The 281,051-nt window shown below is 50.7% G+C and overlaps 7 protein-coding genes, 1 long non-coding RNA gene and 1 pseudogene across 27 annotated transcripts; 5 read left to right on the forward strand and 4 right to left on the reverse strand.

The window, feature by feature from the left end:
- Nucleotides 1-4,329: 4,329 nt before the first annotated feature.
- CACNA1G (calcium voltage-gated channel subunit alpha1 G) lies at nucleotides 4,330-67,155 on the forward strand. Of its 14 annotated transcripts, XM_004282562.3 has the most exons (38): nucleotides 4,330-5,288; nucleotides 12,444-12,555; nucleotides 12,718-12,851; nucleotides 13,246-13,343; nucleotides 15,407-15,566; nucleotides 16,051-16,351; nucleotides 16,504-16,596; nucleotides 18,786-19,569; nucleotides 21,449-21,825; nucleotides 34,148-34,299; nucleotides 35,092-35,277; nucleotides 35,375-35,489; nucleotides 35,570-35,725; nucleotides 38,521-38,589; nucleotides 40,053-40,137; nucleotides 40,221-40,414; nucleotides 41,201-41,632; nucleotides 42,524-42,624; nucleotides 42,845-42,968; nucleotides 44,815-44,883; nucleotides 45,019-45,203; nucleotides 46,021-46,147; nucleotides 47,588-47,713; nucleotides 48,284-48,373; nucleotides 49,170-49,362; nucleotides 51,174-51,227; nucleotides 56,283-56,434; nucleotides 57,194-57,303; nucleotides 57,994-58,127; nucleotides 58,387-58,457; nucleotides 58,591-58,669; nucleotides 58,764-58,885; nucleotides 59,222-59,575; nucleotides 60,308-60,451; nucleotides 62,380-62,514; nucleotides 64,239-64,416; nucleotides 64,738-64,907; nucleotides 66,099-67,155. In XM_004282562.3, exons 1-38 carry the CDS (start codon nucleotides 5,047-5,049, stop codon nucleotides 66,837-66,839), a joined length of 7,149 nt encoding a protein of 2,382 aa, XP_004282610.1. In that variant the 5' UTR covers nucleotides 4,330-5,046; the 3' UTR covers nucleotides 66,840-67,155. The 14 variants fall into 14 exon arrangements, with proteins under 14 accessions (XP_004282610.1, XP_004282611.1, XP_049558611.1 ...); XM_004282563.3 differs by lacking the exon at nucleotides 51,174-51,227 and having other exon boundaries at nucleotides 49,170-49,383; XM_049702654.1 differs by lacking the exon at nucleotides 62,380-62,514.
- A 7,169-nt stretch (nucleotides 67,156-74,324) lies between these two features.
- Nucleotides 74,325-117,664, forward strand: ABCC3 (ATP binding cassette subfamily C member 3). Of its 6 annotated transcripts, none has more exons than XM_004282863.4 (31): nucleotides 74,325-74,450; nucleotides 86,806-86,982; nucleotides 87,335-87,460; nucleotides 87,668-87,805; nucleotides 88,629-88,754; nucleotides 88,985-89,046; nucleotides 89,744-89,875; nucleotides 91,091-91,282; nucleotides 94,366-94,543; nucleotides 94,642-94,803; nucleotides 95,654-95,746; nucleotides 96,856-97,059; nucleotides 97,164-97,310; nucleotides 97,727-97,814; nucleotides 98,184-98,250; nucleotides 98,712-98,838; nucleotides 98,920-99,096; nucleotides 102,860-103,027; nucleotides 103,345-103,537; nucleotides 104,487-104,601; nucleotides 104,790-104,937; nucleotides 105,027-105,234; nucleotides 105,528-105,838; nucleotides 106,909-107,108; nucleotides 107,264-107,390; nucleotides 108,434-108,535; nucleotides 110,858-111,004; nucleotides 111,154-111,312; nucleotides 111,881-112,047; nucleotides 114,468-114,662; nucleotides 117,057-117,664. In XM_004282863.4, the coding sequence occupies exons 1-31, from the start codon at nucleotides 74,421-74,423 to the stop codon at nucleotides 117,163-117,165; spliced, it is 4,575 nt and encodes a 1,524-aa protein (XP_004282911.2). In that variant the 5' UTR covers nucleotides 74,325-74,420; the 3' UTR covers nucleotides 117,166-117,664. The 6 variants fall into 6 exon arrangements, with proteins under 6 accessions (XP_004282911.2, XP_033266883.2, XP_049558614.1 ...); XM_033410992.2 differs by lacking the exon at nucleotides 74,325-74,450 and adding an exon at nucleotides 76,278-76,436; XM_049702657.1 differs by lacking the exon at nucleotides 74,325-74,450 and adding an exon at nucleotides 83,555-83,578.
- A 2,129-nt stretch (nucleotides 117,665-119,793) lies between these two features.
- ANKRD40 (ankyrin repeat domain 40) lies at nucleotides 119,794-132,475 on the reverse strand. Of its 2 annotated transcripts, none has more exons than XM_004282561.4 (5): nucleotides 132,041-132,475; nucleotides 127,013-127,161; nucleotides 125,941-126,426; nucleotides 122,835-123,016; nucleotides 119,794-122,229 (listed from the first exon to the last, which is right to left on the reverse strand). In XM_004282561.4, the coding sequence occupies exons 1-5, from the start codon at nucleotides 132,172-132,174 to the stop codon at nucleotides 122,083-122,085; spliced, it is 1,098 nt and encodes a 365-aa protein (XP_004282609.1). In that variant the 5' UTR covers nucleotides 132,175-132,475; the 3' UTR covers nucleotides 119,794-122,082. The 2 variants fall into 2 exon arrangements, with proteins under 2 accessions (XP_004282609.1, XP_033266642.1); XM_033410751.2 differs by having other exon boundaries at nucleotides 122,844-123,016; nucleotides 132,041-132,437.
- Nucleotides 132,476-136,823: 4,348 nt separating this feature from the next.
- Nucleotides 136,824-141,916, reverse strand: LOC101271559 (60S ribosomal protein L15-like; annotated as a pseudogene).
- Nucleotides 141,917-141,936: 20 nt separating this feature from the next.
- Nucleotides 141,937-165,204, forward strand: LUC7L3 (LUC7 like 3 pre-mRNA splicing factor). Its single transcript, XM_033411073.2, is given in 12 exon segments — nucleotides 141,937-142,175; nucleotides 153,111-153,177; nucleotides 156,064-156,103; nucleotides 156,585-156,729; nucleotides 157,084-157,158; nucleotides 158,449-158,553; nucleotides 159,514-159,675; nucleotides 160,072-160,355; nucleotides 161,087-161,247; nucleotides 164,640-164,780; nucleotides 164,886-165,031; nucleotides 165,033-165,204. Coding segments are annotated over 12 exon segments (1,476 nt in total). The 5' UTR covers nucleotides 141,937-142,076; the 3' UTR covers nucleotides 165,084-165,204.
- Nucleotides 165,205-171,802: 6,598 nt separating this feature from the next.
- Nucleotides 171,803-176,878, reverse strand: ANKRD40CL (ANKRD40 C-terminal like). The gene is made up of 3 exons (XM_033411075.2): nucleotides 176,543-176,878; nucleotides 172,995-173,138; nucleotides 171,803-171,946 (listed from the first exon to the last, which is right to left on the reverse strand). The coding sequence occupies exons 1-3, from the start codon at nucleotides 176,597-176,599 to the stop codon at nucleotides 171,803-171,805; spliced, it is 345 nt and encodes a 114-aa protein (XP_033266966.1). The 5' UTR covers nucleotides 176,600-176,878.
- A 39,852-nt stretch (nucleotides 176,879-216,730) lies between these two features.
- Nucleotides 216,731-221,714, forward strand: WFIKKN2 (WAP, follistatin/kazal, immunoglobulin, kunitz and netrin domain containing 2). Its single transcript, XM_004282558.3, has 2 exons — nucleotides 216,731-217,382; nucleotides 219,958-221,714. The coding sequence occupies exons 1-2, from the start codon at nucleotides 217,179-217,181 to the stop codon at nucleotides 221,476-221,478; spliced, it is 1,725 nt and encodes a 574-aa protein (XP_004282606.1). The 5' UTR covers nucleotides 216,731-217,178; the 3' UTR covers nucleotides 221,479-221,714.
- Nucleotides 221,715-221,871: 157 nt separating this feature from the next.
- On the forward strand, nucleotides 221,872-228,248 carry LOC125962141 (uncharacterized). Its single transcript, XR_007473616.1, has 3 exons — nucleotides 221,872-222,978; nucleotides 226,419-226,500; nucleotides 226,824-228,248. It is a non-coding gene; the product is annotated as an uncharacterized LOC125962141 (long non-coding RNA).
- An 11,032-nt stretch (nucleotides 228,249-239,280) lies between these two features.
- Nucleotides 239,281-243,379, reverse strand: TOB1 (transducer of ERBB2, 1). The gene is made up of 2 exons (XM_004282556.4): nucleotides 243,072-243,379; nucleotides 239,281-241,218 (listed from the first exon to the last, which is right to left on the reverse strand). Exon 2 carries the CDS (start codon nucleotides 241,073-241,075, stop codon nucleotides 240,041-240,043), a length of 1,035 nt encoding a protein of 344 aa, XP_004282604.1. The 5' UTR covers nucleotides 241,076-241,218; nucleotides 243,072-243,379; the 3' UTR covers nucleotides 239,281-240,040.
- Nucleotides 243,380-281,051: the final 37,672 nt, after the last annotated feature.

Genomic DNA, 281,051 nt, shown 5'->3' on the forward strand with positions numbered 1-281,051 from the left:
TGTTCTGGTCCATTATGGGAGCTGCTCTTATCAGGACCTAGGACATTTCTTTTGGGGTATCCGTCCAGCTCCCAGCCTTCCTGCAGGAGGTCATATGGTCCATCCGCCTGCCTTCACTTAAGTCCCGGGAAAGAGTTTTCTTTCATTTGCAGCATCTGTTGGGGTGGAAGTCCTTCTCCAAACCTGAGTCCTTCCTGCTTTAGGGAAAGCTTCTGCCTTCCTGTGATCTCCTCCTGTTCCCTCAATGTTGGGAGATACTCACAAGCCCCATCCTTGGCACCCAACATCTTCATAGGCCCTGGAACCCCCATCTAGTTTTCACCAGGGGGAGGGGACTGGGAAGCATGCTTTGGGAAGGGCAAGTGTAGGATAATGGGGCTGACCCCCAACCCTGGGCCCTTTGGGGGTCTGATGAGCCTAGGCACCCTTGTAGCCCCAGAGCCAAGCAGTAGAGAGAGCCAGAAGAGGCCGCTAGAGATGAGATCTGCACAGGGCCACTGCTTGTGGGGACATCAACAGTGGGGAGGAGCCGGGCTGGAAGGAGCTGGGAGACTGGACTGAATCACTCCAAGGTCTGCTCAGGACCACAGCCACCCCCTGCATACTGTCAATCATAGCCACATACGGTCAACGGGACCCGGGTCTGGGCAGCTGGGCCCTTGGTGCAAGCCACCGGCCCATCTGGGGAGGATTAGGGCTCCAGCCAGCAAGGTCAGCTGTCCCCTTGCTGGCTGGACCCTGTTCAGCCTGGCCAGGAAGTCTGGGGGCTGGGCAAGCAGAGCCTGATCTGGTGGGCAGTAAGGAGGGAGGGTGCAGCATGGTGAAGCACAGGTGGCCTTTTTGGCAGCCCCAGCCCTGGCTTCGGAAGGGTCTAGGCAGTTTGCAAAGCCCTCTTGTCCATTGACCCTCATGAATGAGGTGGCAAGGCAGGTACATTTGGCCTCATATGGATAGATAGATGTTCAAGGCTCAGAGAGGGTAAGAGCCTGGCCTGAAACCGTTCAACATATCTCATTCATTCTGGGGTCTTCAGCGTGCAGTAAAGACCACTAAGCCTTCCTCTTCCCCCAGGAGGTCCAGCTGTGAAGGAGGGTGCGTTTGGTGTTTTCTGCCCCTCCATCCCATCTTCCTTCTGCTCTGTGTCTCCTCTTTTCCTTCCCCTGGTATCAGGCATGCACCTGACAATGGGATTTAGTAAATGGGTTCAGAGGAAGGAGTTAGGGCCTTAAAGGGTTAGTTCTCTCGGGAGTGCTTGCATTTTCTAAAGAGGGCAGGGCTGAGCGTAAGTCTTGCTCAGATGTGGGGTTTTAAGTCTTCAGCCAGTCCTCTCCTTTGCTGGTCCCTCTTGTTCTGCTGGTAGGACTGTCCTGGAGGAACTGTGGGCCAGGGCCATTGGAGACAGGGCCTCATAGTTTGGGCAGTCACTTAAGTAATTTCATCACCTCCTGGAGCCTCAGTTTCCTTATCTAAAAAATACCACCCAACTCCCAGCTCCCACCCAGCCACCAACTCCCAAGGCTGTGAGTTGACTAAGTAGGACAGCGTATCATTGCTGAGCAGAGAGCATCACCTATGGGAAGATTCTCTTAGTTCCTGAGGGAGCCGTCCTGGCTGTGAGGGAGGTGTGAATGGGAGTGGGCTGGAGGGGCTGGTGGAGCAGGACCTATATGGGTGTTCTCCCCTAAAATCAGAGGAGATCTTAGACAACTCTTAGACCAGCTGCGACCCGAAGAAAGGAAATTCTTATCCCTCCCATTCCCCCTGTCTGCCTGAGGTTAGTTATTCATATAACAGAGATTTATTAAGCGCCTACTGTGTGCCAAACTGGTGAGCAAAATGGACATAGCCTCTGCCCTCAGGGAACATAGAGCCTAGAGGGGAAGAGAACAATTTCCTACAAATACAGACATAAGCCCGGGCTGGGCCAAGTGCTCTGAGGTTATGGACTCTGGTCTGATCTAGTACTGTGTCCTCGGCACCTTGGCACTTAGTAGGCACTGTGATACTTGCTCAAAGAAGGCCGTCCTGAGGAGGTGATGTCAGAGCTGAGACTTGGAGGGTGGGAGTTAAAGACGGTTTCATGGCTCCCTTTGCCTTCTTCGTGGGTCCTGTCTCCCTCCTTACCTCCTCCACTCAGGCCAACGGTGAGCATCTCTGACAGGGATATCAGAATCTCCCGGTGTCCCGCACAGGGGTCAGGGTGCCTTAGGTGGCCCTGAGCACTGGGATGATTTGCTCAGATGGTGCATGTATCTGCCCCCCTTTTTGCGTATGTTCTAGAACTGAGTTCAGCCCAGAGATGGGGGTTGGGGGTTAGGGGGTGGTCTGGATGGTGGAGGAAGGTGTGGGGCCTGCTGACCATCAGGAAACCTGACCCTTGGGCTGGGCAAGCCTCTCTGGCCTCATTTTCCCCTCTGTTAAGAGGGAATGATTGGAGTCATTACCTACGGTGCCAGCCGTGGGGCCTCTTGATCCTGTCTGGGAAGGGCAGGCCACTAGGCAGACTGCGGACCAGCGAGAGGGAAGGTGTCAGACACGAGGGCAAACCATAAATAGGCCCCTCTCCCAGAAGACCACTGAAAGTTCAAGACTGGCGCGGGCACACGCGGAATGAGGGCAGAGACTCCCGCCAGGAGAGAAAGGCACTTAAGGGAACTGCTCATTAGCATGAAATGCAAATGAGCCCGGCCTCATTTGCACAACTCGGCGCAGGATTTGGCGAAAAGGGCAACCTAGGAGGCAGAAACCGCTCTGCCCTCCCTACTGCACTCCCCGCAACCCGCCCGGGAGGGGGCTGAGACACGCACCCCGCTCGGCGGGAGCCGTGGGTGGCGCAGCCCTAGGGGAGCAAAAAACGCCGGGGAGTCGGGGGTGGGGGTGGGGGGATGGCGGGTGTAGGAGGTCATCCGGTCCATCCCTCTGCCTCTCCTCAGTGGCGTAAGTGGCCCCGAAGTCTCAGGAGAGGGAACTGACTTCCTTGGTTCCGCTGTGTCTACCTCCCGCAGAGGTGGAGATGCCCTCCCCGCCGCACTTCACCCCAGCGCCCAGAACCCCGCTCCCGGGTACCCACAGCCTTTAGGGGTAGAGCTGGCGGCAAGAGGGAGCTGGGGCGCAGAGATCCCGGGGACTCAGGAAGGAGAGGCGGGAGGAGGGCCGGGGTCCACGTGCGTGCGCGCGCGTGGGTAGCAGCAGACCATCGAGGACCAGCTCCTGGTAGGGTGGAGATGTGCAAGGAGAGTAGCCCCGCCAATCTCCTGTCCTGCGGACAGCCTCCCCATGAGCTATTTTGGAACTCGGGAATGAGAAACTGAGGCACGGAGTGGGGGCTTGGTGGAACTTTGCAGGTTAAGAGTCGGCAAAGCCCAGATCTATGCTTCTACCTCCTCCCACACACTCGAGACCCTGGCAGGTCCCCTCGCAGGAACATCCCTCTGCTCCGCAGCTGCTCTTGGAGATCCGGGCTCTGGGTCCGGCGTGACCTGCGTGGGGCCACGTGTTCAAGCACGAAGCCCTCTCCTGAAGCTCAGGAGTGTCAACATGAGATCAGGGTCAGAGGGTTAGTGTTAGGAGATTAGGGTCAAAGCCGCAGAAATGGACCTGGGAGGAGCAACAACAAGCTCAAGAGGTTGGTGGAGGCCACGCCCAGACCTTGATGCCTCAGCCTTCCCTGGGCTCCGCCCGTTTTCCTAAGACCAGCCTCCTCCAGCCTGAAGCCCTACCCCCGGGACTTCCCGCTCCGCTCGCCCCTTCCTCAGTCCCGCTCCCAGGCTCAACTCCAGGGTGGGATATTAATCGGGTAGAGACCCAGGATTTCGCTCTAGGACCCTGGTCACACCCCTCACACCGGGCTGTCTGCCTTCCTTCTGCACCGGGCCCGCCCAGAGCTGAACCCCGCCCTCCGGCTGCGGTCCAATTCTGGGGTCTTGGACAAAGGATGCCCGGGGGCCGGCGGCGCTATCCCAGGACCCCGCGCCAAATACTCTGATTCCCTGGGGCTCCCTCCAGAGGAGTCCCAGAGCCCCCACTGGCCAATAAGAAAGTGGGTTCGGTCTGGGTAGCCGTCTAATTGGATCCAGTCTTCGGGAGCGGACACCAGGGCCAAGGGGAGGGGAGAGGGGCGGTCCCGGGCTTTGGGGTGGGAACCGGATTCCAGCTGTGGCTCTCTCCCCGGTGCCCCCGCCCGCACTGCCACGGCAGCCGGCCAATGGGAGTGCGGCTCGGGGCCGGCGGCGCGCGGCGATTGGCTGCGAGCCTGGCTGGGGAGAGGCGGGGCCGAGGCTTGAAGTTGGAGTGAGGGATCCAGCTGTGGTGTGCGCCGGGCTTCTCGCCGCCGCTTTCGCTTGCTCGCTCCGCGTCTCGGCCGGAGGAGGCGGCAGTGGTGCCGGCGACAGCTACGGCAGCGGCAGCCACCGCGGCGGCTGCGGCGGCGGCATCTCCGCCTCCACCCCTGCCCGGGACGGCCCCCCACCACCTCCCCGCCCCTCCTGGACCGTGAGCCCGCCGCCGGGTGGAGAAGGGAGCCGCCCACCACCCCCTCCAAACCCACCCCCAAAGAGATTCCTCTTCCCCTCCCCCGCCGCCGCTGGCGCGGAGCCGGACGATGCTGACCCCTTAGATCCTGCTCCAGCTGCGCCGCGGGAAGAGGGGGCGCCCCTCCCCGGCCCCCCTCACCCTCCACCCCCCTTTCGCTCTCCCCCTTTTGGGGCCGCTTCGCCGAAGGTAGTGCCGAATCTGGCGACCGGAGCCTGGGCGCGAAGCGAAGAAGCCGGAACAAAGTGAGGGGGAGCCGGCCCGGGGGGGCCCAGAAGCCCTGGGGAAGCGGGACTCGCGCCGGGCGGGGCTTCCCTGCGACCCGGCGCCCCGCGGGCAGCATGCCCCTGCGGGCAGGGGGAGCTGGGCTGAACTGGCCCCCCCGGGGGCTCAGCCTGCGCCCTAGAGCTCCCCAGATGCGCCCCCGCCGGGGCCCCCCGGTTGCGTGAGGACACCTTCTCTGAGGGGCGCCCCTTGCCCCTCTCGAAACCACCCGGGGCCCCAGCTGGCCAGAGGATGGACGAGGAGGAGGATGGAGCGGGCGCCGAGGAGTCAGGACAGCCCCGGGGCTTCATGCAGCTCAACGACCTGTCGGGGGCCGTGGGCCGGCCAGGGCCGGGGTCGGCGGAAAAGGACCCGGGCAGCGTGGACTCCGAGGCGGAGGGGCTGCCGTACCCTGCACTGGCCCCGGTGGTTTTCTTCTACTTGAGCCAGGACAGCCGCCCGCGGAGCTGGTGTCTCCGCACGGTCTGTAACCCATATCCTCCGGGGCACGACTGCCGGGCTGGGGGGCCGCAGGGGGGCGGGCCGCGCCGCCTGAGGGGACCAAAAGCCAGGTGAGTCGGAGAAGTGAGCCCGGAAGGTGGGCAGATGAGAGGGGGGCTGCAAAGGATGGTGGGGGGCTTCGGAGTAGGAGCGGAGACAGGAGCAGGTTTGGCTGATACCCCAGGCGAGCCCCACCTCGGTACCCACACCTCAGTCCTCCTTGGGGTGTTGGGATCCAGGCCAGGAAAAGAGAGGAGACGCGCCCCACTGGTGTGCAGCTGGATGCTCTCCAGATGTGGGCAGGGGAGGGTCGTCATCCTCCAGATGTGGGGAGCTTCGGGAGCCTGGGAGCTCTATTCCGCCCGCCGCCGGTTAGCGAGCTGGGTTTGGTTTCCGAGTTTGGGGGGTGGGGTGGGGAGGAAGCTGCGGGGACGGGGGAGGGGGGGGACCGCAATCTCCTGGGTTTCCCTCCTGCCCCAGCTCCAAAGTTTGCGGTGGATTCTAGGGTCTGATTCCCCCACCCCACCCCACCGGCACCCACCCCGACCTGGTCCTTGAGGCTGACGTTTTTACTGCCCCTGAGGGAGATGTTGGGGGGCGGGGACCAGGTCCTAACCCCCCCACCCCCACCCCGCGGCTTGGAGGCACAATGAGGAGATTCCGGCGGCGGCTGATGTCAGGGGTGCAGAATGAGAAAAAGATGTGATGGAGGAAAGCCGTCTGCCCCCAGAGCCGGGGTAGAGACCCTTTCAGTAGGTTCCCAATGCTTAGAGTGCCTCCGTTTCCCCCAGTTCTTTATTCAATGCGGGGTGCTTAAGGTTGGGTTGGGGAGTTTTGTACCACATTTTTTCTTGTGGAGGGAAAGGTTGGCAGGAGCTTTGGCAAGCGGGGGATGGGATTAAGCCGGTCCAAGCTACCCATCCCCTTTCTATGGCAGTGCTCCCGCCTGATTACAGAGCAGGTATGGGAGACCGCAGCCTTCCAAGAAAGTATTGGGGGGACAGTGAGACTCTGAGCCGGTTCACTGGGGAAGACTCGGGTCCAGCACCCCATGTGTACTCCTTGGATAGGTTTGTGGAATGCAAGCCCCACATCCCAGGGAGATAGATTTAGCACTGCCCTCTATCCTCTGCTCCGTCATGAATTGCATGGGAGACCCCAGCCCCCTCATCCCCACGGCCTCTCCCCCTTAGCCCCTAGCACAAAGCACTGCTTGACTAATGCCTAGCTCCAGGCTGCGTTAGGTCCCGCCACTGCCAGAAGGAAGGGGGCTACGCTGCCATCCCTGGTCTTGACAGCTTCTCCTGGCACTTTCCTCCCAGCTCAGAGCCTCTTTTGGACTCAGGGTGGGAGATGTCGGGTCTCCCTTGTAACCCCTAAGAGCCCAACTGGGACTCTGCTTTGGGGAAGGTGGGGGGAGCTTGGCACCGCCCTCACTCTCTGCAGCTCTGCTGCCTCTAGTGCGCAAAGCAGGGATGTGAGCTTGGGTCCCCCCCAACCCCCATCCTCTACACCCTGTGGGTCTTTAGGAAGCTCCCCTCGTCGCACGCTGTCTCCACCCCCCGCCCTTCCTTTCTCTCTGAGCTGCAGAGATAGAGGGCTGCCTCCAAGATGTGTGGACCGGCTGAGCTGGAACATCTTGCCCACCCCCATCCCCCCACACCCCACACCCCCCCACCCCCTCGGTAACCCCAGGCCACTTTCTCAGGGGTAGAGATGGGGAACAAATGTCTCTGAAAAGAACAGGCTCAGGGCATCCCTCCTCTGCAGCTAATCACCCACCCTCTCCATGAATGTTAAAAAGCACCAGACCTGTCCCCTCCTTCTCAGGAGCCCCCCAGGGGTGTGTGTGTGTGGTGGTGGGGGACTGTGTGTAGAGAAATCTCCTCTCTCTTTTCCCTCCAAAACAACACAGACCTCTTGGCTAGCATCTCCCCACCTGCTCTATCTTCAGGTGCTAGTGGATGGTTTGGGGTCAGATTCCTTCCTTGAGGTGTTCTGGCGGGGGGGCAATTGGAGAGGGCTGGAATGACAGAAGAGAGGTGGAGGCCCAGTGCTCATCTTGGGAGTGGGGGAGCAGGCTTACCTCTAGGGTGGTGGGAGTCTGGGGTAAGGGGCCTTAGCATCACTGGGTCTGGACAGCCCGCTGAGCCTGGATTGGCTGAGGATGGGTGGAGAACAATTTCTTGGCAACGGGGCTGCCTCAGATGCGCCCTCACCACTCTCATCACACCCATGTATCAAGGGGAACCTATGTTTTTCACTGCCGGAGGGCTTCTGGACTGACTCTTGGACCTCAGTCTTTCCCTCTCTCTTTTTGGTATCTGCGAGGCTCCCCCTGGCTGCACCTCTGGGCCTGAGGGACGTGAGGACACCTCCCCTCAACTAACTGAAGCTAGTTAGGCTCTTCTTGGCGTGCTTCTCGGCCCCTTCCTCTCTTAGCCTCTTTAAGAAACCAGGTTTCCTAGAGAGGAGATCTAGACCCAGGTGGGAAGTGGTGTGTGAGTGAGTGTGTGTGTGTGTGTGTGTGTGTGTGTTGGGGAGGGAGGGATGGCAGCAAAAGGAAGGAGGGGCTCGGAAGTGGTACTGGGGAGACTGGGGGTTCATGGTCAGAGTCAGAAAGGCCCCTCCTCCCAGGCTATAGGGGAGGGAGTGTGTTGGACTTTGCAGTATGTGTTTCTTCAAGTGTGAGGGAGTGCGTTTCCCCTCCCGGGAAGGAGATCCTGAGCGTTCCCTCCCGGGCTGTTGTGTCACATCTGGAAGTTTGTGTAGGAGTTTCTCCAAGCTCCGAGCCCAGCACAGCTTTTTCTCATTTGGAAATCACAGGCTGGCATTTGGGATGCCGAGAGGGGGAGTGGGAAGGGGGCCAGAGGGGGAGAAGGGAGCCTGCCAGGAGTGGGGGGAGGAGAAGGGGGAGGCCTGAACAGCAGGAGCCCTAATGGCTTCCAGAAGTGAGTGTGAGTGTGTGATCGCTGTGTGTTTCTGAGAGTGTGTGCGTCTGGAGGGGAGGGGGCACCCGGACTCTGGAGCGTTCCTCGCCACTGTCCCAGTGTCCCAAGTTCCCCTGTCTCTCTTACCTAGGGAGAGATCTCCATTTTGGTCCTCAGAGGAAATGGAAGGGGGGTGTTCTTCCTGTCTCCTCACCAATTCCCTCCTCTCATTTTCAAACCCAAGGCTCTCCAGAGGGAGTTCTGGGGAGAAGGGCCGCGGCTGGAGAGCTGAACTGGGCTGAGGGAGCCAGAACACCTCCTGGCCCTCTTTCTGTCCAGGCCCACCTTCCTTCTCGGCCACATACACACTCTGCTCCACCGAACTGTCAGGGGACTCCCCGTCCTGGAGAGTGCCAGTTGGAGCCATTCCTGGGATTACCCCCACCGCACAGCCCCCCTTCACCCCTTGCCTCTGCTCCCGCCCCAGCTCTCACCCTGCCCTGCCTGCCTCAGCCAGGATGGCGACAGACACAACTGCTCACACACGCAGACACACACACACACACACACACACACACACACACACACACACACACACACACACACACACACACACACACACACACACACACAGAGTCACAGACGTTTGAATCAGCTTTCTGGCCTATTTCCCCTCCCAAAGATTCCAGCTCTCCAGTGTCTCTGTGTCTCTCGTCTCTGTCTCTGGGTGGGGCTGGCTGCCTTTCTTCGGGCTGCAGTTTTCAGTTCAGCTGGAAGCCTCCCTCCCCACACACCCACACTCTGGAGCGGTCTGCAGCGGGCAGACCACCGGGAAACAGGATTGTGGGAGTTGGGGGGGGGGGGCGGGTGCTCAGCTGGGGGAATCCCCTTTTCAGCCTCCCTAGCAGGAGCCCCCTCCTGAGCCCCTAGATCTCACCCCACTCTGGGGAATGCTGAATCCCATAAACACCAGCCTCTCCGGGGGTGAATGAGGCAAGCACCCCACCTTCCCAACGAGTAGTAGGAGGCCAGGACTCCTGGGTCCAGGCCCTTTACCTCTTCAGCGCTCTTAGGTCTCGGATTAGCAGGCTCCTAGCAGAGAATGGGACAGCTGGGGGGCCTGCTTCCCTTCTCAGTCGCGCTCTGCCCTGAGCCCCCGTGCCCCTGGAGGCGGTCCAGCCCTCCTCCCTCCTCATTCTACCTTCCTCTCCCTTATAGCTGCCCAACTAGGCAAGGGCTCTAGATACAGCCCCACGGAGAGGACTAAGTACTCAGATAACATGCTCTAGTTCTCTCTCCTGGAGGGAGAGGAGGAGGAGGGATGGAAGTGGGGTTCCTCACCCTGCCATTTCCTTTTTTCTCTGCTTTTGATGGTGGGTTGTGGGGAGACGAAAGATCCTCCCTTCTCCTACCCACCTCCCCCTTTGGGATCCACTCCAGCCCGGACAGTCACCATAGCAACAGTAGACATGTGACTGCACAGGTCTCTCATAGTCACTATGGCAACCAATGTCCCCCATTCCCTTGGTTGCCATGGGGATTTGTCACATGGTTCCCCCCCAACCTGATAACCTGTGAGTCTCCCCGCTTACCCTTCCCTGTGTGAGGACAAGACAGCAGCCTGGGTAAGGGGAGTCCATATGTGAGGGGGGGGGGTCCCTTTAATTACCATGGCAACAAATCCACACCACCTGGTGACACATCTTCCTGTTGTTATGGCAACAGAGGAACATGGCACAGTGACATACGGCCATATTCCCAAGGAAATGAGCCCTGCCCTGAGAAGGGTGAAAGACCCCCCCCCATTAATTATTCCTTAATTCAGATTGTCCCAAATTTTCCTGTGCCTTGGTGTTTTCCCTGTCCATTTATGTTTACCTATAGGGGAAGGGGAGAGGTGAGAGTGGCAGGATGTACCCGGGAGTAAGGTGGATCGCCAAGAGGGCTCTTGAGAAGGGGCTTCTGTGGTCAAGAGCTGGAGGTGGGGTTGTTTGGAGGCAGACTCTGGCTCTAAGAAGCCTCAGTGTGAGCATGTGTAAGGTGGGGACAGACAGAGGGACAGCCCCTTTATGGTGTCACTTCTCCCCCCACCCCCACTCATCATCAGTTCATCACTGTTGAAGCAAACAAGGTAGGAAAACATGAATGGGGAGATGCATCTGCCTTCTAGGCAGGGAGGCTGATTGACTGATTGACTCTTCATTCATTCACTCTTCCCGTGTATTGATCATCTGCTACACGCCAGGCACCACTCGAGGCTCTGTAGGGGCTTGGGGGTAACAGAGTGCCCGTGCCTCAGCGAGGGAGATGAGACAAGGGCACAGATGACACTGCCATTAGAGGGGCCCACACAGTGTCCCGGGAGCCCCTCTTCCCAGGAGAACTACCCACCTGCCCCTGTGTAGAGACATCTGCTCATATGGGTCCCTTCCAGAACCCTCTTCCCTATAGAGGAGAGGAGGGGCCTAGGTTGGGGAAAGCAGGCCAGTTCTTGAAGGTAATCGTGTCCTTCTCTTTTCAGACGATGGTCCCAAAGGAGCTCCCTCCCTGTCCCCTTTTTTCCAGGCTGACCCCTGGCTGACCCTTATTCTGGGGATAGGTCCACTGGGCTCCGGCTCCACGGAGGAAAACAGCTCCATGGAAACAGAGCTCTTTTAATTTCCCCCTTCCATCAACTTACCCCAAAAGCCTAGAATTTTTTTTTTTTTAACTCTTATTCCTGTGAGGATGTAAGATTAGGGAAATTGTAGTGCCTTGGGAATGTAGGGTACCTGCTGGTGGGAAGGGATGTGAGTCTGCGGGAAAAGGGCCTGGGTGACAGGAGGGGGTAGAAGGGCCTTGAGGTGATTGGGTGTGGGCTCCCGGAGAGGGGGTGTGGTCTGAGGTTCAGGACAGAGATGGGGTATGGATGGGATCAGCTTCAAGGTAAGTCCTTGGGTCCCTGGCCAAAGCCTTCTCACTCTAGAAGTGGAGTTATGACAGGAAGATTCCATCTGCTCTGGGCGATCTCTGTCTCACTGAGTCTGGCTTGGTGGGTCGTGCTGTGGGCTGCCATGACACCCTCCCTACCTCCATCCTCAAGGCCTTCTCCTTCCCCTGGCCCCCCACTCTCTGCTTGTTTCTAACCTCTTTACTCTTCCCCAACCCTCTCATGTTTTCCTTGAGAAAACAGGATGCTTGGTCACTTATCTGTGAGTCTGGTGCCCAGAACTTTCTAAGGTCCAGAGGCCATTTTCTACATTCTCCTGTAGATGGGCTGGAAGTGAGCCCCTTAATGAAATCCACTCTGTGGAAAGACTCAGGGTTTAGAAAGACCCCTCTCTCCCCCTTGTTGCAAAACAGAGTCTTTGTTGGTCGAGTGTGGGGCTTCGCTGGAAGCCATAAGAAGGTGTGATGGTGGCATGGTCTGTATACAGGGTACCGTCTGCTCTTCACAGGCTGGGGGCTTATGTCCAGCACAGGGCCTGGTGTGTAGTGGGTCCTCATTATTTAACTGTGTGAATGTGTCTGGAGGCCGTGTGAGGGCTTTGAGAGGCGAGGGGCTGGCTGGGGAAGAGGCAGCCTGAGGCTCCAGTTCTGTGGTGCTTGTCTGTCTGGGGCCAGTGCGGTCGTGACAACCCCTTCCCTGCAGCCTGAGCAGCTATGGAAGCTGCTATCCCCGATCAGAAGCTTGGAAAACTCAGTCTCCTCTGGGTCTCTCCCGTGACCTTCAGCACACGACTTCTGGGCCTCAGTTTCCTTGGGTTCTGGGGAAGAAGGTGATCTAGCCCGGATGTTTCTCGGGGCTGTTGTGAGCATCCGATGTGACATGCTGTGAAAGTGCTTGGTAAACTGTAAGGCAAGCATAATCCGACTTTAGGTTTGTGTCACACATTCACATACATTATCTCATTTGCTTCTCACATTTTTCCCTGTGAGGTAGGGAGAATAAGATTCAGATTCAGCAGCAAACTCTCGGTGCCTGGCATTTCCACAGGCACGATCGATTTCATCCCCCAAATGCCTTGTGCAAATAGTCAGGGTATTTGTGGCTTTTCCTACTTTACAGAAGAGGAAGCTGGGAACAGAGGTGAGATGACCCGAGCTGGGACTAGCCGGCTACACCTGGCTACATCTCAGATGGGGTGGGCAGGTCAAGCAGTGGGAGGTGCTGGGGCAGGGCGTGGGCGCCCGGGCTCAACTCCACCCTGGCCAGATGTTTCCTTGACCACCTGGTACCTGGTTTGAGCGCATCAGCATGTTGGTCATCCTTCTCAACTGTGTGACCCTGGGCATGTTCCGGCCGTGTGAAGACATCGCCTGTGACTCCCAGCGCTGCCGGATTCTGCAGGTGAGCATGTGTGTGGGGGCAGGAGGGGGCAGCTTCTGATTTTTATAACCTTGACACCTTCTCTGCGAGAGGCCCTGAGCCCAGAGGAGGGGGTGGGGGTGGGGTAGGGGGCTGTTCCCCCACCCTTTTCTCAGTTTCAGCAGCCTCTTGTCCCCACATCAGGCCTTTGACGACTTCATCTTTGCCTTCTTCGCTGTGGAGATGGTGGTGAAGATGGTGGCCCTGGGCATCTTTGGGAAAAAGTGTTACCTGGGAGACACTTGGAACCGGCTTGACTTTTTCATCGTCATTGCAGGGTGAGGGCCTGGGCTTGGGGCAGGAGAGCAACGGATCAGATTGGTCCCTTCCCCAGGACCAGTTCTAGGCCTGGCCCCCTCCCCCAGCCCATCTACAGTGCGACTTTCTCCCTGGCTGTCCACCAAGGGTCTGGGGCTGTCCTGTAGTGCTTGAGCCAGTACTCTCTGAATTCCAAGGCCCCTGCATCCACACCCTCCTCTGTTCATTCTCTGATAAGGAGTCTGTCTTTGGCATAGGGGTGGCCTTGCCCCCAGGGAGAGAGCTGGCTTTTCAGGGTCCCTTGGTGGAAGGGGAGGATTCCTGCCCCACCACAGCAGGATTCCTCATTGACCTCTTTTGACCCCCACGGCGGCCTCAGACTCAAAGGGCCTCCCTTTGGGCCCCTCCCTGCAGGATGCTGGAGTATTCGCTGGACCTGCAGAACGTCAGCTTCTCAGCTGTCAGGACAGTCCGTGTGCTGCGACCGCTCAGGGCCATTAACCGGGTGCCCAGTGAGTGACCCCTCAGCCCTCGGCCCCTGGGCGGAGAACCCCAAGAGGAGATATGGGAATCTCAGACCCCACCCCTACCTCCTGGCCACTCACAGGCCTCATGCAGGCCTGGAACACTGAGGCAGGCCCCCTGAGACAAGGGCTCAGTGGGGAGCTGGGTCGCTGGAGCCTAAGGGAACCCCCACCCGGGCTGCGGCCCTTCCCCCTCATTTCAGCCTGATTTTAGGTCAGAGTCTCAGGAATGTCTCAGATGACCCCTTCCCTTCAGCTAGATCACCCTCCCTCCTGTGGAATGGGGGCGGTGGGAGCAGGGTGGAGAGGCTGGCAGGCCAGGAGGAGTGGGTGCAAAGTGGGAGGGCCTTTTCTAGCCAGAACCGCCTCTCACGCGGTCTGGTTCTCATTGGTGAGACAGCACCGGCCACACAGAGCATGACTTCTCTCAAGACAAGGCCGCTGCACACCTCATCCTCCCGCTGTGTCCCCTTCCTCTTCCCACACCCTTCCAAGCCTCTGCAGCAACTGACTGCTGGGACAATTATCTAAATTAAACCGCATTAGTTTCTGAGCCAGCCAGGCTTTGGCAGCTCCAGCTCCCCTTGCATCCCGCCCCCCACCCTTTCTCAGGCCCCCTTTGCAACTCCCCAACCTACACAAGCTGCAGATGGTCTCTGCTGCCGTCCCAGGAGTGGGGTGGGTGGGGGCACGTTTCTGGGGCTCAGTGTCTGATGCAGCAGTAGCCCCCTTTGCTGCGTGTGCATGTGTGCCTGTGTGTGTGCCTGTGTGTGTGCCTGTGGGGTGTGTGTGTGTGTGTCTGGGTGGGCAGAGCTGCTCAATGTGTCCTCCAGGCGTTGGTGTCTGTTGGTGTTAACAGGAACCCCAGATGAGGGGCATGTCTTCCCTCCTCTCGCGCCCCAGGTGATCGCTGGCAGATTTATAGACCTCTAACTACTCGGTGTAATTCCCTTAATGCAAACCCTGAGGAATTGATCTCAGCTGGAGCACAGAGGAGCTGAAGGGGGCTGGGAGAGGGGAGAGGGGAGAGGGACTGAGTGGCAGGGGCGGGGCAGGGCCACTTCGGTCACCAGGAGCAGTAGTTAGCAGCTGCTTAGAAGCTTTTTCCCTGGAGGGGTCAGGGGGCCACGAGTGTCACTTTGGGGGTCGAAACTAGCCACCAGAGGTCTGTGTGCTTGACAAGGGTTTGGTGGCCTGGGGGCTAGTTTAGATGTTCTAGATCTGGAGTGGGGAGGGAGGGCAGTATCCCTAACAGCATCTTAGGGGCATGTTTGTGGTGGCTTTCCCCGTGGAAGGGGCTGTTAACTGACGGCCACCTGTGTGTCCTCAGGTCCTGATGTGAGGGTCTGGACCAAGCACATACTAGACTCAGGGAGGGGCTCAGCACCATGGTGAAGTGCAGGGCATCTTGGCCCCTGCGGAGGGCTTGGCTCTCAAAGGGAAATTCCTGCCTGCTAACGCCCTTGCTGGAGTTCTCTGCCTTGGTTTCCCCAATGACTTTGGCGTCTATAACTTAGAAAGTTCAGGTGATTAGGATGTAGGGTGGGAGTGTGTGTGTGTGTGTGTGTGTGTGTGTGTGTGTGTGTGTGTGTGTGTGTGTGTATTGGGGAGTGGGATGCGGAAGCAGAGAGCCTGTCTAAGTCCTGGCACCTACACTTAGCAGCTCTGTGGTACTGGACAAGTCATGTTAGTTCTCTGAGCCTCAACGCTCATCTGCAAATTGGGGTGATATCAGCTCTGTGATGAAGCTGGGAGAGTTAAGTGGGATGCGGTGCCGGAGAATGCTTTGGAAACTGCGGCCACTCTGCTCATCCTTGGTGGTACTGTGCTCTGACTGGTGTGGGCAGGCCAAGAGGGATAGTGGGTAGGGGTTAGGGGCTGCGAGGGCTGCCTGCAGAGTTAGCAGTGTCTGTTGGTCTCCCTCCAGCTTGAGCCGGGCTGTCTCAGCCTCAGAGGCCCCGGTGGGCCCCCTCTGGGAGTGCTGCCAGGTCCCTGGCAGCCAGCCTAGCCCGGCTAGCCTGGCACCCCCAGCGTGGCTTCTGCCCCCACAGGCATGCGCATCCTCGTCACGCTGCTGCTGGACACGCTGCCCATGCTGGGCAACGTCCTGCTGCTGTGCTTCTTCGTCTTCTTCATCTTTGGCATCGTTGGCGTCCAGCTGTGGGCAGGGCTGCTTCGTAACCGATGCTTCCTGCCCGAGAATTTCAGCCTGTGAGTGGCACATGGGCCAGGAGGTGACCTGGGAGTGGCTGTGGGGCTGGGACCTCCCTCAGTTCCTGTTGCTGGTGACATATCTGTTCTCTTATTAGTGACATATCTGGTTATCAATCTTGGCTACACACTGGAGTCACCTGGGGAGTTTAAACAACGGCAAGGCCTTCATTCTCCCCACTGCCCATTTCGATTTCGTGGGTGTGGGGTTCAGCCTGGGCGTGGGGATTTTTAAAAGCTCCTCAGTGAGCCTAAAGTGCAGCTACGTTGGGAACCTCTGCTCTAGGATGGAGACTTCCCACGTCCCGACTCTGGAGTTTCACCCTCAATCTGCATGCTCCTGGCGCACCCCATCTGCACCCATGCATCCCTGCCCCTTCCCAGTGCTCGCCCTGTGTGCCTCAGTTCATCCACCCAGCTCTCCCTGCCTGGGCCCTGTCCCCCGAGAACCCTGCTCTCAGCCTCATCCCTGTTTCCTCCGCAGCCCCCTGAGCGTGGACCTGGAGCGCTACTACCAGACCGAGAACGAGGATGAGAACCCCTTCATCTGCTCCCAGCCTCGCGAGAACGGCATGCGCTCCTGCAGGAGTGTGCCCACGCTGCGCGGGGACGGGGGTGGCGGCCCGCCCTGTGTCCTGGACTACGAGGCCTACAACAGCTCCAGCAACACTACCTGTGTCAACTGGAACCAGTACTACACCAACTGCTCTGCAGGGGAGCACAACCCCTTCAAGGGCGCCATCAACTTCGACAACATCGGCTATGCCTGGATTGCCATCTTCCAGGTGGGGCCGCCTGGGCGCTGGGAGAGTCCCCAGAACACAGTCCCGGCTTGGAGTGCTTGTCCTCGGGGTTGGGATGGGGTCAGGGCCTCCAGAGGAGACCGCAGGAGGCTTTAGGGGGCCCAGAAACAGCCTGCCCTCTGCCACCTCCGCAGGTCATCACGCTGGAGGGCTGGGTCGACATCATGTACTTTGTGATGGATGCCCACTCCTTCTACAACTTCATCTACTTCATCCTCCTTATCATCGTGAGTGATTCCTCAGGCCCCTGTGGGGATGGGGCATCCTGGGGAAATGGGTGGGGGGAGTCCAGAGAGGGGACTTGCTCGGTCTGAAGTTCTAGCTCTCAGGAAAAGTCCCATAGAGACAAAGGCAGAAGGCACCTGTCATGAGGAGTCAGGAGGTAATCCAAGGTCAAGGGCTATCACTTACCACCACTTAAAATCTTGGGCAAGTCATTCCCTATGAGGCCCCCCAGCCCCACCCTGGGCTTCTGTTTCCTCATCATTAAAATGGGTGGTCCTCAACCCAGGGTGATGCCGCCTCTCCCAGGGGGCATTTGGAAATGGCAAAGGGTGGTCCTGTTTTTTACGAGAACTAGGGGAGCCCTACCGGCATTTTGCTGGGGGGGTAGGGTGTAGATAACAGGCACCCTGAAATGACAGTCCTGCAAACGAAGAATTGTTCCACCCCGATTCCCATCATTTGGTGTTGAGAAACACTGTGGGATCTCTTGTTCCAGCTCAGAAGTTCCAAGACTTTATGAGGATAGAAGACAGAGGCAAAAAGTAGCAATATTTAATCACTACCATTCATGATTAATAATTTAATTGCTACCACTTAGAACTAATATTTATTGAGCATTTACTATGTGCCAGTCCCTGCTCTGAGCACTTTTTCATGTGCTGGTGCATTTAATCCTCACCAAGAGCCTGTTGTTGTCTCCGTTTTACAGATGAGGAAGCTGACATTTCCTCATCTGTCTGACCCCGTCAGGTGCTTTGCATGTGCTGTGGGTTAGTCTTGCTGGGTTGAGCGTCGCTGCTGAAGTGCGCTGTCACGTCTGCTGCCTGCTTAATCCTCAGAGCCCCCTGTGGGGTGGCAGGTGCAGGGACTGTGGCCGCATCTCCTAAATAAGAACTCTGAGCTTCAGAGGGCTTGGTCACTGGAGCTGAGAATTCAACCCCAGGCTACCGACTCCAAATCCAGCCCTTTTTCCATGTCACCAAGAGGCCAATGACAGAGGCAGACAGAGGGACAGATATTGAGAGAAAGAGACTAAGATCTACTCAGGGCTTAGGCAGGCCCCAGAGAGTCAGAATAAAGACCTCTCAGTGAGTGGGAGGTGTCCCTGAGAAAGAACGACGCCCCACCCCCAACCATCCCTGGTATGGAAGCGTAGGGGCCTGTTCCCTTCCCCCCACCGTCACCTGGGTGGCAAGGCCAGCACCTCTGGGAAGTGGTTTCATGACCTTTTCACGGGATCTTTTCACCACTCAGCTCTCCCTGGGCTTGGGGAGTGGGAAGGAAGCAGACAGAGAGGTAAGGGGCCTTGTTTCCACCCTCCCACACACCCCATGAAAAATCTTTCCAAACAGCTCTCTGGAATCACACTAGTGAAGCTAATTATCATAATTACTAGGACACAAGCTAGGGAAAAAAATCTGCTTTGTCACCATAAATATTCATTACCTTCATTCTGGTTTGTTAGCCAAGCAATTGCCACCCCAGAAGCCCGGGGGAAACTGAGGCATGGAGGTGGAGATGGGGGAGTGTGGCCAAGTCAGAGTGGCAAGCTGGCTAGTCTGCAGGGTTCAGGGTTCAGCCCATTACCCAGCTGGGGGAGGGGAAAGGCCAAGGCCAGTGGTCACGAGGATACCGAGGTCCCATGGTTAAGGGTCGCACTCAAGCTTACGCAGCTAGACTTGGGACTAGAAGCAGGAGTTTTGTGAACGATGTTTTTGCCAAGATCTCAAAAGCTCAACCCGATGTGAAAACCCCACGTCCCCAAGATAGCATTCATTTCCACAGCCTTACCTAACTCCTAATGGGAATTGGGGAGGGGGTGCTCAGAATCTCGGAGGATGGGCATGTTGAGGGGCAGGGAGTTTGGGAGATATCCTTGCCAGATAACCTCATGATCAATGGCAATGCCTTGGAATTCCATAGAGGTTGGTTCAAGTCTAAGCTTTGCTGTGCATGGGCTGAGTGATCGTGGGCAAATTCCTCCACCTCTCTGAGCCCCAGTTTCCTCACTTGTCAGATGGAGACAGTAAAGGTGTCCCCTCTTGAGATTGTTATGAGAATAAAACAGGATGACGCTTGGACAATCATTGAGCCCAGCGCCTGGCCCATAGGGAGCAGTCTGTACTCGGTGGCTGGCACTGTGACTCCCTGTCCTTCAGGCTGTCTCCTGTTGCTGTCCCCACCCCAATAGGTGGGCTCCTTCTTCATGATCAACCTGTGCCTGGTGGTGATTGCCACGCAGTTCTCAGAGACCAAGCAACGGGAAAGCCAGCTGATGCGGGAGCAGCGCGTGCGGTTCCTGTCCAACGCTAGCACCCTGGCCAGCTTCTCCGAGCCGGGCAGCTGCTATGAGGAGCTGCTCAAGTACCTCGTGTACATCCTCCGGAAAGCAGCCCGAAGGCTGGCCCAGGTCTCCCGGGCGGTGGGCGTGCGGGCCGGGCTGCTGAGCAGCCCAGCTCCCCGCGGGAGCCAGGAGCACCAGCCCAGCGGCAGCTGCCCTCGCTCCCACCGCCGTCCGTCTGTCCACCACCTGGTGCACCATCACCACCACCATCACCACCACTACCACCTGGGCAACGGGACGCTACGGGTCCCCCGGGCCAGCCCACAGATCCAGGACAAGGATGCTAATGGATCTCGCCGGCTCATGCTGCCACCACCCTCAACACTCGCCCTCTCCGGGGGCCCTCCGGGGGGTGCAGAGTCTGTGCACAGCTTCTACCATGCTGACTGCCACTTGGAGCCAGTCCGCTGCCAGGCACCCCCTCCCAGGTCGCCGTCTGAAGCATCGGGCAGGACTGTGGGCAGTGGGAAGGTGTACCCCACCATGCACAACAGCCCTCCACCAGAGATGCTGAAAGAGAAGGCGCTAATGGAGGTGGCCCCCACCTCTGGACCCCCCACCCTCACCAGCCTCAACATCCCACCCAGGCCCTACAGCTCTATGCACAAGCTGCTGGAGACGCAGAGTACAGGTGAGAACTCTGGGTGGAGGCATGTTGGTGGCCCTCACCCGGGGACCGGGTGATATCCCATCCCAGCCAGGACCGGGGCGTCTGGAGTCAGAAGGACAGGGCTTGGATTCCCATTCTGCCACTCTGGCGTTGGGACCTTCAGCTAGTCACATCGCTTCTTTGAGCCCTAATTTTCTCATCTGTTAAAACGGGAATCATAATTCCTACACTGTAGTAATAACAACAGCTGTCGTGTAATGAGCACGTGCTACGTGCTCTGCTCTGTGCTGTTTGCAGTTGTGATGGATTGCTGTGTGCCTGTCACATGCTCCTCAGGCAAAACCCCACTGGAGCCTCTCAGCAGCTTAAGGGATAAACTTCCTTATCATCCCCATTTTACTGATGAGACAAAGGAGGCTCGGAGAGGTTGTGTGACTTGCCCGAGGCCGTGCCACTGGTGAGGGGTGGAGTTGGGGCCCTCTGACTCTGAGGCTCTATAGTCCTCGTTGCAGGTTCAGAGGGGAAATGGTGTGTGACTGTGGTGAGCACCGCGTCCGCTCTTGTGAACATGAGTGTCACTCCGTCCCCATAGGGAGACCTGGGGCTTGGTGCAGCAGGTCCTCAGGGGCTGCTAGGCTGATGGGTGGAACACCCAGTGTCGAGGGGAAGGGAGCTGCTTGCCCCTGGGGGCATCCCCCAGTCAGGCAGGGTGGCACACCCTCCTCCACAGACAGACTCGCTGTAGCCGAAGCCCAGGCCCTGTGTTTCAGGAAGGATGTGGCACGTGGGAGAAGTGGGATATTTGTGGGCTGTTCTGTGGGAATGTGGGCTGGGACAGGAAGGTGCCGCCACAGAACGCAGTGGGAAGGGTTCTCGTGCCAGCTCCTCTACTACCCTGCCAAGGGGTGCCAGCCAGCCGCACACACGCATGGTTCTATTTCCTTCTGTGTAAAAGGCAGGGCTGGGACCATCACAGCTGTCAGTGGTGTTTACTGATGTCCTCCTGCATGCAGGCGGAAGGGCTGGGCCCCGAGCCAGGCGTCTTCAAATCCATGCTTTCTCTGGGTAGTCGCTGAGGTTTCTTTCGGCTCTCACAGTCTACGGTCAAAGCTGTATTTAAATCGACATTGGCGTCTTGGGATAGGTCACTGTGCACATGCGCAGTCTGGGGTGTGTGTGTGTGTGTGTGTGTGTGTGTGTGTGTTTGCGCATGAAGGTGTCTGGTGTGTGTATGTGCCCGTCTGCATGCACATGTCTGGTGTTCATATGTGCATGTGTCCACACGTGTCTGATGTGTATAGGTGCGTGTCCGTGCACACGGGGTGGTGCTCTTGTCTGGTGTGTGTGCACGCCCATGTGTGCACATGCCTGGCACGCGTGCACCGTGTGGTATGTATGGGTCTGTGCACACTTGTGTTTGGCTGTGTGTGTGTGACTCATAAATTGTATGCATGTGTACACAGTACATGCATGTATGCGAGTGTGTGTCTAGTGCACATGTGCGTGTGTCTGGTGTGAGAACATACATGAATACACATGTATGGGTGTGTGTCTTAAGGAACCCTTGGAAAATGCTACTTAAAGCAGTGTTAATGCAGGGCTGGCTTCCCTGGGAAGGAAAGATGGTCTAGGCTCCTCCCTGAAGGCTCCTAGGTCAACGGCACGAACCCTAGGACAACCAGCAGTGACTGTCAGTGGGATGCTATTGGCATTTGGGGGCATTCTCTTACTCAGGATTGCCCACATTGCAAGTCATTCAGCACCCCTGCCCACCAAGTGCCTAGCACCCCCATCATTGAAAGAATCCCAAACTCCCCCACTCATTTTATATACACTCTGAGGGAAGGGTGACCCCAAGTTGGAAACCCTGGAGTCTCTAACCTCTACTCTCCTGTCCCAGGCGCCTGCCAAAGCTCTTGCAAGATCTCCAGCCCTTGCTTGAAGGCAGACAGTGGAGCCTGTGGCCCAGACAGCTGTCCCTACTGTGTCCGGACTGGGGCAGGGGAGGTGGAGCTCGCCGGCCACGAGATGCCTGATTCAGACAGCGAGGCAGTTTATGAGTTCACACAGGACGCCCAGCACGGTGACCGCCAGAATCCCCACAGCTGGCGTCGACGGAGCCTGGGGCTGGACGTGGAGCCCAACTCTGTGCTGGCCTTCTGGAGGCTGGTCTGTGACACCTTTCGGAAGATTGTGGACAGCAAGTACTTTGGTCGGGGAATCATGATTGCTATCCTGGTCAACACACTCAGCATGGGCATCGAATACCACGAGCAGGTAGGGACACGGGTAAGGGCACGGTCCCTGGGCTGGGGACCCTCTGCCTTCCTCCCCTCCCACCCCGTGTTCGGTCTCCTCTCCATGCTGCTAGCTTGCATGACAGGGAGGAGGACAGGAGGGAGATGCACCCATGCGGGGGTCTCTTTGGAGCGTGAAAGCCAGTGAATGTCATACAGTCTCTGAGTGTGGAGGTTGCCCAGGGCAGGGGCAGGGTCTGAGCTGGGTGTGTTTCATCTGGGAAGGCTTCTGAGAGGAGGTGGGTTTTAAAGAATTTAAATGAGCGATGAGCATCAGATGGGGGCAAGGCCTTTTTGGAGGGACAAGTCACATACAGGGGGTGGGCTGGGCCCCCGGGCATTCACCGGACTCAGTAATTAGGGGTGTGATTGACTGGAGGCAGCAGGGGGCTGTGCAGGTGGAGGTGAGGAGTGGAGGGCTGGAGCCTGCCCCTGGGCGGGGTAGGGAGGGAGGCCATCTGCTCTTGGCCTCTGTTCTGGGAGCCGTGCTGTGAACGGGGAGGGCGGCTCTAGGTGGAAGAGAGCTCCCAGCATGGTGAGGGGACTTGAAACCATTGCGCTTGAGGAATCGTTCTAAGAACCTGGATGTTTAGTCAGGAGAAGAGGAGGCTCAGCAGGGACAGGCGAGCTGTCTTCAAATATTTGAAGGGCTGTCATGTGGAAGAGGAAGCAGGCTTGTTTTGCGGAGCTGACGGCTGCAGGCAATGGGATCTGCGCTGAGGGGGAGGAGGCTGTCTTCTCTCGCAGAGCTGTGCAAGAACAGAAGGGGTGGCCTGGGGAACCCCACTGGCCCCACTCCCACACTGGAGGTGGGAGCAGGTACCATGGGGCCTCACAACCGGCCTTGGCTTCATCCCCCACAGGAATCCTTTCAGAAGGCAGCCCTTCCCCCCATTTTGGCCTTCCAGGTCATCCCCTTGTCAGATTCTTGGGAAACGAGGGAGGCCAGCAGGCAGGTGCTGCGGTTCACAGGCCCTTCTGTGCTCTTCTCCCCTGGGTGTTCTCACTGTCCTGGGGCTCAGGGAGGGTCGGGGCTGCCAGACCTTCCCTGGTGCCGACCGAAGCCAGGTACTGCCCCAACCTAATGGGTACAGGCACGTGGAGCCAGAGGAAGTGGGCTCGTACGCACGCGCACGCACGCACGCACGCACGCACGGGTGTGACAGGGGTGGGGCAACCATGGGGCAGGTCCTGGGCTCCGCTGGGCGTGGTCACGGGGCAGTGCCGGGAGTGGGTCTGGGTCGAGGCTGGGTATCCTAGGTCCAAGCCCGGCTGGAGCAAACGTGCGATGTTCACTTTTCAGGGGGTTCTGAATTCCCTTACCGTCCACCCCACTCAGCTCCTACCCCAATTGCCCTGTCCAGCCGGGTGCACCCCAGCCCCTCCCACATCGCCATCAACCATGTTGATGCCCCTTCCTTTTGCCTCAGTGACCCCCACCCAGCCGGCTATACCCTGTTCCTTTCCTATGGAGGTGAGGTGGAGGCGGGGCAGGACACCGGCTGCAGGGTCAGCAGGTGGGGAGTACGGCACTTTGGTGGGCGTGTTGTGTCTGGGCGCATGGCGCGTGGGTGTGTGCGTCTCACGCCTGCTCAGCCAGCCTCCTGGGGAGAGGTGCTCTGCTCTGTCAGGCTGGTTGTGGCGGCATTTTCTACTGCCGCAATCCAGGTGGCGGCAGCTCCTAAGCTCCCATTACGCCAGCTCCCGAGCCCGAATCCCAGCCTCCTCTCCCTTACCCCAGTTCTGGCAGTGGTCAGATGCCCCTCCCCCCGGGGCACCTCCTCGGCTGCCGGTGGAGGCTTTGAGTGTGCTGGAAAGAAGCTGAGTCACAGAGACCGAGGGCAGATGAAGCTGCAGCAAGAGGGCTTTCAGTTAGACATCAGGAAGGACACCCCCTTGGGGAAGAAGCAATAGCAACCAGTCACGGTGCCTGCAACATCTCCTTATCCAAGCTCCTGAGGAAAGCGGGGGACAGCCTCCCAAGTCCTCAGCAGCAGGGAGTCCCCACTCAGTGGTGGCACAATGTCTGCTCCAGGGAGGAGTTTGTCCCAATACCTGGTTGCCGAGGGCCCCATAGGGGTGAGTGAGAGTCACCAGCAGGCCAGGCAGAGGACTGACTGCGGCCCCGGCAGGCTCAGGGGCTGGGAGCGGTAGAAAATCCCAGAAGCAGCCGTGGCCCTGTGCTTGCAGGCGCTGCGGCATGAATGTCCCGCCATCTGGGTCCCTGAGCCTGAGCAGGCTGAGGGGAGCAGGGAAGGATGCAAGGAGACATGGAGGCCGAAAGACAGAGACACAGCGGAGGATATGGATACACAGAGGGAGACAGAAAGAGAAAGGGAGGGAGAGACAGAGATAGGGAGATGGGGGCACAGAGAGCAAGATGGAGACCCAGGGGGAGAGAGATAAAAAGACAGGAAGGCAGAGACACAGAGACAAGAAGGTCAGAGATATAGAGAGGGAGATGGGACTCACGGGGAGGAGACAGAGACAGGTGGAGGCACAGAGATGTAGGGGTGACACAGACAGATGTAGGGGTGACACAGACAGATACAGAGAGGGAGCCAAAGACAGACCAAGACCCTGATGTAAACAAGGATAGACGGAGCAGGCTCCAATGGAGCCTCAGATGAAGGAGAGGAGGAGCCAGTTGAGCAAGAGAGCTGAGAGACACAGCAAGGAAGAGCGTCGGTAGACGCTCAGAGGCGAGGACCAGAGGCTCATGGCTTCCTGCAGCGCTCTTCATGAGGCAGTTGTATCCATCGACCTTGGTGTTGGACTGTTAGACTGTTGGACACTGGAGAGGGTGTTGCTGGTGCTTCCCTGGGGGAGGAGCCCAGCCCGTTGCTGGTGCCCTTTCCAGACCTGTCCTCTCCCACTGTCACCTATCTTACCCATCATTCGGTTTTCCTGTCTAGAACAGGAAAACCTGCTGCTCTCTACCAACCTCTTGACCAAGGTAGCATCCATTTTGTCATACCCCACGCTGCCCGAGGTGGGCCCCATGCTGTCCACACTCTCCTGCTTTTCCCACCCCTTAACCCACCAGCTGGCGAAGTGGCAGGGCTAGTTTGTGCAGAGAGACTGGTGAGGAGGACAAAGACACAGGACTCTGAGGAGGGAGCAAGAATATAACTTCAGATAGGAAGTGTGATCTGATGGAGGGCGGGCTTGTGTGTGCCCCACCCACTAGGGGGCGGTGCCTGGAACAGGGAGCTTGTGAACTATACATCCATCCATCCATTCCACACACATTTTCTGTGCATCAGAGTTGGGCCTAAGCAGTGGCATGCTGATAAATGTTTAATAACCAACCCTTTAAAAAGAAAAAATTGTCCTGATTTGTGGTGTTTACAGTATTTGCCAATTTCCATGTTGTAAATGCTTCCACTATCGCTGATTTCAAGCTACCAATGTGATGTCACTGCATGTGGAGTTGGGAAGAGAGGTGCACAGCCAGACGCTCCAGTACAACACTGGGCCGGGGCACTCTGTCCTTCCTCTCCAAGACCTCACCGACAAGTAAACGTCACACTAACTTGATGTAATACGTGCTTGGAAAGGATGCACAGAGGAGTAACCCATGACCCAGACTGGGGAAAGGATTCAAGGAGGGCTTCAGTAGGACATGACCTAAGAGCTGAGTTTGAATGGAGATTGGGAAGTAGCTAGTGAAGGGTAGAGGGTAAGGCACAGCATGGGGGAGGGCCAGAGGCACCAGACACAAAAAATGAAGAGATTTATAAGGAGTTCAGAATGAATAGGGCACCGGGTGGGGGCTGGGATGGGCAAGTAACAAGAGATGAGTTTGGAAAAAAACTCAGAGCTAGGTCCTGAGAGGCATAGGAAGGAGTTTGGATTTATTTTATCCTGAAGGTGACAGGTTCCCCAAAAAGGTTTTAAGCAGGTCGATGATATGTGTTTCTGTTCTATGAAAAGGCCTCCGGAAGCCACGTGGGGAGTAGAAGGGAGAGGGAGACAGGAGGCAGGGAGGCCCACCCGAGGGCTACTGCAGTGGTCTGGCCAGTTCATACATCTCTGTCCCTGGAGACAGAGAGAAGAGTGCTGGGGAGAGCTGGCAGGTAGCTGAATCTGGAGACCTCAACACCAGTTGGATATCTGTGGGGACGAGGCGGCGAGGATGACACCCGGGTTTCTGCTTCAGGGGCAAGCACTGGGGCTTGTGCAGAGTTGGGCTGGAGGGCATTGCATACCAGGTGCCCGTGGGACACCCAGCGTGCTGTTGGAGCACAGAAGAGAGGTTGTCTCCTGGAACCTGTCCCTGCCTGAGTATGCGTGGGGGCGAGGCCCCTCCAGAATGGGGTCTTAAGGACACAGGAGCTTCCTAATCACCCCCTTCCTGGTTTGGGGCTGCTGAGGGCAGGGGCCAACCTCATATTCTAGAAGAGGGACAACAGCATGTGGGGAGGTGGGGAGGGCACACAGCCCAGTGGTCTCCTGGCCTGCAGAGGAGAGAGAGGGAGGGTCCCGAATACACAGCCTTTCAGGCCAGGGGAGGACAGGGCAGGTGATGATTCTGCTTGTTTCCCCATCCTGACACTCTAGATACACGTCCAGGGAGCGTTTCTATTTATAAGTGAGTGAAGTCAGCTGTTCAGGGCAAGGGAAGCTGGCGGTGGGGTGGGGTGGGGGAGAGTCCAGATGCGGTAGGTCTTAACTTTGAGGGGATTCATGGGCTCCTTCTGGATTCTGCCGAAAGCTGGGACCCTTTTCCCAGAAGATAGACACAGGCATGGATATACCCCAGTGTGGCCTTCGAGGACAGGGGTTTACGGACACCTGTCCTATTCCTTGGGCCTCCCAGGAGTCCTTGGCCTCCAGGCAGAGGAGCTGGGGCTGAGGGCCAAGCAAGACCTGGGGGGATGATCTTCCACAGTTGCCCTGGTCCCAGACTTTCAAAGGTCCTCCAGAGGTGGAAGGGAGAAGGGTGCTGTTTTGGAGATGGCCAGCAAAAGGGGTGCTCACATTCCTCCAGGTGTCATCTGGCTCTAAGACTCCCCCAATTCAGCAAACGTGGGGAGCACCTCCTGTGCACAGCACGTTAGAATAGAATAATAGAATGGGGGTGGGGGCGGTGCCAGGAGCACCCAAGAAACTTAGGTTCCAGCAGAAAAGTCATTCTGCTTCACCGATGATTATGCCAAATGCCATAAGGGAGACTTCCGGGGACAGAGGACAGATGCTTACACCCAGATGGGGGATTTCGGAGGGCTTCCTGAAGGAGGTGGCTTTTGAGGGTGGTCTTGAAAGATAAGTGGGATTGGCAGCTAAGGCCAGGAGCAGAGGGTTCCAGTGGAGGGGCTGGGGGGGCATTCTGGCAGCCTGGCCCGGGAATGCACAGGGAGGCACAGGATGCTCTGAAGGACCGTCGTGTTGCCTCCCCCACCCCACCCCGAGTTGTCTGAGCAGCAGTGAAGTGAGTCCAGCAGTGCTGTGGAAGCTGGAGCTTCCAGTTAGGTGTGGGCTGGTTTGGGGGAGGGACCCGGAGACTATTTCTATCGCTCAGATCAGAGGCAATGAGGGCCCCCAGTATGGCGGAGGGGGAATAGGACGAGCGGGTGGGGGCACAGCCATTCCATCGCCAAGGTCTGTGGGCCCGGGCACCTGCTGCTAGAGGGATGAAGGGCAGGCATAAATCCTAGGTAACTCCTAGGTTCCAAAACTGAATCCTGGAGAGGGATGGAGCTGGGAGGTCGGGAAAGGAGCAGGTTTGGGAGAGGAGGTGAGAGGGTTTGTTTTGGACTTGCTGCCCTTGAGCTGGCCCTGGGCCATCCTGGGAAGGCTGTCAGACAGGTTGGCTCTCTGGGTGAGGAACCAAGGCTTGGAAGGAGATTGTTTTGCATTGTCCACACCCCAGTGACATCTGGTGAGGTGGGAGATGGAGGATGGGGCGATGGGGGGGGGTGGGAGACCAGGGGGGATGTGGGTTCTGCTGAACTCAGGAATGTTGGCCTGAGGGGAGAAAGGCAGCGGGAGAGGGAGAAGAGCCCTAAGAGGGCAGGAGGTGGCCCACACAGGGTCAGGGAGGCAGAGGGAGGTAGTTATCAGGCAGGGGGGGCTTGCAGCAGGCTCAGGTCCTGCCCAGGCATCCGGAAGAGGAGGGCTGGGAAGAGGGTTCTTGGAGAGAGCTGGAGTGGTGGGGCCTGGGGTTCAGGCGTAAATAGGCCCGGATCCATGCGAAGGCTTCTGCTTTTAGGCAGGGGAAGTGATATTGGAGAAGTGAGGGAAACAGGGACAACTGATGGAATGAAATGGATTCCAGGGGAGCATGGTGGGCGGGTGTGGGATGGAGGAGGGGCTGGCTGCCTTCCAGGAGGGAAGAGAGGTGAGTAGGTTGCAGGACACACAGCTGCCTGGGGGCAGGAAGTGGAGCTCCAGGAAGCAGGAGGCCAGGTTGGGAGTGGGGATGGGGGCCGAGGAGAAGGAAAGTGTCTGAGGCAGCTCTTGGGGGTGAAAGATGGAGATCTAACAATAGAGGAAGATGAATCCCGGCACAGAGCAGCCCTTGGTCCCCCAGCAGGGTATTCTCCTGTCCAGTCAGCACAGGTTCCTGACTAGCAGAGCTCAGCAATTCGACAGCTGCAGCAGAGAGGCAGAGGGGGTGGGGACTTACCTGGGCTGGAGCTGGCAAGACAGGAGGAGCCCTCTGAGGTCTGTGGCCTGAGGGCAGCCTTTAAATGGTCCACCACAGCTGGGCCAAGAGACTGTGCAGGCGGGTGAGGGGCAGGGACCACAGATCCAAAATTTTAAGTCACAGGAGCTCTGGGTCGACTCTGCAAGCTGAGCGAGCACTGTGGGGGCCTCGCACTTACCTGGCTTGTGTGTTCCCTTGGGGTGGCTCTGGGGAGCTGACAGGAGACCACGGGGAGGGGCTAAAGTGCCGCTGGTTACGAGGCACTGGGGCACAGTGACACCTAGCAATGGGCCCAGCGGGCATGAGGGGCTAGAAGAACGTGCTGAGAGGCGACGTTGCAAGCTAGAGTGCTTCCAGGGGGACGGCGAAAAGCAACGCCTGTATGATGAGGCCTGTGAGGTCTCCTAGAAACCTCCTGCCGCCCAGGCGTGCCCTGATTTCCCACACCTCCTTGGAGAAGGAGGAGAAGGCGGGAGGCCCCACTGACCCAGTGACACTCACCCCATCACTGCGGCCCACCTGCACCACCTCTTCTGGGTGTGGAATCAGCAGGCAGGACTGTCAAAGGCAGAGGTGAGGTGAGCTGAGGAGTCAGAATTGGGGAGCAGAGATTTCAGGGTCCGTGGAAGAGGTGGCAGCTGAGGAGATGGGGGGCGAAGGTGGAGCTTGGCAGGGTTGGGGTGACTCGTACAGGCCTCCCCTCAGGTCTGGTCTGGCTTGTCCCCGCCTTGCACCTTCCCTGCAAAAGGCACATCCCTGTCTGCCAGAGCTGGCTCTCAGGCCTCGCGCCTGGACCGCTGCAGTATCCCCTAATTGGTCTCCATCTCTGTCTCTCCAAGCCATCCGCATGCTGCCACTACTGCAGCAGATTAATCTTCTTAATATACTGCTTTGCACATCTCCCCCCTCCCCCCAGAAGCCTCGATGGCAGCATCATGGGCAGAGGCGAGTCCAGCCTGAGTCAAGTCGTGGAGCGGAGTCAAGGCCATTCTGGCTGGGCCCCACCTACCTGGCAGCCTTGCTCCCCAGTGGTCCCTCCCACCCTCTGACCAGGGCAGACACTTGATCCTTGGTCCTGGAGTATGCCCTGCACATTCCTTCCTCTGCTCCTCTGCTCACGCCGCTCTGGCCGGGGATGCCTTCCACGGGAGTTCTCCTCCCACTGCCTCCTCCCCACTGGCCCACTGACCTCAGCCAGTTTGAGCTCCTGGGGCCCTTCTTGTGTCTGCCGCACGTGGTGCTTAGCTTCGGCCTTGCAGGCTCTCTGTCCTGCCACATGTGAGGACTGCTGCCACTGCCGGTGCCCACGGGGCCGCCTGAGCAGGACTCTGGCCTGGGTGTTTTCACAGCCTTTAACTCCTATATCTGGCAAGGCAGCCTCGTCACAAGGAGGTGTTACCCAGTTTAATAGAAGAGGCCACTGGGAACCAGCGAGGTTAAAGGACTTGCCTGAGGTCACCCAGGTGCAAAGTCTCCGAGCTGGCAGGCCTCCTGCATTCAGGTTCGACCCCACCTCTTAGCAGTGCTGTGCACACCATGAGCGCTTTAAGGGTTAGTGGATGGAGGTGCTCTGGGTTTCAGGGGGGTCCTGGGGCTGGGAAGTATTGAGCAGCTTACCAGGGGCCCAGTTACTCCAAGCTGACAGGCTAACGGGAGGGGAAGCGTTAGGAGATGGGAGATGGGAGAGTTACAGTTAGCGTCAGCACAGAGAAGAGCCTGGGGCCTCTGGGTGGGAGAAGCTCAGGCTGCCTGGCCTCCACTCGCAGAAGCCCCCACTGGGCCTTGACCTTCGTGAACAGGAGGGAGGATGCAGTCTAGACCAGAGAAGGGACTACCTGGCAGCCTGATGGGCTTGTGTGAGTCTGTGTGGGCTGTCTGGGTGTGTGGCGGGGGCAGCAGCGTGGACAGGTGTGGAGGGACGTGCAGAGGCACCTTTCTAAGTGAGCGGTGTGACCTCCATCAGGTCACCACACCTCAGAGCCTCAGTTTCCCTGCCGTCAAGGAAGCCCACATCCCTCCCTTGTTTGGTGTGAGCAAGGAGGAAATGAACTCCTGGGAGGAAGGTAGTAGCAGTGTAGGGCCCGTGGAGGGCACTAGGAGAAGTTGGCTCCCACCCCGTCCCTTTGCAGCTGCAGTGGCTGTGATCATGGCTCTGGTCCCTGGGGCAACCGTGTTGCTAAGATTGAGTCTCTGTGTCCTCGTCCTGCATTTGCAGAACATTCCCAGCTTCCAATTTAGTAACTTGGACAGGCCTGGCTGTCTGGGGGAGGAGGACTTTTTCCCATGGATCATGGGGGATACCGGAGCCTTGGAAGGGAGTAGGCATTGCCCCTAAGTGTGTGCAGTGAGGAGAGAGAGGGAAGGCGGGGGTGGGGGAAGGGGGGGAGAGTGCCAGGCCCTCCTTTCGACCTGCTTCTTGGGTCCCACTGCCTCCTGGAGGCTGGCTGGGCGCGCTGCAGCTCCAGGCTTTGCCGCCACCCCTTTACGAGGGCAGTGACGCCCAGGCCTTGGGGGAGCCCACACCATCCTTCTGATGAGGCTCTTGGTCGGTGTGCTGGCGGGTGAGTGTGTGTACCTGTGAGCCCTCAGGTACAGACTGTCGTAAGCCCTGTAGACAATGCCAGGAAACGGTGAGAACACCCCTCCTCCACACGCCTGGTAGTAGTTGTACTTTAAGCATTCCCTAATTAAGTGAATACATGATAGCAAAAGCTATAGTGCTTTCACTACTTTAGTAATTTTTGTTTCCAACAGCTTCTTTTTGATGTGTAATTTATATGTCGTAAAATTCACCCATTATACATGCACCTCAGTTATGCTTTCAAACTCATTCTTTATTCATACATCTACGTTCATGTGAAATATAATTTTATGTATGTAAGAAGACACATTATATATTCAGTCCACCCCCGTGTCTGGGTTCACAGGCCCCTCACTGCACTCTTGGATCCCGACAGCCTAGTATTATTGGACTCAGAGGAAGGGGGGATTGGGTCCCGCTCCCTGGCTCTCCCTCTGCCCTATGACTTTGTGCTGGTCATGCACCATCTTATGACCGCTTGTGCTCATCTGCAAAATGAGGGTGGCGGGGGGGGGCTGTTGTGTGGATGGCACAAGGTGAGACACACGTTGAGCCTGGGAACCCACAGAGCATCGCACCAGTGTGGCCCGTGCTTACCAATCCAATCCAATCTTTATCCAGTCCAAGGATGGACAACTGGGCAGCCTGCAGAGTGACAGGGAGGCAGGTTCACTGACCATGGCTTTCTGAAACAGACTGCACTTGGGAGCAGAAAGTGGGAGATCCACTTAGCCAGGAGGAGGGTCTGAGCCCTGGGCTTTTTTTTTTTTTTTTTTTTTTTTGGCTGCATCAGGTCTTAGTTGCAGCATGCAGAGTCTTCTTTGTGGCGCACGGGCTTCTCTCTAGCTGTGGTGTGCGGGTTTTCTCTCTCTAGTTGTGGCACGCGGGCTCCAGAGTGTGGGGGCTCTGTAGTTTGCGGCACGCAAACTCTCGTTGAGGCGCATGAGCTCAGTAGTTGTGGCGGGTGGGCTTAGTTGCCCCGCGGCATGTGGGATCTTAGTTCCCCGACCAGGAATCAAACCCGCGTCCCCCACATTGGAAGGCGGATTCTTTACCACTGGACCCCCAGGGAAGTCCCTGAGCTCTGGGATTTAATTGTCCCGACCATGACCCCTTCCCCACCACCTGCACTGTGCTCCCGCTGGAGGGACCGAAGGTCCTGTCTCCCTGTGAACCCTATTTGCTAGGTCAGGTGGCATGCCCCCACTCACAGTCTGAGAGCAAAATCTCACTCAAGATCTGCTGGAGCAACGGGCTCCATGCCACACTGGCCCCCACGACAGCCACTCGCTCTCTGGACAGCTGGCTCTCGGCCCCGCCTGCTGACCCCGGCCCTGCTCCCCAGACCTGTCTTTGGAGAGAATCCATCCGTGGGCTGAGAGCTTCTCTCCTTCTAAGTAGCTGTTGAGACCCCAAATGCCCCTCACCTGCTAGTCAATCAGAAGACCCTGCCTTCCAGCTCTACCCCCTCCCACCCAGGCTGGCCACACATATTGGGGCCATTAGGATACATTTGGCGGTGCCCAGGGCCTGGCTCCATGTTTGGGTGACCTACCTGGGCAGCCGGCCAGGTGAGGCAGCTGAGTAAACGGGGGGAGGTGTCTGATGGACTAAGGGCTTCACTTAGTTATTTAATTCAAACTTCTTGAGTAGCTACTACGGATCTTGGGCTTTTGGGTGGTCAAGACACCTCATCAGGTGGGCAGTGGGCTCCACGGAGCCACTCATATCTCACTCTGCAGCTGCAGCCTGCAGCCTGGCCAGGCCCCTCCCTTTCTACCCAGACATGGCTCATTCCCTGGCTCGACCCTGTGATGCCTTCCCCTTCCCTCTGCCTGGAGAGACCCCACTCACCCTCAGAGTTCATTTCAAGTGCTGCCTCCCGATGAAGGCTTTCCCAGTGTGTTCCTCCCTCACCTTCTCTCCCCTGGACTCCTGGATTCACTGGATAATTTCTTTTGGCACCAAAGCATCTAAGGTCTCTTGTGGTTATTCAGCTGTTTTGTGTGTGTACAACTTGTTTCCAGCTAGACTCTGAGCTCCTAGGAGGCAGGGAGCACAGCTGGCATGTTTTTGCGTACCTGGTGGATTTTACAGTACCTGGTGGATTATACAGTAGGTACTTAATATTAAAAGGGAGGAGGTACTTAATATTCTGCACTGGAATAGCAGATGAAGTAGAGTTTGTCATTAGTTCCGATGACCTCTCTAGGTTGTATCTTTAGTCCCAATCCCAGACCCTGGGTAGGAGCATAAAAGTAATTACCAGAGAGGTTAAGGATCTTGCTGGAGGTCAGTCACGCAGTGAGTTGACAGGACAGGCGGAGAATTAACCTGGGTGTCCTAGACTCGGGTAGCAGCTCCAGGTGCCACCTCATCTGTGACAACCCTTCCTGGGGTCTCCCTTCTGCTCATCAGTGTGTTTGTGTGTACATGCACGCAGGTATTGCGTGTGTATACTTGTTTGTGTGTTTATGTATATGTGTGTGTGCATGTGTGCATGTGTGTGCGTTTGTGTGTACCTGTATGCAGTGTGTGCGTGTCTGGAAGAAAGCAACGTCTCAACAGTTGTCCAAGAGAGCGTGCTGCCAAGTCCACGTGTGGTTTGCGTGTGGCTGTGTGACCGCGTATGTGTGTGAGGTCTTGGCAATCGCCCTCTGGTACCGGCCAGCATCAGTGCACTGCTGGCCTGGGCCTGCTGAGCTGACACGGTAGCACAGGACAGGATGGGTCTCGGAGCACCCAGTGGGAGGTGGGCAGAACCCACAGCACAGGCCTCCCCTGAGCCTGTGGCCCCAGGGTCTGAGACCCAGAGCTGGAAATGGCCAGGGGCTGGGGGCTTTGTGCAGTGGCCACCCCTGAGTGCATTTTCTCATGTACCCTTTGGGGGAGGGTCCTCCCCATTAGCCTGAGCATTCAGCACCACCACTCCCCTCTCCCAACACCCCCACTCCCACCCACTGGCTTGCTGTCCCCTCTCCCCCTCTCCATGTGGCCAGGTGTTTGGGAGGACTGGGATGAAGGGCTCAGGGACAAGCCCTGCTGCTTTATGCCCACCCTGTCCTCCAGCCTGAGGAGCTCACCAACGCCCTGGAAATCAGCAACATCGTCTTCACCAGCCTCTTTGCCCTGGAGATGCTACTGAAGCTGCTCGTGTATGGTCCCTTTGGCTACATCAAGAACCCCTACAACATCTTCGACGGTGTCATTGTTGTCATCAGGTACGATGGCCCCTCTGCTGCCTCTTGCCTGAGGAACGTCCTCGGGGTAGCCTGGGGCGAGGAGCCACACAGCCTCTGGGGTGGAGGGATCTGGAATCAGGCCCCGCTGACCCACAGGCTCTACACTCCCCCAGCTGAGGATTCTCCATGCCCCCAACGTTGCGCTCCACCCTCTCCCTAGGCCTCACCTTGCTCACGCGGAACGTGGCCTCCTATCCGCTTTGGCTGGGCCCCTCTAAAGTCTTTGCTCTCGTTTCCACTCCTTGTCTTCGACCCCATGCAGACCTGGGGTGGTCAAGGACTGGGGAGCTGGCTTTGGAGAGGAGTTGGAGGAGGTGTAAGGCCCAGCCAGCTGTCCCCGCTTACAAAGCGCTTGGAGACTGTCGCAGATGCTGGCAACTTCCTTTAGGGTTTCCGAGACCTTGGGAAAGCGCTCCACTGCCCCCCACACCCCCCAGGCCCTGGGCCAGAAGAACTGCTTTATTGGAATTGGCTTTAGATTTCATTAGAAGAGAACAAAGCAAACATTCCATAACTTGAGGCTGCGGCATTGGCCGACTGAGGGAGAGGACTGGCCTAGAGGGGAGGTGGGGAGGGCTGGAGCTGTCGCCCAGATCTTCGAGCTCCTGCCTGGAGGCCCGAGGGCCCCTTGTGGCCCGCTTTCTCAGTGCTGGTCAGTCCAGCCCCTCAGGTGCTGCTGGGCCCCCCTAAAGGACGGGGCAGGAGGAGGGTGAGTATGCAGCGGGCTCAGGCTCAGGCTCAGGCCTCCCGCCCCTCCCCCACCCCTTGCAGCGTGTGGGAGATCGTGGGCCAGCAGGGGGGCGGCCTGTCGGTGCTGCGGACCTTCCGCCTGATGCGGGTGCTGAAGCTGGTGCGCTTCCTGCCGGCGCTGCAGCGGCAGCTTGTGGTGCTCATGAAGACCATGGACAACGTGGCCACCTTCTGCATGCTGCTCATGCTTTTCATCTTCATCTTCAGGTGAGGCAGGTGCGGCATCCGCGCCAGCGGGGTGAGGGCCTGAGGGGCGGGGTTCGCCGGGGCCCTGATCCCCATCCCGTGGCTCCTGTGTCTTTAGCATCCTGGGTATGCATCTTTTCGGCTGCAAATTTGCCTCTGAGAGGGATGGGGACACGCTGCCGGACCGGAAGAATTTTGACTCCCTGCTCTGGGCCATCGTCACTGTCTTTCAGGTGCCAGGGTAACAGGGCAGGGTGGGCAGGGTGGTGGGGTGCCCCCGGTGAAGGCCCTGACTCCCATCCTCGGCCGGCAGATCCTGACCCAGGAGGACTGGAACAAGGTGCTCTACAACGGAATGGCCTCCACGTCGTCCTGGGCTGCCCTTTACTTCATTGCCCTCATGACCTTTGGCAACTACGTGCTCTTCAACCTGCTCGTTGCCATTCTGGTGGAGGGCTTCCAGGCGGAGGTAACCCCCTGCCCTCAGCCGTCCACTTCCAGGAAGAATCGGTGGCCCCACCGGAGCTGTGGTGTCCTGGGAGGTTCTGCAGGATGTGCCCCTCAGACCAGGCTGGGGAACTAGGAGTGGGAGTTCTGGGTTTCAGGCAGCCCCTCGGCACTCGAGAGACCCGGTGGTCGTTGCGGCAGAGCGTCCCGAGTGGGCTTCCCCCGCAAAGCCGGCTAGGGGCTTCCCTAGAGAGCTGGACGGGGTGAGTGTCGGCACACGGTGCAGCTGGATCCCTGAGCACAGGTGCGCTCGGGGGCATCTGGAGGGAACCCATCTTAGCCGAGGGGTGGGGGAAGCTTGCAAGCAAGTCATCTGAGCTTTGGCCAAGCTGGTGAAGATGCCACCAGCGCCCGGGCAGGGCTGAGCTGCCCAGGGTGAGAAATGAGCCCAATTAGCTGCCGGCATGACAGAGATGAGCATCCTATTTCCAGCCCAGTCTCCATCACCTTCGTCACAGGCAGCATCATCAATTAATATTGATTTACATTGATCTCGCCCTTGCCCTGCCAGGACACAGCCTCTGCCTGAAGGGCTGCACCCCGCTCTGCTCCCTTAGCTCAGCCCCTCTTCCCACCCAAGCCCCAGGCCCAGCCCAGCATCCCAGCGCCTAGCACAGGGCAGGTCGACTCAACCTAGAAATGCTCCAGGTCGGGTGTGGAGAAGCTCTCGGTCCAGTTCTCTCCGGGTGACCCGGATGGAAACTCCCGCTGCGGCCTGGTCTATAAATACCCAGCACACGGTGGAAAAACAAAAATCTATTTTCTGACTCTTTCCCAGCCTTGCGAGGGAAGGCTGTTCCCCCGTGGGCTGGGCTGGGCTGGTGGGTGCGGGTGTAACTCTCCCACACTGGCCTCCTCCCGTTGTAATTCCGTAGTTACCCATTATCGCATTTCCTCTCCACTGGGTGGCAGGTCGGGCAGCAGGTCGGGAAGGCAGGCCCTGCCTCGGGTGAGGGCTGGGCCTCTTGATGGGGGGAGGGACATTGGTGCTCTCCCTGGGATGGGACATTTATTTGGGGTTTCCCTGGGGCCTGAAGGGTTAAGGGTGCCAACGTGCTTCCACAAGAACCAAGGTCTGTATGGAGACCCACCACTTGGCCATTGCTCTTGGCCTGTGGGAAGAGGAGCTGAGTGGGGACAGGGGTCCTTCAGCCTCTTCCAAACCACAGTTCCCGACAGCTAACATTCTCGCAGAAAAACTCCTGTGGAACTCTGTGGAAATGGAAAACACCCCAAGCCTATCTCCCACCCTCAAGTGGCCGTTCAGCCAGCTCGGCAGTCTTGGAAACGCCCAGGACGGGCAGCAGCCCCCCATCACTGGTCCTTCCAGCAGACACCTTGTTAAACTGAGAGCCGCTGAGCCGGCCTGGTTGCTAGGCAGTGGCAAAGGCTGCGTGTGGGAATGGAGAGCAGCCTGGCCTTTGGGCCTGGCCTGGTCACTCTGGCCCTGCTGGGGGCTTGTGGCTGCCCCAGCATGAGGGATTGGCCAGGGCCTGGGGCCATACCCTCCTCGACAAGTGCCTGGGAGAGAGTCCCACTCGGGGCATGACGGAGAAAGGATTTCAGGATGAACCCCTCTTCAAGGGGGTGGGCAGCAGCGTGGCCCTGAAGTGCCGTGTGGGGAGCTGGACCAGCTTCTCACTGTCCTGTAAAGCCCTGAGTCGGGGGAGAGGTTGGTCACTCAGTGCCAGTGGCCTGGACACCTCCAGAGGCGCCTGTCCTCAGCTGTACGGCGTTTCAGGGGCACATGTGTGGCTGTGGGGGAGCCCCGCCATCTGGCAGAAGAGGCTGGCTTTTGCTGTGTGATGACCTGCTTTTTTACAAATGAGGCAACCTACCCCAGGGGAAGCAGTGGCCACCCCCATTTTGTTGGGCGTCACCGGCAGGAGGCCTCAAGGGTGGCCCCCTGCTGGCCTTGCCACCCTGCCAAGAGGTGGGAGGGGGTCGCCTAGAGGACCAGGCCAGCTGGGCTGTTTATGCTCTGACTTGCAGGGGGCGGTGCCCTGAATCCCTCTATATTTATCATCTGCACACTTAATTAAATGAACAGGCAGCAGGCCCTGTGTGAGGCCATTGATTGATATCAAACAACACTGTAGCCATCATCCTAGTGTCACTTGTCACACCCCGTCTTGGTAGGAGCATCTGGTTTGGAGTTAGGAGTGAAGAGGCCTGTGCTTGCTCCGGCCTTTTGTCTCCTCCCCCACCTCTGACTTCCACCCACCCCTCCTTCCCACCCTCCCGGCCGGCTGCTTCAGAGCCAGTGAAAGGTGAGCTGGAGACCCAGGTACGAGGCCCAGATGCATCTCTCAGTCTCTGTGTGACTTGGGGCAGTTTTCTTAACTTCTCCAAACCTCAGGCGCTTTCTCTAAGATGGTGCTCGCTGCACCTCCTTCCCACCTGGAGAGGAGGTGAGCTAGTGTTAATACAGCAGCTGTGTGATGCCTGCCACGCCCCCCAGTGAACGATAGCTGGTATTATTAGGATTAATGGAGGGCTCCGTCTCCTTCCCTGCCCTTGTTCCCATCTCTGTGGCCTCTGCCCTCACCCTTCAGGTTCGTTCTGGCTCCAGGGCCTGTGGTTGAATTCTGGAAGGCCATACTGTTCCCTCTCTTCTCCTCCCCCACCCCATGTCTCATTTCCCCCACTGTTGGGTTTGCACCCCTCCTTTTCTTCCTCCTCTTTCAACATTGCTGCTGTTTGAAAGCCCGGCGCCTGTAACCAGCGCCCGTCCCCTGCCTCCCCCTCTCCCTGTAGGAAATCAGCAAACGGGAAGATGCGAGTGGACAGTTAAGCTGTATTCAGCTGCCTGTCGACTCCCAGGGGGTAGGTATGCGATCATGAGTCGGCATGCCCCCCGTGCCCCGTGCCCCCATTCTGCCTCCGTGTCTGTGCTTGTGTTCACGCTCAGCTGCTGTGCAACCTGTGGTGGCCATGGTGGTCCTTGGTGTCGTGAGGTTTGCTTTGATTTTAAGTCCCTTCCCCCTTGAGGACGTTTGAGGGGAGGGCCTCCTTGCCTCTGCCCTGTTCACCCGCAAAGGGCGCCAATCCGTCCCACCAGACCAGTGGATGGGCCGGAGAAGGAAGGGACTTAGAATCCTCTGTGTGCACGTGTGTGGTACACCGCATGTGTGTACCTCCACTGCGGCCCCCGAGGAGTCTGGGTCGTCGGGCCTCAGCGAAGTCGGGATCTGTGGCCGCAGACCGTGTGCTCCCCCATCTCTCTCCTCTCCTCCTTGCCTTGAGCCTCTGGTGGAGACCCCACAAGCTGTCTCAGCTCAGAACAAGGCTTTGGAGGACGTGGGGGTGGGTGTGCCTCTTGCCAGAATGTACCAGAATTTAAAATCTACTTCTGTGTCTCTGGCCCCTTGACCACCCAGAAGGTCCAGCAGGTACTCGGGGACGTGCTCCTCCCCTGGCCCCCACACTGAGCCTGTGCCCTGCCGTGTCCTGCACTGGCACCAGAATTCGGGCAAAGCCAGGGTTGCCATGGGACCCCATGGCGCTGCACATCCCAAGCAGCCCCCTGGAGATCCCACTTGATAATTAAAGGCCTCGTTAGGGACGTAAACTGAGTTAATGAAAATGATCCCCTGAGATGCCAATTACGCAATATTTATGTCCTTATCAAAAGTAGCAATCAAGTATTTCTTAATAACTTCTTAAGGAGAAGTGTGTAATTACTGGGGAGCCTACTGACCTGCTAAGGAGGAAGAAAAAACTGTCCCAGAGCCAGGGAGAGAGGTAAAAACGGGGCCAGGGGAGAAGGTGGGGGCTTGGGGAAGATGGAGGGAAGAAGCAGAGGGACTGAAGTCGCGTCCTTGGGCTGAGCTGCTCTGTCTGGGGTCCTTCAGTTTTCCTCTGGGGCCTTGGGTCTGAGGCTCAGGGGAGAGCAGCCATGGAGGCAAGGCAGAGGGCACAAGTGGCCTTTGGAAATGAGGCTCTAGTGACTACTTCACCCAGGTCCCCAGCTCCCTCTGGCCTGTGCCACCCGCCTGCCAGGCTATCCCCTCTCCCCTCAGCCATTCTTGAAGCCAGTCCCAGCCATGATGGTGGTGCTGTGGGTTCTGGGGATAGCCGTGGGCTTCTCTGAGGTATCACAGGCCCTTGAGAGCCCTGGGCCCCGAGCCTGGGTGGTCTGGCCTGAGCCAGTGCATGCCTCGTGCCGTAGTTGCTGGTTCCTTGTGGCCTATATGTGGTGTGTGCTTGTGAAGACAGGGAGACCTCGGTCCACCCTACCAACCCCTGCCCGGCCAGGTTCCTAATGGCCCGCTGCTCTCCCACCCTAGGGAGACGCCACCAAGTCCGAGTCAGAGCCCGATTTCTTCTCGCCCAGCCTGGATGGCGATGGGGACAGGAAGAAGCGCTTGGCCTGTGAGTATCTCTCTGCGGGGGCAGCCCCTGGCTCTAGGCCAGCCTTGAGTGGACTCAGGGTCTCTCCGTCTCTCCCCCTGCAGTGGTGTCTCTGGGAGAGCACCCGGAGCTGCGGAGGAGCCTGTTGCCCCCACTCATCATCCACACGGCCGCCACACCCATGTCACTGCCCAAGAGCTCCAGCACTGGCCTGGCTGAGGTTCTGGGTCCTGCGTCCCGCTGCGCCAGCAGCAGTGGGTCGGCCGAACCGGGGGCACCCCACGAGACGAAGTCACCGGTAGGGGGTGCCTGTGGGGGCCCGACAGTGGGAGATGTACAGACATCAGAAGGGAAGAGAGGTGGAATGGGCAGGCCTAGGGAGACAGCCCCCGAGCCACGGCGTAGACAAGGCCCAGGGGGCGTCAGCAGGGCTGGTGATGCAGGCAGGCACAGGAGCCTTGGCCCTGGGGGCAAAAGAGCAGAGTTCTGATTCTATTTCTTCTGCTCCCCGAGTGTCCTTGGAGGAGACTCATTTCCCTCTGTGAACGGGAGGGAATGCCTCATCTTAATAATAGCAAACCCCATCCAGTTACTGACTCTGTGCCAGACGCTGTTCTAGACATTGTGTATAAGTGTTCTTAATGCACTAGGTCCTCACAGCAACCATCTGGTAGGTACCAATATCATCCCCATTTTTCAGACGGGGACCTGAGTCTCAGATCGCCAAAGTGATCTGTGGGAAGCTCCACAGTGAGCAGGCGACAGAGCCAGCACTTTAATCCAGGAGGTTGGTGTCAGGGCCCACGCTCTCACTGTGATTTGATACTGCCGCTCACCTAAATGAGGAACAGGTGCTAGGGTCATATCGCTTTTACAGATGAGGAACTGAGGCACGCAGAGGGTTAGTGACTTGCCCAAGGTCGCACAGATGGTGTGAGTCCAGGCATCCAGGTCCAGGGCTCCTGCTCATACCTCTGTCCCTGATGTGAGGCCAGAGAGGCTCACGGGAGCCGGGATGCATGTGAAGGGGCGTGGGGCCGTGAGGCACTGGCTGAGACCGCTCTCTCCTCCGTGCGGCCCCCAGCCGAGCGCCCGCAGCTCCCCGCACAGTCCCTGGAGCGCAGCGAGCCGCTGGACTAGCAGGCGCTCCAGCCGGAACAGCCTGGGCCGCGCCCCCAGCCTGAAGCGGAGGAGCCCGAGTGGGGAGCGGAGGTCCCTGTTGTCGGGCGACGGCCAGGAGAGCCAGGATGAGCAGGAGAGCTCGGAAGAGGAGCGCGCCAGCCCAGCGGGCAGCGACCGCCGCCGCAGGGGCTCCCTGGAGCGGGAAGCTAAGAGCTCCTTTGACCTGCCGGACACACTGCAGGTGCCCGGGCTGCACCGCACAGCCAGTGGCCGCAGCTCAGCCTCTGAGCACCAGGATTGCAACGGCAAGTCAGCTCCAGGACGCCTGACCCGGGCCCTGCGGCCCGACGATCCCCCACTGGATGGGGACGATGGCGATGACGAGGGCAACTTGGTGAGGCCCCTGTGGGCACAGTGACCTCTCACCCCTGACCTTGAGTGAGGGGAGCTGTGCCTGACCTGGTGCAGGACTGGATGACCCCCTCCCAGTTGTATGGCATTCAGGGAGTTACCAGCACGCCCAAAGGATCTCGAGGAATATCATCCCTGAAGCCAGGCTTCAAAGAGCCCCTTTCTCCCTCTGCCCGTCCCACCAAGCCCCAGAGCCTTGTCACGCCTGGGTCTGCAGCTCTGCATCCTTGGTGGATAAGAATGGCTTCGGGCAGATGCGTATGAATCTTTCATGGCCCTCCCACTGTGACTCAGAAAGACCCATCACTCATCTCTCCAAACTGATACCCTCCTCTGTCCCCCTCTCTCACCTCTACCTCATCACAAGCCTTGATCTCACACCCACTTTTACCCATTCACCCTTTTCCCAACCCCCCCACCACCACCGTTAACCCTGGGGTTGGGCCTCAGGGAACTGGGACCCCAGGGTTAGCATGTGAGAAAGGTCCAGTGTCTCCTCATGCCAGGTGTGTCTTCGAACAGGCAGCTGTGATGGGGACAGTGTCTGATAATTGATGTGGCTTCCAAGCCCGCCGGGGAGGGAAGGAGGGAACGCAGGCAGGGGGCTGGGCTGGAGGCAGAGACGGGAAGAGAGGAGAGCCTGGGGGAAGCGAGGGGTTGGGGAGATGAAGGAAGTGAGGCATGCTCAGGGGCTGAGGGGGGCTTTGGGGAGATGCTGCGGTGGTTTTAAGAATACAGGAAGAGAAGCCAGGCATAGGGCTGGGCCAGAGTGGAGAGGGTAGACCAGGCGTGAGGGCCACGGGGCCGCTGAGGAACCAGGGATCAGGAACTTGGAGGCCTGGCCCTGCTCACATCCCGGGCCATCCTTCTACAGAGCAAAGGGGAAAGGATGAGAGCGTGGGTCCGGGCCCGGCTCCCTGCCTGCTGCCTGGAGCGAGACTCCTGGTCTGCCTACATCTTCCCTCCTCAGTCAAGGTCAGCAAGAGGGTCCCTGACCTGCACCCCAACCTCTCCTTCTCGTGGGAAATTCTCCTGCAGCTCCATCCCAGGGATGCTAGAAGTGTCCCCTGACGTGGGGGAGGATGAGAGCGGGGCCTGGGGATGGGAGGGCCCAGGATGGGTAGGGGCAGTGCCCCTTACTGCTGTCCCCCCTCCTGCTCCCCCCGACTCAGCCTTTGCCTCTGTCCCGGAGCAGGTTCCGCCTCCTGTGTCACCGAATCATCACCCACAAGATGTTCGACCATGTGGTCCTCGTCATCATCTTCCTCAACTGCATCACCATCGCCATGGAGCGCCCCAAGATCGACCCCCACAGCGCTGTGAGTCACTGGGGCTGACACAGCGGCTTCTGAGCGCCTGCGTGGTGCCCAGCCCTCCCGGATTAGCGGGTTAGCACGCACGCAGCGAGCCAGGCGGCAGGGCGGCCCGGAGAGACACGGAGGCAGGGAGCCAGGAATCTCTCTGACTCTGACCCGTGCAACTGATGCCCCAGGATGCCTCCTGTGTCCCCCGCCGGCCTCCGTTTCCCTTCTGTGACACAGCAGCCAGCTGGGGGAGTGGGCCTTTCTCCTCGCCTGCCTGGGGAAAAGTGAGCTTTGTGGCACCCAGCTGTTTGCAGATGGCCTGCTCTCATGCGCCGGGGGCTTGTGAGGCCTGTATGTGAGTCAGTGAGTGTCATGGTGAGGCCAACAGTGAGACTGGCCCTGGCCGGGCTGAGTGGCAGAGGGTCTCCAGGACCTGGTGACTGATGGGGAGGCATCCTGCCCAGCCTGCCCCATTGGCGGTGCCACGTCGGGGAGGGAAGCTGCCCTTTGCTCCTCAGGGTAGTGCCAGGTCACAGGCAAGTAGGGTTTCAGGGGCATTTGCAGGACCGCTGGTCACTTCTGCTTGGCTGTGAACCTGCCAGTCCTCCTCGGAAGGAGAGGAGAGGCCATGGGCCGGCGCATCTGGACATACTCCCCCGGGCCTGACCTCTTCAGGATGGGCCCAGCCGGTCCTGGGAGCTGTCTCTCCCCAGCCTGGCATCGCAGCCTGTCGCCCCACAGCGATCCAGGTCCTAGAAGGGTGGGGGGCTCTGCTGCCCCTCCTGGCATCTTTCACCACTAGCTTGGAGGTGGTCTCCACCCCTCCTTGCTGCCTCGCATACCATTGTTCAGTTTTCGACATTTCTGGGGCTTCTGTTTTCCATTAGGGTGGGCTCCAGCCAGGCCAGTGTGGGGGGCGGGTGGTGGTGGTGGTGAAGGGAGCCTGGGGAGTGGAGGGCCAGCCTGGGAATAGGTGAGAGAGCACAGCACCGGGGACCCCCACCCCTGGAGCAAGGGTGGCTGGTCACACTGGCCCCCTCGTCTGCCTCCTGCCCAGGGCCCTGCCTCAGAGCTCACTGTGGCCACGTCTCTCCCCCACCTTCCCACTCAGCCCCTCCATCTCTAGCTCTGTCACGTGTGTGCTTCTCCCTCTCCCCTTTCGCTGCTTCTCACTCCCGCTGACACTCACACTTTGCCTGCCGCCGCCTCTCCAGCTCTCTACACCCCTCTCTTGGCCACCCAACGATGGAATCAGCCCACAGATATCAAGGGATTGGGTCGCCTTCTTTCCTGCCCTGCTTCACCCTATGCCTGGCATAAATATGGTGCCTGGGGACGCACAGCCTGTACTCAGGCCCCCAGCTTGCCCTGCGGCTCCATTTCTGGGGCACAGCAGGAAAGCCAGTGCGTGGAGCAGAGGAGAGTAGGATGGGGCGTCAAGAGATCAAGCTAAATCCTGCTCCAGTTTTAAGAAAGGAATTGATGAATAGGGCCTGCGATACGGGGCTCAGATGACAGCGCTGCGGTGGGAAGCACTTTCCCCTCAAGGCCGCTCCGGGAGGTAGTTGGGGGGGCAGTTCTGTTCAGGGGCAAGAGTGGGACTGTGGCCAGAGCTGCAAGTGAGTCGGGGCTTGACGCCTTCTCCGTGTGTGTGTGTGTGTGTGTGTGTGTGTGTGTGTGTGTGTGTGTGTGTTGAGTGGCGGGGGGGGAGAGCAGGAAGGAGATTGTCTGCTTTGCTGGGGAGAGTGGGGGGGTTCGTTCTGAGTCAGACATTGGAGGCAGCTCCTGGCTTCCGTGTGCAGAGCAGACATGGCCCGAGGAGGGGGTCCCAGTGGTGACACCTGCCCGCTCTCTCTTACAGGAACGCATCTTCCTGACCCTCTCCAATTACATCTTCACCGCAGTCTTTCTGGCTGAGATGACAGTGAAGGTGATGTGGGGTCGGCGTTGGTTTGGAGCCATCTGGCGCTCGGTGGGGGTGGAGAGCCTGGGTCACAAATGGAAGGCAGGGCTGGGGACTGACTGCAGGGAGGTGGCGGTGCCGGTGACGCCCGGGCGTCCTCAGGTGGTGGCGCTGGGCTGGTGCTTCGGGGAGCAGGCCTACCTGCGCAGCAGCTGGAACGTTCTGGATGGCCTGCTGGTGCTCATCTCCATCATCGACATCCTGGTGTCCATGGTCTCCGACAGCGGCACCAAGATCCTCGGCATGCTGAGGGTGCTTCGGCTGCTGCGAACCCTGCGCCCGCTCAGGTGCCCTGGGCAGGCACACCCCGACGGCCAGCGCCCCACCTGCCCCTGCCTCCTGCCTGCGACCCCACAGGGAGCCCTGTCCCCCACTCCAGACATCGCTTCTCACTGGGTTTAACTGCGGCCCCAGCAGTCTCCCTCCACGGGCACCCCCCTCAGTGACCCCCGCCACGTAACACACTCCTGCAGGGCACAGTACAAGTGGCCGTAGGCAGGACCCTCACATCCTTCAGCTGCAGCTCTCCCTCGGGTGGTACCCTCAGGGGTGACACTTGGCCTTCCCCGTGAAGTGACAGACTTTGTTTCCTGCTTTCCCCCTCTTTCCCCCCCAATCCCAGGGACTACCCGCCAGGTCCAGGTAACACTTGTAGCAGGGGATCTCACCAATAAGGCAGTCACCCCGACCCCCGCCCAGAGTCGGGAATTTCCGTGGGTGGGAACGTGAACGGGGTGGATACTGACTGACCAGTGAGGGTTTTCCTGGCTGTGATGACCCACCTCCCCACCCCTTCCGTCCCTGCCTGCCCTCTACGTGCTCCGCACAAGTTTATCTCCCCATCCCCACAACACACTGCATCCCTGGGTTGAATCAGCACCCCAGACCCATCAGGTAATCCTTTGACATCCTAGCAGTGGAGGTGGAGGTCTGGGGGTGGGTGGGGGGTGTCTGCACTGTAAGCCCAGAGTGTCAACCTCTTCCCTCCACTAGAGCCCAGGATGGGGACAAGTGAGCCAAGACGGGAGGGAGTGGCAAGCAGGGCAGGGGGCAAGGGAGCGTCTGAGCCGGGAACCCCTCTTACCCCCCTCCCTCCCTCCCCAGGGTAATCAGTCGGGCACAGGGGCTGAAGCTGGTGGTGGAAACACTGATGTCCTCGCTGAAGCCCATTGGCAACATTGTGGTCATCTGTTGCGCCTTCTTCATCATTTTTGGCATCCTGGGGGTGCAGGTTCGTGGGGCTCTGGGGCCAGCTGTCAGCAGAAACCTGAGGAGTAGCCTTCCTCTTGGCCCCGGGGTGCTGCGGCTCCAGGTGCCGCTGCCACCTTTATCCCAGAAAAGAATAAATAGGGATGCTTCCCTCGAAGCCCGAGGCCTCAGGCCCCTTTGCCTCCTGGGCATTCTGGAGAAAACTGGGAACCTGGAAGAGGCCACAAAGGGGACAGGGCCTCGGGCTCTGGCCAGTGCCCATGCAGGCTGCCGCTCTGCCCTCTCACGCGCCACTCCAAGCGCAGACGCTGGCCTTGGCCCACAGTCTGCTCAGGGATCCCCTCCCTTCCTTCCCTGCTGGAGCGGGTGGGCTGCAGGCCAGGCCCGGGGATCCAGGGCCCAGGCAGCTGGGCCAGGTTAGCAGGGAGCTGGCAGGCAGGCGGGTGCAGACCCCAGACGAGGCAGGAAGTGGGGGCTGCTGGGGAAACTTGGCCTCTGTCCCGGGGAGGGAACTTGGCTTTGGAGGAAAAAGAAAGGGAGCTGCCTGCAGGATTCAGCCGGCGCCTCCGGGAGCCAGGGGAGCCCCTCCGTCCTGCTCTTCCGGAGCACCCGCCTCGCCCCAGGCTCCAGATGTTTCAGCTGCAGCGTAGATGGCTGCTGTCGGGCCAGAGGGAGCTCCTGGGTGGCCACCCCCATCCCTATCCCTTCCTTTGGCTCCTTGGGGTATCCACTCTGCCCTGGGGACGGGGTATTCTTGTGTTTCCTCGAATCCTCCGGCTCTAGAGACCAGTCTGGTGTACGTTTGCCAGGGCTGCGTGGTGCCCCTTCCCCTTCCCTTACTTTTGGCCTACTTAGGCCCCCTGGTCCTCCTGTCCCTCAAATCCCTTCCCCACAGTCATAGCCTTGTCTGTTCTGGAGTGAGGGTGAGCTTTCCAGTCGGAAAGACCTGAGCTCGGGCCCCGTTTCCACCACCTACTGGTTGTATGGCCTTAATGAGTGAATTTACTTCTCTGAGCCTCGGTTTTCCTCATCTGTTAAGTGGGGTCCATTAATCCAGATCCCTCGGCCCTCCCCTAGAGTGCCTGCCTCGCTGGGTTGGGGGTGGTCCTGAGAATTTGTACTTTGGAGCACATTCCCAGATGGTGCTCATGAGGCTGGTCCAGGGGCCCCACTTGGAGAATCACGGGCCTCCCCCTTTGTAGAAAGTGAATGACCGTTCCCCTCCTTCCACGCTTTCCCAGTGCCCTTCCCAAGGACCTTTCCTTCCTCTCCAGGGCCTCTGCTCCAAGGAGCCCCGAGAAAGGGGTGCCTGCAGGGGAGGCTCCTGTCAGGGTTTCTCTGACCTGACCGAGCTCCTGGCCCTCACCCAGGGCGTGCCCAGAGCTCTTAAGCCCCAGGGCTGGTCTGGGCTTGCTGTGCTCACAGCTCACTTCTCTCTGTCTCCGGGTATGTGTGTGTTCAGCTCTTCAAAGGGAAGTTCTTCGTGTGCCAGGGCGAGGACACCAGGAACATCACTAACAAGTCAGACTGTGCTGAGGCCAGTTACCGGTGGGTCCGGCACAAGTACAACTTTGACAACCTCGGCCAGGTGAGCCCCAGGCTGCAAGGTGGAGGTGGGAGTGGTGGCAGGAGTCTGGGGAGGACACAAGTCCATGCTTAGTGATGCACGCAGGGCAACTGGCCCACCTCTGTCTCATCAGCTAGTGAATGGGTCCTAATGGGATCTCCTTGGAGGGGAGCAGTGAGGATACAGTGCGATGAGGTGTGTATTTGTTTAGCATGGTACAAGGTGCAGGCATATTGTCAAGATGATTCTATTTCTCACTCCACATTCACAGAAACAGAAATGTAGAAAATGAAACAGCTCGCTCTGCGTTGCTGGTTTATTTCCCCGCCCCACCCTGGTTTTGGTTTCCAGATTTCCAGGACCCTGGGGTCCCTTGCTCTACCTGGCTGAGGTCATCTCCCATGGCTCTTCCGGCTTCTTAGCAGCCAAAGAGACTTGGGAAAGAGAGCTCTCCCGGGGCCTGGAGCGTGACTCCGAAGGCCTAGGGTCCCCCGAGCTACTGCCAGGAGGTGCTTTGGGTGGAAGTGGTGGGTGGCTTGGTCATGCATCCTAGGTTTCAAGTGGTCCTTTCCTCCCCCCCCCCCCCCGCAGGCCCTAATGTCCCTGTTCGTGCTGGCCTCTAAGGACGGCTGGGTGGATATCATGTACGATGGGCTGGACGCTGTCGGTGTGGACCAGCAGGTAGGGCTGAGGTGGGCAGGATCCATCTTTGCGCTCAGGTCACTCACCGTGGGCCAACTCCAGGTGTGATGGGCATAGGCTTGGACAGAAAGACAGCAAGGCAGGTTGGCAAAACGCCATCCAAGAGGCATCACCTCTTATAGCAGAGGCTGTTAACTGGTGGCCTGCGGGCAAATCCGGTCATGCTTTATTGGCTTGCAACATATTTAAAACTTTTTGAATTAGTGGTAAGCAGTTAGAAATTGACAAATCTGGGCTTCCCTGGTGGCACAGTGGTTGAGAGTCCGCCTGCCGATGCAGGGGACGCGGGTTCATGCCCCGGTCCGGGAGGATCCCACATGCCGCGGAGCGGCTGGGCCCGTGAGCCATGGCCGCTGAGCCTACGCGTCGGAGCCTGTGCTCCGCAGCAAGAGAGGCCACAGCAGTGAGAGGCCCGCGTAATGCAAAAAAAAAAAAAAAATTGACAAATTTTACATGAAAATCTGGATTTGGGCCTGCTCAGGAGAAGTCCAAAGATCTGGAAACACTGGGCTTGAATTCCTGAAGGGCAGGAGTCAGCCGAATCAAAGAAGCAGCTGCCCCTTTTGGATAGAACATCCACTCTCTATATTTAGCCACAGTCCCCACCTTTCCCTACTGCCTAACACCAAACCCACATCATTCCTTTACATCACCTGCTGGGTCTGTATAACTGAGTGCGCAGGCCCTGTCTTAAGGAACGCAGGCTGTAGGGCAGCACCTGTGACAGTTACCCTTGCGCTAATGTCTCCACTTTGTCCTTCCTGCTCCCCACCAGCCCATCATGAACCACAACCCCTGGATGCTGCTGTACTTCATCTCGTTCCTGCTCATCGTGGCCTTCTTTGTCCTGAACATGTTCGTGGGCGTGGTGGTGGAGAACTTCCACAAGTGTCGGCAGCACCAGGAGGAGGAGGAGGCCCGGCGGCGGGAGGAGAAGCGTCTACGGAGATTGGAGAAAAAGAGAAGGAGTAAGGAGAAGCAGATGGCTGGTCGGTAGTCTTTCCACATCTCTCTGAGTCGTACTTGACCTTGGCCTTGCGACTGTAGGGGGCTAGGGGCTAGGGGCTGGGGCTGGGGCAGGGAGAAGATGCTCCCACCCCCTCCCCTCCCCCTTCCCCTCGAGAGCATGTCAGCCTCTAGAGCCTGCATGAAGCAGACCAGTTCAGCCCTGTGAGGGCAGGGGAGCTACCCCGCTGCGGGGCTCCCGGTCTCAGCATTGTGCTCCCCAGATGATGCCAGGTGGGAGCTGATGCACAGTCCCTCCCAGCTCGACTCTGAGAGGAGCCTCATGGGATGAAAATCCTGCCGCCTTGCCCCGTGCCAGTGCCCATTGACCCCGGGCTTGGCCCAAGTGCCAGCCTTGCCTGCCCCAGCGCTGGCGAGCAAGCATCTTCATCCTGTGGCGACCCAGTGTCTGTAGCTGCTGGGCAAGGCCTCAGCAGAACCTACAGATGGACCGTGGCGTGAGCAAACCCCAGACCCCTCCTTCCTCCCTATCTCCAGAAAAACTCCCTGGCTTCCCGACTGTCCTTTTTTTTTGCCAAGCGGTACAAAAATACTCCCTCAGCTCAGGGAAGGTCTGAGGTCACAGGAACTCTAAGGTCATGACGCTCTGGACTTAGACCCTTCAGCCCCTCACCTTGGATCTCCAATATCTCTTGCCATTGGCCGGGTGAGGCCCCCACCCCCTCCCTCCTCACACTCTCATGCCAGTGGGTGGGCCGAGGCTAAGCGAAAGACACCCAGATTCCAGGGAGGACGCGAGGGGTGACAGGCGTGCGGGTCCTGTTGTCTCCCCGTGTGTCTGCAGATGTGTCTGCACTTGGCTACCCTCCCCGTCTGCAGGACTCCTGCCTCTCTGTCTGGTACTCGACAATCTGTGGGACTCTCTCTCAGTCACTGCCCACGTCTCTCTAAGTGTCTTTATGTGTGGGTTTCTCAAGGCCTTTGTGTGTCTGCCTCTGTTTGGTCTCTGGGTTTCCCCTCCTCTCTCTACCCTTTCACAACCGTCTTTCTTATGCCGATAAGATCCGTGAGGTGCTCTGAGTTTTCCCTTTGGTTTGTTGAAATGTGAGTACTACCAAGAGGGTCGAGGGCTGCGGCGCCCCCCTCAGCCCCTGGCTCTATCTCCTGCCACCTGTGAAGGCACCTGGAGCGAGGGGAGGGCTGTAGGGGGGTGTGGGGGAGGTTGGGTGGGACAGAACCCACGCTCCCTGTGAGAGGCGGGGCTGCTCCAGTGGGCGGGGCGGGGACACTGGCCTCTGGGCAGCAGATCTGGGCTAGGGGCCCCATCGTGGCTCCCTGTGGACCGCTGAGGCTGAGCAGGCGCACTGCCCCCGGCAGCCATGCTCCCACGCCGCCCCTCCTTGCAGTCTGCCCTCTCGGCAGGACATCTGCAGACGGAACTCTTTTGGCAGGAGGCACCCGTGGCCCTGCCTGACCAGCTGGCTCCCCTTCCGGGGTCTGCAGCCTTCTCAGGTGCTGCTGAGGCCGCAGCACGGGTAGGAGTGGACATCTGTTCTGAGGACAGGCTTCCTCCCCTCCCCATGCCTCCGACTCCCTGCCCCTGTGACCCTGATGAGCTGGCCGAACTGCTCAGCTTCCTCGAGCGCCCTGTGCCCGAGTCTGGGGCTGGCGCTCAGCTCGAGCCACCCTTGCTCAGCACGCCCTATTCACAGGAAGAGTGAGGGTCAGAGCCCAGGGGGAGCAAGCTGCTGAGGGGGCCCTGCCCAGCCCACCTGGTCCGGCCAGTGACCGATGTCGTGTTTCGTTCTTTTAGATCTAATGCTGGACGATGTAATTGCTTCCGGCAGCTCAGCCAGCGCGGCGCCAGGTACTGCGTCTGGGGTTGTGGGTTCCAGGGTGTGGCCTGGGCAGTCAGGCCCGCCTCATGCGTGCCGGCATCCTCTTTGCTCCCTCTCCATGGCTCACTGATTCTGTCCTCTCAGGGTGAGGGCTAAGGGTCCCTGGGGTGCCGGGCTCCATGGCATCCCGTAGGCCTGTGCTAGCTGGACAGGAGGTGAGGGCCTTAGCACACCCCTCCATCCAGCTTCTCTTGGTGGACGCTCCTTGTCTGGCCAGGCTTCCGAGGCCGGAGCTCCCAGCCCCCTGCCACCTCCTCCCAGGTCACACTGTTCGATTATCAGAGCGGCAATCTCTCCTGCCTCCTTTTGTCCGAAGGGGATACTTTGATCCGAGCGAACAGGATAAGAGGAGCAGAGAGGGAGCGGATTTGTTTTAAAAATGTAACGATGAATAATTGAACAGACTCATTAATGGTCAAGTAATTGCAGTGGCCACGTCATCGCTACGAACAGCAGGAATTAGGAATCAAAGGCCCGAGTTAGCCACATGCTTCTCCCCCAAAAGCCAAAGATTTGGGCGTGAGTTGGGTCATTCTCTTTGAGAGCCGTGTCCCTGGGAAGGCCTTCCTGGTTCTGCCTGCCCTCCCCTGGTCCTTTGGCCCCCGCTCTCCCAACACAGCCCCCAGACAGAGGTTCAGAGGTTTTGAGAATCTGTGACAGAGTTGTGATGCCTCGTTACACCCTCTGATGTCTCCACCCAGCGGTTCCCAACCTGTTCATCCCCGTGGGCCCCCCTTGTCATCTCCTCCAACAGACCCCGCATTTTAAAAGACTGTCATTGAAGTTGAGAGCACTTCAATTATGACTTTGTTTCACCGTTTTTATTAATCAACGGCACATCTAATTGCTAATCAGAGCTTCTGAGCTGCAGAAACTTTCACACTGAACGATAGCAAAGAAAGACCATTTTGCCATTAAATTAGCTCGTGGGGTCTTAGCACAGGCATCTGATTTCTTATAAGCCTTTAGAAATATTGAGAAGAACCTAAGGACCCCCACGTGGCTGCCTCCTCAGGCGGCTGAGGGATTGGGACTCCAGGCTGGGAACCATGGGCTGTACCTTTCTCCACTTTTCTGCATTCTCCCAGGAGCCTGACTCCAGCAGACGCTGCCCTGTGGTGCTGGGCTGCCTGATCAAAGGGGACCCCCTGAGCTGCCATTTGAGAGGTCACCCCTGAGGCCCTGGGTGGGTCCATATCTCCTGTCCCCGCGGTGCTGAGCTATGATGTTTGGCATTGAGAGACCATCTGTGGGCTCAGGAGGCCCCAGCTGCTTTGTGTCTGGATTGCCTGGGCCCCACATCTCAGAGTCAGGCTGTACTGTGAGTCCCTGATGTGTTAGGGAATGAGAGGAGGGTGAGGGGACGTGGCCTTCAGCTTTTCCCTTACGGGTTCACCTGGTCTGTAGGCTGACGTGTCTGCACATACACACTCATGCCAGGATACCACAGGGCTGGCCCACAGAGGCTTCTCCCCCAAGAATCAACACGTGCAGATTCCCGTGGCCCCCGAGACCGTTCTCCTGACACACCCACTTAATGCTAAACACTCTCCTTACTCTCACACTGCACCCCCGCTTCCGGGGGTATTCTGCCATGCTCCTGTTGGCACAGGCAGGTATGTACACTGGTTACAACAGTGTCTTACCCTTCCAGCTGGTAAGGAAGACTCAGAGACCCCAAACAAGGGCTCACATCACCCCATATTCCTCTTTCCCAAACCTTGTGTTCTGTGTGGTCCACACTAGAGCTTTTCAGATTTCACCGTGCCTGAGAATCACCCAGAGGACATATTAAAACACAGATTCCCCACTGAGCCCCACCTTAGAGATTCTCACAGAGTGGTCCAGGGTAGGACCCGAGCATCTGCATCTCCAATCAGCTCGCAGGGGGTGGCGATGATAGTGCCTCCGTCTACCCAACGGTGTGATGGGGATGACATCACACCCTCCAGTCCGGGGCTGCTGGAATCAAACACGTGCACCATACCCCCCTGCCAGCACCACTCCCACCCTGTGCTGCCCCCAGCAGAGGCGGAGCAGACATATCCCAGGGAAAGGCAGAAGGGAAGAGTCTTTGATTATCAGAAAAATGGTCCTGACCAGACACCTGGGTCCAGCCCAGCTTCCAGGTGGAAGGAGAGACCGGGGCTGCCGCGCAAGCAAGGCAGCCTCAAGCGATCACTCAGCCTCCAGCACCAGCTCTGCTCCCCTCGGCCTCCTGGGGCACCTACCTCCACTCACCCTCTCTCCTTCCGTCAGGACCCGCTGATCGGGCCTGGCTATAGCAGCTGAAGGTGGCCTCTGTCATGGGGGCCTGTGTCCCTGGGAGTGACCCCTCCCTTCCTCCTAGCCCCACCACACTCCTTTGCAAACCCTCCGCCCTGGCTGTGCCTCACGCTCCCGGGGACCCCTACTAACTCACTGTGCCTGTGGTTCTCACTCACAGCCTTGCACCCCCTACCGCACCTCTCCTCTGCTCCCGCCCCTGACTGGGGGCTGGGCAGTCCTAGGGGTGCCCTTCTCCCCGCTGTCTGACTCTGGTATTTTCTCCACCTAAGGCGGCTCGTACTGGTAGGAGGCAGGGAGACGGGGCCAGGGCTGCCGACGTGCCAGTGACCACTGGCCAAGGCCCCTCCTGGGCTACAGCTGGAGCTGTCAGAGCAGCACACCCACCCGAGGCTCCTCCCGGGGGTTCTCAGTTTCTTCTCTGAGCCCAGGTGCTTGCCTGTAGAACCGAGGTCCGGGAGCAAAAGGGGCGTGGCATCGTTCAGAGCCCAGCAACAAGAGCCTTTGGGCAAACTCTTCGAGGGCACCCTCCGGGCCGAAGCCCCAAGGCTTTGTGTCTAAACCCTCCTGGCAGCTGGTGAGGGACTGGGGCTGGGAGTTCAGGTTCCGGCTCGTTGCTGCCTCCCAATGTGTAGATAGCTCACTTTTTGACGGGCCTCCTTCTCTCCCGCTGTAAAACAAAGGGTTTGACGGAGGAGACGCTTATCAGGTCGGCCCTGGTACTCTTTGGACCTGTGCTCTAATGGGGGGATTTCTGGCAGCCTGGGCACCTGCTGGTCTGGGGTCCAGGCCGAGGGTAGAAGGGCTCTGGACAGACCTCAAGGGCCTGGGACCGGTCGCTGTGAACAGATGCCCTGCTTCAGTCGTCCTGCCCCCACCTTCCCTCTGGGCCTCCACCCGTTCCTCAGACTCCTAGAGCAAGGCCAGGAGGTGGTGACAGCAGCTCCATCTGGCCTGGGGCTGCCAACACAGTCAGACTGGGGTGACAGGGGAGGGGGGGACTCTCCCAACCTCTCCTCTGCATTGTCTCAGCTAATAACGGGGCTAGTAATGAGCCACTCTTTCTAACCTAATTGTGTTCAAACATTTCAGTTAATTCTCCATTCCTAGTTTAGCATAATGGGATTGGGTGCTTCCGGCACTTATGGAGGTCAATGCAGAGAGAGTTCCAGCTGCTAAGGCACGGCTGGGCGCCTAGCGCCCTCTGGTTCTGTGGGTACCGAAGGAAGGAAGGAAGAGGCTGGCTCGCCCAGTCACCCTCCACGATAGCATCGCTGTGTGGATGACCTGTGGCCTCCTGCTGTCCCCTGACCCCAGCCGCTCCACCCCCATGCCCCTGGGGGCTGGGAGGGCTGCCTGAGCAAACAAAGCCACAGTTGACTGGCCCATCTCTGGAAACCAAAATATGGCCCAACGCGCCGTACGGTGCACCAGAACACTTGGGGCTCTCTGCCTCTCGGTTATCCACACCTCAAGGCCGATGCTGGTGCGTGGCATCTGGTGAGGCTGGACGGGCAGCTCTTGGGTACTCTTCTGCCTTTGGCCTTTGGTGGGGGCCCACCCAGGCCGCTCCCCGCCTCAGTTTACCTCTCTGTTAACAGTCCTGCATGGGAAAGGACAGTTATAACCAAGCTGGCCTGAGCCCAAAGCTTCCTGCCGCCCCTGGCACAGTCCTCAGAGGCTGCAGCCCCGGCTCGCTGGCTTCCGCCCTAGACCTCCTGAGGGGGAAGGGCTGTCTGGGACCTGAGGCTGCCCCAAGCCTCCCCACGGGGCGCCTCTTCTTTCTTTGTGGCTGCCTGGGGACCCAATCTGTCAGCTGCCTCTGATGACATGTATCCCCAACTTGGCGTGGCCTTTCCTCACACGTGGAGGAAGGGCCCCCTGTAATCTCCCGCCCCCAGATTCATTCTGCCTGCTTTAGTAGGTCAACCTTCTGGCACCATGATTTTTATAACTAAGTGGTTCACTAATTACGAGAGAAATACGATGCCTCTGACAGATCTCAGACAGTGCTTCCAGCCCAGCCTGCAGGGGAAGCAGCCCTGGCCCCCAGGAGCAGGCTGGGCACAGCCTCATTAGAAACTGGGTGAGCCCTTCAGGTGCGCCAGGGCAGAGCCCTGTGGCCGCCCCTCCTCCCTCCCCCACGTGAGGGTTCAGGAGGCCCAGACCCTGCCCCCGCCCCCGGAGGCCCTCTCAGTGGGTTGGGGCAACCAGCCAACAGGATGTCCAATTTCCAATCTCCGGTTTTATCTCCAAATCCCAGCTCTGTGTAACCTCCTCTGCTCCCCTCGAGAGGCTGAGCTTGGTGGGGGAGCAAGAGCCTTCCCCCCTGCATTGACGGAGCTTCCCCTGAGTCCAATAAGACCGGTCGTTTTTCATCTACTGATCTGGCCTTGCTGTAGAACATCGAGTTGAGGGTGTTACGAGGGGCTGCTGGATTTGGGAGGCTGCCTCGGGAAGGGGGCTCACCTGGTGTCTAATGTGGGTGGGGAGCTCTGCATGTCCTGACCCCTTCTTTGCCCAACTGCAGCCAGTAGAGCAAATGCTTGGAGGGGTGACCCTGAGAGAGCTGGCCCTGCCCCCAAAGGGCAGTGCGTGGAGGACGAGGATGCTGATGACGCTGGAATGTTTCTGGCATTGGAGGCTGGTGGCTGTGAGGGACTGTGGGTGGAGGGGACGCAGGGGGCAGGGCCCGATGGCTGCTCTGTTCCCCCCTCCCTGCCCCGCTGCCCCACCAGAGGCCCAGTGCAAACCCTACTACTCGGACTACTCCCGCTTCCGGCTCCTCGTCCACCACCTGTGTACCAGCCACTACCTGGATCTCTTCATCACGGGTGTCATTGGGCTGAACGTGGTCACTATGGCCATGGAGCACTACCAGCAGCCCCAGGTAGGAGCAAGTGACTGGCCATCTGGACCCCACTTCCAGCCATGGGCCTGCCAGGTGAATGTAACCCAGCCTGAGCCAGAGCGCCTCCGGCGAGTGCTGGGTGCCCTAGAGGGGGTCCTCTTGTACCCCTTGCAGTGACCCTCTGAAGATCGGTCTCATCTTGGTTTTACAGATGAGGACACTGAGGCTCAGAGAGGTTAGTTGACTTGATCAAGGTCACACAGCTAGGAAGTAGAGGACCTGGTTTCTTCACCCAGCAGATATTTATTGAGTATCTTAAACGCACTGGACCTTTGAGGGTAAAGAAGGCGGACCAGTGCCTGCCCTTCTGGAGTTGAAATTCTCGTGAACATCCAGCTCCAAACCTCCCCTGTGATCTTGCCACCTCTCAAATAAGCCTCCGTCAGCTGACTTCCACGTCTCAGTTTTCCCATCTGTAAAATAGGGACATTGAATTGATAATGCAAAAGGCCCCTTCCAGTTCTAGCATTCTGTGCCTTCCAGCACATTCTCATGTGATCTCCTCACTGACCCTCAAGGAGAGAGATCCTTCAACACGAAGTTTGGATCGTGCATGTGAATGAGAGCCCTACTCTACCCTAGAGTGGTGACCAATGGTCAGCCATCATGGTGGGAAGAGATGAAAGGCCCCCTTAGACTCACCTTGTCTCCCAGATCTGGGAAGAATGATGGAGGGGTCAGGGCAGGCATCGTCCCTGGCCCTTAAGAGACCCTGCATCTTGCCTCCATCCCTGCCAGATCCTGGACGAGGCTCTGAAGATCTGCAACTACATCTTCACTGTCATCTTCGTCTTGGAGTCAGTTTTCAAACTGGTGGCCTTTGGCTTTCGACGGTTCTTCCAGGACAGGTAAAAGAGAGGGGAGGGGAGTAGGGGAGTGGGCGAAAGGGTGTGTTCTCCTGGGGAGATGCCCCGGAGGGTCTAGTGCCTGAAGACCTTTCTTGACTCCGGAGGTTCAGACTGCACTCCAGGGCCTACCCAGGGCTGATGGTGGGCTGGGGGCGGGGGTATATCCAGGGCCTGAGGGATGGGAGGGAAGGGAGGAAGCTTGGCAAGGCAGAGCCTGCAGACACTGACAGCTGGAAACCAGTGTGGCTTAGACTGGAGCCAGACTGCCTGGACAGGTCTGAATCCTGGCTCCATTACTTAGAAGCGGGTAAGTTTGGGTAAGTTACTTAATCGCTCTCCGTTTCCTCATCCATAGAATGGGATATAATAGCTGTATCGACATCACAGAGTTGTGAAGATTGTGAGTTCCTATTTGTAAAGTCTTTCAAATAGTGCTTGGCACAGAGCAGATACCATATTAATGCTAGATAAAAAACGAAAAGCAGAGGCCCTCGAGCTAAAGTCCTAGCCCTACCTGTGCCACCGACCGGCTATGTGACTAGATAAACCACCGCTTCTCTGCAGGATGGAAAGGCTGGACAGGCTGACCTCCACTCTCCTTTCTGTGGCTGAGAACGTGCCACTCGTGTTGCCACGCCTGCCCCCTCCTCTGCAGTGCCCCTCTCAGGGAGCTGTGTCCTGGGCTTTCAGGTGGAACCAGCTGGACCTGGCCATTGTGCTGCTGTCCATCATGGGCATCACGCTGGAGGAGATCGAGGTCAACGCCTCACTGCCCATCAACCCCACCATCATCCGCATCATGAGGGTGTTGCGTATCGCCCGAGGTCAGTGCCCGGCTGCCTGCCCACCATGGCCACCCTCCCAGGGTGACCTGCCCAGGGGGAGATGGCAGGGCTCAGCTCTGCCTGGCTAGGGACGGGGTGGGTGTGGGTTCCGTGAGCCTTTCTTCCAGCCTCTGCCAGAAGGGAAAGCTGGGAGCTGGGCCGAGGGTGGGGGTGAAGCCATGGCAGCCCGGCCCTGGCTCCACCAGCTGTGTGACTGGGACCCAGAGGGGCCAGCTCACGACATTGTCCTGTCCTGCAGTGCTAAAGCTGCTGAAGATGGCTGTGGGCATGCGGGCGCTGCTGGACACAGTGATGCAGGCCCTGCCCCAGGTAGCTGGGAGGCGGGGGCGGGTGGGAAGGGTCCTCTCGGGAAGGAGAGGGTGCTCTCCAAAGGGGCGGGGGCTCAGGGAAGCTGGCTGGGAGATCCGGTGGCACCTTTTCCATTTCTTTTCCTCTTTTCCAGGTGGGGAACCTGGGACTTCTCTTCATGTTGTTGTTTTTCATCTTTGCAGCTCTGGGCGTGGAGCTCTTTGGAGACTTGGGTGAGTTGGGGTAGGGAGGGCAGAGGAGCCAGGGCTGGAGACCCAGGAGCTCCCGGACTAACTCGGGCCTCTGTCCCCTTCCCTTCTCCTCCAGAGTGTGACGAGACACACCCCTGCGAGGGCCTGGGCCGCCATGCCACCTTCCGGAACTTTGGCATGGCCTTCCTGACCCTCTTCCGAGTCTCCACAGGTGACAACTGGAATGGCATTATGAAGGTGAGAGCCCACCACAGCGAGGTCCCTCCCAGGGCTGGCCCGGGCCCCAAGGAGACAGCCCCACCTCTTGGCTCAAGATGAACTGGATGTGAATAAAAGCATGTAACCTCCTGTCCCCCAGGCCGGAACACTCTGGAACTCCCTCTCCCCAGGACATGCTCTGACTCACACTTCCCAGGACGGTGTCTAGTACTCTTCTGCCCACAGGACACCGTCACTCCCTCCTCCTGCCCTTCCTTCTCCCCCTGCAAAGCTCCGTGACACCAGAGACCTGATTTCCCAGGATGGCTCTGTCTGCTGTCCTCACAGCCTCACCTTTCTAACCCGCCTCCCCAGGACACCCTCCGGGACTGTGACCAGGAGTCCACCTGCTACAACACGGTCATCTCGCCCATCTACTTCGTGTCCTTCGTGCTGACAGCCCAGTTTGTGCTGGTCAACGTGGTGATTGCTGTGCTGATGAAGCACCTGGAGGAGAGCAACAAGGAGGCCAAGGAGGAGGCTGAACTGGAGGCTGAGCTGGAGCTGGAGATGAAGCCGCTCAGCCCACAGGCCCCCTCGCCGCCGGGCAGCCCCTTCCTCTGGCCTGGGGCCGAGGGCCCCGACAGCCCTGGCAGCCCCAAGCCTGGGGCCCCACAGGCTGCAGCCCATGCTGAAGCAGTCTCCCACTTCTCCCTGGAGCACCCCATGGTGAGCAAACACCCCCTTCGCCTCAAGGGGGTGTGGGACGGAGACCGGTGGCATGGGTGCTCAGCGGCTCGGTGGTTGGGTGGTGTACAGGGAGCGGGCGGCAAGCAGACCCTGGGGCTCGTCCTGAGTCGTCTGACCCCCTGCCTGCATGTGGAGGGGTGAGCAGGCCCCTGCCCAGACCCAGAGGTGGCTGCCTGCGCTCACAGCGTGGGGCCACCCCGGCAAGCCGCTGGCACACGTGCTGGCTCATCCGTCCCGGTGCCTCCCGTTCGGCCCGGACTCCCCTTCCTGGCTCTTAGGTTCAAGGCTGTTTTCTGTTTCCTTCCTGTTTCTTTCTTACCCTCTCGCCCTGATTTTGCCAAACCTCTTTCCTTCCCCCCCTTTCAACCTGCCTGATTCCATCTCTCAATCTTTTCCCCTGGTCTCTTCTCTTTCCTCCTCCTTCTCCCCCTGTGGGCTCTTCTCATGTTCCATCTCCCATCTCTTCTTCCTCCTCCCACACCTCTCTCTTCCCCACCTTCCACATCCCCTCCTCCTTCTCTGTCTCTTTGTTGTTATTGTTGTGTGTGTGCGTGTGCGTGCGTGTGTGTGTGTACGTGTGTGTGCACGCGTGTGACCTCTTTCTCTCTCTCTGACTCTTCTCAATCCCCTGCCATGACATTTCCCGTTACTGCTCCTCTGACCCCCACGCCCCTGACTCTCCGGCTCCCCTTATGGGCTGGTCCTCCCCAGGACAGACAGCTGTTTGACACCATATCCCTGCTGATCCAGGGCTCCCTGGAGGGGGAGCTGAAGCTGATGGACGAGCTGGCAGGCCCAGGAGGCCCGCCCTCTGCCTTCCCTCCCACCCGCAGCCTGGGCGGCTCCAACCCACAGGTTACTGTGTCCCTGTGCTGTGCCCCTTCTCCTGACTGTGCTGGGCTGTACCATGCTGTGCCATGCTTCTTGGGACGGGGTCGGGGAGGGTGTTTCCTGCCCATTGGGTGTCTGGGGAAAGAACAGCCTCAGGGCCTCAGTTGAGCTTTGGGCCTGGCAGGAGGCAGCCAGGGTTTCTTCAGGCTGAGATCAACCTCTGGAACACATGGTTGGAAGGTAGGAATGCTGAGATTGCACTTCTGAGGGAGAAGGATACTTGGAGGAGGGGTCTGGAGAGGGCAGTTGTAAGAAAGAACCTGGAAGAAAAGAGATGGATGGAGCAGAAGACACGTTGGCAGTGGGACCTTAGGGGGTAGGGGGAGTGAGGTACCAGATCCAGGGGAGAGGTGCTTCGGGGGAGAGTGCAGGTGGCCAGGGGACCCATTGAGGGACATGTCTTAGAACACAGTCTCCTTCTTCTCCGTATCCAGTGCCCTCCCCCTCCCCAGTCCTCTGTTTGGTGGCTTTTTAAGCTAAGGAAACAGCTGGGCATGATGGGTGCTATCCGTAGCCAGTGGCTTCTGACCTGGTCCTGAGAGTGGGTGGAAGGCTCCAGCTGGGAGTGGGTTCTGGGGACCTCGTGTGAAATAGGACTTGGCTTCCTCCCCAAGCCCCGCCCCTTCCCGCAGCACCACATACTTTTCTCCCCCATCCCATTTCACTGCGATCTGCTTTCTGGGGTCCTCTTCCTTCTCCTCTTGGGACCTGTCTGGCCACCTCTGACCCCCTCCACTTGGAGGTGCACCCCACCAACCCTCCCACTAGGTCAAGGACTGCAGGAGAGCCCCCGGTAGACCCAGAGCGGAAGCAAGGAGACAGGTATCAGCTGGAGGTAGAGAGCCTAGTGTTCCGCGGGCCATGATGGATGACGGCGCGGGCAAGCAGGTTCCCAGCGCCTGGGACACCCGTAGCCTGATCAGAGAAAGGGATGGTGATCCTCGACTAGGAAGGGACCTTGCCTCTAGGGCTCCTGACCTCTTGTTGGGATTCAGCCTCAGATAGACTACAGGGACCTGAACCTGGCAACGACCTAGAACGATCAGTGGGAGAGCAAGTCCCTTCCCAAGGCCTCCCATCCTGAAGGAAGCTCATGGGGAAGGGTGCTGGGAGAGAGGAGGGTGTTGAGAAGGTGACCAGGCAGTCAGCTCATCTGGGAGGCATGGCCCCGCTCTCCCCCAGGGCCCTGTAGGCACTGAAGCCCGGCTGCAGATCCCAGGTGAGCCAGACAGACGCTGTGGTGGCCCAACCCAGTGTGCCCAGTTCAGACCAGCGGGAGGAGAGCATCTCCCAGAACCTAAGCTGGAGAGGGCAGGTAGAGGAGGGCCCAGGAGGGGAGACGCCAGAACCTGGGGGGAGGCCGAGTTCTGCCAGGCTTTTGGAAGCAGAGAGAATAGTCAGAAAGCAGTCATCAGATTGGCAGGTTTGTCCCCAGCACCGCCTGCACCCGCCCCCCCCATGCTGCTCTGTCTGTGCTGGGAGCAGAGAGGCGCTTTGCGGACCTTTCTTCATTTTTTTCCTGGATCTTCCCTCTCCCTGCTCCCTCCCTGGGTGGTGGTAGTGTGGGAGGGGCTGTCAAGGTTCCTGGGGCATCTTTAGAACGTGTTTCTGTGTCTCCTGCTTTGTCAGTGTTTGCCCTGGCTCTTCGCTGCCTGCGCAGCCTCTCTGATCAGAGCAGGGGTTTGGGGGGAGGAGGGGAGGCGCTCTCAGTTTACTTGGGAAAGGGGTGGGGAGAGAGAAAGGAGGCCTTTTCTCCTTGCGCTTTGTGACGGGGAGGAGGGGCTCTGTGTGCGCACGCGCGCGTGTGTGTGCGTGTGCGTGTGTGTGCGTGCACACACGAGAATGTGCACTGTCTCTGTTTCTTATGCCTGATCATCTCTCTCCCTGTCTAGATCCCTCTAGCTGAGACGGAGGCTCTGTCTCTGACGTCAGAGATTGTGTCTGAACTGTCCTGCTCTGTAGCTCTGACGGATGACTCTTTGCCTGATGACACTCACACACTCTTACTTAGTGCCCTGGAGAGCAATGTACATACACACAGCCCCCCACTGCTCCCCCTGCCTCCCCAGGGGCCGGGCTGGCTGCAGGGCTCCAGCTCCCTCCCCTCCTCTCACTCTGACACCAGGCCCCACCCAGAGGCAACACTTAGTGCTCTAGGCTTTGCTAGGTCTTTCAGGTTCCCCACGGTGGACAAAGCAATTAGATAAGATTAAATTGGGGCCTTGCCCGGAAGGGCCCAGGGGCAGCAGTTGTGAAAGGGTTAATCCAGACGCCCAGGAGTGGCAGAGCTCAGATCAGAGGTGTTATCAGGCAGCTGACCAAACGGCCCGTCTGGAGGCAGAGTTGGTCTCTGTATGTGGAGCCCCGTGCAAGCCAGCCCTCCCCCTCCCTGCACCCCTCCTTCCCACCTCCGCTTCCCCCCTTGCCCCAACATGAGCCATTCACCACCACGTAGTGGGTGAGAGCCACATCTCTGCTGCCACCACCATGCCCTTCTCCACCTGGGGGGCCGCTCCTATCTCCCCTGTCACTGTCCCTGTATGTCCCCACGTCCTGGGGCGATTCTTTGTGTTCTGACAGCTTCTCCACCCTTGCCCGGCTCCCCCGTCCCCATCTGACTGTGGGCAGCCCCCTCCTTCCTGTCTTCCCCCTCCTCTTGGGACTTAAGGAGGGACGGGGGCCCCTCCTCACAGCGGGGCTCTGTTGGGGCAGGGCCTTGACCTTAGGGGTTCCTGGGGGTCTTGGAGTGGTTGGCAGAAGTGGAGCCTGGGGCTGAGAGAGGAAGTAAAGGATCCAGACTGCTTTCTGACACAGCCATTCTCAGGCCTTCTGGGGCTACTTAACTGGCTGGGCCCACATCGGGACACGAACCTACAGCCTCTCTGAGAGCCAGGAACGGACAAGGTGATGCAGAAATCTCTTGGGAACAAGCCTTGTCTCCCTCCAGCTGGGGTCAAAGGCTGATTATCGCCTTTCTTTGAAATAGATTAAAAAAAAATCCACTCCCATCCCCAGTCTGTCCACGAAGGGAGGACCTGAGCCCATGGTACCCAGGCCTTGCTCCTCACACACCACCTGCCAGAGTCACTGTGTAATTAAAGGGAGGTGGGGAGGGGGCTGAACCAGCTGTGACACACTCTTAGTGTTCAGCCGTCACTCAGCTCACGTGAGCCCCGCCCTTGTCCAGTGCTGGGTGTTGGGGCTGCCTTAGGACTTGGATGGTGAAACAGCCTCCGTTCTGCAGGCAGTCCCGGGGCTGCCTTGTCTCCTGCTCATTAGGAAGGCCCTCCCCTACTCCCCAAGCCCCAGCACAGCGATCGGGATGGGGGGCTGTTGTTAGCTTTTAACTCTCCACTGTGCAGCGTCAGAGACTCTCAATGGGGCCTTGAGAATGAGCTCTTGGGCTGGGGGCTGGGGGCTGGGGGCTGCTCTCCCTCCTTTGGACACCTCACCCCTCTGCCATCCCCTGTGGAAAGCTCCAAGATGATGCAGTATGAATAGTTTTCTGGGGGCAGGGCATCCTCCTACCCCCTTCCTCCCTGTGTATGGGGGGCTCTCCATGTGTCTGTCCCTTCTCCCCGACCACACTCATCCCATCACCATCTTGTCCAGGGAGGGGATGGGGGCCAGGGCCTTGGCCGGGGGGGTGGGGTGGGGGTGGGCTTCTGGTTACTGTTGCCAAGCTCTGCCTCAGTTACCCAATCTGGATGCCCCCTCTTCCTCCCATCTCCCTCCCCTGTTCCCTTTGCAGATGGAGTCCCACACTGAGGAGGTGCCCGTCATGCTGAGACCAGATCTGCTGACTGTGAGGAAGTCTGGGGTCAGCCGAACGCACTCTCTGCCCAATGACAGCTACATGTGCCGGGATGGGAGCACTGCCGAGGGGTCCCTGGGACACAGGGGCTGGGGGCTCCCCAAAGCTCAGTCAGGTACCAAGTCTGGGGGCAGGCCAGCTCGGCTCACAGCAGGAGATCCGTCCTTGCCTAAGCCCAGTCCTGTCCTCGGGAAGTAGGGGTACTGAGGCAGACAAAGAGGTCTCTCCTACCCCTGAGGAGCCCCCAGCCTGAAGGGGTCAGCCAGCCCCCGCCTGAGGGAGCCCCCGCCTGAGGGGAGTGGCTTTCAATCCAGGGTGGGGGTTGGGTGGTGAGGGTAGAGGCCCCGGTGGGGAGAGTGGACGGGAGGGACTCAGGTGGGAGCCAGCACACTGACTCTCCAGTTCTTCTCTCTCCCCCTCCCCCCTCCCCTCACAGGCTCTGTCTTGTCCGTTCACTCCCAGCCAGCAGACACCAGCTACATCCTGCAGCTTCCCAAAGATGCACCCCACCTGCTCCAGCCCCACGGTGCTCCCACGTGGGGCACCATCCCCAAATTGCCCCCACCAGCCCGCTCCCCTCTGGCTCAGAGGCCACTCAGGCGCCAGGTGAGCAGGTGTGGCGGGTGGACACGGACCGGGGCTGGTCTCTCTGCTGGGAATCCTAGGCTGTTGGTGGTGACCAGGGTTGCCACTTTCACTCTCCCAGCAAACATTTATTGTGTGCCAGTGATGTGCCAGGCTGAGTTCTAGGTGCCAGGGGCACAGTTCTAGGCAAAGCAGAAGTGGTCTGTGTCCTCTTGGAGTTTGCACCCCCTCCTTTGTTTTGCCGAGGAGGCCCGGAGACCAGAGGGGGCCATGGTTGTCCAGGGACACACGTCAGGTTGGAGGTAGAACCTGGTCTCTGGACTCCCTTTCCGTGGCGCAGAGCTGCCTCCCTATTCTCTGTACTTCTAGACCTAGCTAAGGGGCACAAGGCACGTTTTAGATGTCTCCACTTTTGGCCAAGCCCGGCGCCTACCTTCCAGAGCCCACACTCCAGGGGCACAGAGCAGAAGCTCGTGTAGCCAGGTGAGGCTTGTCTGCCCCCACTGTGACAAGGCCACTACCCATGCCATGTGTGCCTCATGTGTGAGGATAGCTACGTGAGGATCTGCTCAATCCAGCACATCTGGGGAGCAGGCACCGTCCTCATCCCTTCTGCAAATATTCGCTGAGCAGCCTCCATGGCCGGGCACCGGGACATGGACAAATGAGACAGCCCCTGCCCTCTGGAGCGCATGGTATAACAGCAGGGACATACACTCCATCAGGTCATTGCTGCAGCAGGTCACAGAGTGCTCGCGTGTGTGGTGCAGCAGGGAGCAGAGGAGGAAGGGGTCAGTTTTACTTTGGGGTGAAGAGAGGCGGGTATTACATCACAGGGTACCTGAGCCCGTGTAGTCAAGGGATGCTCGCCATTTGGGAAGGGTATTTAAGGCCCAAGAAATAGCCTGTGCAGAGGCTGGGAGGTGCTGCGAGCAACAGCTGGGGAGCAGAGCTGGCCCAGTGCTTTCTTGGATCTGTACAGAGCGATTCCTGCAGGCTGGGGGGTGGGGGGTGGGGGCACAGTGGACAACAGAGGTCAGACTGCGTATGACCCGCATCTCCCAACAAGAGCAGATACTGGTACCCCTGCCTAGGGTGGTCCTGCCTGAAACTCCATGGAGCGGGGGAGGAGGGGCTCTCTGACCTGCCAAGTGGGACAGTTCACAGGGGAGAGGAAGCCCCTGGGCTGAGCCCTCGCCCCACCCCATACAGGCAGCAATAAGGACGGATTCCCTGGACGTTCAGGGCCTGGACAGCAGGGAAGACCTGCTGTCAGAGGTGAGCGGGCCCTCCCCGCCGCTGGCCGGGGCCTCCTCCTTCTGGGGCCGCTCCAGCGCCCAGGCGCAGCAGCATTCCCACGGCCAGAGCAAGATCTCGAAGCACATGCCCCCGTCAGCCCCCTGCCCGGGCCCAGAACCCACGTGGAGCAAGGGCCCATCAGAGATCAGAAGCAGCTTAGAGCTGGACACGGAGCTGAGCTGGATTTCAGGAGACCTCCTGCCTGTGGGCAGCCAGGAGGAAGCCCCGTCCCCACGGGACCTGAAGAAGTGCTACAGCGTGGAGGCCCGCAGCTGCCCGCGCCGGCCTGCGTCCTGGCTGGATGAACAGAGGAGGCACTCCATCGCCGTCAGCTGCCTGGACAGTGGCTCCCAACCCCGCCTGGGCCCTGGCCCCTCTAGCCTCAGAGGTCAGCCTCTTGGGGGACCTGGGAGCCGGCCCAAGAAGAAACTCAGCCCGCCCAGTATCTCCATAGAACCCCCAGAGAGCCAGAGCCAGGGCCCTCGGCCCCCACCCAGCCCTGGTGTCTGCCTCCGCCGGAGGGCTCCATCCAGCGACTCCAAGGAACCCTCGGCCTCCGGCCCTCCCGACAGCATGGCTGCCTCGCCCCCCCCAAAGAAAGACGTGCTGAGTCTCTCTGGTTTATCCTCTGACCCAGCAGACCTGGACCCCTGAGTCCTGCCCTACTCTCCCACTCACCTTTCTCCACTGGGTGCCAAATCGTAGCTCCTCCTCCTGGGCTATACTCCTGAAAAGTTCCATATGGACACCCTCCTCGCCTCAGTGGCCCTGGGCACCGGCAAGCGGAATTTCCAGAGTTGAAAGCAGCAGCCGTGGCCACCCTGCTCCAGGCTGAGAGAGACAGGCCCAGTGGAGCTGAGGTTCCCGACACCAGGAGCTGTTGGGAGAAAGCAATACGTTTGTGCAGAATCTCTATGTATATTCTATTTTATTAAATTAATTGAATCTAGTATTTGCGGGATGTACAACATTTTGTGACTGAAGAGACTTGTTTCCTCCTGCTTTTATGTGTCTCAGAATATTTTTGAGGCGAAGGCGTCTGTCTCTTGGCTATTTTAACCTAAAATAACTAATCTAGTTATATTCCCTCTTCTTGCAAAGCACAAGCTGGGACCGGGAGTGCATTACAGCCCTGGTGGGGGCCCATCTTCAGTGGAGAGCGAGAACCATTTTGGAAACTGTAATGTAACTTATTTTTTCCTTTAACCTCGTCATCATTTTCTCTAGGAGAAAAAAAGAAAAAAATAAGATTTTACAAATGAAATGGAACCTTTTTATATATACATACATACATATCTATATCTATATCTATAATAAAGTAATTTTCCAAAATAAAAAGTTAATCACGGTCCAAAGTAAAAGCAAAAGGGACAGAATGAGGCATTTCCAGATGGCACTGGAGAGAGATTCCTGGAGATGGGGAGTGGGTGGTGGGGAGGGAAGGGTCAGAGCTGCCTCTGTGTGTGTGTGTGTGTGTGTGTGTGTGTGTGTGTGTGTGTGCCAGAGAGAGAGAGAGATGCTACACGCCTCTCCCCAGAGGGCTGCAATCTTGCAGCCTGGCCTGCCAGGGTGGAGAGAAGCCCCTCTGCCGCCTGGCCTCCCAGGGGTAAGGGAGGAGAGAAGCCCCTCTGCTGGTGGCAGGCCGGATGAGCAGAGTGTACTCCTGCTTCTGTCAAAGGTTTATCTCTTCCCCTTAGCCAGGCAGCTCTGCGAATGTGAGTGATTCCAGATTAACTCTTATTTCTGCTGACAGCTATCAGCCCCACGGCGAAAGCTGGAAATGGGCATAATGAAGCTGTTTTGGTTAATGGGGCCGACTGAGGCTGGGGGAGGCGCGTCAGCTGCGGCAATGGGGTTTTGTGAGGTGCAGGGAAGGAGGCAAATGCTTCTGGGTTTCCCTTCCTCAGGCTTCAGCCCGGGTGACGTGAGGAGGGCGGGGGGCACTGACCGGTACTGGCACTGCGGGCACTGCCCCATCAAGGCTGCCAAAGGGATTCAGCTATATAAACAGCGAGCTGCTCCCTGCTGAGATGGAGGGGGCCAGGGCCAGGACCTCCCAGTGGAGTTGATAGGGTGGGGCAGCCAGGCTACTGGAGTGGGGAGCTGGCCCCCTGGGGGGTGATGAATGAGCACCATCAAGGAGTTTACACGGTCTGCTCCTGCCTGCCCAGTGGGAGCTCCCAGAGGAGGGAGGGGGCGAAGGCAGCCCGGCAGGCAGAGGGGAGGAAGGGGAGAGGAGGAGGGGCCAGCAGCACAGCCCAGAACCTCCTTTCTGGGGCTACCATGGGCAATATTCTTTTTTTTTTTTTTTTTTTTTTTGGGCAATATTCTTTTGTCTGAAACCCTGGTGCCAAGGGCACCAACCACAGACTCATCCAGTCTGTCCCTGCCAGCTACCCCCAAACATCCACCTCAACCCCACCCCCTTGAACACCCTTACCCCCTTACACCCAGCACCTTCAAACCCCAGGACGCTTGAAACCTCAAAGGCAGCTTGGGTTTGGAAGCCCTCCCCCACAGCCCCCATCTGAACCTGGGATCCTGGGGAAGTTGGGGGAGGCTACTGGATGGTTGGACCCGGAAATTTTGTCCCGCCCAGTATTTTCTAAGCTGGTGAAAGTTTTTCTCATTGCTCTTTTGGACGGAAATGACACTGCTCCTTGAAGCAAACACCTGGATTTATCCTCTGAGGGTGTGAAATAGCGTGAAAGCTTTACCTCTGGCCTCCTCGGGTGGGGAGGGGAGGGTGCAGTAGGAACTGCCTTCCTTAAAAAAAAAACAAAAGAAAAGCAAATCTACACAAAATTCCTAGAGTTTTGTCACCTGGGTCTGCAGATTAAGCTTTTATATTTTGGTAGCGTTCTGTAGCTGTCTATTCCTTAATGAGGGTAGGAAATTTGGAGAGGATGCTCTGGGGTCTTTTTTTTCATCTAATGGTTAGAGGACTCTGGGTCAAGGTGAAGCCGGAGAACTGGGCTGCTACCCGCTCCCCTCCACCCCAGACTTCCCAACCACCCTCTGCCCTGAGGACTCCTCAGAGGAGTGGATATGTGGATATCTGAGGGGAGAGAATTACAGCCTCTCCACCAAAAATGTAAAATCTTTATCAGTGATGGAAGCTGTTGTGTCTCATTAAAAGGGTTTTGAAGTGGAAATAATAATCTCATTAACAGTAGTAATAATAACGAGGATGCTGACCTCACGATGCTTGTCTGGATGGTTATTTGATTCTGCTCTGGGATGCATCAGCGGTGGGGAGTGAAGGCATCTGAAGGAGGCTGGGGTGGAGGCAGCAGGTCTTGGATTAGGGCCTCCAGGACAGGGCTGGAACTGGCCGGCAGCTTCAGGGATGTGGGGGCTTTTGGAGGTAAGAACATCTACGCTGCACTTCTGCTCTCAGCCTCCTCCTTGTGGGTTCAGAGGGAACTGTGTTAACAGCTGCAGGCCCCCACCTCGGGCTTGCCTGTTTCTGCTTCCTCCACCTCAAGACTCCAGGAAAAGGTCTATCTGGGGGCGGGGGGACTAGGAAGCGGAGCGAGCAGAGCGGGTGCTAAAAACAAATCTGAGGCTCATCTGCAGTATCTCCCTTATTTCTCACAATACCCTAGCAAGGGAAGTACCATGGCTATCATCTTCCCATGATGCAATGGGTTCAGAAAGGTTAAGTGACTTTGCCCAAGATCACACAGCCAGGAAATGGTGGAGCTGAGCTTTGAATCTTGACCTGGCCAACCGCCAGACAGCTGGCTTCACACTACCCCAGCCTCTTTTCCATTGTGGAAGGAATGGGACATGGTGTTAGGAGTCCTGATCACAAAACGACTTGCCAAGGAGGACTTTTCCAAAGCAGTCACATTTGTGTTCATGGAAATGTGCTCCTGAGCTCCCAGTTTGGTGTCCTCAGAGGCTTAGAGGAGCCCCTATTGTGTGGAGAGAGGCTTGACCACAAGAGAAGGTGTCCCTCAGCTCCAGGTGCTTGACCAAGAGATGGCCAAGTCTGACTCTGCAATTACCAAGTTTCCCAGGCACCATCTTTCCCTGGCAAAATGCTGCCCTTGAACCTCAAAGCACCTGCTCTCCTTCTCCTCCTCCACCCCCTCCCTTATTTCTTTCTGTCCTCTCCCCTGCCCCACCCAGACCTCTCTCACTTTTCAAACATTTTCGCCTCCATCGTCACCCCTAATCCCCACCCATCACAGCCCAGTGCCCCATGACCTCCTCTCACCTTTCCTGTGGGGGGTGGGGGGTGGAGGTGGGTGGAGAGCTGGCAACAGCAGTGCAGTGAGGGCATCAAACACCAGGTGGCAGCAACAAGGCACCTTCACCTGGTGCCACCCTGGTGCCCCTTCTGTAGAGGGACCTAGCCAGGGAGAGGACACCAACACTGATGGACACTTCTGCAGACAGGTGCTGTGTGCAGCCCCCGTAGAAGGAAACAGGCTTGCAGAGCCCAGCGAAGGACTCATCTGTGTGTGGGGAATCCCAGCCATTGGAGCGCTGAGCCCATGGTGCCCAGTGATCCCAGCCCACAGCCAGTGGACCCAGGACTAATCCAGGACAGTGGTTGCCAGGAGAGGAATTACCTCTCAAAAGCGAATTTAGTTGTGGGCTGGCACCCTGCTCTGAGGACACAGCAAGACAGGCCAAGGAGGTGATTGCTCCAGCAAGCAGCGATGAGGGAATTCTGCTAAGAACTTCAGAATTCTGTGTCTTAGCACTGGTCCAGGTGTGGGAGATGCTGACCGTGGCCCACGGAGCTAATTAACTGGTCCAGGTGTGGGAGATGCTGGCCGTGGCCCACTGTGCTAATTAATTCTTCTTGCTTTGAAAACTCCTGAAGCAGGCACAGCAGCCAGTGCTCACACACCTGCCAAATCAGATCAAAGCGCAGATTGGGGGCAGGGGGCAGCCTTGCAGAGGCCACAGGTGGGGCCGATGTAGGCCCCACCAGGCTGGGGTCTGGAGGAAAGAGGCCCCGCCCCACGGCATAAGAGGAGAGAGCTGGCGTTTGAGAGCTGGAGGCCGCTTTGGGGCTGCTCCCGACCTTCAAGGCGCCGTGGGGTAAAAGGAGCCAGGAGGTGAGTGGAGGGGAGAGCTAGCAGCCTTCACTGTTCCACACCCTTCTCCCGTCCTGTCAGTTCCCACCTGACTCTCCCCATTTGCAGCATTTCCTGTCCCTGGGTCTCCCTGACCCCCACTTGCTCCGCTTTCTTCTCTCTGCTGTCATTCCTGCTCGAAACTGTAGCTTGCAATTATCTTATCTTTCCATCTTTCTGCCAGGAAACTCACGATGCTGAGTTTCCCGGGGATGCTCACTGGCAGGGGAGACGCAGCACAGTCTGTGTGCACCCTGCGTGGAGCTGCAGTCATTCGAGGAGAGAGGATGGGGCTGGGGTCATTAAAGCTGGGGGATGTCAGTTGCCGGCCAACCCACAGGTCTTTATGGCTCCTCTCAGGACCCTCAAGCTGGAAACGTCTTTGTTCTGAAAACTCAAAAGCAGAGTGGACAGTGCCCACTGCTGGGACTGTACCTAATGCTACAGTGGCCTTGCTACTTATGACCTCTTCTAAGGACACAGGATGCTTGTTTAGTCAGTCAACAAACATTTTCTAAAGACCAACTTTGCCAGGCACTGTCCTGGGTGCTGAGGATACAGTGATAAACAAGATTGTCCTTAAGATGGTCCCTATCCTTAAGATGTTTGCAGTCTTTTGGGGGAGATAAGCAAGACAATCAGTGACAGAGTACAGGAAGGGAGGGAGGGCTGTGCAGAGGAAGGGCCCCTAGCCCAGGACTGGGGTGGGGGAGGTTCAAGGAAGGCTTGGGGGAGGGGGGTTTGAGTAAAATCTTCAAGAATGAGTAGAGTTTGTCAGGTGCAGAAAGGGAGGTGAGGCACAGGGAGGAGAGTAGGCCAAGCAGTCTTGAGAGGGGCGGGGCATGAGTGCAACAGCTAAGGATACAGGAAATGCATCCTGCCCCGAGGATGCATGGAAATAGCCCAGCCTTCAGAGACACGGAGCTCATCCTGCCTCTGCCAGGATAAGACAACTCAGGGCCTCCCTTTTCTTGCTCTGTTGAGAACAACCAAAACCGTAATGTCCTAGGAATAGCGTAGTTGTTATTCAACGGCTGTGTGAAAGGGGCCACATTCCGCGAGGGGCCGGGAAGGACAAACTCCCATTGAGTGCCTCCAGAGAGACGAGACGGGAGGAGGCGAGGATTGCCAGGTCCCCCACCACGATCTCGGAGGTTCCCACCCAGTGTCGCAGGCTTGGGAGTGGCTCTCCAGTAGCAAGATGAGAAGGCTGGGGCCAAAGAGGGTGGTGCTGCAGCCACAATGCTGAAGACAGGACCCAAGCGTCCTAGCCCCAGACTCGAGGAAGGGTTAGTGGAGGATTCCCAGCTGCTCCCCATAGAAGCCTAGATCAGCAGGGCAGGAAGAGACCTTAGATGGCATCTTGTCCAAGTTGCTCAAGAAAGTGAGTCCCAGGGACATCAAGGGGCTCGTCACACAGTATACTAAGGTTCTGCCCAAAGTGTGGGGGGGCGTTGGAGGTGACTCAGTCAATCCTTGCCCTCAGGAACTTCACAGACTGGCAGAGAAGACAGATTCTTCGCAACTAAATATAACCCAAGACACACTGCTACAAGAGTGTGAAAGCTCTATAGAGTCTGGCTCAGAGACGGAGGGGGCTGGGAGACTGGGTGAGTGGAGGGCAGGGGTGCAGACAAAGGGCTGAGAGGATTGCCCAGTGGTGGGGGAGAAGCCCCCAGTCCACTGCCTGGGGAAGGGAGAGCCTTGTCTACACTGCTCCCACCCCCACCTCATGCCGGGCTCAGATCTCTGCTCTGATAGCCCATGGCTGAAGAGCCTTCCTTCCGGTGACTTCCTGCCTGCCCAGAGGGACAGGAGATGGCTTCTGCTTCTGTGCTATCTTCCTGGCACCCACCCACACCGGCTTCTGAGCAGCCAAGCAGGAAAACGCATTGTTTTAAGAACGAGGGCGGGGAAGGGATCACCTGGGCAGACCCTGCAGACAAGAACAAGGTCGGGAGGCAAGGGCAGAGGAGAGCTGGGCCAGGGGAAGAGGTGCCGGAGGAACGGGGGATTCCTTCTCAACCTCAAGAGGGGTGGTGAACTGGCTTCTGGGATCCCGTTAGGGAAGAGAGGATGACTGGGGGAGTGGAAAATGGAGGGAGGGAGGGAGCGGTCCCAGCATGGCCAAGCTGTGGCAAGCAGGAGAAGGAGGCCATTGACCCCAAAGCCGTGTCACTGATGCGGCATGTGGAGAACCAGTCTCAGGAGGAATGTGCTAATGTGGGGCCTTACCTGCCCATCCCCCACCCCTACCAGGCTGAAGTGGAGGAAACCAGCGCAAGGTGGATGCCTACTGAATGTGCCAGGAGATACGCCTGATGCTTTACGTACCTTTCCCATTCAATCCTCAGAGCAACCCTGTGACATAGGTACTATGATTATGCCTGTTTTACAGATATGGAAGTGGAGGCAGAGAGTGGTGCTGGAGCAGCAGGTACAAAATCAGGGAGGGACAGAACCACAGGCAGGCAGCAGTTTAAGAGGATCATGGGAAGCCACCATCTGGATGATGCTGGGACCCCCTCCCATCCCCCCCTCCTTAGGTGTACACACACACACACACACACACACACACACGCACTTTCTGTGCTGGTGTCTGCCAGTTCCCGGACAACTTGTGGGGCAGAGGTAGCCTCTGGATTGTCTGGGCACACAGCTCTTCCCATTTCACAGATGGGGAGACTGACATTCAGAGATGAACGTGACAAGGATTTATTCACGGAGGGAGTCTTGCTAAGTCCCTTTTCATGTCCCTAGACTCCTGGGGGCCACCCTCCCCCCCCCACTCCCCGCAGAGTCGTGCGCGTTGGGAAGGGGGGTGTGTCCCTTGGAAACAGACCCTGCTCCAGCCCTATCAGCCTCATCTTTCCGGGGCATCTCTCCGGCGCGGCCCAGTGGCCACCCGAAGGGCTTGTCACTGTGTCAATGGCCCGCCGACACTGTCCCAAAATCCCTCCGGGAGCCGCAGTTTCTTAGAGGCGCTGTCTCAATACGACCCAAAGGGCCTGGGGGAAGGGCTTGGAGGGGCGGGCCGGGGCGGAGGGCGGGGCTGGAGGCGGCTCTGGGCGGGCTCTAGGTCTGTCCCCCGGGCTGGTAGAGACCGTGCTCGCTGTCCTCGCGGCCGACCTCCGGCCCCATGGATGCTCTGTGCGGCTCCAAGTTCTGGGTAAGGAGGTGTCCCGGGACTGAAGGCGCGCACCGGCGAGCCCTTAGACAGACCCGGGGAGGGGGCGATGTGATGCCAGGAGGGGGCCTGGTGGCGCCGCCCAGAGCCAGGTCCCTAGTGGCCTTCAGGACCTGCCCTGTCCTCCCCAGCCACGTGGGAGAGCCTGGGAAAGCCAAGTACTAGGCTCCTGGAGGGCTCGGTGGGTGGCACCCTGAATTCAGAAGGTGCCCGCACTTGCCGCCTCACCGCAGTTCCTCTCTGGGGCTGACCGCAGGGTGCAGAAGTGGCATTTCCCCATTACTAGATCCTGATGATACTTCAGCGCCTGCCCCATAGACTAGGACTTGGATGCCCACTCCCACAGCCGGTCAACCAGGTGCTTTGGGAGCCTGTCCACTGGGCTTCCCCCTTCTTAAACGGTTCCTGCCTGCTTGGGAAAGGTTCCTTCTTTCCTCTGGGCAAGGGCCACCAGAGAGGAGGTGATCCTCACTGCACCAGCCTCAGGAAGGAGAGGCAGACCTCATTCTGCAGGCAGGCCCTTACAGGTATAGGATAGCAGGATTTCCTGGTCCCACCCTCTCCGTTTACAGATGGGGAAGGCGAGGCCTAGAGACTTGCTCAAAGTCAGCCAGTTAGAGGAGTGCAGAGCTGGGATAGAAAAGCAGGCCTTTTCACGCACACGCCAAGTCCCTCCTAAGACATCAGGCTACTTTTCAGGCTGCTGAGTCCAGACCCCCAGCATAGTTGAGTGCAGTCCATGCAGACAGCGCAAGAGCTTCCTACAGACTTCAGAATCTACTCACAGCAGCTCCCGTGACCATCACTGCAGCTCTGGGAGGCAAGTGGTGGTGCGTCTCCATTTCACAGATGAGCTCAGATTCAAGGGGCTTGTCGGTGATCATCCGGGGGCTGCCCAGCATGGGCTGGTCTCAAATCCAGGGCCTCAGAATCCCAATCTCTACATCTTTTTGCCATTTCAAGTATTCGTACATATGTGCTTGGTGTTGTGTGTGCCCAGTGTGTGTTACCCATGGGTGGGTGCTTGTGTGGGTGTGTGTGCATGTGTGTGTGCCCATGTGTGTACATAAGTGTGTGTATACAGTCAGGAACCCCACTCTTGGGCTGTGTTTGGGCTGTACTGAGGGGGGTTACATGAACTTTTGAAATGTGGGGCAATGGAATACCTGTAAAAAATATCTTTGGGGATCTCTTTTTTTTTTTTTTTGCTGTACGCGGGCCTCTCACTGTTGTGGCCTCTCCCGTTGCGGAGCACAGACTCCAGACGCGCAGGCCCAGCGGCCATGGCTCACTGGCCCAGCCGCTCCGCGGCATGTGGGATCTTCCCGGACCGGGGCACGAACCCGTGTCCCCTGCACCGGCAGGCGGACTCTCAACCACTGCGCCACCAGGGAAGCCCAGGGATCTCTGTTATTCTCTGGGTCACTAAATGGTTAATCAGAGATGGTGCAACTTCTCTGAGGCTGCCCTTCTTGCCACAGGAGTCCTGTCTGTCATCCAGCCTGGCCTGGTCACATGCTGCCAGCGTCCAGAGTTTGTCCCTTTGGCTCAAGAGTAGACTTCCTCTCGCTGCCACTTGAGCCTGGCTGATGTGGCTACAGCGTGGTCGTGGTGTCCGAGGTGGTCAGACGCAGGACTTGTAAATTAAGGAGGCAGATGTGCCCAAGCCTCAAGTGCAAGGGCCCCCTGTTCCTGGGTGGACAGTTAACCCTGAGAGCTTAGGACTGTCCAGGGACAGGCTTCGAGGGACCGGGAGTTGGGGAACTCAGGACTCCCTCCCTGTTCTCAGCTTAGAGGTCCTTTGGTTCTACCCTTCCATGATACTGTGGAATCAAGTGTCAGAGCTTGGGGGCTTGGAGCAGCTGGCCCTGCCCCTCATTACAGAGCTGAGGAAACTGAAGGAATGGACTTGTCAGGGTCACATGACAATCAGCTACGGAGTGCTGGACTGGGAAACAGGACCCTGAGGTATGGCTCCAACTTTGCCAGTGCCTGACTGTGAACATCTGGGCTTCCGGACTCCCGGAGCCTGGACTTCCTGTTGCTCAAGAGCTGTGTGTACCTCCTCGGAGAACCTCAGGGTCCATGGGAGGCTCAGCTATGTTAGGTCCAAGGGATGACTGTCTACCGTGGATACCTCAAATGACAAGGGGACTAACCACTCCTCTTCCCGACCTCAACGTCTAAGCACCTTCCATCTTCCACATTATCTTCTTGGCTCCTGAAAGCTGTTCCAGGCTGTACCCAGTGTGGCTGGTGACTGGAAGTGGAGTGGGAAGAAACCAGGAAGGTTCCCAGCTCATCCTCTGAGGGTTTGCAGAGCTGAAACAAGGGAGGCAGGGTCTGAAGCCCAGAGGCTGGAGCTATAACTTTAGCTCTAACTCAGTTACCCCAAAGGCCTGGAGTTCAGGGCTACTCATTGGTGCTGTGCTAGTTTGCATCTCATTTTCATTGTATATTATTCAGGTATACTTGGCCCTGAACCTTTTATCTTAGGGGCCTGTGGGTGACCCGCCTTGTTGGAAGTAGTTCAGGGAAGCCAGGAGATACCTGAGCCAAGGGTGAAAAGGTAGGGGAGGGGACATGATTCAGGCCCCTCTGGGCCACTCGTTTACTCTATCAAGCCTTTTTTTTTTTTAATTTATTTATTTTTGGCTGCGTTGCTGTGCGTGGGCTTTCTCTAGTTGCGGCGAGCGGGGGCTACTCTTCGTTGCTGTGCGCAGGCTTCTCATTGCGGTGTCTTCTCTTGTTGTGGAACACAGGCTCTAGGCACGCGGGCTTCAGTAGTCGTGGCTCATGGGCTCTAGAGTGCAGGCTCAGTAGTTGTGATGCATGGGCTCAGTAGTTGTGGCGCGCAGGCTCAGTAGTTGTGGCGCACGGGCTTAGTTGCTCCGCGGCATGTGGGATCTTCCTGGACCAGGGCTTGAACCCGTGTACCCTCCATTGGCAGGTGGATTCTTAACCACTGCGCCACGAGGGAAGTCCCTACCAAGGCTTTTTTGCTAGCTCATCTTCACAGCCTCAGTTTTTCCATCTGTGAAATGGGGAAATAACCCATCTCTTAACTACCTCACAAGACTGTTGTGGAGATCAAATAAGATAGGGAATGTGAAATGATTTGAGAACTTAAAACTCTCTGTTGGTGACAGGTCATGATATTCCTGGGAAGAGGAATAAAGAGAAAGAGATATGAGGTTAGAAGGAGGTGTTAGGTTTGGGAAGACCTACAAAAAAGGGGCTGGCATGGCTGTTGGGCCATGGGCTCCCATTTCAGCTGTTTGCTGGGGAATTTGTGGCTAAATCCATCCACCTCAGCCCCAGCTAAATGTGAGGGCAGGAGCCCCAGGGGACCCACGGACATGCGCACACACATGCACTCACACACACTGTGTACTGAGAGTGACTTATCCTTTCTTTGACTCTCTCTCTTACCTCTACCCACTTTGGGGTGGAATACCAACATCTCTGATTATGCTTGGGAGTTTCATGGGAAATAAATTGCAAGAGAATGAACTGTGATCAAACAGCCCAGCCATCATGGAGCCAGAGATGCCTCTAGAACAAAGAAGTTGGAAGTGTCCCTTTGCTGCACCTCATTGCCCCCTGCCTGGAGGATTACTCCGTTCTGAGCAGTGGAGTTGGGCAGCACCAGTGGTGAAGAGAGTTCACAGAGGAAGGGCTTGGGGCTGTTTGCCCTCAGGAGGTCTTGACCTGTTTGCAGAATTAGTTTTCATCTGACGGGCTCCAGGAAGTTCCTGGGAGGCTGACTCGGCTCAGAAATCCAAAGGTCCTAACCAAAAAACTGGCAGAGGCAGGGCCCCTGAGGTTAGGCCGGTGGGTAGGAGGCAGACACCCCTCAGCCTCCTGGACACCAAACCCCACCCCCACCAGGAACCCAGTCCTCCCTGCCAGGCCAGGACCACTAGAATCCCTTTTCTCCATCCCATCTGGGGCAACAAAGCTGGTGCTAGACCACTTTGAGCCTCTGAGCTTCTGGCTTCTGGAAGAAAGATTTTGTCCCTTGTGGCCTTAGGCTGACCTCTCCCAAGCCCTACTGCTCCCCGACTGCCCTGGACCTGGTCTGGAGGGCTGGAGACTTAGGAAAGGAAGTGAGTCAAGGAAGTGGCATTTGGGAGGGCACTTTGCCAAGCCCGCCTGCTGGTCCCCCGACCAGGAAATGGTCTTGGAGCGTGGGGCCAGCCAGGGAGGGAGATCCCAATGGGGCCTGCCAGCTGACTCGCCCAGGAGGCAGGATCAGAGCACCTGAGTTGTGTCCACCCCTCCCTGGTGTGGCTGTCCCAGGGGCAACAGGTGCAGCAGGATCCTGAGAGAGGGGGTGAGACTTGGATGTGCCACTGCTGTGTGATGGGGCCCCTCCCCTGCCCCACCTGGAGCTGTTCCTGTTTCCAGTGCTGGGGCCAGGTGGTGGTGCTGGGCTGGGGGTGGGTGCTAACAGGGGCCTAACCCTGGCTTGGATTTCTCCTTCTAACTGGATACTCAGGTTTCTAGTCCAGTGGCTCCCACAACGCCAGCTAGTCTGTTACCCCGTGATGGCAACCCTTCCCCTGAGCTCTATGAAAAGAACTGCAGCAAAGAGGTGATTTGAGGGCAGGCTGTATGGCCGAAAGATTTTTAATATTTCAGGTGATCTGGACACATGTGTTCTCTCTCCAAGGTGGGCTGTCATGTTGGAGCCCTAACGGGGACTGGGACTCTGGAGCTACACGGCCTGGGTTCAAGTCCTGGCGTCAGCCCAGGTGAACTGGGGCCGGTCACTTTCCAGCCACGAGTCTCAGCTGGTGTGAACATTAAATAATAATCTTGGAACACAGTGGTGTTCAAATAAGCAAAGCTGTTAATGGCTGGCAAGGCCCCTTTCAGAAGCAGACGCGCAGGCCAGGCTGTGAGCCAGGCTTTTGCCCCCACCCCCACCCCCAGGCCCTTCCAAAAGCCGCAGCACATGTGAACAGGCCCTTGCCCTTTCTGCACCTCCATTTCTGCTGAGATAAATGAACTTGTCAGTTGATCCCTTCTCCCCGCCCCCCAGGATTAAGGAAGTCATTACTCTTCTCGTGACAGAGGCTATCAACAAGCCTGGGGCCCCAGGGGCTGGGAAGTCCCTGAAGGCGCCGTGGCCCAGCTGGGGCAGAGAGCTCTGGGGTCCTTACAGCCACCTGCCCCCTGCTGGGGTCTGCAGGGATTTCAGTCTTGGTGCCTATGAAGGGGCCCCTGCTGTGTGGTCCATTCTGGGTGCCAGACCTTATCAGCCCCATCCAGCTGTTTAATCACGTTATTAAGGTAGCTGTTGTTGCCATGGAAACTGTGTGGGTGGCAGTGGGGGAGGGGCTGTGGGCCCTCCGAGCGTGCCGCTGCCTGTTCTTCGGAATGGGAATTGGGGGCCAGTGGCTTGAGAAGGGGTCACCCATCGGGTTCTGTGGGATTGCAGGGAGTATCATGGGGTCCAGGAAGTGACCTCCACCAACTGTGTCATTTACAATTAGCTTTGTTTGGGTCAGAGAGCCCCTCACATGCCTTGGTGTCAAAGAGAGAGCATCCCGAGTTCCTGGGCATACAGCTGCAGAAGTGGGCTTTGGAGGGTGACTTTCATTTATTTGTTCACTCATTCTTTCTTTCTTTTGTTCAACAAATGCATGGGAGTGCTGTGTCTGTGCTAGGAACTGTTCTAGGCAATGGGGAGTACGCTGGTCAGCAGAACAAACCCGTCCTCACGGAACACATATTCCAGTGAGAGAGGACAGAAAAACAATAAACATAAGAAATAATTCAATTATATACTATCCTAGAAAGTGATAAGGGCTATGGGGAAAATAGGACAGGCCAGCAGGGATGGGGATGCAGGAGCACGATGGGGTTACAGTTCCAGTTTTCATTAAGAAGGTCAGGGTGGACCTCCACGAGAAGGTGAGGTCCGAGCACAAGCTTGCAGGTGACCAGGGCACGAGGCACAGCACTGCTGGCTTGAGGCAGGCACAGGCCTGACATTTGGGAACCACACTGAGGCCAGGAGGCAGGTGGGATGAGAGAGGGGAGCAGGGAAGCTGAGGTCAGAGAGACAGGGGAGCAGATAAGAGGGTCTCGAGGCCCCCTTGGAGACTTTGGCTTTTACTGTGAGTGAAATGAGGAGCCCTTGGCAGGTTTTAACTGGAGAGGTGACATGGTGCATCCCTGAGACGTCTGGCTTAGGTTTCATGAAGGCTTGTCTCCAGCTGCTGTGCTGGAGGAGGCCGCTAGGCAAGCTGCAGGCGTGGAAGCAGGGAGGCCGGAGAAGGCGCGACGCCACAGTCCATGTGAGAGTGTGGGGTGGAGAGAAGCCGTCGTATCCCGGATGTATCGGGGAGATCCAAATGAAGATGCCTTTTTATAGATTGAAAAGAGTGGAATGTAGCCCTTTCATACCGTTCAGCCTAATAATTTGAAGGTAGAGTGGACGGGATTTGCTAAGAGGTTGGGTGTGGGCTGTGAGAGAAGGGGAAAGAATCAAGGGCGGCTCAGGGGGGCCTCCCGGTGGCGCAGCGGTTGGGAGCCCGCCTGCCGACGCGGGGGACGCGGGTTCGAGCCCCGGCCCGGGAGGATCCCACGTGCCGCGGAGCGTCTGGGCCCGGGAGTCACGCCCGCAGAGCCTGCGCGTCCGGAGCCTGTGCTCCGCAGCGGGAGAGGCCACGGCAGTGAGAGGCCCGCGTACCGCAAAAAAAAAAAAGGATGACTCAGAGGATTCTGGGAGAAGGAAAGCATTGCCCTGCATCAAGGTGGGCAGGTTGGAGAAGGGGGGACGGGCAAGATTTCCGTTCTGAACACGTTGTGCGTGACGTGTCCCGTCGTTGTCCTAGCGAGCAGTCTGAGGTAAATAGTCTAAGGACACAGGCAAGGACAGGTACCCGCTGTCTCCTGGAGAGGGCTCTGCCCAGCTGGGACATGCGTATCTGAAGGAAAGGAGCCCAGGCCGGATCTCCCTGTGGGTCAAAGCCGTCATCTGGTCCTCCCAAGACCTCTTGACTGTTGCCACAGTGGAACTTGTTTATGAAACCAAAACAAGGTCCCGGCAGCCTCTGCTCAGTCACCTGCTTCCTCCAGTGTTGTCCTATTGGAGTCAAGGTGCTTTGCTGTTCATTCTCCCCCCTTGCGGGGAGCTGGCTGGGATGCTGTCATTACTCCCATTAGTGTGGAGACTGAGGTTCAGGGAGATGAAGTCTCCAAAGAGGCAGCCCATGCTGGGTCCTCTGCATCAGGGTTTGGTTCTCCTCGGGACCACTCCCTGCCTGCCTCAGAGAGCCCTGACCCTGACCCAGTGAAAGTGGTGATTCCTGGTTGTGCCTTCGAACTCAGGCGCCTGTCTACCTATACACTCTCTCCCTTGTCTGTCAACGCACAGACCTTGACTCACAAGGTCAATCTGGGCTGTTCCTCATACCTGGCCCTGTGCTGGGAGCTGGAAGATGCAGGGCAGGAGAGGAGAGGAATAAGAGTAGGGCCCAGTGTCTATCCTGAAGGGTTCACGTTGCTGTAGACAGAAGATGTATTCACAGGTGCAGGTCCAAGCAGCACAGGGTGGGAGAGACCCCAGCTCGGTGCCACGAGGCCTGGGTGTCCGTCCCAGCTCCCAGCTGCCAGGTGTCCTTGGACCTGTTGCCAGAGCGGGGGGAGCCTGCCTTTTCTTTTGCCTAACATTGTTCGTCGTCTTCTCTTTTGGAATAATGACCACGTAAGTGCTATAATAAAATGCTACTGAAACATAAGGGGTGTTGCTCACTCTCAGCTGATAGTCACTTATCAGGCTGTTGAGAACATACAAAATAAAGCAAGGAAAAGCCCACTGGCGGCCGGGGTGCCCCAGAAATGCTTTCTGTAGGAGGTGAAGCTCAGCTTGGGCCCAGAGAGGTTGGCAGTTCACTCCAGACCCGAAGACCAGATGGTCAGAGTTGGGGGTGGCCTTGGGCCAGCTATCTGGATGGCAACTAAGTGGATGGGATTAACGGGCTTGCCAAGCATTAAAGCAGGGTGCAGCTGCCCCTTGACAGTGGAATGGATAAGTGCATGGGTCCGTTCATACAACGGACCAGGAGCAGAAATGGGGAGGGAGAATCCACACTCACACTCAGCGCCAGGGATGACACCCCCAAACGCAGTGCGGAGAGAAGAAGCCACACATGAAAGACCCAGGAAATGTGTGATTTCCTTTATAGGAAGGTCCCACGCGGGCAAAATCACATGTTGTTGGAACTCAGAGCAGTGTTCTGGGATGAGGAGGGTTTGGAGGGGGCACAACAGGGGCTTCTGGGGGTTGGCAACGTCCTGTTCCTTGATTCTAGTTCTAGTTACACAGGCGTGTTCAGTGTGTGAAAATTCACTGAGGTGTATACTTAAGCTGTGTGTACTTTTCTGTAAGTATACTATACTTGGCTAAGAAATGTGGGGTTTTTTTTTTTGCGGTACGCGGGCCTCTCACTGTTGTGGCCTCTCCCGTTGCAGAGCACAGGCTCCGGACGCGCAGGCTCAGCGGCCATGGCTCACGGGCCCAGCCGCTCCGCGGCACGTGGGATCTTCCCGGACCGGGGCACGAACCCGTGTCCCCTACATTGGCAGGCGGACTCTCAACCACTGCGCCACCAGGGAAGCCCAGAAATGTTTTAAAGAGGAAAACAATATGGGCCAGGGCACCTGTCTCCTCTCTCCTGGTACAGCGTGATCAGGCCTACAGGATAACCCCTCTCTGTGACCCTGTGCCCAGCCCAGGGCCATGTGCCCAGTGCCTCTCTGTGACCCTGTGCCCAGTACTTAGCAAGAGTCTTCTGGTCCTAGGCTCGCATCGCTTGAGCAACTACTGAGTACACGGCTCTAGAATTCAAGATGTACACAGTACAACCTCTGCCCTCCGGGGTTTGAGTGAAACGCCCCAAAGAAGCATGTGCCTGGACCTCATGCTCCCCAGGGGCAGGGACGGGTCTGTTCCGAGTGTGCCTCCCCCCCACCCCCGCTGCCTGGCTCATAACAGGCCTTTATCAGAGCGTCATCAAGTGGAAGACGTACTCCAGAAGGCGGCTCCGTCGTTAGGTGCTGACTTCAGAGCAGGAAGCGTGCTCAAGATGGGAGAGGTGGGTCCTAAGCCGGGCCCACCGCCCTTCCCTGTAGGGATCTTGACAAGTGGAAGAAATAGGGACAAGGCTGAGCGAAGGTGTAGGAGTGAGACTCTCAGAGCAGATTTAGAGTGAAGTGAGTTTGGCAGTGGGGGACGGGAGCAGTGGGAAGGCAAGGAGGGGCAGCTTGAGCCCCTGCAGGTCTGGGGCCATGAGGCAAGGGGCACAACGCTGCCTTTCAGGAATCTTGCAGCCATGGGCAGGTGCTTTGGAGGCAGAGGGCTGGCCCAGATGGGATTAAAGAGTGAGGGTAGGCTGAGGAAAGGGAAGCAGGGTGTGCAGACCACTCCATGAAATATTTTCTTAAGGTGGGATAACTCAGGCACATAGATAGTTTGATAGTTCACATAGATAGATAGATAGGTAGGTAGATAGTTCAAGGCCAGTTGTGGGACTTGAATGCCATGCTTAGACTTTGTCTTCTAGTCAGTAGGAAGCCACTGAAGGTTTAGAGGCAGGGTGTAAGATTATCCTTTTGTTTATTCATTCATTCAACAAATGTTTAATTTAAGTTATTTAAGCAAATTTTCGCTGAGCACCTACTATGTGCCGGGCACTGCTCTGGGTACTTAGGATACATCAATAATGAAATAAGATTCTTTCCTTCAAGAAACACACATGCCAGCAGAAAGAGATGAGAGAAAACATAATAAATTTCTAAATTATGTAGCATGTTAGAAGGTGGTAGGTATAGGGAAAAGAAAAAGCAGAGAAAGGTTAAGGGAGTGGACTGGGAATGCTGGGGGTAGGGTGCAAGTGAAATATTAAACAGGGTGGTCAGCCTAGGCCTCAATCAGAAAGAAAGACTTATGGATGTCTAAGGGAGGAACGTTCCAGACAGAGCAGCCAGTGCAAAGACCCTGAGGCAGGAACACGCCTGTTATGTTCAGGAATAGCAATGAGGCCACTGGCTGGAGTGATGTAGGAGAGGCGGGGAGAGAGGTCACAGGTTGGTGGGAAGGGACGCTGTGAGGGGCCTTGTAGGCTCTTGTACGATGTGTAAAGTGGAGATGTCCAGTCGGCAGTCGGATTTAGAGTTGGGGATATGTAGAGTGATGGGGTAGAGAGATAAACTTGGGAGTCATTGGCATGTAGGTGAGACTGGAAGAGATTGCCCTGGGGGTGAGTGCAAATGGAAAAGGAAATGGAGAAGAGGAAAGGACTGAGCTCCGGGGCACTCTGATGCCAAGCAGGGGAACCAGTAAGGAGACTTAGAAGGAAAGACCAGGGAGGAAGGGGAAGACCAGGAGAGTGTGGGCAGCGATCTGGGCCCATAGGGCATGGAAGGGAAGAGACCAGAACCCCGTGGAAATTGCTCGGGAAGAGGTGGGGGCCTGGGCTAGGCTGAGGGCTGAGGGGCCAGGTGGGAGGGGCCTCGTGGGAGATGTTATCATCTCAGTGTTACCCTGGAAGAAACTAAGGCCCAGAGAGGTGAAAGTCAAGCGTCTTGCCTAAGGTCACACAGGTATTGAAAGGCGTAGAGCCAGTCGTAGTGAACAACATTTATATAGTCAAAAAAGTGTGAACTGTGAATATTTATTTAACAAAAGCCTGTTATGTTTCTACATGGAAAGTTGAGGAAGTTCAAGTGGAGAGAATGTAAGAGAGGTACAGCTTTAACTTCCAGAACAAAAGAAAAGAGTGATTATCAAATAGTGGTAGATCATGTAATGATATTAAAAGCAAAAAACATAGAAGTAGCTACCAGAACAAGTTAGCATATTTGAACATACTTACCCCTGGAAAGTGGAACTAGGGGTGGGGAGTGATGAGGCAGGGTACCATTTTCTTTTCATGTACCTTTAGAATGATGTGCATGTTATAACTTTGACAAAAATAAAAATGACAATTATTTAAACTGGCAGTTAGAAGGTAGAGGGTTCTATCTTCTGGTGTTGAGTTGTCTCTAGGTGGATGGGATTGTGGGTGAGGTTTGGGTTTTTTTTTTTGGCTGCCTTGGGTCTTCGTAGCTGCGCGCAGGCTTTCCCTAGTTGCAGCGAGCAGGGGCTACTCTTTGTTGCGGTGCATGGGCTTCTCATTGTGGTGGCTTCTCTAGTTGCGGAGCACGGGCTCTAGGCACACGGGCTTCAGTAGTTGCGGCACGTGGGCTCAGTAGTCGCAGCACGTGGGCTCTAGAACGCTGTCTCAGTAGTTGTGGCGCATGGGCTTTGTTGCTCCGCAGCATATGGGATCTTCCTGGACCAGGGATCGAACCTGTGTCCCCTGCATTGGCAGGTGGATTCTTAACCACTGCGCCACCAGGAAAGTCCCTTTTTTTTTTTTAGTTGTTTATATTTTATGAGTTTCTGTAAAGACAGTCTAATACTTTGCAAGAAGGGAAAAAAAGATTAATTCATCAGTGGCCTTGAGGGAAAGTCTTTGTAAAATATGTGTTTGAATGTGTTCCCCCATCTCTTTCCAGAAAAGTTCTTAGGTGCAAAGACAAAAAGCGGACTTGTCTGCACTCAGTGGTTCCCCAAGACACAAGACTGTCAGTGCTAGAACCAGGGCAGTTCTATGCAAACTGGGGCGGTTGGTCACCCCAGCTTTGTTTACAAAGCTCTCTCCACATCCCCTTGCTCCTTTGAGTTCACACCCACTGAGGAGGTAGGTGGGGCAGGGATGGCTGCCCCCAGTTTAAAGGAGAGGCAACGAAAGCTCAGAGAGGCTCCCTATCCCTTCCCTGGGAGAGCCTTAGAGAGAAAGTGGGCTCTTCAACCCTGTGCATATATTGCTTTGATAAAATTAGTTTAAAATAAAAGAGCGGAAATCTAGAACGACAGAGAGCAGACCAGTGTTTGCCTGGGAGGGATGGGCCGCAGAGGGGCACGAAGGAACTCGTGGAATGGTGGATTATTCTCTGTCTTTATGGCGGGAGCGGTTCTGCAGGTGTGTATGACTGTCACTCACTGGACTGTGCACTTCAAATGGGTGCAGTTTATTGTGCTTAAATTAAACATCAGTTAGAGAGACAGAGAGAAAATATGAGGAAATGGAGCGCCCTTAGCCTCCTGGAAGAGCTCACACTCGGGACAATGCCTGCTGGTTTGCACACTTAGACTCTCATATTCACACACCTTCTGACCCCCAGAGCGCATGGGGCAGCTCTCTGGCCCAGCCCCCTCCCTGGAGCGTGAGCCCCGGGCTGCACAAGGCTGCCCCTGAATTCTTCTCTTTGTCCCCAGGACTCCAATCTGTCCGTGCACACAGACAGCCTGGACTTCACTCCCTGCTTCCAGAACTCCGTGCTGGCCTGGGTCCCCTGCATCTACCTGTGGGCTGCCCTGCCCTGCTACCTGTTCTACCTGCGGCACCGCCACCAAGGCTACATCGTTCTCTCTCGCCTCTCTAGGCTCAAGACGGTCAGCGGCTCAGGGCTCTCCTGCGGGTGGGACCAGGACCTAGGAGAGCCTCCTTTTAATGGGTCCCTTTCCCCACCCTCAGGGACTGGTCTGGGTTCCCCAGCCTCACCCTCCCTGTGCTCAGGGCCGTGGCAGCCTGCCAGTTGGGCTGAGATAATCTCTGCTTGGGGAAGTTCAGTCAAGTTCTCCAGCAATGCTCTCCCCGCCCTGGAGAAGCTTCTGGCCAGTGCCCAGCCCAGCCCTTGGGGGCAAACCTGGGCAAGTCTGTTGGTCTCAGGAGCAAAGGCTCCTCCCCAGTGGGGACCATCCCTTTCTTTGGGGATGGAGGCCCCAACATGTGCCCTGTTCATAGGCCTTGGGCGTCCTGCTGTGGTGTGTCTCCTGGATTGACCTCTTCTACTCCTTCCATGGCCTGGTCCACGGTTGGGCCCCTGCCCCCATCTTCTTTGTCACCCCCTTGGTGGTGGGGGTCACCATGGTCAGTGTGGGACCAGGGAATCTGGGTTGGGGAGGATCTCCGGTGGGTTGTGGGATTGTGATGGGGGAACCATGGGCTCTGAGGAGAAGGCTGGACACCTTAGGAGTGGGTAACCCCAGAAACGTATGGCCATGTGGCATGGGGAGGAATGGAGGCAGGTCCGGATGTGCGTGCTCCGGCCCAGCCTCCCCTGCCCTCCCTGCACAGCTGCTGGCCACCCTGCTGATCCAGTATGAGCGGCTGCAGGGGGTTCGGTCTTCGGGGGTCCTCGTCATCTTCTGGTTCCTGTGTGTGGTCTGTGGCATCATCCCCTTCCGTTCCAAGATCCTTTCAGCTTTGGCACAGGTAAGCGGAAGAGAGGAACCTGCCAGGTCCCCTGCTGTCTAGGGATTGTCCCCAGAGCTCAAGGTCACTGCTGGGTCCCAGGCTCCTCTCTTCTGCCCCTCCCCAGCTCCCTCCTCTGCTGTTCAGTCCTTTTTGTGTCATTCCCTACTTGTACCTCTGCTGAGAAGCAGACTGGTGAGCCGGGTGAGGACCGTTGTAACCCAGGGGAATGCAGCGAGATGCAGCCATTGTTGGCTGTTCGTGGGAACGTAGCAGCCACCACCAAGTACGATGTCCGTTCAGTGAGAGCAGGTGCGCAGACACGAACGGTTCTGGCTTTCCTGGAATCCCGTTGTCTTGTTCTCCCTTTTCTCCCACCTCCCTCAGTTCCTGGCCTTCCTCTGGATCTTCAGTGGTGCGCGGGCGTGGTAGGAACACTGGGGATCAATCTAGTGTCTCCGTTTCTCCATCTCAAGAGGAGGCAGTCAAGTATATTCATAGGCGCACAGGCTGGGAACAACCCACTTACTCCTTGTGATCTTGGGCAAATTCCTGAGTCATCTAGAGTCTCATTTCCTCAATTGCAGACTGAGAATCATAAGATTTCCTACCTGTTAGGGAGGGTTAGACAAGGTGATGTAGATGAGCAGGGCAAGTCTCCACAGGACAGTGGACCCCCTATGACCTTTCCCGTCTCTCAGAAGCCTCTGGGCAGGGGGACCCAGGTACCCACTTTTGCTGACTTCTACCCCAGAGGGGTCTGGTGCCCCAAAGGACTCCTTGGGGCAAGGGCTACAGGCCCAGGGCTTCCCAAGCTCTGATGCTGCTCTCCTTTCTCCCCCAGGGCAAGATCTCAGACCCCTTCCGCTTCACCACCTTCTATATCTACTTTGCCCTGGTGCTCTCTGCCCTCATCCTCTCGTGCTCCAGGGAGAAGCCACCGTTTTTCTCCCCCAAGAATATCGACCCCGTGAGTCTTAATGGAGGTGGGTGGTGGTGGGGGTGCCACAGCCCACCCCTCAGCCCAGCCCTCACCAGCATCCCCCATCCCTTCCAGTTCATTCCATCTTCATGTCACCTCCACAGTGTGCACACTGGGACTTGGAGCAGGAAGGAACAGGCCACCCTCCTCCCTCTGCTCTGCCTAGAGAGGGTGGTGTGCCCTCCTGATGCCCCCTGCCCCACTCTTGCACCTTCTAGAACCCCTGCCCCGAGGCCGGAGCTGGCTTCCTCTCCCGCCTGTCTTTCTGGTGGTTTACAAAGTGAGTTGGCTCTTCCCCAAGCCTGGGGCCCCAGGGGAGGGGGAATGGGGACGGAGAGTTGGGGGATGAGAAAGAGGAAGGGGAGCAGGCCAGGAGTCCAGGGGCCTGAGGAGCTGTGAACCCCAGTGGGCGTGGGGCAGGCGAGGGTGGGAAACCTGTCTGTTTGGGCTGGGGGCTGAGTACAGAGGCCGGTCCTGGTCCAGTTCTGATCCCAGGGCACAGGCCTGACCTGTGTCTCCAGGCCGTGGGGACGGGCCTAGGGTCCTAGAAGGAGACCGTTAGTTCCCAGCTCTTTGGTCAGGGAGAAGCTTGCAGCTGTCATTCCTTGGGCGCCCCTCAGAGCAGCTAGAGCAGGAGAACTGTGTCTGTGACCTGGGTGACAGCCTGTCAACCATATTGTACTGAGGAGGCTCCTCGGGCTGGGGCTCCATCCAGCAGGCCTTGTCATCCCCCAGCGCTGCGGCCAGCATGGATTTTGTCATCAGTGCCCAGGAGTCAGTGGGGCATCTGGGAAGGAGTGAGAAAGGGCTGGGAGTAGGAACTTGGGGTGGGAGGCAGTGACCCCCATCCTGCTCACCGTGCGAATAAAGGAACACTTTCCTTGGCCACAGCTCCCTAGGGACACCCTCCTCTCTGGAGACCCTTGTCCCCAGGCTGCTAAGCTCTGACCCAGGCTGGTGCTGCCTGTCCACTCCAGGTTGGCCATCCTCGGCTACCGGCGGCCCTTGGAGGAGTGGGACCTCTGGTGCCTGAACAAGGAGGACCGCTCCCACGTGGTGGTGCAGAGGCTGCTGGAGGAGAGGAAGAAGCAGCAAGAGCGGGCGGCGCGGTGAGGCGCCCCTCCTCCCCCGTCCCCGCGCCCCCTACCCCCACCCCTTCATACAGCCCAGGTCTCCTGCAGGCGAGGCTGGTAGACCCAGGAGATCAGATGGCTGGGCGTGGGGAGAAGAGCAGGTGCAGGTGGTCCTGGGGTGGGCAGCTCAGGCCGGGGTCAGCTCTCCCAGCGCTACTGATGCTGGAGGATGGCTGGCACTTTCGTAGCACTTACGCCGTCCCAGGCATTGTCCTCATCGTGCAGACTAACGCGGTTAATCTCCGACAGCTACTGTGCAGGTTCTGTTGCCTTTGTGTTCCGGATGAGGTCACTGAGGCACAGAGGTTTGATGATGCACCCAAGGTCCCCTAGTTGGTGGTGGCAAAGCCAGAATCCACACCCGGCCATCTGGCCCCACAGCGCTCACCACTGCCCTGCCCTGCCAGGGACTTCCCTCAGGAGGGGAAGGGGCTGGGGGAGGAAAGTTGAGGCCAGCGCCCCCTCTCAATCCTGCTTCCTGCGTGGAGGCAGTGGCTGGAAGAGATGACCCTGTGGCTAAGGGCCTGCCCACTGGCAGCCTGTCTCTGGCCGACTACCCAGCCTAGGAAGCTGAGGCTCTGAGCCCTTCTTCTTCACCCACGTCCTCCCCCGCCCCGCCCCCCAGGACCGAAACCCCTTCCACCCGCAACCTGGGGCCCAGAAATCCCATGCTGGTTCCACCTGAGCCTCTGATGGCCGACTGGCTGTGAAGGAACCGGGGACATGGACTTGCTCAGCAGTGTCTTGGGCTCATGGCTTGGAGCCTCTGGAAGACCTAATGGCCCCCAGGCTGCCTGCTGCACCCCCTCTCTGTCCCTCCATGCCACCTCCACTCCCTCCCTGCTCAGCTTGCCAGTGACTAGGCCACTGGCCAGCCCTGCCCATGTCTCCCTTCTTGTCAGCATCCTCCTGGAGCCAGCCCTGGGCAGGGCATGGAGAGGGCCACAGGTTGGGAATTGCTGGGTGTATAGTCCTTGAGGAACAGTTAGGGCACCCCTTCATATATCCTCTAGCACCTGAAGACACTTGGGGATTCTCAGCTGGAAAGTCTCATTGTCCTTCCCCCTCCCAGTTCTGAGAGCCAACGAAGGAGCTCCCCCTCCCACCTGGTCCTCGCCAGCCCCGGTGGCCCTTGGCTTCACGGAGCCCATGTGCCCATTCCTACCCACTGCTCCTTCCTCCCCGGACCAGACACCAGGCTGCGGAGGCTTCTGGGAAGAGACTGTCCAGCGAGGGAGAGGTGCTGCTGGGGGGCCGGCCCCAGGCCCGGGAGCCCCCCTTCCTGCGGGCCCTGATGGCCACCTTTGGCTCCAGCTTCCTCCTCAGCATGTGCTTCAAGCTGGTCCAGGACCTGCTGTCCTTCATCAACCCACAGCTGCTGAGGTCTCTCTCCACGCTCCCTCCCACGCAGCCCTTCCCGGGGCAAGGGGCTGGCTGGCCGGCCGGCCTTGGGGACAATGGGTAGAGAGAAGAGCCCCAGACCAGGAACCGAAGGGGCTCTCCCCACTTTCTGTGCGACCTTTGGCGAGTGGCAGAGCCTCTGCACCTCATTTCCCCATTTACATCCAACTTATCTGGACTAAGTACAACTGCCAGGTACCTGATGTATACATTAACATACATTCTCTCTTTAAATCCTCCTGACAATCCTACAGAGAGGTGCCCTTTTCCCGTTTTACAAACAAGGAAGCAGAAAAACGAAAAACAATCCAGAAAATGAGGAAATAGGAACTCAGAGAGGTGAAGTGACTTGGCCAAGGGTACACAGCTGGGAAAGATGGATTTGAGTCCAGGGCTCTGAACTCCATCTGCGGTGCTCTTTCCAGATGATAGGCTCCGCCATCTATCACGTGAGTGGCTTGGGCTAGAAAGAGCTCTCAAATGAGGGGATGGGAAGGAGCTAGCAGCTGAGCCCTCAATCCTTTGGCCCTCCAGTCATACATTTGTGCATTCATTCATTCAGTGAACATATTTTGAGCCCTCAGGTCCCAGAATGGTGCCAGACACTAGGTATACAAAGATAACTAAGATATGGTCTTAAAGTCTTGTGGGAGAAACCAATGTGTAAGTCTATTAGAGCACAGTGTGGGCGGAGGTGTACTTAGGTGTCTGAAAAAAAACCCAGAGGAGCAAGGGAGCCAGCCTGGGAAGGGGCAGGGTATACTTGCCAGCCAGAGAGCTTATCAAGTTTGGAAAGACAGGCAATTTGCTGACTAGGTGAGGAAGGAGGGGAAGGTGCAAAGTCACAAAGGCCTGAAACAGCATAACTCAGGAACTCCAGGAACTTCTGAATGCTGTGGCGGCGGTTGGGGGGGGAAGTGACCAAAGTGAGGGGCAGGACAACAAAGGGAGGGAGGGAGAGCTAAAGAAAACCTTGAAAGATTTGAAGCCAGGGAGGGGTGTCTGGTTTTCATTCTGGAAGGATCTCCTGCCAGTAGTGTGGGGGAGGCAGGGCAGGGTGGCCACATGGAAGTGGGCCAACCAGGTCCAAGGAAAGTCCAGGTCAGGAATGAGAAAGGATTCAGGAGCTACTCTCTGGAAATGAGTGTTGGTGCCAGGGAGAGGGAGGGGGAAAAGGTGACCTGGGTTCTGGCCTGCGTAGCTGGAGGATGATGGACCTTTTGCTGAGATGGTGAACTCAGCAGGAAGAGAGACCTGGGCCCTGGGCAAGGAGGTGAGGGGCATTTTGGCCATTTGGGACCTGAGTTGCTGGAGATTCCCAGCTAGCTGGAGATCACATTTGCAGAGGCATCGGGTGGAAGCCCAGGGTCCCATATCTGTGGCTAACCTCTCCCAGAGAGCCCGTGCAGAGGCCCCAGACGGAGCCCTAGGGCATTCTGGCAGGTATGGGTGAGCAGAAGACTAGTGTGGGGGGACGAAGTGGGGAAAAGAACCCAGATTGTGGAGCAGGGCACAGAGAACCCTTATGGGGGAAGGCGTGGTCTCCAGTGAAGCAAGTTGACCAGTAAAATAGAGCCTGAGGAAGGCAACGTGGAGTTTGTGGGTGACTTTGCCAGGAACAGAGGCTGCGACACAAGGGAAGGGCCTGAGAATAGGGTTTCTGCAGTGGAGACGGGGCCAGTGGAGGTCTAGAAACTTCCTATAAAGGTTCTTAGTTTTCCAGGGTAACAGAGTACCACAAACTGGGTGGCTGAAAACAGAAGTGTATTCTTTCACAGTTCTGGAAGCCAGAGGTCTGAAATCAAAGTGTCAGTGGGTAGGTTCCTTCTAGAGGCTCTGAGTGAGACTCTGTTCCACGCCTCCCAGGTGCTGGTGGGGCTGGCAGTCCTTGGCATTCCTAGGCTTAGAGACTCATCGCTCCGATCTCTGCCTCCATCTTTGCATGGCATCCTCCTGTGTGTGTGTGTGTGTGTCTGCATCCGTGTCTCTGTGTGCAAACCTCCCTCTCTTTTCTCTTATAAAGACACCAGTCACTGGATTATGGGCCACCCTACTCCAATAGGACCTTATCTTAACTTGATTACGTCTGCAAAGACCCTGTTTCCAAATAAGGTCACATGCACAGGTACCAGGGGTTATGACTTGAAATGTCTTTGGGGGAGTTACACCCAACCCACAGCAGAAGAAGCCTGGCCATGACTATGGAGGTTGCTCCATGGGGCCAAGGGGAGGTTTGTCCTAACATGGAAGAGACTTGGTCATGTCAGTCGGCCAAGGCACAGAGCTGCCAGTGGAGAGGAGGATACTGAAGACCAGGAGAAAAAGGGGGCCAACGACGAAACACGTTCCTGAGGAGGCAGGTGGGATCCAGGGCTTGGGGGGCAGGACCCGGCGTGGAAAGTTGAAAGGACGCCTCCTGTCCTGAGGCAGGACGAAAGGAAGAGGGCAAGTGTTTGCAGGGAAGTTTGTAGTTGGCAGGGAGTTCTCAGTGGGAAGATTTAAGTGGGCAGCTGCTGAGAGAGGTGGGGGGTGAGGACAGGTGAGAGGACAAGAGGTGAAAAGGACTGCGGGAGAGGAAGTAGATTAGGGCCCCGGAGAAGGTCACTGGGCAGCGTGGGAGGTCGCTGATATTGAGATGGGTGGATGTGAGGGGCGAGGGTCTGTGTGGTCACGCAGTGGACTTCAGAGCCCTCGGCAGCCCAGAAGAAGGTGCAGGAAAGTGTAATCAATGGACATGTTGCACTGCTTCCTGCCACATGGTCCAAGGAGGCAAGAAAGGCAGGCCGGTGAGGCAGGTGGCCAGAGGGTGATAAAGGGGTGGGTGGTGGGGGGCCATGGTAGGCAGGAAAGGAGGTGGAGGCAGAAAGGAGTAAGGGTGGAGGGCTTGAGGCAGCTCTGCGCCAAGTCCCCCTGGTCTGGGTGGGGGTGTGGAGGGCCAGCAGCCTCCCCCTGAGAGGTTTCAGAGGCAGGGGCAGAGTGGAGGCTGAGGGGAAAGGGGAGCAGCAGTAGAGGGAGTAGACTGGGGGAGCCCTGCCCACCCTCATGCCTCTCTCCTCACCTTCCAGCGTCCTGATCAGATTTATTTCAAACCCCACGGCCCCCACCTGGTGGGGCTTTCTGGTGGCCGGGCTGATGTTCGTGTGCTCCGTGACGCAGACTCTGATCTTACACCAGTATTACCACTGCATCTTTGTGATGGGGTTGAGGTTTCGCACGGGCATCATAGGTGTCATCTATAGGAAGGTCAGCTGGAGCAGGGCGTGGGGGGCTGGGGAGGCCAGCCCTGGGGAGCTTTGGAGAGACTCGCGGGCCCAGTCCCTCACCCTGCTGTCCACCTGCAGGCTCTGGTCATCACCAATTCAGTCAAACGTGAGTCCACTGCGGGAGAAATTGTTAACCTCATGTCAGTGGACGCCCAGCGCTTCATGGATGTTGTCCCCTTCATCAACCTGCTGTGGTCAGCACCTCTGCAGATGATCCTGGCAGTGTACTTCCTCTGGCAGGTGACTCTTCTTTTTGTTTTTTTAATAAGTTTATTATTTATTTTTTGGCTGTGTTGGGTCTTTGTTGCTGTGCACGGGCTTTTCTCTAGTTGCGGCAAGCGGGTGCTACTCTTCCTTGCGGTGCACGGGCTTCTCATTGCGGTGGCTTCTCTTGTTGCAGAGCACGGGCTTCAGTAGTTGTGGCTCACGGACTCAGTAGTTGTGGCTTTCAGGCTCTAGGGTGCAGGCTCAGTAGTTGTGGCTCATGAGCTTAGCTGCTCTGCGGCGTGTGGGAATCTTCCTGGACCAGGGCTCGAACCCGTGTCCCCTGCACTGGCAGGCGGATTCTTAACCACTGCGCCACCAGGGAAGTCCTGGCAGGTGACTCTTGAACCCTGATCTCTGCCCCCTTCCTCTGACCTTCTCCTTCCTTCAGATGGGACAAGAGAGGGTTATTCTGGGTCAGCAGAGGGGTGGGGGACGGGACTGTGAGGATGCTGGTGTCTTTCTGGCCTGTGTGATAATCCTTCTCACAGAACCCAGGGGAGGGAAGAGGGACTTGGAGGCAAGGTGGGTGTGACTCTGACTGTCATTGCCTGCCTGTATTTGCCTTCCTGTGTGTCTGGACACCCTTCTATGTCTGCCTGTTTGTCCCTATCTCTTGTCGTTATCTGACGGCTGGCTGTTTTTGCAAATGTTTTCGTCATTTTGGCTTTATCTGTGTGTCTGCTTTTTGCTGTCCATCTGTTTGGCTGACCACCATCTTTTGCTTCTTGCCCTTCCCTGCATTTCAGGTCAATAGGCCTTTGCCTGTTGGGTTCTCTCTATATACTCTGTCTGTCTGTCTAGTCTATCTATTGTGCCTCCTCAGAACCTGGGTCCCTCTGTCCTGGCTGGAGTCGCTCTCATGGTCTTGCTGATTCCGCTCAATGGAGCCGTGGCTGTGAAAATGCGTGCGTTCCAGGTGGGTGCTAGCAACTGCGCTGCTCCTGCCTGGAGCCTTGGCCAGGTACCTGGCGGAGAGCAGTCACTAACCTGGGCTTTACCAACTACCTTGCTCACCGAGTACAGACGGCTCCAAGCCACTTTCACAAACCTTAGCTTATTCTAGCCCCCAACCCTGAGAGGGTTTTAGAAACATTCTCATTTTGCAGCTGAGGAACCAAGGCTCATTATTTATTTGCAAACATTTCCTGATGTCTTCCCTAGCTTCCCACTGTACATAGGATAAATGGCAAATTCCCTACCGCCACCCACCAGGCCCCTGCTCACCTTTCAATCCCTCACCCCCTGGGATATGGCCAAGTTTCATCCGGTATGGCCTTTCTTTTCTCCAAATCAACAAGCTCTGAATACCTCTGGGCTACCATACGTACTGTTCCCTGGAATGTGCTTCACCCTTCCTTCCTTGCCCAGTTCCCTCCCTTCCTTCACCTCCCAGCATAAACTCTGATTTCCCAGTCCCTACCCCATTATTCTCTCCCAGAATCCTGTAACTCCCATCGGAGTATGCGTAATAATTTAGTAAGCATTTATTCAGGTGGTTGTTTGCTTCCTGTCTACCTCGCCCATCAGACTGTCAGCTTCACGATGGCCAGGGCCTTGAGTTGTTCTTCATTATCTGCCCTACATCTAACACATGGCCTGGCACATAATAGGCACTCAATAAGTTGGGGTGAATGAATAGATTGATTTGGCGTGCTGCACCCTGGGTTATAGGGACTGGAGAACAAAGAGGAATAAGGGATCTATTCCCTTAGGCTCACATCGAGTTGAGGCAACATACATGCACAGGGTCCCCTGTGAGAACGTGCCTTAGAAACCCAGAGAAGGGGCAGCGGGTGCTGCCTGTGAGGGTCAGTGATGGGGCACTGAGACTGGAGCTGGATTTTGATCCAGCAGAGAAGAGGGTAGGTCGGGCCGGGCATTCCAGGCTGGGGTGCAGCACAGGCAGGCGGGGAGGAACGGTGAGCAGTCCGGCTGCCGTGTGTGTGAGTGCAGGGAAGGTGTGAGCCCCTGTGGGTGGAGGTCTGGGGAGGGGCTCGGGGTGTGCACTTTCCACACTCTCCGTAGGTAGAGCAAATGAAACTCAAGGACTCACGCATCAGGCTGATGAGCGAGATCCTGGGCGGCATCAAGGTGCTGAAGCTGTATGCCTGGGAGCCCAGCTTCCTGAAGCAGGTGGAGGACATCCGGCAGGAGGAGCTCCGGCTGATGCGCCAGGCTGCCTACCTCCATGCCACGTCCACTTTCATCTGGATCTGCACCCCCTTCCTGGTGAGGCGCCCCTGCCTGGGCTGGCGTCCCGCCTCCTGCCTGGCCGGCCTGGGCCCCTGGACCCTGCAGACGCCACCCTGACACCCATCCCCACCCCTGCCCAGGTGACCCTGACCACCCTCGGGATGTACGTGTCCGTGGACAAGAACAACGTGCTGGATGCTGAGAAGGCCTTTGTGTCCGTGTCCCTGTTCAACATCTTAAAAATTCCCCTCAACATGCTGCCCCAGTTAATCAGCAACTTGGCCCAGGTAATGCTGGATAGGGCCGGGGGTTCTGCTGGAGTGTGGGCAGGTTGATGGGGTCACTTAGGGTCAGGGGATAATCAGGGAGAGTTACTGGAATCGGGGGAGGGCCATTTGGCATTATGAAGAATTGTTCCCAGTTGAATGAGGTCATTAGAGTCAGGGGCCATTTGGAGTCAGAGGACATCAGGTAAGGTCCTTGGAAACCCAAGTTCTGGAGACAGCCTCCTGTTACCAGCCTGGACCCTTTCTTTGGCTGTGGGAGCCAGCCAAGACTCAGTCATGGGAGGGGCCCTAGCACCAGCCTCTGGGCCCTCAGGGGGCCCAGCCTCACCCAGGAAGTTGGGGGCCAGCAAGGGTAAGAGGAGATGGTACAGGAAGAGCACAGCTCCCCGGGCTGACCCGCACCCTTCTGCATGCAGACCAGTGTGTCTCTGAAACGGATCCAGCATTTCCTGAGCCAAGATGAACTTGACTCCCAGTGTGTGGAAAGAAAGACCATCACCCCAGGTCCAGACAGCCTCTATCTGGGTTGCCCTTGCCCCAGCCACTGCTCCAGAAAATTCTCTGTTCCAAGCTTTTAACTTTTCTCCTGTGACCCCCTTTTCTTCATCCTCTTTTCGTATCTGCTCTCACTCTGTGCCCGCCTTCTTCCTCTTCTGGCTCTTTTCTCTCCTCTCGTCGTCCCTCTCCAGGCCTCCCCCACCACCTTCTTTCCCTAGGGCTCCCCCTGCTCCTCCCCAGGACTTCCTGTCTCCCCTCCCTCCCCCCCACAAGATTCCCTGCCCTCCCCCTAGGGCTTCCCACACCTCTCCCCACCCAGGGATCCTCCTCGCCTTGCCCTGGGCCCCCTGACGCTGTACACCTCTGTCCTCCCAGGCTATACTGTCACCATACACAATGGCACCTTCACCTGGTCCCAGAACCTACCACCCACCCTGCACAGGTACCAGCTTCCCCTTCCCTCCTCAGCTGCCTAAAGTGAGCCAAAGGTCAGATCAGTAGCGGAACCCAACCCCACTCTCACGCTTCAGTCTTTGGCCTGAGAAGCAGGAAGAGCCTCAGCTTGCCAGGGTGGTGTCTGAAAGGGAGGAGGGCTTGGGTCTCCAGGTGGAAGGTGGGGGACCAAAACCCTGATTCCAGGGCTTCCCTGGTGGCGCAGTGGTTGGGAGTCTGCCTGCCGATGCAGGGGACGCGGGTTCGTGCCCCGGTCCGGGAGGATCCCACATGCTGCGGAGGCTGGGCCCGTGAGCCATGGCCGCTGAGCCTGCGCGCCCGGAGCCTGTGCTCCGCAACGGGAGAGGCCACAACAGTGAGAGGCCCGAGTACCGCAAAACAAACAAACAAACGAACAAAAAACAACCCTGATTCCTCCTCTGACTGGGCTACTTGTCTTCTTGCCCCCAGCCTAGATATCCAGGTGCCAAAAGGGGCACTAGTGGCTGTGGTGGGGCCTGTGGGTTGTGGTAAGTCCTCCCTGTTGTCTGCCCTGCTGGGAGAGATGGAGAAGCTGGAAGGCAAGGTGTATATGAAGGTGAGAGGGGCAGGGACTCCTGGGAAGGGAAGCTTGGCCAGGCCTTGGGCAAACCCCGAGGTAACCTTCTCCTTTGGCCAGGGCTCCGTGGCCTACGTGCCCCAGCAGGCTTGGATACAGAATTGCACTCTTCAGGAAAACGTGCTGTTTGGCCAAGCCCTGGACCCCAAGCGGTACCAACAGGCTCTGGAGGCCTGTGCCCTGCTAGCTGACCTGGAGGTGCTGCCTGGTGGGAGCAAGACAGAGATCGGAGAGAAGGTAGGCTCCTCTTCCATCCTCTGGGGAGTTAGCACATATAGCTGCCCACCTCAATCCAGCCCAGGTCCAGATATGCATTCATTCATTCATTCATTCACACATTCATGTAGTATCATGCCTAGCTGTGTGCTAGGCACTGGTGAAACAGAGCTATTACTGGGGGAAACTGACTTGTAAACAGGTAGGTGCTGTAGAATGTCCTGAGGGCCAGGCTGAAGGCCTGTGCAGGGTACGGGAAGGCAGTAACGGGGTGGTCTGCATAAGGAAAAGCATCACTTTTGAGCTGAATCTTAATAGCTAAGGAAGAAGCTCTCATCATTCATCAGATTTTATTACCTACCTACTTTATGCCAGGCAATATTATACAGTAGTAAATACACCAGACTAAAATCTCTGCCTTCATATAGCTTACATTCTACTGGGGGAAAGAGATGATAGCAAGATGAATCAGTAAAATATATAATATTAGATAAACGCTAAGGGGAAAGAATGAAACAGGGAAGGGATATAGGAGTATGTGCAGGGTTGTATTGTTAGTGTGCTTTGGGAAAACCTCACTGAGAATCGGAGACTTGAACAAAGTGAGGGAGTGGTCCGTATCTTCGAACATGAAGCCCTGTCTGAGACATTTGAGGCAGAGAGAGCAGTAAGTGCAAAGGCCCTGAGGCAGGAGTGTGATTGGGGCATTTAAGAACCAGCAAGAAGAACAATGTGGATGGAGTGGAATGAGCAGGGATGAGGAGGAGATGAGGTCAGTGAGGTGTCCAGGCAGCCAGGTCACATTGGGCCTTGGAGACCACTGTAAGAACTGTGGCTTTTACCAAGTGATGGAAAGCCTTTGAAAGCCGAGGGATGGTGGGTGGACTGGCATTTCTGTGCAATTTGGTGTGACTGGAGGTTAGAAGGGGTGTGGCAGAAACAGGGTAAGGTAGAGCCTTGAAGACTTTGATTAAGGTTTTGGCCTTTACCCTAAAAACCATGGGACATCAGTGGAAGTTTTTATTTTTTAATTAATTTATTAATTTTTAACAGTCGCAAAATATACATAACATAAATCTTTACCTTAGAAATCCTTTTAAGTATATAGGTCAGTAGTGTTAAATACACTCACATTGTTGTACAGGCAATCTCCAGACCTCTCTTTATCTTGCAAAACTAAAACTCTACCCATTAAACAGCAACTTTTACTTATCCATTCATCCATCAATAGATACTTGGGTTGCTTCCGCCTTTCAGCTATTGTGAGTAAAGCTGCTATGGACACGGGTGTGCAAAGATCTTTTCAAGACCCTACTTTCAATTCTTTTTAGTACGTACCCAGAAGTGGAATTGCTAAATCATAATTCTATTTTTTTTTTTTTGAGGAACTGCCATACTATTTTCCATAATGGCTGCACCATTTAACATTCCCACCCACAGTACACAAGGTCTCCAACTTCTACACATTCTGGACAGCACTTGTTGTTTTCTGGGGTGGTTGTTTGGTTTTTTGTCTTTGTTTTTTGGTAGTAGTCGTCCTAATGGATGTGAGGTGGTATCTCACTGAGGTTTTGATTTGCATTTCCCAGTGATTAGTAATGTTGAGCATCTTTTCACGTGTCTATCGGTAGTTTGTATATCTTCTCTGGAGAAGTGTCTGTTCAAGTCCTTTGCCCAGATTTTATTGAAGTTGTTTGGTTTTTTGTTGTTGAGTTGTAGGAGTTCTTTATACATACTAGATATTAACCCCCTATCAGATATATGAGTTGCAAATATTTTCTCCTCTTCTGAAGGTTGTCTTTTCACTCTGCTGATTGTGTCCTTTGATGCACAGAAGTTTTCAATTTTAATGTGATCCAATTTTTCTATTTTTACTTTTGTTGCTTGTGCTTTTAGTGTCTTATCCAAAAAAATCATTGCCAAGTCCAATGTCATGAAACTTTTCCCTTGTGTTTTCCTCTGAGTTTTATAGCTTCACCTCTTTTTTTATATACTAAAGATTTCAGTGTCTCAAAGCAAAGACATCCTCTTACATAACTATAGTTGAGTTATCAAAATCAAGAAATTTATCATTAATACAGTATTATTATCTAATTGATTGTCTGACATTTGAAATGTCATCATTTGTCCCAGTAATGTCTTTTTTAGCTATTTTCTTTCCTGGTCTAGGGTTCAATCCAGGATCATGAGTTCCATTTAGTTGTCATATCTCTTTATTCTCAATCAATCTGGATAATTCCTCAGTCTTTGTCTTTTAGAACATCAACACTTTTGAAGAGTACAGGCCAGTTATTTTGCAGAATGTTTCTCCATCTGAACACGATTAGATTCGGAATATATTTTTTTTGGGAAAAGCCAAAGAAGTAACGTTGTGTCCTTCTTGGTGCGTCGTATCAGGAGGCACACGATGTCAGTTCATGCGTTACTGACAATGTTAACTTTGATCTCTTGATTGAGGTGGTATTGTCTACTGATGATTTCATTTTATAACTTTCATTGATGATTTTTGCCTGAGTCAGTGTTTACTATGATGTTGGCCAAATGTTGATTTTCTAACTCCATTCCTTCTATAGTTATTAGTTGACTTATTACTTATTCATTAATTTTTTTATATCAACGTGGGCTCATGGATTCTTATTTGATTCAATGTGTTATAATCCATTACCATCATTTTTTACCTTGACGTTCAACTTGTCAGTGAAGAGTTTTAAGCAGGGACAGGAATTGCGTTTTGAAAAGCTGCCCTGGCTGCAGTGTGGAGGGGCCCAAAGGCAAAGGAACCAGTGAGGGGGCTCTCGTGGTGCCCTGGGGAAATGGGGGCCTGAGCCTGGCAGTCGGGATGGGAAATTTTTAAGTAGGAGTCCGAGATTATAGGAACCCAGAGTAGACCTCCTGATCTACGATACAACTCCACCTTCCCATCTCTCCTGGACCCACACTGACCTCGCACACACAAGTCTGATTTAGTGCCCAGAACATAGTAGCACTGGAGAAAGACTGGTTGGTTGAATGCAGGCACGTTCACGCGTCTCAGTCACTACAGCTTCCATGTCCACCCCTTGCTTCTCAGCAGCTCCAGCTCCCAACCCACATTTGTTCTACCCAGGGGTCAGTTTCTCAGGGTACCCCCAAAGAGCTGGGCCTGTTCCAGAGGGAATGAGGAAAGCTGGTGGTAGGAAAGCAGGCTATACTTCTGGGGTCTGCCCTCTAGGCCCAGCCCTGCTGCTGTGTGCCTCAGTTTCTGCATAATGGGTTTAAGGAGTGAACTTACCTCCCCTCTGAATTCTGGGGTGGATGCTGGGTTTCCATCCTTGCTTTTGCCCTTAATAGTTTGGGACCCTGGACAAAGTCATTAACGTCTTGAGCTCTAGTTTCTTCATCTAGAAAGTGGGGCTAATGATACCTTCCTGGAAAGACTGACAAGAGGACCAAATGGGATAATTGTTATGAAAGTCATCTGTGAACCGTATGGTTGATGGGAGACTGAAAGTTCTGTTAAGGACCTCCTGGGGATTTCCAGCCTCCCAGAGTATGAAGGTGGAAGGCAGGGAAACCAGTTGGGCGGGAGCACGATGTCCTCACCTGCCCTGGGAGGACTCTGAGAGCCACCACCCCTTCCTCCATGGCCTTAGAGCTTCCCAGGTACAGGACCAGGCATATGAAATGTGAATTTAGAGGTCTGCCTTTTTGAATGACAATAGACAGAGCCCTTGTCCCCCTTGTGATGGCCTGACTCCCTTCTACCCAATACACACCTCTCACCTCCCTCCTCCAACCCATCCAGGGCATTAACCTGTCTGGGGGCCAGCGTCAGCGGGTCAGTCTGGCCCGAGCTGTTTACAGTGATGCTGACATTTTTTTGCTGGATGACCCGTTGTCAGCCGTGGACTCCCACGTGGCCAAACATATCTTTGACCAAGTCATTGGGCCAGAAGGTGTGCTGGCAGGAAAGGTGAGTCCTCCCAGAGGCTAAGCTGGCTAAGGTGAGGTCTAGGGCCACAGGAGAAGACTGGTGGGAGGCCAAGGGGTTCGGGTGAGACCTGGAGGTATGGAGGGCCTGAGGAACAGGAGCATGGGCTGGGCAGTGGGGGAAACCTGGGGCGGGGGTGGGGGACGGTGCCCCTCAGGCACTGAGGCAGCTGCGGTGAGCACGGGGTGAGTCCCTGATGTATCTGCTCATGCTGCCGGCACACAGCACCTCACACTCGCTCCGTGCCAGGGGTGTGTGCTGAGGGCAGTGGGAGTGATAGCCTGCTGCCTTCTCCCCAGACACGGGTGCTAGTGACGCATGGCATCAGCTTCCTGCCCCAGACGGACTTTGTCATAGTGCTAGCTGACGGGCAGGTGTCTGAGGTCGGCACTTACGCGGCCCTGCTGCAGCGCAACGGCTCCTTCGCCAGCTTTCTCCACAACCATGCACCCGATGAGGGCAAGAAGCACCAGGAGGCCGACAGCAGGACCGGTATCTGCCATTCTTGGCCCTCCGTATTCCCCTGCCCTCCCAGCATCTCCCCTGTCCTGGAGCCTCTGAGTGTCTGTGGACAGGCCCAGTGTTTCACAAGGGAGGTTCTGGGGAACTTGGACCATCTGCGTGATGTCAGACATCACCAGCAGGGAAAGTGAAGTGGATGGATTCAAGCCCTTCCTCCTCATCTGCCTTCATGTGTCAAAAGGGCCTAAGGGCCCAGGCCCAGCTTGTACGGCAAAACTGTTTCACAGATGAACTGTTTAGTAAATGTGCAAATGCTTGGAAAAGTCATTTATTTATCAACAAATATTTATTGAGCAATTACTATGTCCAGGCACTATTCCAGGCGCTGAGACAGCAATGAACAAACAGAAAAATCCCTGTCCTCGCGGAGCATATTGAGACCCCTTTGTTGTCCAGTCCTGGCTCCCCAGCCCCAGGCTCCCGGCTGGCTCACAGACCTTCTCCTGGGCTTTCTCTCCTACTTCCGGATATGCAGCTAACATGTCTCGAGCATTTACTAAGGGCTATGCCCCTTGCAAGCTCTTGACACACATTCTTTCCTTTAATCCTCACAAGGACACAATGAAGTAGGTACTATTATTATCCCCATTTTCATGCCTGCCTAAACCCATGCGGTGAGGAAGTGGGATTTTAGCTCAGCCGGTCTGACTCTAGAGCCCAAGCTCCTGACCCTTATATTTGAACCCCCTTCTACGTAGTCCCTGATGGGACGCTTTTCTTCCTGTCTGACCTAAGTCTTTCTTGCCACCCTTTTTCTTTCCAACACGAAATTCGTCGTTTATTTTTATTGTTATTCTTGCTCACCTCTCACCTCGCCTCTGGCTTGTCCATTCAGGCCTCTTCATTGGAGTGGGGCGGGGCATACCAGGGGCCTGCGGGGTGAGCTAGCCAAGCTCTCCTTTCTGCCTCCCCGCTGCAGCCTTGGAGGACAAAGAGGTTGAGGAGGTGCTGCTGACTGAGGACCCGCTCAGCAACCACACAGACCTGACGGTTCATGAGCCAGTGACATACGAGGTCCAGAAGCAGTTTATGAGGTGAGCACCTGGGAGCTCTCAGCCCCCGGGAGACGGTACCAGGGCTCCCAAGCCCTGACGGGGGGCGCAGGTGGGCGTTCTCCCTGACACACCCCAGGCCTCCGGCTGCAGCCTGAACCTCCTTCTGGGGCTCTGTCTGTGGCTGTGCTGGAGGCCTCCTCCCTGGGCCTGACCAGTTGCCTCCGCAGACAGCTGAGTGCCATGTCCCTGGAAAGAGAGGGCCAGGGTCGGCCTGTGCCCAGGAGGCGCCTGGGTGCGGCAGAAAAGGTAGTGCAGGCAACAGAGGCAAAGGCGAGCCATGTGCTGACCCAGGAGGAGAAGGTGGAGATGGGCACTGTGAGTAGCTTGGGATGGAGAGGGTGGGCAGGCCCCTAGCAGTCCTGGGGCTCACCGGAGTCCTCTGTGCAACCGCTGTGGCCATGCAGGTGAAGCTGAGTGTGTTCTGGGATTACGCCAGGGCCGTGGGGCTCTGTGCCATGCTGGCCATCTGTCTGCTGCACGGGGGTCAAAGTGCGGCTGCCATTGGGGCCAACGTTTGGCTCAGTGCCTGGACCGGTGAGGCTGTGGTGAACGGCCAGCAGAACAACACCTCCCAGAGGCTGGGCGTCTACGCCGCCTTGGGAATTCTGCAAGGTGAGCCTGCAGAGATACCTAGAAGGGGCTACGGTGGCCCCTTCCTCATCTCTGGGCTGCTGGGTCCCCCAAACCACGCCCTTGCCTCTGAATCTCTCTCCACTGTCGCAGCCCCAGGGACTCCCTAACCCACCCTAGCAGTCTACCTGCCTCTGGCCCCGTCTAGCTCATCCTAGCCATGCTGGGCCTCTTAGCCTGCCTAGTTCACCGAGGCTCTCCCGCATCTCGGAACCTGCCCCTGCCTGCCTGCCACCTGGCCCAGGTGAACGAGCGCCCCTCTCCTCCTCCACCAGGGCTCCTGGTGATGCTGTCGGCCATCATGATGGCGGTGGGAGGCGTCCAGGCTGCGCGCTTGCTTCACCAGGCACTGCTGCACAACAAGATGCGCTCGCCACAGTCCTTCTTCGATACGACGCCCTCAGGCCGCATCCTCAACCGCTTCTCCAAGGACGTCTACATCATCGACGAGGTTCTGGCTCCCACCATCCTCATGCTGCTGAATTCCTTCTACAACTCCATCTCCACCCTCGTGGTCATCGTGGCCAGCACGCCACTCTTCGCTGTGGTCATCCTGCCTTTGGCTGTCCTCTACCTCTTGGTGCAGGTGTGCCCTGAGTGGGTGGGCGTGGCTTTTGGGGGGCATGGCCGTTGCGTGGCCGGGGCTCTCCCGGGGGCCACCAGTGGTGGGATGTAGGGAGGTCAGGCCCCGCAGCTTCACAGCTGGATTTGGTTCAGTAAATACCTCTTTGAAACTCATTTTCCTCCCATGTAAAATAGAATCATAGAGCCTACCTCACAGAGTTGTTGATAAGATAAAATGAAATCCTTGTAAATTGTGACTGGCCCTAGAACTCCTTCCTGCTGGCTAAATATTGTCAACAGTTTGAGACACATTATCCTTCCCTTCTTTTTAGATATATCTAAACTTACGTACATGTTTTTAACATGGATGAGTTGATGACATTCAGATACAGCTACCTATAAAAGGCATTTGTGTTGCTGAGCCCTTATCCTGCCATTAATTAATCAGTCCATGAAGGTAATCCACAGGTGGCCAGAAGCTTAGGCCTGTGTGTGAAGACTGTGCTCTGTGCTGGGACGGGGGACTCTCAGATGCAAATCCTACATGGCCCTGGCCATCTTGGGGCCCACAGGGTAGAAGATGGAAGGTGGAGGCAGAACTGTGTTTTTGTGGGGCTGAAGTTTAAACAACGGGGGGGTGGGGCGGGGAGAGGCTTTTTAAGAAAAAGAATACAAAATTATCTTATTTTTGCAAATTTTGCAAAATTTTGATTGTGTGAACACACTGCTAGGGCCCCTCAGTGGAGACAGGCATCGTCACTGACAGGAGGCAAAGCAGAGTCAGTGCGATAATCTAGGTCCCCGCAGAGGTGAGGGGGTCAGGAGCTGAGAGGCAATCGGGAAAGGCTTCGTGGACAAAGTGGCCTGGAAGAGTGAGCAGAGCTGACCAGAGGGGAAGGGTGCGATGAGTTCGTGGAGCCGTATCAGGCCCCCAAGGCTTGGGTTCTTCTGAGCGGAGCGGGAGGAAGGGAACAAGGTCTTATGGGGCAGTGGAACTGACGGGGAGGCGGCTCACATGGGTCCAGAGGATGTGCTGGACCGAGTTGGGGCCCCACGGTCCTGACTCCAAGCTCTCTCTCCATCCTCTGTCAGCGCCTCTATGTGGCTACGTCACGGCAGCTGAAGCGGCTGGAGTCTGTCAGCCGCTCACCCATCTACTCCCACTTTTTGGAGACGGTGACCGGCTCCAGCGTCATCCGGGCCTACGGCCGCAGCCAGGACTTCGAGGCCATCAGTGATGCTAAGGTGGACACCAACCAGAGGAGCTGCTACCCCTACATCGTCTCCAACAGGTCAGAAGCAGCTCCCTCAGCCCCTGCTCCTCCCAGGAGTTTCCACCAGTGTCTCTGCGGGAGAGACCCTGGTGTTCTGGGTCCAAGCCCCTCCTTCCCCCTAAACAGCCCCCTTCTTGCATCCGCCCCGTTTCCTCCTTGCCTAATCCCCACAGGTGGCTGGGGGTCCGAGTGGAGTTCGTGGGCAACTGTGTCGTGTTCTTCACTGCACTCTTCGCTGTGATTGGGAGAAGCAGCCTGAGTCCAGGGCTGGTGGGCCTGTCTGTGTCCTATGCCCTACAGGTACGCAGAGGTCTGGGTCCTGGGTCAGGGCCACCACTGGGGCAGAGGCCACACAGGTTTCACAAGCATCTCCTGAGCACCTCGCTCTGCCCCAAATGGGGACCAGCCACAGGTTCTGCTCCACGGGACTGTGAGCTCCCTGTCAAGTGTGGAGAGTCACTCCCACCAGCAGGGGATGGTACTGTGGGGTGCACAGACCTTAGTGGAGGAAGGCCCAGAGGAGGTCTCTACCTTGGAGTGTTAGAGAAATTATCTTGGAGCTTGGCCCCAAGAGACAAATAGAATTTGCCCTGCCTGCATAAGATCTAGAGGTCAACCCTGACAGGGGTCCGGGGGCAGGGACGTGGAGAGCTGGAATACAACTCATTTCACAAGCCTGCAGAGAAAGTACACGGAGCGGGTAACTGGAGCCTGGGAAGGTCACCCTGATATCAGCCAATATTGTCAAAGCATTAAATAACTGCAGATGGAATTTTTGTGAAGCAGATCCCATTTGCAATGCCTCAGGTGACTCAAATCTTGAACGTTTGGTAAACAAAGGACAGTCCAGACAGGTCAGTCTTCTCAGACTTTAATGTGTATGTGAATCACCTGGAGATTTAAACTGAAGATTCTGATACCGTAGACCTGGGGCTCTGGCTTCAGCGCTGTCTGTCAAGCCTCCTTGATCCACAAAGTGTGGTCCAAGGACCAGTTGCATCAACATCACCTGTGAGCTTCTTGGCCACGTAGAATCTCGCATCCCACCACAAACCTACTGAATTAGAAGCTACCTTTGCACAAGATTCCCTGGGAAATCTTTCTTGTGCATATTAAAGTTTAAGAAACACTGGGCTGGGTGGCCTTTTGTTAAGTCTGCATTGTCACTGCCTGAGGTACAGTCGTGATTTGAGCCCCAGGTGGCACATCTGTGGGTTTGCCCAGGCCCACCTGGGTCATAGCTGGGATAGGATAGGAGCATAGTCAAGGAGTCTGAACTCCTCCCAAAGCCATTTCAGGGGGAGGAGAGATTGCCCCGCTTATGACCCAGTCCCTTTGGCTAGGTGACGTTGGCTCTGAACTGGATGATACGAACGATATCAGACTTGGAGTCTAATATTGTGGCCGTGGAGAGAGTCAAAGAGTACTCCAAGACGGAGACTGAGGTGGGTACGGGATGAGCCTGGGGCAGGGAGGGGTGCTTGCAGACCCACCATCTCTACACCCCCAGGCCAGCTGTTCAGGTGGCTCCTCATTTATTCATTCATTCAACCCTTCTTGAGTGTCAACCAGAGGTCTATGTGAGGAGGTGTAGGGCAAGACAAGGTCTGCCCTCAAGCAGTTCCTGATGTAGTGGGAGAGGACAGCTCTCGTTGTTCCAAGCCCTCCTTGGTCACAGTATCTTGTCCTCCCTGGGACCCCCCGGTCCCATGTCCTGCCTCTGTCCCTCTGTCCACGAGCTCATCCAGCCTGGATCCTATGCTCCACCAGTGCCAGTGCTCTCAACTCCCTTGCCCTTCTCTCTCTCAGTCATCCTCACCCCAGTTGAGCCCATCTGTCTACCTTCTGAAACATGCCGGTGCTCAGCTGCTAAAACGTTGCTGGAGAAAATCATTGATTTTACTTCAACTTTATAACCACACACCACGGCTGGGTGTTCCTGTTTTGCTTCTCCAAGAAGCGTGTGTTCCCACTTTCAGAAAGTTCTGTTTTGACCATTCTCTTTCCTTAAACCCCTACATGCCCTCCTCCCTGTGCTCAGTCATCGACCGAATGACTCAGTCATCGGTCATCATAGGCTCAGTCATCAACCTTGCCTAACGCTTCAGTGAGAAAACGGCTTTACAAGATGTGAACTCCCTCAGCCTTCCTGCCTCCAGACTTTCAAATCTGCCTGTGTCCCTTCCACCTTCTTCCTTTCTCATTTCCCTCTACTTCTTCGCATGGCCACCCAAGGACTTCACTTCCTCAATCACACCCTCCATCTGCTACATCATCCATCTTGCTCCCTCTGTTGGATGATTCCCATCCACACGCGAAAATAAGCTCTTGTAGCTTCCATTCTAGACACTCAAACCAACCCTCCCTTTCCCCTGTATCCTATGTCCCATTTCTCTGCTCTCCTTTGTCGTGAAACTGGCTTTAAAACATGGTCTGCAGGTGCTCTCCCCACTGCCTCATCACCCTGTCGCCTGGTTTCTGGCCCTATGACTCCACTGAACCCACTCACCAATGATTTTCCCACTTCCTGACCTAGGGACACTTTTCTCTTCTCATCTAATGCAACCGCTCAGTGACATTCAGACAAATAGCCCCTCTCTCCTACTTGGAAAGCACTTCATGGCTTCTGTGGCCTGAGCTCCTGCCCTGTCAGCCCCCATTGAGCCCCACCCCACCTGTTCCTCCCAACCTGGCCTCTCCTGCCCATGGGGCCCCCATCTACCCCTGTCTTCCCCAGGCATCCCCTATCATTCCCTCATCCCCCATTCTCTGGGATCTTCAAATTCTCCCTCTTCATGCCTAGCATTCCCATATCCCCTCTCTACACACATGATCCCGTCTCCACATTCTCAAAAATTCTGCCTCCAACGCTACTGTCCATTCCTTTGACACCTCCTCAAGAGAGCGGTCTACCTATACTGGCTTCTTTGCTTTGTGACTGCTGACAGTCTGACCCCCCCCCATTTCAAAACACCCTCCCCTCTCCCTCCTCCAAATAGCAGCAGGGAGATCCTTTAAAAACACACCAAATCATGTTATTCCTCTGTGCATGGCCCTACATCTTACTCAGGGTAAAAAAAACACAGTCCTTAAAACGGCCAGCAAAGCCCTATGTGATGGGACCATCCACTACTTGTCTCCTACCTCTCACCTTTGTCATTGTGATCCAGAACACACCTGGAAGTATTTGTACTTGCCGTTCCCTCTGTCTGGCATGCCCTTCCCCCAGATATCTACTTGTCTTTTTCCTTCACTTCCTTCAGGTCTTTATTTAAATATCACCTCCTCCAGGAAGCCTTCCCTGACCACCCTGTACAGAATAGCAACACCAGGCACTTATCCACACTCATCACCATGTGACATTATGTAGACTTACTTATTTGTCAACAGTATGCCCCCCTAGACTCGGATGGGGACAAGAACTTTGTCTTGTTTACCATTGTTGACCCCACTACCTGTCACGGAGTAGCCACTCAATAATAAAGAATGGTGAAAGGGGGAGCGAGGGCAGGTGGGAGGGGCCGCTTATGGCCGTGGGGCATGGGGGAATGGGGAGAGCAAAGCTCTGTGGGGAATAATGTCAGAGGGATAAAGAGACATTGAACCACAAGGTTGAGTCACATGAGCACCAGGACCTCCCCACCAGGGTCCCTAGTGGGTGAGGATGGCAGGGGCCTGGGGAGGGAGGCAGACCAAAGTTGGGAGATGGCTGGGCTGGGGAAGAGGTGCCCCCCATGATAAGGATCCTGTCTTCCCCCGGTGGCCAGGCCCCCTGGGTGGTGGAGGGCAGCCGCCCACCAGTAGGCTGGCCACTGCAGGGTGAGGTGGAGTTCCGGAACTACTCTGTGCGCTACCGGCCCGGCATGGAGCCGGTGCTGAAGGACCTGAGTCTACAAGTGCGAGGTGGCGAGAAGGTGCGTGTGGGGGGGGGTTTTCCCTGGGGAGCGTGGGTCTGTGGGATGGCAGGGGCCCAGCCCAAGGGTCTGCTTGGCCTCCCAGGGAAGTCCTGGCAACAGCCCCGCTAAACCCCAGCCTCCCCCTGACGACCCCCCACTGCCTCCAGGTGGGGATCGTGGGCCGCACTGGGGCTGGCAAATCGTCCATGACCCTCTGCCTGTTCCGCATCCTGGAAGCCACGGAGGGCGACATCCTCATCGACGGCCTCAACGTGGCCGACATCGGGCTCCATGACCTGCGTTCTCAGCTGACCATCATCCCCCAGGTAGCAGCCTGGCGTGGCCTGGCCACACTGGCCCGTGACTCTGGCGGCAGGTCCCACCCCTGTTCTGTAGCTTGGAGTTCAAGACTGGGACCCCTCTCTGGGAGGCTGGAGAGCAGGACAGCAGGAGCAGAGCCACAGAGCGGCCCCCCGTCGTGGGTCTGGAAGGGCCAGATGTCTCCTGCCCTATAAGACCCTGTCCTCTGACCTCTTGGACCAGCAGAACAACAGGCCCCTCCACACAGCCCACCCCAGAGGCCTTCTATCCTGGCCTCCTGGTTTCACAGCTCTGAATTACATTTCACTTTTTTTTCTTCTGACTGGACACTTTGGGGTCAGATTTGCGGTTCAGGTTTCTGCCTTAGTGGAGGATTTTGGGTTGGCAAAGCTGAGGTTTATCACTTCCCCACAGGCGTTTTTCTATCTCCTTGGCCATTGCCTCCCTCCTGGAGGGCTGGGGTCAGAGTGGGAATGCCGCCACCTCAACCCCTTTCTTGTTCCCTGGCCTCGGGGCCCATGGCTCCCTAGGGGGCCTGAGCTGCCTCCCTCTGAGGCCTTGCTTTGCCCCCAGGACCCCATCTTGTTCTCGGGGACCCTGCGCATGAACCTGGACCCCTTCGGCAATTACTCGGAGGAAGACATGTGGCGAGCCTTGGAGCTGTCCCACCTGCACACCTTTGTGAGCTCCCAGCCGGCAGGCCTGGACTTCCAGTGCTCCGAGGGCGGGGAGAATCTCAGGTAACAGCTGGGAGTGGGTGGGTGGGTCAGGAATAGCACTCTGCAGCACTATAGAGGGTCTAGCATGAAACGACACCAAATCCAGGCCAGGCGCCTCCTGCCCTCCCACCCCCATCTCAGCCAGAGTGAACTCAGGGGGCACTGTCTTGCATTGAGCATATCCTGTGTGCCAGGCACTGTGCACTACTTCACTGACTCCTCACACAAGCTCCAGAGAAACTGAGGCAGGGCCAAAGTCACACAGCTGGGAGAAGACATGCCTGGGAGATTCCAAAGCCCTGATCGGTCCTCTCTTGTGAGACTGTCAGTGGTGTGCTTGGCCTGAGGAGGGGCTGTGGACTGAACCTGTGGAGCAGATAAGAGGAAACCTACAGAGCTTTAGAGAAATCTTATATATTTTCCAAGGTGGATGCAATTTTGTTTGTGGTTTAGAAGTGGGCAAAGTGAGCGCTCTGGGCCTTTCTTTGCTTCCTTATAGCCCCAGACTTTATATCACCCGTCGCTGTGCCACGTATCAGGGAGGCCCAGAGTCACTTCTTACCGAGTCTAAAGGCTTGAGACACTTGTACCCATGTTAGTTGTGTGATTTGGAGCAAGCCGCTTACCCTCTTTGTGCCTTGCTTTCCTTTACTCTGAAAGGAGTATGGGATAATAACAGTCCCATACCTGTTAGCACCATGCCGCCCAATAAAAATATACTTTGAGCCACATAGGTGTAAATAAAATTTGTCTAATAGCCACATTAAAAAAAAAGAAAAAGATGAAATAAATTTTAATTGTGTATTTTATGTAGCCTAATATATCTAAAATATCATTTCAACATGTAATTGATACAAAAGCTATTACGGACAGTTTGCATTTTTTCAAGTGTAAAATCCTGTGTGTATTTTTACACGAACAGCACATCTCAATTCAGACTTGTCATATTTCAAGTGGTCAACAGTCACCTGTGGCTAGTGGCCATCATTTGGACAGAGCAGTCTTAGGGTTATTGTGATGAAATGGAAAGCACTTAGACTGGATATACTCCTGAGAAATTTAGCTATTTGTATTATTCTACGCGGTCCATACCTACGGACTGGACTTTCTCCAAAAACAAAAACAAAAACAAAAACCTGTACATTTGCTCAGCACTTAATAGTGTTCAAGGCACTTTGGCCTCTACTGTCTCCTTTCATCTTTACTGCAGTCCTGTGGGCCAGAAACGAGGCTCCAGAGGATAAAATTATTTGCCCAAAGCTGCTCAGCTAGCAAGGGGGTGGGGCAAGGACTCAGGGAAGTGGGAGCTTCTGCCCCAAAACTTTCCTTGCGGCATCATAGCCACTGGTGGGATGCCCCCGCCTCCCCAGGCAGCCCTGCAGGAATGAATGTGCACAGTACCTGGATTTCACTTACACAGCCGTGTTGGGGGTGGCTGGCGGACGAGCCTAGGCTTTCAGACCCTGTGCCCCACAGCTGTTTTTTGGTCCATTCTCCTGTCCTGGCTTGCCATGAGCACCTCTCCCCAGAGCATCCCCTCCATCCCCACATCCGTCAGGATCTGAGACAGAAATCCACTCCCCTCCTCCCTCGCTGAGCTTGTAGCCACTTTAAGTATAACCTATATCCTGTGCCAGTCCCACCATAAATCAGCCCTGAGCTCTATCTGGCGGCTCATTCTGCTGCCAAAACCTTCCTTAGTTGCGGGAATAGGCCGGGGAGAGAGCCTGGCCTTCACTCGGGCTGTAGTGACTCACCCCTGCGGGAAGGGCTGAGGTATTTGTCCCTGGGTGTGGGGGGTGCTGCAGCCTCTGTGGTTGGGAACACAGCCTCTCTTTGTTCATTAGCTCCAGCTTCCAAGGCAGGAGGTGGAAGGTATGCATTCCACCCCTCCTCCACCTTCCCAGGGACCAGACACGGGGAACCCCCCTAGCCTCCTCTGCCCTGTCCCTTCCTTGTTCCCACAACGGAACCCTGACCTATGTTCCCCGTGGGGGCGGAAGATGACTAAATTGTGCGATATTAGGCTCAGCAAGATAACGTGATGTGTGCAAATATCCAGGAGGAGTCATTTAAGTGTGTTATCACTAAGGTGTAAATGACTGAGAGATTGAAGCAGAGAAACACGGTGACACTGGTTGAGGAGTGAGGATGGGGAAGAAAGCACAGGAAGAAGAGACCGGGGGTGCCAGAGACAGACTGGGGATTTCACAATGTTGTTAAGTCCTGGCTCTACCCGCAAGGCCCCTCATTATCCCTGTGGTGTCCAGACCTCAACTCGGTGTTCCAGGAGTACTGGGCTAAGGCAGAAATGGGAGAGGTTAGACAGAGAGCCAGCCCTGGGCCATTGGGAAGGAGTGGAGACAGAAAGTTTGGGGAATGAGGCCTGGGGTCAGATTGGGGGCACCCAGCTAGAGATACCTTGCCTTCCCCATTTTCAGCGTGGGCCAGCGGCAGCTTGTGTGCCTGGCCAGAGCCCTGCTTCGCAAGAGTCGCATCCTGGTTTTAGACGAGGCCACAGCCGCCATCGACCTGGAGACGGATGACCTCATCCAGGCCACCATCCACACCCAGTTTGAGCCCTGCACGGTGCTGACCATCGCACATCGGCTCAACACCATCATGGACTACACCAGGTGGGGCACTGGCACCCAAGCAGGGAGGGGCCTGGTGGGGTCGCCTGGGCCGTGGGGACGTGGTTGGCAGATTAAGGTTACGGGATATGTGGATATGGGAGCTCCGTGGGGTCGTCTAAGGTTTGGGGGGGGCGCAGAACAGTGTGGGTTATCTGGGCACCGGGGGCACAGGGATGCTTTCTGAGACACAAGGGACACTTTGGGGTTATCAACACGTGGGGAAGGGGCACACTGGGGCTCCGTAGGCATGGCCACTTCTCCCCCACATCTTAATACTGAGGTGAGGGGAACCAGATCCTTCAGGCCAAATCCTGTCACTTCCTGAGCACTGTTTCCAGAATGCCCACATGGCCATGGCTTCATTTGAGCCTCATTCCCATCCTGTGAGGTAGGCGTACAGACCAGGAAGCCACTGAGGAAAGGTGCACGATGCTTGGGTCCCGTGCAGAGTAGATGCTTTGCTGTGGGAAAGCAGAGGGCTGAGTCCCAAGCCTGGCTCTGCTGCTGACTGCTGTATGACATTAGGCAATTCACAAAACCTCCATGAACCTCTCTCTCTCTCAGGGTTGTTGTAAGGAGTCAATGAAATAAAGCGTTAAAAGTGCAGGTGACTGGAGGGGTGGGAGGGAGAGGCAAGAGGGAGGAGATATGGGGATATATGAATATGTATAGCTGATTCACTTTGTTATACAGCAGCAACTAACACACCGTTGTAAAGCAATTATACTCCGAGAAAGATGTTAAAAAAAAAAAGTGCAGGTGATCCTAGGAGATGTCCTTTATAATCCTCACTAGAACCAGCTTCTCAAAGGATTAGGGAAGGAGCCTTCCTCATGGTATCTTACGGCTTCGTTGGGGAGGCAGCTCACTCAGCCAAAAGGCAAAAAATGTGACCTGTTTGCTCACTGTGCCTAATGTCAAGGTGTGCTGCTGGAGGACAGGGGAGGGGCTGGGTGACTCAGAAGCCTGATGGAAGCCAGCTGGTGCTGGCCTGCCAGGCTGGCCCCCTTGGAGACACGGGAGCTCAGAGTGAGGAAGAGGCAGGAGGCTGCAGCAAATCTATCCTGAAGGAGTATAGTGGGAGTACATCAACAGGGCTTCATTCACAAAACAAACACCTGCAGGGCAGGCTTCATTCACAACACAAGGAGTACATCAACAAGGCTTCATTCACAAAACAAACACCTGCAGGGCAGGGGGAGGTGGGGAGATACATGGACAGGGCAATGGGCAGACCTTGGCCCTCTCTCAGAATTTCCCCACACAGCTCCCAGGGGCTTGGGAACCAAGCTGAGAATGCCTGATGCTAAGTGTCTGTTCCATCCCTACCACACCCACCCCGCCTCCACTCCCATCCAGGATCCCACTGGGAGAAGGGAGGGTGGGCAGGAAGGCCCGGGCCCTGGGTCCAGACAAGGGAAAGGGCTGGACTGAGAGGATCTCTTCCCAGGCCTAACTGAAAATGGTTTTCACCAGCAGCCTTTCAGGAAAAGGCTGCATCACATGCAAAGGCCCTGAGGTAGGAGGGCACATGAGGCTGGAGTAGAAAGGGTGAAGGGGCAGTAGAACCAAGAGGACAGGGAGAAAGCGGCCTCACTCTGCTGCATTTTGAGGACCATGGGAAAGCATTCAGTCCTTACCCTAAGGGCAATGAGAAGCCACTGAAGCGAGGGGGGCAGTCTCCTGGGCTTCAGTTTGGGCAGTGGCTAGGCTGTGATGTCCACAGACACACATCTTCCCAGGACACATTTCTGGGAGCCCCATAGGTGGGGAAACAGAGTGGGTGCAGTCCAGGCCCTCTTATTGAGGAGCATCTCCCGGGACTTGGGAGAGCCCTTTCTGCTCCTGCCTCACCCTGGGAGCCAGCCTGTTGGCCCTGCACCAGGTGCACCCTGTGTTTAGTTGGCAAGAGATTCTAATCCCAGGCCCAGGCTTGACTGTGTGTGTGTGGGCGGGGGCAGATCCACCCATCAGCGGCAGCCAGCTTTGCAGCCAAAGCCCCAGATGCCAGCATCCGGCCTCACTGCAGCCCAGTTTCCCGCCGTGTGCCTTTTTGAGTTGGCACAAAGCAGATGGAAGCACACAGGCCCTGTGACCCTGGTGAAGGGAAGGGCTCATTAGGGGAGGTTTTCGGAGCCCCGACTAACAAAGATGAATCGGACCTTGTGTTTGATCCCAGAAATTGTCTCATCTGCCAGGACAGCAAACGGAGTGGCTAAAATAACCAGCCTTGCAAGCGTGCATATGTGGTGTAGCACTGTGTTGGGTGGGTTGACTGAAGTGGGAGGGTTGGCATGTCACTGCGGGGCCTGAGCGGTACCCAGAAGGGCAGGGTTGGACCATGAAACCAGATCTGGGCTGATGGAGACCTGACCACTTCTTTTCCTTGGCTAGGGTCCTGGTCCTGGACAAAGGGACAATAGCTGAATTTGATTCTCCAACCAACCTCATTGCAGCCAGAGGCATCTTCTACGGGATGGCCAGAGATGCTGGACTTGCCTAAAATATATTTCTGGGATTTCTTCCTGGACATTCCTGGTTTTCATCAGGAAGGGTAAGGACACCAGATATGTCTACAGAATGGACTTAATAGCAAACGCTGGGGGCATTTGTCAGGTTTTTGTCCCTGTTAAGTGCCTGGCAGGATAACCATGCTAAATGCTTCAGGTGACGAGGTGAAGCCCCAGAGGCAAATGACATGCCCAAAGTCATAGCTAATTTGAGGCAGAGCCCAGACTAGTCCCCAGGTCTCCTGATTCCCATTGTGGTGTTATTTCCACACTGTACTGTTTTCAATCATTTCATGGCATGACCTCCCTACCCCCATGATTTTTCATATTTTCTACTCTGAAGTTTTTTCTTTTTTAATAAAGCTTTTTCCTTCTGGAACAGAAGACTGCCAGGTCAGGCCGTCCCTAGGAACTGAGTCTGGTACTCTGGGGTGCTGGCCTGGATCCATTAAAAATGGAGCGCTGATAAAATAAAGCTACGTGTCAACAATACATACACCCCAATGTAGCCTTTCTCTGTTCACAAGGTCTGGGGGCTAGGACCTTTAGAGGAGGCAGGGAGGAAGGAGGGAGAGATGGAGGTTACCTTTATACACATCTACATGGCTGGAATTATCTGAAAACTTCAGACCCAAGAACTTTTGGCTAGAAATATTGTCTTCACAGCCAAAATTCACTGGGTAATTGCCCGTAGTTCCTGCGCTGCTGTGCAGATACTGTAAAAAGGTGAGAAATAAAACCCCTGAAATCTGACCCAAGGCCTCCTGGGAAAGCTGCTGTGAACACCTCCACATTTTTATTTTAAGTTCATATTATTTTTTAAATTTATTTATTTTTGGCTGCATTGGATCTTCGTTGCTGCACGCAGGCTTTCTCTAGTTGCAGCGAGCGGGGGCTACTCTTCGTTGCAGTGCGCGGGCTTCTCATTGCGGTGTCTTCTCTCGTTGTGGAGCACAGGCTCTAGGCGCGCGGGCTTCAGTAGCTGTGGCACATGGGCTCAGCAGTTGTGGCTCGCAGGATCTAGAGCGCAGGCTCTCAGTAGTTGTGGCGCACGGACTTCGTTGCTCTGTGGCATGTGGGATCTGCCTAGACCAGGGCTCGAACCCGTGTCCCCTGCATTGGCAGGTGGATTCTTAACCACTGTGCCACCAGGGAAGTCCCGAACACCTCCACATTTATGTCATCCCTCAGACCACTACGCCTGCTTCTCTAGGGCAGGGGTCCCCAACCCCTGGGCCGTGGACCGGTACCGCTCCATGGCCTGTTAGGCACCGGGCTGCACGGCAGGAGGTAAGCAGTGGGCAAGCGAGCAAAGCTTCATCTGCTGCTCTCCATCGCTCCCCATCGCTTGCATAACCGCCTGAACCATCCCCCCACCCCATCCATAGAAAAACTGTCTTCCACGAAACCAGTCCCTGGTGCCAAAAAGGTTGGGGACCGCTGCTCTAGGGGATGAGAAATGCGAGGTGCTTTATTTCCTCGCCCCTTTAACAGTCTGTTCCGGACAGGTCCCCGTCACCAGTGAGGTCTCCAAGTCATGCATCGTCCTCACTGTGGCTGAAGGTGAATATTGGAACACAGAGCAGCCAGAGGCTGCCCCCTCTCCTGACAGTCCCGGGCTGGTCAGTGAGATGAGGGAGTGAATTAAATTTGCTTTTTTTGAGCGAGCCAATGAAGTGTTTATTTTTCTGCAGGTCAGAATTTACCTGGCACATGGCCTTCTATTTGGAAGGGATCTCTTCTCTTTGTTACCTTACTAAGTTTTCTGGTCTCCTCTGACTCTCATTTCTTCAAACTTTACTCTTGGTATCATGTGACTGGTTGTGGGTGATGGCTTTTTTGTTTTTCCTCCACCCTAAATGGTTTGCAGTAGGTGTGGAGATGGCTCCTTTGATCTGATTTTCCTATATGCATCGGGCCAGCCTGTGCTGCAGGACTATTTGTTAAAGGTTAATCACATTTTTTTGGCAGGCTGTTTCTGCCCAGGATGTTTATGAGTGCATAGAAGAAGACTTCCATCCTTGTGATAAAGCGAGTATGAAGGCACAAATGCCCCAATTATTCTGCCTCTCCTTGGAGCTAAGAAAAGGTCTCTGCTGTGCTCCCTGATTTATCGGGCCGATTTGGCACGACGTCTGGCTTGGGAGGCTCTAGCTGCCCCAAACCAACAGAAATGCAGATTCATTCGGCATCATTCTCAGCTAAAGATCTGAAGGTGTAAGGCTGTATTTCCTCTCCTGTCTTGGGAGTTTGCCTCTGAGCTCATTGAGGCCCTGACAGGTGCTGACAGCCCAAAGGAGAGGCTCAGTTGTGTAAAGTAAATAGGATAATCAAAAAATGTGGTTAACAGAGGATGACCTCCATCTAGCTGGCTCAGCTACTCTGGGGAAATGGAGCTGACTGCTGTGAACTGAGAGGAAGACCCCGCACAAGATATCTGTCTCCGGTGCCACTGACAGGCGTGCACGCCACCGCAGCAGCAGGAGGGAGGCGGCTCAGTGGGGCCCAGTCCCTCCTATTCTTCCTCCAGAGGGTTTTCCCCCTGGAACTGTCCAACAATTTGAACCCCGTATTATTAGAAGAATAGTGCTGTTTAGGAGGCCAAAATTAAAGAATGTGGGTTTGGTCAGTTAATATTTAATTTTAATAATACTTGTTATGCTTGAACAGTCAGCAGTTCAGGAAGAGAAAAGTCTTCAGTGAATGTTTACACACAGTGTGAGCACATGCTTTAAATATGCAGTGGAGGAGGAGGGGCGAATTCACAGTTAACAAAGCTAAAAAAAAATCCTTGTTATAAATTACACAAAGCATATAAAAATATTTCTCTGAATGCATAGATTAAGACTTTAAACTCACCTACCAGCAGCTGTGCAGTCTAATTCACTGCCATACGCAAGAGTCAGTTGACCACAGAGGACTTTATAAGGGAGAAGAGAGAGCAGGGCAGGGCCCATCTCTCACTGGAGACTCCCGCGGCCTCCATTTCTAAGCCCGGGAAATGCCCTGGAGCTACTCCTCTGTAGGCCACCTCCCAGCCAGGGGCTTCAACAGCTTCCAAGACTTTCTAATTGATCTGGATGGCTGGAAGAGTATTAACCCCAATGATTTAGACATGAATTAACACTGAATTTATTTATTCCAGGATAAAACTAGCCTTAACTGTATCAGTAAATTGTAACTTTTTTCAAAGGTAAGGGGGAAAAAAAGGGTTAGTTTGTTTGGACTGACTATCTTCTGACTGGTTGAAACACAAGGGAAGTTTCTTCTTTAAAGTACTTCAGAGAAAGTGAGTAATAAATAACCTTTACACTCTGTTAGGCAAGCACTGCACAAGGGTGAGTAACTCACCATCCGTAATTGCTGTAATACAATTAAGTCACTGAACAGAGTGACTCCACACTGGCCTTGAAAACACCTCAACCACAGCTCAGCATTTAAGCAGCAGCAGGAGGCCATTAGCTTAGCACAACATTCTCTTCCACTGACATCTTCTGCACATTCTCTCTCAATCTGTAGTGTTCCAATAAAATTAACACAGTTAGGAACTTAAGTTTCTTTGGAAACAATAGGCACTATGGGGAGAAAGCTTCTTAAGACAGCAGGGATGTTCTTCAACAGCTGGCTTCAAACCCCTGCTCTCCTGTTTAAGTGTGCTCATTCTTGTTTCTAAAGTTAAGCTGTTTATTTCAACAAGACAGTAGCTTTTCTTTTTAACATTAATGACACTGAAGGGAAGGAAAAGAATCCTTAAATGCGTTCTTTAGAAAAATTCTTATGCCATGCTCAAGAGTTTAATCAGGTTATTTGTTTGTTTTGAGAACAAAGCCTGGCCGACTCACAACTGACTTTGTTAAGTGGGTTGGTGGTGGTTGTGGAGGATGCCCAAGATCAAACAACTTGTTTACAAAAGCAACAGATTTCAGAGCTGTGTAAAAATCCCAATAGTTTCAAAATAATCTTTATCTTTGATACAAAAATAAAGATGCTAACTCCTTTTAGCTCAGTTTCCCACAATAACCTTTAAAATAGCAAAGGATTCAGTCTGGAAAATTGCTTTTCATTTGTAGTGGAAAATGAAAGTGGAGAACATGGACTGGCAATGTTTGTGCTCTTCTCTTTCGGTGCAATTAAACAGAAACACGAAGACAGGGATCGCTTCAGTTAAAAAAAAAAAAAAAATGCTGTTGCTCTTTTAGAAGGCGTTAGAGAGCCCTCTAGTGACCACGAAGGGGCGTTAATGCAGAGATGACTGTCTAGGCAATGGCAATCTAGAGACAGAAGCAGTCGAGTGTTTACAATGGAAAAAGTCAGGGAGGGGAAGCTCTTTTGGTTAACAGCATATTTACAATTAGGTAACTGTATTCTTAAATAATTTTAACCTGAGTAACATTTATAACTATGTTATGTGAAACCTCACAGCCACAAGTCACACCAAGATTCCTATGTCCAGTACCTGTGCTTTCCCCAGTTTTCCTCTCTAGTTCATGTTTCTGGAGAGTCGTGAACATGCAACACCAAGAGAAGCGCTTCCCGGCCCTTCGGGTGCACTGTCAACAGGACTAGGTAGAAATAGGCTCTGCTCTCTCTCAGCTTCTGTTAGACAACTCTCTTACATTCTGCACAAAAAACACACTGGATATAGAACCGTCGGCTTCTGCCTCTCCAGGCCACTTCTCAGCTGTTCACAGCTTCCAGCAATAGGTTTATTGTGCACCAAGAGGCTCGGAAGAGTGGCACCGCTGCTCGGGGTCAGGGGCTTCCTACCTTGGCAGAACGATGTTAGTGTATCCGACGCAGTGGCACCAGGGGCCCTCCGGGGCATCCAAGGCATTTAGATCAATGGCTTGTCCTTGGCCCAGAGGTGATGCACACTGTCACAGTACTCAGTGATAAAAGTCCCTGCTGCATTAGTAAGTCAGTTTTGAAGCTCTCCTGTTGTAGCAAGGCCTTTCAGTCAGTGTGGATGCAGCATTTCTGAACAGAAAATTATTTTCACTTATCATTAGAACCAGTTCCAGCTCCTGGAAATCTTGGAGTCGAGCAACATCTTTGTCCTAAAACAAAAATAGGTTAAACAGATTAAGAGGAGCCGCTTGTCTCTCTGTGTTTGGTGTGCTGTGCTGATACCAGTGATAGTGCAGGAAATTCCCCAGGAGCGTGAACTGGGTTGGAGTGGTAGAAGGCCTTAACAGCAGATGCTACAAGATAAGCACACCTCGAAGGGAGAGGCAGTGCAGGGATGTTTTCCTCAGGGGCCCCGAGAAGCCAGAAGCCTGACATTCAGGGAACCCAGAGACGCTGGGAGGACCACACATGTATCTATGTAGATACATAGCCTATAATTTAGGCTGGTTCTTATGTTATAAAACACAAGGCACCTGTGATAGTGCACTAGTAATCCTTACAGATCACTGAAGAGAAACAACCAAAAATAGGTACCTGTGAGTGGTAAATTCAGAACATCCTCCCTGGTATCCTACCACTTCCAGAAATGCCAGTGTCTCTACAGGCCCAGTAGAGGAAAGAAAGCTCAATGGAAAAACACCCTTTGCTCTTGTTCTATTCTCTTCTCGTTTCTTCAACTATGACTCACATACCCAAGGAGGAAGCTGGGTATTTTCCAAATGGAAAAAGCAACCACTTAACAGACCTTTCTTACCTTTCTTACCAGAGTATTGGGTAACTTTCTGATCTTCTCCACTTGATCAGGATTAACACCCAGCTCACAGCAACTCACTCTGAGCAATTCTTGGTAGGTGAGCTCCTGTCTGTCCAGTTCAATTTCAATGAAGTCATTTTCTCGAAGAGATGGGTTCTGAATCCTCACCTTGAGTACCAGCTCTAGGGAAAAGGGGGGAAATGTTAATGAATGATTCTGGCATAGTAACCCGAGGTAATTTAAGACCTTTTCCAGAAGATGGTTACCCTTAATCATGTCCTGTGCTAAGGCCTGTGCCACCCAATGAGAAAATAAAGCACAATATTACAGCATGGTTTGCTCAGGCCCAGTTCTGGCTCTGCTGGTGCAGTTGCATTGTCCTCCCTACATCTAGGACTGTGGTTCACAAAGTAAAGGGGCGGCAGGGGGAGACGGCAGACAACCATCCCAGCCATACAGAAGGCCAATTTACTTCTGCCGCTGGAGCTAAGCAGGTAAAGGCTTGAGAATGGGTTGGGTATCAAACAACACATAAGCAGGGTGAGGGGAAGCGAGGTGAAAAGAAGGCACGGGAAGGATAACGGTACAAGAGTTACTCTATAGACTTAACAATTGTGGATCTAAAGATATTTATGATATGAAAATCCTTGCAGTAAAGACAGTACAAGAGCAAAAAGATAAGCTACTGATAAAAATTAAAGTCTAACTATGACTTGAATTCAGTATACCTTAATAAGGGAGGAATTTTGGCTTTGAGAGTAAACAAATACCATTATTCGTGGCTCTGGGATCTAAGCAGTCTGCTCCTAAATTCTGAGCCTGGCTGCCGTGATGGCCCAAGCCATGCACCCATGTGCATTTAGTGGTTCTGCTTTGCTCCTTATATAGGAATCCCTCACGCCACCCATGGGCCACTGTTATCAACAACAATAGTAACAGGTCCTCAAAAACAGAAAGTGAGGGAGTTACTGATATGGAAAAAGAAAGGTAAGACTAGACTATACCCTGTGGTGTTGACTGGAATTGGAGGTATTAGGATTAATTTACAGTTTTTAATATTTTTTAAAAGATCTAGATTAAGTAGATACAGAAATACAGAAAAAAGTACATATATTTGTGTTTGCTTGCCTTTTTTTTCTTTTTTTTTTTAACGTTACTAATCCTCTCAGGTCAGCATGCAGCTTGATATCCAGGAAGCATATGTTCATTTTCTACTTTTCATTTAAAACAGGGGTCCCCAACCCCCGGCCACGGACCAATACCGGTCCACGGCCTGTTAGGAATGGGGCTGCACAGCAAGAGGTGAGCAGCAAGGGAGCAAAGCTTCTCTGGGGCTCCCCATTGCTCGAATTACCACCTGAACCATTCTCCCCCTCCCCCCACCAGTCTGTAGAAAAACCGTCCTCCACAAAACCAGTCCCTGGTGCCAAAAAGGCTGGAGATCGCTGATGTAAAATACCAAAGGAGAGTTTGTTGCTTTTGTCATAAATTGTGGGAGCTGCTTTCAACTCTACTTTTTGTGACCTTTTGAACCTTGAATGACTGTGGTACAAATGCGTATAACCCCGCTCTATCATGTACTAGATATGTGATACTGGGCAAATTACCTATCTCTCTGCATTTAAGTTTCTCCATTTCTAAAATGTACATAGGGACTTCCCTGGCGGTCCAGTGGTTAAGACTCCATGCTTCCAATGCAAGGGGCGCAGGTTCAATCCCTGGTTGGGGAACTAAGATACTGCAAGTTGTGCGGGGAGGCCAAAATAAATAAATTAATTTAATTAAATGTAAATAATAATACCCAGTTGATGAGTCTGCTGTAACAATTAAATGAGAACCTGGAGTGCTTTGAAGTCATGTCCCTAGGTACATGCATCTTTACTTTATATCTTTCCTTTCATCATTCAATCGCTCTTTATTGTTTGCTTGCTTTTTCCTTTCTATTCTAACTCGGTCCTCTGAGTGAGCCTAGAAGAAATGACGCTAGCAGCAGTGAGCACACCTAGTGTTCACGTTCTGGTTCCTGAATACCATTCTCCACCAGAAAGAACCAGGGGTCCTCGGAGAAACAGCTGATTCCAAGGCTGGGGCGGGGAAAGTTATACTAGGGAGCCTGAAACATCTTGCTGTACCACAAAGTAAGGAAGTGCTCCAGGAATGATGGGCATGTCCAAGAGACACAAGAACAAGCTCCAAGGGGCTCCCTCTGGATAAATCTGGCATAATTTGAACATCAAAATAATGATACTAATGCATTATAACCCAATAAATAAAATAAGAATCAGTGAGTTCAAATGGAGGAGAAGGGAAAGCCCTTCTTTATAGTAGAATACCACCTAATAAACAGAGAAAAAAATGAAAGGAAATCATATTCTACAAAATAACTGGCCTGGACTCTTCAAAAATCTGAGGTCTAAAGTGATAGCTAAAGGCTGAGGAAATGCTTCAGATTAAAGGAGACTATAACAACATGATAGGCAAATGCAATGGTTGATCCTGGGAGGCGGGCAGGAGTAGAGGGAGTGAAGATAGCCACAAAGGGCATTGCTGACACAGCTGACACAAATTTAAATATAAACTATGGGTTAGAGAATAGTTTTAGGTCAAGGTTATATTTTCTTTTTTCTTTTTTTTTTTTTGCGGTACGCGGGCCTGTCACTGTTGTGGCCTCTCCCGTTGCAGGACGCACAGGCTCAGCGGCCACGGCTCACGGGCCCAGCCACTCCACGGCATGTGGGATCTTCCCGGACCAGGGCACGAACCCGTGTCCCCTGCATCAGCAGGCGGACTCTCAACCACTGCGCCACCAGGGAAGCCCAAGGTTATATTTTCTAAATCTTCTCATTATATGGTGATTATGTAAGAGACTATCCTTGTTCTTAAGAAAAACACACTTAAGTAGTTCAGGGTAAAAGGGCAAAAGATAACTTGTAAATCTGAGTAAAGAGAGTTCCTTATACTAGTCTTGCAACTTTTCTGTAAGTCTATAATCAGATGCAAAATAAATAAATCCCACCCCCACTCCTCAGAAAACCAGGAAGTAAAGCACTAGACCTCTGGACACCACCCGCCCTGTTGCAGAGGCTGTTTGCTGATGAGAGGTTACCTTGCATATTAAATGGAAATGCTCCGGTGAAGAAAAATGGCTGGAATGCTGGCGCTGGTCCTGCATACGTCCCATTTTGAGGCTCCAGAGACATTGGTGGCTTGGACGGGACAGAAGAGAACAGGGAGCGACTCTGACTCACCGGTGGCTGACAAACAGGACCCGGTTTTGTGCTTTCTGGTGTTCTGAGTATGGCAGATGGGGCAGACACATCCCCATTCTGAACCAGTGCCAAAGAGGTGTGGTCCCGTGGAAAGGCCCCAAGCAGGGGAGGTTCCCCAGGGGGCAGCAATGGAGGTGAGCCATCTGCAGGGGGTGATGCAGGAGGTGTGGAGGGGCCCCCATTCTGCAGCTGGGCTGAATCCTCCGACCCAGGGGTATAGATGAAAGGGAAGGCTGGGTTGGCCAAATAGTTCGGAACAAAGGGCAGCTCTGACTCCTTCTTCAGCTGAGGGAGGTCGTCATGGTTATCATCATCATCTTCCACTTAAAAAGACGGAAACACAGAACATTTACATAGCCCTTTAAAAATTACAAAGTAAAGAGTATCTTGTGAAAGCTAGTGTCCTTTGGTATACAACAAATATTTTGATCAGTGTTTACTGCACGTTTATCGTTACCATTTTTATCACCTTAAAGTTTACAGATAAAAAACCAAAACTTTATAATGCCTACCTTTCCAGAAACAGTATGGAATAATTATCTTGGCACAGTTAAGACTATCTTGTTTTTAGATACAAACAGATTGGCTGTTTGGCATCAAGAATATATACAATAGGGCTTCCCTGGTGGCGCAGTGGTTGAGAGTCCGCCTGCCGATGCAGGGGACACGGGTTCGTGCCCCAGTCCGGGAGGATCCCACATGCCGCGGAGCGGCTGGGCCCGTGAGCCATGGCCACTGAGCCTGCGCATCCGGGGCCTGTGCTCCGCAACGGGAGAGGCCACAATAGTGAGAGGCCGGCGTACCGCAGGAAAAAAAAAAAAAAAAAAAAAAAAAAGAATATATACAATAATACCATAAGTCTTAAATTAGGTTGACAAAATCAAAAGTTGCCTCAAAACACAGACTCACCTCCCATAATCTTCCTAATTTCTCTCCTTGATGTTAATTGGACTGGCATTTCTCCCTTTGTGGTAAGAATCTCTTTGTCAGCTCCCGATTTTAACAAGTAAGAGACCACCTGACCATGGTTGCGTTTACATGCCCAGTGTAAACAGGTCCTACGGCAAAGAAAAGAAAAAAAGAGTGATTTAAAAAGTGGAGAGGTGATTTGGGATTTCAAATTCTACACACCAGTAAATAAATACATACAAGCGTGTTAGAGTTCAGCTAGAACCAGAAAATCAGGCTGGTAATCTTAACTTCTCTTTTCAGAAAGCAGATGATCGAAATATTTAATATGCTTAAAATCTATTTTTCAGTTTCATTTCTGGCCCTTGGGAAAAGCTGATTTATCCTCGGAGCTTTATTTCAATGGCTTTCAGAAGGCTGGCTGCCTGGCTGGCTAGATAACTCTACTGATATCCTGTGTGTTCACTCTATCAGTGTCGCTCATTAGATTGTACCAATCTCTTTAAAATATATTTTTACATGGCCATATTCCTTTTAAGAGACTATGGAAACTTGCTTCATATGCACCAAATGTCACTTGAAGATTAAATATTATCAGGCTACTAACCATCTCTCATCTGCAGCTTGCTCTGCCACTAAAATTATTACTACAGCAGATTCCTGTCTGAATCTCAGTTACTCTTTTCCTCTTTCCTTTTCTCTCCTTCACACACACACAAAAAGGATTTCCAAATTTCCATTTTTAAGAGTTCACTTCTCTAGCTCTCTCCAGAAGGCTACATTTTTCAAGTGCTTTAGGAATTAAAGTACATGTGCAATGCCTTGTGTTTGAGGCACTACACACGTACTTTAATTCCTAAAGCACTTCAAAAATGTACATCAACAGCCAAAAGTTTTGAGAACTCTTCTGAAGTATTAGACTTATTTAAGTAAAACTAATTATTTACTATTGTACACACAGGAAGGGATTATGCACACTCTAAAGAGCTATTATCTTAACACTGCACAGAAACAGAATAACATGCTAGCCAATACTCCAACTTAATAGAGCTACGAAATTCATCCCCAGTTGCCAAACCTGAATGTTATTATGGAAGGAAATTACTTTTCTCCCTTTTTGAAATGTCCTCACTCACCAACTCTCTAATTGAACTGAGATAAATATCTTCAGAGCTTATAGACGAATATAAATATGGTAAAGAATAGAACATAAGTTCAATACTGAGGATTAGGTCACCCACCTGAGAAATATAACTATCTAGAAAGTACATTTGGTTCCAGGAAAAAGCTGATTTGCCCTGGGCACCTTAATATTTATGACTTACAGAAAGCCAGCTTGTCTGGCTGGCTGGGAGCAACTCCACTGATGTTTCAGAGTGATATTTGACATTCCAAACTATTACCCATTAGAATTAGATTATCCAGATGTCTTTAAAAGGTACTCTATGATGAAAAGAATGCCAATTTGGGGAAAATAAGGGAAGAGTCTTGATATGGACTTCTAAAATATAAGCTCTGTGTGAGGGTAAGGAAGTATCTGCTTGAATATACAGGTACTTAATATTTGCTGAATGAGTGAACCAAGGACACGGTGGGCATTACTTGGAGTAGAAGGATCCCACATATCCTTGATTCTGGCCAAACTACAGCTGAGAGTGTGTTTGTGTGTGGATGTCTTGAAAGCCTGAAAATGAATAATTATAATGATAAGCAAGCACTCAAAAATGAATGGAGCATGATGAGAAAAATATGTTCCCTTTTGGAAATAAAGTGCTCACTTGCTAGTAGTAAATCACTTGTTCACGACAAGCTTGAGAGTGAAGGAAGAAATATACTGCCAGTGGATCTGAGACACTTGGGGACAAACCAGCTAGCTAAAGCATCACCATGTAAAGTGGAGTTAAGTCAACACAGCACGTCCACCACAGCCCTGTACCCTGAGTGATCATCATTTATAGTCCAGACCTGTGCAGCTCTGGGTGGCCAGAACTGACAGGCACTGTAGCCAGGCAATATTTTCAACTTCTTCCTGAGCTATTATACTTGTTCCTTAAAGCAAAGGGGTATGCATGACACTTGAAGTACAACTGATGTGGGAGCTCTATCTTTGAACGTGAACTCTTTAAGCTTTAAATTTGCAGTCAGAATAGCCTATCAGTGCTGGGAAGTATTTCAGACCAGAGGCACTGGGCATCCTTTCAGTGCTGGGAAGTATTTCAGACCAGAGGCACAAATTTCATTTGTGCAGAAATTGTGGTTACTGAGCAGCTAAGAATTGAAAGCAGTAACCATTCTGCTTTTCTATGCTGCTGACTATGTTTTTTGAGGATAACCTTTATATCCCATTACCCAGCACACTGCTTAATAAAAAAATAATAGTTAAAAAAGAAAAAAATAGTTAACACAGACATGTTTTACATGCTGAACACTGTTCTAAAAGTTTTACATATATTAATTCATTTAATCCTCTAAACAACCCATTTAATCCTCTAAACAACCTACTATTATCAACATTCTCCCACTTTACAGATGAGAAAACTGAGGCAGTCAGCAAATAAGCAAAACACTATGGTACACAGAGATTGTATTACAAGGACAATAAAGAGAGGAAAGGGATTAGGAAATGCCAGAGACAGGGAAGGGGCATGGCTCAATTTTAAATTGAGGGCCAAGGAAAGACTCACTAAGGGGACGTCTAAGCTAAGACCTGAAGGAGGTGAGGGGACAAAAGCATTTTAAATAACGGGAAGAGAAAACACAAAGGCCTTGAATCAACATTGTGCCTGGTGTTTTCAGGAAAAGCAAGGAGGCCAGGAGAGCAGAATGAAGGGGGCAAGGGGGTAAAGCCGGAGGTGAGGCTTAGAGGTAAAGACAGAGGATGCAGGGACAAGGAGTCGAAACTGTAGGACCCTGTGGGCTTTTACTCAACGTGAGACGGGAGCTATTAAAGGGTTTTGAGCAGAATGAAATGATCTGACTGGCTGCTGTGCTGAGAAAAGATCCCTCTGGCTGCTGTGCTGAGAAAAGATGTAGGGTAGAAGGACTAGTTAGGAGGCTACTGCATTAATCCAAGTGATGGAATGATGGTGGCTTTGCACCAGAGGTGTAGTGGTAGAGCTAGTGAGAAATGGTCAGATTCTAACTACACCGCTGCCAGTGGAGCTGGCAGGATTAGCGGCTTGACTGGATGTGGGGTGTGAGGGAAAGACAGAAGGCAAGGAGGGCACCAAAGGTTCTGGCCTGTGCACCTCAGATGCTGAGATGAGGACTCAGGAGCAGGCTGGGGACAATTAGGGCGACCAGGAACTCAACCCTGGGCATGTTGCATTTGAAGTCCTATTAGACATCTTCCCCCAATTAAATCTATGAAAGTCTCTTCATATTTCCACCAACTTACGTTCACTGAGCACCTACTATGTGGTTAAGAAAGTATGGTTTGGGGGCTTCCCTGGTGGTCCGGTGGTTAAGACTCCATGTTTCCACTGCAGGGGGTGTGGGTTCGATCCCTGGTCGGGGAACTTAGATCCCACATGCCGTTGGGTGTGGCCAAAAAAAAAAAAAAAAGAGGAAGTATGGTTTGGAGGCAGATGCTGGGTTTGTTTCCCAGCTCCATCAGTTACTGTAAACTCTGTGACCTTGGGAAAATTACTTAATCTTTCTGGGTTTCAGTATCCTCACCTACAAAATGGAGAGGATAACAATAGCTATGTCCCTGAGTAGTTGTGAATGAGATAATACACATAAAGCACCTGGAAGCTTGTTTGCACTACGGAGCAAGCTCAATAAATGTTAGCTGTTTATATCATGCTGCATCTCTGTAAATGCTCACAACACTCTTCTGAAATAACTGGAAAATGAAGTGACTCGGGCAAGGTTGTATATCTAAGCAGGAATGGAGAAGAACCTGCAGGAAAGACCAGGCTTATTCTTCTACACAACACTGCCTCCCAGTGCCGAAACAATGATTCACAGCTTGTGAACCACACAGCAATCCTAGAAATGGCACACACAGAGAAAAGCAAGCTAGTTTGCAAACACTTTTAAACAAAACAAAAAAGCAGTTTCTACTGTTTCCTCGCTTTCTGGACAGCTACGCAGGCTGTTTTCCTTAGGGTAAGTTCGTAGATAGATTTGTGAGGAAGTCGGGAAACTGCGACTCCAGTCCTGGCTTTTATATTAATAGTTGTGTGACCTCGGGCAGGTTATTCTCTGAAGTTGAACCCATCTCCAATGTCCCTTTTAGTTTCAAACTGTATGATTCCACCTTAAAAAATAAAACATTTGCAAACTCACTTTAACTCTCAGCTAGCAATATAGGTTGGTTAAGCATTACCTGGATCAAATAAAAAATTAAAATTTAAATGTGAAGAGAGCAGAATAATACCACATTCAGTAACTTAAAACTTGACCACCAGCACATCATAAAATGAGATGCCTTATTTAGTTGGAAAGGACTCAACTGCATGCAGGCATCTGAAGTCCCATGTTTGAAACTGTTGTAAGAAAACAAAGCAAACACTCCATAGGATAAATGAATGGGTCTTCCTGCAACAGGCAGCTGTAGGTAGTAGCAAATCACTGCTGCAGTGAGACAACAGAGAAGCAGAATAGGGATGCAAGTGATTTTTTCCCCTAGTCTTGGGAAAAGAAATTGTGCTAGTTTATAAGATCCACATTTCCTCAGTTGCTTATGCTTTTTGCTCTGCACAGACGTGCTCTTCATAGTAATTCCAGACTAGAACTGGGGTGAGCATCAAATTAGGGTGACGTTAGGGGTGGGGAGGGGGGAACGGCGGGCGCCAGGGTTCGGGTGGGCGCTGCCGGGGCAGGACCACGTGGGCCGGGATTTGGACACGACGCTCCGCTGACTAACCGAGGCAGAGGGGGCCAGGTCTGGCCTCCAGAGCGCACAGCCTCGTTGACCCGGAGCGCCGGGCCACGCCTTAGAGGGCGTCGGGTTCAGCGCTAGGCCGAGGTCGCGCCCGGGCCGGGTGCTCTGACCCTAGGCCTCCCCCGCTCCCCACTTACCAGCCGTTGACCTCATTTTGGGAGTTCACATCCACCCCGCTCTCCACCAGTTTCTGCACCTCCCGAATGTCCCCCAAGGCCGCGGCCTCCCGCAGCCTCTCCTGCTGCTCCTTCTGCTCCAGGAGAGCGCTCATCTTCCCTCAGCCCCAGGCCCCCGCCCGGGTCCGCCCGCCCGCCCAGTCCCGGCCGGTCAGCGCCGCTGACGCCGCGGCCCGCTCCCCGCCATGGAGAGACCAAGCGGAGCACGTCCGCCCAGCTCGCGCCGCCGCCCGCGCCCGGCCAGCTGCCTCGGCTACCCCGCCGAGGGCCGCCCGCCACTCCCCTGCTGTTCCCGGCCCGTGGGCCCAAGCCTCCTCCCGGCCGCGCCTCCCGCAGGCCGGCTCCGGGGGAACCTATTCGGAGTGACAACCCTGACCCAGATATTTTCCGTTCCTACCCTCGGCGCCCGCGCGGGCTGGCTGTTTATGTAACAGCTGCACAATATTATCTGCCGTGATTCACGGACTATTTTTAGAACTCCCTACCCCGCAGCTTCCAGGGAGGAGGACAGACACAAGGAAAGGGAAGAATGGGTATTTGAGAGCCAGAAAAGCCTTATCCCCTGGCGCAGGCTGTTTACCAGGCATCAAAAATAACTGGTGTTCCCCACCCCCCCACCCCCACCCCGGTTTGTTTGGCTCTTTTTCCTTATCTGAACCAACTCTTGCCCGGCAGGATGGGGAAATGGGCTGAAAACGATCCTATTATATGCCTGTTATTGCAGAGATAGAGTACACGGTTCTTCTTTTGACAGTGCTTGGGACTTTTCAGTTCGATTATTTATTTCAATTGCTGTTGTTTTACATCTCATTTTAGAGATTTCTTCTAAATTGGCTTTCAGGAAAAATATATTGTGCTCAGAGTCTATAAAATGTGATTTATTACTGCTTTTAAATCTTAATTAATTACTCTTCGTGAAGGCCATGTAAGGAAAAAAGAAAGAAGAGAACACCAAAGAGGCTTTGGTGAGAGGAACGGTGCAAAGTATAAACAGCATTCTGCCTGACTTCTTTGCCTAATCAATCTAATGAGGCTCAGAGCCTGGGCTGGCACTGCCTTACTACCCAGCCCGAGAAAAAGAAAAGTATTGTTTTGCTGAGCCCAGGCGCCCGGGAGACATCTTCCAATGTGGCACAGGATGGAAGATTGCAGATGGGGTCGGAAGGGTTAAGGAATAACCCTGGGGTGAAAAAGAGAAAGGTCTGAACGCAGAGAGGAGATAAAATAGGAAGAGACAAATTTAGGCATGGGGTTTTCATTTGCCTCTCTTGGGGCAGCCCAGGATTTGCACAGCAAGCATTTTTCTTGCTACTGTTTAAGAAAAACCCAAATCTGTTTATTATGATACAGTCATTCACACAGCACACAGTGCACACCAGGTGGTACTGAATATAAACTGACTGCACACTTAAATTGATCCTATGGTGAACTGGAACTCTGCTTGAGCTTACATTTTTATTTGTCCCCCAATTTAAACTTTAATTCTCAGATCCAGCATGATACTCCATCTGAAGCTGATGTGCATAGTACTGGAATTGGGCCCTTTAGCACAATTTGTGTGACAGAGGAATAGGTAGTGGCCTCTTTTTTAAAAAAGCAGTTCAAAAAACTTGGTAGTTACTGCAGATCAAAATCTGTGAGTTCTCTTGGTAAGGATTTATTTGTAAAATTTCCCTTCCTTACAAAGGATTTTAGGGACTTCCCTGGTGGCACAGTTAAGAATCTGCCTGCCAATGCTGGGGACAGAGGTTCGAGCCCTGGTCTAGGAAGATCCCACATGGCACGGAGCAACTAAGCCCGTGTGCCACAACTACTGAGTCTGCACTCTAGAGCCCGCAAGCCACAACTACTGAGCCCAGGTGCCACAACTACTGAAGCCCGTGTGCCTAGAGCCCGTGCTCCGTGACAAGAGAAGCCACCGCCGTGAGAAGCCCGTGCACCGCAACGAAGAGTAGCCCCCGCTTGCCACAACTAGAGAAAGCCCGCACACAGCAACGAACACCCAATGCAGCCAAAAATAAATAAATAAATTTATTTTTACAAAAAATTTTACTTATTTGGCTGCACTGGGTCTTAGTTGCGGCACACGGGATCTTCATTGCAGCATGCGGGATCTTTAGCTGTAGCATGCAAACTCTTAGTTACGGCATGCATGTGGGATCTAGTTCCCCGACCAGGGATCGAACCTGGGCCCCCTGCATTGGGATTGCGGGGTCTTACCCACTGGACCACCAGGGAAGTCCCTTATTTATTTTTTACTTTTTAAAATTTAGGGAATTCCCTGGTGGTCCAGTGGTTAGGACTTGGCACCTTCACTGCCAGTTGGGCCCCGGGTTTGATCCCTGGTCGGGGAACTAAGATCCCACAAGCTGAGTGGGGCAGCCAAAAAAAGGAAAAGAAGGGCTTCCCTGGTGCTGCAGTGGTTGAGAGTCTGCCTGCCGATACAGGGGACACGGGTTCGTGCCCTGGTCCGGGAGGATCCCACATGCTGCGGAGCAGCTGGGCCCGTGAGCCATGGCCACTGAGCCTGCGCGTCCGGAGCCTGTGCTCCGCAGCGGGAGAGGCCACAACAGTGAGAGGTCTGCGTACCGAAAAAAAAAAGGAAAAGGAAATTAACAGACATTTATTCCTTTAGTTGAACAACCTTTACACACAAAATGTATGGTTTAACTTTTGTTGTTTGTTTGTTTGTTTTTTGAGTGGAAAGGAATTTAGGTCTCAAGAGGTTTTGTGAGCCTGTTACCTATTTTATGGAAATCGTTTAAGTGATTGATTGATTGATTTGCCTCAAGACCCAGCTTGCAAGATTTTAGTTGCCTGACCAGGGATTGAGCCCTGCCTGCCATCCCCCACTCCCCGCCCCCCACAGTAGAAGCGCAGAGCTCTAACCACTGGACCATCAGGGAATTCCCTAAGTGAGTCTTTTAAAAGACCTGACGAGAATAGGAGAAAGATTGGTTCAAGGAAACCAGCAATTCGATTTCAAAATTAAACTACCTATTAAGTCAGCAAAACCAGAATTGGAAAGAATTGGGGCAATTACTCTTCCATATTTCCTACACACTCAAATTCACCCAGGTAAACTAAGCCTGGACTACGGGAAGATGGGAAGCAAACAGATGTGGTGGTATGCTGACTATTAAAGAAGGCATAATTGGTGACTTGGAAGTTTGTAGAAAGGTAAGGATTTTTGAGGGTAGGTTGAGCAGGAATGAAAAAAATGTAGTTAAATTGGAAACCATGAACTTGTATTAACAGCAACTACATGACTTTTCTCAGTAGCCTTATGGGAATGGATAAATTGGGTTAACCCAAGATGACTTTTAACACTTGTTAGACTGAGCAATGATGTTACTTTTAAATAAAGCCAACCTTAATTTTTAGCCAAAGGTAAAATGGTCACAAACTAGCACTACAGATAAAGTATTTACAATTTTGATCAAAGCTGACTTTTTCTATCCTCCCACACTTGAAAGGTATCTGATGACCATCAATTTCCCAATCCTAGCATTACTAGCTTACAAACCTTAAGGTTTATAATTCCCTTCTCATTTACTTGATGTTCAATTTCCATCAGTTTCAGTATATGCCAGTATAAGTACCATTACTATTTTGCATGAAATTCAGTATTCTACAGATCCCGTGGAGTCATGGGATTGAGTCAGGAGCCTCTGCCTTTTAAGTGAACTTCAGTGGTACTGTGGAGACCAAGGCAATTTTGTTTAGGTTAACCAGGATTTGTTTCTTTTGTAAGAGAATCCTCTTGCAACATGTTTATTCAATTCTCTTAAAAATGGTGGCATTCTTTTAAACTTTTCTCCTTTCGGAAGCAGCAGTCACAGATATGGAATATTAGATTAAATCTAAAAATGTAGACCCTAGTCAACTTTCATGACTTTTCTGCATATGATCATGACAGAGGATTAGGACATCCTTCACATTTCCAAGCAAAATCCAATTTTAAAAGTTTGTCCTTGGGCTTTCCTGGTGGCACAGTGGTTAAGAATCTGCATGCCAGTGCAGCGGACACAGGTTTGAGCCCTGGTCCGGGAAGATCCCACATGCCGCCAAGCAACTAAGCCTGTGTGCCACAGCTACTGAGCCTGCACTCTAGAGCTGGCATGCCACAACTACTGAAGCCTTCGCACCTAGAGCCCGTGCTCTGCAACAAGAGAAGCCACTGCAATGAGAAGCCCACGCACCGCACCAAAGAGTAGCCCCCACTCGCCACAACTAGAGAAAGCCCACGCACAGCAACGAAGACCCAATGCAGCCAAAAATAAATTAATTTAAAAAAAAAGTCTATCCTTGCCAAACTCCATAAAACAGCCACTGGAGAGTAACCCAGCAGAGCACTGCATCACTCCAGTAAAGCTGTCGGTTTCATCACATGCACCAACATGTGCATGGCTAGTTTCTTCACTCCTCTTCTACATAACGTATTTTACACCTATTGTACAAAACAGCATTGTAAACACTGACATGTAAACTTCCTAAAAGGATAAAGCAAGGACAAAAGTATTTTTCTTATTAGAAACAAGATATACCATCACTTACAGTATTCAAACATTATTGCACTTTAGCTTTCATAATTTGACAATGCATTCATGAAACAATCTGTAGACAACTAGTTTTAAGAGACGTTAAAAAACACTTTTTAGACATGAATATCCTAATTAATTAGGTAAGAATTTCACAAACATTACTTTTTTTTTTTAATTTTATTTTTGGCTGTGTTGGGTCTTTGTTGCTTAACGTGGGCTTTTCTCTAGTTGAGGCGAGCAGGGGCTACTCTTTGTTGCAGTGTGCGGGCTTCTCACTGCGGTGGCTTCTCTTGTTGTGGAGCATGGGCTCTAGGCATGCAGGCTTCAGTAGTTGTGGCACACGGGCTCAGTAGTTGTGGCTCGCAGGCTCTAGAGCGCAGGCTCAGTAGTTGTGGCGCCGGGCTTAGTTGCTCCGTGGCATGTGGGATCTTCCTGGACCAGGGCTTGAAACCTCTGTTCCCTGCATTGGCAGGCGGATTCTTAACCACTGTACCCACAGGGTACAGGGAAGCCCACAAACATTACTTATATTAGCAGTAACAGTGGAGCTGGAGAGTATTGTACCATCTCCAAGCTGCATGGTGAGAACCACCAGCGGTGTGGCGGAACTTGTGGCCCTTTCCAAGGCTACAGCTCTTTCAACCTGCCAATGTCAGCCCTCACATCTACCTGTACTTGTGGACTGGACTGGTGATCCACTAGGTGTCAGGATTTCTTCTGGTAGATTTATGGAATGGATCAATGAAGGTAACCTCAAAGAATTTGTGTGTAGAATTTTCACCAACCCAGTGTGAATCCAGGACTCTCAGAGCCACATGGTTGGCACCCAGCTCACTCCTCCACAATAGACTGAAGGCTTCAAGCAAACTTTAGCGGTTTAACACCATGATAATTAGGCTTGCCATAGCTGGCACCCTTAGGAACTGGGCATTTGCAGCTAGCACGGCTCACAGGAATCTGATATGTGACATAACCTTGCTTGGCCTTGTATCTCAGTCTGCGTGCTTTATCAGGCTGGGTGGGGTGGAGGGCCCTGTGGAGTGCAGAGAGCTGGCAGTACGGCCAAAAGCACACCTTGAGAAGAAAGCGCATTACATCGACTCTTCCTCCACAGCTCCTGGATGTACTTGTAAGTGCCTGTTTTGGCTTACCTTTGAGATAAACTGATGGCTGCCGCCAGACTGAAAGGGAGAAACTTTCATTTGAAAGAAAAAGACTGATATTTGCAGTATCGTGTGACAAACCCCAAAATGTACAAGGTAAAATGGTGGCACAAGGAAGATGATGAGTTGCGTGTGGCAGGCGGAGAATGAGGGTCCAGGTTGGCTTTACAGAGCTGGTGATGCTTGGGCCGTGAGCTGAGGAAGATGGGTAGACGTTTCTGGGGTGAGGAAAGAGCATTCCATGTCTGGAGCAGTGTAACGTGGTGTGATGTCATAGGAAGAAGGGGTGTTCAAGGTGTGGGGGGAGCAGTAGCAAATAGCTGGAGAAGCAGGTCCGATCATGGATGGCCTTGTGGTGTTTAAATTTTAGATGGGGAACCATTGAGGGGTTTTGAGCAGGGAAGAGACACAACTGGATTTACATTTAGAAAGATGATGGAGGCAGCAAAGCAGATGGAGGATGGAGTCATGGGGGCCACACTGAAGACTGGGAAGCAGTAGTAACTGTGGCTTCATTTCTATATTAGTTCACCAGAGCTGCCATACAAAGTACCACAGACCTATGGCTTTAAACAACAGAAATTTATCCGCTCACAGTTCTGGAGGCTAAAAGTCCAAGATCCAAGGTGTCAGTAGGTTTGGTTTCTCCTGAGGCCTCTCTCCTTGGCTTGCGGATGGCTGCCTTCTCACTGTGTCCTCACATGGCCTTTCCTCTGTCTGTGTGCCTACCTGGCGTTTCCAAATTTCCTCTTCTTATAAGGATACCAGTCAGATTGTATTGGGGCCCATTTTCAATTTATTATCTCTTTAAAGGCTCTATTTCCAAATGGAATTACATTGTGAGATCCTACTGTGGATTCTGAGAATTTGAACATATGAATTTGTGTGTGTGTGTGGTGGGGCACACAGTTCAGTCCATGACACTTTGCATTAGTAACATACATGGAACGGGGTCTGGAGACCACTGACTGATAAGGTTGTTTTCCATCTCAGCATCAGAAAATAACCAACTCACATAATCTATAAAAGTTATCTGTAGGGCTTCCCTGGTGGCGCAGTGGTTGAGAGTCCGCCTGCTGATGCAGGGTACGCAGGTTCGTGCCCCGGTCCGGGAAGATCCCACATGCTGCGGAGCGGCTAGTCCCGTGAGCCATGGCCGCTGAGCCTGCGTGTCCGGAGCCTGTGCTCCGCAGAGGGAGAGGCCACAACAGTGAGAGGCCCGCGTACCGCAAAAAAAAAAAAAAGTTATCTGTAAACTGGGCATTGTGATTTGTTCATAAAGACTACTCTTGGGAATTCCCTGGCCATCCAGTAGTTAGGACTCTGAGCTTCCACCGCAGGGGGCACGGGTTTGATTCCCCTGGTCGGGGAACTAAGATCCCACATGCCCACAGGGGCGCGGCCAAAAAAACAAAAGACTACTTTTATGTCTGAATCCCTGATGCCCAGCAGATGATGCTGGCACTGGTTGAATTAATGAAAAAGATAAATGAATGCATTCATTATCTGCAGTGGTAATACACACTGAACTGTGGCTGGCCTCAGAATCTATGAAAAAGAGAGCCATAGAGAGCCTAGTGCGGGACGGGGCAGGAGCTCTTACCTCTGAGATCCAAAGGACAGTATTTTCCTTTTATTTCAAGTTATTGTTACATTTTTGTCTTCCATGGTTCAGGAGCTCCCTGAGAACCAGGTCGTATACATCTATCTGTGTTCCCGGCCACTAACCCAGTTCCTGGCACAAAGTACACGTGCCATTAAAGTTTGTGGAATGAATGAGGGAATTAGATTAAAAAGTTTTAGGGAATTCCCTGGTGGTCCAGTGGTAAGGACTCGGCACTTTCACTGCCGTGGCCTGGGTTCAATCCTTGGTCAGGGAACTAAGATCCTGCAAGCTGCGTGATGTAGAAAAAAAAAAAAAGTTTTAGTGAACAGAAACTGTAACTTTGCATTCAGGTTTTATAAGTCCTGTTTGTAGTTCAAGATATGTACTTTTTTTTTTTTTTCCTTTTTGGTGGTTGTGGCAGTGGTGAACCTTCAAGAAACGCTTCATTGAGAAAACAGCAACCATCAGCTAAAAACTCCCTCATCTCACTGCTGCATCTACAAACTGATTTCTTTTTTCTTCTCTTGTTTCAGTGGAGAAAAGGTCCTTTTTTCTAGGAAAGGCCAATGTGCCCTGGAGCCTAAACCATCACCTTCCCTTCTTAAGAATTTGGAACTTCAGCTATTCTCTTCTTTTATCTTCTACTTTCTCCAACACTAAACATATTCTAATTTCCCATCTTAAAAAAGCCTCCCTTGACCCATACCTCCTTTCAGTTCTTACCCTGTCTCGCTGCTTCACTTCTTAAAATGAGTTGTCCACCTGCCATCTTACTCCTTCATTTTTCCTTCGTTCTTCAATCCATTTCAGTCTGACTTCCAACTGCGGATCCAGTGGATCCTTTTCAGTCTTCTCATGCCAGATCTTCAGCAGTTTTCTACAATGTTGGTTACTTTCACCTTTAAAAAAAATTTATTTATTTATCTTTGGCTGCATTGGGTCTTCGTTAACGTGCGCGGGCTTTCTCCATTTGCGGTGAGCAGGGGCTACTCTTCGTTGCGGTGGCTTCTCTTGTTGCGGAGCACGGGCTCTAGGCGTGCGGGCTTCAGTAGTTGTGGCACGTGGGCTCAGTAGCTGCGGCTCACGGGCTCTAGAGCACAGGCTCAGTAGTTGTGGCACACAGCCTTAATTGCTCTGCAGCATGTGGGATCTTCCTGGACCAGGGATCGAACCCGTGTCCCCTGCATTGGCAGGTGGATTCTTAACCACTGCACCACCAGGGAAGCCCACTTTCACCTTCTTGAAACAGTTTCTCTATTTTTGTTTGTTTGTTTGATCTTCCCTGACTTTATACTCTTCAGATTTTCCTCTTACATCTTTGGCTTCCCTTTCACAGTATCCTATGGTTCCTTCTCTACCCCTTTAAAGCAGCATCTCTCAAATGCTTGCTATCCTCAGGCCACTTAATGAGTATCCTGACAGTTTTAGGTTCATTTAAAATAATGATGAACATCGTTTCATATAATGAAATGACCTTGGTATATGCTACTCTCTCTCTGCTTTGAATTCTTTTCTGTCCACTTTGCTTGGCTGGAGAGCCATCATCTTTTAGGCCTTAGGTCATTTCCACGGAGAGACCTCTCTTACTCTTGGACAGAACCCTACTTTCTCCTCCTCATTATCATAATAGCTAATGATTAAACTTAAAATGTGTTGGGCCTGTTCTACATGCCTTACCTGTGTTATCGTCACAGCAACATCTTATGTGTTTAGGGGACCATTATTACCATAAGCCCCATTTTACAGACGGGGAAAGGAAGGCAGAATGGCAGAGCTGGGATTACCAACCCAGGCGATCTGTCTTTAGAGTCCGTACAGTTAAAGGTGCTAGAGTACTTACTACAATTTATATTGATATATTTATTTAGTGACTGTCTCCCTCACTAATCCTCAAGGTCTGTGGGAGCAAAGACCGTGTCTGAAAGGTTCAGAGCTTAGCTTCAAGCGTTTACCTGGTACATGATAGGTACTCAAGATATTTGTTCAGTAAATGAATCAATAATTAAAAAAAATTCCAGACTGAGAGGCAAACTCCTCCCCATACTCTGCGTGAGAAGAAACCACCTTATCTCTTCTTGCCTTGATTTTCCACCTTGTGAATCAGGGGAGTCGGGGTGGGAGGAGAAAGCCAGGGAAAAGAGGCGGCAAGCGCAGAGACTAGGAGAAAGGAGTCGGAACATGGAACGAGTGCTTATCTTCACTTTCCTCCGCTGCAAGATGGCACCGAGAGCACCGCGTGGTACAAAAGGATACGCTACCCTTTTCTCCATTTCGGAGCGGTGTTAAGGCCTCAAGACATATGTTTCTATTTCCGTGAAAGAGCGCGGGACTAACGGAGCCTGAAGCAGCACGCGTTACCACGTTGAATAGCCTCCGGTTTCGCTTTGCGCGGAACGGGGCGGTGCGGCCCAGCAGGGGCGGAGTTCAGGCCTCGGTAGGCCCCGCCCACGGGCCGGCGGAAGCGGCCCGCCCTCGCCTCCCAGGCCTGGGCGTGTCCCCGTGGGCGCACGCGCGCGCACGGCATGTTGGGAAGGCGTCCGCGCGGCGGCCATTTTGTCTTGTCGGCTCCTGTTTAGCGCAGGCTTTTAGGCCGGGAGCGGGCTGGAGAGCTTGGCGACTGTGTCGCCGGCGTTTTCTTTGGTGGGTGCCAGGGCTGGTGGGAGCAGTCGCCCGAGGAAAGCACCATGATTTCGGCCGCGCAATTGTTGGATGAATTAATGGGCCGGGACCGAAACCTCGCCCCGGATGAGAAGCGCAGCAACGTGCGGTGGGACCACGAGAGCGTAAGTCCCGCGGGCCTTGGGCCTGTGCCCGGGCGCCGTGGGGGAGGGGAGTGGAACGGACTGGGGCCTGCCGGGGACGCGGCGCGGTTTGGGGCCCGGGCCGCCCCGGGGTCAAGTGTCTGACCCCGTGGCCGGAGGGAGCCGGGAGGATAGCCCGGGAGGGAGGAGTCCTCCTGGATCCTAGGATAAGGGATGATTTATTGTTGTTGTTTAAGTATCAAGGAAGTCAAAAAGACCCTTGGCAGAATTGAAAAGCACCTTAATCAGGCAGGGAAAGGCGGGAAAGGAAGGCATTTTTTTTTTTTTTTAACATCTATAGGCTGTGGAGCTTTCACTTCATTGTGAAATAGGGGAAAGGGCAAATTCTACCGTTATTTGGGCTGAGCGACGTATTTAGACTGAAATTTCTGGCCAGCATTAGTGGTAAAAATCGTAACAGTATATTATTTCAGTAATGGTTCAGTTTCGACGCTTACATGGGGAAATAAAATTTTAAAAGAGGTCATAACTTGGTAGGGTTCACCGTGATTTACAAATATTGTTTGATAGCAGTACGGTCTAGTAAGCCATTCATGTAGATAATTGTCAAGGCATTTTCTTCACATGAAACTCATTTGATTCTCTTAACCCTGTAGGGGTAAATAATTATAAACCCGGTTTCACAGATGAGACTTGAGAGGCTCACCCAAGGTCTTTTGGCAAGTTAAATGGCGATCCTAAACCTAATCTTTGTGGTCTTGTTCACTTTCCACAGTTCTATGAAACTGGCTCTCTGCAAATACCCTGATGTTTATCTAGTGTTTTGAACACGGTGTGTAACATTTGTTTTAGGTCTTACCTGAAGAGTAGATGTAGAATTTAATTTTACGTGTGGTTGTCATCAAAGAAGATAATTTAAAGGCAATTACTAATCAAAATATGAAGGAATAAACAAATATGCCTTTTTTTTGAAGTTGCTTACTCATTTTAAACATAGGCTTTGGTCAGAATAAAATTTCTCTTGCAGTGCGGGAAAACAAGTTGGTGCTAGACAAGTCTTTTCAGTACCTTAAAAAATAAGCGTTTGACTAAAGTGGGCGCTGCCTGATTCCACAGTAGTATGAAGTGTTGTGGTAGAATTCATAGAGTAACTGTGTTTTTTGCCTTGATTCTTTTCTAGGCATTTCTTTGTCACAGTGAAGTAACTTTTTCTTCTACCACTTCACTCAGTAATCTAAGCTTTGCAAAAAGAAAAAATGAACATTATGATTCACTTGATGGGCAAATAGGACATTTATCTATTTTGAATTACAGAGGGAAAATTCCTTTTGATTGCTCATCAACTGGAGCAGCCTATGTCTGTGCCTAATTGGTTTTGAACAAATGTTGTGGAGAAACTTTTTTTCCTGGTGGTATTTTATTGCCATATTCCATTACATGTGCTGGGTTTATAACATAAGTAATGAGGCTGTCAGAAAAGCAACTTAAGTTTTATGTCATCTTAGTTCAATAAATCTGTTTTCCTTTCAGGGTTTTTTTTTCCTTTTAGTGCTTCTCACTGATTTAAACTTGTGGTGCTGTTAAAATATTTTATGCCTTTAATGACAAGTTGCACTTCATTCTAGATTCAGGGATTTGAAAAAGTCAATTGCTGGTGTTTCAGATTCTTGTCTGCAAGGAAAGGTTGGTGTAGACCAGCGTGTGGCCTCTTCTAGATAAGCAGGAATTACTATAGAGTTTTATAAAGCTGGGGAAGCTCGTGGCATCACTTCCAGGTCATTTGCGTATGTTGTTGGCTGTTAGTGCTAAAATCCTGGAGGAATAGACAACCCCAGTATGTACTGTAAGGGTTTCACCATCACTGTAACCTGATATTTCAATTTTTTATTTTTTTGGCCACGCCTCGAGGCTTGTGGGATCTTAGTCCCTGACCAGGGATCAAACACAAGCCCTAGTCAGTGAAAGCGTGGAGTCCTAACCACTGGACCACCAGGGAATTCCCCCAAATATTTTTGCATTCCTGTTCTAGCTGGAAATTTTTCTTTGCCACACTTGCACTGGATGCAGAAAGCCATTTCAGCTGGGTGGGGTCCTTTTGTTTAACAATGAAATGGAAGCTTTACCTTAGTGTTAAAAAATCCTAGATGTCTGCATCAGTCTGATCTTTGGAATTTGTTTTAAATGCAGATATCTGTACTTCTCGGGCGCCCACCCACCCCCATTCTGATAGGTCTACATTAAGGCCCCAGAAATCTGCATTTTTTAAAATGGCATCTTTATGCATTCTAAAGCTTGTGAACTACTGCTTCCTGACCCACGTCCTTAGTGTCAATACTAGGTTTTTTTGTTTGTTTTAATAAATTTATTTGTTTTTATTTTTGGCTGTGTTGGGTCTTCGTTGCTGTGTGTGGGCTTTCTCTAGTTGTAGCGAATGGGGGCTACTCTTCGTTGCAGTGCACGGGCTTCTCATTGTCGTGGCTTCTCTTGTTGCGGAGCACGGGCTCTGGGTGCGCAGGCTTCGGTAGTTGTGGCACTTGGGCTCAGTAGTGTCACTCGGGCTCAGTAATTGTGGCACTCGGGCTCAGTAGTTGTGGCTCGCAGGCTTAGTAGTTGTGGTGCACGGGCTTAGTTGCTCTGCGGCATGTGGGATCTTACCAGGCCAGGGATCAAACCCATGTTCCCTGCCTTGGCAAGCGGATTCTTAACCACTGTGCCACCGGGGAAGCCCAATACTAGGTTTTTAATTGTGAGCTAGAAGCACTTGGGGGAAACTCACTTTTAAGTGAAGGATGCTTCTGTGATGCAAATTACTGACCTTTCATTTATTTGTAAAGATGTATGTAACCACTATCAGAGAAAGTGCTTTACGTTACAGGCCTTTCCAACTTTTGTAGATTGTTACCTTTGGATCTGAGAGAAAGTAGTGTTCAACTAAAGTAGTTTTCAACTCAAGTCAAATCAGCTTTAATACTGTTCCAAGGATTCATTGACACACCCTCCTCCCTCATTGATTAATATTTTACATTTTCTTGAGATTAGTATTTTTGCGTTAAGCAGTTTGCTCTGCTTTGTTAATCCTAAACAACCAGGGTAATGAGGAAAGCATATGATTTTACCTGCCTAGTGTGAGCACCTTTTGGTTAGTGTTCACATGCAAAGATTTCAGCGTTTGATAGAGAAGGCATTGGTAGCCTTCTGATCATCTGAAGAGTTGAGATTGTAGGGAATTGTAAAGTTTGGTCTGGAGCTTTTATTATTATGTATATAAAAAGAATTTTGTAGTTCAAATTGAGGATTTTATATTGTAGATCTCAACCCAAAAGTGAAATTAAGTGTTGACTTAACTCTGATTCTAATAATATGTAAAATGAGACTTTGTTCATAACTTTTCAAATTCAAGTGTGCCCTCTTTTCAATGAAGGCTTAATTTATGAAGGGAATTGAAATAAATGTTCTTTTCTAAAATTTTCACAATGTTAGCAGATACTGTCGCTGACACTGAAAGTTGTTTAGAAAAGAAAAAACAGTTAAGTTACTGTCCACATTTTTACTTGTGACTTTTAACATCTAAAAAAGGGATTCAGGGCTTCCCTGGTGGCGCAGTGGTTGAGAGTCCGCCTGCCGATGCAGGGGACACGAGTTCGTGCCCCGGTCCGGGAAGATCCCACATGCCGCGAAGCGGCTGGGCCCGTGAGCCACGGCCGCTGAGCCTGAGTGTCCGGAGCCTGTGCTCCGCAACGGGAGAGGCCACAACAGTGAGAGGCCCGCGTACTGCAAAAAAAAAAGGATTCAGAATCTAAGAAGGAAATTGGAAGCAAAAAATGAGTAAATATACCGCATGGCATCTACAGGTATTTTACTAGACAGTTGTTTTTTTTTTTTTTTTTTTGTGGTACATGGGCCTCTCACTGTTGTGGCCTCTCCCGTTGTGGAGCACAGGCTCCGGACGCACAGGCTCAGTGGCCGTGGCTCACGGGCCTAGCCGCTCCGTGGCATGTGGGATCTTCCCGGATCGGGGCAAGAACCCGTGTCCCCTGCATCGGTAGGCGGACTCTCAACCACTGCGCCACCAGGGAAGCCCTACTAGACAGTTTTCATTCATAGTCACCAAAATGTTATTTCTGTCAGAAGTATAGACATCTCCTGCCACACTCTGTAGTACATGGTAAGTGTTGGGCTTCTTGGAATTGCCAGCAGCCTATATTTTGTGTATATAACTGCTGTTTGCTTTTTTCTCTCCAAAACACATACAGAAGTGAATAGTGGAATGAACTCTGCATGTAACCATACCCAGTGAGACACATTATCAACAGATGGCCAGTATTATTTCCTCTGTATGTCCTACCTCTTTCACTATTTTGAAGCAGTTCTATCATTTCAACCTTAAAGACATCATTATCTGTCTCTAAAATATAAGGACTGGGACTTCCCTGGCATTCCTGTGGTTAAGACTGCTAGTACAGGGGGCATCAGGTTCGCTCCCTGGTTGGGGAACTAAGATTCTGCATGCCTTGGAGCACGACAAATAAATAACCACAATATTATTATCAGACTGAAAATATTAAGGTATTTCCTTAATATTTGATTGCCTTTGGGAAACCATGTCTCTCTCTCTCTCCCTCCCTCCCTCCCCCTCTCCCCCTCTCTCTCTCTCTCTCTCTCTCTGTCTCTGTCTGTCTGTCTCTGTCTCATTAGACTTTTTTTTCCTTCTGATGCACCGTGCAGCTTGTGGAATCTTAGTTCCCTGACCAGGGATTAAATCTGGACCCTCAAGCAGTGAAAGCACGGAGTCCTAACTACTGGACTTCCAGGGAATTCCTGGTATCTCATTAGACTTGGTTTCTTCACAAGGGGAGAAAGTAGCTTATGTTAGTATACAGTGTTTCATTGTTTTATGAAATGTGTTTAATTTTCTGATCATTTCTTGTAAATTGAGGAAGTTCCTATAATTACTTTGGATGATACAAATAATACAGATTATTTTGAATGACACAAAAATGTATCATTCTTATAATATGTACAACCGAATAGTATAGATGCAGCACTTTCCCTGAGAGAACTGTCATTTGGTAGCAGTTATGAAGGAGTAATGGGCTTTTGTAGCACAGTGGGGGAAAGTAGAGGGTCTAGAAAAGCACACATGAAAGGGCACTTAACCCAGACTGGGGTACTTGGGGAAGGCCTCTTAAAGTGGGCTTTAAATACTGGGACCTAAAGGATTCGTAAGAGTTAGCCTGAGGGAGAGAAGACAAATGTTACTAGGGGCTGGAGAGAATCTTAGGCCTGAGAAATTGTGAATGGTATTAGAGCTGAAGCCCTTGTTTTTGTTGTTGGGGGAGGAGGTGTGTAGATAGATGAGCAGGAACCTTGTTTTGAATGTTTTTTATAAGCCTTGTTAAAAGTTGGGACTAAATGACATTGGGAAATAATTGAAGGCTTCTTAGTGGGAGAGAGATGTTTACTATCTCAGCTGCTGTGGAAAATTGATTAAAATTTTACAAGAAATTTGTGTAGGCAATAAAAAAGAGTGAACCATGACTAATTACTATGTTAGGAATTGATTTTATTATTACGTCCCCTCTGATTTAGAGTTGTTAAAATGATTTTTTACAAAAGTAAACTTGCTTTACTATAAAAGATTAAAATTAGAAGTAAACAGCGAAAGTCTGACCTTGTCTCCCCTTCCTATTGTCACATTCCCCTGGAAAAGCTTAAAAATTTGTATGTATGTTTCCAGATCTTTCCTAGTAATTTACAGACACAGATATAGAAGTGAAAGTTGTCATATAGTAATGTAATGTTATATAAATTATAATATATACTTAACAACTTTCACTTATACTGTGGAATCTTTCCTCATTGGTACATGTAAATCTACCTTAGCGCTTCACTGGTGGTGCAAGGAAGAATCTGCCTGCCATGCAGGGGACATGGGTTTGAGCCCTGGTCCGGGAAGATCCCACATGCCGCGGAGCAACTAAGCCCGTGTGCCCCAACTACTGAGCCTGTGCTCTAGAACCTGTGTGCCACAACTACTGAGCCCGCGTGTTGCAACTAGTGAAGCCTGCGTGACTAGAGCCCGTGCTCTGCCACAAGAGAAGCCACAGCAATGAGAAGCCCGCGCACCACAACTGAGAGTAGCCCCCACTCGCCGCAACTAGAGAAAGCCCGCGTTAAGCAACGAAGACCCAACACAACCAAAAATAAATTAAAAAAAAAAATCTACCTTAGTTTAACTATTTCCTGGTGGATATGTAGATTATGTCAAATTCTTTTATCATTACCAACCAATCCGCAATGAATGTTCTCATACATGTAGCTGAATCATTTGTAGGATAGATTCCTAGAAAGATAATGACTAAGTTAAATGCATATTTTACTTAGTCATTTTGATGGATGCTGCGAAATTGTCCCACAACTCTAGTAATGTTTGGAATGTTCCTTTTCCCAACAGAGTATCTAATGCCAGGTTTTTATTTTTTTGAATTTTATTTTCAGATATTGTTTTAATTTTTGACAGTTTGACTTTGTTTAATGTGATGGAAACTTGGAATTAAAATTTCCTAGTCACATTCCTAAGATTGGTTGTATCTGCATTCTCTTGAGTGGTAGTGAAAAGTATGCTGTTGAGATTGAACTCTTCTGGTCTTTAGTGTTACCTTAATTTATCAAGAGAATCACAATTATGTTATGAGAACTCTGCTCCCCCTTGCCACCTTTGGTTATCAGACTTCTAGGTCCATGATGGACATTTAGTAAAGACTTGCTGAGTCAAAGACTGTTAATATTTTTAGTTAAACATCCTCAATCCCTGGGAAGGGTTAAAAGAAGCAGTCTAAGTAGCTAGAGTTTATTGGGTAGAATAACAAATGTGTTGATGTTCCATTTCTTTACAACAGTATCTTAAGGAGAATTTGAGAGTGGAAAGAGCACACAGAAAAGAATTAGGAAAATAGGTTTTAAACTCTATTTTGTAAGTAGCTAGATGCCTTCAGGGCAGGTCATGTGGTTGATCTCAGTTTCTCATCTCAGATGGAATGATTGGACTAAATTATAGGTAGACCTGCTGGCATGCCTTATTTGATCTACATAGTGCCTAAAGACATTTTAAAAAGTAATGGGTAGTATTTAAAAAACCAGACTTATTTGCTCATTTCTCCCAATTCAGTAAATGGAGAGTTTAAATTTTACAATCCCACTGTGAAATACTTATTGTCTCCTTTTTTTGTATTGAGGACACGAGGCAGAGTTACAGTTGAAAAGTGGCGGCCACGTTTCAAACTCTGCAGTATGTTGCCTCTCCAAGCATACCTATTTCAACTTGCCTATTTCATACTCTGCTATGTCTGTCTTTTCATGTTTCCTTATGCCTAGAATGTCTTGTCATTCCACTTCTGAACTTAACCAGTTCAAGCTTCACCACTTGACATTCCTGACTAAATTCCTGTCTGTTCTAATGATGCATGTACATTTTAGTTTTTGTGTCACTACTAAACCGAGCTTCTTGAGGAGTGAGTCTTAACATGGTCTTGTATTGATACTTCAAGCATCGTTTTTAGCACATAGTGTTAAATGATTGTTGAAGTGTCATTTTCTACTTTTTCAAATTAAATGCCGTTTAAAATTAAAATTCCATACAGTACTTACTAGATTTAAGTGTGTTCACTCACGTATTTTATTGGAAAACTGACATAGTATATTTAGACTTAGAGTTTTGACCACTTAGAATGTACTGTTTTTTGGAAAACTATATAAATAAGACTTAGAGTTTAGAATAAAACTTTATTTATTTTATTTGTTTATTATTTTTGGCTGTGTTGGGTCTTCCTTGCTGCGTGTGGGCTTTCTCTAGTTGCGGCGAGCGGGGGCTACTCTTCGTTGCGGTGCACGGGCTTCTCATTGCAGTGGCTTCTCTTGTTGCGGAGCATGGGCTCTAGGCGTGCAGGCTCAGTAGTTGTGGCTCGCGGGTTCTAGAGTGCAGGCTCAGTCGTTGTGGCGCATGGGCTTAGTTGCTCCGTGGTATGTGGGATCTTTCTGGACCAGGGATCAAACCCGTGTCCCCTGCATTGGCAGGCAGATTCTTAACTGCTGTGCCACCAGGGAAGTCCTAAGAATAAAACTTTAAATAGCTCTGAAAATCAGAGGTATTTTAGTTTTAAAAACCAGAATTTATTACACATTTTATGACAAACCTTGAAGTTAGTAGTCATCCCCACTTTTACAGAAAACTTAAGTCATACAGTATGTGGTAAATCCCAGTTCAGACCCAGGTCAGTTTGATTTTGGTGATAAATGTTATTAAAACTAAGATTCTATAAGTACTATTTGGAAATACTTCCAAAAAGATTTCCTTCCTAGAAATACTCAAGTTTGTATTTGGTTATATTTAAGAGTCAGGAGGGACCATAGAGATGTTTATTCCTTTTGTTTTAATGAACAGTAGTCTTATATTTACATATGTACTTGAAAGCAAAATGCATAGTGATAGTAATAACTTTCATACTTATGATAGTAAACTTTTATACTTATGAGGGCTGAACGCCAAGTTTAGTTTTAAAATTAAATAATATAATTAAAACCATATAATTTGTAGCTATAAGTAATGGTAAATGCTGGTAATAACTATTATTAACCTATTTCATATAACTATTAAAATTGTGGGAAATTTGTTAAATAATTTTTGGGCCCTTGGAACCAGGGTTAATAGTCTGAAAGATAAGTAGCATACCCTCTTTGTCTCTGTCCTCCTTCCCCCAAATGAAAGGGATTCTTTTTTTTTTATTAGTTAATTATTTGGTTGCGCCGGGTCTTAGTTGCGGCTCACGGGCTCCTTAGTTGTGGCTCGCCTGCTCCTTAGTTGTGGCATGCAAACTCTTAGTTGCGGCATGCATGCGGGATCTAGTTCCCTGACCAGGGATCAAACCTGGGCTCCCTGCTTTGGGAGCACGGAATCTTAACCACTGTGCCACCAGGGAAGTCCCCTGAAAGAGATTCTTAAACTGAATGTTGGCATTGGTATTTTGCTGATACACTTAAAGTGGATGCAAAATTTAACAAATCAGACTTTTTAATAATTAGAAAAGTATATAGCATTTTAAAACATTTGCATGTATAGAGCCCTTTTAAAATTCAGGTATAGTTGATTTACAATATTATATAACTTTCGGGTGTACAACATAGTGATTTACAATTTTTAAAGATTTTACTCCATTTACAGTTACTGTAAAATATTGGCTATATTCCCTGTGCTGTACAATATATCTTTGTAGCTTATTTATTTTATACATCATAGTCTGTACCTCTTAATACACTACCTCTATTTTGCCCCTCCCTTTTCCCATTTGTTCTCTATATCACAGAGTCTGTTTTATTTTGTTGTTACTATATTCACTAATTTGCTTTTTTTTTTTTTTAAGATTCCACAAATGCATACAGTATTTGTCTTTCTCTGTCTGGCTTATTTCACTAAGTATAATCCCCTCCAAGTCCATCTTTGTTGTTGCAAATTTTCATGGCTGATTAGTGTTCCATTGTGTATATATACCATATTTTCTTTATCCATTCATGTGTTGATGGACACTTAGGATGCTTCCATGTCTTGGCTATTGTAAATAACGCTGCTGTGAACATTGGGGTGCATGTATCATTTTGAATTAGTGTTTTCGTTTTCTTTGGATATATACCCTGGAGTGGAATTGTTGGATCATATATGGTAGTTCTATTTTTATTTTTTGAGGAACTTATACGGTTTTTCCACAGTGGCTGCACCAATTTACATTCCTACCAACAGTGTACAAGGGTTCCCCTTTCTCCACATCCTCGCCAACATGTTATTTGTGGTCATACAGAGCCTTTTTAATAATTTAAAATCGAGTGTTAGAACTCCTAAAGAAAAGAAAATGGTACAAAGATACTATGACATATGGCTACATATAACAGGATAATATTGATATAAAACTAAATCTGTTTAGACATGATTTTTGAATCTCATTGTTCTTTATGAGACCTTTCTTTATAAGACCTTCGTTCTTCTGGACACAGCTTATGGAACCACATTGCTTCACACAAGTATAAAACAATTGACCTTTGAAGCAAAAAACAATCTAAATCTATTTCAGATTTAACATCCAGTTCTAAGTGTCTCGAAAAAACTCATTCAATCTTAAATTTAGCAGACCTTTTCTATCATGTGTTATAGTTGTACATTGAAAATTTACCCAATAACAATGAAGGGTTATATGAAGGGAGATATTTTGGAATTTTGCTTAACAGGTTTTGGTTTGCAGTGTTATAGAATTAAACATAGGATAGAGCAGTCTCGGAATATATCTGAAGGAGTTACAAAAGTACCAATGAGAGAGAATTAAAAGTCGGTTTCATGTTAATAATTCTTCCTCATACCATAGAAATTACTCAGTAAAGTGCTGGCGTGTGTGAAAATATCCACTACACCTTAGGGCCTGTTACAGGATCTCTTTAAGTGAAAATACTGAACCAGATTGCTTTAAATAAGTGTTATTTGGAATTTAGGCAGTGATTTCCAAGTCTTAGTCTGTAAATTGGTTCTGGTCTTTAACAAAGTTAGGAAAATAAGAGCAGTGTGTTTTTAATTAAAAATAAAAAGTTATCTTTTTTCTGGATGTCTTTATCCAATATTTTTTGTTGCTTGGGAGTAGGGCAGTGATTTCTAATACTGTAATAGAAATAGGAAGTAATTATAGAAATAGAAAATGCTGGTAACTGTCAGTCCTGCATTTCCTGTACTGGAATCCAGGAGTCTGAAAGTCATTAATTTACCTAACTAAATGGCTTAACAAATGAAATTATTCTTAAACTTACTTGGTTGAAAGATGAAGATCATGAAATGAGAAAATAGTTATTTGGCACCCTTTTCTGGTATAGTTCTAAAACCAAACAATTTCAAAAAGTTAAATTACCTTTGTTTTTCTTCACTAGGTTTGTAAATATTATCTCTGTGGCTTTTGTCCTGCGGAATTGTTCACAAACACTCGTTCTGATCTTGGTAAGTAAGTGTTCTGTGTAACTTTTATCGAATTTATGATTAAAGAGAAACTGATACTTTATAATTTTGAAAAGAAGTTTCCTCTTAAAGGTTTGTTGATAAAGTAATTTCTTTCCTGGCTTAGTTTTTTGAATGTATTAATAAATGTCAGTCTAATTAAACATGGTGGCTTAATTGAATATACATATCTATTTCCACTCCCTCCTGAAACCCTTCCACTAAAATGAAAATTTAAAAACAAAAAAGGTGTAAATGGAAGAGTCGAGATAACATTAGAGATGTCAGCACATTTTTGGAAGATGACAAGTGGATGGAAGAATAGCAGAGAAACCTGTACCCTAAAAGCCTGCAGAAGGGGATATTAAACAGAAGAAAGAGTTTGATCAGCAGAACCCTGGACAGGCTCAGGATTTGGAGGCATCAGGTACCATAGAAGGCAGAGTTGAATCATGGGGCTGAAAACCAGAGATTAGTCTAGTTCAGGGTTTCTCAACCTTGACATTTGACAGTTTTACCTGGAAAATTCTGTGTTTGTGGGGGTGGGAGGGGCTGTCCTGTGGATTGTAGGATGTTTAGTAGCATCCTTGGCCTGTACCCAGTAGATGCCAGTAACATCTCCCAATTGTGACAACCAAAAATGCCTCCAGGCATTGCCAGATACCCCTGGGGGCAAAACTGCCCTTGTTGAGAACCACTAGTCTGTGTGGTCAGACCTGTGCATCTGGTGATTCTGTCTCCCACCCCTACAGCCCAGGAGACCCCGGGGGTTATGTTCTGAAGAAATTGGGGTAAAGAGACTAGTTCATTTGAGCCACAAAATGCAAAAAAAAAATTTGATCATTTTCTTCTCCCAAGGATGGTACATAACTAGTATCATTCTAGAAACATTAACAGCTTGCCCTAAAACATTAAGAGCACATTAGGGCTGGATGTATCTAGATACTGGGAGTAGAGATACAGGATAGGGCAGTAATGAACGAAGATGAGACTATAAGAGATAAAATGAGTCTGTATTTTCAATAGTGAGGTTTTCCCATTCCCTTCCTCTGCCCTGTTCCTAGAAGGATACAGCCAGATGTTTTTCCCCAGGCAGAAGAGAAGAGGATTCTTTAGAGAAAGTGAACAGTTCCAGAGAAATGATCTACAGGTACTGACCCTTGGGGAATCTCCTAAAGAAAGTCTTGCTGCCCGATTTTCCTATGGTAAAGCCCGTTAGTTGACAAACCCTGCCTGAGCATACCAACTTCGAGTCAGATTTTGGAAGTGTTTTGCCAGCCAAGGAATACCAGTCAGACATTTGAAGAAAACCTTCAAGCACAAAAGATTAACCAAAACCAACAGAAAAAAAGAATTTAGTGGAATATGGTGGATAATGGGGGAAAACAGAAGAAAAAAAATTTTAAAGCCGTAACTAAATTCAGTATCCTCAGAGAAATAAGAGAACATATCAGGAGGAATAGGATGCTGTATTAAAAGGGAAGTTTTGAAAAACTAAGAAGAGTTCTTAGAAATTAGAACTAGAGAAATCTGAAATAAAATCAGGGGAAAGTTTTGAGGATAAAATTAATTTGTGGAATGTTGATAAAAAATTAAAATTTGAAAAAATTATATCAGTCCAGTCCTCTAATAGCTAATTAAGAGTTCTAGATAGAGAAAACAGAAGGGAGGAAATTTTAATATTGCATTACTAAAGGACTTTACCCTCTAGATTGAGTGAGTCCTTCAAGAGCTCAGGACAACAAATGAAAAAAGATCCACACTATTGTGAAATTCCAGAACACCAGGCGTGAGGGTGGGGCACATAGGATTATCAGTCAGGATGGCCTCAAATTTGTCAGTATGACACTGGAAGTTGAAGACACTGCAGAATCACCCTCAGGATTCTGAATGAAAAAATGTTTTTACCTAGGTTAGCTATATAGCCAAACAAAAGGACATTTTCAGACATGCACGGTCTCAACAAACTTATCTACCACCTTTTCTCTGGAAACTCATGGGCGTAAACCAAGGAGAGAAATAAGAGATCCAGTAAACTTCAGTACAGACCAGAAAAGGAATTTCTAAGGATGACAACTCTATTAGTGAGCTTAGAAAAAAAGCAGCCCAGGCTGAAGCAGGACAGAAAGCTCATGGAAGAAAATAAAGCTGATTATCTGATATATTTTGAATCTTGAGGGTCATTGGTATTGAGATAGTTTCTTATAGCTGAGTTAAAGTGTTTGAGATGAATTTGGAAATAGAGACATAGAAAAGACTAAACAAAAGAAAGAATTCCAGTAAGTTTATCAAAAGTGTCATTATAATGCACCTTTTGTTTGACTCAGCAGTTAATGTAGGACTTGCATAATCAAAATATAAGCACTGAATGTTTATTTAACCTAAATTTTTGATGCCTAGGATAAACCAAGAAAAAGCAAAATAAGCATAAAATTTAGAAATATGGAGGTAATTCCAGAAGATACAACTAAAAGGGTCAAAATTGGTTGCCTTTTGGAGATGGTAAGGGGTAGGACTAGGGTGCTAGTCTTGTACTATTCACAGAGACTCGAAATTAATAAAATGGCGCTGGTGGTTCAGACCAGTGGTCTGCCCTCATCCCAGTTTTCTTCTTGGTGGCAGTAAGGAACAATTTTTTCATTCCTCCTACTCCCTCTTTTTTCTTCTCTTACGTAGTTCTGTGTTATACTCATCTTGAAGACTAAGGAGAACACTTTTCATGTGCTTACTTGGGTATGTCGCCTCATGATTCAGTAGGCTTAATTTAGGTGTCTACAGACTACTCAGTGATTAAATGGATCTTCTTTCCTTTTTTAAAAAGAACTTTTGTTTTAGCAAGAGAAAAGTTAACTTCAATAATTTATACCTTCATATTTCTTGTTCTTTCAGGGCCTTGTGAAAAAATTCATGATGAAAATCTGCGAAAACAGTAAGTTACCTTTTGGGGGGTCATCCCCCACCCCCATCATTATTTGGCTTTAAGGGGACAAGGATTGAAGAAATAATTGAAATTCGTGTAAAATGAATGTTGGACAGAGGTCCTCTTCATTAGTTGGGGGTGGTACAAAGTGATGCAGCTTTATGTAGTATCACCATATGAGTACATACTGTATGCCAAGAATAAGCCTAAGCATTTTTTTCTATATCACATTTGTGTTTTATTTTTTTTCTTTTATTATTATTTTTTGATGGCTCCTCACGGCTTGCAGGATCTTAGTTCCCTGACCAGGGGTTGAACCTGGACCCTCAGCAGTGAAAGCACAGAGTCCTAATACTGGACCGCTAGGGAATTCCCTACGCCTTCAGTCTAAACGCAGTAGTCCATGAGATTAGTTAAGATAGAATATGAGAGTTGTAATCAAGAAAGATTTGGAAGGAAAGCAGTGCTTGTTTGTTTTCATTTTTATTAGGTATGAGAAGAGTTCTCGTTTTATGAAAGTTGGCTATGAGAGAGATTTTCTTCGATACTTACAGAGCTTACTTGCAGAAGTAGAACGTAGAATTAGACGAGGCCATGCTCGTTTGGCATTATCTCAAAACCAGCAGTCATCTGGGGTGAGTATGAAATTAATTTACAGTCTTTGTAAAGTGTCCTTGTTCTCTGGAAACCCAGAGATTTCCCTAGTGTTGAAATTTGTGTTCAGGTTCATTCATTACTTTGTATTCTTTTAAAATTTCAGTCTTTATTAGTAAATGTAATATTGATTTTGCTAATCATAAGGTTTTGATCTTAGATATAAATAACTGACAGAATATGCAGCTGATTAACAAAAATTGAGGCAACTGAGTTACTGTCCTTGTGATTCAGCGTTTCAGTTATTAAATAAAATAGTAGGGATGGTATGTGAGATTTTGAACGTCTATCTCTGTATTTTAGTTGTTGATAATACATTCTGTTGTCTCCATTAGGCAGCTGGTCCAACAGGCAAAAATGAAGAAAAAATTCAGGTTCTAACAGATAAAATCGATGTACTCCTACAGCAGGTGAGAATTGTGTGCGTTAATGTCAGAAAATACTTGGAGTAGACACTTAACCAAAGAAGGTATAAGGACGGCAAATAAATACATGTAAAGTTGCTCAATGTCATTAGACATTAGGGAAATACAAATCTCCAGTGAGATGCTTTTTGAACACCTATTAGAATTGCTAAAATTAAAAAGACTGACCATATCAAGTGTTAGTGGAGAGCTGGGCAAACTATCTTATGCTGTTGGGGTATGTAAAATGGTGCAGCCACTTTGGAAAAAGGTTTCTCTCTTAAAAGAGGCACCGCGAGCCATTACACTGCTAGGGAGATGAAAGCATATGTTTACACAAAGAGTTGTATACCGATGTTTATAGTGGCTTTATTCATACTAGGCAAGTAACACCCCAGACAAACCTGGAAAGAACTCATGTGTCAGTAGGTTAATGGATTAAAAAAATGTGATGTATCTATACCAGCGGTCCCCAACCTTTTTGGCACCAGGGACCGGTTTCATGGAAGACAGTTTTTCCACAGATGGGGGTGGGGGGATGGTTTCGGGATGATTCAAGCTCATTACATTTATCGTGCAGTTTATTTCTATTGCTGTTACATTGTAATATATAATGAAATAATTATACAGCTCACCATAATGCTGACAGGAGGTGGAGCTCAGGTGGTAATGTCAGCGATAGGGAAGCAGCTGTAAATACAGATGAAGCTTTGCTTGCTCGCCTGCTGCTCACCTCCTGCTGTGTGGCCAGGTTCCTAATAGACCACGGACCACTCTTGGTCTGGGGGTTGGGGACCCCGATCTATATACAGTGTGATACACTATTCAGTAATAAAAAGGAATTAATTACATGTAACTGTGTGGATGAATCTTAAGATAATTAGGTTGAGTGAAAGAGGCCAGAGCCCTACAGAAGGAAAAAAAAGTGCATGGTTCCATTTAAATAAAATTCTGGAAAATGCAAACTAATCTATAGTGACATAAAGCAGATCAGGGGTTGCTTTGGGAGGAGATACAGCAAAGGGGCAGGAGGAAGCCTTCTCGGGTGATGGATATGTTTATTATCTAGATGGTGGTGTTGCTTTCATGGGAGTCAAACCTTATGAAATTGTGCACCTTAGAAATTTGCTGTATGTTCCTGTCAAGTATACATAATTAATGCAGGCTTCACTAAACAAAACCAAACAAAAAGACCCAAAACAACCGCTAAATGCTAATGAAGCTTGGGGTAAAAAGAAAAATACTTGGATAGTGTGGTTAGAAAGATATCCTGACTGCTTTTTAAATTCCCCTTAGATTGAAGAATTAGGATCTGAAGGAAAAGTAGAAGAAGCCCAGGGAATGATGAAATTAGTTGAACAGTTAAAAGAAGAGAGAGAATTGCTTAGGTCCACAACTTCGGTGAGTAGCAACCTCATTTTGGTTTACCCAGGCTGTTCACTGTGAATTACTAGGATCTATTCTGATTTGAGAACAGTTTTCTAATGTCAGCAAACTTTATTTTAAAGGGCCACATAGTAAATATTTTAGGTTTGCAGGTCACAAGATTTGTAATATAAAGGCTCTTATATTACAAAAGCAGCTTTAAACAATATATAAACAATTGGATGTGGCTTTGTTCCAGTAAAACTTTACAAAAACAGGCCTCTAAGCCGCTGGCTTGCCAACCTGTGCCTTAGATCATAAGAATTGATTTAGGCCTGGGTTTTATTTATTTTTTGTTAGAACAAATTACTCAGTTTGTATTTACCTTAGTGCAGAATTGCTATACTCTTAATAATACCTTCTACTTTCTTAACTTTCAGTTAGAGAATATAATGTTTGGATATTGATACGTGTTTTTGTGTCAATGTATTTGATATGCCTTTGATACAGTGTATTTTGTATCAGTGTATGTATTTGTACGTACAAAATACATGTTTTGGATATTGATGCTAGAATATAATTGGTCATTGGTTCCCAAATATTAAAAGGATATGTTCAGATTATACTCAGTGAGTTCAATTCCTTAATGATTTTGAAAAACATTTTTCATATGGAGTCCACACTTTTAACCTGTTGAACCAAGCGAGAAATGAATTCAGACTAAAATAGGTAGCTTTTTCGAGGTGGTATAGGTAGCTCTTTCTTTGTTGGAGTTGAGGGATGGGGTCTCAGTACTTCTTGGGTGATGTGGAAAGTTGATTGCTGCTGTCATGCTTCCTCTCTCTAAAAGTTGCTGCTCAGTATTATGGCTTTGGGGAAGTGGAAAGTAGCAGTTGACAAAATTAAAAATCTATTCTAAATGTTAAGTACTTTTGGGGCGATTTGTTTGTTCTGTCTTCCTCAGATATTCTTATAATAACTGATTTATCATTTCAGACAATTGAAAGTTTTGCTGCCCAAGAAAAACAAATGGAAGTTTGTGAAGTGTGTGGAGCCTTTTTGATAGTGGGAGATGCCCAGTCCCGGGTAGATGACCATTTGATGGGAAAACAGCACATGGGCTATGCCAAAATTAAAGCTACTGTAGAAGAATTAAAAGTAAGTTTCTTATAAACATGTATTTTAGCTATAGCTAGTACTTTATTTTAATATGGTTAAAAATTGATCACACAGAGATATAAATCTCTCGTTGATATTTTTGCTGACTGTGTTATTTGAGGTAGCGATAATCCCTATAATGCTTTGCTATTCGTTAGATTAGCAAAGCACTTTATTATTTTTACTCTGTAGTGCCAGGAATTTGGGAGAAAGACTATTCCTGAGGGTTTAGTCAAATAATATCTTGTGTACATACATGGTGTTGAGATTTCTCCATTTCACTTTTAGGGCATCAAATTCCGTAAGTTGGTCTAAAAATGCTTCACATTAGGTAGCCATTGTTTGACAGTGTCTTTATATAGTTCTAAAAAAAAAAATCAAACTCTATTTCCTTAGGAAAAATTGAGAAAAAGAACTGAAGAACCTGATCGTGATGAGCGTTTAAAAAAGGAGAAACAAGAACGAGAAGAAAGAGAAAAAGAAAGGGAGAGAGAAAGGGAAGAAAGAGAGAGGAAAAGACGAAGAGAAGAGGAAGAAAGAGAAAAAGAAAGGGCTCGAGACAGAGAAAGAAGAAAGAGGAGTCGATCAAGGAGTCGTCACTCAAGCCGAACTTCTGACCGAAGATGCAGCAGGTCTCGGGACCACAAAAGATCACGAAGTAGAGAAAGAAGGCGAAGCAGGTATATTGAACACATGAAACAGTGCCAGACATATAGTGAGTGCGCAATAAACAGTAGTAATTACTAGTGATATTCCTTGGTACTTGACCCTCTTAAGTCTCAGTAAGTGTGAGGATGGATTATGAGAGTTGAATCTGAACGAGTCCATCTTCGAGGCAACTTCATTGCTATTTCTGAGGCAGTCTAAGGAGGTTTGATGCAGTCTTATTAGGAAGTCAGTGTATTGGATGGTCTTTTAAGTGCTTCTCTTATTGATTCTGAGAAGACTTTTTTTTTTTTTTTTTTTTGCGGTTCGCAGGCCTCTCACTGTTGTGGCCTCTCCCGTTGCGGAGCACAGGCTCCGGACACACAGGCTCAGCGGCCATGGCTCACGGGCCTAGCCGCTCCGTGGCATGTGGGATCTTCCTGGACCGGGGCACGAACCCGTGTCCCCTGCATCGGCAGGCGGACTCTCAACCACTGCGCCACCAGGGAAGCCCAAGACATTTAAATTATAAATTATTTTGGGTAGGGCTACTTATTTGAAAAATTGAAGTTAGAAGGATTTTCAATTTTCAGTTCTTAAGATTTCTAATGTAAATATGTTTTAATAGTAGATTCTATTCTTTTGCCTTTAAGGGTAAATTTTGCTTTTAATCTTGTTATTTATTCAACAGTATGTAATTCTTCAAGGATTTTTATCACTGTAATATCAGCTGAAATTGCTTTCCTTTTGTTTCAAATTATTTAAGAAGCAGAGATCGACGAAGAAGCAGAAGCCATGATAGGTCAGAAAGAAAGCATAGATCTCGTAGTCGGGATCGAAGAAGATCAAAAAGCCGAGATCGAAAGTCATATAAGCACAGGAGCAAAAGTCGGGACAGAGAACAAGATAGAAAATCCAAGGAGAAAGGTTAGTTTTTATGGGAATTTAATTTATTAAGAGAATGTTTTCACTTTCTTGTCTCCCCACCGACTCACTTTTCTTCAGACACAGGCAGAGTTCCACTTCAAGCTATACTCATTTTCACTTATGATGAATACCATTCAGTAGGAGACAAGCATTATTCTTCCCTCTCCTGCTCTGATTTGTGAGAATGACAGTTGGCCTGGTGTTTTCTTAGAACATGTTAAAGTCACATCCTTCAATTGATAACTTGAAGGCTTATCATTTAGTTTCTTCCAAGTATTGCATTACCTTTTAGCCTTATTAAGGTGTAGAGTTCTTGGTTATTGGCAACTTTTTTTTTTTTTTTTTTTTTGGTACTTGCTGCAGTGTTCCATAATATGTCTTGCAGAGTAAATGTACATTACTGCATTGGTTCTCATGTACAGCATTCATTTAACTCAGTACTTCTAAGTTTGCAGTAGTTGAATGCCTTACATGTGTCTTACCGTGTTTTTTATTGAAGCAACATGCTCTTTCCCCTCTACTTTTTCCTTTGGTTTTCTGTGGCATTCCAGTATCTGGTTCACTGTGCACTCTTAATGGACTTTTTCATTTTGTCTTTGGCATGTTTTCACAAGGATATTCTCATCTTTCAACTTAGCCTTCATTGAACGATAATTCTTTTAATCATTAGGGTTGCCTTTCTGCGTTTTCTTCAGATTCTTCGTGCGTCTGTCATTTTGTATTGACTGGGCTATTCTGCTTTGCATGGTTTTCAGGAATGAGAGAAAGGGCTTATTTCTAATTTTCTTGGCTCTGCTTGTTCCATCCTGTTCTGCCTATCTGTGTCCATGTTTGATCACCAACATAATATGTGTGCTCCTGTTTGAATTTATTGTATTAGATGTGTATGTGATACTCATTATTTTCTTTTATGAAACTAGTCTATGGTTTTTGTGGGGTTTAACTGAGTTAGGAAACTAGCAGCACAAACAATGGATTTTTTTTTTTGTTGTCTTTTATTTTTCCTCAGATAAGTGCACCTTCTCTTTTTAAAAATATTTACATATATTCACTTTTTCTACAACATGGAGCAAATGTTAAAAAGTAGGGAACAGGGTAATTTTTAAAACTTGCTGTTGTGAGCTTTAGTATTTGCCATTTAAGTTCAGAAATTACTTTTGTGATTCAAAAGGCAATTGATACCCAGAGTTAACTGACTATATAAGTTTTAAGAAAGCTTCACCCAACCTTTTTGCAAGACTTTCTGTATAATATATTTTGGGGATGATGGGTCAACTCTCAAGAGCCAGATAAGGATGTCAGAGATAAAATTAATCACTTCTCTCTGAGAACTAAAGCTCTTTGCTGTATCCTCATTTGTGACACTTAAAATAGTTGCATTGGTTCTCAGGGACAAAAGCTAGCTAGCCTTCATAACTATCTGGGATCAAAGTTGAGCAATAAATGTCACTGGTCTGACTTAAAAACAGTTTGTATAATTTCTAGAGAGAGCAGAAAAGATGAGTTGAATTGCTAAACTCTGATCCTTATTGTAATGATGACATCGTGGAATATAATCAAACTTTTGTTTAAGTAAAATAAGCTGCATTGTGTTTAGATTATGGACAAACAGGGATTTTCCTGGTGAGATGTGGAGGAAGGAATGAAGACTTGATTCAGAGAAAACTCTGCATCTGGTCCATCTTGAAAGATTGGGTATGCCGTTATAGATTTATTTTAAACGTTGGGATCTCTTATAGAAGTGACATGATTTATTGGCTTTTGAAAATACCGTGTGGCCAATTAGGCACTCCTGTATAAATAACTGAAGGCCTGAACTTTGAGGTCAGATATGAGCAGTAGCAAGCATTTGATAATGGCGATGAATAAGAGGGAGCTCACTACTCCATGTGCTGTAATGAAAGCACTTTATCTGACTCCACAAATGAAAAGTGGTTTCTTGCACAAACCTATCTTTCTTAACCACCAACCAATTTAGGTTGCTCTCTTTGTCAAGAGAGGTTCCTTTTTTAATCCATAGCCCTGAAGTCCACCACACTTTGTGGATGTCCTTAGGACTATTAAGATCTACCATATTTATATAGGGCAGAAGATAAGATTATTGGACTGACTACTAGTCCTCTACGGGGCAACAAGACGACTCTTCCTCATTGAAGCTACCTGTGCACCGGAGAAGCCCATAAGGCACAAAGGGAGGACTTTCCCACAAGGTCAGTTAGAGCACACTGTACTGGCGCAGTTCTCATAAGTGGACAGACAGACGTGAAGCAAGTCCTGCAGTCAGCTACTTGGACGTTGCTTCGTGCATTTTGCAAGTGTTATGGACTGAATATACTCCTTCACATAAGATCTTCAATTCTTACGTTCTTTGAATGAGTGCCCCCCACCCCCATACCATATTTTGTTTTCATTACCATCCCTCTCCCAGTTATTTAATGTTGTGTCTTAACACTTTGTCTAGAATCTTAGAGGGTTCCGCTTCTCTTAAAACCTCTTTCTGTCTTATGAAGTACTCTGCTAGACCAGCTATTCTTAACTTAGTTTTAAGGGGAAAAATAATTTTTCCAGAAGGTTTGTGTTGATAGTTTGCTTTAACATTTTCTGTAGAAATCTTTTGTTAGGCAATACTTGGAACTGAAAAAGCTACAAAATACTTGCTCCATGTACCATTTTTTGCCTCTAGTCTGGCGTTTCACCATTCCAAAGAAAACAGAAGGAAAAGCTGACTTTTTTTTTTCATCCTTCATTTGCAGCCGAGTTGAACTTTAATTCCTCCTTTTGGAAAAACAATTCTGAGATGGCACATACGTTACTTTTATTAGCAAAACACAGAAGTTCAGTATTTGGAATGGGATTTAAGATCCACTTTCTTTTGTTGGGCTTGTTCCTCTTGGGTATTCAAATATATGTAGGTATAAGTCATCTTTTGCATTTAAAAATATATAGTTGGAGAAACATGCCTATAAAATGTTCACCTTTTTTCACCTTTTGCAGTTACTATTTTAATTTTTTTAACTTAATTTACTTCATGTGAACACAGTTTTTTTGTACTATCTTTCATACCTTTCCCATTGCCTTTTGATGTTCTTTACCCCAAATGAAATCTACTTAAGTTTTAGATTCTGCAGTGACTTGGTGTTACGTGTACCTCTCACCAGTTTGAGAGAATTTGCCCACGATTTTACCTTTTGCTTTCTCTAATTCCCTGTCCTGCCCTCTCTCTCCTTTATAAATTACAAATTTTATCCCTTTGATAGATTCATCAAACTGTTACTTGCAGTCTATAGGAAATGATTGTCTTTTCATCTCTCAATTGTTTTCACTTTTCAAAGCGTTATGTATGTATTGTATTTTACTTTAAAATCCACGATCAATGTCTTCTTTTATGGCAGAAAAGAGGGGATCTGATGATAAAAAAAGTAGTGTGAAGTCCAGTAGTCGAGAAAAACAGAGTGAAGACACAAACACTGAATCAAAGGAAGGTGATACTAAGAATGAGGTCAATGGGACCAGTGAAGACATTAAATCTGAAGGTGACACTCAGTCCAATTAAAACTGATCTGATAAGACCTCAGATCAGACAGAGGTAAGTGTATTGTTTCTCACTTTGATTAGGGCTTTTTGTTACTGTTTGACAGTGCAGCGTAAGTATGCACAGATGAAGATGGAACTAAGCCGAGTAAGAAGACATACAAAAGCATCTTCTGAAGGAAAAGACAGTGTAGTCCTGCAAAACATTTTGAGGTACATTGTTTTGTCTCAGCTATTTTGTAGCAGACTCGTGCCCCCCATTAGTGTGCCTCTTTGGAAATTATTACCCAACGTTTGTAATGTAGTCGCCATTGAAAAGTTAATTATCCTTTTTTTAGGGATTTTGCTGTCATTTCTTGTTTTTTTTTTTGTTTTTTTTTGTTTTTTTTTTAATAAAAAGGTTGAACTGTTTTTTTTTTTCTTTTTGGTATTAAGTCCATCTTGTGTTGGTACATTGGCAGAGACATATGCTTTATAAACTTAAATATTTCTGAGGCACATGTTGGACTACTTTGTTTTAATTAAACTGCTAGTATTTCTTTGTCAAGGATGTTTCTAGTTTTTTGCTTTATTGCCTTGCATTCTAATGCAGTTTGTTCTGTAACTCGAGAGCCAGTAGCATTGGATTGATGGAAGTGTAGGGTTTATGAATTATTGCAGCTGACTACCATACCTCACACAGCGTTGGTGTTGTGAGCGGCCCATGAAAAGCCAAATTAAAAATCAAGGATTCAGTCAAACTAAGCAGGTACTCATGCCAGGTACTCCTTTCTCTACCCACATCCATGTTTGAATGCTATTGCCTGTGATCTTTACGCTTAACTGTTGTGTATCTTTTTTGTTCTTTACAAGAAGCACAGAGGGGTTTTTTGTGTATTGCGTGAAAACTTATAATCAAATGTTAACAGAATGGAATTTTTTTTCAACTGTGTGTAGGGATGCAGTGGTGCCCAGAATTAGATATCTTTAAAGAATTTTAAATACAATAAACACTTCATATTATTCGCCTTGTTACATTCAATGCAATTCTCAAGTCTTTAAGAGGTATGTGTTTAATATTTCCTACTGTGTAGGAGAATTTGCAGTCAGCCATAGGTATAATAGGAATAATCACTGGCTGATACATTTAAAGCAGCAGTGAATAGCAAGGACAGCCACCTTCAAACTGTGAAATACAAAGAACTGATGAACCATACAGAATGAATTTGGGTTTTTAAAGAACTATTAAAAGTCAGGCTTTACAAGAGTTCTTAAAACCTGGAAACTGTTCATTCTTTGGGCTAGTGGCATGGGATTAAATATTCCTAATGAAAGGAAGTACCAATTAGTTGATTTGTCGATGACATTCCTTTTCTAGGACAGCAGTATAGTGTTAAATTTGTGTGAGCCATTCACACATAGGCAGGCATACACAGGCATATGGCTTTAAGAGACCACACTGATGCCTTGATAATTTAAAAGAATACAAACATTCCATATACATATATTAATTAGCAGTTAATGACTGGGCCACTTAGTCATAAAAATTTGCCTTTTACATGTTGTCTAATTATCATTTTTCCCCAAATTTTGCCTTGTAGGAATACTGTTCGAAGATTTTTGGAAGAAAACTGAAAACGGCATAAAGTGAAGATCGACATTAAAATGAGGTGAAAGAAAACTATAGTGGCATAGAAAAAGTATAAAGCTCAGTTAGTTTTTTTGTTTTTTTTTTATTAAAAATTAATTCAGGACTGATGTGACCTACCAGATTTCAGAACATGTATTAATAGCATATATATGCCACTGAAAACTTAGGTCTTGTATCATATTTTTTTCTTTAAGACTTTTTAAGAAATATTACCTAAATATGTGGCTTGCTCAGTGTTTAATTGCAAGTTTTCATTCTTGGACTTTGAAAACGAGATTAAACGTTAGTATTTGTGTGAATCAGACTAAGTGGGATTCCATTTTTACAACTCTGCTATACCTAGCCTTTGGATTTAGAAGTGAAAATAAAGTATCTCTGGCTTTCTGTTACAAATTTGTCTCTGTCATTGAAAAGTTTTAGTATTAATCTTTTTCTAATAAAGTTATTGACTCTGAACTAGTCCCTTGTTTTAAATATGAGATACGCTGTTACTAGAGATGTTGGTGTACACTTTTATCTGATTTGTTCTGTTTAAGACTAATTTTTATAGAATTTCCACAGTTTAAATGTTTTAAATAATGGTGCTTCAATTTGGGGTAGTTATGAATACATTTGAATTATGCTTTTAATAACGAAGATATACAATGAACTAGAATATATTTTTACATCCCTGAGAGATTTCTTTAGTAGTAGAAAATTCAAAATGTCCTTCTGACAAACACTATCATCCTTCAGCTATGAAATAATGATGTAGAAGAGCATTTCAAGAACTTTTAACTAGTTTTTGGTCTTAAAATCCTGTATCAAGATTTTTTTAACCTGGTCTTGTTGGATTATAAATGTATTTATTTCTATGTATGGGGTGTATGGTACATATAACAAGGGTTTTTTTTTTTTTTAAACTGATGCTTAAGGTAATGGGGATGTGGGGGGGTCGTGTACAGCAAATTTGGCAGCACGTTTCTACCTACAGCCAGCTTGTGACTGTGTAAAAATAGTAGCTCCAGCTACATATACCATGGCAGTTCTCTGTGCTTTATAATTTTCAGATATTGTCGTCAGTTTGTAGGTGGGGAAACTTGAGTTAGTGCATTACATGACTCACCCAGTGACTTACGGCTCCGTGTTGGTGGAGAAACTAGCACATGGAATCTAGGTCTCTGCCTTGTGGTCCGCTACCTTACTGTTTATGCCACTGTATTCATTCTAATAGGCATAATAATAGGCTACAGAATTTACTAAAATACCCTCCACCAAACTTTGGGAAATAATGAAGCTGCCACTTCAGAGGTTTTGTATGAGAATGCTATGGGGACGGAGCTTTCCTGGCTTACCTAGCTAATCCTGGAGATGCGGCAGTAGATGGATGGGTTATCTCTGAATTTTTCAGAGATGATTCATGTGAGGATTAATGTAAGATGGGAATCAGTCTAATACAAAGTCGACCACCTCCCAAGCACTGCCTTGTGTAGTTTAACAAGATTTTGGTTGTAGGAATAAAGGTCATAAAGTGATAGTTTATTCTATTCTATTCCTATTCTATTACTAAGTGTTAAAAACAGAAGAAATTTACTTAAGTATTAAGGTACTTAGTCATCATGAGGGTATTAAAGTGCCAGCTTTGCTCTGCTCTGCCTCATGTAGAGTCAGTAGCTGACTGACTTTAATGAAGTACACTAAACAAGTTCATGAAGTCTTCATCGTCTTCATCTGTATGGATCACTGTTGAAGCTAATGTAGGATTTGAGGGGGAGGCCTGGTCCCTTGAGGTGTCCATGGCTAAGGTCTGGCCTTAGTTGTGGAGATCTAGAAATTGGGTCACACCCAACACCCAAAATTATCAGGCTCAAGAGGAAATTACTCTTACTAACCAAATTCACAGAATCCAGTATAGAGGCCATGTGCTAATTTACACTAAGAAATACACATTTCTGTCATGTAGACCAAAAAGTTGTCAGTTGGCTTAATGCATCTCTTTGAAAAGCCTTTAAGGGGAGCCAATTTTTATTAACCAGAAGATTACTTGATAAGATTGGAATCAGCGATCAGGGTTTTTTAATTTTGGAAAATTTAAGACACAAAAGTAGGAAAGTATAGTTAACTTTTATGAAAGTCCATCACTCAATGGCCATTCTTACTCTTCGTGTGTGTCCCCTGTCATTTTCAAGTAAGTCTCAGACATTTAATTTGTAAATATTTATGCGTGTATCACTAAAAGATAAAGAACAGCTTATTAATTAAAATAAATTGGATGAACTTTTAGTTGGTCAACTGTAGTACTGGTCTGGTAGCTTACTTTCCATTGTGCCTCTCAAGGGGACGTGGTAATTGAGTCTGCTGTTCTGGCATCCTCCCTTCTGCAGGGTAGAGACACTGCATCATTGCCCTTTTTGTTAAGACATTTTTTCTTCAAACAGATCATAATACAGTAATTTTTCAATTTAAATTAAAACCTTTCTTGCCTTCTTGAGCTAATCATATTGCCAGCCTAGAGACGCTTACCTTCTTTCCTTATAGCATTACTCACCTGCAGGTGATCTGTCTGGTTCCTTCAATATAGTTAGTGTCACAGAGGATAACCAGCCCTATTTCTAAGGTCTGAGAACACTTTGACCGTATGTAGGTTGAGTGCAGCTACCTGATTAAAAGTTTCTAGAGATGTTAAAACAAAAATTTAGGGTGAAAGTTTTTTGAGCTTGTGTACATTCTTTGCTTCTAAAAATGCATTGTAGATGAGCTGTGCGAATGTTTTTAAACATTCTAAATGTGCATGAAACAAAAAAAAATACTTGAGAATTGTGTATATTTTCTGTGGGATGGGACTTCAGGGTTGGTTTTCAGGTTTGAGTTTGGACTGATTTTTAGTTTATGAAAGAACCCCAGGTGACTGCTTTTTAAGAATTTGTGTGACAATTGTAATGCTTGTATATGGTTCAGAAAAACAACAGAAGTGTTTAGTGATCTGTCTCTCTTCTACTCCTGTCCCTCTCTTCCTCCTCTACAGGAGCTACTAGTGTTAAGAATTGTTTTTCCAAGTGGTTTTTGTGGGGAAGTGGGGGTGAGGGATGTAACCATTTATGTATGAATCTTTTAGGGTATATGATAGTATAGCGTACGTTCTGAATCCTGCTGTTCTCACTCAGTATATTTAGAGACATTTGAGACATAGGAGATAGGAATTTCAAGTTTAAACAAGCAGTTTTCAAAAGTACATTTCGAGTAAAAGAGAATTAAATGTATTTTTCATTGTTGTATTAGATTTTTTAATTTTCTAGTTTAAAAATGCAGTTTGAGAGTTTCATAGTTGATCTGTTTCTTCCCCTCAGCCATCTCCAATAGATCAGTTGTCAACAGCTTTAAAAACGTTTAGGAACAACAGCTTTCGAAAACAGTTTGGCATAACTGTGCCATAACTTCTTGTGGCTATTCCACCCCTAGATACATACCCTAGAGAAACTCCTATGCCTGTGTGCCAGGGGATGGATGTAAAAATGTCATAACCGCATCGTTTGTAATAGAAAGAAAAGGAAATGGAAACAAACTGGAAAGACTTCAAACGTCCAGCAGTCCACTGGATAAATATTGTGGTGTCTTCCTATAGAGGAATTACACAGAAGTCAGACTGAACTACAGCTGCACATGTGAACAAGGAGGAGGCTCAGTGGTGAGAAAAGCAAGTTGCAGAAGAACACATCCACGGCGCTGCCGTTTCCGTGAAGGTCGGAACCAGGCCGTTAAAGATACGGTCAGTGGGAAGCAAGGAAATGATTAACACAATTCAGCACACTGGAGGGATGGAGGGAGATCATGAAGGGCAAGGAGGAGCCTTCAGAGGAACTGGTGGTGATTGCTGAAGCTGGGTGGGTGGTTTCTTTTTTAAACTGTATGTGTATGTGGTTTTGTATGTATGATATTTCTTAATAAAATTTAAATTAAAAAATGGGAAAAGGTCTTGGTGAAGGTAGTAAGTAGTAAAACATACGTAAACAATGTGTTTCATGAAATTAATCTTCAGTGAGTAGCAGATGTAAAGGGTACTGCTGCTCAAGTGCCAGATTTAGGGTCTTAATTGTAGTCTTCGAAAGCTAGAAACAGGGCCTAAATATATGTTTTCTTTGTGATACATTATTTTTATCTTGATGTTATTTTCATTTGGATGCCCGCCAGGGAGCTGATGCTGCTTCTGCTGTGTAAGCAGCTTCCAAGAAAGCTTTTCTGTCAGATTTATGCCAATCCAGGAAGGGGAGCTGCTGAGGTGAGAAGAGCCATTTTCCTGACCTGTCAGCACGTCCTTCCCTTTGTTCAAGTTACATTGTCACCTCAGAGGGGCTGCTCTTTGTCCTTGTTCTACTCTTAATACGAATACCATGAAGTGTTTAAATAATGTTTGCTCTTTAAGGGGAAAGTGGTTGAAACTTTACCCTAATCTGAACATTTTCCACTTTTTTGGCATTGGTTGCGATAAGTGTTGATGTAATGCCTCAGTGTCCCTTCGCCCTTCATCAAAGGTGACCTATGAAGAATTTGGAGGTGAGAGAACAGTGGCCTATTTCATGTGCTGGAGGAGACAAGACATTGTGCTTGCCCAGAAGGTCTCTGGTAATTAAAGATCAGCCTTAAGGTCTCAGTTCCATGAGGATTAGAGATCATTTCACACGGGTGTGTAAAGAAGTGACAGTGTGGTGTGTCTTGTTGGAAGTTGGTAAATGGAGTCAGGCATGAGTGCTTCCAAGGTAACAAGCACTAGAAGTTAGCAAGTTGACCCAGAAGGATTCCGGGTGGTGTGGTAGGGAAGAACCTAGCACGGGGTGTGATCATAACCCACCTTGGAGCTAGTTAGTGAGGGTGCCAGCTTGGTTTTATTTTTTCACCTGTTTAATAGAGTTCAGTGCTGTATGCTGTGCCTTGGCTTTTCTGCAAGTTGTATGTTAAAAGTACCCTCAAAGATGACTTGTGTTAAGTCATAGGTAAGTTAAAAAGTGTGTAAAAAGGAAATGATGGTAAGAGATGGTTTTAGAAACTGGGATATTTGAACCAGTGTGGCAAGTGGGGTCCTGGCTTTCCCAGCTCATCAGCTCACCCTGCCCTTAATGGAGTTCATGTGAACAGACCCTGGCCATTTGTCCTGACTGAATCTCAGGAGTGCATACCTATGCCTGATCAGGATTGGGGTACAACTTTACAAACTAAACTTGAGTTGATAAGTATCATACTTACAATTTTTTTTTTATACTTCTGTTTGTCAAAGCATTTTGAACGTACTCTTCTCCCAGCCCAGAGAAGTTGCAAACAAGGAAATGTAATAAGTACACATGTGAAGTTAGCAAACTGGTACATACATCCAGCTTCATTATTTACAAAATACTAATTCCAGTTTTTTGTTTCTGGGATTTCTTAATATGTCATTTTTGCAGCATTGCTGTTGTAGCAGGGCTTCTCTAACAGAGATGGTGTGTGCTCTATCAGTTTAGAGCTTCCATTTTTCATTAAAATTAGTTCTACTTCTTGAAAGTCCCGTAGTCTTAGAATGTCTTTGTCCTTAATATGGAAAAGAAATTATATAATGGTTCATAAATACATGTGAAGTTAGGATACAAAGGCTTAATAATATTGGCCAAGCATTGTTTTCTGTCTATTCATGGTAAACTAAGTCAGCAGTTTAGAATTGTTTTTTCTGTGTGCGTGTGTCTTTTTTTTTTCCCCCAGTCCATGTGGTTGCAGGTTTCCAAAGGGAATAAAGTCCCAATTTGAAGAAAAACTTTAGGCCAGGGCATTAAAAAAAAACAAAAAACTATAAAGTATGATCATCCCACTACTTTTAGTTTACAAAGAATATACTGTTAGCCAAGGCACCAATAAGAATTGCTAAAGGCGTTTTTTTGTTTTTGTTTTTGTTTTTGTGGTACGTGGGCCTCTCTCACTGTTGTGGCCTCTCCCGTTGCGGAGCGCAGGCTCCGGACGCGCAGGCTCAGCCGCCATGGCTCACGGGCCCAGCCGCTCTGCGGCATGTGGGATCTTCCCAGACCAGGGCACAAACCCGTGTCCCCTGCATCGGCAGGCGGACTCTCAACCACTGTGCCACCAGGGAAGCCCCGCTAAAGGCATTTGAAAGTTGCTTTTTTAAAAAAAATAATGCCCAAAGAAATGAGAATTTTCTTCTGAAGTTAAAAAGTGAGATTTGCATTTTGAATCAGGAAAATATATTAAAATGCCCCAAATTTTGTTTCCTGAGATTGCAAAGGCTGACTGTTGCTAAGTAGATAAGAATGGGTTTGTATTTTCTGTCCTGGGGACCAGTCAGTTTTGTAGAGATTGGAGGCTGGCCATGTTGAACTAGGGTCTTAAATGTGGGTGTTAGTTGTAATTCAGACAATTTTAAAAGGGTTGATGAATTACGTATGCAAATCTGTAGAAGCACCAGGTTGAAAATAACCTAGCTACCGTGTTTGGCTGTCCTGCAGCCGGAATTTCCAGTGTCTTGGATTTTGTTTTCATATTAGTAATGCAGGAGCTAGGGATTGGCTTCACAGGACATAATTTTACCCACCTAGAGCCCAGTCTCTATTTAGAAACTTGTAAACCCTACCTTTCTGAGTAGTGTGTTTGGTAGCTTTCTGATTTTTTCCACTTGCTCAGGGTTAATCCCCAGTTCACAGCAGCTCACTTTTAGTAGATTTTGGTAACTCAGCGCTTGCCTATCTAGTTCAACTTCAGTGAAGTCATTCATTTTCTTTGTGGCTCTGAATTCTGACTTTCAGCACCAGCTCTGGATCACCCACAAATTTATTCGTAAAAGAAACAAAACACTCATTTAAAAGCCTTTCAACATCAATTATTACAGCAAAAGAACTGAATAATAAGTAGATCTGGAGCTTTTATAGGCAAATATAAACTTTTAATTATCTGAAGCTTTTATTGGAATGCTGGGCAAGCTCTGGGGTGTATGCCCCATCATACCCACCAAAAGGCTTGCAGTTTGAAGCCAGGCTAGGATTTAAAATATGCAGTGGGTGATATGCAGCACCCTTGGCAATACATAGGCGTTGTTTGTGCCTTGTTGGCTATTTGTAAATCTTCAAGGAAACGTGTAGCCCTGGGGCTCTGTATTCTTAAGAGTGTAAATCATTCTGTTGATAAGCACCTGGGACTTCAAGGTGAGAGGTAGGCTGAGAAATAGGATAATTCTACCATCTTCTGGGACAGTGGCATTGAGTGAGTCTTAAAACTTAACTGTTGGGCTTCCCTGGTGGTGCAGTGGTTGAGAGTCCGCCTGCCGGTGCAGGGGACGTGGGTTCGTGCCCCGGTCCGGGAGGATCCCACATGCCGCGGAGCGGCTGGGCCCGTGAGCCATGGCCGCTGAGCCTGCGCGTGCGTCCGGAGCCTGTGCTCCACAACGGGAGAGGCCACAACGGTGAGAGGCCCGTGTACCGCAAAAAAAACCAAAAAAAACTTAACTGTTGTAAGAAGGAGCAGTTTCAACTGAAGGTGGAGGGAGCCAGATGGTGAGTTTGGCTTTGCGACATGGTGTCAGGGCCGAGACCTCACCTAGGCAGGTGTCATCAGGTTTGGCATTGTCACCTGGGTCAGTTGGCAACTGTTGATTTGCGCCTTCTTGTGTATATTCACCTGAGAAAGAATTGGAGAAGGAGAGTTGAGAGAGCAGCAGCACAGCATTTAGCTCTCCAGATCTGTCAGTTAGGCGAGGGGCGATAGAGCCGCATCTCCACTCGCTGCCCTGCGGCAGCTCCTCCTTACAGGAAGAACTGCCACGAAAAGGGCAGTAATTACATTCAGACTTGAAGAGTAATTTTCCTTAATCACCATTTAAATCATGAAAAGGAACTGAGACAGTAATTTTGAATGGTATGTAATCTGAGGAAGAAATATTTATAATCTGTGCACTTAACTCGTTTCTGCTTAAATATATTCGGCACTGAGAGCTTTGTGTCTCCAGTTCTTTAGCAGAGTTACACAGTTAGAAGAGTCCCTTTATAAGGAGTTTTCTCAACCAAAGCCTGCTCTGTGCTGGGCACTGTGCTAAGCCCTGGGGAAATCGATGATTCAAACAACAAAAACCCGAAGTGGTGTCTGTCCTGGCGTTTACAAGTTAGCAGGAGAGATAGATATTAATCAAGTGACGTCAAGCAAATGTGAAATTACAGTTGGCATGGCAAGGGCAAGACACACCAAAGTGTGAAAGCCTGGAAAGGAGTTAAGAAAGATCTCCCTGAGGGGCAAGTGTTTGACCTCTGAAGGATGAGCAGGCTTAAGCAGATCCATAGGGTAGAGGGAGAAGAGCTTTCCAGGGCCCTGGAACAGCAGAAGGCCCTGTGCGGGGAGGCCGTGGCGCTTTAGAAGGAAGGAAAGCAATTCAGCATGGCTGCAGGGCAGAGGGCAGGGAGGGACCCTGTGCGCCAGATTGTGGGATTGTCCACTGACCTCTGCTACCCAGTCTGTAGCCACTAGTCACGTGAAATGGGATATGCTCTTAACTGTAAAATACACACTGGATTTCAAAGACTTAGAAAAAAATGTAAAATTCATTCATTTTTAATATTGGTTATGTGTTGAAATAATAGTTTTGATATATTGGGTGAAGTAAATATATTAAAATTAATTTCACCTGTCTTGTTTTAATGTGGGTACTAGAAAAATTTTAATTACATATGTGGCTTACATAACATTTTAATTGGACAGTACTGGTATGGGTGAAAGGCCTTTATTCTAGAACAATGCCAAGCCATTAGACAGTGTTCAGGAGGAGGCTGTCATAATCAGACTTGCATTTTGGGGGGGAGGGACCAGAAACCTCATTGTGCTCACAAGAATCCTATGGGGTGTAGACATTATTCCCATTTTCAGTCAAGAAAATTGGTGCTGAAAGGTGAAGTAACTTGCTGGAGTTGCTCCATTAGGAAATGGCAGCACCTGGATGTGACCTACTAATTAAGTGGGGCCCAGTGCAAAATGGCTACCCAGGGAATTGCACCCTCCGCACCTGAACACTCTGATATCTGGATGGGGGTGGCCGAGGGACCCCAGCCCTTGTCGCTTACCTGCTCAGTGGACCTCAGAGCAAGCCCTGCCTTGCCTGCCTGTTGCTTGAGTCGCTGCCAGGGGCCGAAGGTGACAGCAGAATGAGGGAGTGGTAGCGGTTAGAGCACAATGGGCTGAGAGTGGGACCACACATTCGAGCCACAGCTCCCAGTTCCCAGTCCCCCAGCACATGCTCCATTGTCCCGTCTGATTTCACTTACAGAACAAACTAAATATTAAAATTTTCGAGCCAGCGACCATAGAGCACTTAATCCCAAGCGTGAGGCCTTCATGTAGGGCCCTGCACAACTGCTCTGATCTCAGGCCCATGAAGCCAGTCCTGCTTAGGGCTTAAACCGTGCTTTTTCCACACTGCTAAATGCTCCCCCAGAAATGAGATGCTCTCGCTCAGCGCAGCCGTCTCCCAGGACAGAAATAATGTCCCTACCCCTGGGGCAGGGATCTGCAGTCTAGTCCGTGCCCTTCCACTCTGGGCTGTGGAGGGAGCTCTGCCCTGGGCTGGGAGACAACCTTGCAGCAACTGAGCCTCAGCCCCCCAGATACCTGAACTGGAATGATGCCCTCCGCACCCCTTCACTACTCACCCCACACAGAGCGTGAGATGTCCCCCAGCTTGGTCTACCACGTGTAAAAGCATTTAATTCTCTGATGAATCTGTCGGGTTATGATGTCCTGTGGATGGACAGGGCCTCTTAGAGGTCAGAAGGCGTGCCCTTTGAAGTCGGGCGGATCTGTTGTTCCTATGCTATTTAGTAGCAGTGACACCTTAGACAAGTTACTTAATCTCTCTGAGCCTGTTTTCTGATCTGGAAAATGGGATTAATAATCTCCAACTCACAGGTTATAAGAAGGAAATGAGAAAGTGAACAGAAAGTACAACCCCTCCAGGCACGCAGTGAGCACCAGTATTTGCTGGCTACTGTTATTAATTTATAGCTATTGATACTTGCCTCCCCCTGAAAGGACCCTTGGTCTACTTGCTCTGCTCTTGACTACACCCCTGGCAGACTGGGGGAGGGCACCCTGCTCCTGCCTTCCTCAGGCCCCTCCCCTATCCTTGAGGACCATGTTGGAAACAGGAATTAAAGACTCACCTGCAGGCTTCTCCCTCATGTCCTGTTGGGGTTCAGCCATGGGTCAGCTCTGTGGTCTGTCAGATCAGCAGCCCCTCTAGCATTTATGCTGAGCTCCCAATCAAATAAAAAGCATGTTCTAAAGCCTTAGCGCATCTATCTGCAGTGAAACAATAATATGTTCTTGTCATTGGCTGGTAAGATAGGGCAGGGTCGACCTATTTTACAGATGGGCAAACGAAGGCTCAGGTGTGTTGTATGATTTAATTTGCACAGGATGCTGCAAGTGAAGGAAGGGACTGAAATTCAAGGGTCTCTCTTCTCTTCTCGGGCTGTGTCTATGGGGAAGCAGTGCAGGCTAACCTACCCAAGGGCACCTGGGAGGGGAGGCCTTTGCTGAAACAGCCCTCCTTGGAAAAGGTTAGCAGATACTACCTCAAGGGATAAGAAAAGCCAAACAGTATCTCGGATTGAACAGACTGCCCCTCCTCCTCAGTTCTCACTCCCCTTTCTCCCAGCCCCTTCCTCAGCATCTGTGAGTGACAAGAAAGCAGGAACACCCGGGCCTGTACCTGGGGGGGACTCCGCCTTGGCAAGGATCCTGATTCCCTGATTCCAAATATTGAAATGGAGGAGGCAGGGGCTGGAGCAGGAGGTTCATTGAAGGGTGGATGGGGCTGGGCAAAGTCCTGGGCAGGGCTGCTGTCTCAAAGGGCTGAAGGTAGGAACTCACATGTTCGGGGTGGCTCTCCCATATCATTTGACCCTCCAGTGTCAGAGGACAGGGCATCGGGTGGGCCTCAGCATCATAAGGCTAGAGGGAACCTCAGAGATCAGAGCCCATAGGTTCTCAAACTTAGCTGTGCATTGAAATCACCTGCAAAGCCTTAAAAATTGCGGGTGCCTGGGTCCTACCCTCTGACGAGTCCTACTTAGTTGGTCTGGGGTGCAATCTGGGCCCTGGAATTTTTAAAAGGTCACCAGCTGATTTTATTTATTTATTTCTGCGTTGGGTCTTCGTTGCTGCGCGGGGGCTACTCTTCGTTGAGGCTCTAGGCGCGGGGGCTTCACTGGTTGTGGCGCACGGGCTTAGTTGCTCGGTGGCATGTGGGATCTTCCCAGACCAGGGCTCAAACCCGTGTTGCCTGCATTGGCAGGCAGATTCTTAACCACTGCGCCACCAGGGAAGTCCTCCCCAGCTGATTTTAATGTGTGGCCAAAGTTGAGAATCACTGATTTGACCAGACTTCTTAAGGTGCAAATGGGGGAACGGAGGCCCAAGGCAGGGAAGTGCTCCCTGATAGTCACAGGGGCAGCCGGGCACAGGCCCGGGGCTAGATGTGGGCCACCTGGTTGCCAGCCTGACGCAGTCTCCCCAGCATGCCTGGTGCCCATCTGCCAAGAATGCAGGAGACCCCGCCCTCGCCCAGGCAGAGAGGAGGCAGCAGCACGGGTCCGCCTGGCCCGACCTCCTAAGGGAGGGAAAGAAAATGCACTTTGGCCAGCCCAGCTGCTAGGGTGTGTCAGCCATAAACAGAGCCCACTTGCACCCCTCACCCAGGTGGATGGGGCCACGAGGGCAGAGATGAAAGTGCCCGTGCTTTGAGAGGGAGCCTCTTCCGTCCCCACGTCACTAGCCTGCTCTGTCCATTCACTCGCCCACTCCCCATTCACTGGTTCACTTATGCACGTGTTCTCTCCACAAACCTCACTTTTTCTTGTTTTGGGGGACCCTCTCTTTTAATTTTTTTTTTTTAATTTACTTTTTGGCCGTGCCGTGCAGCTTGCAGGATCTCAGTTCCCCGACCAGGGATTGAACCCGGGCCATGGCAGTGAAAGCCCGGAATCCTAACCACTAGGCCACCAGGGAATTCCTCTATTTTTAAATTTTTTAAATAAAAGTATTACATGCTCTAGTGTAAAAAGTCTAATGTTAAAAATCAGGAGGACCCAGGGCTTCCCTGGTGGCGCAGTGGTTGAGAGTCCACCTGCCGATGCAGGGGACACGGGTTCGTGCCCCGGTCCGGGAAGATCCCACATGCCGCGGAGCGGCTGGGCCCGTGAGCCATGGCCACTGAGCCTGCGCGTCCGGAGCCTGTGCTCCGCAACGGGAGAGGCCACAACAGTGAGAGGCCCGCGTACAGCAAAAAAAAAAAAAAAAAAAAAAAATCAGGACCCATTAACAAGCAAGAGCAAAATGCTTGTTGGGAGGCAGCCACATAGGCCTGGGTGTGGGTGTTTTTTCATTCATTATGCTGGGCAATTAGTGGGCCCTTCTGTTTTCATATTAGCTTTTGTGTGGGGGTCGGGGTTAGCTTTTAATTTTGATATAGTTTCAAATTTACGTAAAAGCTGCAAGAACATATGCCCTTTACCAATGGTTAACATTTTGTCACATTTGCTTTAATATTCTCTCTCTCTTCCCTGGTATATATGTGTGCGTATGTGTATATAACACACACACACACACACATTTTTCCCAGGAATTTTGAGAGTAAGTTGTAGACATGCTCCTTTATCACTAAAGATTTCAGGCTGTATTTCCTAATACCAAGGGTATTCTCTTATATATCCAAGATACAAGGATCAAGATCAGGAAATCTAACATTGATATAATGCCTTTAGCTAAACCACAGTCCATAATCAAATTTTATCAATTAACCCAACAATATCCTCTTTAGCTTTTTTTCCCTAGCCCAGGATCCCATTCAGGATTATGCATTGTACTTAATTTCCATGTCTCATAAATTTCTTTAATCCAGAAAAGTTCCTCAGCCTTTCTTTGTTTTTCATGACATTGACATTTTTGAAAAGTCCAAGCAAGTTATTTTGTTGTTTGTCCCTCACTTGTGTTTGTCCAGTGTTTCACTGTGATTAGGATCAAATTATGTGCTTTGGCAGGAATAGCACGGAAGTGCTATGTCCTTCCTAGTGCATTATAATGGGAGGCACATCTTGGTTTGTTCCATCTTAGGGAATGGTGACTTTAATCACTTGTGAAAGGAGGTATCCGCCAGGTTTGTCCATTGTAAAGTGTGTCCTTTTCCCTTTGTAATTAATATGTAACTTATGGGGAGATATTGTGAAACCGTACAGATATCCTTTGTTTAAAATTTTATTTTATTTATTTATTTTTGGCTGTGTTGGGTCTTCGCTGCTGCGCGCGGGCTTTCTCTAGTTGCGGCGAGTGGCGGCTACTCTTAGTTGTGGTGCGCGGGCTTCTCATTGCAGTGGCTTCTCATTGCAGAGCATGGGCTCTAGGCGCGCGGGCTTCAGTAGTTGCAGCACTTGGGCTCAGTAGTTGTGGCACACAGGCTTAGTTGCTCCGTGACATGTGGGATCTTCCCGGACCAGGGATCGAAGTCATGTTCCCTGCACTGGCAAGCAGATTCTCAAACACTGTGCCACGAGGGAAGCCCCAGATATCCTATTTCTTTTTCAAATCTTCACTCTTTAGTTTCCAGAATCCACTGAAGATATTGACTTGAATCGATTGTTACTGTGATGATTGCAAAATGGTGATGCTCTGGTTCCATTATTCTTTCTACATTAATTTGGTATCCTATTGTAAGAAAGCGCTTTCCTTCTCATTCATTATTTTTTAAAATAAATTTATTATATATATGTATATATATATTTTTTATTTATTTATTTTTTGGCTGCGTTGGGTCTTCGTTACTGCACGTGGGCTTTCTCTGTTTCTGGCGAGCAGGGGCTGCTCTTCGTTGCAGTGCGCGGGCTTCTCATTGCAGTGGCTTCTCTTGTTGCGGAGCACAGGCTCTAGGCACGTGGGCTTTAGTAGTTGTGACATGTGGGCTCAATTGTTGTGGCAGGTGGGCTCAGTAGTTGTGGTACACGGGCTTAGTTGCTCTGCAGCCTGTGGGATCTTCCCAGACCAGGGATTGAAGCCGTGTCCCCTGCATTGGCAGGTGGATTCTTAACCACTGCACCACCGGGGAAGTGCCTCATTCATTCATTATTATCAGTGTGGACTCATGGATTCTTGTTTTATTCAATGAGTTATAATCCATTATTACCATTATTTATTTTGATGCTCAGATTATCCCAATTATGTACAGTATCTGCTTACAGCTGTTTCCCATATCCTGTAATCCTTTCACATACCCATCATTTTATGAGCACTTTCTTACTTCCTGGTACATCAAGATGTTCTGTGTTCAACTTGTACTTTCCCTGCCCCAGCCCTGGATTCTGTCATTTCTCCAAGGAGCCACATTTCCTTTCAGTGGGGAATCGGTGTACTCATTCCTATGCAGATGCCAAGAAGAATGCTCTTAGACCCTTTTAGTGGACAGAACTAGGAACACGCATACACGCATTTGTCTGTACATATTTCTGTGTATATATATTTAAGACCACAAGTTCATACTGATACTTCCAATTCCATTTCAAAACCAAAGGGTTCTCCCTAGCTTTCTCCAGTTCCATTTTATAGCTCTCTTCTCCAACAGTGGGAAATCTGGCTTTCCTAACATCTTTAATATATTTACTCATTCGCTCAATCTGACAGTTACACAGACCAAGTAGTTCCAGAATTGCTTACTTGAAATACAGTTGGGTTGATTGTTTGTAGTTGCATTTTAGGGTTCTTCCCAATCCTTACTGATAATTTGAGTATATAAAACATTATCATGATTCTAAGAGTCAAAACTATACAAAAATTTATGTTTAGAGATGAGTCACTCAACATTTCCATGCCTTCTATCCCCTGCAGGAAAATATCTCCTCAGTTCCTGACTTATCCTTCCTGTGTTTCTTTTTGAAAAACAGATACATGTATATTTCCTTATTATTCCTTTCTTACAGAAAAGGTGGTGTAAACATTCTTTTCTACTGTGCTTTTTTTTTTTCACTAAACAGTGATCTGGAGATACTAGTAAGTTTCCCTCCATGAATGTTTAACCATTTTGCACTCCCACCAGCCACACATGGGAGCAGTTGTTTCCCCACAGCCTCACCAGCAGTGTTGTCAAGTTTTGTAACTTTTCCAATCTGATAGTAAGAGATGAAATGTTAAAATCTAGGTTTTATTATCATTGAGGTATGGTGAGGCCAGCAGATTAGGAGACAACTGATGTTAAAAAGGTGGTTTGTTACTCACAGTTCCCAAGAGGAAGGGGACATGGCATGCCACACAGGGCCACACAGAGAGGCACCAGGGTCGGCCAGGAGGCAGAAGGAATGAGGGGAAAATGTAGACAAGAGCCTTTCATGGGAAGTTTGAAAGGTAGGGTAATCAGGCTCAGCAGGTGTAGGATTGGCTACTTTGTGTTATTTCATTAGGCTCTGTGGTGTCAGGGCTGCCCCTAGTTGTCTGGTACCTGGTCCGGGGTTGATTGGGGGCAGGCACAGTGTGAGAGCTTTATATCCTGCCAGAGTGGAATTCTTTTATTGTTCTAGCTTTATCAGTTAGTAGGCATTTTTTTTTTTTTTTTTTTTTTTTTTTGCGGTACGCGGGCCTCTCACCGTTGCGGCCTCTCCCGTTGCGGAGCACAGGCTCCGGACGCGCAGGCTCAGCGGCCATGGCTCACGGGCCCAGCCGCTCCGCGGCATGTGGGATCTTCCCGGACCGGGGCACGAACCCATGTCCCCTGCATTGGCAGGCAGACTCTCAACCACTGCGCCACCAGGGAAGCCCAATATACCTCTGTTTTTATGTTATGTTATTTGGTGCCCATTTTACCCCCTTCAGCATTATAAAGAGATCTGCTTTGTCCTATGGATTTCTTTCTGAATTGAATTCAGCTTTGATCTTCAGGTCATGACCTTGGTTTTCTTTTGATTTGCATGTGCCTGTGCATCCTTGCCTGTTTCTAAAGTGTATACCATTGTTGTCAGCATGTCTCTTCTGAACATATGGTCAGCGCTCAGCCAAAGTTACTTCCTTCCTCTTCTCTGTCCTCACGTAATGCCCCTCCCCAGACCACACCTCCCTGGAGTAGCCACTGCAGTCACCAGGCTGAGGGCCTAAGTCCAGACCCCACAGAAGACGTGGTCCTCTCTCAGCACCCGCTGGGAGCCTCGCGGGCCCTTTCCCTTTCCCCCTCCCCCTCCTCCCATCCAGGGCCGTTGGCGGGTCAGGTCGGAGCCACCGAGCTGCCATTCCCCTGATGTCCACCAGGGGCCGCCCCACTCCTGCCTGAGTTCCCTCCAAGAACTCGGCATTTTAATTAACCTCGTCCCTCCCAGTCCTCCCATCTCTCCCAAAACCACCTTCGGGTTTAAAGCCCCAGAGCAGCATTCCCAGTTACCCAAAGAGCCCATCTTTGCAGCCACCGTGATTTAAGCTGTCTTGTGGGAAATCAGCCCAATGCATTTCAATACCTCTGTGCTGAACTTTCCTCACCTGGGAATAATTTCCCACCTCTCTCAGAAGTAATACATGGAGTGTTTAGCATGGAGCCTGACACACAGTAGGCGCTAATAAAAACAAGTCACTTTACCAAGGCTTCAAAATCCTACTCGTGTCTCTCTCCACAAATCTCCTGAAAGCTCTCCAGGCTGTCCATCCTTTGCTCTCCTGGACAGTGACCGTGGTGGGGTTCCTTGGGGTGGGATGCCTTTGCAGTAGGTACAAACTTCGCGGACCACAAAGTCAGATGTGTGAACGTTTTTACTTTCCATAACTGACTTTAATTTCCATCTCAGTTTTCCATGTTGCATGGTGTGGAAGCATTTTCTGAAAGAATTCAGGATTCCCTCAGGTCAATTTTGTTTCTGCCTTCCTTTCTCCCTGGGGTTCCAGCTAGTGCTGTCAGTAGGGAGAGGGCTTCTGATCTTGGTCACTCTCATTTGCTCTGCTGGCATCAGTGAAGATGGGCTCTGGCCCCACGGACCATCAATTGCTGGCCTCCATCCCTGTTGCTGCCCACAACTGCCAGCATTCACTGAGCGGGCCCGTGGTTCATCCAGCCTCCTTTGTCATCATATCATGCTGACCCTCAGCCTCTTCTGGGCCCGGAACCCTCTCTCAGACACTTCTGTGGGAAACTCTGGAGCGGGGGCTATCTCCAGCCCTCTCTGCCTAGACAAGCCACACCTCCAGGTCTCTTTACATGTACATATGTGTTGGGTATTCTGAGAGGGTGGTGTCCTCACACCCTCACCCAGGAAGCAAACTGCTTCCTCCCTGAGCTCTGTGCTTCCCCATTCCAGCCCATTCTCTGGGTGGGAAGAGAATGCTCCTTCATGGTTAGTGTTTTGACTGAGGCAAGGACCTCAGTATTCAAGGCTTAGCTCCCTTTGCTTCTCTCCAGTTCTTCAGGAACAGCCCTGTCCTGGGGACACCCTCACTGCCATCTGCGTTGGGGCAAGGTGGTATGACATCCTAGGAAAGAAGCCTGGTCGATATTTCCAAATAGCCAGCGACACCTTTACCCTCTCTTCTGGGTTCTCTGAGTGCAGGCTGACATGTGGCTGCAGCACTCCAGGGAAGTTTTGTGCTCTTGGTGATGTGTAGGGTGGAGCCAGGGTAAGGGCTGACTGGGCTTTTCTGAGGGTTGGTACTCGGCCCATTTGGAGGGCAGACAAGCCAGCATCCCTGGTTGCAAACAACAGAAAACAAGTCTAGTGAACTACAGCCTAAAAGGAATCTTCTGGAAGGATGATGGGTGGCCCATAGCATCACAAGATAGGCTGGAGAGCCAGGCATGTCAACTGGGCAGGAACCCAGCAGGCTGGGAGGTAGAGCCACAGGCAGAACTAGTGAGGATGGGCCTGCTGACGTCACAGTCCCCCCCTGCCGCTGGCTGCTGGGCCCCCAACATCAGAGGAGAGACATCTCAATGGTCCCAGCTGCTCTGTGACCCTCAATCGGTGTTCCGGTCCTAGGCGGGAAGATGTGTTCAGGTTGAGTGGCCAAGCTCTCTGTGCAGGGATCTGGGAGAGGGAGTTTGGTCCCCCCCCCCACCCCGGCTTCCTTAGGGGAACCCTGCCTCCTGCCTGTCTAGGGATCCGCCCACCCACCCCGGGTTTGGTTGCTAAGCGACCGAAAACAACAAACGCCATACATCTCTTTTATTTCCCCAATTGTGCGTGTGCCAAGGGGCAGTTTCAAACCTGCCTCATCTAGGCAGTCTGATGCCTGGAGCGCTGCTTGTTTACACCACTCAGAGAGCTTGCCAAATCTGGTTAAGTCATGTAAACAGGCTAAGCGCTTCTAGATAGTTCTCAAACCAGTCTTCTTACCATGGCTAGTGTAGTGGCTAACATTTATTGAAATATGTCCCAGGCACTGAGCTAAGTGCTTTACATCGACGATCTCATTGGGTCTTAGTTACCACCATCCTTCCAAGGAGGAAACTGAGGATGGATGGTTTAGTAGCTTTCCCACATTCACATGGGTTTAAACGGGAGGAAAGAAAACTTGAATGCAGGCAGTCTGTCTCTGGAGGTTGGCTAGGAAGGGGCTCTACTTTCTGTAATCCAGCAGAGACAGACGTTAAACCAGTAAACACAGGATTATGTACACGATTACAATGAGCACTGGAAAGGGGAAGGGCAGGGTGGGAGGAGAAAAAATAACAGAACTGATCATCTATAGGGATAGGTGGGGGCCCTGGGAAGGTCTCTGTGAAGTGCTTTGAAGCTGTGACCCCAATGACAAGGATTAACCAGGCAAAGCAAGGGAGAAGGGGCAAGAGCAAGTGACGAAGGCCTGAGGCAGGAGAGAACTGAACGTGTCTGAGGAATGGAAAAAGGGCCAGTACAGGTGGAAGGGGGAGAGGGGGCCTCTGGGAGGGATGCCAAGGCGTTCGGGCAGGGTCTCCATGCTGTCTTCAGCTCAGAACTCCCCCCTTCCTCCCGTGGGCTCACCGCCACCTGCAGTCCTTGCGCAAATCCTCCAGTTCTAACCTCCCAGCGGCCAGAATCCCACCTCTTCTCCCCACCTCCACGGTGGCCAGCCTGGGCTCATCACTGCAACATCCTCTGGCCCCCTGTCTCCGCGCTTCTGCCACATTCCTGTATCTATTCTCACCAGCACTAAAACCGTCACACCTGCCTCAGCTTCTCATTTCACAAAGGAAAAAGCCCGAGTCTCACAAGGGTCTGCAAAGTCCTCTGTGCTCTGGCCCCCGTGGCCTCCCTGAGGCTGTCCCTCCCTCCCTGGGCTGCAGCGCCAGCCTGCCGTCTCTCGAGCACACCGGGCAAGCTCCTGCCTTCCGGCCTTTGCACTGGCTGTTCCTTCGGCCCAGCCCAGAATGTTCTCCGCACATATATCTGTGGGTCCCTCCTCAGCCGCAGGCCTGCCCCGGCGTGTTCTCGTGGTGAACTGGAGGGCAGAGGCAGAAATGCACAGCTCTGCACTTGTGCCTCTTCTGCTCACAGCCTGCTGACCAGTCACAGGACTGAGTCCACAGTCGGAGGGAGGGGCACTAGGACCGTAGACGGGACACGTGAGGAGGCCAGGAGGGCCGAGGACTAGGGCCCTTGTGCACTTGACTGAGACCAGGGACCTGAGCTCCGGATCCCCACTCCCATCCCCCACACAGGGACCCACCTCCTTCAGTCACCATTCTGTTCTCATTCAACAACTATTTCTTGAGCGTTTGAGGTGTGGTAAGCCCTGTTCTGGACGCTGAGGGCACAGCAGCACGTAAAGTGACAGGTCCCTGTCCTTTGGGAGCTTGCAGTGTAGGCGATGACATACCATCAATAGACACAAGCGCTATGAAGTGCACCGTGAGGCTGGGAGGTGAGGAAACAAGAGGCAGGGGCCCTGCTGGAGGTGGAGCAGCGACGGGAGGCCTTGCCGATGAGATGTTTGAGCAGAGCCCTCATGGGGGAGAGAGCGAGCCACGGGGTGTGTGGGGAAACAGGTTTGGGGCAGCGCAGCTGCAGGCACAGAGGCTCTGGGGCAGGAGGTGCCGGGTAAGCCTGTGGGGCAGCGACAGGCCCTGGGCCCTGCAGCCGGGAGGAAGGCGCTGAGCCTGTGGCGATGACCGGGGTGCCATGGGGCTCTGTGGTCTAATGAGCAGCTGGATTCTGCTCCAGGTGTGAAGGGAGCTGTAAGAGGGTGGCGAGCAGAGGGCTGAATTATGTTTCCAAAAGGCTGCCCTGCAAGGGCGGTGGGGATCCCCGGGAGGGTGGGGTGGGGGTGCTGTAGCAGTCATCAAGGAGAGAGCTGGTGATAGCGATGGGGCCATGGCGGGGATCAGGGTCAGATCCGCCTTGAAGGTGGTCCCAGCAGGATCTGCCTATGCACTGGAGGAAAGGGAGGCGGGAGTCAAGGAAGGCTGATGCTTTGGTCTGAACAAGTGGGAAATGGAGCTGCTGTTTGCTCAGATGGGAAGTTCCAGGTGGGAACTCAGCTTTAGACGTCAAATGTCCTCTGGGAGGAGACGGTCTTTGGAACTTGGACAGAGCGACCGAGGAAGGTGTGGGGTCTAGGGGTCCCCCACCTTCTACTGTATGGGGGAAGCAAGAGGCCTTAGAGGGTCACTAGCCGCTTCATTCATTCGGCAAAAACCTACTGAGCACCAAGGATAAGCCAGACACTTTTCTGGACGCTGGGGAAACAGCAGAGAAGAGAGACAATGTCACCACTCTGATCTGGTACCTTGCTTTCTAGTGGGGGAGACAGGCCATGATTAAGCAAACACGTGTAAAAGATAAGATCGTTTCAGACAAGGATGCGTGTTACAAGGAAACAGAGCACAGTGGTGGAGGGGGACTGTTGGGGCAGTCACACCTGGGCAGGGTGGTCACCCAGGCAGCCACCCAGCACCACTCACACTCCTGAGGAGGACCGCAGCCCCACTGGGCTTCTCTTTGTCCCCCAAAGAGGCTGCCGTGTCATGGAGAGGGGAGAGAAGAGGAGTGATCTTCGGGGGTCTTTGGGAGGGGCTTTGTCCTGGAGGAGGAGGCCCTGTGGAAATGTCCTCATTCCCAAGCTCCGGGTATTAGGAATCTCTGACGGACAGACAGGTAGCAATGGAGAGGCACAGGGACAGAGAACCCGCGAGAGGTGCATGACTGTGTCCCTGCAGAACAAAACTACTCAGCCCACAGCAAGATTCTTCTCTGAGAGTTTGGAAAGGGGGCTGCACCCTCTGTACTGGTTTGAGAGTTTCTGCTATGCAAAGAATTTTCTTTGTGCTTCCTGGAGTTTTATCCTGCAAAGTATGGGGAGTGGAGGATGGAGTCTCTGAAGGCTCACAGGCCACAGTTCCCCTCTCAGCCCTGCCATTGCGGAGAAGGCGGACCTCAGGTGACCTGCCTGTGTCCTTTGGGGACAGCAAGAATTTCACACAGAGGAGCAATGTAGGCCGATTAGATTTTGAAGAAGTGGACTCAGACAATTGTATGCAAGGTTCAGGGGTGGTTGGGGTCCTCGCAACAAGTTAGGAGGCGAATACAAGAGCCGTGGCAGGGTGCAGAGAAGAGGGGGGTACGATTTGGGAGACATAAGTTCAAATGCACGTGGAGAGTGTGGGTATGGGACCGAGGGACTGGGAAGGTCATTCCCTATCCTGAGGTTTCTAGTTTAAGCACTTGAGTGAATGATGAACTATTTACTGAATTATGAACCACAGAAGGAGAAACAGATTTGGGGGAAAAAAAAGGATCAAGTTCTGTTTGAGAAGTCTGGCACATTGCTAGAAATATGAATCTGAAGTTTAGGAAAGAAGGTGGACTGAGAAGAAGAAATGCTGAGTCTGAGGTTACCAGGGCCTGGAGGGTGCTTGTGGCAGAGGAAGGCTGGATGATGACTCTGCCTCTTTCCCTTGCTTTCTGGGGCCGCACTGAGAACACACTTTCAGCCTCCCTTACAGTTGTGCGGCCGTGTCCATGTGGCTGGGTTCTGGCCAATGGAGTGAAGGCTGATGCCACTCGCAGACCTGGCCCATCCCGTCCATTCTGGTCACCAGTCCCCTACCATAGGGGTCAGCAGCCTTTTTCTGTAAAGGGCCAGACAGTAACTGTTTTAGGCCTTGTGAGCCACACAGCCTCCTCTGTGACGGTTCAGAAGGGCCTCCTCTGTCCCTGTAGCATGAAAACAGCTGTGGCAATATGTAGATGATGGTCTGACTGTGTTCCAATAAAACTGCATGTACAAACACAGGCCGACCTCTGCTCTCTTCTAATCTGCTGCCTGGGCTCTGGTGTCCGGGTCTCCCTCAGAAGCCGTGTATTGAGAAGAGCACACCTTTAATCTGTCTATGTCACTGAATGACCGCAAGGAACAGAGGTCCCTGGTCATTTGCTGCCTAGCTTGCCTTTTAACACGAGTGAAAAATAAACCTATAGTGTGTTTAGCAAATGAAACTTGGTGGGGGCGGTTATCTCTTGTATGAATTAGTGTTCCTTTAGGACAGAAATTGGTCCCAGGAGTGGGGTTAAAACCCGGAGTTAAAAACCGTAGTGAAAATCTGAAATGTATGGTCCTGGTTTGTGTCGGTGGGGGAGGTGGCGAGGAGACCGCTGCGCGTCCGGGAAGGTGGAGACCCGTGCTTTGCGGCGGCAAAACCTGTGGTAGGACAGTTGCTGGAGATGAGCAAGCCCCTGTCCTCATTCTCGGGGAAGCAGGCGGTTGTAAAGCAGATTGTCACAGAGAGCCTTGGTTGTCACAGACAGTATTTAGCAAGGTATTAGAGGAATAAGATGAACCCAGGCAAAAACTGGCTGGTTTGCAAGCAAGACTAAAGTGAAACAGAAAGGTTCCAGAAATCTGGGGCCTTGGTTGGGAAAGTTGACTGCTTGTAGATGCAGACAGAAGGAAGTCGTATTCAACAGCCCTTTGAGCAGCGAAGGCCCATTAAGCCTCGGCCCTGAGCCAGGTCAGAGTAAGGAGGGGCTCCTTCCTCCTGGCCTGAGAGCCTCCGGTGTCCTTTAGTACATTCAGGGGGATGGCCTGAGGGCAGGAAGCCAAAAACCAGTCTGGAGAACCACGTTCAAAATGAATTTTGCATGTGGTCACTGGCACCTGAGACTGACTGGAAGCAGGGAGATGAGGAGACTTTCAGGTTTGTTTTTTTTTTTGTTTTTTTTTTTTTGCGGTACGCGGGCCTCTCACTGTTGTGGCCTCTCCTGTTGCAGAGCACAGGCTCCAGACGCACAGGCTCAGCGGCCATGGCTCACGGGCCCAGCCGCTCCGTGGCATGTGGGATCTTCCCGGACCGGGGCACGAACCCGTGTCCCCTGCATCGGCAGGTGGACTCTCAACCACTGCGCCACCAGGGAAGCCCAACTTTCAGATTTTGAGGGATCCGTCCTGTCAAATAAGCCAGAAGCCTGAACTAAAAAAAAAAATCTCTGCTCCTTTGGACCTTAAAACCACCTTCAGGCCTCAGAACTTTTACCAGTGGGAGCTGCAGGCTGAAGGAGAGAAGCAGTGACCAAGGAAGGCACTCCCCTAACACCCACTCCAAACAGGCTGCTGGAGCAGAGTGGCAGGAAGAGCCCTTGGAGGGGGAACAGGGACCACGGAGGACACTGGACAGGGCAGAATCTCCTGGCAGCCACCTTCCCAGCGCCTGTCTGACTGGATTTCACAGTTGCTGTGATCACAGTCTGCTCTTCACCTTCCATTCTTCTCCTGACTGCGGTGTGTGTTGTGGACATCCTGCCACTGGATAGTGAGTGTGTGTGTGCGTGCGTGTGTGTGTGTGTGTGTGTGTGTGTGTGTGTGTGTGTGTTGGGGCAGGGGGAGGGAAGGACACAGATAACTTGTTCTTTTAGTTTGTTGGTTTCCAGATCACAAGGAACCACACTGGACCTGGAGAGAGAACTGTGCATCTCCTGGTGGTACCAGGGTGTGGCCAAGGTCCCAGGAAGAAGTGAGGGCACAGGAGTGAGAGCGTGTTCTATGTGGGAGAGAAAGAGAGAAACGGCGCTTCAGTGACCAGAGGGGCAGCCTGGGCAGGGACTAGTCTGTGGCTCGCCCCACCTAACCCCCTGCTTCCTGGTGCACCCCTAGACCCCATCTCCCTCCTTCTCTGTGGTTAGCTGTGGCCATGGGCGGTGCTATGGACTGGATGTTTGGGTCCCCTCAAATTCATATGTGGAGATCCTACCCCCAGTGTGATGGTTTCAGGAGGTGGGGTCTTTGGGAGGTGATTGGGTCATGAGAGTAGAGTCCTCATGGATAGAATTAGGACCCTTATAAAAGAGGCTGCAGAGCTCTCCTGCCCCTTCCCCCATGTGAGGACACAGCAGGACAAGCTGGCTGTGAACCAGGAAGTGGGCTCTCACCAGACACCCAATCTGCCGGAGACTTGATCTCGGACTTCCCAGCCTCCAGACCTGTGAGAAGCCCGAGTAGACTAAGACAGATGGTGTTTTGGCCAAAGGAAGGTGGGTGGAAGTGACATCTGCAGCTGTCACTTCCCAAGAAAATAAAAACCCAAGAAACCTTCCTTCCACACTGTTCTCCATGTCCTCTTCGGCCCCTGGCTGGATGTAGATGCCCAAGGTCACCATAGAAACCACGTGGTAAAGAAGACAGGGGCTGACCCTTGGTGACTTTGTGGAACCCAGTGCCAGCTGGATCTTCTATGCAGAAACACCTCTCTATTGCATTAAGCCACTGAAACCTTGGGTATGCGTGTCAGGGTGGCTGGTGTCACCTTCACTAACGCCTAGTGGGAGCTGTGGGGTCGGAGGAGCCAGTGCAAGGGGAGGGGTGGCAGGGGGCGTGTTCTGGGGAACACCACTGCTTGCTGCTCGAAAGGCAGGTGAAGGGGGAGGATGAGGGTAGTAGGGCTTCCGGATGAAAAAGACTATGGTAGGTGGAGAAGGAACCTGTTAAGACCCTGTTTTGCAAACAACCCCAGGGTCAGGCGCAGGGTACAAGCGTGGCCCAGCGTGAGTCCTGGTATGGGAGATGGGTCACCACAAGGCCACACGGTGAATGCAGCTCAGAGCGAGATGCGAGGCAGTGGGAGCCCAGGAAGGATGCTCAGCTCGAAGGGGGGGCTCTGGGTGAGGGACTTCTTGGGCTCATGGGCCCCTCTGAGGACCAGACAAAAGCTAAGGCCCTTCTCCTAGAGCGATGCGGACAGCAGGCATCTACCATGTGACCCCAGCCTCAGCACTTCCTTAGACCTCCGGAAGTGGCCCAGGAGCCTGGGGGAAGAATCCCTGCCAACCTCGATTAACTGCCTCCCATGGCCCTGCAGGGATCTGTACTTTGAAAGGAGGCAACAGAGATGCTGGGTGGAACTGGCTCAGAGTCACACAGCTGGAAGAGGCAGCACCTGAATCGAGGGCAGGCTGGTCTGATCTCCTGTTCTCTTTGCACGACACCCAGGGCCTCTTCAGCTGTCCGGAGGCATTGCCGCAGCAGAAGATGCCTGGAGCGACCCCAGGAGAGAAACCTGAGGCCTGGAAACGGGCAAGGCCTTGCTCAGGAGGGGCACAGAGGCTGGAGCTCAGGCCCGGCTGCGTCCAAAGCCCACATGGAGCGGGGTGGGCGACCCCGAGGACACAGCAGGTCACTGGTGTGGGTGGCTGGAGTGGAGCCAGCCCTGGCATCCGGGGGTGGCAGGACCAGGTGCGAGAAGATGCTGCACCTGGCGTGCCCACTGCCAGCTCTTTCCTCTCCCTGAGTGAGGAGGGGTTGGGGGCCTGGGCTCTGCTGGCCTCTCTTCAGCCCAGGAAATCCATCACTCAGCCTTTGCTTCTCCCGGCCTCACAAGAAGAACGACTGGGGACGGGAAGGGATGTGACACAGTTCCAAAGATCACCGCAGGGAATCGGACATTTTCAGCGCTCCTGAAGGACGTGGGTGAGAAGCTTTCTCTGGTCACTGGTTGTTGGGTGGTGAGTGGTTGACGGGCAACAGTGCTTGTTCAACCTGGGATAGGAACTGCGACTTTAGGTGGCTGGGTCATTTGTGGAGAGAGTGTCAGTGGCTGGGGTTGGTAGGGTCAAGGGTCCAGGAAGAGAATGAAGGATGCCATCTCAGGAGGGGTCCACTGCGCTCAGAGCGGCAGTAGGACCATGAGGCAGCGAGTCCAGGTGGGGGCTCATCCGGAAATCTTTGCCATGGTAGCCGGAGGGCTCTCAGTCTTGGGTCAGGGTCAAGGGTCCCAAGTGCTAGACCGGGTCCTACGTGAAGGGTGGGGCACAGGATCTGGGAGGGTAATTTGGTGCTCACCCCTGATGAGTGAGCACTGAGCAGGCAGCCTTCCCCAGCTGGTGGAATTGGGGAGCCACCCCCATGGAGGCTGCAAGGTGGCTCTGGAACTGCAGAGCACAGACACCACGACAGGTGGCCTCACGTCCACGACCACCATGAGGATGCTAATTGCTCTCTAAGTGGCTGTCCTCTTCGTCTGGGCACAGAGCCAGACTACATTCCCAGCTTCCCTTGCAGTTAGATGAGGCCCTGTGACTGAGTTCTAGCCCATGAAATGTGATCACTTCTCTAGGCCTGCCATAACTATAAAAAACGTTCTCATTGCATGGTCCTTTATGACCTCTCCCCTTTCGTTACGGTGACCTTGGAAGCCAGGTGTTGAAGTTGACAGAGCCCAGGGATTTGAAGAATTTACCCATGGAGAACTCTATCCCCAGCCACCAGAACTGGACCTGCCTGGGACTGTTCATGTGAATGAGAAATAAACTCAACTGTGTTTATGCCGTTATCATCCGGGCTTGTTTACTGCAGCATTAACTTACCCTGATAATAAGATAACCATAAACTTTCAGGCCACAGTCTCCCTTTGCTTCCATCTCCAGCTATTCTGACACCTGTTCAGAAGTCTGGGCTCCCAGCCTGTATCAGATGCGGAACCTGAACTTCTTGGAGAACAGTGCCCGTCTCACTAGTCACAAGCCAAGTCACTTGCCTTGCATGATTGGGCTGTTGGTGGGCTGAAGTACCACCCTGGGGAGCCAGGCTCCTGGAAAGTGGTTTGTCCACCCTTGAAGGTGGTCTTAATTGCTTCTATCTGGGATGTTGACCTCACCTAGGACCAGATTTCGCCAGAGGCGGTCCACCTGTGTTTGGTGGACCAGTGCAAAGAGGGCAGCACGCTAGGTGATGCTGGCTCAGAGAAGACCGAGGAGACAGGCTGAATGGGTTTCTCGGCTTCTGGAGGCCCGGTTCTGCCCCTTGAGGCTGGACATTTCTCCTTGTTGAGGGGCTGGCTGTAGTGGTGAGAAAACAGTGATGGAGTTTCTCTGGTCTCTGGTGAACACTAGGAATGTTGGGTATCTTTGACAGAAAGTCTACTCAAACTAGTTAAAATGAAACCAGGAGCCTCTGTTGGAAGGACACTGAGGAAAGCCCTAGAGAGTGACATGAACCGGGGTGTCTCTGAGACCTCAGAAGCTGAGTCAGGGTGTCCATCCTCCAGCAGCTGCATCCACGTCTTCCAGCCCCATCACATGAGGGGGAAAGCCTCAGCAGAGAAGCCCCAGGCAGTGTTCTAACGGGTCTGTCTTGGCAAGCACATAGCCAGGAGGGTGGGGTTTGGCCTGAGTCACGGATGGGCAGCTTGGGGCAGGATCTCGGTGGAAGAAATAAAGCTTCGCTTCATTAAAATTCAGAAACCAACATCTGCAGAGAAGAATAGCAGACAATTACTTTCCTGCTCAACTTTCTTAGTATAGTTGACCCTTGAACAATGGGGGTGGTGGTGGGTAGGGGCGCCAGACCTCTGAGGAGTTAAAACTCTTTTAGTCGGCCCTTCGCATCCACGGTTCCGCATCTGTGGATTCAGCCAACTGCAGATCATGTAGTACTGTAGTATTTACTGTTAAAAAATCAGAGTATAAGTGGACCAGCACAGTTCAGACCTGTGTGGTTCAAGAGTCAGCTGTATGTGAAACAAAGGAACCTAGTCTAGTAGAAAACTATAGTAGGAAAAGAATCTAGTGGGTTCACAGTTTATGTCTGAAGTGATCAACAGTAGGCATAATTCATGAACCGTCATTGCATCCCGTACTATTTATGCTTTATGATTTCACTCAATTATCTAAAATGGATTTTACAACTTTGATATTTATAATGATGATGGTGATGATAATGACAAATGTGTTTTATTGCTGCTAAGTTCCAGGCACAATTCTTTTTATTTTTTTTAATTTATTTTTATTTTTTAAATTACCATTTCTTATTTATTTTTGGCTGAGTTGGGTCTTCACTGCCGTGCACGGGCTTTCTCTAGTTGTGGCGAGAGGGGGCTACTCTTCGTTGCAGTGCACGGGCTTCTCATTACGGTGGCTTCTCTTGTGGCGGAGCATGGGCTCTAGGCGCACTGACTTCAGTAGTTGTGGCACGTGGGCTCAGTAGCTGTGGCTCATGGGCTCTACAGCACAGGCTCAGTAGTTGTGGCGCACGGGCTTAGCTGCTCTGCGGCATGTGGAATCTTCCCAGACCAGGGATCGAACCCAAGTCTCCTGCATTGGCAGGCAGATTCTTAACCACTGCGCCACCAGGGAAGCCCTGTACATTTTTAAGTGGCTAAAATGGTAAGTTTTATGTTATGTGTAATTCAGTACAGTAAGAATAGTAGGAATAGATAGGCCTCCTTCAGACAAATCCCTGAAGCGTCAAGTCTCAGGTGACGATGTGAGTAGGACTCCAAAACGATGCCCTGCCTGGGGAGGTCGAGGTCCACAATACACCAGCGCTGGGACCTGTCTCAGGTGAGCATGGGGTGGGGTTGCTGGAGTGCCATTTGGCTTGGCCCTTGTATCTCTAGAAGACCTCACGTGGAGAGCCCGGCTGTTCCCTCTAGGCCAGGTTGTTTGTGCAGAAGCAAAGAGGCACGTGCAGGACTTGAAGGTTCTCACACAGCCTTAAATTGATGCCATGTCCCTGGACCACAGCACTTGTGTGAGTTAACTGTGTTCACAGGTCCTAGAATTATCTGTGCATAGCACTTTTCAGTGTAGGATATTGTTTTCTTTTTTCCCCCTCAATATATTATTATAATAATTTTCAAACATACAGAAATGTTGAGTGAATATCCGTCTACTGTAGGATATTTTTTGTTGTTGTTGTTGTTTTCTTGTTTTTTTTGCGGTACGTGGGCCTCTCACTGTTGTGGCCTCTCCCGTTGCGGAGCAACAGGCTCCAGACACGCAGGCTTAGCAGCCATGGCTCGCGGGCCCAGCCGCTCCGCGGCATGTGGGATCTTCCCGGACCGGGGCACGAACCCGTGTCCCCTGCATCAGCAGGCGGACTCGCAACCACTGCGCCACCAGGGAAGCCCTAGTGTAGGATATTTTTAAAAGATTTAAGTCTACATGTTATCAGTATTTGGTGGGCTGAATAATGGTCCCCAAAGAAATCAGGTCCTAATCCCTGGAATCTGTAAATATCGCCTTAGATGGCGCAAGATGTGATTAAGCTAAGGATTTGGAGGTGAGGAGATTAACCTGGATTATCTGGGTGGGCCCTAAATGTCACCACAGGTATTTCTATAAGAGGGAAACTTCAGGAGATGTTCCCACAGAAGAACAAAAGAGATCACAGCGATGCCGCCAGGGAGCTAGAAGCCAAGAGAACCTGGAAGAGGCGAGGGACGGATTCTCCCAGTAAAAACTGATTTCACACCTCTGGCCTCCAGAGTGTGTGAGAGAATAAATCTCTGTCGTTTTGTGGTAATTTGTTACAGCAGCCGCAGGAAACCAACACACAGTGACACAGGGTTATCATTAAACCGTAATCAGTAGAATATTCTGTCTTACTCAAAATGCAAAAGTAATTTTTTGCTGCAAAGGTCCTGATATTTTATATCACTCAAAAGTACATCAGTCTGTTTACTTTCGGGGGCAGAGAAATAAAATATTTCATTGCTTGTGTGTGTGTGCATCAAAAACACTAACTTAATGAATACAACATTTAAAATATGTCACAGTCTTAGAAACCCTATTTTGGTATTTCTTTCATTTTAATTAAAAAAAAATTGAAGTATAGCTGGTTTACAATGTTGGGCCAATCTCTGCTGTACAGTTAAGTGACTCAGTTATACACATTATTGTGGTATTTCTTGAGTTAAAAAAAAAAACAAAACCATACTGGGAGCCTCAGAGAAGGGACATGGTCTTGGCCCCTCTCCCATCCATTTGACGCTGGTGTCCTGTGCCCCACAGGGCCTGGCCGGGCTCCTCCTGTCACGGCTACAGCACCTGCCTAGTGAGTACCATCCCTGGCCTCTTTCCAACCACAGAAGTCACCCACCCTCTTGTCCTCTCTCTCTCGCTGCCCTGGCCCACCACATACCCTTGCCTACCATACACTCTCACCCACCACACACCCTCGCCTACCACACGCCTGCCTGTCCAGCTCCAGCTCTGTCAGACCCCCGGGTGGGGCTGGGGACCTAGAAAGGTGCAGGGGAAACTCTTACACACTAAGGGTGAGAACCTCTGCCTTGGGTGTTAGAGATGCCTCAACTCTGTGGCCTCCAGTGGATTCTCACACCCAGAGAGGCTGTCCAGGGGCACGACAGCCTGTGGAACGGCCAGAATGGGTCATCCTGGCTGTGGGCATCCACTGCTGTCTCCCCTTTGCTCAGCCAAGTGACCTTGGTAGTTTCCAAGAGGGTCAAAAATCTGCATGTGAGGGTGAGGTAAGCATGGCCGGAGTGGCACACTCCTGGGCTTGTGTCTCTGCAGTAGCCAGAAGCACCGGAGCCAGAGCTACAGGCTGAATTGTGAGGGAAGAGGGAGGATCAGAGGTTCCAGTGAAACAAGGCCGAGGGTCAGGGTCTAGTAGGAATTTAGAAACCTGAAATGTGAGAAAAGGCTGGTAGCTGGGATGGAAAACGACAATGCCAGGCTCTCCGGAGTGCGGTCTATAAGCCGTGTTTGCTGTGAGGCTTCCAGTTCCCCAGGCGTGGTGGGTGGGGTGGAGGACGCTGCATTTCTGAGGAACACCCCAGGTGGCTCTTGTGTACGTGAGCTGTGAGTGTATATTTTTGTATACGTGCATGTGTGTATGTACATGGGTATTGGGTATTGAAGCACACATATGTACATGTGTTTGTGCTTAAGTGTGTGTGTGTGTGTGTGTGTGTGTGTGTTTTCCTAGGTGGACTCGCAGGGAGCTGGTGACTGACTGGAAGGTGGAGGGAGGGAGAGTGTGGTCAGGGATAGCTGACGATTTTCTCCTGGGGACTCAGTGCCGGTGATTCTAGGAGAGTGACTGACGCGTGCTCACGTGATGTTGCGCGGCTAAGTAGACGAGCGCACTGAGGTGGTCACACAACTCCAGGTGACCAGGAGGGCAGTTTGGGGCTTGCCTCCAAACCCTTCCAAAGAAGGGACCGTGGCGGCCCAGCAAAGGAGTGCGAGCGCAGTGCCGCATCCGGTCCTGGCCTTTGGGCCCCTCTTTGACCTTGGTTGTCGTGGTCCTGGGTTACTCACAGACCCTCCCCTCTATCCCCGGCTGAGCAGACTCTCAGCCTCCCGGCATCCCTTTCTTACAATCCCGATGCCACGTCTGTGGAGCCCTACCCCTGCACTTCTGATGCTCCGGGGTCGCCCCTCCTAACCCATCAGGGTGGGCTCAGCCTCCAGGCCCTGCCCTGTGTGGCTTCCAGTGACCTGGGGGCGGGGAGTCTCTCTGCACCACTTCCAGCCACAGGAGGGCTGTGTGGACCACCCTGGCTTTGGGCAGGAGGAGAACAACTTTCCAGTTGAGTGAGGATTAAAAAGGCCTCCCCAGTGTGCAGGTAGCCATCAACTCCAAGTTAATCCCCTTCCCACCCCTGCAGCGGCAGCCGAGCTTAACCGTTTCACGCCCGTGTATACACCTGGTGACTGTTGTGGGGAGCTTCACGGTGGCTGCCCCCCGCGCCCCACCTTGAAGTCGAGGGACAGAGGGGCTACTGTGATGCCAGAGACCAGCGTGGGGTGGGCTCCTTTAAACCAGTAGCTGCTGCAAGGATGCCAAGAGGCCACGGGTGGGGAGTGTCGAGCAAAAAGGAGCAGAAACCACCAACGGCGCTTGGGTCAGGGAAGGCCTTGCGCGGGAGGGTATGCAGAGAGGGGAGCCTGGCGGGAGGGCGGGTCCGGGACTGGTAAGTTCGCTGGACGCCCACCCCAGGGACACAGGTTGGTGGCTTGTCTCCTCTGTCCACCCCTTTGCCTGGCTCTCCTGGACTCCCAAGACAGACTCTGTAGGTCCAGGCATCAGACCATCAGACTCAGAGGCAGAGGGATGCAACTTCTTTATCTTTGCTTCCTTTTAAAAATGAAACCCCCCCTCAAGCCAACTTGCCATGTTTCACTGGCTGGAATTGCTTCGCCTGCCCAGCGCGCCTAACCAGTCTCTTGGCAAGAGACCCGAGCCGCCAGGATTGTTTTGGAGCAGTTAAAATTCATGCCCCTGGGGCTTGACGGGCCCAGCCTTCCTGAAGATCACGGCTGCTTCCTCGAAGAGCAGAGGGTGAACCAAATTGGGCTTCAGCCAGCAGGAAGACGTGGGGAATGGAGGCGTCGGTCAGGCAACAGCATCTGTCATGGAGAGAAAAAGGAGGCCCGGGTGTTTAGGAACAACATAGCAGCTCCAAAGAAGGGTGACACTTGAAATCGAGGCAGAATCTCTCATTCGCTCAGCATTGCTTTGACCACACACCAGCTGACTGTGGGCTAATGTGACAGGGCCATGTTGACAGTCCTGTCCTGGGTGATGTTACTGACCGTGGACCACTTACGCCCTCACTAGGTGCTGCCTCTGGACATGGTTATGAGTGAGCTTTGTGGAAGCACGGCCATGACCTTTGTAAGACAGGAGGCCAAGGTGTGTTGTGGACCCTGAGGTGGCTGGAGTTTGTGGTAAATTAGAGTGTGGTAGTGAGGATGCTGAGGGAGGGTGGAAGGGAGGCAGCCAAGGGAGGGGTGCGTCTCAGGGCTGTGGGTTCCAGGGATTGGAGAAGCAGCTGGAAAGTTTGAAGACCCTTGAGCATCTCTGCCACCCACCTCAAAGGAGCCCCAGGTGCCTCCAGAGCAGGAGTGGAGGGAGAGGACCGAGTCTCCCGGTGAGAAGAGAAGAACTTAAGCACAGTTCTAGAGACCCCTGGAGAAAGCACCTTGAAGCTGGGTACCTGAGTGTGGTTCACAGAATAACACCCCCTCCTCCCCACTCACCCCCTGAGATGTTCGTGTCCTGATTCCTGATCCTGTGACTATGTAACTTTATATGGAAAAGAGGACTTTGCAGATGAGCTCAAGTTAAAGATCTTCAGATGGGGACAGTGTCCTGGATTAACGGGTGGGCCCCATGTAACCACAAGCATCCTTATTAGAGGGAGGCAGAGGTGAGACAGGAGAGAAGATGTCGCGCTGCTGGCTTTGAGGATAGAGGAGGGGGACGTGAGCCAAGGAATGCAGGCAGCCTCTAGACCCTGGAAGGAAAGGAGCAGGTTCTCACTGCATTAGTTTCCTGTGGCTGCCGGAACAAATCACCTCAAATCTGGTAGCTTAAACAAGAGAGATTTATTCTCTTACAGTTCTGGAGGCCAGAAGTCGTGTTGAAGTCAAGCCCCCTCTCTGGAGGCTCAAGGGGAGAATCTGTTCCCTCCTGTTTCCAGCTTCTGGTGGCTGTTGACTTTCTCTGATTTATGGTTGCATCATCCCAATGTCCGCCTTCTCCACTCTCTCTGTCTTCTCATCTGCGTCTCTCTTATAAGGATACACGTGACTGCCTGACGGCCCACCCAGAAAATCCAAGAGAAGCTCCTCCTCTCAAGATCCTTAACTAACAACTTCTGCCATATAAGGTACCACTCGCAGGTTCCAGGGATTGGAACAAGGAGGACACAGAGGACTGAATAGGCAACAGCTCTCTTAGAGGTAACTAGGCGGTCACTTGGACAGAGAGGATGAAGACGAGAGGACTCGGGTTTTCCTCCTCACCATGGACCACGCAGCTCTGTCTGCCATGGCTCTCCCTGGAAACATCTTTCCCCTTCAACCTCCTTGGTCTCTAAAATCCAGTCAGTTGTGTTCATCTTCTGGTTTCTCAGAGGCTCCTCTGCCCTCTACCCTCAGCCACAGGGCACTTAGCACAGCATCTGGCCCCAGCAGGTGCTCCATAGACGCCTGTGGAATGGTTAAATGAGACCCATGGTGTAAGCAGCAGGGAGGCCCTTGGCGGCCTGTGAAGGGCCTTGAGTGGGAGAGGTGAGGAAGCGGAGACTGAGGGTGTAGAGACACTTTGGGGTGTCCCTACTCCTTCCAAAGGTGCACCCACCACTTTTCTTTCTCTAGGACTTTGTCCCCCGTTCCTGACATAGAGCTCCTGAAACCGTTGTAATTTCCTGGCTGATAGAAGCAGATTTTGTTATAGCATTTGGTCCTAGTCCCCAGTTCCTTGGACTCTCCAGTAATGAGCGTCTTTTGTTGGCTAAGGAGATGATGGGACGGAGGGGTCGGGGTGGGGGTGGGGGGTTGGGGGAGTGGGAATAGCTTCAGGATAGCATCAGGGGAGGGATGACTTCCAGCTTGCTTCAGGATAGGGGCTGGGGGCCAGGAAGACCAAGGCGTGACTAGAAGGTGGGGCTTTCAGCCCCAGCCCAACCTCCTAGGAGGGGAGAGGAAGTGATCTGAACAATCACGCCTGCGTAAAGAAATCTCCCTAAAAACTATGGTGGGGGGTGTGTGTGTGTGTGTGTCTGAGAGCCTCCAGTTCACCAAAGTGCTGGGAGGGATATGCAGGCCCCTCACACCTTGCTCTATGCATCTTTTCTGTTTGTTCCTGAGTTGCATCCTTTACAATAAACTGGCAATAATAAGTAAACTGTTTCCCTGTGTTCTGTGAGCTATTCTAGCAAATTATCGAACCTGAGGAGGGGGTTGTGGGAACCCCTTAAGTTTGTAGCTGGTTGGTCAAAAGTCCTGGTGGTCTGAAACCTGTGACTGGTGTCTGAAGTGGGGGCCATCTTGTGGGACTGAGCCTTACTGTGTGGTGCGAACCCCGGGTACTTAGCGTCAGAACTGAATTAAGTTGTAGGACACTCAGCTGGTGTTGGAAAATCGGTTGGGGTGGGGTGGGGCGGGACTCATCTTTGAGTCGGAAGTGTCCTGTGGGGAGACACAGATCACAGTCAAGGGTGACCGGGAAGCACAGTGGTGCTTCTTGTTTCTGAGGGCTCTGGCGGCTGGTCTGGTTGGGAGAACCAGATTGCTCCCTGGGCTCAACTCCCATGCCTTTGAGCCCCACATATGCCATCACTCAAATCACCCAGATCACTCACTCTCCCCCAGGGGGCTTGCGAGGGGGGCTGCCGGATTGGTAAGCACCGTCTGCAGCATCGCTTCTGTGCCCACTTGGGGCTTCCCCACCCCAGCAAAGGGCGCTGGGACAAGTCTTGCCGCAGAAAGTTGTCTCCTACCTGGGTTACTTGTGAATCTCCTTGCTTCAGTGTTTTGTTTTTGGTTTTTTTTTTGCGGAACGCGGGCCTCTCACTGCCGTGGCCTCTCCCGTTGCGGAGCACAGGCTCCGGACGCGCAGGCTGAGCGGCCATGGCTCACGGGCCCAGCCACTCCGCGGCATATGGGATCTTCCCGGACCGGGGCACGAACCCACGTCCCCTGCATCGGCAGGCGGACTCCCAACCACTGCGCCACCAGGGAAGCCCTGCTTCAGCGTTTTTTCCCCTCAGTTTTCTTTCCAGATATTTGAGTGAAGGAAACTTTGCCTTTGGGGAGTGCCAGACTGTCCCCCAGTTCTGGTCTGCAGCCAGTGGAAGTGTGTGAAAAGACAGGTTCCTTATCCCAGTGAGATCAGGACAGGTTTCACCAGCCCTCCAAGTGACTCTCATGTGTGCCAGGCTTGGCATTCTCTACAAGACCCTCCTTCAAGTTTATGCCCGGAGGAGGAGCCTATACTATCTGCAGACAGTACAAGTCTGCCTTCCAGTGATAGCTTCTAAGCTGAGAGCTCGTGTCTCCTCCTTATGAATCTATTCAGGAGAACCAACCAGAGTGGTGGCTTATTCCGTAAAATGTTATCCATTCATTCAGCAAAATGTTTACCCTATGCTAGGCACCATGGTAGGCATGATGATGCAGTGGTGACCAACGCATGGTCCCTCCCCTCAAAGGCCTTGGCGTCTGGTTGGAGAGACATCTAGTCACATTCCAGTGTGATGAGTGACACTGGCAGGAGGGGCAGGACTGTTTCCCAGGGCATCAGGAAGCAGAAAGCAGTGACTTTTTTTTCCTTGTGAGAGACAGAGAAGCAGAGAATGGAACCAAAGCATCATGATTCAGTCATAGGCATTTTAGCATTCTAGAATTTTTTCATTCATGATTCAAGAGATAAAAATAATAAACCTGCTTCTGGATGTGCTACTAAGGTCTTCCGTAGGCCAGAAGGGAAATGTCTTCCCTCATTCGTTCATTATGGAAATGTGAATGCAGAGTATATATAGACAAAAGGAAGAACCGTATGACTTTAGCATTACAATAAGCGTGTTAGACTCCGGCATGGCTTCTACAAAAGCTGAGAGGAATCAATGTCCGCTATGCGATGATGTCTGGCTAGTTGCCTTTTTTGGGGAAGCAAAGGTATTTCTGGATGTCTCAGAGCCTGCAGATAGGGCTTTGAAGGCTACTGGTGCCCAGATGGACACAGCGACCTCCTTCACGCCCAGGGCAATGACTTGAAATCTTGGCTGCACTTTCAGAATCACTTGGGAGCTTTTAAAGCTACCACATCTGGCCCCACTCTAGTGACTCTGCTTTAATTAGGGGCACTCAGGTGCTGGTAGCTTTTAAAAGCTCCCCAGGTGACTCTAATGTGCAGCCCGTGCTGGAAAGCCCTGGTTATGGGGGGAGGGGCCAAGGAGGCAGCCTGGACACATCCCACTGAACAAAGTCTGGGGAGGAGCTACCAGGGAAGTGGGTGGAAAGCAGGAGGGGTCCTAGCATAGGAGCAGTGGTCAACAGGCCACATGCTGCAGAGGTAGAAAGAAGCGGGTCTGCGTGTGCCGTGTAGGGCTGTGCCCGCCGCTGGTGGCTTCAGCTGCAGGTGTGTTGGCAGAGCGATGAGTGGGAAGCTGGATCAGAGTGTGCAGAAGAGTGAGAGGTGAGTCAGGACTCAGAAGGTGAGAAAATGGACACAGAGAATGTAGACTGACTTTGGAGATGAGTGTTGTCTATGGAGGGGGTATGTGTCTTGCAGGAAGGGGGAATCCCTTCCAGGGCCCGAGAGTGGGCTCTTGTCTAATACTCAGAAGTGAGTTGTCTGAGGAGACGCAGGTGCTGACAGAGCAAAAGACTTTATTGGGAAGAGGTACCGGGCGGAGAGCAGCAGGGAAGGGGAACCCAGGAGAGGCTCTGCCACGTGGCTCACAGTCTCAGGTTTTATGGTGATGAGGTTAGTTTCCAGGTTGTCTCTGGCCAATCATCTTGCTTGGCCCATACCCGGTCTGATTCAGGGTCCTCCCTGGTGGTGCGCGCATCTCTCAGCCAAGATGGATTCCGGCGTGAGGATTTCTGGGAGGTTCGCAGGACATATCATCTCCTCCCTCCTCTTTTGGCCCCTCCCGCATTCTCCTGGTGGGCAGCACCACATTCTTTATTGGCACCTCCTGTTGCAAAACAACTCAGGCAAGCGGTTGTCATCGTGCGGCCCAGGCGGGCAGTTTTGGTCAGTGGCTCCCTAACATGTGGTGGTGGAGGGAATGATTTCGTTATTTGCTGAGGATGGGAGAGCCTTGAGTGTGTCCAGATGCTAACAGAAATGACCCAGTTAAGAGGAGGTGGTGGATGTTTGGAAGAGAGAAGACATAATTGATGGTAGGAAGTTCCTGAGAAGGTGGAAGGGGAGAGAAGGGGGGCACCCGACACACCCGTGTGGTTGTAATAGGATGGAAGACAGAGAGGATGGGGGTGAGAGGAGGGGGCTCATCTCACTGGGCGCTTCCAAGAACATGTATCCACCAGTAGTTTACTACATGGATGGGGCTACTTTCAAAGGCCTTGACATGCGCCCTCTGTCCACGCCATCTCTCCCATGAAAGCAGTCTGCTTCTTTCCCTTTCTTCTCTCTTCTCCTCATGGCAGCCCGACCTGGAGCCACTGTCCCAGTGATGGGTGAGCTGGTAGAGGCCCGGCTATCCTCTCTTCCTGGTGCACCTTCTCCACGTGTGACTGGGGGTTTGGTCAGTCAGCCAGCTTTGACCCCAAAGCCTGAACCCTGGGGAGGAAAGCTGGGAGGTGAAGCCCCGAGGCCCTTGACCCAAGCCCCCTTCTCAGTCAGGGCCTGTCTTACTGGAGAGTCTCTGCAGTGGCTCAGACACTAAGCGCTTAAGACTAAGGTTGATGAATGTGCTGGTCCCGTTGGCACTTGTGTCTTGTGTGTGCCCGCTCCCTCTTTGGGAAACCTTCAGGGGAGTGGATTAGTCACAGGGTTCAGGCATCGAGCCCTCATCCCAACACACTAACGCTCTCTGCCCTCAGTGGTGGGGTCTTTGCCTCTTCTGATCTTTGCTACCTGAGGCTACACTGGGCAGCAGGCAGGCTTAAGGTCACTGCCTGTGGGTTGAAACCTGAAGGTATGGAGGGCTGGCCCCCCTAAAGAGGTGTCTCCTGCCCCCTCTCCATCTTCCTGCTCACTCCCACTTCCCTGTGCTGCCCTGGAGTCGGAAACAGCACCCTTCTGCCCTCAGCCATGATGCTTGCCAGCCGGGCTCAACATTAGAGAGGCACCCGACCCTGGACCCCTCACTGGCAGGAAGTCCTCCTCATAGTTCCTGACAGATGGGCCTGGCCCATTTTCTGCCCCTGCTCTGTATCCAGCTGTGTCCCCAACCATTCTGCCATGAAGTGGGTAGCAGCTTCCCCCCACCTACCTCTTTCATGCTCCCAGGAGATTTCCAAATATGTAGTATGTTTTCCATCTGCTGCAGGCAGTGCCTTGCCAACGGCTCTCCTGCGGTCTACTCTTCACTGAGCACAGACTGGATTTGTTTCGTATGTTTGTTTTCTCAAATTCCCCACCCAACACCTGCCCCAAACAGAATCCAAAGTGCAAAGGAAACATGTTTTAAATGGAAGGTAAAATCGGGGCCTCCTTCCTGGCGGTGGTATTGGCATGGGCCACAGATCCTCCCCTCTGAGTCAAGTCCCTCTCGGACTTGTGTCGCCTCGCCCCTCTCCAGCCACGCTGGCTGTCTTCCAGCTCCTCACGTTCTGCATAGCCTTTGCATGTGCTGCTCCCTCCTTGCCCGGCTACGTGAGATTCATCCTTCAGGGCTCAGCCTCAACATCACTTCCTCTGGAAGTCCTTCCCTGACCCCTGCCTACATTGGAAACAGGGATCCTGCCCCTACTTTTCTCCCCTGGAATCTGCCCGGCCAGGTGTTCAGAGCCTCCTCCAGCTGGCTTCTCACCCTTCACAGGTGGAGTCCATGGACCAGTGAGGGAGAGCAGCCGGGCCCTGTCGCCCACGGTCAGCCACCTGCATATTTCCTTTAAGCACCCTCCATCATCTGTCACTGATATTCATTCGTGTAGTTGTCTCGTTTCTGTAACCTACACCAAAATTAAAAATTCTAGAAAATGGAGGCCACAACTGTCTTATTTTCCACCATCTCCCCAGTTCAAAGTATAGCACAGGACACACAACAGCTCCTTAAAAATGTTTGCTGAGGGCTTCCCTGGTGGCGCAGTGGTTGAGAATCTGCCTACCAATGCAGGGAACACGGGGTTCTGAGCCCTGGTCTGGGAAGATCCCACATGCCGCGGAGCAGCTAAGCCCGTGCACCACAACTACTGAGCCTGCTCTCTAGAGCCCGTGAGCCACAACTACTGAGCTCACGCGCCGCAACTACCGAAGCCTGTGCGCCTGGAGCCCGTGCTCTGCAACGAGAAGCCACCGCAATGAGAAGCCCTCACACCGCGGTGAAGAGTAGCCCCCACTCGAAGCAACTAGAGAAAGCCCGCGCGCAGCAACGAAGACCCAACACAGCCAAAAATAATAAACAAATAAAATAAATAAATAAAAATAAAACTTAAAAAAATAAAATAAAATTGGGCTTCGTTCAGCTCAGCCCCTTCTGTAGCACCTGCCTCCTGTTGTTCAATGCCACCAGCCCTCTTGCCCTGTGGAGTAGAGCAAGGCTTCTGCTATTGGCTTCAGTTCTCAATTGCTCTAGTGGCCCAAAGCCTGTTGGGTGTCTTTACTTTGAGACCATCCTGACCGTCAGTTTCTGTGAAAGAGTAAAACAACAAAGAGAACGCACTCCAGGGAAGCAAGTCACGGAGTAGTTTAGGAGGAACTAAAAGGGCCAGGTCGTGGCAGCTGTGCTAATGAGGCATTGACCTCCGGCCTTCTGGATCTGGTAGAATGAGTTCACAGGTTTGTACAGAGTTGACTAAAACAAGTCCCACTGTTCACTGGGCACGAAAGTCTTCAGTGAGGTCCGGTAGGTGTCTGGCATCTGAGTCACTCAAAACCTGTGGCCCTTTACCTTCAGCTGACTGAAGAAAGCTGTGATGAAACTCAACAGTTGTTTATATTCTCCCAGGCAAGTTTCCTGCGTGGAAAATCTCTTCTTCACTTTCTGGGGCAGCACCTATTCCTCCTCCCCGTCTCCCTTCCCCCTCTGTTCCTTCCTACACAACTTTCAGTAACTGAAAGAAGGCAGAGGGCAGCCTCTGGCCTGTCAGTCAAAGCTTCCACGGAGCCGTTTCTCTGCCAGCCAGCGGTTACTTCCAGGAACCAGGCACAGCCTGCGTGTCCTCAGTTCTTCATTACCCTCTCCAGCCTTGGCCCGCAAGCAGAGTCTGCCTTCCTCCGTCCTGTGTGACAGTAACCTGGGGCCCACATGAGAAGTATGGGCTTCTCACCCTCCTGCCCATCGCCTCTTTTCCACATCTGACACTCGCCACCTTTCAGAGTCCCAGTGGCCTAGTCCAGCCTTAAAATTAAGTCCAAACCCCTCACCACAGTTTATAAGCCCGTTAGGGTCTAACCCCTGCCTTCCTTTGCAGCCTGGGCCACCAGCTACTTCTCTCTCTTTCTGGGCTCCAGCCACACCAGAATTGCCATTGATCTGCCTAAGGCTCTCCTCACTTCAGTTAGACCCTGTCTCTTCTGACTGACCCACTCCTCCCCTCCTTGGATGCCCCCCCGGCCTCCTGGACTCCTTCCTAGCAGGCATCAGCTGTAATTGGATTCTTGACTATATAATGAGCTGTTCCACACCTTTCTCTCTACCTAGACTATGCCTCCTGAGGTCAAAGACTATTCCTGGTTTGTATCTCCACTGCCTCATACAATGCCTGGTACTCAGCAGGCATAAAATCAATTTATACTGAGGAATGATTATTGAATGACAACTCCCTTTCCCCGGGACTGGCCCAGCACCCCCCAACATCATCTCAGTATTTGGTATGTTGTGAATTGTACAACAATTCACCCTCCCGCCTAAACCACCTTCCCACCACTCGCCTCTGTCTGGATTCAGTCTTGGTCCAGACTTGGGGCAGTAAACTTGAACTCATCTTCAAAGTTCTGGCATCACCTGACACCAGCCTCCCTTCCTTCCCTAGGACAGGGCTCAGTTTGTGAGATGTTCACTCTCACGGTAAGTGAGTTAAATATCCCTTCCCCAGGTCAGCCCTTTGCCCAGCTTCTCCCTGGGGATTGCAGTCATCAGCAAGCCCTACATGACAAAACTAATCACACTCACCACTGGGCAGAGCACCCTGCCAGCTTCTAGAGGCTTGTGGGGCTGTCCAGCTGTATCGTAGCTCACTGATGTCCCACAGAACTGCAGGAGTCTCAGGATCGTCACCCATCTTTACCTAACATCACATTGTCCCGCAGGTCAATTGACTCCAATTCTAGAAGCAGGAACTACTTTACAGTACAGACAAGACCAAGAGCTGCAAAAATGAGACACCTCGGGACTTCCCTGGTGGCGCAGTGGTTAAGAATCCGCCTGCCAATGCAGGGGACGTGGGTTCGAGCCCTGGTCCGGGAAGATCCCACATGCTGCGGAGCAGCTAAGCCCGTGAGCCACAACTACTGAGCCCACGAGACGCAGCTATTGAAGCCCGCACACCTGGAGCCCGAGCTCTGCAACAAGAGAAGCCACTGCAATGAGAAGCCTGTGCACCACAACAAAGACCCAACGCAGCCAGAAGAAAGGATGAGACACTTAACCAGCCATTGGGTCCTAGGAATGGTCCCTGTGGCAGATGTTGTGGATTGCCGCCCCCAGAAGCCAATCCCAACCCCTTTCTCCCTTGTTGCAAAGCTAGAACCATCACCTTTCCAGACTCCCTTGTAGCTAGAGTCATGTGACACGGTCCTGGCCAAAGTGCTGTGTCCTGAGGCTCCTTGGAAGTCTTCCCTCCCTGCATAAACAGACACAGTTCCAAGGGTTTTGGCCCTTCCCCCAATCTGGGTCCAGAATGAGGAAGTATCTAGGGGAGCAGCCATCATCGGATATTAAGGCCAAAATTCACGTGCTGAGGGTGACAGAAAAGATAAGAACCAGGACCTTGAGGAACCAGCTAAGCTGCCTTGAACTTCTTGTCCTGTGAGAAAATTAAACTCCTAATAATTGAAGCCACAGCTGCTCAGGGTTTGTTAAATGCCGCCAAAAGCACTCCTAGTTGACAGTTACTTTGACCGCTTGTCTCTAACCCTCAGGACCACTGGACTCCTCCTGCCAAAAGGCCTTGCCTGTGGCCCGCCTTACCCAGCATCCACGCAGTGACTCCCTTCCACAGCCATCTCCTCTGGACCGTTGCCTCATTTCACCCGCACCCATGCCAACTGTGACGTTTCCCATGCGGCTAGAGCCACACCAGGGCTGCCAACCCCTCCTGGGCCTTCGTCACCCTCACTGCTGCTGGTGCCTGAGGCTCTGTCGCCAGCTGACTCTGGGTCCCTGGCAAGGTAAATGTTGTCTTCACGGTTCACTGTGTGGTCTAGGTTTGGGCTCCCCAAGGTATAGATGGTCCACCTCTCACCTCTGGCCTGCCCCCGTTGGCAGTTTTTTTGGTCTTGTCCTGAAGTAGAGTTTCTTCTACAATTTAAGCAGAGGGAACGGCCTCAACTAAGGTACAGACAGCATGGAAAAAACAGGAACAACCATTCTAGTCTGCCCAAGACTAAGGAGTTTCCTGGGATGCAGAAGTTTCAGTGCTAAAACCAGGCCAGCCCCAGGCAAACCAGGAGGGCTGGTCACCCTGGTGGGATGCCTGGAGACCATCAGTAATTCTGTACAGCTGGAACATGCAGGGTGAGCAGTGAGGCTGGAGAGCTGGCAGGGGCAGATCTCTGAGGGCTCCCCGGGCCATTGAATCCTGACCAGGAGGGGCCGTGGAAGCGTTGGAGGCAGGTGTATAAGTGTCCTAGGGCTGCCATAACAAATTATCACAAACTGGGTGGCTTAAAACAACAGAAATTTATCCTCTCAGTTCCGGAGGCCAGAAGCCCTAAATCAAGGTGTCAGTGGAGCTGCATTCCCTCCAAAGGCTCCAGGGAGAATCCCTTTCGCGTCTATTCTAGCTTCTGGTGGCTCAGGCATCCCTGGGCTCGTGGCTGCATCACTCCAATCTCTGCTTCCGTCTTTAATGGCCTTCCCCTCTTCTGTGTCTCCGCCTTCCTCTGCTTTTCTAAGAACACCTGTCACTGGATTCAGAACCCTCTTGGATAATCCAGGATGGTCTCATTTCAAGATCCTTAGCTTAATCCTCCTTGCAAAGACCTTTTTCCTAAATAAGATCACATTCATAGGTTCCAGGCATTAGGACTTGGACCTATCTTTTGGGGGGCACACCATTCAACCCACTACATCAGGGAAGCAACACTTTCAAGTTTGGAATTTGAAAAGATCACCCTGGAAGCAGAGAAAACATGGTTGAATAGGGGCTCTTCAGCTGTTAAATAAACATCGTGGAGGCCTGGGGAGAAGCCAAGGGGTGCATACGTGAAGAGCAGTGTGAGAGCTGTGGTGGGTCCCATTGGGCACCTTCCTTCTATCCCTAAGGCTGTCCACGTGTTGCCCAAGCTTTCTCCAGCCCCTCCGTCCAGGCCTGCCCCTCGCAGACTCCAGGCTCGTTTTTGCCCAGAGTTGGCTGATGGGCCCAGGGATGGGTGTATCCTCCCTTGCCTGACTACAGCTGGTCTCTGGAGCCCCAGTTTCCTGTCCTAGGACTAACTAGTCTCTCTCAGGTGTGACAGACACCAGGAATGCTCACCCCTGCCCGCAAGCACACTGTCAGCTTGATGAGACCATCCATTCATTCCTCCAACGTACATTGGTTCAGTGTGTGCTCTCTGCTGGAACCATGGACCAGACACAGCCCCTACTTGCCAGGAGTTCACAGGCCAGTCTGGGTAATAGATGAGGAGAAAGTAATTTCAATACCACATAAGCTATGCCCGGGTGTATCACAGGCAATCCCAGGAGGGCCATTGGGCCAGGCTGTACTCGCAAGGGGCCTCAAATGTGGATATATTTTTCATTAATTCTTATTCGAGTATAGTTGCTGTACAATGTTGTGTTAGTTTCTTGCTGTACAGCAAAGTGAATCAGTCATATGTATACATATATACACTCTTTTTTAGATTTCCTTCCCATTTAGGTCACCACAGAGCACTGAGTAGAGTTCCATGTGCTACACAGTAGGTTCTCATTAGTTATCTGTTTTATACATAGTAGTGTATATATTGTCAGTCCTAATCTCCCAATTCCCCCCACCCACCCGCTTCCCGCCTTGGTAACCGTAAGTTTGTTCTCTACATCTGTGACTGTGTTTCTGCTTTGCAGATAAGTGCATCTGTGCCATTTCTCTGGATGCCACATATAAGCGATATTACACGGTCTTTGTTTTTCTCTTTCTGACTCATTTCACTCTGTATGACAGTATCTAGGTCCACCCGTATCTCTGCAAATGGCACTATTCGTTCCTTTTTATGGCTGAGTAATATTCCATTGTATGGATTTTTTTTTTTTAAATTGAAGTATAGCTGACTCTCAATATCGTGTTAGTTTCAGGGGTACAGCAAAGTGATTCATTATACATACATATATATATTCTTTTTTTGGACTCTTTTCCATTATAGGTTATTACAAGCTACTGAATGTGGTTCCCTGTGCTAATCAGTAGATCCTTGTTGTATATCTATGTTCTATATGGTAACGTGTATCTGTTAATCCCATGCTCCTGATTTATCCCTCCCCCCATCAAATGTGTATTTTTGACATTATCATCCAAACAGCATTTACACAGGCACAGACACACGTCCTGACCAGGTCGAGTATTTAAACATTGCCACAGGTTTTGTATCCCAGTTTTTGTTTTGCTTTTTCATTTTAAAAACGATACCAGGAACCCCCAAGGTGACTCGGGCCTCCCTCAGCCTCTGAGGTCAGGAAGGCCTGCTGGAAGGTGCAGCTTCTAAGATGGGTTGGGAAGCAGTTGACCGGGGGAAGATGGAACCAGCCAGGGGAAGGGAAGGCGTCCATGGCGAGGACTAAAGGGAAAGCCCGTGTGAAGATTTTAAAGATCGAAAGAGCAACGTGGCAGCTTCCAGAATTTGAGAGGAAGGGGAGCAGCGATAAGACTGGAGAAGGCATGGAAGTGGAAGTGCGTGGTGGTCCAGGCTAAATGCTCGGCCTGTATCATGAACGTGGGGAAGCCATCTTTAAGCCAGAGGTCTCGCAATAGCGGTCAGGAAGAGGCCTGTTTCCTGGTCACTGCACATTTTGTGCTGTTGGAATGGGTGCCGGGGCTGCATTTGACTCTGGAAAACACGCCCCCTTGGCTCAGCAGCAGGTGGGTGAGCAGGGAGACCCATGTCTGGGACCGCCTCACTCCTCTCTCATCCGAAAGGAGAAGACAGTGAGGCAGAGAGCTTGGGAGTGAGGAGCGCTGAGTGGCCAGGGAAGCATCTATGGTAGAGGAGGCCTGAGTGGGAGGGGGGCCAAGCCCCGTTTTAGTCTTCCTGCTGGACCCCCAGGCCCTCGCTCTCCCCAGCAGAGTGGAGAGGTGGAGCCCCGCGGCCTTCCGTCTTCTTCCCTCCGTGTTTGTCTTGGCCGAGAGCTGCTGGAGGATACTGGAAGCCAGTTCTGTCAAGGCGGAGCTGGAGGAGTCTCGGCACATGGGATCACAGGGGAGGGAGTGGGAAGGGGTCTCAGGGGGGGTGATGAGGGGGGTCCCCTGACTCCTTGCGCGCTGCACAGCCTCAGCACCATGGAGCCTCCTGGTGAGGTGGCTGAAATCCCCGAGTTCCTTGAGGCCCACCTGCTCCAGGAAGGCATTCACAGACTCACAGGTGCCAGAAGATGTGTCTCCTGCTCTTGCGGCACGACACACAGATCCGTTTAGACGCTGGCACTCAAGCTTCCGGGGACTTGGTCCCACCAGCAGGCCCCCTGGCCTGAGCAGGGCTGTAAAGGAGGCCTGGCTGGCCCAGAGCCCTGGCTAGGCCCTGCCACGGCCAACTCCATCATTCTCAGACCTTGATTCAGTGCTGCCTCCCCCGAGGCCCAGCGTGGACCCTCCCATGTCCTGCTCTGCACAGATGCTGACAGGTCACGTGTCCCACAGCTGAAGGTCTCCCCCGTCCGCCTCCACCATCTGCTGAGGCCCCATAATTATTCCAAGGCCAGTGCAGTCTCACTCCGAGGGGAGAGTTCACACAGCCCTGTAATGTAACCCAGGCCCTGGGCTGCTCGGGCAGGGGGTCCCCAGCTGGGTAATGAGCCGCCGGCTTTATTGAACTCCCTGGCTTGACTCTGACTAATCAAGGCTGCCCGGCCTTCTGAGAACCCGTCTAAGCACCGTCGCTAAGGACTTCCTTCTCCCCAGCACCCCAATTCCTGCTCCTCAAATCTTTCCTCCTCCCCAGATATGTTTAAATAACCAGGATCAGGGCAGGGAGGTTCCCAGGGGGTGGGCCTCCCCCATCCATCTGGGTGAAAGTGTGGCTGCCTCAGGTCTGGGGGCCCAAGCAGGATGGACCAGAATGGGCTGCCCTTTGACTACGCTAGGGCCACTCCAAGCGGAAGCCAGACCTGCGGCTCCCACCCCAACCCTGTCTCCTAAACCCACGTACTTCCCTCTCACCTCTGTTTCTGGAGGCCTGCACTCCAGGAGGGAGGGCCTTGGCCGAGGAGGCGTGCTCTGGGCCAGGCCTGTCCCCGGAGAAGTGTAGGAAACAGGGTCCTGCTCAGGCCTCAAGACCCAGCCCACGTCACATGAGCACAACAGCCACCCCAGGCCTCTCCCTCCTCTCTGCTCCCCGGCACTTGTAAGGACCCCTAAGACAGCGAATACCACTCTTACGCTTTTGCGTGTTTGTTTTCTGGCCAAGACTGTGTCCTCTCTGTGGATGAGGACTGCCATCTATCCCTATGCACCCACAACTTAGCACAGAGTAGGTGCTTTAAAAAACATCAAGAAGGGAGAGGGAGGAGAGGTTTCAAGAGGTAAGGTTTGGTCTGTGCATGAGGGACATGGCATCTGAGATGCTGTCCCTGTGGATCTCCAGGTGTCTCCACCATATTTATGGCTGAAGTGTCTGGAGGGGAGAGACCTGACCCATTTAGGAAGCAGTGTCAGTGTGTTGTCAATACTCTAGCGGTTCGGGAGTTGTTCGGCTAATGGTGAACCTGAGGTCAAGGGTCACCCGGAGTTCATTGTCCTGGGTGACTTCCTACTGGCTGCACCTAGAGTAGGCCTTGAACCCATCCTGGAGGGTGTGAAGGGTCCATGGGCCCTCTGCCCTCCCACAGTGGTGGGGCTCTTCTGAGACGAGGTCAGGACCCAGCCCTCTTCCTGACGGAGCTGTGCCTGATGTCCCTGGGGAGGGTGAAAAGCAGGGGAAACCCCCAAGTTCAGGCCCCTGCTCGGGCTGACCCAGCCCATCTCCATTCCCCAGGGGCCTGCGTAGGTGGGAACGGACAGCTGAGCCCTTCTTTGGTCCCGGGGAGCTGGTGAGCGTGGGTTCCATGCCACCCTCCAGAGAAGAGAGTGAGGGAGACAGAGTCAGAGGGAGCCAGATCCAGGGACCGTGGGCGGGAGGGCCCAGGAGGAGAAGACTTCAAAGCACTCCCAGAACAGCTTATAAACAAGCTGGGCTGGTGGGGCAGCCAGCGGGGGCCTTTCTGGAGGGGCCGGAAGCTTGCATGGGGTTGTGTGAAGAGCACAGGACAGGGGTCAGAGAGGGGAGGCGTGAGCCTCGGGGGCCCCAGGCAGCCCCACCTAACCTCTCTGTGACTCGGTTTCCTCTCTCTCCCTCCGGAGCTGGCGTGAGGGTCAGTGTGACGATGTAGGTGAAAGTGCTGTGTAGGCGCCAAGCCCTGATCAGATGTTATTTATTATTCTGAGCTGTGTTTTGGTGGGAGACTTGGAAGGGCTGAGAGGGAGAGCTGAGTGTTCTAGGGCCCCTTCTTCCCCAGTGCTGTTTTGAGAGTTCTCAGAGCAGAATGGCCAGGAGTGGGGCCCGGGCAGGGAGAGGCCCATGGCTCTCGACAGGATCAAACTGGGCGGAGGATCGGGTAGGATGGACAAGGTTCCCTGCTTTTCCGACCCCCACCCCCACCTCTGGTCTGTACCCCTCCCTGCTCCCCCGCTTCCTAACGGTCTCAAGTGACTCCCCAGAAATCAGCCTCCTCTCCCCGGATACCTGTGTCATGTAATGGGGCTGTGACAATTTTTCTAAGTCCTGCTCAGAAGTGTGTCACTGTCCATTTCCCTTTGTGATATCCAAGGAGGCTGCACAAACCACGTTCACCAAGTGCTGTGCAGAGGCCTGACTCTGGGCAGCTGGAACACGGGTTTATGAAATTACAGGGAATTCAAAGCAGCCGGCGCCGCCCGCTGTCTGGCTTCATTACTGGGACCGGCCTCGGAGGGAAGTTTATTCCAATAATTTAGGGGATTAGGATCTGACACCCTTCATTAACTCTTTGACATAAGCAGAAAAGACAGATCTTGCAGAATGACCCACACGACGGGAAGGAATTGGCTCAGGCAGGGAGGAGGCAACACGCCGCCCACGAGGAAGAAGCAAAGTCTGCAGGGTGGAAAGAGGGTCGCTGCCCTTTCACAGGCCAACTGGAGGGTGAGGTCTAGCCGGAGGGGGAGAGCGGGTCAGGGCTCGGCACTCAGTTTCCCCATCTGTGAAATAAGTGGGGCCCCACCCCATCGACTGCCCCTGGGACATAGCAGCTCGGTTACTGCTCCCCACATCCTTTGCAGCTGGTCTTGAAAAGGTATCTCTCTCTTCCCCATTCCATGGCAGGCTCTGGCTCTTTTCCTGTCCCCTCCACAGATATAGCCCTTGATGTTTCACAAACTTCTTGTCCAGCCTGTAAAGACCAGAGTTGGGGCTGCACATCGACAGCAGTTTTGACAGCTGGGTGGGGAGGGGTGCTCTGCAAAGGCCCCACAAGCTGGTGTCCCTGCATTAATGGTGGGGTCACGTAGCTGTGTGACATGGGGCAAGTTGCTTACACTCTCTGTGTGTCTTTTCCTCAAATCTAAAATGAAGGTACAGTTTGTTGTGAGGATTAAATGAGACAATGCACACAGCCTGGCACACATTAAGGCCCCAGTAAATATCAACAATTAGTCGTCCTACCGCTGCTCACCGGGGGTGACCTTCTCCTTCGTAAAGTAAATCAGGGGGACGAGAGCTGACTGGCACTCCCTGAGTGCAGCCTTCATGGTCGTTAGCGAGGCGGCTGGGCTGCCCAGCGCTGTCCCAAGACACTGTGACCACATAGGTTCTCTTGGAGCCGGGAGCGTGTCAGTCGAGGAGTAGGAATGTGATTCGTCCCTGAGCCGGGGGAGCCGGAGCATATCTGGTATGTGTCTCTGGAATGATTTGGGGAAAATTCCCCGAAGTTGGAACTTGAGATGCAAACTGCCGGGACAGAGAGATAGGGAGCTGTCCGCACGCCCCCCACCCTGGGACCTAGTGCTGGGGTGGGAGTCAGCTTACACAGCACACAGGCTGCTCAGGCCCGCCCTGGAATGGCCGTGAACTTGTTGTTTTTCCACGTCATTTGCTCTCAGATGCACTATCGGGCCGGCGATGCTAACCCTGCGGCTGCAGGTCCCTCCTTGTAACAAGCGAGTGTGTGTTCTTCGGAGGTGGCCCAGGGGAGGAGGGGGCCCGGCCGAGAGGTGGGGGGAGGGGAAGCACGCCTCCTGGTGCAGTACAGTGAGCTTGCGTGTCCCGGAGCCAGCTCCCCCAAAGCACATGCCATTTCTGGCCCCTGAAGGGGTTAAAGGCCTCCTGGAGTCAAAAACAAGCAGGTGTCCCACCGTGCCAGATACGCCGCCTAAACTGCTTCCAGCTTTTTTTTCCTCTTCTGCAACAAGTCTGTGATCAGCCCCAGGACAGAGGAGCCGGCAGCCTGCCTGTGACAGGCGTCAGGTTAGCTTGCTCCCAGTCGGGTGGCGCGCCCAGGACGTAAATCCAGGCTCTGGCCCCCGTGCAGCTTCTCTCCCTGCACACTCCGGAGAGGGAGCCCCCTTCATCTGAGGCTGCACAGCCCGGCGGGCTCCACAGACCTGGTGGAGGCAGCCTCGGCAGCCACAGCCCTAGCAGCGGCGAGGAGGCCCGCTGGGGTGGGCAGGGCAGGTGTCGGCAGCCCCCCGAACAGCACAAGGCCCTGGGGGCCCCAGCCCTGGCGCCGTCTCAGGGGAGGTCTCTGGGCGCCGCAGACCCCACCATGCGGGCCCCGGGGTGCTGCTGTTCCCGGTCCTGCTGGGGACAGATGGCAGCGCTGCTGCTGCTGCTGCTGGGGGCGCCCCCGCGAGGCCTGGCACTGCCGCCCATCCGATACTCTCACGCTGGTATCTGCCCCAACGACATGAACCCCAACCTCTGGGTGGATGCCCAGAGCACCTGCAAGCGGGAGTGTGAGACGGACCAGGTGAGTGTGAATCCGGAAGCCTGAGATAGGCCACGTGGTCTTGTTAGCGAGGGAGAGTGGGAGCTGGGTGGTGGGAACGACTTGGAACGTGAAGGAGCCCAGCCCCGGGCCACATGGAGATAAACAGGGTGTGATGTCTGTCTAACTTCGATGCCTGGAAGAAGAGGTGGGCGTGGTGTCAGAGTTTCTCAGGGGCTGGGAATCTTCGGATTCCTGGTCTCATGTCTGCGGAGGGCTGCTCTGAGCCAGCACTATGCCAGGCACATCAGAGAGACTGGTGTGACCCACCCATGGCCTGTCGACAGGTGAGAGTGGAACTCAGGACCCCCAATAGGCAGCGCAAGGCTCCATGGCCAGGGAGGGGAGGGTGGGCCTGCACCCCGCAGCCATCTGACCACAGAGCTGAGGCTTCATCTGGCCTCTGGGCCACTTCCCCGGGGGTTTGGACCCTGACCCTGAGATCAGAGCAGGCTGATGGGGAGGGTGGGCAGGAGTGGATCTGAACAGACTCTCTGGGTGTCCGTAGGGGGCACGTAGACCAGGTTTCAACCTGCCAAATCCCTCGCGCCTCCCAGCACTCAGGGCAGGCCTGGTTCTAGGGCAATTCCCTCCCAGCTCCTGAGCCCGAGGGCTGTTCCCGTCACTTCCCCATGGGGTGAAGCTCCTGCTGGTACCTGACGCCTGCCTGGGCAGAGATGCGTCCTGCCAGTCTGGCAGCTCCTGGGGCTTGGGCTGGGTTGGTCATCACCAGGGACCATGGGAGACCATGATGCTCCCTCTGCCGAATGCATGTAACCTACGAGAGCATAGGCTGGCCCTGGGGAGAGCGGCCTGTCCCTCACAGTGCCCACGGGACGATCCAGGCCTCTCACTGGCAGGGAGCAGCGGCGGAGCCGAGGGAAAGGAAGGTAAGGACTAGGGAGGGGTGGAGCGTCCCCATCCGGCTGAGGTTGTGCTGTTCGTTGGCCACGTTTGCGGGCAAGGCTGTTTCACTGGCACAGGCTGGCCTGATAAATCAGGTGCGGCTCGGAGACAGTGAGACTCTTGCTGATGCTGTGTGTCTTGGGGAGAAGGCACCTCCATGGGGCTGGGGATATGGACAGCCTACGGGTATGTTCTGAGCCCTTAAGCAAAAACTGTTCTAAAAATTCCCTCCAGGTTTTCTGTGCCCAGAAATACCTTCCCCTGGTCCCCAGGGACCCAGGCTTTCCTGGACGTCTGAGTCCTGAAGGAGCTTCCGGGGCCAGAGTCTTTAAGGAATTGAAGGGCCCTCCGGCAAGGAGCAGGTTCTCTGCTACTCAGCCCCCTCTTCCTCTCACCCTCTCGCTGGGTCCCTCTCCCGCAGACCCCAGCTCTGAGATCTGTCCATCCCTGTCCCAGAGCCTCCCTGGTGTGGCCTAGAAGCCTATGCCAAGCAAGGGCTGCAAAACAAAGTCCCCATTCTGAGCCGAGAGGGGAAAACAGTAAACAAGTCGGGCAGGCGGGCTCCACGTAGCCCTTAGTTGATGTGGAATGTCGCAGGGGCTGAAGGGAAAGTTGGAGCCGCACGAGGCCAGCCCTGGTGGTGAGCAGCTCCCAGAGCCACGAGCAGGGCTCAGGATTAGGGGCACTGCCCACATCCCAGCGAAAACACCACGTGAAATCCTTGTTTGTGTCGGCCCCAGAGCGTGTTGCTAATTTTGAGGAATTAAACTAATGCCGTACGTGGCTCCACAGAGAATCAGAGGGAATTACACAGCCTGGCAAGTCCATGCTGATGGCCTTGCTGACCTTTGCCACACAAAGGGACTTTTTTCCCCTGTGGATTTCCCCGTGCAATGTCCCACAGGTTGGAACTGGCACAGCCCACGGTGGCCAGACCTGGTGTCCTGGGCCTGTCCTGCCTGCCCTTCCTCTAGGCTTTGGATGAACATGGGCCAGCATCAGAGCTGCCGTTCCTGATGTGTATGTGGACAGCCTTGAAGAGCTGTCCCAGTGGTGTCCAACTTTTCCCTCTTAGCATTTGGCCAGGGCATCCCCATTGGAAGAGACAAAAAAAGGCAGGCTCGTTTGTTCCAGTCGACACCTCACGGCGGTAACGATAGGATGTAGAAGAAAAATACCTCATCAGAGTCCCATCCACCTGGAGCTTGAAGCCCTTTCCCACCACTTCCCAGCTCTGTGGACTTGAGCGGCTCCTCTCTTAGTCTCTGCATCCTCATCTCATCTCATGGTAGTAGGAAGACTTTCCCTCTTACAGTATGTGACCTTCCTCTTCCCACACTGCTAGCTGTGTGACCTCGGGCAAGTTACCTAGTCTCTCTGTGCCTCAGTTATCATTACCTGTGAAGTGAGAATGATGGTTGTACCCATTGTGATGAGCATTAGATAAGCTGACAGATATAAATGTTCTTAGAAGAAGGCTGGGCAAATAGTGGGTGAATACATTAGCTATTAGTATTGTCGAAATGGTTTTCTCATGGTAGGTGCGCATCTATTAGTTCCCTTCCCTGGAGACCATGGGGGAGGGTGGGGGGAAGCCTGTGTTCTCTTCCTTCTCCTCCTTGCTCAGACCTCTCCATCTGGCTCTCCCCAGGAGTGTGAGACCTATGAGAAGTGCTGCCCCAACGTGTGTGGGACCAAGAGCTGTGTGGCGGCCCGCTACATGGACGTGAAGGGGAAGAAGGGCCCCGTGGGCATGCCCAAGGAGGCCACGTGCGACCATTTCATGTGTCTGCAGCAGGGCTCCGAATGTGACATCTGGGACGGCCAGCCCGTGTGCAAGTGCAGAGACCGCTGTGAGAAGGAGCCCAGTTTCACCTGTGCCTCCGACGGCCTCACCTACTATAACCGCTGCTACATGGACGCCGAGGCCTGCTCCAAGGGCATCACACTGGCTGTCGTCACCTGCCGCTATCACTTCACCTGGCCCAACACCAGCCCCCCACCACCCGAAACCACCGTGCACCCCACCACGGCCCCCCCAGAGACCCCTGGGCTGGACACAGCGGCCCCAGCTCTGCTCAACTACCCCGCGCACCAGTCGGTCACAGTGGGTGAGACAGTGAGCTTCCTTTGTGATGTGGTGGGCCGGCCCCGGCCCGAGATCACCTGGGAGAAGCAGCTGGAGGATCGGGAGAACGTGGTCATGAAGCCCAACCACGTGCGCGGCAACGTGGTGGTCACCAACATCGCCCAGCTGGTCATCTACAGTGCCCAGCCCCAGGACGCCGGCATCTACACCTGCACGGCCCGCAACGCCGCCGGCGTCCTGCGTGCTGACTTCCCGCTGTCGGTGGTCCGGGGGGGTCGGCCTTCGGCCACCGAGGAGAGCAGCCCGAACGGCACAGCCTTCCCTGCAGCCGAGTGCCTGAAGCCCCCTGACAGTGAGGACTGCGGCGAGGAGCAGACCCGCTGGTACTTCGACGCCCAGGCCAACAGCTGCCTGACCTTCACCTTCGGCCACTGCCACCGCAACCGCAACCACTTTGAGACCTACGAGGCCTGCATGCTGGCCTGCGTGAGCGGGCCGCTGGCCGTGTGCAGCCTGCCCCCCCTGCAGGGGCCCTGCAAGGCCTACGAGCCCCGCTGGGCCTACAACAGCCAGACGGGCCAGTGCCAGTCCTTTGTCTACGGGGGCTGCGAGGGCAACGGCAACAACTTTGAGAGCCGGGAGGCCTGCGAGGAGTCCTGCCCCTTCCCTCGGGGGAACCAGCGCTGCCGGGCCTGCAAGCCAAGGCAGAAGCTCGTCACCAGCTTCTGTCGGAGCGACTTTGTCATCTTGGGCCGAATCTCTGAGCTGACAGAGGAGCCCGACTCAGGTCGCGCCCTGGTGACTGTGGACGAGGTCCTAAAGGATGAGAAGATGGGCCTCAAGTTCCTGGGCCGGGAGCCGCTGGAGGTCACTCTGCTCCACGTGGACTGGACCTGCCCCTGCCCCAACGTGACGGTGGGCGAGACGCCGCTCATCATCATGGGTGAGGTGGACGGCGGCATGGCCATGCTGCGGCCCGACAGCTTCGTGGGGGCCTCGAGCACCCGGCGGGTTCGGAAGCTGCGCGAGGTCATGCACAAGAAAACCTGTGACGTCCTCAAGGAGTTCCCAGGCTTGCAGTGAGGCCCTGCGCCCCTCCCCAGTCCTGTCCCTGACCTTCCTCCATTGACCCATCCCCAGCACCCCTCAGTCAGCAAACTGGGCAAGGTCAGATTAGATGGTCTTAGGCCAGCAGGGGAATGTCAATCAACGCATCCGAAAAAAGCCACCGCGTGGACATATATACACTACCAAGTGTAAAACAGACAGCTAGTGGGAAGCAGCCGCATAGCACAGGGAGATCAGCTCTGTGCTTTGTGTCCACCTTAGAGGGGTGGGATAGGGAGGGTGGGAGGGACACGCAAGAGGGAGGAGATATGGGGATATACGTATAGCTGACTCACTTTGTTACACAGCAGAAATTAACACACCATTGTAAAGCAATTATACTCCAATAAAGATGTTAAAAAAAAGAAAAGAAAAGAAAAAAGCCACCCGAGGGTCTTAGATCAACTTCTATTCTTTGAGTTCAATAAAGAGGGGGTGTCTTTTCAGCTGTGGGGGACAAAAGGAGAAGTCAACAGACACCTGCAAGTTATTCCTAACGACCAGTCTGCTCTGGCCTTCTTAGCTTCTCTTGGCTGGCCACTCCCTCCCCTGGCTCTCCCAGCCTCCCTGCCCCTAGCCAACCTCCCAGCCAGGATTCTAGAGATGGAGGCTGCACGATGGTCACAGGAATAGTGGAATGAATTGGTTTGCAAAAGAAGTAGGTGGGGATGGAAAGGAGGGCCCAGGAACTGATGGGACAAATTTCCCACAGCCCCCCAGAGCGCTATGAGCAAAAACCACTTCATGGGGGGATTGTGGGAAGTGAGAATCGGGAGGCTTGGCCTGAGTGGAGGCTGCCGGGCAGGTGCCTTTGGGCGGTGGTCAGCCTGTGCTTTGGTGAAGTTGGCCTGGCAGTCTCTGAGGCCACCACAGCACATGTGGTGAAGAGCACGTTTCTCATGTTTCTTCTCTCTTGGCTTTATTGATTGGTTTATTGATTGTTGATTTATTGATTCAGTTCTGTTCAATCCAACTCAGTGGACATTTTCCAGATACTTACTGGGTGCCAGGTGCTAGGACCACAGAGAGATGTTAGTCACTGCCCAGCTCATAGTGAATGTACACAAATGTCCAGACCCCAGGGCTCCCCCAGAAGCAGACCGATGGCTGGCTCTCCCCGCTGTCAAAAATCCCATTTTTAACAGACAGCGTGCTTTCAGCTGCCACTGGCTTCCTTGGACATAAAGCAGATAGAAGCCCCAGGATCTGTTTTGGTGGGAAGAGAAATAAAGGAAGAGGAAAAGCAGGCAGGGAAGGGAGTTGGTGAAGGAATAAGAAAGGAGGGAAGAGGGGAGGCAGGCCTGGGAAGGAAAAGGAATGTTGCTCGATGCTCCCATCTGGTGGTGGCCTTGGGAGCCGCAGGGACCCGGAGAGAGGCTCTAGGTGTGGCCTGGGAGGGCCGGTTTGGGTGTGCGGCAGCTTGTTGGTGACCTCTGTTTCTGGACTTCCTGTGCAGGTCTGCCACCACACCACTAGGTAAAGTTTTGGGGAAACCCACCGTCAGCTCTTCCTCTACCCCCATTCCCTCCTCAGCCCTTCATTCTGCCCGTGCCCCTCCATAGCTGAAGAAGGTCTTTGTGGGGCATTTTTGTTTCTTCCTCAAATGTAGGGGGAAAGATACCAATTAAAAGCTCCGAGTATCAACAGCCCTTCTTGTGTGGTTCGTTTGGGCTAATGTGGGCGGGACGGGGGGGTGGGTAGCGTCGTTTCTTTGGCGACCTGGTGGTTGGGGGGGGAGCTGGGGGGTGGGGGGGTTAATCTGTCCACCTGGATCCTGTTGAGGTGGTAACGGGACTTCTTACTGTGGCGCCCACCCCAGCTCTGTACATGAGACGCAGGAGAGCTGAGGCCAGAGAGGCCAGGTAACTCACCCAGGAACACGGGCAGGAAGGCACAGGGTGTAGGCCCAGGTGTTCTGCCTCGTATCTCGGTCCCCTGCCCCATCACAACAGCACGGTGGGCCAGGGCAGACTCCAGACCCCAACGCTGATGGTCAGTTCAGGGGCACGAAGGTGGAAGAGACAGGAGTGGGCAGGGGGCCATGCTGCTGTCCTGCTGTTACTCCCTAGGGGGCCTCTGGGTGAGGCTTGGTCCCAAAGCCCTGGGTGCTCAGAGCACGTGGCTGGGTTCCCAGGCTGAGGCAGCAGCACCTCTGGTGCCAGGGGCTCCTGGCTGTTCCCCTCCCCGGAGATGTGTTCAGGAGTTTTCAGCCAGGGCGTGCTCCCAGCTTGTCTGTCCCCTCGGCTGGGAGCCAGCTAAGCACGAGGGACACCTGACCCCTGTCCACTTCCCTGGTCTTCCCGGGCCATAGTCCCAAGGAGGAATCCAGGCCCAGCCCAGCCCAGCCTGGGTCGATCCCTCCTTAGAGATAATTCCCTGCAATAAGGAGGGGCCAGGATGGAGAAGACAAGCTCCTCCCTGAGAGAGAAGAGAGGCCAGAGGAGTGGGAGCTCCTCAAGTCACCACTGGGAAAATGCTGAGCACAGAACTTAAACAAGAAGGTGTGAGCACCAGACACAGGCCCTGCCCCTCTCAGGTCCAGAACCAGGGAGTAACTCCTTCCCTTCCCTCAGAGGGCGGACACACCGTTGCACCTGCTTCTGGGCTGAGGTGCCCCAATAAGTGGCACATCACCTTAGAGCCCGAGGGGGCAAGTGTCCACGTGCCAGCACCCGTCACCTCCCCTCTTCCCTCCACTTGCATAGACGTGGGGCTGAGCCCTGTGACTACCGGGCGGAGGTGTGAGAGGCTCAGGGGATCTGCTCTCAGGCACTGGCCACACACAGCTGCAGACCTGGGGTCCCTGTCACACTCCATCCCCAGCTTGGCAGGGTGGGAAGGCCCAGCCTGTGGAGTCAGACACACCTAGGGCTGAATTGGGGCTCTGACACGTATCCGCCGTCTCTCTGAGCCTCAGTTTCCTCATCTGTAAGACAGAGCAGTTCATGGAGACTTGAGGTGCTCGACCCTATTAACTGTGTCAAACTGAAAAGCCTAGGAAACAGAACCTGGCACAGATGGCTGCCCCTGGGCCCCCTCTGCGCCCTCAGCAGCTCCCTGGCTGAGAGCAGGCCCCCAGGACTGCTCTCCTCCCCTCGCCCTTCCATCCAGACCTCAGGTTTCACAGGCTCCGTGACCACGCAGCTTCAAATGTTGTATTCTGCTGCTCGGAATACATCCCAAACTGACCACCCCGCATAGGTTGATTTGGGATTTGGAAAATATGGGTACTTGGGGAAAGGGTGATATAGTATCAATGATCGTTGTGGACCTGCCACATGGCGTTTATTTTCTGTCCTTGAAACCAAGTCTGTGCCTCTCTCTGTCACCCAGGCCTTACGTAGTAACTGGCTTCTGGGAGGTGCTGAGTGCAGGCTGAACCGAATTCCCAGGGCCTGGTTGCCAGGTGACCTAGGGAGGCCCAGCCTACCCCGTCTGGGAGATTTGGCCCCAGGATATAGGGGGATCGAGCCCTCCTTCAGGTCGAGGTCAGACTCACCTGCTTTCCTGTCGCTGGATGCTCGCTCCTCCCCTGCTCGCATCTGTTGTCTCCCTCTCTCCACCCTCCTCCGCCTCTACCCCAGCTCTCTGCCTTCAGAGGCTCGCTCTGGTGCCGGCTGTCTCCAGACCAGCTCTGAGGCCTCCGCTTGGAGGACAAGACAGGGGCAGGACGGCTTGGCTTTTTCCAGCCTCTGAGTCCCCCAGCCCCTCCAGCCTCATAGGACACACTGCCCCATAGTCTAATGTCACCCCTGGACAGTGGGGCCAGAGAGCAGGGACCGGGGGCGGAACCTGATGAGTGAAGGGGGCGAATAAATACAGCTACATGGCGATTTCCTCAGACTGTGGACTGCGCCCTGTGTCCCACCATCCTGCTATAGCATCAACATTGAGTGGGCGCTTACTGCAGGGCAGATGTCATCTCTTGTCATCTCCGTCACGCCTGTGGGAGACAGAACGCTCTTTTGTAGGTGGGAAAACTGAGGCTAAGGAGACGAGAAGCTTGTCCAAGATCACCCAGCCGCTAAGTGGCAGAGCCGAGATTTGAACCTAAGCAGTCTGACTTCTAGGGTCTTAATGCTCATGCTATGCTATTTCTCCCAGCATGTCACACACCACACACACACGCGCGCGGCTCTGGGCTGGGCAGTGTGGAATCCCATCAGGACCCCAAATGTCTCCAAAGAGCCTGTCTTCCGTCAGCCACACGCACACCACCCCATGCTTCTGAGGTTACGTGTCACATGGTATTTCTGTCACACACGTGAGCAGTCATGGCCCAGATTCCGGAGCCTGCTCATCCTTCGAGACTCAGCTCCTTGGGGAGCCTCCGCTGTGCCCAGGCCGCACACTCTTCTCCAAGTCTCCATCTCCCTCTGCACTTGCACTGATACCTGGCCAGAGCCACTGCTTAGGGCTCTGGGAGGCCGGTGGGCCCAGCTTGCAGGGACCAGGGGGATTCGCTGGATGAACAAATGGTCCCGGGACCAAGGGCCACGCGGTGCACTGGAGACCACAGGGCTGTGAAGGGCTCCTTTGGGGTCTTCCTTCCTTTTGCCCAGCTCCACTTCCTGATACCGTCTCCTTCTCCTTCCACCTCCCCAGAGTCTGAAGTCTCCCTCCTGCTCTGGGAGTGTGTGATTAATACAGGCAGGATGGAGGGCAGGGTTCCTGGGTCCTATTCTTGGCTGTGGCCTCATTCTGGAATGAGCCCTGAGGTCAAGTGACACTCAAGCTGTCGGGAGGAAGGAAGCCTAACCCTCTAGCTAGCGCTGCCCTGAGGGAGCGGGTAGGGCAGGCAGGTGGGCAGTCCACCACCCTCTCCTTCCCGCCTCTCTGCCTCCTATTTCGGGGTTGGGCTGGGGTCTCTGTGTCCCACCCCAGCTTACCCCAGGACGTGAATCTCTGACATCCAGGTCTCCAGCAACACCCTGGACACCCAGACAAGGGGAGAATAGGCTGCATCTCCAATGCTTCCTGGACTGGACCCTCCCAGAGGTAGGACCTCTTTCCAGCACGTCTGTTGGGGTGAGGTGAGGTACTTGGGTGTGTCTCTTGTCCTTTTCAAGTCTTCAGGATACGGCTAGAGACCTGGCAGGATGCAGATATACCCACCCTGATCATTTGTTTTCTGTCTTGGTGTGAGGGACACACCCAGTTCTGACAGAGGATGGTGACAGTTTTGTCTCCTTTCTGTGTGAACAGCCAGGAAGTAGAGACAGGGCCTGGGGAAGTGGTGAGGAACCCCAGCAGGGGAGGAGCCCAGTGCCAGAAGAGAACGGATGGGCATTTCAGGGTGAACAACTCTTCTTTTTTTTAAGTTTCCAGGTTCTGCTAATGCTGCTCTCCTGGGACCACATTTGTTTTGGCCGCACCGTGGGGCTTGTGGGATCTCAGTTCCCTGACCAGGGATCAAAGCCAGGCTCCTGGCAGTGAAAGCGCTGAGTCCTAACCACTGGACTGCCAGGGAATTCCCGGGTGTGAACAACTCTGATCAGGCACTTTACAAAATGTTGTCCAGTTTAATCCTCACAACCTTCTCTCAGCTGCATCTTTTACTGTTTCACCGTGTGATAGACCCCACCCTAGGCAGCAATGTTCAGGAGGGCCTTGTTCACAGCACAAGGCGTGACCATAGAGGGTTTCAACAGATACTTGTGGAATGAATGAATGACTGAATGAAGCCAGCCCTACAGACCTTATGGAGGAAGCGATGACCTCAGAGGTATTATTGCCCCTGTTTTACAGATGCTGAATCTGAATCTAAACGTTTAAAGGAAACTTGCCCAAGGTCATAAGGCTAATAAATGGAAGAGCCAGGATTCAGACCTGGGTCTGTCTGACTTTAGTGCCCATATTCTTTCCAGGGTAACATATATATTTTAACCATTTCAGCTGAAGGCTGAGGGCCCCAAATGGCCGTTCCCCGCCTGAACGTCCCTAACCACCTTTTCTAACTGGTCCCTGACCTCCAGGAGTGCCAAGGCTGTACAGAAAGTCACAAAGCTGCACCCTCCAATAGCTAGCATTGAATTCATGTAAGTAAATTCATAGGAAATCAAACGTTTAAATTCAGTTCCTCAGCCCCCCTAGCTATAGTCCAAGGGTCACGTTTCATGTAGATTAGTGGCTACCATATTGAACAACACAGACATAGAGTATTTCCAGCATCACAGAAAATTCTGTTGGATAGCCCCGTCACAAAGGATTAAACCGTTAATTCTTGTTTTCTCCGGCAGAGATCTTGTGTAAGGGTGCAGGCCCTGACTCTAGCTCCTGCCCTGCCAAGGGCTCCAGGGATTCCTGTTCCTGGTTTTGGTCTCATGGGTCCTACCGCCACAAGGGCTTTTGGAATTGCCCTACTGTCTCTAGACTCTAATCTCAGCCTCAGAAAAATCCCCTCATCTTTTCTCCCAGAAGGCTTCTGTTAAGCCTTCTTGCAGATAAAGTTCTTGATGGCCTTTCTCAATATCCCAGATTTCCTAAAGAGGTACACAGATGAGTACACACACACCAAGACCCAACAGTTGTGGCACTCAGGGGAAGATGAGTTTACCAAACTTTTAGCTAAGTATGACAGAGAGGGGCTGCTGATGGGAGGGAGACAGTAGGGGCTCCAGGTCAAATCCTCTCATGGCATGGCACAGTGCCCACGACAATTGGGAAAGTGCTCTCACTAGTGGGCCAGGTGATCCCCAGCTCTTCAGAGACGTCTGTGGAAGTGCTGAATAAAGGGCTAAGAATTAGTTTGTTTGTTATGGTCGTTGCTGTCAGAATTGAATTGCATAAGACTTTAAAAAGAGGCACCAGATGTTTTAGGCCTTAAGGCCCCCAAATTTCGCTGGTATACAGGATGAGTGGCCGTGAGGAAAGGCCAGAGTCATGGCAGAGCATGGGCTCTTGAGTCAAACTACCTGGGCTCAAATACTGGCTCTGTGACTTTGGGTAAGTTAACCTCTCATGCCTCAGCATCTTCATCTGTAAAATGGAATAATAATGGTTTTCATAGTGCCTCTCCAGTCGTAGTCAGCCCTGGGCCTGATTGCTCCAGCTGGTTGGGAATAATTGCTGTTGCACGTTCCCACCTGTGGCTGGAAAGAACCAGGAGATGAGAACAGGCCTCTCTCCTCAAATCTGCTCTTGGACAGCAAAGTAAGAACAGATGCAGTCTCCTTTGCTGACAAAGGAAGAGTCCAGGATAAGGGTAGCCAGAAAGGAGAGAAGCGAGAGGAAGGGAAAGAGAGGCACACACTCTGGGTTGGGTGGTTGGAAGCAAGCGGAGACAAGTGTAGCAATGAGGTAGAGATGGTTCATACCTCCAAGTGTAGAGCTGAGTTCTTTCTTTTAAATTTTTATTTTATTATATTTGTATTTTTGGCTGCGTTGGGTCTTCGTTGCTGCATGCGGGCTTTCTCTAGTTGCAGCGAGCGGGCACTGCTCTTCGTTGCGGCGCGTGGGCTTATTGCGGTGGCTTCTCTTGTTGTGGAGCATGGGCTCTAGGTGCGCAGGCTTCAGTAGTTGTGGCACACGGGCTCAGTAAGTAGTTGTGGCGCGAGGGCTCAGTAGTTGTTGCGCACAGGCTTAGTTGCTCCGCGGCATGTGGGATCTTCCTGGACCAGGGCTCAAACCCATGTCCCCTGAGTTGGCAATTGCGCCACCAGGGAAGTCCCTGGAGCTGAGTTCTTACCCTTTATTTCAAGCACCACTCCCCATCTCAATGCACCAAAAAGGCCAACAGAATAACAGGGGAAACAGCCTCAGAGTTTTGGTGTGACCAGTAACTCAGACTCAAAGTAATCCTCTCAGTCATCACAACCAACAATTTCACCCTGTGACCCTAATAAGAGGAAAAGCTGGTGTTCGTGGATGAGCGGAATGCAGCTTCCGTGAGACTTCCGCAGATGGCGACCCATCCCCATCTCAGGCCTCATGGAAGATACCCACTCTTTACCACCTAGATGCCCTGATGGCAGGGTTCATAATTTTCATTACTAATAGCCTGCAGCACCTAATATGCGCTCAACATATACTACCTCATTGACTATTTACACACCTGTGGTGTGTATGTCATTCACCTCCATTTAATATTCTCTCCATTTCAGAGATGATGAAACTGAGGCTCAGAGAGATTGAATAATTTGCCTAAGGCCCCTGGCCAAGCAGGAATCCAAGCTCAGGTTGGTCTATGTGACTCCAAAGCCCATGTATTTAACCACATGTATAAGATATTCCACCACAGATTCAAGAACAGTGAAGTACAGTTTTCTCTTTTGCTTCCTCCTTTCTCCCTGCTGATCCACCAGGAAGTTTCACTGCGTAGAATTCTTATGAAGAGGCATGTTTAAGGCCAGCTGACCTCCCCTAAATATGCTGATCACATGCCCTTAAGGCTAACCACAGGCCGAGAGACAGAAGAGATGGGGATGCAAGCCCCTCTCACAGGAGAGTCGAGAGAGGTCAGGTTATCCCCCGTGGGGAAGAGGATTACGCTCAAGGCTTCGTATCCCTTACACGGTCCTCACACTCAATGTAACAAGCAGGCTTTCTCAGATAAGAAATCTGAGGCTGAATACGTTTAACGGGGCCCAGCTACACGGGGGTGCGTTTGGGATTCAATTCGAAGTCTGACCCCAAGGCCCATACTCTTTTCCTGTACAGAGTTACCAGGAGTAATTTTACTTGGAGGCTTAATGAAACCCCTACACGGCTATAGAACATTCTTGCTCAGTTCTTAGCGGTTACTAAGGAGTCTGGAGACAAACTCGTGGTGCCTAGACCTCTATCCCTACTGGTGAAGTTGGGGTGAGACAGGGACCAGACACTGATGTTTTCTGTTCCAATGCAAGATCCACGTTTCATAAAGAACAGCGATGCTCTCTGAACAGTCCCAGGTCACGTGAAGGGGTTGGCCAGCCTGTGGCAGTATTTTCAGTAGATGACAGAGTGCTCAGCCGCAAGGGAAACTTAGAGGAGACTCTAGAAAAGCATTGCTCAGGGAAAGTGACCCAGGGGAAAAGGTATTTGTGGCTGTCAATTTCTTGCTTAGATGTTACAAAGCTTCCCTGCCAAAGTCCTTTTTTTGATTTATGCTCAAACTGGAAGATATTATAAGCATCGAAAAAGCCAAACTGGAAAGCCGAACAGCTGAGCTCTGAAAAGATAGTAACCTCGGCCAGAAGTAGAATGTGGTGATGGGTACCGCAAGTGGGAGTGAGCTGTGGGTGTCTGAATTTCTGCAGTGAACACACACACACAGATTCCACCGACACCGACTTCTGGAAGGGCACCATCTGCTGTGAGCCCTGATAATTACAAAAACAGAAAGAGGTTTTGTCTCTAAAGGTAGGAAAACAAATGAGATGACCCCTAGAGGGAGCTTCTAGCCTGAGGAGGTTTTTAAGATAAGCATTTAAACGGAAACTGGGATAGGAACTGGAGCTGCCCCTCCTGTACTTCCCCTCCCTCACTACCACTACTTCTTCCTTGGAATTCTTCCCTGACCTCCTCATCCCACCCCTGGGTCTCATGAATAAAGAAATTCTAAACCACCTCTCTTTCACAATATTTCTGTTCAGAGCTTGGAGCAATGAAAAAAAAATTACAATGTCCAAAGTCAAAGGCAGCTTTTCCTGGGAGTGATGGACTGGAAGCAGGGACAGATTTCCTCTGCTTTTTTTTTTTTTTCCTAAGAGTTATAGCACTAAGTCTCCCACTGTGGACACGTCAGACGAAGAAAAAGAACCAGGACCAAGTTTTTCCTCCACGGCAGCTGGGAATTTGAGAGAGCCCATGCTTCCCCAGGTGACCCATTCTTCATAACTTGATTACTCCTCCCCAGTCTAGAACCCCTCATGTGGACATGATCTCTCCCTCTCTTTGTTCATACCTCCATATTCTCCTGTGTATGATTATTTCGGTGTGTGTTATCGTTTGCTAGAGTGTAAGCCATTGGAAAGGTCCTAAAGGTTTATATACGTCATCACCAGCTCCTAACCTAGTAGATGGTCACTAAATGTGTTAAGGGGGTGAACACAGGGGCTGTTGTAAATGCTACCTCACTTTGTTTGATACAATTTAGGGACTTGAATGGAATCTGACCCTCGAGTCAACCTGACCATTTTGCTATCTATCATAAGGACTAGTAAAGCCCAGGACCAAAGACTTCAGGTGCGTGAAATGTCTCGAGTTACTTCTCAGAGAATCTGAGCACCCAGACAACAGTAGGAAGTGGGTACATAAAACTAGCCCATGACCTGCAAACTCCTATAACCCACTCCCCATTGTGTTTCTGCAGCATATTTCCCTTTCCTAACCGTGCCGGGCAAAGGCTGATATTAACATAATTTTGGGGTTGCTGAGCAAACGACCACTTACAGGGCCAGGCTAGGTGTGTGGGGAGGGAAATGACACAAAGAGCAGTTTATAGATACCGTCTCCTATGTAATCAGGTGTGGTTCTTTCATAAAGCCTTCCTACGGAGGTCAAAGGAGCAGTGTAATGGTTAAGGATCGTGGACTTTGGAAACAGAATCCCACGATGCAAATCCTGACTCTACTGGGGGTAACTATGTCACCAACCCTGCTTCCCTCTGTACATGAGGGAAATAGCATAACCTTCCGAGGCTTCTTATGAAATTTAAGTGAGCTAAAATGTACAAATGCTTAGAACAGTATTTTGCACACAGTACATACTATGAAATGTTGACGATTATTATTGAACTTCCGAGGTTGGTTATTGCCTCTGGACTCCACAAGACTTTTGATAATATTAAAATCATCGTCATTCAGATAGATAGCATGTAAGGTCCTGGTGCAGCTACCTACCCACTGTCAAAGCCTGGAAGAAAACTCATAATCATCAAGAAAGCGTGGTGTGCCTGGACTAGGAAACTTGTCCTGTGTCTCCAAACTTCTGCCAAGCATCCATCAGGGGAAACGATCTCCAGGATGAGTTCCACGGCTCACACACACAGGCTCCCTCCTCTACCCTTCTTTCACCTTTCCCACACGTGAAGGAAGGGCAGGTAGAGGAGACATACCCTAATCTCCTTTCTACCTGCTACCAGACTCTTCTCCTCTGGTAGAAGCTCTTGGGGAGATAAGGTCTTACCTTTGTCTCTCTATTCCTTTTATACAGAACCCGAAAAGTTCTTTGAACTTTTGTGGCTCGGATAATAAACAAGTCTCCTTCCAAAAAAACATTTCTTCCTAAATTACAAAAAAAAAAAAAAAGTTTCCTGCCTTTCTTCCAATCTATTTTCCAACCTATTGTAAGATTCAAAAAGATGAAATTTCTCCAGGCAAAACCCTTTATAGCCTTGTGAAAACCGGGTTGTTCTAAAGTCTTTAGTTAAAGGGCCTCTGGTGACACCTTAGTTTCTAGAAAGGCTGCCCAGGGATTGCAACTATCTTAAGCATTGGATTGAAATGGTTTAGGGATCCCCATCATGTTTCCTGAAAATAGAAAGGAGTTAGCAGAAAGTAAGTCACAAAGACTCTATAGAGCTTTAAAATGAATTGGGACTTCCCTGGCAATCCTGTGGTTAAGACTCCACGCTTCCACTGCAGGGGGTGCGGGATCGATCCCCGGTTCAGCGGTGTGGCCAAAAAAAAATGAACGGCAGGTAGTTTACAAAACAAGGAGTGTTCTTTTTTAAGAAAAGAGTTCTGAGGTCAGCAGGCAGATCTGGATTATCAGTGAACAGATATGATTATTACAAAACAAATCAAAATCCAACCTTCATCCTTACTAGAAATGAATCCATGGATGGTGCAAGGGTGGCCAGGAAAAGCCATCTGAAAGGAGTACCTGCATTTAGTTCAAAACAGAAAAAGGAACTGTGCCTAGAACTACTGAACCCGTGTCACAGGGCATCTGGACTCTGAATTAAAGAGATAGTTTTAGGGTCCTATGATTCCACTTCTTAAACCACACTCATAGAAGGAGTATCCAGTGTTCATGTCTATCAGCACCCAGTAGTCATCAGTTTATACCCATCTGCTTGAAACCAAGCTAGGTGGATACCGTGTCTACGCTTGTCCTATTTCTTTCTAGCCTAAAGGAAGTACAAAATTGTTTTGAATTAGAATGTAGTTTGGGGAAATATCACAGCCTAGCTTTCACGCTCCAAAGGAGGCTATGGTGTCATATTCTCCCAGCTCTCTCAACAGCACTAAGGAAGGAAGAGAAAAGGAGACTCAGGAGCTGTCAAAGGGCATGTGGAGAACCAGTTTTTAAAAATAGCTGCAACCTGGTGGTTGGGAAAGAAGTTTATGTTTGACTTTCACATTTAGTACCAAAAAAACACATAAAAGCAATGTCTAGCTTATTTTGTAAATGTGGTTTTTCCACAATTATTTTTGAAACACTTGAGGGTATAGACAGAAGGGATGCGACCCACAGTATATGCCAAGGTTTGTCTAAAAATATTTTACACCTGTTCTCTGTTCTGCACGCTGGTCATATTTTATCAGTGAAGTAAAGTGCTCATAATGCCAGACGAGGAATGTGTTTTTCCTTCCAAGTCCTCAATGTTTTTCCCTCCTGTAAAGCAAACCTCCTTTTCTACCTGCACTAAAATAAAGCTAGAACCATTACCCACATGACACATCTACCACCAGAGCTACATTTCAACTCCTATTCCTGAGCAGTACTGTTTAGGAACAACCGTTTCAATACTTTTCACAGCAGTGTGGACACTTTAGCAAACATTTTTGGCTGCCCCCAAAAGGAACGTCAACTTGTATACTGGGTTTAAATCAACTTGCTGATTGTATAAAAAAGAATGCTGAAACACTGGTTTCCCTATCAGCGACTTAAAACTAGAAAACAAACTCAGTGGTATTTATTACTGAAACATGAATAGAATAGCTTTTACGATATTACTGTAAAATTTTTATTTAATTCTCTGTTGATGCAAATAATAGACTGGACAACAAAATGTTGACTATAATAAAGACAGTTATGGTCTTCATTTACTTTTTTGATTTCAAAGGGCAACACAACAAATATGGACCTCGTGGCTTCTAGATACTGTAAGCCCCTAAGAACACATTACAATTCTTCATAGCAAGGTGACGGCTTCCTCAAAACCCTGTCAGGAAGTGTACTGATATCACTGTACTTACTTTGCAGATGAAGAAACGGAGCCATCTGAGTCAAATTACTTAATACACTTAAGGAAGGAATTAGACCCATAATTTCCAATAGCCTCCAGACACGAGCTGCTTCCCAATGTTTTTTTCCCAAGGTTTGCCTAATTGTAAGATGATCTCAAAGCTCCACTTACAGACTGTATGTATGAAGCACGTGTTCGAAAATAGAAATCTTAAAACTCAAATATTGAGAAATGGTTAGTAGAGGTTTACTATTCACAAGTCAAATACCATTACTGACGAGACTTTTAGCCTAATCTAAACCTCCAAAAGCCCATCTAGTGGTTCAGCAATATTTGGTCCAATCAAATTCTAACTAACCCAAAATCAAAATAGTAGGCACTTAGTATAACAAGATTTAATCCATATAGAAACTACAGAAATTCTTCTGAGCTTTTTTTTTTAATTAATTGATTATTTTTTTATTTATTTTATTTTTGGCTGTGTTGGGTCTTCGTTGCTGTGCGGGCTTTCTCTAGTTGTGGTGAGCGGGGGCTACTCTTCGGTGAGGTGCACGGGCTTCTCATTGCGGTGGCTTCTCTTGTTGCAGAGCACAGGCTCTAGGCGCGCAGGCTTCAGTAGTTGTGGCTTGTGGGCTCTAGAGCGCAGGCTCAGTAGTTGTGGCGCACGGGCTTGGTTGCTCCGCGGCATGTGGGATCTTTCCGGACCAGGGATCGAACCCATGTCCCCTGGCATTGGCAGGCGGATCCTTAACCACTGCTCCACCAGGGAAGTCCCTTCTGAGCTATTTTTAAACTGAGTTTTGTTTATTGTGCCGTTTAAACATGTTCAAAACTAATAGCAACAATAAAGGGAATAGAAGTTCATTCATAATAGCACATGCTTCTAAAATGTGACCACTTCTTATTTTAAACCAAAATGTATTGATCTTTTTTAAGAAGGTCTTTCAGAATCAGTTTGAAATAAGAGGTCATTTGGTTTCCTTAAGGTTTAAAAATAAAAGCGAAAAGACTAGTTATCACAACATCTATACATATAGAAATCGTGAATTACCAAGGTGTGCCTTAAGATCATTTTTCAAAGTAACTTAAATCATACGAACTGGAAACACATTGTTGAAGACTGTTTTGATAGTTGACTTGGCCTTTCCTTACATCGTTTATCAACAGTACAGGTAAGGAAAGTATGTGAAAATAGCTCCAGGAGGTCAATGTTCACAATTTTACTTAGAAGTAATATGGCCACTGAATCTACAGCTCTTACTCAATCTGAAGGAAACATCCAGTGGTTCCAGTATAAGAGAAGTAATCAACACAGCTGAATTAAGGAAATCAACAAAATTAGAGCATTCGTAGGACTTAGTGATTTCTCAAAACATTTCCAGATAGCCTGTAACTATAGTTTGCGGCCACTGGAAATACAAAGCATCTCTCTCAAAACATCATGACTGGAGAATGGCTAAGAGCCTCCCGCTAGACCCTTCTCGTTAACACTCTTGTAGAGAGATTCTACAAGTCATGTGGCTAATACATGAAAAATGGTCTTATTCCCCTGACTTCAAATTAGAGGAGCGACCAGTTGGAGGGAACAAAGCATAGAACTTAAGACCAAGAACTCTGGAACCAGACTCTCTGAGTTCGAATCCCAACTCTACCACTTACTGGCCATGAAATACCAAGCCGTGTCTCGGCCCTTCTTCTGTAAACTGGGTTAGAACTGTGCATGGCAGATAGTAAATGATATGTAAGGATTTAACTGAATGATTTAAAACACTAAAAAAGTACAAATGTTGTACTAATTTTCCAACTGTATGCACACAGATATTGGTCCTAGGTCCTTTATTCCCTAGGTCCGCCAGGGAATTCCTGGTCCTAGGTCCTTTAAACATGAAGATACATTCCTGTGGGAGTTCCCTGGTGGTCTAGTGGTTAGGATTTGGAAGCCATGGCCCAGGTTCAGTCCCTGGTCGGGGAACTGAGATCCCACAAGCCGTGTGGCACAGTCAAAAAAATATATAATAAAAAAATAAAACATGATTAAGAAAAAAACCCAACGATATCTTCCTAATATAACAAAAAAACTGAAAAACTCTGATCTAAAGTGACCTCCTGGGCCAAATGGATTAAAGCATCAGCTGACTGACACACTATAATGGGTTTTATTAAGCAACGGCAATTTTACAAACTTGTCTTCTAATAAGGTTTTTCCCGTCTTATCTGATCTTGTCCTAGAGTACTCTTATCCTGCTTCTGACACATGCATGTATTCTAGGCAAGGAAATATATTGGATATGCCATACCTATGCTATTTTCTGTTTGTGTAGGAAGGTCTCCAACCAGCATTTTACTTCATTAGTTTAAGTTATGTGCAGAAAGAGGTACAGTTGACCCCTGAACAAAACGGGCTTGAACTGTGTGGGTCCACTTATATGTGGATTTTTTTCAGTAGCACGTACTACAATACTACATGATCTGTGGTTGGTGGAATCCTCAATGCAGAACCGCAGGCATGGAGGGCTGACTATAAGTTACACATGGATTTTCGGCTGAGTGGAGGGTGGGTGCCCCTCCTAACCCCCGTGCTGTTCAAGGCTCAACTGTACTTTATTTTCTCTGTATGTTACACTGACTTATTTTAAAATAAGTCTTGAAGATCTGTTAGATTAAATCTCTCAGTTAAAATGTGGGTACATACGAGATTGATATTAACACCAATACACATTAGAAAAACACTTTAAATTCAGGGCAACTTTAGTTTCACCTTCAAAAACTAAGAAGTTAATCACAGTAAACAGTGTTATCTTTAAGGAGGCATTTTGACTCGAGGTCTACATTTGCCATCTAATATAGGTTAAAGTTATTAAAAGGAGATTTAACAATACACCTGATTTTAGAAGATGGGAAACAAAGGGACACCAGGATAGGGGCATTCAGAGGCTGCCACAGTATCTATAGGTATAGAAGACAAAAAAATGGAAAAACACCTTTAAGATAACTAACTTATCAAAATTGTAATCTAAAAGTCTCCACACAGAGGGTCAAAAGTGTGATGGCAGTGGGGGAAGAAAGACTTGGGACTAAGGTGTAAACTTTTCTAAGGTTTTCTAAGGGGTGCTAGGAAACCAATCAAGGTAAAATTGAGTTAACTTTTTCAGCACCAAACCAACATATGTACCAATATTTAATTTCCCTAAGATTTTTTTTTTGCCAGTACACACATCCCCAAGATCTGATATTCATACGTACATTAAGCTCAATTATTTAAAATCAGAATATATGTATTAGTGTTCCAGATTGTTACAAATTCTATTGTGTATCTATTGGCCAGTTGCCTTTTGATTTTTAGAAAAAGTTAACTTGAGCCTTTCTTCATTTATAAAAAGGCAGTTTTCTTCCAGTTAAGCCTATGATAACATCACCCAAAAGTTTCTAGTAGCAACTAGTGCTTAAAACCATTACTCTGTTCTTAGATCTATTCAAACTTTGTGATCACAAAAGCACATAATTGATAGCAGAGGCAGACGAATCTCTGCCAGTTCCAGTCACTACCCCAATACTTCTTCATAACCTCATTCTGTCCACTAAAGGACAAAGGCCTCACCATGGAGCTGACAGAACAGCTTAGCTCTGTTATTTCCAGTGCTTGTTTCCTTAAAACTTTTTATTGTTCTAAACCGAGAGGGTAACAGACAAAAGGCTTTTGTAGACTGGTGTCCAAAAAATTCATTTGAGACCAAATTTATTTCACAAGTAACCCAGACAGTGCTGGTTTCTTACTAAAAAAGCAGAGAAAGTTATTCTTCCAATTCAAGACAATTTTCTCCCCAATACGATGTCAACACTGTATCAATGGACATCTAAACAGTGAAATGACTCATTATTTTAGCTTAAATATAGTCTCACCCTTCCACCTCATCACTTACAAAAAAAAAAAAAAAAAAACTCCATCCTTAATGAGCCACCACAATTTGACAGATTATGACTAATCTTTGACGTCCCAAACCAGCAGGTTGGCTATCTGCTTGCAAAAACAAAACCAACCCAAAAACTGTGCGTCAACTTTTTTGCTAGGAAAATGCACACAAATACTAATATAAATACCTGTCCAATCTTGAATAGATTTTAATCATCAATTCTCCAGCTCCCTACAATGACTAAACTCAGTGTTAAGGATTAGTAAAAACAGACCTAAATCTTCTTTTTAAATAGTTAGGTCAGCTGCTTCGTCAAGCAAGTTTTCTGAGCTATTCATCTCCCATGCAGAAATAGAAAACTGATCCAATGGTTTCTTTCTCCATATACATTTCAAATAAATCCTCTCAGTTTACATGAGTGAATTTCATTTTATCACCTGACTCTGTCTTAGATGTCAGCATGACACATTTTAATAGGGTTGACTCGCCTTAGTGTACCACCCCTATAGTGGGGAGACAAGATGTGGACGAACAGAGTTAGTTAGTTGCTGAACACAATAAAGCCGTCCTAAGCAGGCTTTAGGACAACTCTTTACGTGGCAAACTACTATCTGTGCGCTAGTGGAGCGACAGCTTTCCATTATTCCCTTGTGATTCAATGAGTCAGATCTTCCTGCCTTATCAGCATTTACAACATCATAATTCCAGAATTGGATCTTTGGCAAAGGCTTAAAAACAAAGACCACGATAAACATTTTTAATTTTAAAGAATTTTAATACAAACTTAATATAAACTATTTCAGTCCCTCTTAACATGTAAGACACTGACTCAAAATACTTTTATACCGTTTTTTTCAAGTATTGCACAATATAGGTACAAAATTAATATTTACGATTACATTTTCTTCCATAATATATAGCAAAAATCTTTAAACCTTTAACAGAAAATACATTTTTTTGAAAAAGCAAATATTCGTACATTTTCATTCCACCACTAAAGGAATATCCTGTACACAATTTAGAAGAGGTGATGTCTTTAAGATGGATAATTTACAATTTCAGTAAAAAAAATACAACATGAAGCTGCTGCTGTCACAGGTCACTGTAGTAAAAAGATATAAATGCAATACCATGTCGTAGAAACAATATATATATCCTCTGGTATTTTACAAACTTTGTACTAAATTAAATTATACAATTAGAAAAGACCAATAAACCCACTTATTAGTGCCAATTTTTTATATATAAAAAAAAAATCAGCCATGTCCTTGCTATATCTTAAATACTGTAAGAGGCCATATCTGAGAGTATACTTTAAAATATACAGTCAGTATAAAATAACTTTGTGCTTGGTTGGCAATGAAAAATGATGCATGTTTTATTTTTGTAACCAAGCTTGAATGTATCCTTACTATAAGCTTAAAAAAAAAAATCTCAAGGAGGTTATAAAAAAAAAAACATCCCCCTTGGGTCCGAGCATTTTAACTTGTACAATACATCTTTTCTTTTTTTAGTTAGCCATAACAGGCTGGAATTGCTGGTTAGAATACTGCATGTTATTCAAGCTAAAATTCAAGCCATCTACAAAAGACTTCTCGTTGAGGCCTCCGTAGGCCGCAAACACATCAAAGGCATTACTGTACTGGAGAGGACTGAGGTTAAGGGGGCTGTCACCTGGGAACATTCCACTGGTACTACTACCTTGACCCTGCATATTAGGAAAAATAAATTCCTTGGCGTTAGGAGAAAGAGCGGAGGTTTTCTGCTGTTGCTGCTGCTGCGGTGGTGGTGACGGCGGTGGCTGGGATGGCTGTTGCTGTGGCCGTGGCTTCTGCTGGCTACCCAGGCCGAGCCCATACAGAGAGTGCACTGAGGAAGAGATGGCTTTCTGCTTCAAGAGGTCATTCACATTCAAGCCGAGGTTGATAGGAGAAGTACGTGCAACCTTGTTGCTTCGGCCACTGTTCTTCATTTTGGTAGAGCCGAACTTGGTGGCAGCAAAAGTGGCAGTGGTAAAGGTTAAAGGCTGAGTGGACCGGGGCATGAAGGTAGGGCTTACAGCAGCAGAGTGACCAAAGGGAGGAGATGGAGAGCTGGACACTGATGAGGCTGGGTCACTTATGGGCATAAAAACCTGGGCCTCTGGGTTAAAGCTGTTTTTGATCTCCTTATCCAACTCACATCCATTTTCATTATTATCATCCACATAAAGCACCTTCACTGGTCCCTTTTCACCAATTTGGTAGGAAACCTCAAATGGGTCGATCCAAACACTAAGGTCCTGCGGCAGATTGCCGCGAACATCATCAATGTCCAAACCACTCTCTTTGGATGCTTGTTCAATCACTGGGTCCACCTTCTCCCCTACGTGTATACATCTAAACCCTGATCCTTTGTATGGCTTTTCAGGATACCAGTGCCCTTCATATTTCTTCTTAAGAAGTCTTTCGAGCTCTTCACCAAAAATGTTGACACGTCTCCTGGGAAGCTTATTGTACAGATATGAAATAATAAAATTTAGTGCTACTTGGATTTCAAGCTGCATAGCTGCTATGCCACAAAATTAGATTTGTGTTTCAACTCCCCCCCCAAGACACACACAAAAGTGTTCAGTTTGTGGCAGAGAAACAAATTTTCATTCAAAGTGCTGGTATTAGTAGATATCCTTCACCTTGAGTGGTCTTGTTCCTTAAAACAAACAAAACAAAAGGAGACATGTCCACATAAGATAAATGTTAAGTCTCACAACCTTTTTTTTTACCCCCAGAGTAATTTCACTTTTGAAAAAGTCTAATAGGCTAGAAAGTCTGAAAAATATAATCAGCACAAAATATAGGAACTTACTATCGAAAATTATTTACTGAAGATCCAAATCTCAAGGGAAAACAGGATCTTCAGTTAAAACAACATTAAAAAAAAACCCTATTATTTACTTTCTGTTTCTGAATAGAGTTCTAAGAGGAAAAATATTCCCAGAATACACAGCATATTTCTTCTTTTTCTTCCTGCAGTTCTCAAAAGAATATTTATTGGAAACTAAACTCAGCATACCTATCTATATACATACACACATATAATATATACATATATATATATGCTAGTTTTAGAAGTTGGTCATACTCCTATTCATCAACTTAGAAGTGAATTCTGTATTTCAGTTCATTTTGGATATATACTGCTTAAATCTTCTTCATCATTAAACATCTCAAAATTTGAGAAGTTAGGAAAATTATTTTAATTTCCAAAGCACATGATAGTAAAGTTAAAGGAATTAAATACAAAATGAATTGCCATCCTAGCGAACAACAATTATGAACCAAATTATCCTACACAGTTGCTGTTTTAAATATACTAAGGGCACATAATGTAACACTCGAGCTTCTCTATGCTTTTCTTTTCAATGTGTATTTTTCTAAATCTGAAAATACCTCTTGGGTATCAAGTATAACATAAGAAACAATTAATTTCAAACTTTATTGATTATTCTGTTTAAAGGGCAGGGTTTCTGAGTTTTATTCTGATTTTCAAAGCCACCTCCCTCCCTCATGGTAAGAGAACAGCCGGAGAGGCATGTACGATAAGGTCGACCTTTAAACGTTTGCTGGATCAGCACTGGGTGGGGATAAGAAAAGACCAAGGGCAAACAAGATATTTGCAGATCTATTTGTACACTGAGGTTGATTTAAAAGGACATTTAAAAAAATCAAGTTGGTATTAATCCATCTGTCTCATTTTCCATATTCGTGGTGACAAAGGGAAAAGAATCCCCGGCTTCCCCCAAACTACACTTTCCAAGCCGAAAGCCCGAGTGCTGGCAAAGGCAGCTGATTAAGCCAAAATGCTTGAAGGTGCAGTCGAGCGAAATTCAGATTCGGCGTAAGGTAGTTTCAAAGCAACGCCTTAAAGACAGGAGCGTGAAGAATTACATAAACAGCCAGTTGGGTCTCATTAGATTTCTGCTCACAGCCCTCGGAGCCTAAGCAAGTCTCCTCCCCCAAGGAGGAGGTGGAGGAAGGCCACGAGAAATGGAAAAGCAACCACTCGGGGCCCGGGGGCCGGACACCGGGCGGGTCGCGCCGCCGGCCGCACCGGGTCAGCCGCTCCCCTCCCCCCGCCGTAACCCGACCTGCCGCTCCCTGCACCCCCCGCGCCCCGAGGCTCCTGGGACCCAGCCAGAGCCCGGGGAGCACCGGATCCCCGGCACCATTTTCGGGCCCGGCGGCCACCGGCCCCGAGGACCCCAGCGTTCCCCTCGAGCTAGCCGCTGCTCCCGGGCGCCCCAATCCCCGATTCCCGTCAACTCGACCCCGGCCGCCCTTCCCCGGTCACCCGGCCCGGCTGAGCCCGACGCGCCGGCCGGCCCCACCTGCGGCCCCCGGGCGCGCCAGGGCCCCTCGGAGCCGCCTCAGGCCGGGTGTCGGGAGCGGCTCCCCTCCGCGCCCGGGCCTTGACGCCTCCGTTCCGAGCCCCGAAGGCCCGGGGCTCTACGCCGCTGCAGCCCCTCCTCCTCCTGACCCCGCCCGCCGCCCCTCGATACTTACGGGTTGCTAACACCACAGACCCGGCCGCTGGGCGGACAAGGGGCGGCAGGGCGGGGGCACGGGAGGGTAGGCGGCTGCAAGCTGGCCGGGCCGAGGGCACGCCGACGCCGCCGGGCGGAGGTTGCGGAGGACGAGGGCCTCAGGAGCTCGCCCCTTCTGGCTCGGAGTGGCGAGGACGGGATCAGGTGAGCGCGCTCACTTCTCCACACAACCCGGTGCCCGGCCCAGCGTCCCCGTAGAGCGCGTACTCCGCGCCGGGCCAGAGCTTCGCTCCTTCTGCCGCGGCGCGCGCCCCGCCTCTCATTTTATATTCTCCTCCCCGCCCCCATCCCCTCCCGTAGGGATGCGCGCGCCCGCCCCGCGTCCCACAGCTCCGGGCGGTGTCACCATTCCCCGCCCTCACACCCTGCAACTGAGACCCTGGCCGGCTGGCTCCGCCCCTGCCCTGCCCCCGGACGCCATTGGCCAGGTCCCGCCGGCCCATGTCCTGACGGGCGGCGGAGGGCCGGGTGGACAAGGCCACACCTCTCGGGCTGCAGGGTGGCCAATGAGCCGATGATCTGGAGTCACTGTGGGCGGGATTAAGAGAAGGTTTGGAAAGGGATTGGGGGAGAGACTTGCCAGTGAGGGCTACAGAGTGGGTTGGGACGGCTGACTCAGTCTAGGCAGAGAGCGCCGGGGAGAAAGGGGGAGGGGAGTGAAGCTGGGGGCGAAGCGGCTGGGGAAAAAGGGGAGGAGAGCCCAAGACCCCAAGAGGGAGGGGGGAATTTACAAAGAATGTCTCACCCGAGTGGGACTGTGGCTGGGGAAAATCCCACTCGTGGACGAGTTACCAAATCAGCCTCCAGTGCACCCAGGAGAGCCTAGAAAAAGGGCGAACTGTGACGGGGACTCGTGTACCCGATTAATTGAATATTAATCACCTCAAGGGCCTAGGCCAACTGCCATCCAGAGCTGGGGGGGGGGGCAACCGCAGAACCCAGAGCTGCCGTGCCAGGCTGGGGGTGGGGAAGAGACCACCTGGCCACACCTCCCGCCCAGGTGAACTGCCTCCGCTTCCCACATCAGACCTCCCCGTGCGACCCGGCAGCAACTCGGACGTGGGGGTGGCTTGAGACTAAGAAGAATCACATTTTATTCCGAATGTCCCAATCCAGGCCTCCATGCCAAATTGCGTACGTATCTAAGTATATATATGTAAGCATGCGTGTATTTCAAGAGCCTACTTTAACATAAACACACATAATAAACACGGTGCCTTCCTGTATTGTACATTTAAGATAATTTTCAGTTGAAATATGGGCGAGTAAATAGGGCGCGGGGAAAGAGAGGGACTCAAAGGGGGCGGGCAAGCGCTCTTTTCCACAACCTGCAGCACAGAAATACACGAAGTTACACTGGGAGCGGACCCAAGCTTCCCTCGCGGCTAAAAATATTACTCACAGGTAGCAACGACGCCTGATTGGCCACGCTTCTCCCTTAGCAACCAGGCGATTGGCTGTCTGGTATCCAGGAGACCGACGTCAAACTCTCTTGGGGAAAAGGGAGAGAAAGTCTAGGGGGAGGGAAGGGTAGGAGGGGGAAAAAGAGGAGCAATGAATGAAACGCCCGTCGCCTGGCCTTCCCCTCTCCCCTTTCCTCTGCACTCAAGGAGTGCTTCCTGGAAAAAACACCAGTTGGGGCGCTTCCCCTCAAAACGGAGGGGCCGGCGCTCTCAACCTGCTATAAGGAAGTTAAACCGCAATTCACCAAGGAGTGGGGCGTTCGCGAAGCCAGCTGTGTAGACCAGTTGTGCTCCTCGGGCACAAACTCGTTTTATGGACGCAAAATCTCGTCGTAGCTTTTTCCCCCCAAACTGACTCTCTTGTCCCCCTCTCCTCCCCTTTTAGAAGAAACCGAACTGAAAAAAAGGATATTTATTTCTAAAGTCCCAAAGTGTGTGAGAGGAGGAGGGAAGATGGGTTTGGGAAAAAGGCAGAGGGTGGGAGTGGTCAGGTGACTGATTTCTTGTTTATTGTACTAGTTTAGATTCCTAAAACGAAGGTAGGGTTTTTAAAGAACATAGAAGTTTTACTCAAGTTCTGCTTTCCTAGTGTTTGGGTTTTTCAGTTGTAAACGAGGAAGAGTGAGATTTTGGTTGTGAAAGTACGGAAGCATTTTAAATTAAAACGCGCCTTTCTCTGCGTCAAAAAAAATTTTATTACTCGTTCAGTATTGTCTTCTTTTTGCTCATTTGTATTTTTTTCTATAACGAATATTAATTCCATTTGTTTTTAATAAATGAGTTATTTTTAAATTTTTATATTTAGTTGAGCACAGAAATTACAAGAATATAGGATATTTTGGGAATGGTTTACTCAGAAGAACACTTGATTTTTTCGTGTGCTCCAGAGCATAATTTCCCTTTCCATTAGGCAAGTAATATTACTGTACCAAACATCCAGAATTGCAGGACCAAGAATCGGCCATGTGTCTCGATTTGTAATTTGGAAAATATATCACTATAATTAGAGGAGCATATGCTTGTCTGAGATTAATATGTCTAACTAAAGATAGATGAATTGTAATTTTGTAAAGTTTATCTATACTTTTCAAGAATTCTCTAAAGGGAAGACAGAGATTTACTTTTCTGAATCTGTAATCCCAGGTGTAAAATTTAAGAGCGGTCAAATATTGATTAAATAGGTATTGATTAAATATTAGTAGTGGTAAATAGAATTTTTAAATCAGAAATTTAGATATAAAACATTTATGGGTTATTGCTGCTCAGCTCAAGGGTATGAGAGGGTTTCAAACCAAATATAAATACAAACACACACACAGTGAGGCCCCGTGGCACACAGGAAAAAGTACTGAAGAGCAGATATTGGGAAATGTGAATTTCACCCATTTCTCAACTTTTAGTTCTCTCATCTATAAATATTTATTGGATTAATCTCTTAACTCTTTCAATTAAAAAATTCCATATTTAAAACTCAATGCCCCTAAAGTAAATGGTGTAGTTCTTTTTCAAATATAGATTGCAAATAAAAAGAAAACCAGATTCATATCCTTCCAACCTTGCCAGTCACAAGGTATAAAATTCCCTTTATTCAAGTTTTGCCCTTTAAAGGACCCTTTATATGACTTATTGCTATTTAACATTTACTTTAGAATTGTGCAGGGGAGTAGACTGCTAAATGGATATTTAAATTTATGAAAGAAAAAAAGAATTTGATATTAAGCTCCAGGTGGTATCACAACCAACAGGTATTCCTCTCTCCGGCCAAGTGATAGTCACTGAAAATCACAGCCCTTCCTTTTCACATCATTGCATTCCACACAATTTCTGGAGTGGTACTTTACAATAAAGGTAATGGTTGTTTGGTAAATGAATAAATTCCAGGGAATTCCCTGGTGGTCTAGTGGTTAGGACTCGGTGCTTTCACTGCTGGGGCCTGGGGTTCAGTCCCTGGTGGGGGAACTAAGATCCCACAGCCTGTGGCGCAGGAAAAAGAAAAAAAAAGAGAGAGAGAGAGAGAATAAGTCCCAACAGTTCTTGAAAGTGTCCTGAATTATTACCTCATTCACACATATAAACACACACACACAGCTCACCTTGATTTCTGAGAGAGATGTCCTAAACTTTCTAATTCTCATTCTGTTTCCTTGTAAACTGAGACAAGATTATGGAAGAATCACCATCACATGATCTGTATTTACTAAGGCTCATTTCACTTCTAGGGAATCAACCTTTTACCTTTTTTGAAAATTAGGCAACATACAAATGTAATGTTCTTATCATTATGGTTATTCATTTCTTTTAGATAGTCATGCAACATAAACCATAGCATGGGGCTTCCCTGGTGGCACAGTGGTTGGGAGTCCACCTGCCAATGCAGGGGACACAGGGTCGAGCCCTGGTCCGGGAAGATCCCAAATGCCGTGGAGCGGCTGGGCCCGTGCGCCCCAACTACTGAGCCTGAACTCTAGACCCTGCAAGCCCCAACTACTGAAGCCTGTGCCACAACTATTGAAGTCTGCGCTCCTGGAGGCTGTGCTCTGCAACAAGGGAAGCCACCGCAATGAGAAGCCTGCGCACTGCAACAAAGAGTAGCCCTCGCTCTCAGCAACTAGAGAAAACCTGGGTGCAAGCAAAGACAAAATGCAGCCAAAAAAAATTAAAAAATTAAATTAAATGAATAAATAAATTTATTTAAAGAAAACCATAGCATGCACCTTTAAAAAATTATGAATAAGGAACAATTAAAAACTAATCATTAGTTGTTAAAAGCCAAGTATACCAATTCTTTATGAAACATTTCTCAAAGGAAGTCACGCACTTATGACTTAGGGAACCTCAGTGTGGTTTCCTGTGGTTTCTCATATAGATTAGTAGAGGAAGGCCATACATCCTCTGAGAGATGGGAACACACACATTTGTAATTACAAGATAACTAGATAACATTGAACAAACCCATTTATCTTTGGAACAGGCAATTTCACTGAAGCAACTTGGTCTGATATGAGAATGTCTTCTTATAACTTGCTCTCTCCCTATTATCTTGATGAACAAAAATGCAAACAAAATTTTGAAATTTCTTTCCATTAGCCAAGAATGAGGATTTTGATCTCACCCAGAGATTATAGTTGCAAATCCTAGGAGTGATCCAGTGTTCACAACATTTTAAGTACAAAGAACATTTATTTAAAGTCTCTGTGAGCCAATGTTATCACTTTAAATATATGAATTCTGGATTTCTTCCATTGCACACTATGTTAAGGAAAATTGAAAATGCTCTATTGTAATGATACATAAATTTAAAGCATAGATTGCATCTGTTATTATGCAGCTCTGCTTAAAATAGAAATATATACATAATTCTATTTTATAAAATGGATATTAGGGTCCTGTAATTCTGGATATATATATATATATATATAGAGAGAGAGAGAGAGAGAGAGAGAGAGAAATACACACACACACACACACACACACACACCTGTAGCAGACACTGTTGCTAGCTCGCCCATTTCCCATGCCCTCTCCCCTTCCTCTTGTCTGCCTGACTAAAGAGGCTATAAGAGCTAAATACGTAACTTCCCAGCCTTCATTGCAGTAGGGGTGGCATCATGACACTGTTCTGCCAATGAGACATAAACAGGCATCAGCTGGGAAAACAATCAGGAATCACCAGGAGAAGATTCATCTAATAGAAATTTCTCCAGTGATGGAAAGATGCTATATCTGTGCTGTGCAGTATGGTAGCCACAATTCCCATGTAGCTACTGAGCCCTTGAAAAGTGGCCAGTGTGACTGAGGAACTGAAACGTTTATTTTATTTAGTTTAAATTAAATGCAAATTTAAATAACCCCATGTGGCCAGTGGCTCCTGAATTGGACAGCAGGGATCTGGAGGCCTTTTTTTTTTTTTTTTAATTTATTTATGTATTTTTGGCTCCATTGGGTCTTTGTTGCTGCACGTGAGCTGTCTCTAGTTGTGGCGACCGGGGACTACTCTTTGTTGCGGTGTGCGGGCTTCTCTCTGCGGTGGCTTCTCTTGTTGTGGAGCGTGGGCTCTAGGTGCATGGGCTTCAGTAGTTGTGGCACATGGGCTTCAGTAGTTGTAGCACATGGGCTCAGTAGTTGTGGCTAGCGGGCTCTAGAGCGCCAGCTCAGTAGTTGTGACGCACGGGCTTAGTTGCTCCGCGGCATGTGGGATCTTCCCAGAATAGGGCTCGAACCCGTGTCCCCTGCATTGGCAGGCGATTCTTAACCACCATGCTACCAGGGAAGTCCTGGAGGCCTCTTTACTTACATGAGTAGCATTTGGGCTGGGATGACCCAAAGGCTAGGCTCAGTTGACACTGTTGATTAGAGCATCTACACATGGCCTCTGAACTCTCTCTGTGGCTTGGGCTTCTCATAGCCCGGCAGCTGGTTCTGAGAGGAAGCATCCCAAGAGGGAGTTTCTGGAGAGCGAACATTCCAAGAGAGCCACGTGGAAGCTGCATGACCTTTTTTGAACCAGCCTCAGAAGTTATAAAGCACCACTATTGCTATAGTCTATTGGTTGAGGTAATCATAAGCCTGCCTAGATTCAAGAAGAAAGCACATAGATCCTTACCTCTCAAGGGAGGAATGTCAAATAATTTGGGATCTTTTTTAAAATCATCACTGGGACACTTTCACCTTTTCCCTGCCTTAACATGCGTCTAATGGCAGGAGTTGCAACAGCCTTCTTATAAACATGAAGAGAATGCAAGATAGTCATAGAGATAAGGGCTCTGACCAAACCTAGTAACTGCCTGGGTTAGGTCTACTTTTTAATCCACGTTAAATGATTCATGACTTACAGCTGAGCATATTCTCAACAAAAATACCAATTTAACATCTTTTAAGGAAACCTGAACTTGATTCTTAAAAAACAAATGTTTTCAAGTCTAAAATATCAGGGCTTCTCTCTCATTATAAAACCTGGATATGCTCATTGTAGAAAATTTGGAAAATAGAAATAAAGAAGAAAATAGTGATCATCTTTAATCTCACCACACAGTGACAACCATTGTTAAGTATTCTGCTCCGTTTCTTTCTGAATGAGTTTCTACTGCATATGCAGTTTTGTATCTGCAGTTCATTTAGCATTACATTGTTTCTATTTTCCAATACACTAAGTATTGTCATAATCATCATTGTTAATGACTACGTTCTATGATTTAGAATAATTGATTTAATCATTGCTCAGCATGTAGGTTGTCGAGAATTTTTCTGTATTAAAAACAATCATATTTAATCAAACATTTTAATATATGTCTTTAACTACATCCTTGGGATAGTTCTCCATGTGAATTTACTGGGTCAGAGAGAAGAGATCATTTTTTTTTAAGCCTCCTAATACATAATGCTCCACTTTCCTGAAAGATTGTATTACTTAATACTCCCAGTGTATAATCATGTCTGTTTCATTACATTTTTCTATTCTTGGATAATTTGATAAGCAAAATGGCATCTCTTTGTTGTTTTAATTTAGATTTCTTTGAATAGATGTAGGATGAACATATTTTCACATGTTTATCAGCGCCTGTATTACCCTTTCAATGAATTTTCTATCCACGCCTTTTCTCTGTGTTTCCATTAGAGGTCTTTGTGTTTTCCTCTTCAATTTGTGTGAGCATCCTGCATATTGTGTGCCAAATACGTCACTGGTCATGACTCTGATCTTAAATTTCACTCTAGAATTTGCCCAGATGTTTTAAACATGTGATTTATATTGATGCCTACAACCTTGATTTCCAATCTATTGCTTCATTTTTTAACATTTGGTCTGACTCAAAGGTTACCAATGAATGCTTAAAAAAAAAAAAAGGCAAAACAAAACAGTTCTAATCATCTTTCCTCAGTGCTCTTTCTCCTTGATCTTTTTGCCACTTTTCACACTGTTTACTGGTAACTACTTGAAATATTCCCTTTTGACTTTGCACGTTCTTGCATTGACACAGAATGTACTCAACGTGGCTCCCATTTCCTATCTCAGCTGTAGTTGAGTGTAGTAGAAAAATTAGGACCTTGAAACCAGAGGATTTGTATTTGAGTCCTGCTCTGCCAGATATTAGTTGAGTATGGCTGTGCTGGGTCTTAGCCTTCATATAATAAATAGATGCGGGCTTCCCTGGTGGCGCAGTGGTTGAGAGTCCGCCTGCCGATGCAGCGGACATGGGTTCGTGCCCCAGTCCGGGAAGGTCCCACATGCCGCGGAGCGGCTGGGCCCGTGAGTCATGGCCGCTGAGCCTGCGCGTCCGGAGCCTGTGCTCCTCAACGGGAGAGGCCGCAACAGTGAGAGGTCCGCGTACCGCAAAAAAAAAAAAAAAAAAAAAAAAAAAATAGTTGCAATAATTACCCTCTGATCTGTGTGAGAATCAAATGAGATAATGCCTCATCATGGTGGTGAAAATTCTTTGTGAAAGGTAAAACCCTACATAGATGTTCACATTGTCTTGCTTCCTTCCCCCCTTCCTCTCTCCTTTCCCTTCCTCTCCTGACCTCTCACTTCCCTTCCTCCTCCTCTTCCTTTGCTTCTTATAGCTGATGAAAATTTGATTCAGCTCAAGTAAGAAATATGTGAAATTACTTTTAAACTATAAACAAATATTATTATTATTTCTTTAACATCTTTATTGGAGTATAATTGCTTTACAATGTTGTGTTAGTTTCTGCTGTATAACAAAGTGAATCAGCTATACATATACATATATCTCCATATCTCTTCCCTCTTGCATCTCCCTCCCACCCTCCCTATCCCACCCCTCTAGGTGGACACAAAGCACCGAGCTGATCTCCCTGTGTTATGTGGCTGCTTCCCACTAGCTATCTATTTGACATTTGGTAGTGTATATATGTCCATGCCACGCTCTCACTTCGTCCCCCTTCCCCGTCCCCATGTCCTCGAGTCTATGCTCTATATCTGCGTCTTTATTCCTGTCCTGCCCCTAGGTTCTTCAGAACCATTTTAAAATTTTTTATTTTTTTTAGATTCCATATATATGTGTTAGCATATGGTATTTGTTTTTCTCTTTCTGACTTACTTCACTTTGTATGACAGTCTCTAGGTCCATCCATCTCACTACAAATAACTCAATTTTGTTTCTTTTTATGGCTGAGTAAACTATATAAACAAATATTATTAACACACTCTTCTCTCAGATACAGTCTCCCCAACTTGTCATTCCCTCCTTCAAAATGTCTCTCAGAATCTCATGCCTTGGTGTTATTTAATTCTTAGGTTATCTAACTTCCCATGGTTTATGTCCTGTCTCCTATGTTGGATTGATTCCAAGCTTTTTTAGGGCAGGTACCATGCCTTACACTTTTTTGTACCTTTGCACATGAGCTCTATAGTGCCTTATAGTCAATCAACATAGACTGATTGATGGCTTGCTCTGCAGTTGCCTAATCCAAAGAAAGAACACAGAATATTTGAGAAAGGGTAAGTGGATCAGAGTGGCTAGTGTTTAGGTTCAGAAGGTGAGATTCTAGAGAGGAGGCTGGGTAGGCAGAAGACAGATTACCAAGGGCCTTCAGTTAGGAAATTGAGATTTTTGTCTTTAATGGATGGGAAGATATTGAGTGCTTTTTCAGTTAGAAAATGACATTATTGGAATTCTGTTTGGAACCTATCTTATTCAGCGCTGAACCCCAGAGCCTAGTATAGTGCTTTGCACACAGGAATTGGCCTGTCAGTGTGTGTGCAATTGCTTTTATCACTCAAGGGAGTGTTCTTCAATTGTTTGGTATTCTGAAGATGAAATACTTTGTCTTTTAGGAAGGAAATAGACCCTGCCTATAGACCAGTATTTCTATCCACCTTGGAACAAAAGAATTCTTTGGCACAGTATAAGCCAAAATCTTTTGGTTTCTGAAAATCCTAAAAATTCTCTGAGGAGGATTCTACTGAGGCTCCGTAAAGTGTGGTTTCTTCTGCCTCCACCTTTCCTGTCTGTGCGGGATATTTGCTGTTACTTTAAACAGCATCCACTCCCGTTCCTCCAGCAACAGTCCTGATTTCTGTTTGAGCATCCATCCCTCTCCCACTCTCTATCCATGTACTTCCTTTGGGACCCACCATCTAGTCTGAAGACAAGTAGAACATGACATTCTCCTGGTCGCTGTGATGCGTTCAGGGATGGCCACTGACCTATTAGGCCAATTGAAGCCAATAACTCTCATTCTGGGACTTCTATCTGAGGTATCAGGGATAAGGACTCTTTCCCGTGAAATATGAGCCACGAAGGCTCACATCTGAGGCTCCTGGGGCCATCTCAGTGCCATCAGTAGAGAGTTGTCAGAGAAGGCAACTAACATAGGCAAAACGTGGAGAAAAGCCAAATCCTGGGAACAGACTTTGAGACCCTGTGTCACCTCTACTTGGACTTTTGGCTTCAGGATGTCCAAGCATGGATCACCCAAAGAGCAGAGCCAAAAAGCTTTGTGTTACCACTTTATTTATTTATTTATTTATTAAAATTTATTTATTTATTTATTTTTGGCTGTGTTGGGTCTGCGTTTCTGTGCAAGGGCTTTCTCCAGTTACGGCAAGCGGGGGCCACTCTTCATCGCGGTGCGCGGGCCTCTCACTATCGCGGCCTCTCCTGTTGCAGAGCACAGGCTCCAGACGCGCAGGCTCAGTAGTTGTGGGTCACGGGCCCAGTTGCTCTGCGGCATGTGGGATCTTCTCAGACCAGGGCTCGAACCTGTGTCCCCCGCACTGGCAGGCAGATTCTCAACCACTGTGCCACCAGGGAAGCCCTGTACTACCCTTTAATTGAGAGTGAAAGACCAGGGAGTGGGAGTGAGGGATGAGGGGAATAAGACAGGGGAGGGGGGAGAACGAATCAAATTTTGCATTCCTGAGTTGGCTGCTGTGAAGAACAATCGTTTGATCACAAGGGCCAGTCCTCCAAGAAGTCACATAAATTGCATCCGAGGAAAGTCCATTTGAGGAAAGGAAGGGTGAAGAATTTATACACTGGTTGCTGTTTCCCACTGATCAAGATTCATATCATGGCACGTTAACTCTCCCATATTTCTGGGTCTTGGACATTGGAAACCAACTGAGGGTCTTGCACTCTGGTATCAACTGGGAGGTCCCTAGGCAGGAGGCAAAAGGCACAGTGTGAGGTAAGGAGCTGTCAGACTGTGCCTGTGTGATGTTAGTTAGAGCCTGTGGAGATCTGGTCACAGCAATGACAGCTGGAAGGAGAGAAGGTGAGGCCAAGAGAACCTGAGGTTGTGCCTAAGAGGTATCAGATACTCATGAACTAATAATAAGTTCCTTTTTGGCCAAAAACAAAGTGGGTTAGGTTTCTACATAAGCAATCTTGTGTCCACAACCCCCATCTCCCCACTCACTGAACTGCAGTAGCGCTCACCGTCTGGGCCATTCGTTTTGGCGTGGAAGTGTGTGCTGCCTTTTTTGTTACTTAACTGTCTTGCATTGGTGTGTGTCCTGTCTCTACAAGAGATCTGTGTGAGTGCAGGGAAGTAGCTTCTACTACCCTGTGCCTGTGCCATTCACGGGAGGCTTTATAAATATTTGGCCGAGCTGACTTTTCAAGTTTCATAAAATTCAGGGTTCTGCTATTTGCATCACAATATATGCTGTTCTTTTAACCTGTTACATTTGATCATGTGGCCGGTACTTACGCAATGAATCACCAGATGATTTCACATGCTCAGCGGCGTGTGGATTCTAAAGTTAAGTCATTGTTCTTCTGTTCTCAATGTGGTTAACACGAGAAAATATTAAATGACGTGTAGAATAGCTCTAGGAGTTTTGATACTGGCCCAAGTAGGAATCCCAGAAGTTACAAATGAAGGGAATAATTAAATTCTAGAAAAATTGATATATTAATTAGATGAAAAATAAAGATTTGGATAATAAGCTTGATTTAGTAGATATCTGTGTTCTTGTAGGACTTTCCAAGGATAGACATTATTTTCAAATGTCCATGAAATAATTTAAAATTGCCTGTGTAATATATCGCAAAGGAAATTTCCATAAACTCCCCAGACTAGAAATCTTATGACCTAAACTGTCTGCAGAACATTAACACTAGAAATTAACAACAAATATAGCAAAAAAAATCTATTCACTTTAAAAGCAATTTAAAAACACTTTTTGAAATAGCTTTTAAGTTAAAGAGGAACTCAAAACTGAAATTTCATGTAATTTGTAGTTAAATAGGAAAGTAAAACTGAAACAACAGATTATTTTATTTTATCTTTTATTTATTTTTTAAAATTTTATTTATTCTTTGGCTGCACTGGGTCTTCGTTGCTGTGCACGGACTTTCTTTAGTTGCGGCCGGGGGGGGCTACTCTTTGTGGTGGTGCGCAGGCTTCTCATTGCGGTGGCTTCTCTTGTTGCAGAGCACGGGCTCTAGCTGCGTGGGCTTCAGTAGTTGCAGCACGCAGGCTCAGTAGTTGCGGCATGCAGACCCTAGAGCTCGTGGGCTTCAATAGTTGCAGTGCGCGGGCTTCAGTAGTTGTGGCTCGTGGGCTCAGTAGTTGTGACTTTTGGGCTCTAGGGTGCAGGCTCAGTAGTTGTGGTGTATGGGCTTAGTTGCTCCGCAGCATGTGGGATCTTCCCTGACCAGGGCTTGAACCCGTGTCCCCTGCACTGTCAGGCGGATTCTTAACCACTGCACCACCAGGGAAGTCCCAGATTATTTTAGAGTAATGACCATGTGGATGCTATAAAAAGTGATAGGTGCAGAAAAAGTGATAACTGGAGGAAAATTTATTAACCTAAACACATTTATTAGAAAATAAGAAAACCTGAAATGAAGTTATTAGAGCATTCAACTCAGGATGCTAGAAAAAGAGAAGCAAAATAAACCTAAGTAAAATGTAAGAACTGTTATTCATTCTTTATAGATACAACAGAAATTGATAAAATAAAAAACAAACATCAAGATGTCCAAAATCAAAAGCTGATGATTGACCAATAAAATAGATTAAGATTTTACAAGTCTGTGCAAGGGAAAAGGACTCAAACTGACAATATTAGAAATAAGAAGAAAACATGATTACAGAAACAGAGGTTATTAAAGAATTATGAGAATATTATGTACAACTGGATTAAATCTGTATTAAATTTAGATTTCTCAGGGAAAATATAAATTATCTCAATTGACTTAAAGATAGTATCAAACCTAAATAGACCACCAACCATGGAAAAAACTTGGAAAAAAAAATAGTTTAAGATCTACCCACAAAAAAGAGGCCAGGGTGGTCTTATGGTAAGATCTAACAAACTCATTCCATGAAGCTGGCATAATGCTGATACTATAGTAAGCAAGCATAGGACAATAACAAAAAAAAAGAAAACCAGGGCTTCCCTGGTGGCGCAGTGGTTAAGAGTCCACCTGCCGATGCAGGGGACACGGGTTCGTGCCCCGGTCCGGGAAGATCCCACATGCCGTGGAGTGGCTGGGCCCGTGAGCCAGGCCGCTGAGCCTGCGCGTCTGGAGCCTGTGCTCTGCAACGGGAGAGGCCACAACAGTGAGAGGCCCACATACCGCAAAAAAAAAAAAAGAAAAAGAAAACCAAAGGCTAAATTTTTAAAATCCTAAATTAAATATTAGCAAATTGAATCAGCATATTAAAAGTAATGCAAGGATGATTCAACATTAGGATATTTGTTAATGCAATTCACTACATTGATACACCAAAGAGGGGGGAAAATGATCATTTCAGTGGATACCAAAAAAAAAAAAAGCCCTTGATAAAATCCAATACCTTTTTATGATTGGAAAAAACAACGACAACTTCTTTTAAGTGAAGTAGAGAAGGAAACATCCTAGATTTCCCTGGTGGTCCAGTGGTTAAGACTCTGCACTCCCAAAGCAGGGGACACAGGTTAGATACCTGGTCGGGGAACTAAGAGCCCACATGCTGCTCAGCGTGGCCAAAAAATTATTTTAGAAAAAAGAGAGAAGGAAACATCCTTAACTTGATAAAGTCTTCATCAGAAACCTACAGTAGTATTACTTAATGGTGAAGTATTAAAAGCATTCTCTTTAAAGTCAGGATTGAGATAAACCTAGTTGATACCATCATTATTATTAAACAAGCTTGGAGTACCTAGTCATTGTAATGAGAAAGAAAAGGAAATAAGAGGTATACATCAACATGTGAAGGGATAAAATGGCATTATTTACCAGTGATATGATTATTTATCCAGAACTTCTAAGGCCAACACCTTAAAAAATCATTGTGGCTTATGAAAGAGTTTAACAATGTGGTAAATTAGAAAATAAACATATGAAAAAAATCAATAGCTTTCCTATACAACAGCAATAATAAATTAGGAAATATAATAGAAAAAGGATATCATTTACATTAATAAAAAAACTATAAGGCACTTAGGAACAAATAATATACCTATACTGAATAAAACTATGAAACTTTATTGAAGGACATACAAATATTGAGTATGGAGAAACAGTTTATATTCCTGAATGAAAAGATTCAGTATTTAAAAGATATTAATTCTTCTTCAAATTAATCCCTATTGACATTCCAGCAGGACTTTTTATTTTATGGATATACTGGTTCCAACATTCATCTGGAAAAGAAATATATAAGAATCGCCAAGAACACTTTGAAATAGAAGTGTTTGAAATGAGAGGAGCACCTCCTGTTATATATCAAGACATACAACAAAGATATCAAAGATCTAATAATAAAAACTGTGGTATTGACGTAGGAATAACCAAATGGATGAGGAAACAAAACAGAGTCCTGAAATATATCCTATCTAAATAGGAGCTTAGTTTATAACAATGATGGCAATTATAATTTGTGGGGAAAAATGGTGTTGGGACAACTGGCTATCAATTTTAGGGGGAAGAAGTTATAACACATCATACACAAAAATACCAGGTAGTTTAAAGATTAAAACATTTTTAAAGCTTAAAAGTCAATAAGAAATAAATATACAAACTTTAAAACAATCTTCCTTTCTAAGGAAGGCGCAAATCCTAAAGCCATAAAGGAAAGATTAACAGATAGACTACAGATAAACAGATTTATCTCTTAACAAAAAGATTAACAGGTAAGCATTTAAATCTTTGGTGTAACTAATTTTTTTAAGATAATTTTTTAAAGTAATTTTTTTTAATTAATTAATTTATTTGGCTGCATTGGGTCTTAGTTGAGGCGTGCGGGATTGTTAGTTATGGCATGCTAATTCTTAGCTGCAGCATGTGGGATCTAGTTCCCTGACCAGGGATTGAACCTGGGCTGCCTGCATTGGGAGCATGGAGTCTTAGCCACTGGACCACGAGGGAAGTCCCTGGAATAACTAATTTTGATAAACAATATCAAAAGACAAATGACCAGCTGAGAAAAATTATTTGCACCTTAAGCAAAGAACAAAAGATTAATATTCATAATATATAAAGAACTTCTACAAATCAACAACGGAAAGATATATAAACCCAATGGAAATTGACCACAGTAAAATGGAACCATTCACTGAAGAAAAAAAATACAGCTTATTAGTAAACACATAAAATGACATTCACTCTCACTAATAATATGGAAAACAAAAATGAAATAATGAGATATTTTATCTTGTCCACTGGTTTGACAGAACTTACTAAAAGTTGCTAATTGTTGGCCAACGAGTGGGGGAAAGGGCATTCTTAACAGGAATTCAAATTGGTTAAGTATGAGGGTGAGGGTGAAAATTGATGCCATTTTGTAATGAGAACAAAAATGCCCACAAGTGTACAGAAAGACATATCTTTAAAGATACTTACTTGTAAAGACCCTTACCGTTTAGAATTGTAAGGAAAATGGAAGTAGCTTAAATGTCCATCAATAAAGGATTGTTGAATAATGTTGATAAATCTTGTACTTTGAAGTTGTTGATGAGATGAAGCCATATGGATGGCAGAAGATAACATGTACCAGGTATTGTTCTCTGTGCTTTACGTCCATTTAGTCCTCACAGAACTCCTCGGAGGAAGATACCATAATTTGTGCTATTTCACAGATGAGGGAGCTGAGGTGCAGTGGGATAAGTCATCCATCTAAGATCAAACAGCTGGTAAGTGGCAGAGCTGGGATTTGAACCCTCGGGGTCTGGCTCCAGAGCCTGTGGCTTGACCATGACCCTAAATCGTGCTTCCATAGGACTATGACTGGGAATATAAGCAAGTATCAGAAAAATACTGAATAATCTCTTCCATATTAAAAGTGGAAAACATGTTTTGGGGCAGAGGAACAAGTGGTTACATTTGGCGAGTGGTGGCTTTGGGGTTGCGTGAAGGGGCACTTACGTCACTTTGATTCCATTCTTCGTATGTTGCTTGAACTTTACACAGTGAGCCGTTACTTTTGCAATTCAAAGATTAAATATATTTTAATATTTATTACATATTATATATGATTTATAGTCTTAAATTATCTTTACATTTGGGGCTTACTTCTTTGCTTATATAGTGTTTGTTTCTAGAAGCTTCCTTCAGTTCGAACTCCTAGCTAGTAAAAATGAGAACAGAATGTTCATGCCTCATCTATCTGCCTACACTGCAGAAGCATTAATTTATCACTTTGGAAGAGATCTGATTTTGTGCATTTTTAAATATCTATTTGTTACAAGAATTTCGTAAATGGTCTGGCTAAAATTTAACATACTCCCTAAAGAGAATTTGCCTTTTTGTTCCCAGCGTCTAGATTTCCCTTCCACAAGTTTTTTTTTTTTTTAATGGTGGGGGTAGGAGTTTATTAATTAATTTATTTATTATTTTGGCTGTGTTGGGTCTTCGTTTCTGTGCGAGGGCTTTCTCTAGTTGAGGCGAGCGGGGGCCACTCTTCATCGCGGTGCGCGGGCCTTTCACTATCGCGGCCTCTCTTGTTGCGGAGCACAGGCTCCAGACGCGCAGGCTCAGTAGTTGTGGTTCACGGGCCTAGTTGCTCCGCAGCATGTGGGATCCTCCCAGACCAGGGCTCAAACCCGTGTCCCCTCCATTAGCAGGCAGATTCTCAACCACCACCAGGGAAGCCCCCGACAAGTTTTTTGTACGATGCCATGCTGGGTGCAGGGGCCATGAGACTGAGCAAGCCCCAGGCTAGTGGGAGCTACGGATACTTCCCAAGCCAGAAACTGGGGCGCCATCTTGGCCACCCCTTTTGCTCACCTCGTCCCTATTTCCAACCTGCCACTGAGCCAGTCTAGTCCATCTACCACTCTCCAGGCCACTGAGCAACCCTTCGCTGAACCGCTTCACCAGCGTCCTGCTGGCCCTCCTGCCATCACTCCTGCCCCCATCGTTAACCCATTCTCCACTGCGCAGGTGAGAGATCTTTATAAAAAGCCAAGAGGACATGCTCCTGCCTCTTACCCGCAGCAGGGTAAACCCAGCAGTGTTCCCCATTTCTCTTCAGTGAGACCAAAACTCTCACGGAGGTCTACAAGAGCCTTGGAGGACCTGCTGCCTGTCCAGCCACAGCCCAGAGCTTGCACGACCTTCCTCCACCCTCTTTTACTTCCTCATATATGCCAGGTTCCCTTTCACTTTGCTCAGTACTACTCATTCTGCCTGGAGCCTCTCACCAACCCCCTTCCCCATCTCTCCCCCAGACCTCATTAACCTCTACTTAGCTTCCAGCTGGTATTTCTCTTCTTCAGGAGAAGCTGTCCCAACCCTCACTGTTAGAGCAAAGTCCTCCTCTTTACCTCCATAACTCCTGTGTAGTTATTTACTCAACTGTCTGTAAGGTCCATAAGGGTAGGAGCCATGTCTAGTTTGTTCCCTGTGATATCCCTGGAAAAAAACACAAAGCCTGACTCATCCAGGTGCTCAGTGAGCACTTGAGTGAATGAATGAATGAGTCAATGAGTAAATGAATGAGTGATCCTGCTGCCTTACCGGACAGATTGTGGGGCTGTTGGGGCATGGCGAGACTGTCTTTGCCTGGGGGGTGGGGAAGGCATCACAGAGAAGAAGGAGGCCTTGAAGGGTGGGTATCACTTCACGGACAGGGAAGGGCAAAGGACATTCCAGACTTAGAAGCTGCAGAAGCCTGATGTAGACTCCACTGTGGTTGTCAAGTCACAGAGGGGAGAGGCAGAGATGAGGCTGCAATTGTGGGTGAGCTCAGCCTGGGACGGGCTCTGCGTGCCAAAACAGGACTTGACCTTTATTCTGCAGGTAATGGGGGAGACTGGGAAGGTTGTTAGGGAATGTCTCCCCTACTCCCTTCTTTCGTCCATCTCTCCTTCCCTGCTCTTCTTCTTTCTGGAGACAGGGAACCTCCAAGTACCAGACAGTAAGTCTTTGGATGGAAATAAAGTGACAAGGTGCTGTCAGGCCATTTGGCTCAAGGGACCCCTTTTCTTGGCCCTGTCCCCAGATGTATAAAGCAGAGCTAGCGTAGTTGAAAGAGGGAAAGTCACTCCCCAGGGCAACCACCTTCTTGCAGAGAGGTGCCTGGGAGCCTCTGAAGCACCCAGGCTGCTGAACCCCAAGAGTGGAGGCTAGAGGGAGGAGTTGAGAGGGCAGGTGTCCATCAGTGAGAATGACAAATTGATGAGGCCTCTGACAAGTGTCTGGGGAGGGTCCCTGAGGGTGTGCCACCTTCCAGTGTTTCTTCTGCATTGTAGCCTTTGCCACAAGGCCATTGAGGGGTTGAAGACCACAACTCCAGGACTCTGGCTCTGCGGCACAAACAATTTCCACCGTGTGCCTCTCTGAATAAGGTTGGTGAATAAGTGAGCTCAAGGTGCTACCACGGTCTGAGGATTTGCAGCCTCACCTTGAAATTACCAGTGTCCCAGGTGAGGGCACAAGCCTGAGGTGGGTTTGGGGAGACAAGTGCTCAGAGGGCCAGGCCTGCAGCCATTTCCAAGGGTTCAGACCCCTGCTCTCCTGGTACTTCCGCAGACATTTCAAACCCTTCAAAATGTTAAAACCATGGGACCTATTGGCTTCAACGTTCCCCACCCTGCTCTTTGGCCTTGAATTTGTACTTCAGTTCAACAGCATTCATTGAATGCCTGCTCTGTGCAAAGCCCTGTGCTAGGCTCTCAGTCATGAGGGTGAATAATTCATGATCCTGGCTCTCAGGAGGCTTCCAGTCTAGTGAGGGGAACGGATACAAACAGAAACTTTCAGAACAATGTAAAGACCTCAGAAGAGGTCAAACTCTATGGACTCCACCTGACTTTTTACTTTCTTTATGTAACTGCCGTATATAATTCATGACCTAGAGGCTTGACCCAACATTTTATCATCTTTGCAATCCTTGGTTTTTTTTTCCCTCCAGGACTCTCTTGGGGTTTGGGATCATTTTGCGTTGTTTGGCTACAAAGGTTAGATGTTCTTTAGTGTCTCCTCAGAATTTCCTCTGCATCATTGACCAGCTCTGTCTCCTCTGAGTTAGGTGTGCCCCATCCCCTCCTCACCTGGGAAAGGCAGGCCTTTAACAGGTGAGCTGAACACTGCTGAAGGAAGCAGCCAAGATGTGGCTTCTGAAGAGGAGAAAGAACATGGGGAGTGGGGGTGGGGGAGGGATGGATTGGGAGTTTGGGATTAGCAGGTGCAGGCTATTATATATAGAATGGATAAACAACAAGGTCCCACTGTATAGTCCAGGTAACATATTCAATATCCTGTGATAAACCATAATGGAAAAGCATATGAAAAAGAATATATATAACTGAATCACTTTGCTGTACAGCAGAAATTAACACAGCATTGTAAATCAACTATACTTCAATTAAAAAAAAAGAAGAAGAGCAGGCAGGAGGGTCCCTGGCCATACATATGTCCTTGATAAGGTCCTACAATTTCAGTTAGAACTTTATTCCTTTGAAGATGGGTGAGCCCGGAGAGGAATGATGCCTTAAATAAATCCTGACCACGTATCAACTCTAGCGGGGACGTGTCTACAACAGGGAGAGGCAGCCAGCTTTCTAGGCCCTCCTCATTCTCTAGATTTTGAGGTTGTTTCAGTTAGCTATTGCTTATTACTCTGTAACAAACCACAGCAAAACTTGGTGGCTCAAAACAATGGTTTATTGTATCTCACATGCTGGGGGTTGTCTCTTTGGGCGGTTCTGTTAGTCTCATCTCTGATCATTCATGTGGCAGTCATCTGATTTGGGCTGGAGGGTTCAACATGGCCTTATTCACCTGCCTGGCAACTGACTCTGGTTGTCAGTCCTCCAAGTGGCCTCTCATCCTCCATTAGACTGACTGAAATTCATCAACTTATGGTGGTCCCAAGGTTATGAGAAGGAATAGGAGAAACTGGAAGACCCCTTTAGGCCTAACGTCCAGAATTTGCACAACATTATTTCTGCCATATTCTATTGGTCAAAAAAGGTCATGATTGGGCTTCCCTGCTGGCGCAGTGGTTGAGAGTCTGCCTGCCAATGCAGGGGACACGGGTTCATGCCCCGGTACGGGGAGATCCCACATGCCGCGGAGTGGCTGGGCCCGTGAGCCATGGCTGCTGAGCTTGCGTGTCCAGAGCCACGGGAGAGGCCACAACAGTGAGAGGCCCGCGTACCGCAAAAAAAATAAAGGTCACAAGGCCAGTCCGTATTCAAGGGGATGTCAATATAGAGTTGACCTCGATAAACAACAAGGTCCTGCTGTATAGCACAGATATTCAATATCTTGTGATAAACCATAATGGAACAGAATATGAAAAAGAATATATGTATATGTATAACTGAGTCACTTTGCTGTACAGCAGTAATTAACACAACATTGTAATTCAACTATACTTCAGTAAAAAATAAACTAAAAAAAATAGCCTTGACCTTTTGGTGGGGAAGCAGCAATATCACACTGCACATGGGGTGTGATTCATGGAGGCCAATATTCTAAACTCTACCACAGAGACCTAAAAGATGTAAAGTGTGAAGCGTTTGCTTCAGGACAGCAGGGTAGAGGAGTTGTAAGTTTCCTATTCTTCTATTTCCATGACCTTTTTAAAAAATTTTATTATTATTTTTTTTTATTTACTTTTGGCTGCATTGGTCTTCACTGCAGTGCGCAGGCTTTCTCTAGTTGTGGGCAAGCGGGGGCTACTGTTCATTGCAGTGCATGGGCTTCTCACTGCGGTGTCTTCTCTTGCTGTGGAGCATGGGCTCTAGGTGCGCAGGCTTCAGTAGTTGTGGCACGTGGGCTCGGTAGTTGTGGCCCGTGGGCTCAGTAGTTGTGGCGCACGGGCTTATTTGCTCTGCGGCACGTGGGATCTTCCTGGACCAGGGATCGAACCCATGTCGCCTGCATTGGCAGGCTGATCCTTAACCACTGCACCACAAGGGATTTCCATGATCTTAACTAGGGTTCTGTTATCTTTTGTCAGCAAGAACAGCATACAAATCTAGTTCGCTTGACTCTACAAAGGCTGTCCAACTGCTACATAGTGCTCTTTGACCCTCTTCAGTTGCTAAAGCATGTTCTTCATGCCCAGCGATATACTGGTAAACTGGATGGGATGGGGGAACCCTAATTTGTAGCATTTGCCAGTTTCTGTGGTATAAATACTCCTACCATGGCTGGGCTTCCCTGGTGGCGCAGTGGTTGAGAGTCCGCCTGCCAATGCAGGGGACACGGGTTCGTGCCCCGGTCCGGGAGGATCCCACATGCCGCGGAGTGGCTGGGCCCGTGAGCCATGGTCGCTGAGCCTGCGCGTCCGGAGCCTGTGCTCCGCAATGGGATAGGCCACAACAGTGAGAGGCCTGCGTACCGGAAAAAAAAAACAAAAAAACAAACTCCTACCATGGCTGATTTCAAGCTACTAATGTGACATCATTAAATGAGGAGTTTGGAATAGATACATATAATTGATTCTCACCCCTGTACAAGCCAGCTCCACACCTGTTCCTTATCTCTGGAATTTTCTAGAAAAAGTGAATACATATTTTTTAAAACCACGGAAAGCAAAAAGCATAAACCTTTCTTGGTGCCAAAATAATAAAATGTGTTAAGAAGACAGAGTCTTGTCTTGGAAAGTGAAGAATTCCACCACTATTAGGCAGTCTGTGGCAACATTGGAAACTAGATGGGATCTAAACAAACCTAGTGATACCTTTGTGTGGGCATAGACAATTTCTGGAAGGGTACTCATGAAACTAGAGTGGTTATTTCTGGAGGTGATGGTGGGTGGAGGTGAGGGACCCATCTTCAGTTTTTTACAGTGAATTGCATTCAATTTATAATTAAATAATTAAAATTAAATAAGCATACATAGACTCATTGAACTTTACTGACTATTTGATTCAGGGAAACTTAATTCCAGATAAGTTAGGGAATTTGCCATGCTCAAGACTAGGACCCAGGTCTCCCCATCTGGGAATTCAAAATTCTTTCTCACAACCTTAGGGCTGCCCCACTCCATACAGTTACAAATGAGGAAGAGGTGATAATTGCACAACCAAAAGCGTGTGGAAATTTGGAGAGCCTTACCCTGAAGGACTGTGCACAGATCAGAAGGCAACCCACTGGGAGTAGCTTCCAGACTTGTCAGGCCATCAAAGGGCAACAGCACAGACCCCCTTGGGGACAGACGTACCCTGTGGCCCCAGAGGAAGTCCGACTCACTGCTGGTGTCATTTAACAGTGAAGTAAAGCAAGTTATGGAAATCCCTGATCTGTATCATTGGCCTGAAAGATACTCCTACCCAACCTGTTCTGGACTCTCTCCTTGGGAAACTTCACCACTGGTACTAAATCAGCTGATTGGTTTTTTTGTGTGTGTTTTTTTGGAGAGTTTAGGTTTCTTTGATTTGTTTTCCCCTTTCTTGTGCCCATTTGCTTAAACAACCTTCGGGCTTCAACAAAGTAAGTACAAGGCCAGTCAAATGCAGTATGAAAACAAGCATCGATAAATTAATGAAAATAACACCCAAAGGGCAGCCTTATCTTGCAATGGGAAGAGGGAGACACTGCTTTTAGGAAAAGGTCTTGTCCTGTTCAGGATGAGCATGGGAGGAAGGTCAGGGAGAAGGAGTGTTAGCCGACCAAGGCAAATGGGGAACTGAAGGGAAAAACCTATCTGGAAACAAAACAAATCACTGCAATGCAGGCTCTCAGCTCAGAGCTGCATTCAGAGCCCACTGGGATGTGGTTGGAGCCCCTGTAGGGAGATTTCCTTTCCCAGGTTGGGCTGACAGAGAGAGGCCAAACCACCCAAGCACTTGGAGGTGAAACAAGTTCAGCTCAGCCTTCATACTTTTCTGGAAACATTCTGTATTTCCTACTTCATGTTTAGTTCTTTGGGTGTGCAGCCTCTTCCTTGTTGGGCAGAAGGCTCCTTGAGGGTGGTGTCCACATCTTGTCTGTCTTAGTATCTCTCTAAGTGCCTTTCACAGTGGCTCCTTCTTGGCAAGTGATCAGTAAACATTTGTCAAATGAAGGAATCAAATTCAAGGCAACAAATATATTGCAGATGGACTTGGCTAGTTGGTTTTGCGGGGAGTACTGGGCATGGGGAGCTGGGAGTGGGTAGAAAATAAAAGATTAAATAAGATGATCAGGATATGTCCCTGCCTCAAAGAGCTTCCAGATAAATCGAAGAGACAGACTTTGACACGGATGTGGGTTAATTACCCATTTAGCTCCTTGCCCTGGGGCCTATTAATTTCCACAGACTGTGACCAAACTTGAGACACAGTCTTCTCCTTCTGTCCCTCACCCCCATGGGGCCTCTCTAGACCAAACATAGGGGAACAGGAGAAGGTGGGTGGAGGAAGTGCTGGATCCACGTCGCAGTGGCTGCGAGGGCTGATCTAAGCTCCAGCATTCCATGCAGGTCCCCAGCAACTGAGGACAAGGGCCAAGGCTGAAGTCCAGGGGCAAGGATGGCGCAGGGTATCTACTCAGAGGTGGGTAGGAGAAGGAGGATCCAGAAGGTGTGTTCCAGCCAAGGCCCTTAGAGAGTGTCAAGGGTTAAACTGGAGAAAGCCAGTTCAGGTGTCAGGTCCAAAGGGCAGGAGGAGGGCTGTACATTGGAGAGGACCCAGGTGGCCCTGGAATGGAGTGGGAGCAGGCTGGGCAGGAAGTAAGTGTCCTGCAGTGTCCGCACAGGACTTCAGAGGCGCCAGCTGTGAAGATGTGGATGGCTTAGGTCAGCATGAAGGCTCAGGGCCAGGACAGACACCTTGCATGTAGCCGCAGAGCCTTTGTCACGTTCCTTGCAAACAAGCCCCCAAGGTAGTCCAGCCCAGGTAGGGGAGTCCTGGAAATGAATGCATTCTAAACTCTGCTTTACCCACCAGTCCTGCTCTGTGCTCCGTCAGCTGCCCACTGAGAAAAAGACAGTGTAAGTTGGTATTTTGTCAAGTTAACTTTCATTTCCAATTTAAACAGCTGTCTATTTTGAAATTATGTCTGTCTTACTTTTGGTGATAAGATGGCCTTTCTTTTATGAAATCATGGTGATGGTGGGTAATAAGTTTTTGGTTGTTTAAATGGCCTCACTTGGCTAAATTAAAAAGTTGGCAATATTGGTCCTAGACATATGGGGGAAAATTGTAAAGCATTGAAGCCCAGTCTGGTTACTACTGCTCTAAGGAACTGAAATCCTGACCCTGAACCCCAGATCCTGGCCAACAGAATACCATCATCATCATCACCACCACCACCACCACCACCGACAACAGCAAAAACACTTGTGTAGAGCACTGTCCTAAGCCTTTGCATATGTTCATTAACTCCTTCTCTTGTTTTGACATCTTGCTCACCTATATCTGCCTAATATCTAGCTTTGGCCTTCCCTAGTCTGACCTAGCCCACTGTCAACTGAACCCCAGTTCTGTTGGCTCCCCTACTACAAGTTTCACAGTCTTTTCCCTGACTCCTGGCCACCTAGTAAGTAAACTCCTGCCTCGAAATTCCTAGCCAGTGGCTGTGTCTCCACTCCCTGCTGCCAAAACCACGCCAGACCCTTTATACTGACTATGTGGTTGGGCTCTTACCAGACACCATCAGCCCCTCTAGATACCGAGCACCAACCTGGAAGGAGAGCCACCTGCTGCCCAACGTTGAGCCCCCCAAGCTAACCCCCTGTCCAACTGGACCTTCCCCACTTACCTGTGTCCGACCCTCGTGGGTCCTCATGCCACCCTCCTAGAAGTCTGACTTTACTGCTTGTGTCCTTCTAGAATCTTCCCTGAACAAATGTCCCACCACTGTGTGAATCTTCTGGTTTCTGGGTATAGCCCTTCTCATGGAATAGCAAATCTTGAGTCAAATACTATACTTTTGTCCCAGGCCTGGAGTTGTTGCTTTAATAGCCATTGAGAACATACTACATGCCACCGTTCTACACTTTACTTGTATTAACCCATGTGCACCTCACCATAAGCTTAGGAGGTAGATACTATTGTCATCTCCATTTTACAAAGGAGCAAACCAAAGCCCAGAGAGGTAAACTTGCCCAAGGTCACACAGCTAGGAAGTGGCAGGAATGGGCTGAATTCAGGTTCTAGAGACCCAGGCTTTAACTACCACGTTGCCTGTCTTCATTTAAAGCCTAAGAGGCCCTGTGCTGGAAAGTTTGGAATCAAACAAGACTCTTTGGCTTATGAGCTCCAAGACTGTGGGAGGTCACTAGTCCTCCTAGTCTCCGCTCCTGCATCTTCCATGGTTGTATGAGAATCGACACTAAGCACTTATTGCAACATCTGGTGGACACAACCATCAGCCCCATTCTTTCCTGCATTAAAACCCTGGCAACCATAAACCTGTCACAAATGGGGCCCAAGGCATTTAATTCAGCATTCTGGAAATATCAGTCACAACTAAGAAGAATAAACCTGCATCTAGGGACTTCCCTGCTGGCGCAGTGGTTAAGAATCCACCTGCCAATGCGGGGGACACAGGTTCGATCCCTGGTCCGGGAAGATCCCACATGCTGCGGAGCAACTAAGCCCGTGCGCCACAACTACTGACCCCGCGTGCCACAACTACTGAAGCCCATGCGCCTAGAGTCCATGCTCTACAACAAGAGAAGCCACCGCAATGAGAAGCCCGCGCACCGTAACGAAGAGTAGTCCCCGCTCGACACAACTAGAGAAAGCCCGTGCGCAGCAACAAAGACCCAACGCAACCAAAAATAAATGAATAAATAAAAATTAAAAAAAAAACAGGCCTGCATCTATTTGTAAAGCAGTTTGAGTCTGATGGAGGAGGTGAATGCAATGTTTTGAAGCATGGACTCCCAAGTCTGGCTGCCCAGGTTTAAGTCCGGATTCCACAATAGTGTCTGACTTTGGGCACTTTTCTTAACTTCCCCAAGCCTTAGTTATTTCATCTTTAAGGGGGATGACAATCATAATAATACCTACCTCATGTAGGTTGTTGCTATCCAGCTATCTATGTATCATCTATCATCTATCTATCTATCATCTATCATCTATCATCTATCATCTATCTATCTATCATCTATCTATCTATCTATCATCTCTCTATCTGTCATCTCTCTATCTATCATCTATCTATCTATCATCTATCTATCAACTGTCTATCTATCATCTATCTATCATCTATCATCTATCTATCTATCATCTATCTATCTATCTATCTATTTATATCTATCTATCTATCTATCTATCTATGCGTAAAGCCCTTAGAACAGTGCCAGACACACACAACAAGCTCAACATGAGGGTGCACTGCTATTAGCCTCTGAGCTAAGAGAACTGGGACTTTACCACCACTTCACAGTCAAGGAAACTGAGACTCCGAAGAGTTGAGTGAAATGCTCAATATAACATGGCTTTTGTGGGGTGGAACCAGAATTGAAGTTCGGAGCCTCTGGTGGAAGACTTGTGAGCGCCTTCATTTCTTCCAGTAGTTTCTTATTTCCGTTTCTGATATGGCTTCAGTTGGCCCTGATTCCCAAGCCACCAGTTTCCAATCTCATTAATCAGCTTCTACAAAAGGACATTGCTGCTGTTTGGAGCAGACCCGGGCCCATTCAGCAGCTGTCCACCTACACGTTGTCCCCAGAGTGCTGGGTGTCAGTGGGGAGGGCATTTACCTCCATCAGGGGCCTAATTATGTAAATGCTGAACATTCGAGATGAAGGGGAGACTGTGGCCTGCCCAGGGCTGATGGGTGAGCTGGCTGGTGTCATCTTCTCTATTTCACAGAAAGGAGGCGCTATCTTGAGAGCAGCTCAGCTACAGCATCTCAGTGACTTTGTTGCCGGTGATGGGGCAATGAGGGCTGAACTGGGTTAATATAATTCTCCAGTGACTCATCCCAGAAGAGGACCTGTGATGGCTCATTAAGCTGTCTTAGAACTTATTTCAGGCCCACACCCCCAGGAGGAACGCTCTCAATTTGTTTATTGGGTCTCCAACAATAAGCCACTATTCTTCCCCATAATTCGGTTACACAATCTTTCCCCTCGTGTCTTTCAGCCTCCCACTGAAAATCTGCCTGCACTGAGTGTGTGCTCCCCAACCCTCTCCCAGATGCCTGACTGGCATGTCATCCCATTTTGATGGGTAGCTCACTGCCTTCTTGCTGAGTTTGACTCTGCTCACCAGGATCCCCTACGATGCAGGCGCTTACTCGCCTGCCTGAGCAGATTTTGTTCTTTCCCTCCTAAATCTTCTCTCCCTCACTGACTCCAAACTGCGTGTAGACCCCTGAAGTATCCACCTTCTAGTGTCTAATGAATGTCCTGGGTCTTCCAATTCCCCTTTGATCCAAGGTTTTTGGGCGGATGTATTTAAATTAATTCTTTAAAAAAATATATAAATAACTCATGTTTATTGTAGAAAAAAGAATACAAATCTCCCATAATTCTGCCACCCAGAAATAATCTCTATAAATATTTTGGGGGATACATCTTCTTAGACCTACCTCCCCACATTCCAAAGTTTACCTCTGTGCCCTTCCTTGCTGGGGTACCTCTGATTTGTCCCCCCCAGCCTGGTGTACTGAAAGTATGCAGATGCCATTTCTTTTTTCTTTTTTAAGTTACTTATTTATTTATGGCTGTGCTGGGTCTTCGTTTCTGCGCGAGGGCTCTCTCCAGTTGTGGCCAGCGGGGGCCACTCTTCATCGCGGTGCGCGGGCCTCTCACTATCGCGGCCTCTCTTGTTGCGGAGCACAGGCTCCAGACGCGCAGGCTCAGTAGTTGTGGCTCACGGGCCTAGTTGCTCCGCAGCATGTGGGATCCTCCCAGACCAGGGCTCAAACCTGTGTCCCCTGCATTGGCAGGCAGATTCTCAACCACTGCGCCACCAGGGAAGCCCAGATGCCATTTCTTAATGAGCATCTACTATAGGACAGGATACATTTGTCAGCTTATACATGGATTGAGATTGTGGAGTCACCTTCCTCATGGCCTGGGCACAGCTCCAGGTGGGACTATCTTGCCTGCATTTCTCCAATGGCTCCCTCCTGGTCTCCTGTCCTTTGCCTTGTCCTCCACAGGGCCTCCAGAGTGAGCAGACCAAGTCACTAATACCACCACATCCTTCTTCTGCTTGCGGTCTTCAGTGGCTTTCCATCTCCTTCAGGATGGAATCAGGACTCCTTAGCCTGGATCCAGTGGCTTCTCATGACATGGCTTGCTTTTCTGGTCTCTTCTCCCCATTAAGGTATCGGCTCTCTACCCTTGTCAGGCAGTTTGCTCTTCCTAGAGTGGGACGGCTTTTTGTGCCCCAGGATCTTTGTATCCACCGCTCTCTCTGCCTGGAATGAGCTTCCCTTCCCCCTCGTCTGTCTGGATGATTTCTACTTTTCCTTCAAGACCTAGTTCAAGCATCGCCTCTTCCAGAAGACTTCTTTAACCCCCTCCCCTCCCATCTTGTCCCATCTCAGTTCAGTGCTTCCTCTCTGCGAGGACATATTGTGTTACCTGTAGAACTTGACTCATGACTGACAATCTGCTGCCTTGTCTATGTCCCTCACTAGATCATGACTTACATGGGGGCGAGCACTGTGTTTTTCAACTGTGTTTTTCTAGCCACTAACAAAATGTCTGGCCCATGGTTAAAATTTTTTTTTTCTTACTAGAATGTGAGAATGAGAAACATACCTGTAGCTGTCCAATGTTATTCTTGCATAGGAAGTAAGCATTTTTATTAGATCCAGGTACAGCTTACACTTCAAAATTGATTCTGACACTGTTTGTACACACTTATGATCACAAAGCTTTACATTATATGTAAATTATCCCATTTAATATCATTTCAACCTCACAATAACCACATGAGATAAGAATTATTTCCATGTTATAGATCAGCAAGATCCAGGGATATATCAGTATCTTACAAATAGTAATAACAGGATTGGAATTTGAACCAAGGTCAAAATAATCACCATTCTCTGAAGAAATGATTGAGATTCGATTCTCTTTAAGGTTTTATGAATGTAGAAATTTGTTTCCCCATCTGGTTCCTTGTAATTTAGCAGACAGATAATCATGGGTTTGCGTCCTACTCAAAGGTAATGAGGGAATTTATGGCTAACTCACGGATTGGTGGGTGACTCTGGCACTGACTTTCAGTAGCACCACTGTCATCAAGTTGCTCAAACCCTGCCCCTCTCTGTCCTTCTTCTCACAAGTATGAGAAAACTTTCTCCAGTCATCTTCCCTTAACCAAACGTTTTCAGCTCCACTTGAAGAGGTGGGGAATCGTTACTCACCAGTGAATTACCACCGACTCAAGTGACATAGCTGGTACTTTGACCAGCCTTTAAGATCTGAACAGAAGGACTCTGATACTGAATGTTCTTTATGGGTGGAAAAGTGCCTCGTTAGATTCTGTAAACTCTCATTCACTCATTCATTCGAAGAAACATTTACAGAGTGCCTAATAATCACAGTTAATAACAGTAGCTAACATTTATTGAGGGCTTAATATGTGAAAGGTGCTGCTCTATGCCCTTCACATGTAGTAACTCATTTAATCCTCATTGGTGGAAGATTCCCTCAGGCAGGAACTATTATTTTGACAGTTTTACAAATGAGCAAAATGAGAGACAGAGAGGCAATGTAACTTGCCCAAGGCCACACAGCCTATGGTATATGCCTCTCCCACCACGCCCCACATTATCTGCCATCTTTGGGTACCTGGAGGTGAGTGTGAGGCCCCGCCCCCAAGGAATTTATGTGCTCGTGAAAAAAAGATATGGCGCCTAGAACTGTAATACTCTGTGACCTTCCACGTGCAAGATGAAAAGAAGCATAAGAAAGGGATGTTTGGTGGCTAGCTGATGACATCAGAGGAACCAGAGAGGAGGTGACGTTTCAGCTGAGTCTTAAAGGACTAGTCTGAGTTAAGGAGATCAGAAGGGCTGGGGTTTGTTGCAGAGAGCAACCTTTGCAGTGGGGATAGAAGCAGCAAAGTGTGGAGATGGAAGAATAACTTGCTTGAAGACAGTTCCATGGGGTTGGCTTACAGGATCCCCAGGGAAACATGGCAAGAAATGGGCTAGAATAGTAGGTTGAGCCAGGTCATGGAGGGTCTAGAGGAACTGTACTTTATTTTGTGAGAAATGGAGAGCTCTGCAAGGCGTTTTAGCAGAGGAATGGCATGATTAGATTTGTGTTATACATGTAAGCAATAGGGAAGGTAGACAAGTGGAAGAGTCAAGAAAAGGAAGCCAGGAGAATCAGTCCACCAACTCCTGGCTGGAATTACCCAGGCAAGAAACACACGGTCCCCCAAAGAAGGCATTGGTTGGAGAAGTATTTTAAGTAGAATCAACAGGACTTAACGACTTTATGCTTCTCACTTGGGTCTTATGTGGATAGGCTGACATTAACCATGGCAGGAATAAAGGAGAAGAGCTCCCTTGTTCATCTGCTTTCTTTTCAATAAACACTTGGTCAGAGAGCCAAGACCTACACCAGGTAGTGGAGATTCAGCAGCCAATCAGACACAATCCCGCCCTCGCAGAGCCCACAGTCTAGTGGGTGAGGCAGGCCGGTAAACAGGCTGATTACAATACAGCGGGGTGAGTGGGCCACTCACAGAGTGGAGTCCTTGGAGTCTGCTGAGGAAGCCTTTCCATCAGTCCTGACCGGCATGACCCACCCTGGAGGCAGCACTAGTTTCTTCTCTGCTCCTTTGCTGGTCACTCTACCTCCCCGTCACTCGGGTCGTCCAGCCTGGTTTCCCCGGGGCAAAGACCAAGAGTCCAGCATAGAAACTGGGCATCCCAGCCTGTGAGCCGTGTCAGTGCCCATCTAGGGAATCCAAGAGCCAAATGCCAGGAGGACTAGATAGAAACCCCTAGTCCAAAGGGGCAGCAATGGGGAGGCAGAACCGAGAGTTTGGAGTTGAGCAAACATGAGGCCCAAAGAAGCCGGAACTCCCAGGGCGATTGTCCCAAACCTGGGGAGATTTGTTTTCCCTAGTGCACGAAGAGACTGCAACGAATAATCAGTGCAAATGCTGCAAAAAGCCATGATCAATGGCAGAGGGGCCTGCAGCGATCAGTGACCGTGGCCTGCAGCTGCCTGGTAAGCACACGGTGCACGGGTGCTGGGGGCTGGCAAAAGGCCCAGAGGTAGGACACCAACCAGTGTGCCTTTCCTACAGAGAAAGGCAGAGAAGTGGCCCAGTCCCCACATGCTGCCTGCCTCCCAGGTAAGCCATGCCGATTCATCTGGGCCTGCTGTGGACCACAGAGCAGGGGCACGCTGCCGGAGACCAAGGGAAGCAGAGACGGGAGCCACTGCACAGACAACGGGGCCTGCGAGGAGGCTCGTCCCCCACCCCCTCCTCCAATTCCCTCTTCACAAAGAAAAAGAAATGAACAGGGTCAGCAAGAGCAGGAAGCCGTGTTTAAGCGGAGCAAAAGCCGACCGTGCCTGCTGGCCTCTTTGGGATGTCCCCAGAATCCAGGCCCTGCTCGGAACATTCAGGGCGTACGGAGGCCAGTAGAGCAGAAGATAATGGGAAATGAGAGACACCTTGGACGGGAAAGGGAGCAGCAAAGGAGATTTGGGAAGGAGAATAGAAGCCAAGGCCCTGTTCCCTGTCTCTGCTTCTTACTCTGCTTACAGCGGCCTCATTCCACGTGGCCCCTTGGCAAGGGGGCTGGAGGGGAGTGGTGGCGGGACAGCCAGCAGTGAGCGGGGCACCCACTTGAGCACTTGAAGCCTGACAGCCCCTGATGGGAGATGACAGCAGGTCGACTGAGTCACGAGAAGGCAGGAAACAGGGGAGGGGAGGGGCGTGATGAGGAGGAGACCAGGCAGCTGCAGGCCACGGTCACTGATCACTGCAGGCCCCTCTGCCATTGATCATGGCTTTTTGCAGCATTTGCATCGATTATTTGTTGCAGTCTCTTCATTTTATTAACTTTAATTCCTAACTGGGTCGATCAGCAATTGTTCTTCCTGGAGGGTGTCATTATGATTATAAATAAAGCCAAGTGGAGAGTTTGGACAACCAACAGCTGTGCCGTTCTGTGCTGTAATGAGCCTGCCTCCCCACCCCCCACCCCCTCCCTGGAGAACCCATTTTCCAACAATAGATTTGTTGCTTCATTGGCTCAGATGGAAAGCTGAGGTCTCAGAGAAGCCTCACACTTCATTGTTTGGAAGGAATCAAGACTGATGTTCTAGGGGCTAATTAGCTTGGGTATTTATTGTAGCAGCCTTTTGAATTTACAGCCCATAGCGGTAAATCAATTCCAGAAATCACATCTCCTACATGAAACCTCCCTGGGTATGGTGCACATTCCTTCCCACCTGCCTCGTCCAGGCTGGACCAGCTGTCCCACAGATCTAGCCCCTTCTCTCCATGCCCATTGTCCAGGCTTCCGTTCAGGACAACTCAGTTTACACCTAGATTATTCCATAGTCCTCCTGGTTGGTCTCTCCATGTTGTGCATCTCACTTTCTCTAACACGATCCTCCTAAAACGTAAATCTCTCCATGCCTTGCCCCTGCCTTCCAGGATAAACTAGATTCCCCTTAGCAGAGCACAGAGCCTTTCATAATCTGGCCCATCTGACCCCCACACTCCTGCTGTACCACTCCAAGACCATCCCAAACACGGCCAGTCCCTCATACCCCTGGACCTTTGCACACGTAATCCCTTTTCTTTGAATATCCTTCTGCCTCCTTCACATGGGAAACTTCTATCCACCCTTCAAGGCCCAGTCCAAATACCTTCTCAAATGAGTCTTGTTGAACTCCTTCCAAAAGACACCATTCCTTGGAGCTCCCACTGGACTTTACATTCACTTCTCTAATTGTTTGCTCTCTTGCCCTTATATGTCCATCATTGCTTGGTCTAATATCTGTCCTCTACTGTCTTAAACCCTGTGTGTCATTGTGTCGTTCTGGAAATGTAGATGCATTTTGGGCAGGGATTCTACCTCTGATATGTTTTTTTTTCTTTAAGGCCCAGCCCAGATAAGGGCCCTATGTAGATGGTGCAGGAATGTTCTACGTTATAAAGCTGCTACTGCATACATGACTTAGTGTTTAAACCACTGCTGCCCACTAGAATGTTCTGTGATATTGGAAATGTCCTATATATACATTGTCCAACATGGTAGCCACTAAACCTCTTGGGTTTATTGAGCACTTGAAATGTGACTGGTACAGTTGAGGAACTAAAAGCTTAATTTTATTTAATTTAACTAATTTAAATTTATTTATTTACTTATTTAATAAATTTATTTATTTTTGGCTTCATTGGGTCTTTGTTGCTGTGCACGGGCTCTCTCTAGTTGTGGTGAGTGGGGGCAACTCTTCGTTGTGGTGCACAGGCTTCTTATTGCGGTGGCTTCTCTTGTTGCAGGGCACCGGCTCTAGGCGCGCGGGCTTCAGTAGTTGTGGCCCACGGGCTCAGTAGTTGTGGCTCGCGGGCTCTAGAGCGCAGGCTCAGTACTGTGGCGCACGGGCTTCGTTGCTCTACGGCATGTGGGATCTTCCTGGACCAGGGCTCGAACCTGTGTCCCCTGCATGGCAGGTGGATTCTTAACCACTGCGTCACCAGGGAAGCCCTAATTTAAATTTAAACAGCCACATGTGGCTAGTGGCTACCATAGTAGATAGCACAGGTTTGGATCAAGCCAATTTAGAATAAAAGTTAGCCTAAAGAGGCAGCCTACCTGTATCAGATTTAGCACCTCACAGCTATATTACAATCTTTTTTTTTTTTTTTTTTTTGCGGTACCCGGGCCTCTCACTGTTGTGGCCTCTCCCGTTGCGGAGCACAGGCTCCGGACGCGCAGGCTCAGCGGCCATGGCTCACGGGCCCAGCCGCTCCGCAGCACGTGGGATCCTCCCGGACCGGGGCACGAACCCGTGTCCCCTGCATTGGCAGGCGGACTCTCAACCACTGCGCCACCAGGAAAGCCCTATATTACAATCTTTGAATAAAATAAACACTAACAGTGATAATAATAAGGAGTTGAATGATATTTTCGTGGCTCAAACTGGGGCTCTATCACAGGGTCATCAACCCAGTCAAACTTTTGAGGGTCTGGGGCCATGTCACCCGTGGCCTGGATTAAAACATGTGCAGACTGGCAGGATCCTGCCAGTAAGTGCTTTCTAAAGAGTCAGAGCTTGAAAACAGCTAAGTGAGTGACTCCTAAATGGGTAGTGATATTTTCCCAAGCAGGGAGAAAGGTTTCTAAGGTATCCTGAGGTCTGAGAGACATTACAGCCCGAGATTCTTATGAAGAAGATCTTAATTTACCCCTAAGGAGCCATTTATTGGCCTGGGCCTAAAAACTTCAGAACAGGGGGAGACTAGGGCCAGCCCAGGAAATGTGCAGTGCCAAGTTCATAGGTTTCCTTAAACTCCTGCTCCAGTGGAAGACCTTTATGCTGCCTGTACTTTCCTACCTCTTGGCAATTAGCAAAGCATATGAACACAAAAAGAAAGGTTCAGAACTTCCCTGGCGGTCCAGTGGTTAAGACTTCGCAGAGGGTGCTAGTTCGATCCCTGGTCCGGGAGCTAAGATCCCACATGCCTCAGGGCCAAAAAACCAAAAGTGATATTGTAACAAACTCAATAAAGACTTTAAAAAAGGTCCATATCAAAAAATGTTAAAAAAAAAAAAGAGAGAGAGAGAAAGAAAGAAAGAAAAAGAGAAAGAAAGGAAGAAAGAAAGAAAGAAAAAGAAAGATTCATCCTTTCTCTTTGGACAGCTGCATCATTTGGAGTTAGGGGTGTCCAGAGCTCTCTGGTGACTGATGGCAAGGTGGAACAATGTGACAGGGAGGTGAGAGCTGGGGTGGGACTGACAGCAAAAAAGTGAAGTTCTCCAGCTACAGGCTGCCTGCTCCAGCTATCAGCCCACGCTGGTGAAGAGGGAGGGCTCGGGAACAGAAGTACCCACCGCCCCCGGCCTGGGGAAGAAACGGTTTTACCTTGGGGGTGGCAGGCAGAGAAGTCAGGGTGAGGCTGCCAGTGTGGCAGCAGCTCTGTTTAAAAACACTCTCACGGGATGGTAAGAACTAGCAAAAGGAAAATAATTATGGCATTTCAGCTAACAATGCATCTGCTTAAACTCAGGTATAAATAGACCCTTAGGCCCTTCTCTACACAGCACAGTCCATTAATCTCAACCTTGAGCAGCCGCTCTGTGGGGAGGGAGGGCAAGGGAATGTTTCCTGGAGAGGCAAGGGGGCTCCCTCCTGCTCCCTGAAGCACCAAACCACCTACAAAACCAGCTCAGTCCCTGAGGAGAAGGAAAGGTCAAGATGCAGAACAGGGAAGGGCTGCATTCAAAATCCCTCCCCCTCATACATTGTAAAATGGTACAACCATTTTGGGAAACAGTTTGGTGGTTTCCTAAAGAGTTAAACGTATGCTTATCATACAGCCCAGCCATCCCACTTCTAGGAACTAATGCAAGAGAAATGAAAACATACATCCACGTAAAGACTTATACGTACGTGTTCGTAGCCACTTTCTTCATAATAGCTGCAACCCAGAAATAACCCGAATGTCCAAAAAACAGGGAATGAATAAACAATCTATGAGATATCCGTACGGTGGAATATTAGTCAGCAGTATAAAGGAAAGAACTACCAATAGACACGATGACATGGATGAATCTCAAAATTATTATGCAGAGCGAAGAAAGTCAGACACACGAGGACAAGCAGCATGGTAACCTGTATCACATCTAATCTATAGGGACAGAAAGTGGATCAGTGGGTGCCTGGGGCCGGTGCCTGGGGCCAGCGTAGGGGCTGTAGGGACTGGGAAGGGGTCTGGAGGGAATCTTTTACGGTGATGGAGATGTTCTACACCTTGATGATTGTGGTAGCTACACAAGTATATGCGCTTATCAACTCATTGAACAGTACATCTAAAATGAGTACATTTTATTGTGTATAACATAGGTATACTTTCTTGCATGTAAATTGACCTCAATAAAGTTGATTAGAAAAATAATTCCTTCCCAAGAGCCTGGATGAGGGGCCAAAGCCCCCACCTTGTCAGAGTGACCACAGGCCTGAAGCTTGTCCTGCAATAATCTTACCACGAGCAGGCAAATGTCTTCCCAGAAAGCCTAAGCAAAGATCAGGGCAGGCTCCTTCAAGGCCTGATAATACCGCCAAGCAGGATAGCAGCTCCCTGGTGCCCTGGAAAAGGTTCCTCTCTGGCCCTTGATTCTTAAAAGTCTAGAATTTCTGGCTGAACAAGAAGGCCTGGGCCCAGTCCCTGGGCAGCTTCTCCTCAGCTCGGGGCAGGGCGCCTAGCCACTCCTCATGCAGGTGCCGGCCTGCTGCCCAAGCACGGGGCCCAAGGGCCCTGGCAGGTCCCCCTAGGGGCAGAGGTGGGAGACTGCCCAATGCCCAGCCCGCCCTCTGCCCCTACACCGCACCACGGTGGCAGGGCCTCTGCCTAGAGAGCAGGCTCGCAGGGGAGGGAAGCAAGGCCCCAGCACTCAACCTGGTCCCCCAACCAAACTCTGGGCCAGGGGGCCCAGAGAGTCACCCAGACCTTGACTCTGAGTGGGGATGTTTAACAGCCCCCAGAGAGGCAGGGAGTCAGTGACAGGACAGGGCCTGGAGGCGTGGACTTTGAACTCTTAGCCCGGTGCCCTTTCCCCCACTTCAGACTGGGCTCCCAGTTACTTTCTGGGGGCAGGGTTTTTAATGGGGCTGGTTCTGAACAAGAGTTCTCCAGGGCAAGGCCTGTGAAACAAAGGGACTGTCTCCCGCAGTGGCTGGCGGCCCCTGGGGAGTGGGGCCTGGGACCGGATTCTGCTCACCATAGGATCTGGCCTTCCAGACTGCCCGGGTCCTCAAGGGTCCCAGGAGCCCCACCTCCTCTGCTCTGTCTGGATCCACCTATCTCTCCTTGTCTCTGTCTCTCCGCCTCTCTCTGTCTTTGCCTCCCCTCCCCCATCCCCTGTTGTCACCTGCCCCTGTTTCTCCTGCCCTGCTCAATCTCGCCAATCCACAGGCTGTTCATTCCCAGGGGTCCCCTCCCCTTATCTTCCTGGCAGCTGTTGGCCTTGGCCTGGAGGTACAGGATTAGTTAACTCTTCCTCTCCTCCCACCCACTGCATTTCCAGAGAATGAGCAGCGGCAGAGCACCAAGGGCGGCCTAGGGTTAGAGTTCAGGAAGTTTGGGGTCTGGTCCTACCTGCCTCATCGTGTGCCGTGAGCTGGGCCCTTGCCCCCTGCATCTCAGTTTTATCAGCTGTAAAATGAGAGCCTCTTACCTTTTTACTATCCCAGCTCTGCACCACCCCCCAGCACACACACACGTTCCATGTTTTAAAAGTTTAGAGCTATCAAATTACATTTTTCAGTAATTATTAATTCAAGAGCCAATTTTGTATGAAACAAAACCAACCAAAGCTTCTGAGCAGCATGCCATGGTTTTGTTTCACATAAAACAGGATCTGGAATTAATAATTACTGAATAAAGGTGCGTTTATCATATTTTCCATTATAATTCCAGCAAAGAAACTTGACATTTTAGTTAAGCCTGTGTAGCCTTCACACAGATAAATGTTCTATTTCTGCTAGGCTTTTGGAAAGATAAAAATCAGCTCCAGGTCTCTTCCTCCCCGCTATTTTCTGATCTCAGGTGCGAAGTGGGCAGCCAAGGATAGGTGATCTTTACGACCCCTTGTATTGCTGGAGTAGTAGGTCCGAGTGTGTCTCACTGGCTATCGTATCAGTCACTCATTAGGCACCAACATCATTGGTCCCGCCTACCAATGGCTGGCCTCCCATCAGGTAACAAAGAAAATCGCCAGCAGGACAGGGCCTGGGCCCCAAGACCCGCCCACAGCACGAACCCTTCTGCTCCTCACCTGCCAGCCCAGCCCACAAGTAACCCCAGAATTCAGAGCTAGTGATCGTGGAAGCAGGAAGAAGCCATGGTCGTCAGGAACGCCTCAGGATTTTCCCGAGGGAAAGAAGCCAGTTGCCTTGGCAAGGAGACAGCACTTGGGAGGAGAGGCTGTATACCAGGCCATCTCGAGGGGCTTAAAGCGAATGTGCAA

The sequence above is a fragment of the Orcinus orca genome, chromosome 19 (genome assembly GCF_937001465.1).
Source record: "Orcinus orca chromosome 19, mOrcOrc1.1, whole genome shotgun sequence".
In the NCBI taxonomy this organism is placed as follows: Eukaryota; Metazoa; Chordata; class Mammalia; order Artiodactyla; family Delphinidae; genus Orcinus; species Orcinus orca.

Excerpts from the sequence above, each read along its gene's own strand:
- CACNA1G (XM_004282562.3), top strand. The coding sequence starts at position 5,047 with ATGGACGAGGAGGAGGATGGAGCGGGCGCCGAGGAGTCAGGACAGCCC. Across the intron at positions 21,826-34,147 it reads GCATCGAATACCACGAGCAG|CCTGAGGAGCTCACCAACGC; the intron begins GTAGGGACACGG and ends CCTGTCCTCCAG. Across the intron at positions 64,417-64,737 it reads GCTCCCCAAAGCTCAGTCAG|GCTCTGTCTTGTCCGTTCAC; the intron begins GTACCAAGTCTG and ends CTCCCCTCACAG.
- ABCC3 (XM_004282863.4), top strand. The coding sequence starts at position 74,421 with ATGGATGCTCTGTGCGGCTCCAAGTTCTGG. Across the intron at positions 97,060-97,163 it reads GGATCTGCACCCCCTTCCTG|GTGACCCTGACCACCCTCGG; the intron begins GTGAGGCGCCCC and ends ACCCCTGCCCAG. Across the intron at positions 98,251-98,711 it reads CTACCACCCACCCTGCACAG|CCTAGATATCCAGGTGCCAA; the intron begins GTACCAGCTTCC and ends TCTTGCCCCCAG.
- ANKRD40 (XM_004282561.4), bottom strand. The coding sequence starts at position 132,174 with ATGAGCGCTCTCCTGGAGCAGAAGGAGCAGCAGGAGAGGCTGCGGGAG. Across the intron at positions 126,427-127,012 it reads AATTAGGAAGATTATGGGAG|TGGAAGATGATGATGATAAC; the intron begins GTGAGTCTGTGT and ends CGTCTTTTTAAG. Across the intron at positions 122,230-122,834 it reads CCAATACTCTGGTAAGAAAG|GACAAAGATGTTGCTCGACT; the intron begins GTAAGAAAGGTC and ends TTTTTGTTTTAG.
- ANKRD40CL (XM_033411075.2), bottom strand. The coding sequence starts at position 176,599 with ATGGCTGAACCCCAACAGGACATGAGGGAGAAGCCTGCAGGTGAGTCT. Across the intron at positions 173,139-176,542 it reads CAGGTGAGTCTTTAATTCCT|AAAATGAATGACTTCACTGA; the intron begins GTTTCCAACATG and ends AGAGCCACAAAG. Across the intron at positions 171,947-172,994 it reads CAAACACACTACTCAGAAAG|GACAAAGACATTCTAAGACT; the intron begins GTAGGGTTTACA and ends TTCCATATTAAG.
- WFIKKN2 (XM_004282558.3), top strand. The coding sequence starts at position 217,179 with ATGCGGGCCCCGGGGTGCTGCTGTTCCCGGTCCTGCTGGGGACAGATG. Across the intron at positions 217,383-219,957 it reads GGGAGTGTGAGACGGACCAG|GAGTGTGAGACCTATGAGAA; the intron begins GTGAGTGTGAAT and ends GGCTCTCCCCAG.
- TOB1 (XM_004282556.4), bottom strand. The coding sequence starts at position 241,075 with ATGCAGCTTGAAATCCAAGTAGCACTAAATTTTATTATTTCATATCTG.